Source organism: Pempheris klunzingeri, chromosome 4 (assembly GCF_042242105.1).
Source record: "Pempheris klunzingeri isolate RE-2024b chromosome 4, fPemKlu1.hap1, whole genome shotgun sequence".
Classification (NCBI taxonomy): Eukaryota; Metazoa; Chordata; class Actinopteri; order Acropomatiformes; family Pempheridae; genus Pempheris; species Pempheris klunzingeri.
This window is the reverse complement of record NC_092015.1, coordinates 12234342-12513171: the sequence shown is the minus strand read 5'-3', so window position 1 is coordinate 12513171 and position 278830 is coordinate 12234342. Positions and strand designations below refer to the sequence as shown.

The 278830-nt window shown below is 42.4% G+C and overlaps 10 protein-coding genes across 13 annotated transcripts; 3 read left to right on the top strand and 7 right to left on the bottom strand.

Annotated features, from left to right (window-relative positions):
* Positions 1-6904: 6904 nt before the first annotated feature.
* LOC139200531 (prolactin-releasing peptide receptor) lies at positions 6905-8944 on the top strand. Its single transcript, XM_070829849.1, has 3 exons — positions 6905-7397; positions 7674-8071; positions 8717-8944. The coding sequence occupies exons 1-3, from the start codon at positions 6935-6937 to the stop codon at positions 8942-8944; spliced, it is 1089 nt and encodes a 362-aa protein (XP_070685950.1). The 5' UTR covers positions 6905-6934.
* A 6198-nt stretch (positions 8945-15142) lies between these two features.
* Positions 15143-19785, bottom strand: gpr184 (G protein-coupled receptor 184). Its single transcript, XM_070829361.1, has 2 exons — positions 19501-19785; positions 15143-16984 (listed from the first exon to the last, which is right to left on the bottom strand). Exon 2 carries the CDS (start codon positions 16940-16942, stop codon positions 15914-15916), a length of 1029 nt encoding a protein of 342 aa, XP_070685462.1. The 5' UTR covers positions 16943-16984; positions 19501-19785; the 3' UTR covers positions 15143-15913.
* A 4333-nt stretch (positions 19786-24118) lies between these two features.
* Positions 24119-56061, bottom strand: prkd2 (protein kinase D2). 3 transcript variants are annotated; one of them, XM_070829625.1, is made up of 20 exons: positions 55728-56061; positions 55029-55324; positions 33320-33458; positions 32824-32955; positions 32407-32606; positions 31913-32096; positions 31729-31800; positions 31514-31531; positions 31178-31337; positions 30944-31055; positions 30341-30418; positions 29918-30236; positions 29589-29641; positions 29420-29492; positions 29000-29106; positions 27961-28122; positions 27591-27689; positions 27119-27386; positions 26598-26683; positions 24119-25819 (listed from the first exon to the last, which is right to left on the bottom strand). In XM_070829625.1, exons 2-20 carry the CDS (start codon positions 55317-55319, stop codon positions 25595-25597), a joined length of 2778 nt encoding a protein of 925 aa, XP_070685726.1. In that variant the 5' UTR covers positions 55320-55324; positions 55728-56061; the 3' UTR covers positions 24119-25594. The 3 variants fall into 3 exon arrangements, with proteins under 3 accessions (XP_070685726.1, XP_070685723.1, XP_070685724.1); XM_070829622.1 differs by having other exon boundaries at positions 55029-56061; XM_070829623.1 differs by lacking the exon at positions 31514-31531 and having other exon boundaries at positions 55029-56061.
* A 2196-nt stretch (positions 56062-58257) lies between these two features.
* Positions 58258-74441, bottom strand: strn4 (striatin, calmodulin binding protein 4). The gene is made up of 18 exons (XM_070828989.1): positions 73953-74441; positions 67029-67132; positions 66789-66865; positions 66582-66660; positions 66256-66441; positions 65644-65821; positions 65357-65513; positions 64710-64805; positions 64217-64335; positions 63934-64109; positions 63748-63795; positions 63527-63648; positions 63239-63406; positions 63007-63147; positions 62792-62890; positions 62589-62675; positions 61945-62134; positions 58258-61366 (listed from the first exon to the last, which is right to left on the bottom strand). Exons 1-17 carry the CDS (start codon positions 74298-74300, stop codon positions 61965-61967), a joined length of 2355 nt encoding a protein of 784 aa, XP_070685090.1. The 5' UTR covers positions 74301-74441; the 3' UTR covers positions 58258-61366; positions 61945-61964.
* A 1834-nt stretch (positions 74442-76275) lies between these two features.
* fkrp (fukutin related protein) lies at positions 76276-78412 on the top strand. The gene is made up of 2 exons (XM_070829781.1): positions 76276-76385; positions 76634-78412. Exon 2 carries the CDS (start codon positions 76757-76759, stop codon positions 78353-78355), a length of 1599 nt encoding a protein of 532 aa, XP_070685882.1. The 5' UTR covers positions 76276-76385; positions 76634-76756; the 3' UTR covers positions 78356-78412.
* A 1751-nt stretch (positions 78413-80163) lies between these two features.
* On the bottom strand, positions 80164-89344 carry slc1a5 (solute carrier family 1 member 5). Its single transcript, XM_070829628.1, has 8 exons — positions 88667-89344; positions 84673-84715; positions 84488-84556; positions 84163-84329; positions 83752-83985; positions 83348-83542; positions 83028-83162; positions 80164-82834 (listed from the first exon to the last, which is right to left on the bottom strand). The coding sequence occupies exons 1-8, from the start codon at positions 89197-89199 to the stop codon at positions 82603-82605; spliced, it is 1608 nt and encodes a 535-aa protein (XP_070685729.1). The 5' UTR covers positions 89200-89344; the 3' UTR covers positions 80164-82602.
* A 20931-nt stretch (positions 89345-110275) lies between these two features.
* On the bottom strand, positions 110276-125673 carry egln2 (egl-9 family hypoxia-inducible factor 2). Its single transcript, XM_070828881.1, has 6 exons — positions 125499-125673; positions 123395-124896; positions 114578-114697; positions 114309-114445; positions 112470-112537; positions 110276-112325 (listed from the first exon to the last, which is right to left on the bottom strand). Exons 2-6 carry the CDS (start codon positions 124664-124666, stop codon positions 112273-112275), a joined length of 1650 nt encoding a protein of 549 aa, XP_070684982.1. The 5' UTR covers positions 124667-124896; positions 125499-125673; the 3' UTR covers positions 110276-112272.
* Positions 125674-134580: 8907 nt separating this feature from the next.
* On the top strand, positions 134581-267667 carry tmem160 (transmembrane protein 160). 2 transcript variants are annotated; one of them, XR_011584168.1, is made up of 5 exons: positions 134581-134907; positions 135119-135143; positions 136398-136490; positions 137308-138605; positions 267656-267667. XR_011584168.1 is itself a non-coding variant. In XM_070829632.1 (4 exons), exons 1-4 carry the CDS (start codon positions 134680-134682, stop codon positions 137637-137639), a joined length of 678 nt encoding a protein of 225 aa, XP_070685733.1. In that variant the 5' UTR covers positions 134581-134679; the 3' UTR covers positions 137640-138637. The 2 variants fall into 2 exon arrangements, 1 of the variants encoding a protein (XP_070685733.1); XM_070829632.1 differs by lacking the exon at positions 267656-267667 and having other exon boundaries at positions 137308-138637.
* On the bottom strand, positions 141777-206124 carry npas1 (neuronal PAS domain protein 1). The gene is made up of 14 exons (XM_070828979.1): positions 205895-206124; positions 205668-205811; positions 170321-170378; positions 169770-169937; positions 168010-168248; positions 157490-157557; positions 155325-155414; positions 148406-148580; positions 148110-148222; positions 147452-147648; positions 147082-147188; positions 146682-146829; positions 145160-145272; positions 141777-145059 (listed from the first exon to the last, which is right to left on the bottom strand). Exons 4-14 carry the CDS (start codon positions 169862-169864, stop codon positions 143969-143971), a joined length of 2436 nt encoding a protein of 811 aa, XP_070685080.1. The 5' UTR covers positions 169865-169937; positions 170321-170378; positions 205668-205811; positions 205895-206124; the 3' UTR covers positions 141777-143968.
* Positions 212016-273468, bottom strand: arhgap35a (Rho GTPase activating protein 35a). Its single transcript, XM_070829621.1, has 7 exons — positions 272835-273468; positions 230613-234462; positions 225522-225663; positions 219747-219824; positions 217893-218024; positions 216303-216408; positions 212016-214262 (listed from the first exon to the last, which is right to left on the bottom strand). Exons 2-7 carry the CDS (start codon positions 234348-234350, stop codon positions 213776-213778), a joined length of 4683 nt encoding a protein of 1560 aa, XP_070685722.1. The 5' UTR covers positions 234351-234462; positions 272835-273468; the 3' UTR covers positions 212016-213775.
* Between the last annotated feature and the right edge of the window lie 5362 nt (positions 273469-278830).

The following is a 278830-nucleotide window of genomic DNA, read 5'->3' as shown; positions in this document are numbered from 1 at the left end:
CTCTCTTAATGAAAGGGTCAGCAGAAGATAATAACATTTAGCCAGCAGTTGATCATTAGCCCTGCAGACCTGGAAAAAGATTCTCGCTGCAATGTGAAATATCAGTGTACTTTAAAACAACTAAAATCAACCAGTATTTGGTTCAGACATTCATATTCACTGCAATTCACACAAAACAGCACAGCTGTTATGGTACTGTGGAGTGACAAAAATGTTACCCAAAGTTAAGGACAAACTTTTTTTTTTTTTTTTTTTAAATTCAGCCTGCCAAACCATTTAAGTATCAGCACTAAAATCATCACACAGTTTGTGTGGCAGTAATGCAGAGTCATAAGGAGCAGGCGTCCTACGTTCGCAATTCACATAATGAGGTACACCATTAAGTCACCTCATCAGAATTGCATATGATCAACTTTGACCTCATTTGTGTTACATATTTGTCCAGCCTCCGTCTCCAGCTCTCTTTGGATGCCTCTGCAGCCTCAGAATGACGGAAAGGCAAGATTCATATAAAGTGCTCGGGTTGGAAAATGTCAGTGGGGTCAGAGAGAGAGAGAGATTTTTTTAAAACAAAGTGGATGTAAAAAGAAAAAAAGATAGGTAGGTAGAGGGAGCAGACGAAATAGGGTGAGAGAGTCGTCAGGAGTCATGCTTCCTGTTTTGCATTTTGAGGGTTCTCAATTCTCATCACGCCTCGCAAATTAGCTGTAGGGTTTGGATGGTTTCCACAAATGCCATGGCAACAGCGTTACTAGGCAAGTACGGGTTTAATCGAAGCTGTCAGATAAGGAAGACGGCGTGAGACCAGATGGGATCAGAATACGGGAACATATTCCCGCTGTTAATTATGGACATGTGCATTACCAATTAGACATGAATCACAAACGTAGTCAGTCACTGAGAGACGCTAAGTCTAACATGGAGGGTACTGCTGAGCAAGCACTGGTTACCAACTAAGGTTCTGAATTGGAAATGCAAAATTTTCTAATATGCCCCTCAAATTGATGTGATCCACATATTGAAACACTGGAGTGGACCATCTGCCTAAAATGTTATCAACTATCCATCATTTATTCACAGTAATGGGATGGAAAAGCCCAGCTGCACTGTGATCAGCTTTCTCAACCCAGACTTTATTAAAAGGCCGTTTACCATGATTAATAGTTGTGCATAAAAAACCTTCAGTCTGGTTTCAGTTTTAACAAATGCACACAAACATCTGCAGCTTCTCAGTGGACTTAAACGCAGTCTAATTGGGACCCAACCTTTAGAAAGTAATAGTCAGACACGACTACGGTCCACTGATAAAAAAAGAGACACATAAATTAAGCTGGTGACTTTTTCTTTTCTCCCCTCATCTCTTTCACTTCTAACCATGATAGCGGCATGGATCTTGGGATAGTAATATCATACTTCGTTTGTTAGCATCACTTTGGTCCAGACTAACATATTTCAACGAGTATTAAATGGCTTGCCATGAAATTAGTACAGCCTTTGATGGTCCCTTTTCCTCTGGAGTGAGATGTCTCCACATCTCACTTAAATCCAATCCAATCTAATCCAATGATTTTCTTTCCATCATCAAGCCAAATTTGTAATTTGTAAGATACTGACAATTCCTGCAAAACTAATGACCTTCAAGAATCAACTTTTGTGTTAATGGCCAACTGGCAAATGTTAGCATGATAGCACGGTGAACTAAGTTGTAAACATGATAAATATTAGACCTGCTTAAAATCAGCACATTACTTTAGAATGCTGACATTACTACAGCTGTAGCTTAGGCCACGCTCAGACCAAAACTTTAATCTGTCTTAACTTTTGTTGCAATGCAGCAAACCCTCTGTCCAACCTCCACCCAACACAGACCTCGACAGAAAGCCGCCCACCTCTGAGCCTGGTCCAGTTTCAGGTTTCTTGCCACTGTTGCCCAACACCTGATGCTTGCTCATGTGGTGATTCTTGAATCCTTCATTTAGAATTCTTGAATCGTTGGGTCTCTTTTAATTAAAGAGTGTGGTCTTGACCTGCTCTTTATGGAAAGCGTCTTGAGATGACACTTGTTATGAATTGACGCTATATGAATTGATTGATTGATTGATTGAACACATCATCATTCAGTAAGAAGCTGCCTGGGCAGAGAAGAGAAGATAATTGCTGCCATGATAACTTTCTTAAGTTTTAAAATCCTATCTCTGAGTATTATAAACCAGTGTGCAGTGTTTTAATGTCCACTAAGCCTTCAAGTCCACCAATGTGTTAGTCGAACTGAACTTCCTGGATTGTATTTCATTGTGACTGAAACACGATGATATGAAAAGAGAACCCTTGCACGGTTGTAAAGCAGGGCTGTTTTTGATCTGAATGCCCGCTAATTTGCCTCAAAGATTTGCTAGAGATGCTGTAGAGTCTTAGTCTTTTGTCCTTTATCTCTTCAGTTGTCGAACTAAGGCCTTAAATAACATACATTTTAATATATTGTTCATTGAAAAATGAATGAAAATTAATCTAACCTTTAAATTGTGCTTCTTTCTGCCGCGCAGTAATCACATAGGGACAGGAGTAGAGACGCACTTCTTACCTTAATATGTAATTCATTGGGTGTTCGTGGTATTGGAAATAAGAAATTAAAAAAACAAATTAGAGAGAATAAAAATCATGCTGAATTTCCGTTGTCTAATGGTGCTTGTATTCAATATTGAAATGTTTCTTATTTTTTTGCCATCTATAAAACAATTTGTAAAAGCTACACCTCAGTCATCCAGTATTATGCAGCACTGCAATCAGAAACTTCCAGCAGGAGAGCAGGGTGAAGTAAATCACTGACACTTAAAAAACAAATCTAAAAAAAAGAAATTGAAGTTACTCACTTTCCAGAATAACCAGCAGTATTTATGCCTCATAAATATTTGGGCAGCTGTTGAATGTTACAGCAAAAAGCAAAATAAGAAGAAAGAAAAATGTTGTGCACTGAGGGAGGCTGAGTCTGCCTTTTTGTTGCTGTTTAAAAGCCATGCCCAACCTTGCATGTCTGACCCCCTGGAAGGCTTTGCACTGAGCGAGCTACAGCAGGTGGCTGGAACTGGATATGTGGCTTTTAGTCAGCTATATTGTAACAATCAGTAGATGATGATTAGCGATGCCCAGTCTGCGGGTCAGGCATCTATAATGAGGACACAAAGGAGCATGTGGCATGTGCAGCTTGCACTACATTGCAATACTCTGATACATAACTTCACAGACGGGTAGGACAGCTGTTTGAGTGAAAAGGAGGAGAAAAAAGAAAAGAAAACATCCATAGAAACTCAAACTATTTCCAAAGCATAATCCACTTTTGTGATTTGCTAAATACATGGCCTCAGATTGGATTATCACTTTAAGCACACTGCACCATTACTCATTTCATTAAGAAACAAGGCGTGCTGACAACCTGCTGTATGCTCTCTGTGAGAATTCAGCAAATCATAGGTCTGTTTAGATACAGCAATCCGTTTCCGACAGATTAAGAATTTTGTTTTGACTGACACAGACAGTCAGGGGTTGCAGGTTGTTCATGAGCTGCAACATTTGACAGCAGTTGCATTCATTCTGAGTGTCATTTTAAAAACTACACAACTTGCTTTATCCTGATAGACGTTTCAATCGATATGTACTCTCAACTGCATTTCCACACAAACAACAAATCATGTCTGTGAGAGCAAGTCTACTGCATTTGGCCACCAGAATAAATTCAATAAATGAGAAAATATAGATTTGTTCATAAAGGTCAGGATTTTTTTTTTTTTTTCAACAAAAAGAGATGTTGAAATTAACAGAAAGATTTCAGACATCAAAAAATCTTCTGGAGTGCAGGTAGAGGATGAAGGCAGGTTGGTGTTTTCAGTATTAAGTACCAAAGCCATTAGAGAACAGCATCTCCTGACCACCTGCATGAAAAGGTGGTTTGCAGGTGTTGGATAGAGAAGACAACCAGACAACCACTCTGGAACAGTACTGACAAAAACAGAGCTTTAAAAAAAGAAAAGAAACAAAAGTGAACTGCACCAGAAGTGTAGGAAAGCTAGCTTTTACATTTTTCCACTAGCTTGCTCAACACTGAGTTTTCTCATATCTCTTAAAGTTAAACGTTCCTGTGGTTTTCTGCCCATCTCCTAAGATAAAACCGTATCAACTACTATGTTGGCTGGTTGAAAGCTACAATTACTTTTCATTTGTTGGCATTCAACAAACAGCTCATTCATTAAAGAGCTTTACATGGGAGTTGGAGTTGTGAAATTCTTTATCTCCATCTTTGTTAAAAAAAAGATGAAGTTTTGAAATTTTACTGTCCAAGGTAGTGCGTATTCATTTTATTTTGGAAGACGTACCTTTTCACGGCAGACATTTGGTGAAACAAATCGCATTAACTACAGCTGCCAGGTGTCTGATACAAGTGACTCATACCTGTGAGCCAGCGTTCACAACACCAAAGCCATAGACCAGCTCAACTAAATGGAATGCAGCCATTATTAATGTTAATAATTACACCCACAGACTGTAAAAAAAATAAGTGACTGTAGCTTATGAGTCGGAAAAGTTGACCCAGTGCAGCAGTGCCTTAAACCTGCATTATTTCCTCATTATTCTCTCAAAAAGAAGTGAGATTGTTTTGGAGGTGTGTGAAAAAAAGATCCTACTTTTCACCTGATGTTTTATCTCAATAAACATTTTCCTAATGAGATGATGGTCTCAACTGCTAGTTTCACTTCATGGTTGCAACGGCCACTTCTTATATACAGTCTATGACTAAACCTGCGCATTTCCTGCTGGGAAGCTGATAAACATGGAAATACTGGAAATAGCAGGTAGTTACTATTTTATCTTCATTTATTTTTTTCTTTTAATAATTTTACTTTACTGAGGGACAGATGCATGTCAAACACTTAAAGCAATTTCTTTAACAAACATCCTTGCCTATCTGTCACCCGTCTCCTCTCGCCCCTGCTCTGGAGGTCTAAAAGGTACAAGTTCAACACAAATTGGTTCCATATGAGAAAATAAATGAATCCATTTAAACAAAGACACCAGCATAAAGGATGATAGCAATGAGGACAGCCAGGAAAACGTACAATATTACCACTAAAACTTTAGGTAAAGGTAAGTTGCTGACACAACATAAGTTAGATTCTACCTGCCTATAGCAACATAGTAGTGTTGGCATTACATTGCACAAGATATTTTTATAATGTAAAGTTTTGGGGGAAAGACTGCTAACATTCAGAGTGTTTTCCCCTCCTCGTGATATTTTTATGGCTGTAGACCTTGTATCTGCAGGCTGCACTGATGAGGCAGCAGGATTACCGATTATATGAGGGGAAAGCCACCAGGGTGCATAATTTTACAAAGCATGATACATCACAAGGCACTGGCATGCATGAAAGTATCCAAAGTAATTTGCATTCATTTCTCATGAGAAGAAATGATCAACAAGACGAAATAAACCAAATCACTTCAGAAGCACAAGGCATAAAGATAATGAAAAATGTTTGTGATTTTCCAGTGAGAATGAGGCACATCAAACATTGTGTTTACACACTGAAGCTTGCCTCATGGCCAGGTGCTTTTGTGGCACAGTATTTGGAAGTAAAAAATAAAATACAGCATTTCTTGTAAGATCATTGCAATCAGTGCCAAACAACAGCTGCAGGGCCCCAGACCAAACACCGTGCCATTAAAAGTTTTTGGTAACTGTGCGATTTAATTTGTTTAGCGTGATGTTTGTGTCATAACTCAGCAACACCTGAACACTTTATAGGCTACAGATTGTTTTAAATTCAGTGTGACTTACACTTTCCGAGGATATCTTTATCTCCGGTGTCGGTCCATAAATCCGCCAAGACATCATAGAAAATATACGCCCCTTGTATCTCCAGAACTTCGCTGAAAGTCAGCATGTTTTTAGGTTTTCTTCAGTATTAAAGCAATCCAGTGTTAGCTGTTGGTTCATTCATGGGTACAATGCAAACCAGAATTACTCATAGCTAATTCGGCATAACTTTAATGGTGCTAATTTACCGAAATGTTAGCAAATATAGCATAAAAACCGGGATTCAAGTTGTATTTCACAGATAAATCAGTTCCTGTTCACGTGTCCCAAAGAGCCCGGATCATGGGAGACTTTTGTGGGAGGCAGATCAGACTGTGGATGTATTACAAGACCATCCATGGACCAGACACAGCTGCTAATAGATTGTTCTTGCCCAAATTGTCCATTTTACTTGCACTTGGTTCTTCAGGTCTCCTGTATGGAAGAATACTAGGCTCATGCAAAAGGGGAAAAAATGAGAGGAAGAAGATTTTTTGATTTCGGATTGGATTTAAAGAATAAATTCCAAATGTTGAGAATAAAGTCTAGGGAATAGCCTTTCCGTTAATAATACAGTTAATCAATTAACAGTTTTACCACTTTAGAAACTCAAAAAGGAGCTTTATTCAAAAAAATTTTATTTTATCCTGAAATGATATTTCAACTTTGTACTCAACATTCCAACTTTATACGCACACACACAAAAACACACACAAAAAAATCTTCTTACATCTCCTATCTTTTGTGGTATCTACCCATGCAACCTCTATTATTTGGCTATCTATCTGTCTGTCTGTCTATATATCTATCTATTTGGATTAGTCATCTGGAATAAAGGAAGATGTATGTAATATATTATTATAATATATAATTATGAACAGTGATAAATCAATGTGTCACTGACACAATCTACAACAATGTCAGTGACACATTGATTTACTTTGAGTCGGAGGCTACACATATTGATTATCGATGTGATCCCAAAAGAATCCCAAATGTGAGGTTGATTACTTACTTATGCTCCCTGCAGTACTTATTGATTCATCAATGATCGTGCTCTGTCTAATTTTAAGGCTGGCCTCCAGGGACATGGATATCCTCATGGATAAGGATTTCAGTGTGGCCGCGAACACCAGCCATGACACAGGATTAGAAAGACCAGAGGGCAGCAAAAGCCAAGGTCTCAACAACAGTGACCCCCTGGACATGTTTATAGGCATGGAGCTTCTTCTGCGCTTCAAACCTCTCTTCCTGCCGCTCTACTGCCTCATTGTGATTGTAGCAGGTGTTGGAAACTCCTTCCTGTTGGCGTGCATCTTGGCTGACAAGAAGCTCCACAATGCCACCAACTTTTTCATCGGTAACTTAGCAGCAGGAGACCTGCTGATGTGTTTGAGCTGTGTTCCACTGACTGTGTCTTATGCCTTCGACAGCCATGGCTGGGCTTTTGGGAGACCCCTCTGCCACCTCGTCCCATTGCTGCAATGTGCCACAGTGTTTGCATCAGTGCTTTCACTCACTGCCATTGCTGTGGACCGCTACATTGTAGTAGGTAAGAGACTTAACATTAGTTTTACTGATTATGGGTCTTTTTTTTTTACTTATCAGTTTAATCTTTTTTAAATCCACTATTTGTAGGTTTTGAAAATGAGCTTTGTTTGAACACTGCACCAATTTTACTTAGGGATTATTTAATTTATCTACAAATAAAAACTTATGCCATCAGAATAATTTGAAAGACGCCCTAATATAATAAACATTTCTGAACATAGTGGCTTTAATGTTCTGCTTTTAACTATTCTATGTCTGAATTTCTTTCCTTTCTCAGCTCATCCAGTACGGAGAAGGATCTCTTTGTTTGGTTGTGGTGCGGTGGCTCTGGGTGTCTGGCTTTTATCTCTGGCCCTGGCTGCACCTCCGTCTCTCTACACCCGCTATCTGGACCTGCGACCCAGTGGCATCGACCTGGTAGTGTGTGAGGAATTCTGGCCAAATAGTGGCAATCTGCGGCTGCTGTACTCCTGCTTCATTCTCATAGCCTCCTATATGATCCCGCTGCTGTCGGTCAGCGTGTCCTACTGTGCCATCACCGTCAGCCTAAAACGCTATACACTACCTGGGGAGCCATCTAACAGCCAGCAGCGCTGGAGTCAAAGGAGGAAGAAGACTTTCTCTCTGTTGGTGGCCTCAGTGCTAGCCTTCGCCCTGTGTTGGCTGCCTCTGCAGGTGAGTCTTAGATCCACACTGTTAGATCCAAAACTAAAGCCAAACTGCAAGTCATTCTCTAGATAACAGTTCTCCCTATCCTTATCTAAAGGATAGAGAGAACTGTTAAAAGTTCAGTGGGAATTGCGAAAGGTCTTGATTTGTGAGTTAGGTAGTTAAAAGGTATTTTCTGGCAGTGTGAAGTGATGAAAAAGAGTGAACTCTCCATAAGATGATTCAGTTTATGCATTATTCACCACACAAGGTCATCATCAGGTAACTTTGTCTACAAAACCAACATCACTTCAACATTGAGTTATGCAAAAGCCCAACAGTCAAGGATTTCATGACATTAAAGGGTAGAAGAGGGCAGAGTAGGTAGGGTGGAAAAGACCTGGGGCTCCATTTCACAAAAGCATTTTGCAAGCACTACCTACACATAGATCACAAATGGTGGCAGCATGACATTTTACAACTAATGGCATCATGCAATTTGCAGATACATTTGCAAGTCCTGAAGTATGCCGTTTTTTGTCATTAGTGAAAGTTGGGAAAAGAGGAAGCCGGCTTTAACTTATATATATATTTTTACGAATTCATGACACACTTGTTGCAATTAAATACGGCTAGGGCCGTAACTCAAGTTTTTCCAATGTCACTGTGTAGGTGCTGAACCTGTTGCTGGACCTGGACCCAGACTTCCACATCATAGGGAAGCGCTACATAAACGTCTTACAAGTCTGCTGTCATTTAGTGGCCATGAGCTCTGCATGTTACAACCCCTTCATTTACGCCTCACTGCACAGCAAAGTGCGTATGCACTTGAAAGGCTACCTCTGTCCTTGTCGTAATCGTCAGAGGGGGATGGTGGAGAGAGCTATGTCCAGGAGCTGATTTCAGACTGTGCCTGCTATGATACTATTGCTGTAGCAGCTCCTGACATGCACAGCCTTGTCCTCACCCACAAGCAATCCCATAACCCCTAACACCAATACTAATGTCTGAGGTGTCCAGGAGAAAATATGCTCAACATCCATTTGAACCAGATTCCTCCAAGCTTCTCCAGCATTTTGTGATTTCAAGATATGTGGTCTTCTCTTGAACAGTCTCACGAGGCAGTGCTAAATAAGGCCATCTATGACAAAGAGACAAAGTAGCAGATCCAGACCAGACTGTAGTTTAGTGTGACAATGAAGAAGATTAAGCCATCCATTGGGATCCCTGTGTTTTTTTTGTACAATTGAGGTGCTGCCATAGACACTAAGCAGATCCTGAAGCTTTGAAAAGGCCAGCAGGGGCATAAACAGATCCTCAGGCTGAGGAGCACATGCTGGAGGCTGAAACCAGGGGTGGCTACACTGGTTACAGGGCCTGGATATACTTAAACGATTGATTTCAGGGACTTGACCGAACAGTGAACCCTTCTCACCAGACATATGTTATAAGAAGAGGATGTCCAAAAGACACAAAGCTATGTTTTATTTTGTCCTTGCTACTGCTTTAAAATCTAATTCTTACATATCAACTATATGATATTAGAATTATTATGTTAAAATACACATTACTTGCTGTTTCTAATGTTATTATGTACTATTTATTCTCTATGAGTGAACTCCATAGTCCAACTTGTTGTGGAGCTGGGTAGAAAATTAGGTCAATAAATATGTAGCCTATGGCAGTGCGAGATACACTCTGCATCTTATATGACACCTTTGAGAAATTGAATTAATACCACATTCGTTAAGATGTTACCTGATGAACCAAGTCTCAGTGCTTTGGCTCTGTCTGCAAAACAAGACTGACACAATGATCAACTTAATATTCAGAGCATGAACAATAAAGTCACCCATAAGCATCACGGTGCTGCCGCTGCTGCAGTTCAGATCCCATCAAGTGTGAATAATGCTTTCTTTCTTTGTTAAAGCCTGGGTATGGAGTCAATTTTTGAACATGCGTCTTTTTAAAGGATTCGACAGAGAACTGAATAATGTGCTGCTTAAATCACACATTTAAGCAGCAATAATTCTGTTCACTTGTATATATTACAGTTTTCATGTTAAAACGGATATTTTTTTTTTTACTGTTATCTGGGAGGGATGTAACAATGCATTAAACACAATAAGATTAGCATAGTGTGGGGCAGATTGTCCATCAAAGAAGCCCAATAGGCGCATTCAAAAATATCAAAACACCATTCTGCCAGCCAGGTGACAGGAACAAAAATACTCTGTGTTGCTTCAATGCAAGCTAATAGGCCCAGCTCCCCAGTCAATGCTGCTGATGCCTACTGTCACCTTTACACAATCAGATTACTTTGCTGTCCTTTGCTCTGCAGTTGGCTTTTATCTCTGCGTGTACCTTGAGACTGCATTCAGCTCTACTCAATTTGATTGTTGCTCTGATGCTCTGCAAAAGGGTCTGCAAAAGGTGTAATGTTGTTCTAAAAAGGGGAGGTCATTTGTTTTAAAGGTGGATTTCACCTTCCTCAGATGCCATAATGCTACACATAATGTTAATCCACAGTCAAAGATCCTGCAACTTGGTTGAGGTTCATCAAGACTACACTGTTGCCCATAAAGTTGGAATAATTGTTCAATACCCCCAATTTTGTCAAAAATACACAGTTTGCAAAGGTTAACTGTGTTTCACTGTGATATGTTTGGAAGAGTTTGATCAATAAAGTTGAGAAGATATACACTTTATTTATCAAGAATAAATCACATTGTCACAATCATTTCATGAGAAGAGGTAAAAAACATTTTATTCCAACTTTATGGGCAACAGTGTATATGGGCGCAACTTGATGACCAGGAGCAAACAACAGCACAACTGTCATCATAGTTTGATTTCAAATATTACTACATCCTGATTGGTGCATGGACCTTTTCGAGCTGGTCCTGCACACTTCAAACTAGTCAGAGTACAGAAAAAACAATGCAGAAATCTTGAAAGATGAAATGAAATGATTAAAACTCATCACACTTTGGGAGACAATTAAGGTACATGTAGTGATGTCTCTTCTATAATGATGGTCTATGGGGAAAATACTTTCTTCTAACATTGCGTGTCATCTTTGCACATGGATGAAATAGTTTGGTTTGTGCACACATTTGTAGTGTACACATTTTTGTCTGTAAACGGCATCAGTAAACAAAGAACAAACATCTTGTGCAGTTTTGCCCTGTCCGACATGACAGTATTATTCTTTTGCCAGTCATCAGTAACAGTAACAGTACCTTCAGTACCTGAAGCCTGTTATAAATACAGAGTGCACTTAATAGCACAATAAATGACAAGTACAAATATCGACACATATAATCTATATAAATAAATAAATATATAAATACTATAATTGTAGAAATGTTATTTTTGCTCTCTGTGGAAAGATGAGAGCTCTTAAGATTTTCAAGGCTACTTTGTTTGGCAGGAAAAAGCTGAGAGCTGCATGAGATCATACTTTTCCTTTTACAGTACATGGGTATACAAACCTGTTCGTGTTTCAACTGACACTGAATCCAGCTATCCTGGATTCTGGCACAGATCTGTTTATATAAACAAGATAAGCTCCTTTCAGTGAGGATTTAGACTTGCTTCTTCCCTGGGCTACCATTCAGACTCCACTTAAACCACCTTTAATTATTGGCTGTGGCAGAGCAAAAAGGTGTCATATTCATAATTTCCTACAGGCAAATCATTTTGAGTTAAACTGAACCATACAATTACCACTTTGACTGGAAATTGAAAAAAAAAAACATAGTGCACATATCTTGAATAGCACTAGCTAATCTTTTCAAGCAAGGAAATACAAATTTGTTTTCTTGTAATTTGAATAAACAAAAATGAATATTGTTGTGAGAAATATGTGGTTTATGGTAACTGGGTCGAAGATAACAATGAAATACTGAACAAAAGTTATTGCTTATTTGCATCCGAGGCAAAAAATGTGGTTATGTTTGTTGTACATATCTGCACTGTGCACACGTGCAAGCAGTGAAGCACAACAGGATGTCAGTAAAACCCACCAAGAAAATCAGACATCATATAATAGACAGGTGTAAAAAAAAAAAAAAGACATGTCGAGTTCTTGTTAGTTTCTGTCTGTGAATTAAAAATGTGGGAAAGTGTTTTGTGTTTCTATTTTGTAACTTTTGTTCTTCAACACTTCACTTCACTTCAACACATCCTAAATGGCAGCCTGAAAACTGCTACTGCTAAGTAGGTTTAATTTAGTCTTCACCCTTGCATGAAAACGTGTGTCTGTGTGAGTGTGTTAATGTTACATTAAAAGAAAAGCAATCAGAACCTTACAAATATCTTGAAACAAAAAACAAAAGGCTGCCAGTCAGGGTTAAAAATAATTATTAATAATTAGTTATAGTTATATTATATATTATTATATATTATAGTTATATAGTTATATTAGTTAATAATTAGTTAGAATAAAATAAAGATCCCAGCTTCTCCTCTTCATTATGTTCTTCATATGGTCTCCCCTGCAGATCATGACCAGGCTCAGCCCTGCTCAGAGGAAGTTCGGTTACATTAGTTTGTTAGCTATTGGTCCCATACAATGGGAAAATGGGATTTGAGTAGGTTTCGGGATCAGGGTGAGCTTGGGGTCAGGTAGCGGAGTTGAGGGGTAGTTAGGGTATGGGAGAACAGATGGTTGGGGTTCATGTACTGTCAACGACAGTAATAGGGTAATGGGTGAACGGGTTGAGGGACAGGAAACCAAAACCAAAAAAGTAAAACTGATGTATGTAGAGCTGTCCACCTGTGACCTAACCACCCAACATGCATTTTAATGGCAGGTCTGAACAGGGTTTGTGTGTTTCTGATTGCGGTCTTAATTTAACTGTGTCAGCCTGCTTGTCTGTAGTAACAGTACATAGTGAAAATTAAATATTCTGCTGATTGCTTTGCTAACAAAATATTTAATGTAATGATAAACCACTTTGGGTTTGCAGTTCAGAAATGCATTAAGTCTCAGATAAATTAGAGTTTATTAATAAAGAGTTTTATTGTTAAGATTTGCGGTTTCATTAAAGACACATACAGCAAGCAGCTGGAGAGCAGCAGCTCAATGGATATATTAAGTGACTAGCAGTGATTGTTCATCATGGTAGAGAAAATGAGTGCTGTTTTGTATGTGTCACAGCACTAAACACTAAAATAACTTCAGTCTAAGAATATCCTGTCTGTGTAAAGCAGTTTGACCAACCTTGCATTATGAGGCTATGAGTCGGAACAGCTAATCAATAAAACCATATTGATTACCCAAGGAGACTGGCTACAGCCTGAGTAAGCTCATTAAAAGCTGAGTCGAGAGAAAATGGATCTGTAATATCCTGGACCTAATGCCACAGGATGATGGACTGCTCAAATCACTTTTTCAAGTAGTGTCTCTTCAAATTGCACCACATTTTGGCTGGTAAGAGTATTAGTCTGAAATAATAGAGTGAGGGAGGGACATCTTTTGAAAACCTTTCATGAATTCATGGATGAGCTTTTTCTTTTTCTCTTTCCATTTGGCACTATCCCAAGCAGAGCTGCTTCTTTATTTGATAGGGCAGATGAATCCTCATTATCTGTTTGAAGACAAGAAAAGGCTATATTCTATCATTTCATTTTTGTCAACAAATCCTATGGGGGCCAAACTACTCATGCTTCATGTGGAATTGACTCAAATGTTCATCAGAAGAAGGAACATGTTACTCAGAGCAACTGTGTGGCTCATTGATGTTCTTTTTATAGGTTTCTTTTAATAAAGGTCTGTGGTACAGAGGAATAAGTTATATGAGACAATACATGTAGGTGAGATCACTTCATTGGTTTTGATCCTTTTGTGGGATTTTGTGAAATTAAGAAATATGTAGATTGTCACCAGCCTTATCCTTTGATTATCAACTTTCAGATTACATATTTATCAGCATAATAAGAAAACATTTTAATTAAAGTACCTTCAGGTCTCCCAGGAAAATTCAAGGCCTGGATGTACCAGCACAGTGTTCTGCCGAGAATACTCTGGCCCCTGTTAATCTACGAGGTACCAATGACGACGGTAGAGGCACTAGAGAAGACCATTAGCCACTTTCTCAGGAGATGGCTGGGGCTCCCTCGGTCCTTGAGCAGCATCGCCCTATATGGCCATTCCACCAAGCTGCACCTCCCTCTCAGTGGACTTCAGAGGAGTTCAAAGTCACCCGCTCCAGAGAGGTAATGATGTACAGGGACTCTGCAGATGCCAAGGTGTCATCGGCAGGAATCGTTGTCAAGACTGGGAGGAAGTGCGGCAAGGAGAAGCGTCAGCTGGTCCAAGACGAGATCCGTGCAGAGGTGGAGGAACAACGCTGCTGCAAGATGGTCGGCAAGTCCGAGCAAGGAGCATGGACAAGGTGGGAGCATGTGGAACCTCGCAAACTAACCTGGGCAGAGATCTGGAGAGCTGAACCTTTGCGCACAAAGTTCCTCATACAATTGGTGTATGATGTCCTCCCAAGCCTGGCCAACCTGCACACCTGGGGCCTGGCAGACACTCCAGAGTGCAAGCTGTGCCAGAGGAGGGGCACCATGGAACACATCCTGAGCTGTTGCCCAAAGGCTCTAGGGGAGGGGCGGTATCGCTGGCGCCACAACCAAGTCTTAAAATCCTTGGCGGATTCCATCTGCACAGCGATACAATACAGCAAGTCCCAGGTCACCCTGAAGCAGACAGTCACCTTCATCAGAGCAGGGCAGAAGGTAACCCACCAGCCCAACTCCTCAGGAGGGCTCCTCACCACCGCTCGGGACTGGCAGCTCCAAGTGGACCTGGGAAGGCAACTCAAGTTCCCGGCCAACATTGCTACCACCTGTATACCATATAAAAACCAAGCAGCATTCAAGGCTTTTAAAGAAAGAGAAGCCCAGACGTCCTCAGGGTTCATACTGGTTATATGCCAAGTACTCAACTGGTGATGTATTGATAAGCCCCACAAAGACCCCTATTGATGCATGAGAGAGCCACTGTATGAATAATGGACAAACCATAAAGCAAGGTAATAACAGCCTTAAAGGGCTACTAAGATTTTCAAACAGCTTACAGGAAATGCCAGTAGACACATAAAGAGTCGCCTGCACCGAGAGTTCGGCCAGCCTTTCTCTCTCTCACACGGTGCAGCACACAGCTGTGCTAGATTTATGATGCTAATGGCAAAGTACTTGAATGTATGGACTTATCATTTCCTAACGCCTAAGATTGATCATCACATATCTCCTGTATAAAATAAACAACCTAAAACCGGAGCACCTGTTCAAACCACTGGTTTATTTGGATTATGTTCAACGCGTTTCACTGACAGTCAGACACTATGGACACAGGGTCATGCTAATAAACACTTTGTATGGCATGCTTTAGAGTTAAAACACTTTTAGCTATACCACGGTCACACAATCACAATCACAGTATCCTTGTGTAGATTGGAGAGAAAACACAAGTGCTCTTCAACTCCAGCAGTCTCCGACCACAAACACAAAGGGGCTGCTGCTGAAGAACCCTTGGGAGAGCAGAACCTGGGAGTACAATCCAATTAAAGGGCTCGGAGATGAATGTTGTTCAGCCCTCTCTACTCTGTGTAGAATACGAAAGTGGAAAAAAAGCCAGTCACGTGGTTCTCTTAAAGGATGGCTGATTGTCTGTACAGGAAAGGTTGATTATAGGATGTAAATAATCCTGCTACTTACAAACTAATTCTGAAAATGAAGCCATGACTATAAACAGCCACAGTATTATGTGTAATTGTGTATATGTATGCACAAACACACACGCAAATATATGCATATGGATGCACAGCTGCACTTGTTTACCCACACACAGCTTATTTTTTATATTAAATTTGTGTTAGACTTTCCTTTGTTATATGCAGTTAGAGCGCAGTCATCTGTCTGTATCTTTCTGTGCCTCCTCCAGCACAGTTTCACCTCCTCCTGGACGCCGTTACTGACCAGTACATACAGCACAGGGTCCACAACGCAGTTCAAACTCGACAGTGCCAGCGTACACGAGAAGAAAAAGTGCATTTTTTGTTCAAATTGGCAGTAACTTCCTTGAGAATCTGATGTGTCTTTGCTGTTGTAGAAAACAAGTGAGCGTGTGAGCAGGAGAATGTGATATGGAGCGAAACAAATTGAAAAGATCCCAATCACCCCAAAGGACAGCAGGCGGACCTTCCTCTTAGCCTGGGCACTCAGGCCGGGACTTTGGCCCACAGTGGCCAGCACCCGCCAGTAGCTCACCGCCAACACCAGCAGGGGCAACAGGAAACCAATGCCCACTCTGAGCAGGTTGAACAAGGCGACAGGCGGCTGCATGGGATACGTCTCATAACAACGGTCATTGTTGTCATCATGGGCATCTTTGAGATTGTCATTGACCAGAACCATGATGTGCAGCACCACCACCACAACTAAAACAGTGGCACACTGCGCCCAGGCGTAGCGCGATGTACGGTGGGTCTTGGAGCGGAGTGGGTAGGTGACCACCAGGCAGCGGTCCACAGAGATGCAGCAGAGCAGGTAGATACTGATGTACATGTTGGAGTAGTAGAAGAAGCCAGCTATACTGCAGGAGACAACACCTAGCTGCCAGTGGTGGTCCTGCCGGTAATAATTGATCCAAAGAGGCATAGTGAAGAGGAAAAGCATGTCAGAGATGGACAGGTTGAGCAGGAAGATGCCCAGAACGTTTTGCCGCTGCACTTGCTGCCAAATGGGGCCTAGAGTCAGCACGTTGAAGATCAGACCGAAGATAAATGCCAGGATGTAAACAGACATCAGGAAGTCACTGATGGCACTCTTGCCAATTTCAACACACACTGTTGAATTAGTGGCTTGTGATGAGATGGTGATGTTCATTGCTTCTTTAGATTTGTGTCACTCTCCTGGGTATAAATTCACCTGCAAGTGTAACAAAAAAAAAAAGGTTTTCTGTAAGAGTTCACATCAGTTTGACCAAGTCACACACAACATGAGCTTACTCCCATGATGCTTTCAAAAATGTTATATCCCCCATCGTATTTTGTGGCTCAATGAGCTCAAAAGATTAGATCACTTGGATGTCCTCTGATATTTCTGGGTGTGAGGCAGTTTGGCTCTATAGCATATGGTGTTCGGGGCGAGAGTTGAAATTTTCCCCATTAGAGAAGAGACGGGCTTAGTCATGCTCCCTGATGATAACATTTGTACCTGCGGTACTAATACAGACTGTGACTATGAGTGTGACTGAATGAAAATACCCTCCTTACTGCCTCAGCTGCTCTGTATGGATAAAAATGTATCGTATTCACCTCGTAAATGTTCTGGTTTTATGGGAACTGAGAGCGTTAAGGAACTAATGCCTTATATCAGACTAATCAGACGTAGAAACCTGCGCTCTTCGAACCCCCAGCCGATCACTTTACCTTATGTTAATGCTGCTTTTTGTTTAACTGTATATAAATTGTTGCACTTATTGCCCTGCGTGGTCTTCGTCTGTGTAGCATGCTGAGGAAGCACAGAAATTAGTGCTTAATACAACTTAAATCCAATTTATCAGCACAATAAGAATTTGTGATTCCGTGGGGACAAGACGACCCAGACTCAGACCCAACCAGTTACTGCTAATTTATCCATACAGAGACAGACTGATGGCCCAGTTTAATGTGCGATGCGTCAGCCATCAGCAGAACTAGGTGGCCTAAGCATCTCTCCCACACAAGAGGGATATAAATATGTACTGTGGTTTGAGGAATTAGTAATATGAATTTAATGCCCTTTATGACTTAATCAATTAATTCCTACCCTGATTTACACTAGAAGGTCAGTCAGCGGCAGGTGTAAACGCAGCCTGGCATGTCCTAGATATGTATCTGTGTTGCTTCCTGTTCAAAATGTTCTAGTGCTGAAATGCAATGAGACAGGCCAGAAACGACTGTCTTGGCCCCTAAATGTCATCACGAAATGGGTAATGATATATTCACTATGATATATTGACTCTCCTTTATCCCTTGAATCAGTCCCTACAAAGACAACACATGGTTGCTGGTCGCAGGTAAAATGAGTAGAGCCCCCAATTGCTTTTTTCTGTTAAAAATAGATTTTATATTTAGATTTGATTCTGTTTATTTCCTGTCTCTCTCTGAGATTTCAGCATTAGGAAATTAAACCTGTGTTGTGTATCTTTATGGCTATTCTTCTGTATCTCAGTGGCATTCTTTGATATCAGTTTCCTCTCCTCGTTTTGTTCTATCGCTTAGGCTTGGTCCTGGTGTGTTTATAGGCTCAGGAAGCATCTAATGCCATTAACGTCCTGCCAGAGATAGGCTGTCCCATCCAAACTCAATAATGGAGAAGCCATTTAGAGTCAGACCGTCTTTAGTGAACGATAATGGGTGTCTGCGCGCGCATCTTTGATCATCTGTATGTGTGCATGCAGCCGTGTGGAAATGGGTTTGATTTAATGGATTATTCATAAAATGTTCAGATAATGTCGGTTGGAAAAACTACACTGACTGCATTATTGGAAAGTTTTGCTCATAAATCAGACGCCTTTTTCTAAAGTTCTTGTTGCTGCTGTTGCCGTCATCAGGCTGCTGTGACTAACCACAAATTGGTCTTCCCCTCTTACTAACAATGCCTGTAACTGTCACACACATGCTCGGTGCTTTCTACAGTCAGTACTTTCGTTCTCCTCCACAGGTCTTCATCTTTTGGTGTATATTTAACATGTAAAGCATTGTTAGCGTTTTACATAACCCTAATATACACCTACTTCACACAGCTGGGCCAAATCAGCCTGTCATCCATCTGAGCCAAATATGTGTTTGTTAATATTATAAGCTGAACTAAGCCTGGTTGTTATTACACAGCCTTGTCACCAGTCAGGCTTTAAAGGAGCGAAACTTCATCATTTTCTCTCAAGAGGTGGAATGTTTTACATGTCAAATCTTCTTTTTTCCAAGCGTATATGGAAAAATGTGTTTTATAGTTTGCCTCCCTAATACTAAAGCTGTGTTTCAAAGTGGCACAATTCATCTGTACAGCACATTCCTGTGAATTTCTACTATTTCTCGACTAGCGGCTCTCTGCTTCACTCTCCAACCTGTTGTAGCGATTCTGGGGGAACCACAGAAAACATTCAACCCTGCTGAGAATCAATATTTCTGTCCTAATTATTTTTGCAACACTTGACTCACACAGCCTCAAGCATGCTGTCTTTCCCCTGACAACAGTCCACTGGGGACGAAAAGAAAACTAACAAAGAAAATCAAGTTTCACACTAAATTATTACCTTTAGTACCCTTTCGAAACAATTTTTAAAAAAAATATGTCAAATTTTCAACCTTTTCACTGTTACTTTGTTGTTTTTGTTAAATTCTAGTGTAATTTCCAGACATCTTACATCCAGAAGTGTAATGAAAATAAAATGACCTTACCTGTCTTGACTGTAAAAGAAAGCTGTCCAGCTGGTGAAGAGTTTCAGACACGTTCCAGAGTTGTTTCAGTTTTGGTCGAGTTCAGTCCGGGAGGATCAGAGGACGAGCTTTAGAGAAAACCCTTCAGAGGTGCAGACATGCAGCCATGCCATGACAGTCCCATATGGTACTCTCAAATGATTACTAGGCTAGATAATTATCAGCCAATACAGTAACTACAGAGTACAATGTTTATTTCAGATGTGCTCTGGCTGAGATGACTCGCCACTGACAGCCTCAGTTGAAAATGTCAGCAAAGAGTGGGTGGAAGGGATGAGACAAAGTACAAAAAGGGGAAGACTCATGCAGGGAGGGAGGTTTGGTGTTGTACACGTGCACAGAGGAAGTCAAGGTTTCAGGGGTGGGGAAAACACTACACTGTGATGAGGGGAAAAGAAACTGTATCGTCTATGGCTATATGATGCAACCATAGTGGGAATTTCAGATGCCAGATATGTCACATACCTAAACCTCGATTTCCCCATTTTAGTTTCATATTGAAGTCTTTTCATAATGTATCCTGTGTGCACATCATAATGGACCATTTTTCACTTGCATTGACCAACTTTCAATTCATCATCTTTCACCCTTAGTTTAAATTCCTTTGACGTACAGTTTAGCTAATCACTTTCATCTCGGCACACAGCAGGAAAAGTGAAGTATTTCAATTGTTTCACGGCAAAATGGGAAAAAACCTTGAGGTTAAGAAGGGAGCTGGTGCTGATTTTCATCTTGTACACTCTGTGCCAGGCAGCGGTGTGTACTGTGTGGTTAGCAGATGCACCTTACCCAGAACAACCCTGAGCCAGCTCAATATCTAATGTTCTTTTTATGTTTATGAAAAGAATCTGTGACATACGACTGCAGCCGAACTGTTAACATGTTGAGTAAACATTTGCAGCAGCTGTGAATGTTGTGTATTTTCCTACGAGCAAAAAGCATACCTGAGGTCAGTTACAGAAATAGCAGAGACAGGAAAAGAGGAAGACTGGAAAAAGGAAGTGATTAATACTTTTCACTGTAAGATATTTTAAAAGGGGCTTTTGCAGCTTCACCACCCCTCATCAATCCCCTTTTTGTTTCTCTGTCCATAGAGGCCAAGTGGGCGTCTTCGAGTCTTTAGAAGGTGAAAGCAAGGCTTTGATCACAGCATATTAATCATTTTGAGAGTATTTCTGAAGTCCTCAGTAGCCAGACATTTTTTGTTAGCTATAAAACTTAAAACTTTATATCATATGAAATGTATTAAGTCCATTCCTATATTCTGGAAAAAGTATAAATCAGATTGTGGATTTTTCAAGAAACACACGAACAGACGCAGTACGCTGGCACAGCTTGTGAAAATGTATGCACTGAGTGTTTCTGCTGGAGGTAAATGGAGGACAAATTGGATATCCTTTTTTTTTTTTTTAATCATTGCCTAGCACAAAACCCCCAAAGCCCTTTTTTGTTTCGTTGCTGAGCTTTTGCTGGGCATTGTAAAAAAAACAAACTAAAAAAGACCCATCTCTTACACTTATATTGCACTTTGAAGGAGAAGAAGAGGAAGGGACAATTACCCTTGAAGGTAAGATTCAAGCCACCATGAATTTTTTTTTTTACAAATTTCTAACAAGACCGCAGTTATTTATGGTCAGTGGTTTCATATCCGAGTAGGAGGTTAGACACCTCACTATGCCGTGTCTTCTTTTGAAGGAACATTTTCACATGACAAGAGTTGACATTTCAACAGCCCAAGTTGTAGGTGGAAGTCAAGTAAAGTGTGTGTTGACATTTTAAAAATGGCAGTCTATGAAAGTCACTTTTCTCATCGTCTCTTTTTTCTTTCTCAAGCATGGAGCTCACAAATGGAAAATAAAATCTTTTTATTTATCTTTTTTGTTGTTCAAAAGAGAGCAAAGTGATCACAAGCTGAGCCTATTAAAATTCTGTTAAAGCTGGGGCACACAATTTATTTTTACTTTAATTGGGCAAAAATTCTATAATAATCTTTTAGCATATTGTATTCCAAGTGGTCTGAGAGACTTCTGCACCTCATCTTGGCTCTATTTTACACTTCCATTTATCAATAAATAGTATAGTTTTTGCACAGAGCCCCTGGTGTGATGATGAGCCCCAGTGTACCTTTTGGTTTGGCATCTGTCTGAAAGCCGGAATTGCTAATTAATTTTTTGTAATCTTGCAAATGGTTTGTACGGGATTTTGTTCTCTCTTTATTCTCAAAATGCATTATGTCTGAGTGCAAGGGCAAACTTAGCGGCTGGCATAGCCTTTTAGTGCAGTTGATGGCCAAACTGTAGGACATTAATTTTGCAGTACCAACGGCTGACGAGGAAAGTGCAATCAGAATTTGCGATCATGTTTCACAATTACAGACTAAACATTTCCAGAGCTGCTTTTTGTTTTGTGTGTTCACTGACAGTGTTTCAGTTGACGATATATCAAGCAGCAGGATTACTGGGCTGAGTGGACTTGATAAAGTCCACATTCCACATTCCAAATCTGGGAGGAGTTGCTGAGTTGTTTTTGGCAAACTCAACAAACTCATTGATCCTAAATTCCTGTAATCTCCCCTGCAGACTAACAAAATAACAGAGGAATTGTGTGAGTTGTACAGATCAGTCAGTAGCTCTTTCTCTCTGTAAACCACAATATTTTAATTAACTCTTAAAGGATAATTCTGGAGATATTCCAACAGCAAATTGATCCTTTAGTATTGTCTGTGTAGCCATAGCTGCTTGAATCTGAACACATGTGGCCGAAAGCTTTTTTCCTATGTAGGATGGCTGGGCTCAGGTTTTGAGATGGGATGCCTCCCCTTCGAGGTATTCCGGCCACATCCAACTGGGAGGAGACCCCGGACTAGAACCACAACTCGCTGGAAGGATTGTATTTCTCATCTAGCCTGGGAACACCTCAGGATCCTCCGGGAGGAGCATTGGAGGAGCATTGGAGGAGCATTGCTGAGGAGAGCTGCGTCTGGAATACCTCGCTTAGTCTGCTGCTGCCGGGTGGATGTGTGGCCATAGCCTGACATATTTATTCCTCCATGCAACAGACCTCCACTGTTCAAAAACTCTGAAAAACACGGGTGACATGTTTCGTCAATACCACGATCGACGTAGTTAATCATATCACATCCACCTTTTTGCTGCTAAAAATACTCACTGAAATACCAAATGTGTATTAATTTGCTGCTATATTAGGAAAATACTAACCATTTCATAAAAGTGAAATTATATATTTTGCAAGGTGTTCATAAAGATTAAAGTTTTCAACAGGGGAACTAATGGGCTTAGGGCTGAGTCCGAATAGGATAGGGAAGCCAGAAAGTATTGAGAGACAACTGCATGCTTCGGTAGAACTAACTTGGACCTCGAGAAACATTTCAGATTTGTTCAGAAATTTAAATAGAATGAATTCTTAAGGTGAAACATAGTGTTTATTAGGCTTAGATTGAACAAAACTACTGTAATTTGTTGAGTGTACACTTTCTTGTTTGAGTAAACATGTTTGAAGTTTAAGCCTTCCTCAAAACCTGTTGCTATGGCAGCTGAGAGGATGGGTATATTTTCATTTAAGAAACAAGTTGAGTCTCTCAAGGTTATCAACAAACGCTGTATAAAAGAAGTGGACGTGTCCATTATGACGGCACCCATTGGTTTGTGGGCTGCCATTTTGAGGTTATTTTCCTCTTCTAATAAACCAGCTGAATGTCACTTTTCATAGGATTAGAGGAATCTAAACAGGGACTCCACTGATGGTGCCAGGTTGCCTCTCTGAGGTCTGGCTCTGTCTCTTTTGCTTACTAAGTGGAGGGTCTCCACTGCCACTTGCCAGTGGAAAAGTGTGGGATATATTATATCAGCTACACTATTGTGACAAACCTGCCTGCACTTGAAAAGAATTTAAGGAGACACACAAAAATAAAGAGTGTATCATTTGGCAATAATGATGGATGTTGTGTAGTAGAAACAAGTGTGCACTTTCACAAGAGTAGCTGGCGGAAGAGCGCTCATTACACAATGGAAAACAGTTCTCTCTCTTCACCTCTTTAGCTACTGGGTCCTCTTGAGTGCCACTAAGTCTGCGAGGTGTAATGTTTTTGTTTTTGTCCATTGACAGCTGTGAGTATTTTTTGGTGTGCATGTGGAATCAAATGCAGAAATAAACCCATAATGTCCATGCGTTCAAATGAGAGCATCCTTATGGCAGTTGAAATGGCCCTTATGTCAGTACATATAAAGGAAAATCACATTCGGCATGTCTTTAAAGATCTGCTCTTCTCGTAATAACAGTCTGTCAGGCTGTGCAGAAAAGTAATTCACTGCTGCAGCACAAGTAATCCTTATTTGTTTGTCCTGTTATTCAAAGCACGTCTGCTGCTATAGAAAATCTGAATGACAGTAATGGTTCTTGCTTCTTAAATATATTATTGAGAAAAACCAAATTGTCTGTATGTGACTGACAAGCTTTTTCATAGTGAATCATCATCACATTTCCATGACATATCTCGATGACAGTTATGTACGGATGAATGATACAATAAATAAAAGAAATCCAAGACAAAAAACAAATATTGTTCTAAGTTTCTTTTATCTGTTACCAAGGCGAGGATCATCCCTCAATACACAGTCTACACATATTTGACAACTACATAAACGTCAGGTTACACGTATGTATAATAGACCATCATTACTACAGTATGTTTTATATTGTATCTAGATAATTCTACTTCACAGAAACATGCAACATATTGACATGATGAATTATCAAACTACATCCACGCTCCAAAATCTAGTTTAGTAACTCAAGCTTTCCATCTATGTACTGACATGATAGGGAGAGGTCTGCTCCTCTTAACAATAGTAAACAAGGAGCTGTGCTAATTAAAACAGGCATCCATTTACCTGCTCAAGTGTGAAAAATGCTGCTTTTGTTAACAGTATTTGATTCTTATATACACGCAACTGTGAGGACATGTTATTCAAGATTTTAATGCACGGCTACTTGACTTCAGAGATGTTTAAGAGTGGGTGACTTCACATAATAGAGGCAATTTTAACCATTCAGCTCCAACAGTCATTGCGGCTAATGTCATATAATCTGTCAGCTGCAGGTAGAAATGTCTTACATGCTAAAAACTGGCAGGCGATGAACGGCCCAAAGCTAGAGTTAATTTAAACCCATAATGGCATCACATATTTTCTGAGAGTCAATTGTGGTTCAAAACTAGGGGTAATTACTGGAGGATTTGTTGTCAGCAGATCAATACTTGCAGTTTTCACCGCAGGACAATCATTTATGGGAATGCATTTGTGAATACAGACGGGTTTGACTCCATGTCTGCATATTCATAATTACCAGTGCAGGGGAAGCACTACATCACTGAAAATTGATTAATCCAGTCTTTACTGAAGGAACAGTAATTCCAGTGGGTATAATTAAATGACACTAAAACAAATATCATGTCTCTTTTAAAGGGAGGCAGTTTCATTTTAAATATGAACTTGTGCTTGCTGGGGAAATTTATTATTATTTTTTTCAAATCAATGAACACACTTACATTAAATTCTTATCTTGATAGCTTGTGTGGAAATAGTATTTTCAAGTGTCACTTTGAAACATTTTGCAGTGAAAGGAAAAGAACACGCTGCTTTTCATCTGTGTGACAAATTTTGATTTAAATTTTGACAATTTTATCTGTAAAGACTCCCCAGATCAGCCGCACAGTGGATGTGAAAATCCAGCAGTCAGCTGAAATCATGAAAAGAGTTCAACAATTCAAAAGATGGACCAATAACAGCAGAGGTAAAATTATCAGAGGGATGTTTTGATGACCGCAGGCTGGAGGAGAGAAATTGGATTTATTGCTGAGAAATAGAGTGCTGACACACAGAAGTCTAAACATTTGTGCATTATTCTTGTTAGAACCAAATGGTTTTTACAAACTTTATGTCTCTTTCAGGCTGTTGGTTGACCATCCCATCCTCTCACCCTCTCCCTTCTTCTTTCCTCCCTCCTAAATGAGCTTGAGTCTTCCGTGTCTCTCTGGTCAGAGGATGCTGACCCTCTCAGTGAGGCCTTGCACATCTGCATCTTCCCCGCCCTCCTCATCGTCAGAGGCAGGCGCAGGAGGAGGCGGCACAAGGTGAGCGGGGTAAGGCAGAGTATGTTCACGGGCAAAAGTTTGCCAGCGGGTGTCATCACTCTCATGGGTGATGTAACGCCCGCCGAGTTTAGTCTCCAGCTCGCGCAGGTCCAGCCATGTCTGATAGTCCTGAGAAACAGGAACAAACAAAGGGATGAAGTTTCAGTTTCAGGAGCATTGCAATTAGATTAAAGTTTAATGGGCTTTTATGTGTTTACAGCCCACCATCCAGTAATCACTTTAGGTTGTGTGTGTGTGTGTGTGTGTGTGTGTGTGTGTGTGTGTGTGTGTGTGTGTGTGTGCGTGCGTGCGTGCGTGTGTGTGTGTATATCTGTAAATGTGTGACTGAGAACTTTAATGACCCTCGCCTGGTCTGCCTGTTTCTGAGAAAACCATGGAGAACACTTTCATCCAAGTTAGGGCTACAGTGACACACAATGGATGTGCCTTCAGCAAAAACAATGAGCTGGTTTAAACCTACAGAGAGAACTGGACCATCTTTCCACAGCGAGACATGTTGTTTTGAAGGAGACATTTAAGAGATGTGCAGTCAATGAAAACAGCGCTTTTACAGCTAATCTGTCATAAATAATGTTCCAAAATATCGGCCTTCAGCTGCCGTCTTACCACTTGATTGTAAGTGCAGATTCATCGTGTTTATATTTGCCATTTCCTGTAACGGCCATGGATTTTATTGAGGGGTGTCCAGAAGTAATAAAAATCCATTAAAATTCATTGGCAGCGACCATATCTGGACATAGTGCTGCTCCCTGTACTTCAAATTGGGGATTGCCCAACATCCAAGTGTCGGACAGACGTTAAACAATGTTATTTTTCATAAGTAATCTTAAACATGTTTACATGTGTGCATGTTTGAGTGTGTATGCGAGTAGTTTCTATGTGATACCTGTAAGTACACGTGACTGAGACTCTTGTCCACACTGTAACGTTTCCTCATCTTAACTTGCAGCAGGTTGTTGATCAAATCAATTGCTGGAAAAATAAAAGCATAAAGATGAGTTTATATAAAGAAAGTGACTGAACTGAGGAACATTACAAATATAATGCTGTTTCATCTGATCAACTCTGTTTCTCCAAATAGTATATAGAGATACAATGCAATGAACAGGAGCTATGTTTAAGACCACTGTATCATCATGTAGCCAAAACTGATACGGTTTAATACAACAGTGCTGCAACAAATCCTACCTTTATGAAGGTTATAATGTTCAGTTTTTGTTGAAACTGGTTTTAAGAGGTATAGATTCAACCTTATGACCACTTTGGAGGATGTGGTGCCTTTTAACTGTATTGCATTATACAGAGAGGCGTTTCTGTTATGTGGCCTACCCTCAATGATATAGACTCCCATCTCTAAGTGTGTCTAACAATAAAACTCTTCTATCGCCCCTCCCCATCTGTGTTTACCATCACTGGAGATCTGTTTCCAGGGGTTGGGGGGGTACATGAAGGCTGCGTTGTGGATCTGGTCATTGATATCTTCGTCCTCATTAAACGGAAATGTCCCACTCAGGCTGACATACATAATTACGCCAACCGACCACATGTCCAGTGAGCGGTTGTAGCCCTGGTTTAGCAGAACTTCCGGAGCCAGGTAGGCAGGTGTCCCGACTACGGATCGACGGAAAGACTTCTCGCCAATGATGCGTGCAAAACCAAAGTCACATAACTTTACCTGAGAGAAGGAAATAGGGAGGAAAGGTAGACAGGGAGTCATGTTTTCACAGAAGTTTTAACAGATGTTAAATAGATGTGGGAGAAACACGTCAGAGAGATTGCACTTAGAGCTCTCGGTCTTGCTCATTGCAGTGATATATGTGTGTGTGTGTGTGTGTGTGTGTGTGTGTGTGTGTGTGTGTGTGTGTGTGTGTGTGTATACCTGGGGGAAGGGATCAGCAGACGCAAGCAGCACATTCTCAGGTTTCAGATCACAGTGAACGATGTTCTTAAAGTGCAGATGTCTCAGAGCTGCAAGAATCTGCACACACACAATCACACACACACATCACGTAAATGCATATGCACAATTGCACAACAGAATGTGACTTTAAAGAAATAACGAACTCTCAAAAAACACACACATCCAAAGATAAGTAATGGCATAAATATACATCATGCTCTGTTGGGCAGACCACAGAAAAGATGCAGGAAGATGCTGTGGATTCAAGACGTCACTGACAGTAATAAGTGACGTACACCAGCACAACACTTGTCTATGCACACAACAAATCCATTTTTCACATACGCACCTGTGTGATGAGGAACTTAGTGAGCCTCTCAGGCAACCTGCCTTTCTCACTGGAGAGGATCATCTCCAGCATGTCACCATGTAGCTTCTCCATCACCACAAACACCTTCTCTGGAGTCTCAAACATACACTCCAGGTTCACAATGCCCAGGTGACGTAAACTCTGAGGGAGGGATCAGAGATGAGGAGAACGGGGGGATATTGGATGATATGGAAATTGGGATTTGTTTGAAAAAGAGAGCGAGAATGAAATAGCAAGCAACAGAGGAGGGAGAGGTCAAAGTATTGACGGAGTGAGAATTGAAGTAACAAATTAAAGAGAGACAGGAAGTTTGAGTGAGTATGAGGTGAAGATGAGTCAGCAAAAGACAGTAAACCACAGGAAACACCAGAAGGAGAACAGAAAATAGACTATTATTCCAAAAATGCCTAAAATGCTCTACAGACAGTGTTTTTACTACTCATATTTCATGAGTCATAATTTTTTCCCAGACGTATTTCACTTGAAGTCTCACAGAGCCTTTTCAGTCTAAAAGTCCAAGTGAGAGGTCAAGCCAAGCCAAGCCAAGTCCAAGCTGAAGGGGAAGTCAGGTCTTTTATTGACAGAGTCATCAACATGTGCTGTCTACACATGTTGATGACAGACAGACAGACTGCACCTCTGTCTCCATCTGCTGGCAAACAATGTACTATGCATTTAAGGATGAGTTTAAACCACAGAAATATGGTAGCTAAAGAAAGTGAAATTGAAAGGCATTTCCTTTTCTAAAATACATAAACAGCCTAAACAACAAAACAAAGTTTTTTGCATGAAACGTTTTTTTCCCATAAAATATGCGGGTTCCTCTCATTTGCACTGGTTTAAAAGTCTATCATTTTAGAGCCTTTCACTTAATAAACAGCATTCAACAGCATAAACATTAATAACATAAATATCCAGTATATAGCAAAGGACCTGCTACTGCAGCCGCATTAGTATACATATATATGTACAAAGAATATCCATTTAGAACTCCAGTGAAACGTGTGTGTGTGTTTACCTGCAGTATGGCCACCTCATTCCTCAGCTGGCTCTCCTGCTTGGTGGGAAATCGAAGCTTGTCAATTACTTTGACAGCCACGTCCCTCCCCGTCTTCCTGTGCTTTCCTGGTGAAAAACGTTAGTGTGAGTAACAGATTATGCTGTGAATGAAACCTCACATACACGAGAATATATATTGGACCTTGTCATCTAGAGTCTGGGATGTACTTAAAATAGTACTCCACTGAATTAACTTCACACTCTTATAATATCGTCAGAATCAAAGAAAAAAAAGATCAAAATCAATGCCGCAAAACCTGAGATACTGACTTATAAAAACCTGGGGGCTACATTACCAACAATGCAACTCCACTTTTGATCCTCAAAATACATGGTAATCTGGAGCTCACTCAGCATCACTGGACATGGATCTACATACCTCCATACACTACTCCAAACTGCCCAGATCCCAGAACTTCATCAGCAAAAATCTGGTACACAGTACCAATATCCTGTAAGAAAGCAATGTTTCATATATTCATTGTCATCCTCGATGTATAATGTTGTATACGATTGAAGGACATGTCTACAATTGCCAAAATTCATACCACATTCTCTTGGATTTGACTGTTGGACACGGATATGCTGATAGAGGCTTGTCCTGGAAAATACAGCACCAGAAACAGTGTACATGTTATACTTTATTGTGAGTCATTAGTTGTCATTTAAAAAGCACAGCTAATATGACACGGGTATTTTCTCAAGCACTGAAAGAGGAGAACTTTGCTCCGCCTCAGCTCGACATTCTCAACTTGTGAAAAAACAGCTTACTTTCTTGCAGCTTAAGCTGACATTGTCATCCATAACTCTCAAGCTCCAATGTGCCAATCAGTAGATATAATAAACCATCGCCGGCATTTGGCTGCTCTTAACTTACTGTGAGTTGTGTTCCCCGCAGCTGGCGGTGCGTCCTGAAAGATGACTGGCATGAGGGCCTGGCGAATGGCACTCTCCCACGCCTTGGCCACCTCACGCCCAATGCCACTGTTGGGAGCTACTTGGCTGGGGGAGGGAGGGGTTGGGGGGAGAGTCTGGGGGTTGCTGGGGGTTGGGGAAGGAAGGGTGTTGGGGTCCTCCCCTACAAAGTAGCACATGGTGCCTGTGATGAGCTCGAAGCAGTGAGGATTTGTGCCTGGGGGGACAAGTGAGAAGTTTCCAGCGGGACGCACCTCCAGGATCTCCGATAGAGGTATCTCCTGCAAGATGGTGGAGCCATGATTTAGCAGTTTTAAAAAAATACGGGCACACTTCAAATAAATGAGTTGTGATCGTACCTTTTCATGGAGTAAATTCTATTTACCTTGTAGTATTTGTTGGTGGTGTTGTTCTGGAAAAGGATGATGCACTTACAGTCCAAACGCCAGTAGTGCCTCTTTCTCTGTTGGGGGTTGGAGCAGGGTGGGATGGGGTGGGGACACGCAGGTAACGCAGGACATTGAGGGGTGGGATGGAGAGAGGACAGGGGATGAGGGATGAGGGATGGATCGGGCCAAAGTTCAGGGATCAATATGAATTTCAAGTTCGGATTTGATGTCCAGAGGAAGAGAAGAGTGGCCAGATTGGAGGAAGGATGAGCAGGAGTACAAGCTGCAGGGTGAGAAGGTGGAAACAAAGAGGAAGAGAAGAGACAAGAGAGAAAAGAAAGTAAAGGAGGGTGTTAGTGAAGCAAGAGAGGAAAAACAAGCAAGAATGACACTAGAGAGGCAGAAAAGTTTCTTTGAGGTCAAATAATAACAAGAATACATTAGGAGAAAGAAAAGGCAGAAGATGGGCTTTTAGCTTGAATTTAGCTGAATGTTGCTACGTTTTCCAGAGAGTCAGCCGACACACATGCCCAAATTTAAAAGAAAAATCATCAGCATGAGATTTGAGGTAGCATGAGAGTAATGGGTAATGTTTTTACCAGTGTGTCCTTATTGCTGTAGTGAACCATCCATCCTTCCTTGATAGCCGTACTGGATCGACGGGTTGTCTGTCTCACCGATTGTACCACCCTCATTAGCGGGATGTAAACACTAGAAGAACAAGGGCAGAACTCAGGTGGCCAGTAGCTAAAATGTGTGTTTGAATTTCCGTTATTGTCTAACTAGTATTCCAAAAACATTCCTCCAGGGACTTGTTTGCATTTTCCTCATACCTCTGATCTCCGTTGGTTCCATCCTGGTTGTTTTCGGGAGAAAAGGACCCAGGGATGCTGCAGGCCTCGTCTGAGTCATCTATTGAAGACTTGTCTGAGGCGTCATACTCACTGCTGTAGTCCATGGGCACCTCAGGGTCTGCACTGGGACTCAACATGTCTGGGGCAAGAAAGAGGGAAAGAATGGGTTGAGTGAAACACGACTTAAAGTGACTATGTGCTTAAAATAACGTGAAAACAAAATCTACTATTTGCTACTTCTATGACTACAACTAAAACTGCTATTCAAAGGGTACAGCTTTGCATGCATCAGTACAGAGTACCAGTTATACTTACCGCAGTTACTTCTGTTGTCTGAGAAGATAAAAACATTATTGCCAGTGAGTTTCAGTCTTGTTAGATAATGTGTTATATCATGTATGATTATGAATGTAACCTGGTTCTGACAATGGAGGTATGCAGATGAGAAATTCATACTTTCATCAAATCTATGCAGGGTTAACAGACTCATAGACACATTAGGAAGGTGATAGATTGATAGCTTCCCTCACCTCCAATGGTCTCCCCGAGGCAATCATTAGGAACCTTATAAGCACAGCGTTTATGACAGTTGAACTTGCAGTCTAAGAGGAGCAAAAGACAGTTCATTCTGATCAGATAACATGTAAGCTTATTAGATTTGGCTAATATTCTGCATCCGCATCCAGAAATGAGTCTCTCTTTGTCCGCGCTCACCTTTGCACTGCAGGCCCTGCCTGAACAGTCCTCGAAGAAGCCTTTTGCAGTACTGGCACACCGTCGGACGAGTGTACGAGTGGACAGCGAACGTGTGGGGCACTTTCACTTTGCTCATCAGGATCTTGTCGAGATGAACTGGTCGGCCCGTGTAGAAGCGCCGGGCGTCACTAGGGGTCCGTGGCTGGCAGAATATAAAAGAAACATTATTGATGAAACTGAGCGTGTGTGGGTAAATAAAATAACAAAAACACTTATCTACAATCATAAACTTAATAATTACCAAACTACTTACTAAAGCACTGTCATTTATTTAAAGCAATGTTTCTGAAAAATGTAGGCCCCTTTTCCTCTCTTTTAGCTCTGTTTTTGGTCTCTACAAACTACTGAGGGGAACATCTTTAAAAAAAAAAAAATGCTGTCCACTGGGAAGCCTCCTTAACTTGTCTAGTCTAAAACTGACCAGAAAATTGTGTGCATGAATCCACCAGTACCATTTGTGTGTGTGAGCGGATGAGGCTGGTGTCCTCTGCGCAGGTGGAGACCGTCCCTACGCTGTACACCGACTCAGTGGTGGAAAGACGCAGGGACTGGCTGCTGCTCAGGGAGGTGGTGGACAGACGCCTTTTACGAGCTCCGCTGCAGTTGTTAGGGATGCTGAACGCACAGCGCTTGTGGTAGTTTAGTCCACATCCTGCAGGGGGTAGTATTGGATCAAAGACGTAAGGAGCAGAAGAGAGGGCATATCCGATGAGTGTTCCAGTTCAATTCTTACAATTCAGGGAAATTTGTAGAGCACATTTGTTTATCTAATGTTTGTTTGTATGGTGACAAGTGTGTAGCAAAATGCCTCACACCACAGCAATTATAGGCTAAGTTAATTTGCAATGCCTGTCCCTTCATTTCCTCACCGTCACATTTGAGCCCTTGTCTGACCAGTCCGAACAGCATCTCCCCACAGTGATCACAAAAGGCCGGGGCCCGGTATGAGTGCACATTAAGTGCGTGGGGCCGAATCTGGAAATCTTCAAATGTGGCTGCAGCTAAACGGGATAAGAGGGGTAGAACATGGTCACAGCAGGTGTCAAGATATAATCGTACTGCTACTGTAACTGGGCAGAATAAAGAATGATCAGATGGAAACAAGATGGAAAATAGATGGGTTTTCTTCCTGATTACAGTTTGAAACAATGGAAGAACAGATTAGACCAGTGTAAGATATAACCTGTAGTAAAATAAGCAGATAAGGACTGATTTCAAAAGTGGTGGTGCAGAGTAATATCGGTAATGAAAGGGAGCAGATAGCAGATGAAAGAAGGAGGAAAGTAATTTAGATTTTAATATGGCTATCTTGCCCCTAATGGCATGAGATATTAGAGAGAAGAGAAGAGAAGAGAGGTGACTTACCAGAGAGCACCACCTCCACCAGATCCCCTTCCTGAATGTCACTTGCACCTTTAACCAGTTGCAGGATGTTGTTGGTAGAGGGGTCATGCTTGAAGAGTAAAATCTTGTCATAAATGCCATAGAAGCCACACTCTGGAAACTACAATATACAAAGAAAACATAACAGAAATGTAGGTTAGTAAGATCAACCGTAGAGCAGGCAGAGTTTTCACATATTTAGTAACAGAAAATGCTTAAATAAAAAAAAAAAACAAGAGTGAATTCACAAACAGAGCCAACCTGTCCATTCCTAGAGCATTTTACATGGTTTAACGTTCAAAAAACACATTATTTTTGTCACACCACACATGGCTGCTGCAGCTGTTTTCAGCCTCTGTCTGAATGCTCTGTTTAAGAAGAAGATAATCTGCTGCTTCACTCTTGCGGTCGACATCATTGTGTTAACAAGAGCTGGCGTTAGTGAGGAAAAAATAAAAGGTAGACAGTGAGAAGGATTCAGAAGGTTTTAAGTGGGCGAGGATCAGTCGGCCTGCTGAAGGGCTGAAGGAGGTCACATGATCAACAGATCATCCCCTTATGACATCATGAGGGGAGCAAAATGTAAGCGGAGCATTTTCACACACATTTGCTGAAAGATGGAGGAGGAGAAATAGGGGAGGATTGTCTTTTCTCATAGTTTGGTGATCTCTTGGCACACCAGGGACACATTTGTGTTTAAAAGACATTAGAAAAGGGAATTTTGCATAATATGGGACCTTCAAAACACAATCTAGTATGTTACAAATTCATCAAATTTTAATATTGTATCTATTTTCAATAGCTATACCATTTATTTATCTAACATTTTAATATTTATTTTGGAATGTTTGTATATAAACTATATTAGGCTAATGTACCTGTTTGTAATAGCCATCATATACAGGTTTTTTTTTTTTTTTTTTTTAGTCTTTGATAACTGTGCCACATGTAGACCACTCACACACAACTCAACAGTCCTTCATATTCAAGTCAGAAGTCACGTTCTTTTACAACAGTAATAACATCAAAAAGAAATGCATTACTGTATGTCCTTTACTCATTTTATCGTGCTCTGCTGGAGGCCCTAGGAATATGTAGCAGTCAACACAACACAACCACACAAACACACGAGTGTGTAACCACTGATATATAAGACACACTGGCTGAATTCCACAAATTAAGCAACTTGGTCAATGAGGAAAGCAAGCCAAAGGAGAAACTTTACCCTATCTTCCTATCAGTCATATAGGAATACACACACTCAGGCACACATACACACACAAACAGGTGTTTCCATGCAGCTCTTCCAGAGATATGAGAGATGAGTGTGTCAGTCAGAAGTCAGCAGAGCAAAGGAGGCTGTCATAGGGAAACCCTGCTCTCCTGAATAGTTAATATTGTCTGGTTCACTTCAGTGGCCACACCACACAGGACACCACAGGTACACACACACACACACACACACACACACGGGAAAACGGAGAGAGAGAGGGGGACATTCAGACCAGATGGAGAAAATTACATTTTCAATTTTGACGTTGAACGTTCTCGTCACAAAAACACACACAATCCTCCCTGTCTCTCTTGTTGTTGTTTTCCCCATGGTGGAGTCAAGATTCACCATCTGGTCAGGCTCCAACAACTTACAGGAAGGGGAACCCTGGTCTCCACCTTGGAACGACACAATGACACACATACACCTCCTCCTCACTTACCAACAGACACACCCTCCTTACAAACAGAAACACACAACCTCTCGTCCCCCCCATTTCCCCTCTTTTCTCCTAAACACACACACACACACAGTTTCCCAACAGGCACTCCACATCACCACATCTGAAATCCAGGCCTGGCTTGTACCGCTGCCAAGCTACACAGTGAGTCCACCACGCCCCAGCAGTGGGCTACTGCCGCTGACCACACAGTCAACAGCAAGACAAACAGCTCACAGTGGCCCTTTTTCAAAATCTGCAGAGGATCCTTAACCTGTTTAATGCGCTTTACATCCATAAAGCAAATCACAGACACCAAATGAAAAATATCAAGGAAGGAGCAAGGAGTTGTGAAAAATGTAAGAGCAAACAAATGTACGGCAAGCATTTAAATAATACTTATATTTGTTTAGCAAAGTTGATTCACAAAACATGACAAAGCAACACAGAAGCAGGATTAGACACAGTAGATAAGGACAGAATTAAACGGGAGGCAAAGAGTAACATTAAACTGAAAAATATAATTCACAGTAAAAATAGCAGCTAACTTTTTCTTTAAAGCCGACTTAGTTTTGCCTGATACCAAAGTCAATGTTGCAGCTACTAAGACGACATTAAAAACTGTTGTTTTATTTTGCAAATGTGGGGGCAGCAGACACCAGCTGACAAGCCTGACATGTTATCTCCTTATAAGGTTGACACAATCCATATAAACTAGACTTATCTTCCTTAAAGTGAGGTCGGAGTGTGGCAAAAACTTTGAATCTGGATTTATTATTTCTTCCTTTTTGACAACTTTATCATATTATTTGTGATTTATCAAGTTCCAGGTGATGATGTTTAAAATTAACCACCAGGTTTTCTGTGTTGTCAATTTTTAATCCTATGATTTTTTCCCCACCATTTCCATCATCTGAAGGGCAAACTTTTACATTGCTGACACCTCAAGTCATAAAATAGTTATTACAGTTTGGTCCTACTGTGGACCCACACTAGACTTACTGTTTAGACTCGGTTTGAATTAAAACAGTCCATCCTATGAAGATCTCACTGTCTCTGACCATATGAGGATCTTGTTGGTTACAGTTTTCCATGCCACTGGAAATTCCCACAAGTAAAAGGTGGAATTACATGTTCTGAGTGAACATGGAGCTCATTCGCTCTCTCCACTTTTTCTAGGGCCGATTTGCCCATTCTCCCAAATACAAATGACAAGTTGGGCATGTTTAACATGCTTAAACATGTTCAAAACTCAACTGAAGTCCACTGTTAAAACAGCCCTGTGGATAGTTAGCCTTCAAAGTACATGTAGAAGGCTTGAACACAGGTCTTTCTCCTAGCTATCCAATACATGTTTTCTGTTCTTCTCAGTTTTATTTGCCAAAGTTCTGAGATAGGCGGGTTTTCAGCCTGCAATAAAGGATCAAGAGAAATACAATGACCGTCCGAATGAAGAGCGCTGACAAAGAGTGCAGAGTTTGACCATTGTTTGATGAAAGGAGTTTCATTTCAGACATCCAATTTGTGGAATAGCTTGTACATGAATGTTAATATGTAAAGTTTAAATGTTTGTGATCTCAACAATGAAGCACGAAGCTCAGCACACCAGGAAGTGGGGAGTGATTACAATAACTTCCCCAGAGGAACTTGGACTCAAAGCCTTCAGGTGGATGCTGGGGTGGAGGTGGGATCCCGCTATGACCTGGATATCTGCTGCAGTGAAAAAATGCTATGCGAATGTAGCTGAAACTCGAGTTGGGCTGCCTGAACTTTGATCTAGACTTGATTAGACTTGACCTCTCCAAAATCGATATCCCATTACTCTGAATTATCCATAAAACATGCTGTCAACAGAATTCAGAGGAACTATTTCTTTGGTAGTGGTTCCAGTGAAAATAGTTCAGTGAGGTCTGTGGATTATTCCAAGTGACAGGGACACTGTTTCCTGAATTTTTGCAATTTTTTTGACGCTGTAAGCAACACAAATGAAATTCCTATCATCTCCATTGTACTAGGGAGAGGCAGAGATGGATATCTCAAAAGCTAGCCAGATAACCCAAAACTATGTGCATGTCTAGAAACCACTAGCAGTCAGCAACAAAACATGTTGGTTTTTTGGCTTTTCAGTTTTCTGTAATTTAGGTGAGCAGACTCTTTAACCCCCTCAGACGTCAACAAATGTTTCTGGATTTGGGTCACATAGATGATGCAGACACTAATATGAAGAGACTCCAAACTTTCCCAGGTCCAGACTTAAAACCCCACAAGTTCTCTGACAGGAGTGAATCGTGTAATAACTGCATGCATCAGTACCTGGGATTCCCACAAATAAGGCCAACTGCTGCCACTTGTAATTACAAACACCCACAGAGCCCAGATCAGAGGAGACTCTTAGCTCTGCCCAAATCCACAGATAACCCTCAGCCTAAGCCATTTGTAAGCCCCAAGACGCTGTTTGATGCCAGCCTCTCTGCTATTAACCCCGCACTGTTACTATTGCTGCTAACTTTTTTCCTGAGCAACTCAAGACACACAGCCAGTCATATTATCCTGCATCCACTGTCCAAAACATACACAATGTACCGACCATAACTGCAGTTGCCACGTCTGTGCAGACCACAAGTCTTTACAGCTCTACTGAAAAGCACAACGTCCCAACTCCCCAAAACCACAGTTACCTCAGCGAAAATGACCATTTTCTTCTTTTCTTGTCTCCCTTTTCCAGTTTTATGTGAAAGTACAGGGTGGGAAGAGCACAAAAGCCGCACATTACTTCTGTCTGTGTGTCAGCATGGTGAAAAATTACAATCTTTGTCTTGTAATTACATAATCATCTCTATATGTTTGTGTGTACACTGTACACTGAGGGCAGAAGTTGGGAGTATTGTTGCAAAAGATGGTGTGTGTGTGTGTAAAGTCCACAGACAAAGAGCTGGCTGAGTTATTATACATACTGTAGTATAGTGTAGTGCGGTTTGCCTGGAGACAGGGCTGTGTCTCTAGCTGCTTTCTTTGGGTTACCAGGGATCAGGTTGCCCTGTGTTGCCCGCACTATTCCTGCAGCTCTTCGGGCCAATGAAGCCATTATGAGTGAAATGAATTATGGACTAGGCTTTCTTTACCTCAGCCCCTCCCTCTTTGTCTCCCATCACTCTTAATTTCCTCCTCACTGCCTTGTTTATCAACCTCTCCGTACTCTTCTCCTTGTCTGTCTTTATCACTCTTTCCTCTTTCTCTTACCGATATCGGGCTCTTATTTTTACCAACACATGTTTTATGTGGCTCTCTGAAAAGGAACAAAATAAAAAGGAGACTAAAAGGAGAAAAGAATGCACAAAGAAAAGCATTCAGTCATCTTTTCTGATCTTTTCTGCTTTGTGCTCAAAGTGGCCAGCAGTGCTCATCCTCGCCAATGACGTAACTATCCTACTTTCTTCGAGGTTCGATGTTGTGCTCTGTTCTGTTCTGGACATGATGAAATGATTTTCTGTGGGAGCAGACTGAGTATATAGTAGAGCACAGGAATCTACACAATACAATAAGACAAAGAAAATGTTAAAGATTATTCATCCTAGTCTCTTTGTCCTACTAAACTCTCCAAACCATAAAGAGAGCTCATGTTCTGAAAAACTGCCAAATATTAGACAGTTCCAGCTTCTCAAATCTTGGACTTTGCAGCCTTTTTGGTCAAATATCAGAGTAAATGAAACATCTCTGGGTTTTGAACTGTTGGTTGGACAAAAAGTAATTGGCACATTAATCACTAATAACAATAATTAGTTAGGTGTACTGCATTTTTTTAAATTGCAAAAACCAAAGCAAATGATACGCTGACTGTAAGAAAAACCAGATCGGTTTATGCACAATCCTCATTGAAAGCATAGACAGGACGCTGGGACTGTCCAAATCGGAATGCAAAAGTGGAAAACCAACAATCTAAAGGCACAGCTGATGCATCTCTCATCCCTCATCACCATCACCGACTGTCACTTTTTGTGGCTGTGGGCCTCAGTGTGCTGTTGCTACGGTCAATAACATCAATAAAGTCAAACAACTTTATCCAGATTACTCCATAAGTCATTATTAAAAACACACACTCGCACAAAAGGAAGTAAGCACTCGAGCTAAAACGAGCTAAACAAGTGATATCACTCTGTGTGTACACTAAACACACAAAAACACCTTTCTCATCATATCTGGGTGATGTCATGGAACAAGGCTTTTGTGAGTGAAATTTGAGCTCAAAACATTGTATTCAAACACACAGACACAGTTGATGCCACAGCGCCATTTCCTCTCCTCTGTGCTCATATTCTCTTGATTGACCACCTCAACCCCTGGTGATATGATGCACAGAGGTAGCGACTGAGATCTTTTGTTTGAAGTGGAACAAGTGTAGACATCCTGGAACCTTTAGAATATGAAACAATGACCTCATTTCGCTTTCCTCTTCCAGTTAATTTTATGGTTGTGCTGCAAACGATGTGAATTATAGAGGCATTAGCTTGACTTCTTGCAATGATCAAGTGTTCTGAGAAATGAATGAATGAGTGAGTTTTTCTCAACATCTCAGCAACGGATTAGCATCACCTCATCAAAGCAGCAATGCTTACACACAAGCGTCGACACTGATGTCCAGTTGAGCAGGTTTCATATTAACCTTGGGGGCCTGTCAAGCAGCTGCTTCTAAATATAGACCCTCTTTATATAAAGCCGCTGCATGTGTGAAGAACACAAAGACCTTTATGTCCTGCTGAGAACGCCACTTGCTTCTGCTTTTCATCCTCCCCATCACTTCCCCTCCTGCAGCTCAGCATGAGCCACCTTTGACCACCAAGCCGCACAAACGCACAAGCACACACACACTCACACATAACCAGATGAATGTAACAGCTTCAGTGCCATCTAAACAAAGTTCTGCAGATCATAGACGTGAAGCAAGTTAGAGTAGTTACTCATCAACAAAGAAGTTGAGATTAAGCCTGCATGAAGCCTGTTTAATGACTGGAATTATTCTTATAAAGGGGCATTTATGCATCCTTACAGATGTATTTGTTTCAGCAGTACCTATTCATGCCCTCCTTAGTTTTACTTAATTTAAGGATGCAAAACTGCTCGAGTGAAGGCAACTTTAACAACCTGTAATGTTGTGAATTCACATAAGGAGCATGCAACTTGGGATGAAACTTACTCTACCAAACACTCAGCTATCAGCTACTGGTGAATGTTGCTGGAGTTTTCTTTGACATCAACATGTTGACATGTTTTCCTCACATAAAGGGAAACTCCACAAGGTCTGTGAACTAACAAAGACAGGACTTCTCTGGCTGCCTTATGCCAGGACGCCTCTACTCCACTGCTCTACTGTTTGAAAAACCATTCTCTAAACCATATACCAATATTTTATTTTATTTATATTATATTATACATATTATATCTTATTTATTTAGTAAGAAGTAGCAGTGCCAGTAGCATTAGAGTTATTTTTCTAGTGTAATAATCAGTAATAGTAATATTAGTAGTGTCAATGTTATCTGTTACTTCAGTGACACAGGAAACTGCAACTGTGAGCATGTGGTTCATAGCTCTTCAAAAAGGTGTGAAGTAACATGTGCATAAACATACTATGTGGGTCTGAAAAAAGAAAAGTAACAGCATGTTAAATATAAGACAGTTCCACAGTCACAGAAAATACAGTCACATACTCTATGATGAATAAAGTGCAATAGCAGCTATTTATTAATTTAACAATTTAAGTTAATGTAGGATATTTCAGTGTTTAAGAGCCATTGAAGCAGACTTCCCATGACATGATCAATACTGAATTTTCTAATCACCGTATGTATAGAAAACAAATGTTATATCTTGGTAATATGGCAGAATAATTTCAAAATGGCACTGAAATACAGCTGAGCTGCCACATTGTGGGAAAACTGACTGAATTGTAAGTTTTATGTCTCTGGGGCAAGCAGTAGTTAAGACTGAAATCGTGTAAAAATGGGTATTCCAACCACTTCTACCTGTTCTTCACAGTCATTGCTTTGTTTTTTAATAGTGCAGTGAAGACCGACAAGGGAACAGAGATTTTACAGAGCGACAGAAGCCAGATTTGTGTTTACATAGTGCAGTATGTTGCAGAAACACTGCAGTTCTGCAGAATCAATCAGGCAAAACTCCAGTGATGACAATACAGGATTAACAACTGGGAATCAGCATGGATAAAACACAAAACGTTGCTGCGTGTGACACGGCACACCGAGCTCTGTAAACACTGTGACCTCCATAGCCTTACATGGTCCTCTACGCTGATGTGTGTCTGCAACAGAAGCTGGTTATCACAACAGGAACTTGATCCAGCCATTTTACAGGCAGGAGGAAACATGCTGCATCCCTTCAAACAACAGACATTGTTTAAACATCCATGTCTTACTGTGTAACAAATCGTACAGCCTCTGTATATACACGCATGTTTGAGGATCATGAAGGAGGGTTGTGATGCACCTGCACTTTACTCTGTGTGTGTTTTGTTAATGTTTATTTATTAATTTCTATTTAAGAGACAAACCCTAATTGTTGCACCATAACTCCCCCCTCCTCGTTAACATTTCGGGCACGGGACTCAGAAGGAACCGCCCCACCTCCCTGAAAGTGTTTAATGAGGGGTTGCCGTGGCAACGGGCATGTAAAGACGTCAATGATCTGCCCTCATTAGCTCCTGACAACAACTTGGCGCAACCTAGGAATTTTTCCTTTTGTGCTGACAGTGTTGGGGATGGAGCGAACATGCTACTAGCCCGGCGTTCTATTTTTAACCCCAATGAAGTCACACGCTGACAAAGACATAGAGGAGATGACAAAAATGACGGCCATCTCTGCCCTCCCTGTGCCCTCAGCCACCTGTAGAGTCTGCAGAGCGTGGTGGCTTTAAGAAAACAAAATGTGAACATGTTGTCTTTTAAACACTCACATCATGCATTAAATCACAGGAGAGAATGACAGCTCTGTGCCTGGAGGACTAGGAATTAAATAATACCCATGACGTCGACTGAACGCTGGGCTTGGCAGACACAAAGAAGAAAAACAAAATGGGAATGAATCAACAAAGCAAGTGTGTACACAAGGAAAGACAAGTGAAAAGCATGACGTACTGCAGTTTACCACATTCTCATGATGTCACAAACCATAACTTATCCAATCACTGCCTACTTTTGATTATCTGATTTTGTGCGTTAGTCTTTCCACATGCAGTAACATCACACGGCAACACAAACACACCTGTAATCAGAGGTGAATGTTCTGTGTCTGCCTGTTTCAGTCTGAAGTATTCATCTGTTTATCCCTGCCAGCTCTGCTCAAAACGACAAACGCACACTCAGACAAAACTGCACAGGAGAGAAGATACTTTTGTGACTAAGCAGGAAGAGGTTTGAAGTGAGAAGAGAGCTTGTGCAGCAGGATATAGTTTATCAATGGAAATAATGAGACTCTATTGAGTATGATCATGATCTCTGCAAGAAGACATTAAAAGGCCAAATTCAAAAGCTTCTTTCTTCCTGGATTTGATGCGTTTCCTGGTGAAGTATGATACAGGAGGGAAGGATGTTTTACACGTGTAAACCATTTTACATCCGTCAGGGAGATGAAGGATGGTTTATTTATTGGACGAGGCCAAAAAAGCAGAGTCAAAAAGAAGTAGTGTGGCCTTGAAGTAGGTTCTCAAAAAGAAAATGCAGGTCTGCGCACATTTCATTTTGATCTGACCACAAAACAGAAATAAAGTCGACAAGTGACTGAAGAAAACTCTGTCTGTAAGCGTCAGAGATGCAGATTTATGCTTGCTCACGAGTTGGTGGGTTAAAGCAAAGCTACAATTCCATTAAATACTGGAATTACTTGTAAAATGACAAGAAAAACAGACTCCTATGGGATGCCCATGTTTCAAGTGCAAGCATTAAGTAGGCTCTATAGAACAGTAACATATGGCAAGTGGAAAAAAGAAGGAACCCAACACTTAGATTACAGCACAGATACAAAGCTGTATGCAAATCTTTCTAACGCACTGTTCTTTAGGCTACTATATACTTTGCCTTTATGTTGTCCCCTTGTTCATGCTTTTTTGCATGTGAGTGTGTCATCCTGGGGAGCAGAGACATAATCAGGTTTACATTCCTGACCTGCTAGTTTCTGCATACCAGAGATAACTGTGTAAACCTGAGAGACAGGAGGGGGAGTGTAAATCCTGGTCTCTCACACACAAACACACACGCATACACAGAAAATGCAAAATAATAATAACAACAATAAAAGTCATATTTGCAAAAAATAGTATATAAAAACAAATGGTGGGATCATGAAAATCTAAGATTAATTGCTTCACAAATTGTGGAGATTTTTGAGAGCACATGATAACGTGTACACATTACACACACACAGTTCAGAGTGCATGGCAGTGAAAAGACAGACAGAAATCAAGTATACAGACTAAACAGACAAAGTTTGTTGTAAAAAGTCCTGTACAGTGGTTAAAGAAGCATGCGTGCGTGCGTGCGTGCGTGCGTGCGTGCGTGCGTGCGTGCGTGCGTGCGTGCGTGCGTGCACCCAAGTAAGTGGAAGAGGCTTAGTCTCGAGCAGGAGCGCAGGGACAAAGCATCTCATTCTGCTCCAAGCATCAAGGAGGACGGGGAGGTAACATGAGAGCTGTGACCAGGCCTGAGAGAGGGGTCTGGGGATAAAGGAGACACGCACTGCTATTCTGAACCAGCCTTTGTTGGTAGCCCCCACCCATCCTCCTCCTCCTCCTCCTCCTCTCTGTCTTTCCTTGGCTTGGTTCTGAGCAGGTAAGCTGATAGGAACCTTGGATTCAGTCCACTTTGTGCAACAGAACAACTCACTGATTCATGACAAGGTGGAGAGACAGAAAAAAAGGAGAGAAGAGAAGGCAGGTCTGAGTGATGAGTAAAGAAGAAAATAGAGATGGATGGAAACAAAATCAGAAACAAAATGACAATAAACTTCTATGTGTTTCAAAACCAAATTCAACAGCAGGACTGTCAATCAACAGAGGCTATGCATTATATTCAATTATTTGTGTCATTAAGTTAAAAAACCAAAAGCAAATCAACCAAACCATTGTTTCCGATACACATATTTTTTTTCCGCTGAGATTCTGGTAAGATCAAGCCTTATTTTTACAGGCTGAGGTTTGAAAAGCAGTGTTGCATTGTTTCAAAATGACAGCTTAACAACATTATGAAAAAATGACAGGGGAGAGTGATGGGGTATGACACGCAACATAGGACTCACACTGGGGACATTGCAATTTCATGGACCCCAAGGCCACAAGAGTACTCGGATGCAAAGCTAATTGAGTTGCAGTGAAAACAAGGAAAACTACTGTCAATGTATACCACTTAAACATAGTTCTAGGTACGGTATGTCCCTCTGATGCATCAGTTTACATTCATTTTTCACTGAGGTTCATTTAGAGGTTTAGCAGATTAGTTTTTCTCACACACAGCAGGTGAGCACACAGAGAATTCAAGGAAATGCATACAAACCAAGTAGTTTAAAAAGTGGTACTGTAAAAGCATATTTTCTGAAGTGATATTAGGTATGTTTCCATACAAATAGTTTAAAAATCTTTATTTTCCAAGAGGTCAAAAAAGAAAACGACAATCAGTATGTGTTTCCATAAACTCCTGTTAGAGAGAGAACAAGATCATCAAAATCAAAAGTGTAACTCCAGTAAATCAGAGAATGTAATACAGCAACAGACGGTGCACCTACAGTACAGGATACAGGTTTCCATCACACGTTCTCTTTATTATTATTAGAATAATATATCATTATTAGAATAGATGGAAACAAATAACCTGCGTAAGACTATTTAAGATTAGATCGTGTCAGATTTGCTTGTGACGGGACCATGGACCTGTTATGCACCTTAATCAATATATTGTCTCTACAGAAGTGACAGAAATCATTGTTTTCATTCGCAGTGATAACCATGAAATGTGGGGACAGTTATAACTTCTCCGCATGACTGCTCATGAATTACATCTGGCCCTGAAGCATCTGCCTCTGTACTGACACAGAAAAAGTACCTATAATCATAATGTTGCCGACAGATCTAATGCGACACCAACAACAATAATCAAATGAGTGAGAATGATAGAAACTGAGAAATAAAGACCATAAACACAGGTGGTTCAGAGGCCTGCAGTAACATCCTATCACATTTACATATGAAGAAATGTCATTCTTGATATTTAATGGACTTGAATGGGATACTTTTGGCACACCAGTTGATCACTCACTCACTCACTGATCCTCTCTCTGCTCTGCCCTTCATCCCTATGGTGCCAAGGTTACTAATCCCCTACTATGCTTTTGGTAGATTGATAAATCTACCAAAAGGAGTAACCATGAAGACAAACCACAAACACAATTGCGCCATGAGAAAAGCTTTTGGACGTTCTCCATGTGCCAAGCAAGCCATGGACACACAAACTGTCTCAACTGCATGCTGAGGGCCACAATAGGCAAATTACTGCACTCTGAGTCATCCCCTCTTCCTTTCAGTCTGCTCCCCTCTCCTCTCTGCATGCTGTTCTTTCTTTCCCTCATTTCACCCCCCTCCTCTTTTCTGTGTGTGGCATGGCTTTAGACCCATTTAGGCGGTGAGTCGCTGGTGCTTCGACTCTTACCAAACCCTGGTTTAACTGTTGAAAATTGTAACTGTAAATCCACTAAATTTAGTACTCTGTATAACTGTAACCACATCTACATGAAAATTAAATTCAATTAACTTTGATCATTGTAATGTTACATCAAAGTAGTAGTACCGGCATACTATTAATGTGTTTCATTTACATAACTGATTGGGTAGGTCATAACTAGAATAAAAAACGGTAAAATAGATTTGCAGCTGTGTGCATGCATGTCTTTCAAAGAGGTTTTACTGATAATTATGGCAATTTGTGAAATGAATTCACTTTCTGGCGGCGGGTTAGAAAGTGTTTATTTGTGAGCTTTAAAGTCATGGGTCATGTACCAGAGCCAGGAGAGGAGTTTCCTTTGCGTTTCTAGTCTTTTTGGAACACTAAGCTAAACATCTTCTGGCACTAGCTTCATATTTTACAGATAAACATAGCAGTCTTCTCATCTAACTCTCTCTCTCAAAAAAAAAAAAAAAAATCCTGTTTTCCCAAAAATGTTCCCACAGTGTCTCACTGAAGGTTTAGGTCATGAAACAAGTGGGAATATACACTGTGTTTGAATAATCACTCTCATATTGTATATCACATATTGCATAATGAAAATTAGAGTTATTACAGTGGATATTGTTGAGCTTCACCAGAACTAAAGGCCTAACTGATGGGCTCACATTATTTTCCAGCTGCTTCTTCCACTGACCAGTCTTCAATACTGATGTCATGTGTTTATCTACTGAGGTAAGACTGTGCTTTTGCCCGTTTCCCCTCACAACTGAGCGAGCGTCCCTTGCATGCAGACACACACACACACACACACGCAGGCACCTCTCGATGTGTCTAGGCCACACTGACACACACTGCACTAGTGCCCCAGACCAACCCAACCCACCCTGTCAACCCTCACACTGAGCCCATTGTCCGATGTCCTAAAAACATGTGCTCACACACACATTTAACACACCTGACATTATAACAGCAAATAGTTTCATGCCCTGTAGTGACGTCTGGCTGTTTTTCTATGAGATCATGCAAGATATCTTACTGTGGTTCAGCACCTCCCTCACGCACGTGGAACTACCTGCCTCTACTATCATCCAAGTCCAAAAAACCAAAAGTGTGACACTTATAAAGTCCAGCCGCTTATAAGTCACTCAATTTTCAGTTATTTCAATGGCAGCCACAAACAGGACAAGCCTCACCACCTTCAGTGTGTGTGTGTGTGTGTGTGTGTGTGTGTGTGTGTGTGTTTATCAATCCTTGATCTCCAGTGCTCTCCCTTCTCTAAAAGAGCCCTGTGTTAAGCTGTTTCTCTGACATGCAAAGAAATTCTCTACATGGTTACATGCAAACCAAATGCAGTTCAGCTCTGCCCTTCGGCTCCCAATTGGATTACGGCACAAAACCGTTTTTACCAACGCTAATCACTGGATTAGTAGCATAAGGTCTCCTTTGCTCAGATCAAGAGAAGGAATGCAGGGGCCCTTGAAACACATGAATGAAAAAAAAAAAAAAACAGGAGGCCTTTAAGGATAATTCCACTTTTTTTTCACAACTTGGGTCTCATTTTACTAGTTCTGGCTATCATTTCTGCTGGTTATGAAAACATTTTACTACAGTGGAGTCTGATGGGGCAAGGAACACCAGCTTTCGGCCTACTGCGTGTGCCTCGCCAGAGCGCAATGCCATTACACACAGCTGTCCATTGGGTTAACTTGATTAAATCATGTACAAATGACTCCAGGCTGCTAATGTCAAACAATTCTAGACACATCAGACAGGTGTTTATGTTTTTTCTTGCTGTGCATCCAGACAACTGTATGATTTCATGATGAAGTGACACTTCTTGTCTTTTCTTCTTCACCCTGCAATTTTACACTTTGCCCTGCACTTGTCGTTGCGCTTGCATGATTAAATTAGGGCCTTTAAACTCTCAGTATGGATAGGCAAACTGCAAAACATGAGAACCATTAACAGGAAGTCAGTGTATAAAAATGTGATGTTGACTGCGTTTACAACAAATGGTTTAAATAATAAATGGCAGTCGCCTGCTTTTTCTCTTTTTGGAGGGAGGGTTTCTTAAAAACCTGTTTCAAAACCTGTATGATGATCGTATCTTGATCTATCCAACTTGTTTTTAAAGATGTTGCTGTGGTTCCACTTTTTAGCAATTACCTTAATACCTTAGTTACAATATCACCAGTAGAGATTACAGTCAAAGCTAAAAACACAAGACCCAAGTTGTAATAAGCCAATTTTATCCTTTAATATACTGTCCAGTGCTACAGATTAGATCGTGTGCATTTCCACAAATTTTCGTTTAAGGATCAAAATCTCAGCTGCCACTCACGAGTCAAACTCTCCAAATCTCCATCTATCACCCCACCTCTCCATCTCTCCCTCTGATACACATCCCTGCCACTGGACTCCAGGCAACAGTGTGTGCTTTGAATAATCAAATGTCCTTGTGTGGACTAAGCTTCCCCTGCAGCACATCACCAATAGCCAGGAAACACCAGGCATGGTCAGTCATGCAAAGCTGTTCCGCTACCATGCAAATGTAGCAAAGAGAGAAACACACACACACATAGTGAGAGGGAGAGCTATGGGTAAGCAGAACTGATACATGTCACTGTGTGTCTACCCCTTTGAAAATAGATTCCATTTCCTTTATAGCAATATGGTTTTAGTAGATAAAGTAATTACAGCCTCTGTGAGGTTCCGAGCGTTTGGCTGAAGCTGCTGCATTTGGTCAGCGGACTGTGTTATCTTCACTCAGTCATCAAATGTCATGTGGCCTGATAAAGGCGTGGTTTATTCTTTCACTTGTGTGTCCACCTGCCACTGTCTTGCTAATTGGCTGGCATTTATTCATTGACCAACAAAGGTTTGGGCTGATAAGCAGAGTGTATTTGTCCAGTAGCTCTGACACATACAGGAGGCTTTTTAATAATCCAAGCAGCGAGACAAAACCCCCATGACATTAGATCAGTACAGTGGACAAAAGTGTAGCTGGAGGTTGTAATTCAGACCAAATTAAGTCAGTGTCCTCACTCACAGCAGCGCTGAACACGGAACTGTGTTGTTTTCATACAAATACAACCTTGTCTGTCACACTTGGACTTTATCGGGAAAATCAGGACCAACTGTTACGTTACTATAAAATGTGTGTCTGTGTGTGCATGCAAGTGTGTGTGCATGTGAGTGTGTGTGTGGAGAATACATTTGCAAGAGAGTGAGGTAAACAGGAGGTGGTGTGTATGATCCCATTCCCAGGGCCAAACTGCTTCTCCAGGGAGAGAGATAAAGAAAAGGCCCCTTCCAAAACGGAGGTGGAAACAATGGCCAGGGCAGGGGCTCTCAGTCACAGCTGTGTGTGCATGTGTGTGGTTGCTGATATTTCTCCGTGTTTTTAACCTTCTAACTAATGAAAAAAAACTTGTCTTGATTTCTCTTTATTGTAAATAAAGAGAAATAAAGGATTCGCTGGATTCGACACGGGTCACTGGCTGTTAAATGTGTCGTAACTCCTCACCGATTAGTCTGCAGACACGTTCAACAATCCAGTAATGCGACTACAGACGACGCTGTCAGGACTCAACAGGTTCTCACTAGCGTTAATGCACTGACATGCATGCACACACACACACACACACACACACACACACACACACACGTCAACACAAAATGCTGTGTATCTCATTGATGATGAAACTCTATAAATGACGCATCTTTTGTCCAACTAGACGAAAGGTAGGAATACAAAGCCAGACCTGACCGTACAGTAACTGTGCCGCTCTTGCGTTTTTCAGCTAAGTAAGGCCTCGCTTGACCTGTCACCAGCGTCTGATATCCACTGGAAAATGTGAATCATTCTAGTTGAAGTAACCACTTGACAAATGGAACTACAGTATAGGATTTTTTGATTTGTATGTCTTCCAAATCTGTATTGTCTTGTTTCGTATGACCCTGCAAGGGCGTGAATTTCCCCACATTTTTCCACTTACTTGTGTGTTCAAGAGGGAAAACAACCTAAAGAAAAGGTGACTGACAGGGAAGGTAGTGCCAGTAGGCGGAAGAGTGCAAGGGGGGTAAAGTGGATGAACAGGAGGTAGGATGCGAGGACGAAGAGGAGGCAGAGCATGAGAGGAAGTTGACGATAAGGCAGGCAAAAGGGACCGGAGATGAGCGGATAAGGAGAGGAAGTACAGGATCTAAAGAGGAGGTAGAGAGGGAAAGGCATGGGAGGAGGAAGAGTAGGAGGTAGTTCTTCCAAAGACAGTAAGAGGAAACAGGCGTCAGTAGCTTTTTATCAAAGGGGAAACAAAGGGGAGAGGAGAGGAGTCTGTTTCCAATATTATAATTACACATAATAATGAAAAATAGCCTGTTTAGACAATATTCAGGAATATTTTCAGGAAACACCTCCCAGAATATATGAAATATCATTAAGAGTGACAAAGCATCTGTGTCTTGGTTTCAAGCTGTGGAATAAGTAAAATGTTGATTGGGGGAACAAGAAGGTAAAATGAGGAGAGGAAATAGCGACAGACGGAAAAAGAAGGGAGTCAGTGAGGTCTGTCCAACAAAAGAGCAAATACACTAGAGCTGCATCATGGTTGAATGGAGACAGACCTCTAGTTTCCAGGCCACACTATTAGTTCTTGTTCCATCAGGAGGAGGAGGAGGGGGTTGGACCAGCTGGAGGTAGGCCGGCTAAATGGGATTTAGGTGAGCACTACTGCCAGGTACTGAGCCAAGCTAGGTTTTAGAAAAGTGTGGGAAGGGTGGAGTCTTGATAGTGTTTGTGACTGAAGGTGGATTTTGATTTCAGGTCTCAGAGACTGAGGTGACTGCTCAGATCATGAGGAGGCTATAGACACGAGCTGCGGGATCGCCATTAACTCTGGGTTGGTGTTGGAAGTTGAGGTCAGGGGAGTGTGTACTCCTTCACACAGAAGTGAATGGAAAAACGTGTCAATGGAACACAAGGAGCGAGTCTGTGAATAAACAGAACTGGTGACTCACCCTTTCTGGGATGGGAGAGATGACCGTGGGCGGGGGTGAGGGGGGGTGGGGTACCAAACTGCCTTCACTACCCCTCAAAACACACCAATGTAGGCATTCATGCATGCACACACGGTCCAACTCATGTGTCGCATTCAGTTGGCTGGACCAGGACAAGCTGTCTATTGTCCAAATCTCCCACCTAAAGCTGCTCCGAGCAGGGCAGGAGTTCTGTATTTAGGGGATTTTGGACATTGCAAAGTATGTGTGTGTGTGTGTGTGTGTGTGTGTGTGTGTGTGAGACTGGTCTAGCAAGGCTTGAAAAAGACCAGGCTCTTGGTTCTTAGTATCTTTTTGTTTGTGAGAATTAAGGTCGAAATCAATGGCAGGAGTATCTTAATACCCATCTTTCATGCCTTTTGAGATGGTAAGAAACTAGAGCCCTCAGAGGAAACATGAAGAACATGCTCACGTCTGTGGTGCAGTTATCTTCTTCAGGCTGTGGCAAACAGTGCACATGGCCTATCATTCCTGAAAATCTTGATATTGATTTGGCTGGTTAGATAGCTGTCAAGTTATATTTACTGCTTGCCAACCGTATGCAGCATTATTGATTTTGCCTCTTTTGCTAGCATAACGTTAACTTTCTGGCTCACAGGTGAGCCAAAGGGTTCTATGAGCTGAGCGGACTAGAAATATCTCCCATTGCTAAGTCATGTCAGGTTTGTCCTATTTTCTGGAGTAGTGAACTTTTCCATTGCAAAAGACCTTGTGGAATGGTAATGATTGCTCCAAGCATTAGTCAAACCCTCGGGTGTTATCAGGGAACCTGAATTATGGCTTGTGAAAAACTTTAGGTGTTGATTGCCTAATGCATTGAAATATAAATTAATGGTCTTTTTTCTTAAAAATGATAATGGACATCTCATTGGGTACTACGCCTTAAAAGTTTTAAATGTCTGGTGCATAATTTCATACGCAATTCCCCTTACATATTTGGGATCTTTTGGATATTCTCTAGAGTTTAAAATGTGCTGTCACTGAGACGGCACCACTAAAGATGTTGAAAAAAAGTGAAGTAGAGGCAAATCATGAACAAAAGCTAATTTAGTCTTTTTCTAGATTAGCTGCTGTGGAGCAGGAACCACAAACTGGTACCCAATATATATTTAGAATAAATCAACATTCCTTTCTCTGTCTAAAAATACAGGAAAAGTTAAGTTAGATGGGTGTTGCCATGTTAGAAGCTCTGTGGGATTGTAGCCATTATGCTCAGTTGTAGTATAGCCTAGGTTGTTTATTAATTATTCTTACTGTGACCTTGCTGCATGTCAGACTGACCTTTCTACTTCCCTCCTTGAATCTGACTCTTTTTCTGACAGCAGTTTATCACTGCTAGAGTGTAATTACCCACAAATCCCAAAATGTACACACACACACACACCAACACACACAAGGGTAAATGCACAGGAATGACCCAAGAATAGAGACTACCAGCCCGTCTTTGGTGATGCTGACCCACAAACACCAATGAACTCTCTCAGACAAAACCTGACACTTAAACTGTCCCCCATTGTGCTGCATCATCCTGAGCTTCATCATATATTCAAAAGTCTCAAGCTAACAATGCCATAATGTACAATTTACATCCTACCTGCAAGCAGGGCCAAAGCAGTGGCTCTCTCATCTGAATAATGTTCAAATCTCAGTCAGCTGACTTAATTAAGGAGCTGCTTTTCCTATTCATGGATAGTCTTTCTTTCTTGTATAATTTCAAACAAAAAATATATTAAAAAGAAGTCTAAATCTAAATCTAGAGGCACCTTAGTCTTTGCTGGTTAATTGTGGTAACCTGCAAAAAGCCTTGTGTGTCCTCGTCACATGTCTTTAATTAGCTGTCCAACTGTGTTTTGGTCCCACGTGATTCTAATATACAACAAAAAGTGAATCTATGCACTTGAGTTTCTAAAATAAAAATTTATTATGTCCTCTAAGGTGAATGGCTTTTAGTGTGAAGCAGCTGCAGGTATTGTTGTCACGGTGTTATCGTGGTGCTTTTTGTGGGAAATCAGTAGAAAATGATGCAAAGAAGGGACTTTGAATTTCATGACAGCTCTTTGGAAAAGAAAGGCATAGGAGTCTGATTGAATGTGAAAAAGTCAAACATAAGTATATCAAATCTCCCAACAGCAACCTCTCAAGAGACAAGTAGTTTTGGTTTGTCGGAGAGAAAACACAAAAAAGAGGAAGAAGAGATATTAAGTGAACTGGGCAGGCAGAGACATGCAGCTGCTGTGTACTGTTTGATGAAGGTAAGCTACACCTCTTACTTGTTCCAACTGTATCTGTTCTCATCATATGGAAACACAGTCGGTAGGGGGCCACACTACAGCTACTGATCCAGCATCAGATCCATCTCACGTCTAAATCATACCAAGTGCATGACAGAGAGCCACTTATATGAGAAGGGAAAACAAAGACTGTTGTGCACGAAAACAGATTAGCAGAGTGGGTACGCTGGCTGGAGAGTGCAACCAGTATTTCCTGGAAGATTTGCAATTGTGGGGAGTTTTACAAAGCTGCTCTTAACAGGCTGTGGAAATCTGCTAATCTAATCACCAACCAGCATCACAGCAGATAAAAACACATGGCCTGCACAGACTACCACACCAGTGTGGGATAATATTATCTCCTGCGTATGTTTTCTACTATATAGTCTAAAATCCTCATTGTGAAAATGTGTTGCTGTATGTAGTTAAATGAATTAGTGCTGGTGGTTCTCAAAGAAAGACCATTTCCCATGACACCCATTGCTTCCTGTTGTAAAGATGTCACTCATTCTCCCCCCTAACCCAAACCAGCAGGTTTGTTCTGAAGCTTTCTTTTTCCGTTTTATAAAGAAGACACATTTGTTTGAAGTTATTACTCCCATTGGTCTTTCACTCATTGCACCTTCTGAGAAACCCTCAGCTTCAGCACTCTGTGCTGGAACACTAGCACACGCCTTGTGATTTATACTGGGAACCAGTGATGTAAAACACAGTGGAGAAGCTTCAGACCTTTCAATAGTTACATTTTAGAAATTATACGAATGCTTCTAAATCAATTGTGATCATTGTTTCAAGAGGAGGAATGCCACATCATTTTGAATAGTTGTAAATGTAATGCTGCTACAAAAACACAATGACAAATATTTTACATTGTTTGGGCAGCTAATTGAAAAAAATATGACCTTAGCTATGGTCTTGTCCTTCAGCAACATCCTGGGCAATACAAAGCTATAACTGAAAAGTGATCAGTGACAGCTTCAAAAAAAAAAAAAGGAAGAAGAAAGAAATCAATGAAGCGCTCAGAGATGAAAATTGGTCTGATGTGATCTGTTCTTTTAGCATGAGATGCAAAACCTCTGATGTTGAGGAGAAGTGAAAGGGAGTTTTGGCCATTGCAAAGACAGGTCACGGGCATGGAGGTCTTCTGATAGAAGACCCATATTGTCATTGAATATAACAAATTCAGTACCTAACAGCATTTGCACAGGACTTCAGTAGCCTCAGCTTTACACTGAGAGTTTGTTTAACTGATGGGAAATTAAGTTAAGGTGCTGTTCAAGAAATGGATGTTGACTTTTGTTTAACTACCCATTGAGACGTGCTTGTGACAAAATACACTGAAATACTTTTTCAAAAAGTGCTGCAAATATATTTCCTATGTTTAAACCGAACACTGAACAACACACTTGCTGACCCTTGCATGAACAGCTGAAGGAAACTTACTGTGTCCCTGTCTCAAACACTAAGCACATCAAACATCTCTCTGCTAATCTGTTGAGCTAGATGTGGCATGACAAAGCCCAACTGTTATCTTCCAGCTGTGTGAGGGGAAAATGCTAATTGCTGTAATTAAATCTGAGAAAAATTCAGACATTTTTTACATTTGAGTGAGTCTGTCACAGCTGTCTGCAGACTTTGTCTGTTTGCATGTTTAAACCCTTTCATTTACCTATGAGGGATAACAGTGTAAACAATGGTGTTTGTGGTAGATTGTGACAAGCACGTAGAGTTAAACAGAAAAAAAAAAGTGCACAGCCCAAATTGGTCATCTTAAAAATGACAGCAAAAGATATCAAAGTGTGGCATAAGAGCTTTGTACATAAACTGCTTCCAACCTTGAGAAAGCATACGTCCAGTTTTACCTGATATGCCACCCTCCAAATGTACACATGTACCCACACACACACACACACACACACACGCTTCCTACCTTGGTGTCGACAATGGAGCAGGCAATTTGTTTCACATAGGCCAGGTCAGCAGTCTGGGGCATCAGGACAGATTCTCTGGTCAGGCCAATCTGGATGATGAAGGACACTCCTGCTGGAGTGGGAGGCAGTGAAGGCATCACAGCCCCACCAGGACCTTGTCCTGGTGTCAGGTCCATAATCGGGAAACCACCCTGAGGGGGCATAGAGGGCATAGATATGGGGGTCCCCTGCTGCATCACAGTGGAGCCGGGCGGTGAGGAGCCCCCAGGTGGAAAGAAGACCTGGGCCATGGCCCCTGAGGGCATACAAGGGCTAGCATTAGCCATTCAGAGTCCTGTCTACTGGCTGCCTGAAGCTCTCAACATACACACTTACAAACACACTCCCTGGTGCAGTCTAGTGAGGTCTCAGAAAACCCACAATGTCATTCAAACTGTCTCAGTGGAGGAGACGGAGCTACACACACATGGACACACATACACTGAGCAGAGTCACGGTTCCTCTGTGTCCTGTGTCCACCCCCTCCCAGTGGGTCAAGGAAGAAATCCTTATCCAGGAAGCGGTGGTTTGTCCTCCTTTCAGCCACTTCTTTCGTGCTCTCTCGTCGGCAGACTTGTGTTATTGCCCCGGCATGACAAGCATGAGCAATGTGTGTGTGAGAGACTCATAAAAGAAAGGCACACTGAGGGGAAACCTACCCTCCTGCTGCTTTTCCTCCTCCACCTTCTTCCCTCCTCAACCTCTCTAGTCCAAAGAAGCTGCTCTGCAGAGGAGAAAGTCCAAGCTTGATTATGAAACTCCCCGCCGTGGGAGAGAAAAAACAAAAACAATACCAAACTTTGTTGTGTTCCTCTCCAGGCTGAGGTACAAAATGGCCTCCTTAAACAGGAAACTGTGAGAATGAAGGAGAGCAAGAGACTGCACTGCTTTTACAAGTCTTGCCCTGTTTCAGTTTCAGCCCCACTTCAGTCTTTTTTGTGAAAAAGCACACACAGAGAGAGAGAGAGCTGTCTGAGGGTACCTCCCTCTCCCCCTCCCTCCTGCCCTCTCATATGTGCTCTTGCCACAGCCAAGGAGGAAGTGAAATGACTGACAAAGCCTAAAGCCAATAGACTGTCAGAGAGTCCCGCCCTTTGACTCCCTACTCCCAGGCTTCTCCCTCCTCTCTTCCTCTTTTTCTCTCTCCCTTCCTTAGTTTGGGGCTATCCGTCTTGTTTGCTCCCTCCCTGGGTCGAGGCCAGCAAAGATCCCCTTACACTGCCTGAGGGGGCAGCTCCATGCTTAAAAACCCTCCCATCTCTTCATCATCTTCCCTCTTACTGCATTACCCTCTTTCTTTCCCTCTGTAACTGCATTTCCTGTCTTATTTTTTCCTCTGGAACACCATTTCTCTTTGCATTTTTAGTAAACACACCTCTGCAGAATAGGACCACACCTATTGCAAAGGTGTTTTCATGCAAAGAGGACTGAAGGTTTCAGTGAAAACAAGAATTTCCAGGCATGGAGGGTGGTACTTTGCACACAGTAGGATATACAATATGCTAAGAAATGAAGCTTGGCTACAGCAATCATCTGCAATCATCAACTGATCTCACTTTCATTGAAAACATGCAAATGAAAATGGTGCCTTTTTACCTTTAATCATGAACACCTCCATGGATAGTTAGGGCTGAGACTCATAACCACGTTAAGTTCATCATCATCAGCTTTCCTCCTTCCCAGGGCAGTAATATCATGCTTCTCTCTGTGAAGCCATCTCACAACTACCAATTCATCAGAACAAATTAATCACAGGCAACTGCACTCTGCTGAAATGGTCATGTGACAGGAGATCTCAATAACTCAGCAGCTGCAAATAATGTTTGCCTTGATTCTACTTTACACCACAAGAGGGCGATGTTATTATAGTTGGATATTAAATAATTAATTCCAAAGTAGAGATGAGGCCACAGGGCTGCTTTGTTGCCATTTAACCTGGAGATTTGGGCCCATATTACAAAGTAACATATAACAGAAGAATGAACACAACAGTCGGGTGTTAATGTGGTAATATTAGAGTGTGTTTCCTTAAGAGGGAAACAGAACATTAAGATTTGTACCCAAGATGTATCAAAACATGCCAAATATTCATCAAATACTCTTTATTTGTGTAGGCTGAAAGATAAAGCAAAGTGGGTAATATAGTGAATGAAAAGGCTCTAAGACATGGAGACGCTTTTGAACGCAGAGTTAAAGCTGGAAGATTGAAAAATCAATCATCAGCGAGTCAGTTTCAGTTATTCAATTTGATTTTGATTGGCAGCATTAAAAAGAGAATTCATTAATTTTACTAATCAAAGATTAGCTTACTCATTGTGGGAAGTGTTATTGAGCCTGTAGAAGCAGGTGTAGAATGAGCTTCTCATTGACACCTCTTGTGTCTTTGTATTTCAACTTTTAAGATTAATATTTGTACTTATTTTAAGATTTTGGACTGGGCAGAAGATGGGCCACAGCAGCAGACGACCACACCTGTCAGCTAAGATCAGGAAATTGAGGCAACGTGGTGGCACGGCCTCACCAAAACTGGACAATAGAAGACTGTCTGGTCTGATGAGTCTCAATCTCTGCTGCGACATCCAGATGGAGGGTCCGAATTTGACGTGAAAAACATAAAATCGTGGATCCATCCTGTTCATGCAGGTGGTGGTGGTGTAATTGTGTGGGGGATATTTTTTGGCAGACCTTAATGAACATATGCAGCCCTTTATGACGGCTATGTCTAGATGGTAACCCTAAACTTGAAAGTCTCATGAGATTTGGGCATGTTGTTTCTTCATTGTGTACCACTTACCATAACTCTGGCATGAGTTTTGCAAATCTAGGGTTCCCATCCAGACTGAACCCTTTATGACCACAGTGTACCGATGTTCTACTGGCTACTTCAAGCAGGATAATGTGTCATTACACAACGCTCAAGTCATCTTGAACTGGTTTCCTAAACATGACAGTGACTTCATTGTACTCAAATGGCCTCCCCAGTCACCAGATCTAAATCCAGTACAGCACCTTTGGGATGTGGAGATTTGCATCATGGATGTGCAACTGAAAGGCAAAATGGTCAAAACCCGGTACTAGCAAGGTGTACCTAATAAAGTGTATGTAAGGGATGATACTTCAATGTGTTCAGTTGTTTTTTGGAAAGTTTTGTGTCCCTTAGAAGGCAAAAAAAGACAATACAAACACAACTCTCAATTCACTGTACAAAATCTTCATTTTTTGTTTTTTCTTCCTTAATGACATACAACAGGGGACCCGTAAACAAAAAGAGAAAGTCATTTGATACAAGCTAGAATGCAGTTCAAAAATATATAATAAAACAAAATTAATAAAAAGCAGGTCTCTTCTCCCTTGTAGTTAGAGGAAATAGTTTGAATACAGCTTAATATGATGTACAAAATATCACACAGTGATAAATTGCTAATAAAAAAATAAAAACACACAAGAAATGAGAGTCCTTTACCTTGGCCTCTGACTGGTAACAGATTTTTTTTTTTTTTTTTTTTTTTAAACTTATTTTCTTCATTTTTCATGTTTTTTAATCATTTTGCTTTTTTACAAGTTATACATTGTCATTATCAATCACAAGCAAGTTCTATGCCTAGCAAGGAAGAATGATTCACTTATGATACTACAGTATTCTTACATATTATTAATCATATCCATAATCAAAGAAAAGAAATGCAAGAAAGAAAACAAGGAAATGATGGACATTTACAGCACATAATGGCATCTCTAGTCATCATTTACAACCTCTGTTTCTATTTCTTTTTTGATGTGTCGTTCTGATTTGTCTTCATTCTCAGAGGGGACATAGTAGCTCAGAGTGACGATAAAGCATCAGTCGACCATAAGTAACTCTCGCTATCAAATAACTGAGCCACAGCAGGTTCCGGACATTGTAGCATTTATTCCAGATTTATACAATCTGAAATACCTGCAAACCATTATTTCAGCACCCTGTCTGTAACTACACCTCACCAAAAGCATCCACAATTAGATGTAGTGCAAAGTGGAGCCAAATACTTGTTAAAATAGATAACAGGACGTTATGCCCAGCAGCAGTACAACAATGCAGTCGCACCTGGTTGTTCTCTTATTATAGACAGCAGTCCCCCACCCTGTTTCAGAAAAAACATGAACTATGGATGCTAAGTGTCCACAGTGATTACCTCTAGGCTACTTTGAACCCTTAGATCTGACCTCTGACCCCCTATTGGGACCCTGTAATCTTGAAAAGCTGGTGGGTGCCCCTCAACTGACTGATTTGAGTCCTGATTTTATCAGTCTTGTCGTGGTAATGAGATAAAAAAAAATTAGCAGTCAAGTAATTTGAGACAGGTCAGCTGTTAAGGGGCTTACCTAACATGTGCCTAGTCCTGCAGTGATCAGTATGAATCCAGGACACAGACAGAGATAGATGTGAGGTGTCTCAAAGGAACTATGAGTCCGCCTCAGCCAAATGTTATGGGTTTATGTTCAAAATAGCAGAACCCGAACAAATCGGCAAGACAAATTAGGTGCTGAGTCATAGAACTACTAACAACTGACACTCACACATCTTAAATCAATACTTTTTCTTTCTGCAATGACAAAAGTGACTGAATTTAAAATCTTTTATTTTTCCACCCTGGAGTTTTTTCTCCCAGCATGCCTCTCCAGAAACAGGAGACCAGCATCACATCATCAGCTCTCTGAGTGGTGTGCTACAGTGCAACCGATGCACGTCCAACTATAAGAGGGAACCTCACCTAAACACACAAGTGAAGGTAAATGTCAAGCTTATTTTTCTTTAAGCCTGAATAAATAACAAGCCAGGGCCAAGCAACCGTCTGCAAACTGGCACCGACTTCAAGATGAAATGAAAAAAGACGATCTGCGGAAACTGTTCTCAGTCCAGGTAAGATAATTACCATCAGCTCAGTAAACTCCTCAAGCCCAAAACGATCAAGATGGACATTAATCACATCTCTCTAATGAGAGGTTTAACATTGACTGTTAATTCTGAACTGTGACCACAGTTGATGAAATGACTACACGATGAAATGTCATGAAAAAAGTCGATTCATTCTATGTAGGTCTCTAGCCCGATGAGTGAAAAACGGCCTCTCTCACACACACAGACACAAAACAGGTCCCTGATTCTGACTCAAGACTGACGAGGTCTTTCATAGCACCATGATTTAACTAGTGCATATACAAACATACACACGCGCACACTCTTCTGTACAGTAAAAAAAAAAAAAAAAAAAACAACAAGCAAACGACACAATCTGTATCATTTGTTGAGAGCATACAGACTGGCCTCACACCCCTGTAGTCTACAGCGCACTCATGACACCCATCTTTAGCTGGTTAATGTGGTGTGAGAGCATCAGTCTGCAGAGTCAAGTTCAATCTATACATGTGTAGAAATTGATCATGATTGTGGAAATATGTTCATTTATCTTGTACAGCAGAGTGACTTTTAATCCAATGCACACACGTATTAGTAGAGGCAGAATCATGGGGACGCTAGAACACCCAGACACACAACGAGACTTGGTGTCTTGGCCACAAAGTTGAAATTAAAGCTATTTGTTCAACACTGGCTGGCGACTGTCTAGCACCTGCTCACATCACACACGACTAAGTTTAACATTCTCCAACCCTAAACACAACACCACACACCCACACACACACACACTCTGCCCGGATTCTTTGGAATGTAATACATTGATTCCCAACGAAGAGGTTGGTCAGACGATTTCTGCCGACACTTTAGTTTAGTCGTTTAGTCATGCCTACATATGTATAGTAGCCACAAGCAATTTGTTAACCATTAAAAAAAGATCTCAGATGAAATGCGGTGGTGCGCTTGTGCGTGCTGTGCAGTGTTTCCTTGGTGGTACTTCTTGAAATGTGAGTAGTGTGTCAGCAATTCAAGTACACACACGCGCGCACACACACACACACATACACACAGTGCTTTGTAATAGTGGGTAGGCTGAAAAAAGCAGAACAGAATATTGTAGTGTAGAAAAGTGTTACTCCAAACATGATTAGTTGAAAACGGAGCAGCCGGGATTCTTAAGTTATAAAAAAGCAGTGTGATTAGTATTACAAGAAGTCACTGAGGCATCAGAGAACAGTGAGGGATTGAAGGGAAGTGACGTCCTGTGGCGGTGACCCAGCCAGTGGGGTGCAGGACAAGTGTGTGAGAGTGTGTAAGTGTGCGCGTGTGGGGGCGTGTGTAAGCAGGTGAAATCTGTCCACTGTAGTCTTCAGTCTCTTTTGGCCCAGTTATTTTCGTTGGACTCTAAAGGTAGAAGAGAAGGTAAACAAAGTTAGACCAACGGTTCACTAAATTTAAAAGATATTAGGTCCCATGTAATTAAAAACGTGGGACATTTAGAATCGTAAAAATACATCAGGATCAAAGAAGCCACACAGCAAAACAAAGAAAATCCTAATTATATATTTTGAGAAAATCAAAAACAGAAGAAAAGTATTATTTATAAATTGGACTCTGCAGATTATAACATAATGATCCTGCTAAACTGTAGATTTACTTAGAAACTGGGGCTATCCATGTAAGTTTGGAGATTCAAGAGTCTTGGATAAACTGTATCTAAAAAAAATGTTAATCAATAAGATTGAACAGTTAATTAGACAGATTAAAGGTGTATAATAGCGACCAATTTAATATTGCATTTAAATAACGGGCGAAGAGTGTCAGAGAATGAGTCGAGCACTAACTCTTTCATAAGAGAGTTCTGCAGCATGTTCAGTGTTGACTGACTTGTATCAGAGCTCACACTGGTCTTTATCCGTGTGTGTCCTCAGAATCAGTCAACTCCAACAACTCCCACCCTCTGTGCCCCCTCCACATCTCACCAGAATGACAAACAGTGCTGTCAGACAAAGATCTTGGCAAGTGCATCTGCGCCGGCGCTGGCAATGAAGGGCTGGGAGGGATGGAAAGCCACGTCATGAATGGCCTCGTCGTGCTTCTTCCTGTGGGCCGTGATCTCTTGCACGCACGTCCTGTTGTCCAGCATCCACAGGCGCACCGAGCAGTCGTGGCCTGCAGGGGGCAGAGAGCGGGTTGGAACAAAGACAACAATGCTATGAGGGGCAGAGAGCATTGTGGGATACAATGTAAAGGAATGCTTTATGGTGCTTTCCGAGCTAGTCTTAATTCCCAGCTTATTCTTCAATGCGTTACTCTGTAGTTTTAGCCAAGACTGCAGGTTGTACAGAGGGTTTCATTCTATCTAAACATGACCCTCCTTGTGCTGAGGTTGATGGTGTAAAGTAGGACACACTTGTATACAGAATGGACGCCTTATTAAAACAAACTGTTGGCATTAAAATCTCTCCCTGGGTACTGTAATGTTAAATGAAAACAGTGTGTGCAGAAGAGCGAGTGGGAATGAGATCATAGTTTACAGTATTTTGAAAATGATGTCATCTTTAGTCTCACTGGAGTGAACCCGATTCTAAGATGTCCAGCTAAATAAGGACAGAGTGGTACTCACTGCCAGAGATGAGGTAAGTGCCTTTCGGGTCTGTAGTAAGACAGGTGACCGCATCCAGGTGAGCCACCATTGAGTGGACCACTTTACCTGTTCGAACACACAAAGCAAGCTTATTTGGATGCATTAACATTCCAGGAAAAAAGTAACTCTGCAGGGGAAATTTAAAAGACGACCAGATCAAATAAAACACCCCCTGCTCATACCTGTCTTGTTGTCTAGGAAGCGGATGGTGCGGTTCTCATGTGCGGTGATGGAGACGGACTCAGATGGGTGACTGACCACGCGGTTGATCAGTTCGCTGCCTGCAATGGAGGACTCCATTATAATCAAATATGTCTTATCAATTCATCATATTATTTATCTAAATAATCAGCTGAAAATCAACAGTTGCAAATTGGGTGTTGGGTCCAGGACTTACCATCCTTGGTCTGCGTCTCAAGCGCAGTGGTGCTCTGCTCTGTGTTGAGGTCGTAGAGCAGCGTCTCACCTCCGTCAAATGACACCACCACCTGATTGGGGTCAGTGGCCACAAAGGCCACCGAGGTGGGTGTTCCGTGCTCTGGGAGAAGACGGGACATGATGCAGTTATGGGGCATGGACACAATGCAAAGCTCAAAAGCAAGTCTGCATACTCAACACAGACTATCTACCTCTCTCCTTATTGAAGACGGACAGGCAGGGAGCCGAGTTCTGAGGGTCCCAGATGCGGATGGTGCCATCGGCTGAGCATGAGGCAAGACGATGATGGACTGCTGAGTAAGTTAAACCCCACACACTGTCCTCGTGGCCGGCTAGGACACTGCTCTCGATGCCAGGATCTGGATGGACAAACGTATTAAAAAAGAAAAAAAAAAAAAAACATGAGAAAAACACTTCTACATTGGAAAATTATTATTACTTGTTGATTCCTGAATGCTCATCAGTTGAAGATGACTGACCATAGTTATCGTAAGGATCCACATTGAGGTCTGGCATCTTCCAACATCTGACAGTTCCATCTAGACCTCCGCTGTAGCAGGATTCCCCTTCCTCGCCCATGGTCAGCGACAGAACAGCTCCACTGGACAAAAAGACAGAGAGTTTGCACCAGTGTTTGCACGGCATCCAGCAAGTTTGTGGACTAAATGTGAATTTGTACTTGCTCACATCTCAGACTCACCTGTGGGCTCTAAACGTGTAGATGGGCTCTACGTCTAACGCTGCGTTCCTGTGGAGGGACACAGTCTTTTAAATTTTCTTCTTCGTTTTATTTCCTTGCCGTTAGATTTTGAATCGGTACATTATATAAAACCTGCATTATAAATTCTTTCTTTCTTTCTTGCTCTGTGGATTTTGGGGTTCTTACTTTTTTGAGTGCATGGCCTTGTTGAGGTTCCACAGTTTTAGTGTTCCATCCTCAGAGGCCGTGAGCAGCACCGCTTGGCTGGGGTGAAAGGTCAGAGCGCGGATGGCGTCAAAGTGGCTGCGTAGCGTGAAACGAGGGTTCCACGTCTTCTTGAACTCCTCTCTGTTATCCTGCATCTGACGGGAGACACATTGAAAAGCGAGTGAGCATTCACCTGTTTTGAGTGTGCACGTGTAGGTTGGATTACATCCTGTGCATTGATCAGCAGCAAATATGTAATTACATCCATGGAGAGATCGTTGTCATTGGCAACAGTGAGATCAGCCAGTTCACCCAGGTTCATGTCCCCTCCGCCAACAGCATCCATAATGAAGACGTCAGAGGAAAAACCCAGGGCGCCTCCTGCAGGTTGGAAGTGGAAAAGCACAAGAGTCACTACTGTGTGTCGACTAATCATAGCCACATAAATACAGGCGGAGAACTGTAAAATATAGTAATGCATCTTAGATTCCCCATGGCTAGAGTATATTCATCTTGGTTCCTTACTCCTACACTGTACCAGAGGAAATATTTATAGGTGTAGGAGCTACTTTACAAGTTCACCCCTACGCAGGCTTTAAAATTGAACAAAACAGAGAAGACAGCATCTAAATTTGAAATTCAACATCTAAGCTACAATCATGTGTGTGGGATAGTGTGACAGAGGAGTCTGACAGAATTACTTGGGAGACAGTCAATGGTTTTCTGTGGGGGATTATTTGGTGGGGATGTCTTACCTTCCCCGGAGCGAGCCTGTCCCGATACAGTGGGGGGTGGGGTGGGTTTGGGAGGGAAGTCCGACATCATGCCTTGTAACTTGTTCCTGCGGTTCTCTGAACCCGGCAAGAGGAGAGAGACACAAAACATCCAGTCATGCAGAGAGGCAGAGGAGGGGCGGAGAGGCCAACAGATGGACAGATGAGAGACAGACGAGTGTAGACAGGAGCAAAAAGCTAAGCTTCAATCTTTTAATATGCAACACTCAATTTTAAATATTCTTTTTGTGCTAGGATGAAATCAATAAAAGCACAGGCATACAGTGTAAATGTGGCTCAGAGAATGAAATGTGGACATGTAAAGAGAGAAGGCAGCATGCGTGATAACCTTTGAATGACCCTAGACTACAGAAAATACATCTACAGACAGGGATGACAGCTACACAACTCGTAAGAGTCACAGACTGAAACAGGACAGAGAGACAGGTGGTTGGGAAAAGAGGTTGGTTTTATTGACAAGAAGAGATGCCAAGACACAATGAGAAGTAAAAGATAAAAAGGTGAGCGAGGGGAGGAGGGGAGGGGGTGGCGGCAAAAAAGACAGATACACTGGTGGCAGTGATTCTGGCAGTGCTGGTGCTGATGATGTTGCTATGGCAACAGCATACCTAACTCCCGTCCGTCACCCGAGATCCGGGCCTCTCCCGCCCCCTCCCCATCCTCCCCCGAGCCCAGGAAGTCAAATTCACTGAGGGCATCCTCCGAGTCGTCTTCGTCCTCCTCGTCCTCGGGGTCCAGGTCTGTGGTCATGGGCTCTGAACCCATCTGGACATGAGAGCAGAGGAAAGGGTTACTTATGCGACTAGCTATGAATACAGTTTGCAGTTTATAGTCTGCGTCTTGTCCTTCTATGTACATTCATCCGCCTAATTTCATATCTAATCACCAATCACACCTTTACACGGGACTTCTTGTTCTTGCGCGGGCCATCGATGCAGTCAGTGGCCATGCCTTGGAAGTCATCTTCCTCGTCACTGTCATCTTCGTCGTCATCCTCGCAGCCATGCAGGAAAGGGATCTTATCGAGCACAGAGCCACCCAGACGTTCCTTAGAGCTTTCTTTGCCCGCGTTCCTACAAATACATGAACAATTATTCTTCCCATTCCTAGTTGCAAAGGACAAAAAGATTATTTAGGACGATACCATGCAGAGGGAGACGGGATGACCTCAATTATACTGTATAGTACCATACTATTAAAAGTTTGGCCACAGCAGTCTACAATACGGAATAGTTTATTTATATATTATCTATTTTATTTATATCTATCTGTGCACTACCTCAGGTATACCATAATATTTCAAGGTCATGTCTGTGAATAAATAATCAGACTATGGTATGATGTGTAAGTTAGGCCACAGCTATAAAGGGTGGAACAAGATTTAAAGCCTTTGCCAATATTTGCCCACAGAAATTTGACAAACAATTATCATGTTAGCGTCACTATTCTTATCCGTGGAGCAACAGCGGAGAGAAAGGGGGGGGGGTGTCTGCCTCCACAGTCTCACCTCTTGATTTGTTCCTCTATCTGTCTGACCAACAACGACTCTCCACCTGCTCGAGACTCGGGCTCAGGACTGGTTTCACTGGGCGGAGGCCCGTTAGCCTCGGGGCTGCTTCGCCCGAGCAGGGAACGCACACGCTTAGACCTCATGTCCAGGATGGTGTCTGAATAACCCACTTCCTCCAGATATCTGCATTCGTGGGGAAAAAGTAGCACATAAACATAAATGACTCCCTCTAGTCTGGATCACAGTGTTTAAAACCAATGGCACTAATGGAACACATTAGTATGGTACAGAGATAAAAGCAGCTGGTGACATATAGGCCGTACTTGCGTAGTAGCTGACGTCCCTCCTTCCAGGACATCTGATTGGCTGGCTCAGAGTCTGACTCAGCTGGCCCATTGGGAACTACAGAAAATAGATTGGTCAATAGTGACGCAACAGCAAAGCATAGCGAGCACAAAGAGAAAAGCAGAAACTTTGGGTAAAGCAGCAGTAGAAGCTAATTTAATATAAAAGAGCTTGGTTTAACATACGTTGGTCTGCTTCTGTCTCTGGTTTCTTGTCTCCAGGGCTCTGGTCGTTTCCGGTCTTCAGCTTCTGGTGCTTAGCCCTGCAACCCCACAACAGACCACAGGAGAGCAGCATTACAAGCAAATACAGGAAAATCCTGCACTATCAAAACACCATGTCAAACAGTATGACAACAGGCCGAATGGATAACAGACATGAGGACACAGGGACAGGAAGAGGGAGTCTACAGGCATTTGTTTTACCTCTCTTGTTTGAGGGCGTACTCCAGCATTTTGATCCGCCTCACCAGGTCCTGTTTCATATTCTCCTGTCCTTTCCTCTCACCCTGTAGGAATGCCACTTGAGCCTGAAAACACACACACATACACAGGATGGTAAAGAACACAAATTTCCTTGCACACGCATACCGCAACCGCTCACAAGCATGATGATGATATTCAATCGGAAAATCAATTTACATAGAGACACCGTGACTCCGTCATAACTGCAGCAAACTGGATAAAAAGGCACGTACGGTCTCAATTAAATCAAAAGAGTAAAGGGTTTGATATCAACAGGGGCCGTGAACGTGAAGGAGAAAAAAAAAAAGTTTGATGTGACGAGCATAGCAAACATGACTTCTGAGAACCCAGAATAAGTAGAGGGTTGTGGAACAGGGCTCTTATTTTTAACTTCCTCCTAACCAAGGCCTCAGTGCGCATCTGCAGAGGAGCGAAAACAAGACACAGACTGGCCGAATTCAAATCCCCTCTTTTAAGACACATCCTTCCTTTGTGTGCTTCCTCTCTCACTTTCCGTCCGTTTCCTTCCTCGCTGTGCTGATTTTTATCTTACCTTGAGAAAAGAGGTATTCACTGCCAGTTCCTGCCATTTGTCATACAATTGTGAAGAGAGATGAAAAAGCGATAATGAGAGTGATTATGACAACACTGTCAAGTTTCAATGAGGACTATCTTTGCACAGGGACTCCCCTTGAATAAGCCATCAAAAGACAGCAAAGGGCTGCCGGAGTGGATGAGAGAGATTTATAACAAAACGTTTCAAGCATGCTGTGTTTTGCACCAAATGATGCAGGTTTTGAGCAATACTGGTTCACATCAGGCCGCAAACACCCTGCCCTCAAAAGGCTGGAGGAGAAAAATCCCTGGTGGAAAAGAAAAACAATGATCCCACTTACAGTTGGGTTATAAAGGTCTGCCCCCGTTTTCTACTCTCAGGGTTTGCATGCAGGTATTTGCAAGCACAATAGTTTTGCATTTTCACTCCCTCTTTTTCTCTCTCCCTGTGCCAAGTGGCACTGGGGCATTAATGCGGATTGTTTCACAGTCCATTTCTCCTCGGCACGTCCCCGTCTGTGTCCACGAGCCTGCTCCCACACACATACGCAGTTCTGTAAAAGTAGAGCAGTCTAAAAACACCATCTCATGGGGCAGGCACTCGGTCTACTTGAGAGGGTAGGCAATCACCCAGGAAAGTGCGCACACACACACACATACACACACACGCAGTCATGTAACCAGCTAGGAGGGCTAGTGGAACACAGGATAATCTGCCAAGCAAACCTTGCTGCTGCTGCTGCTGCTGCTGAGTAATCCTTATTAATGCAATGTGATTTTATATGCTTATCTGAGAATTTTGGAGATAACTGCCAAAGCTAGTATTTCAACACTGTAGGAATGATCTAGGAGGTTGTGAAATAAAGATAGCTTTATGTGGTTTATGCTTGGCCTAACCTGGGAGGAGCAGTTCAGTTCTAAAATATCTAAAATAAGTAAAATAAACAATGCATTAACTACATTTGTGTGTATGGAGCACTGAAAAGACTGAAAAGCACTGCATTCATTTAAAAAGCCCCCCCCCCCAAAAAAAGCTTAGTGCTGTGTAAACAGCTCTGTAATAATATATCATTTGCTGGGTTTGTGTGGTTGATAAAAAGCAGCTAGCATAGGGTTAGCTGCAACAGAGCGTTTCCAGGTGCACACAAATAGCAACTGTGTAGTTGTGTTAAATGTACAAATACAGTATTGCACCCACCATTACAAAACACAAGCAGAAACCCTCGTTCCAGTGAGACATAATCAGACATAAACGGTAACAATCGGTAAAATACAAACAGCTCAGCTGTTTTGTTAATTATATAATGGGCACTATAATGTGTAAATTCACAATTTGTATTAAAATGACATCTTCAAAGTTAAATGGCAAAATATATAAAAATTTCAAAAACTGTAACATTCAAGTTAACATCCACAACAATGTCCCTATAAACATATTCGCTGTACTGATACTGTGGCCTTCTGTGGGTCGGGTAGAGGTAAAAATCAGTCAAATTCAAGAGAGCGACAGAGTGGAGCATGAGGTCTACTGCACACAAATAAAGAGATCTTTAACACAAAATCCTCAGTGCACTGACTCATCACTGACACTGGTCGACTCAGTGGCCGTTTAGTGAGAGAAAAACAGCGCAGTCAGCTCAGCCTTGAGTCCTGCTTTAAAACCTACTGAAAGACCATGATCAGAAATGATTGTGTCTGGAGACAGCCATAAGCGGGCACGCCTGCATGTCACCCGAGTATGAACAGCGACCACAAATCTTTAAACGATTCGAATCTGCAAAGCGCTTCGTAATTTCCACCTCTAAATGGAATGCGTCTCAGGGGCAGGGCATGCATTTCTACTCCTACTCACACACAGACGAGCTACAACCTGCACACACGCACTGATAACCATCACATCCTTGTGCGTCAGTGTCACTCCGAGTTCCTAGAGGGACGGTATCCCACTAGAGCGTGGAACCTAAAATCCCTGACAGTGTTTTGTTGGCCGAGATAGAGAAAACCCTGTATGCGTACACACATACACACACTAACATGGCAACAGCGCACACTGTAAGAACTGCCTTTTCCTGATACATAAAAGGTAGCCAAAACAGAGGGATTAGTGTGTCACAGGGTTTATTGCTGTATGTCACTCTTTATCTATTACTTAACTACTCATTCTTTGGCTCTGACCTGGTTTTAGTTCCTCTTTGAAAGTGGTAGGGTGATGTGGTTCGTTGGGTAAAATATGTATTTGCAGTAGCACACGTTGGCTGTCCTAAGGATGACAACAAATACAGCTTTTAATGTATTAGCTTGTGGGTGTAATAAGGTCCCAGAACTAAAAGCTCCTGTCAAGGTGTGTGAATACATTAACAAATCCTTTTTTGAACATACACACAGTTGTGTTGTGTTTAGCTTTCGTTGGACTTTGGTATTCTACCCTTTGTCTGGTTCAGATTGGGACATGCTTGTTTTGGGAGCCAAGCCAACAGAAGTGAGACAAAGCAGCTCATTCATCAGCTATTAAAAAGGTGTTGTTTTTTTTCATAAATAGAGAGCCAAAATAAATGGGACAATCATAACGGTAGTGGAGCAGCATGTCAAAAGACATCAGAATATTTACACAGAAAGTTATACTAGTAAAATATAATTCCATGTTTAAAACTGACCCGTGCCAAGGAGTAACATTAATCTGGCTGTTGTTTGTCATTTGATACATCCCTGCTAAACTCTTAACACTTATTTTCTTTGTATTATGCTGGTAAACTAACAAAGCCATAAGTGTAAAGGAACCTGGTTGGGAGCAAACCTGTCGTGCCATCTGATCTCTCTTTCCTGTGGGTGGGTTTTCCTCCATGTGGCCTACTGCTGCTGACCTTTCCAGAGTTTGTTGTAGCATGGAGGGCTGACACATTTAGCCTATTCTGTCAGTCCCTCTGTACAAGCTGCAGAACAGGGTCAAGGGCAGCTTTCTTCCTCCACTGGCCACCCTCCATCTTCTCATCCCTTCATCCCCATGGGAGAACCCACGAGCCAACAAGTAGAGCAATGAACTTTTCTGGGACAGTGTGCTTTGATGGAGTGTGTTAGAGTGTGTCAACTGTGCGTGTGTGTATGTGTGTGCGCGTGCAGTATTTAGCTAGAGAGTGACATCCTAAAAAGTTGGGCTTGGTGCCTAAGTTTGATTAGAGGATGCTTGATAAGCATTGGGATGCCAAGAAATACCGCATGTCATGAGTATGTTTGAATAAGAGAGTAAAACGGGAGAGCAGAAATGAGACTTTCGACATTTCAGGTTGCAGTTGTGGGAATGAAACTGAGAAATAGAACAAGAAGGAGAGAATTACATGAGAAAAATAAAATACAAAAAAAAAAAAATCAACTTGTATATAACGGGAGCGCTGCAAGTCTGCGTGGGTGGGAGGCACACACTGTAATAATCCAGTACATATGGATGTCATATGTGTTTCATGGCTGAGAGCGCCGAGCTATTAATTAGAGATGTGTACCCAGGGGCCCACTGGGCCACACTCAACAGGAAGTGATGTCATCTGGGTCAACAGTAATCTATTCTACACAACTAGTGACCCTGTTAATAAAATTAAATAGCTCAAAATGAGAATAAAAACAAGAGGAACAGGTAAAGGTCTACCCCGCTCCCTACAGAGTAAGTGTAGTGACTAAGTTCGATGTCTGCCGCGTGTCTGTTTGTCTATTAAATAGTAATGAGGGTCAGGCAAGAACAAGCTAATTAGTTCAGGCTTGTTAAGTGCGATAGCAGGGTGATTTGACAGAAAATACTACTAAAGTCTTCTTGTGTGTCTGAAGGACGGAGGGACAAGGCCACTGCCACCTGTGCTGCTGTCCCGTGGTCGCTGGGACGTCCCACCTGGCCCGGGGGGGGGGGGGGGGGGGGCGGGCCTTAATTCCTGGCCTGTCACTGGAGACAGGACAGCACAGGTGGCCTTTCACACTGAAAACACACTCAGAGACAGCACATGTGTTGCAGTCTCACAGAGACACGCTACGCTACAAACACAGATATCTACTCTGTCGCACAAAGAATCACACAGTGGTGGGATGATAATCTGTCAGATATTAGTGACGGTCTTGCTTCTGCTGCCTTTTAATTTTGTGCATGCAGCATACTTGATAGCCTTATGAATATCATAAAAGTACAAAGTGTCATGTGCAGGCGACATGTGAGCAGAGTATGAACACATACAGTATGCTGCTAACTGCACAGGACGTGGCCTGGGGGCCTGTTAACTGGCATGTTGAGAGCTCTGCCAGCATGCTGGCAACAAAAGCCAGAGGCCCGTGGCCTGTGGGTGTTAAAATGTAAGCTAGGTCAATTTTTCAGCCTGGCACTCCAGTGATCCTCACTTTCTCTCAGCACAGAACGTGGTGCTAATTGTACCCGTGAAACCAGACCATGTGCAGCAAATACACAGACGCAAACAAAGTTCCATAACAAGCACTAATGGCGTGTTGGATATAGCGATGGCCTGCTTCTGACTCCCACTCTTGCCCACACAGGACTGTAAAAGCAGCAAATACAGCCGGTTTGTTATTGTTCATCCATTTTTTATCAGACACCTATTTATAACTACATAGGTTTGAGGCAGGGGCAAAGAGAGAAGCGGAGAGGGACAGAGTAGAGGCAACAATATGTGGTTTTTTTTGCCGTTTAGACACCCAAGAAGATAGTTTATCCTATTTACAAGCAAACTGTGGTCACAGGAGGAACACCACATAGGCCTGTGGGTTTAGGAATAAAAAGATGAACCATTAATCCTTTCATTCCAAACGCAGGGCGAAAAAAATCCTTAAAACGTGCATGTTTTCCTAACCTTTCTTAATCCTGGAACAATTTGACAAGTAAGCACAATCTTGCCCAGCAGTGCTGAGCCTCACACAGTTACACACATGCACGTAAGAAAGTTGCATAGTTCAACCTCTGTCTTCTGCTGTTGTCTCTAAATGACTGCAACCATTAGGGCACTCATGCCTTGCCGAGTGGCACTGAATCACACATTCACATACGTTTTTCTCATCATTTCATGGATGACCTTTAAGGACACAAACCCTCTTCTCCAACCTAAAGGCAGACAACACGTGTGTTTACAATCTGCAGGTTATTATATATTGTATAAATTGTCATTGTCATATATTGTTATATTTTTCAGGATTTACAAGTAATATTTTAGTTGTAGATAGGATGGCACTTGACTGACAATTATTTCAGACAGTCAAACAAGTATAAATGATGCTAAAAAATACAACTGCATTACAATCGTAGTCATCAGCCATGTTTATCTACTACACCTCTGACTCATCCATCTGTGTGACAGGCCCCAATTCAAAATGCTGATTTCTTTTCAATGTCACCAGATACACACAGGCATACACTTTACTACAGACCACTGTTGGTTAATCTTATGCCTGAAATGACTTAATCTGAGGGGATTTTGCATTAAGATGTTATTTAGAGCAAAAAGTGCTCACTGCCTGGTGGGCACGGCTGGTGTGGAAGCCTGTTAAAAGGTCACCCTGATCACTTTCTCTCACTACGCCAATTGCTCAGTGAATAAAATCAAGAGAAATAAAGAAACAGCACTTTGACAAGCGGGCGCTCAAATAACACTCTCGTTCTCGAATGCAGCGATTTCAAAGGGAACTCACATCTGTGTGACTGTCATCATCTTTTAAACACAACAGCAGAGCCACACAATAATTGATTTGTCCCTGCAGGCTATGAAAACCCAACAAATGTCTACAATGGCTTCACATAAATGCCAAAACACAGTCCATCTTAAAGGGAGTCTGGTACAGGCATGACTTTGATGTGTCTCTGCATTAATATCCAAGGAGATACTGCAAGGTAGCCACACCTAAACTCTCTTTACCTCTCTTTTTTTTTTTTTTTTTGCAGGATAACTTGTTTGTTTTTGGCGGCTGACATCAATCTAACTTTGTGGTGTCTTAGTGAGTGCACGGATCATATGTGCATTTGAAGGCCAGAGATGGATGCTTTTCTGAAAATACAGTTTATTACATGTTTAAAGCCCACTGGTGGCTGGTTGGCTATTGGTGATGATCATCAGCTAGAGGTCACACAGCCCCTTCATTTTCTCTTTTCTGTCCACTTATAATACATCTTAGACACAACAATAATGATGGGATGTAATGTTAGCCCGTTAGCATTTTGTCATGCTGAACCTGATTGATTGTGGGGCATGTGTACTGTCACAAAGCAACACTAAAGGAGCTTCTGCAATATCCGATCTGGCCTTTATTCGGCAGCAGGGCTACAAACGCGGGCTAAATAATGATCGGATTTACCCTGAGTTCGTCTCTCTCAGCCTCCCAGCGGTATTTCTCGGCCTGGAAGCGTCCCCACTCGTACTGGATGAAGTGCAGGATCCCAGGAAGCGTCATACCCGCGTCCCCGTCCTGCAGCTCCCGAGCCTGCGACGATCCGGGCATGGCCCCGGCTGCTCCTGCCGCCGCTGCTGCTGCTGCCGCCGCCGCCGCTGCTGCCATCGCCCCGGTCGCAGCAGCTGATGTCCCCGGGCCCGGTGCTGCTTTGGGCCCGTTTGGGTTGCGCCCCGCTCCGCTGCTGCTGCTGCTGCTGCTGCCGCCTCCTCCGGAGTTCGGGTTTGGTCCTCCGCCGGATCTGTCCGCCTCCATTTTAACCGTTCAACCTTTCGCCAGGATCAGGAGGTGGAAACGGGCAGAGAGTACAAAAAAACAGTGATAATAATAAAAAAAAAAAAAGTAGCTCGTACCCTTCTTCCAGCCCAGCAGCACTTCACTGTAAGCGACCCTCTTTTCTTCCTTTTCTCACACGCACGGAGCAAAATTACTATTCAGGTGGTAAAATACTACACTTCCGCTTTCAAACCTTCAAAATAAAACACCACCAAACTGCATATTTGCACCGCCCTGGGCTGTTTAGTTACCAATAATCCACACTTAACATGCATTCATACTCGGCAGGGTTTGCCCAAATAGCATAAAAAAACATGGCTAATAACTGGCTACCACTCACATCGAGCGCTCAAGTTTTGTTTTCGGCTCTTAATTTGTATATCCCGGATCTGCTCCATCCTGCCCGTGCTCGTTAGTGGAAAAGCCCACTGTGGGTGACAAATACGGGGCCATGAGTGCAGTAACACACAATGAACACGCCGCTAGGGGACCTCATTTCCTGCCATTTTGTGCGCACGGATCTCTGTGGACGGTGAAGTTGGCCGAAAATATCCGCACCTGCGTTTCCGGTGTAAATTTTCTTTAAAAAAAATCTGCACATTACTGGTGATTATGATATTATTTTATTGTGATGCAGCTGCTGTGTGGAGGTATCGGCTCCTTTTTGCTTTTTTGCTAGCATGTGGAGGAATGCACACTCATGGCTCTGTGGGCAGTACATGCCAGAAAGGTCCCTCAGCTTGATTTGAATAAACCAAATTAGATTTAATTATTCAGAAATGTTGATACTGAGATTTAGATACTGAAACTAATGTTTATGTTTGTCTGTTTAAATGAAAGACACACACCGCATTATTTACTACAGCGCTGCTCATACAGATGAACACCTTCATCATCTACATCAGTGGTTTTCATCCCTCTTGGTGTCAAGGATAGTTATTATTCCTCATTCTTCATTTCTAGTCAAAATGTGAAATTAAAAATATTCCCAACCTTTCTGGGGACCCTACGGCCGACCCTCAAGGACATCTGGGCATCCCTGGACCCCAGGTTGAAAACCTCTTGTCTACATCATATTGCAAAATATAAATTAAGAGAGCAAATACCATGTGGACATATTGTTATAGGCCTCCGTGGTAATATGAATGTTTATTTTCTTATTATAACCAAGTGGAAATAAGGACTGGATACAAAGTAGAAGTGTAGTAGTGTGTGTGTGTGTGTGTGTGTGTGTGTGTGTGTGTGTGTGTGTGTGTGTAGCATTGAAAGTGAAGACATTCATAGTTTCAGTAGTTTGTCCAGGATAAAAAATATTCAATTAAGCATTAAATATTTAATCAAAGAATAAAACAGGCTGCATACAGCCACTTTATTTAATTTCCTGTATGGACAAATGTGACACATATTTATCATTTCTATTATGTTTGCATGTTTGTAAATATAATATAACATAAACATAATAATTTTTTTTTTTTTTTTCATGTAGTTTGTGTAATAACAGAGAGACGGGGAGATGTTCACCAACCATGTCTGATATTATTATACAGGTTATAATTAAGTAACATTAAGCCTGTTCACTTTTCAACAGTAGAAAATTATTGATAGTTTGAGGATAAATTCCAGTCCAGCAGTAGTATATTTCTGACTGGTATGACCTGGTGGTTTTTGTCATATTTTTGAAGATGGTACTTTTATTCTGAAGGATCAGACCCGGATGTCCGCCACGAACGGGAAGCGTGATAAATCTGTGTGGTCTGGTTTAATGGTCGGGCTTGTATCAAGCTACACCGGAATTATTTTTTCTGATGCTGTTTGGCTGCACTCATGCTGGAGACTCTGTTTCACCTGCAGCAGCACAAACATTAGCAAACAGTGCAGATGAATCTCTGCTGCCAGCTTTGCTCCTGCGCTGCCAGAGCTGGCTGAGATGGACCACCATGAAAACCAAACACAGCACAACAAGGTTAACGGGCTTAATGTTGCTAAAGCCTCTGATAACATGGCTAATGCATGATGTGATGAGCTTCAATGGCCTTGTAAAGGATAAGGTACATCCACATTAAGGTGAGTTTTGGTGATGAATACCAGCCAGTTTCTATTGATTGGTGATGCAGCCTGCCATATTTTATCCATAGAGGGAAACCTTGCATGGAGTTATAGCCAGCCATAGTTTTACATTTCAGGTAATTAGTATGTAATCCCAATTTTGTCATTTTAAAGAAGCATAAAGTTGTATTCTAAAGTCCCTTTTGTATACATAAGCCTGTGAGCATAACATCATCACTGCATCATTATGTCTCTGTCTTTCACAGGTCATCTTCAACTCCAAGTCCTCTACTGTTACACTAATGGGGACCTGAGGCCCACCGCTGGATTTCTTAACTGAAACTTAAATTCTTCTCCTGAGAGAAACTGGACAGTAAACATTAGTTGCCATGCGTGTCAGTCTCTGCCAGGGCCTGTTAACTGGCGCCATCATCCTCAACCTCCTCATTCTGTACTATGTGTCCCGGGCGCAGCAGCAAATGATGGAGAAGAGGAAGGAACTCGGCAGGGGTACGAGGAGGGCAGCCCTACCGGCCTCTGGTCTCGGGGGAGGCCTGGGGGCACTTGTAGGAGCTGGGGGTGAGGCAGGAGTGGTCGGAGTGGAAGGACACAGTCGTGGCCCGCGTGTAACTGTTCTCCTTCGGGAGTTTGAAAACTTTGAGAATTATGTTGGGGACGTGGCTAATTCCTTCCTCCGCCAGAGGCCTGAGCTCCCCTTCTTGACTGTGGCTGACACGTCTCCCTACCCTCCCCTGGTGCTCCCAGAGGGGGCGCGGCTTCTAGTGCTCTCCCCCAGCCCGGACCAGCCACCCCAAGCTCACAGGCCCGAGTTCCACGTCCAGACAGAGTTCGTGCTGCTGGTGCCGGATGGGGTGGAGCTGGAGCAGCCTCGGGCTATCGAGAGGCTGATCAGGGAGTTGGAGGGTGAGGGTGGGGGTCCTGTGAGGCTTGTAGCTGCACCCGTGCTGGCTCGATCTGCTGTGCAGTGTCTCCACCTGCGGGTGAACCTCAGGGAGTGGACAGCCACCTACTCGCCGGCCGCATCTGGGAGCAGCGGGAGTGTGTGTACGGCTTTACAAGGAGATGCAGTCATCCTCATTCGCGCCGAGGATCTTTTTAACCTCTCTGTCTCTCTGGGGCGACCCCTCTTCTCTTCGCTCTTTGTCCAGACTGCCTTGAGAGGCTGGAAGGTCAAGTTGCTGGAGAGCCCCTGTTTCTCCGCAAACCACCGGCCCCTATTCAGCTCCGCTCACAACCAGTGGAAGGCCGACACCCGACTGAAGGAGGCCACTGGGAAGCTCATGAGGAGCTTTGGCCTGAAGCGTCTCCTGCTGCCTGACGGGAAGGAGCAGTGGTATGGATGCAGTAAGGAGACGCCACGCTGCTTCGGCACAGTGCAGGATGACACTCCAGACTACCTTTATCTGGATCGCTGGACACCTCCCTGCTGTCTGCGAGCTCTGAGGGAAACCACCAAATATGTTATCAACATTTTGGAGTCCTCGGGTGTGCGCTACTGGCTAGAGGGGGGGACTCTGCTGGGCGCTGTCCGCCATCAGGACATCATCCCATGGGATTACGATGTGGATCTAGGGATCTACCTGGAGGATGTACCCAACTGTGATCACCTGAAGAACCTGGATTCAGGCTCTCTTGTGGATGCTAACGGCTACGTCTGGGAACGCGCAGTGGAAGGAGACTTCTACAGAGTCCAGTACAGCGAGGCCAACCACCTGCATGTTGACTTGTGGCCCTTCTATCCACGTAACGGCGTCATGACCAAAGACACATGGACGGAGCACAAACAAGACGTGGAGTTCCCAGAGCACTTCCTGCAGCCGCTGGTGCCCATGTCGTTCGCTGGCATCACTGCTTATGGCCCCAACAACCACCGAGCCTTCCTGGAGCTCAAGTTTGGAGAGGGAGTCATTGAGAATCCCCAGTATCCCAACCCTTCAAAGAAGAGGCTGGACAGAAGCAAATTATGAGAGGCTCACAAGCCGTTTTATGTCGTACTGTATTTCTTTTTCTAACAACGCAGAGAATCTTGCCTCAGCTTTTTTTTTTTTGTTTTTTTGAAAAAACAGCGTAAAAGATGATGCCTGGAAACTAAGAACGTGCCAAAATGACTGCATTTGTTGTCAATTTTACCAAAATCTGAACACTAGTGTGTTAACAGCAGGCATACCTTCAGAAACTGGTTTACCACATGGTGTACTAAATCTGTATGTGTTGTACAGTAGAGTGTAAAAATGACTGCTGTAAAGATAATATTGTTGTTTAAATGACAACTTGTTAAAAGCAACAGTGTACATACATAAGCAAGGTTTAAAGTTTTATACAGAATTATTTAAAAACAAGTGGTTTTGCCTGAACAGTTGTTTTATGAATCTATTGACTGTGTTGCATTGATTTGCACGGATTCCTCAGTTTTGCACAGTTTATGAATGAATGTTGTTGTATATCGATGACATTTGGTACCTGACAGCTGTTTGTGTGGTGAGTAAGTTTCCATGTGGTGAAAGGAGAAACAGCGTTGCTGCTGCTATCATCAAATATGGAGAGGATGAAATGTTGCTCTATCTGGCCTTAGTATTCAGTTAGAAACCTAAAACTTGACTGAATTTGTGAATAACTATTAACCTGTCACTCAATCATGTGTGTTACTACTGAGCATCGACTCTGTATCGACTGAAATGGAATTTCAATTCAGTAGATTATTCAAGAAAACATTTTTAAAATAGAAGTTGCACATGAAAAAGAAAAAAAAAAAAACACACCAGCCCCTCTGGGAGTGATGCTTGTTGGTTTCCTCTCTTGTTACTCGTGTGTGATGTGTTTAAGGTGTCACTCCAATTCATGAACTGGTAAAATAAAGGAGTTGTAATGTATTAGTTATATTAATTTGTTTTGAGGACTGAAGGCAATTCCATCATAAATACAGTGAAGTGTTCAATGTTTGTCGCAGTTCTTTTTGAACACTAGGTGGCACAACAGACTAATTATTTCATGGTCTTTGTCAATCCTCAGCCCTCAGCAATAACTCATGTTCACCTTACTGCCAGCAGCATAATGGGTGTTTTTCAGCCATATAGCAGGAGCACAGGGGGTGTGGATTTTATGACGGAGCAGAAATGTAATGCAACATCTCTGGAATGTAGCTCACTTGTTTGTCAGACTGGTCCAGTGACGTGCAGTATCTTCTCTACACAGCTCGAGCAGAAGTTACTCTTAGTTTTTTAACAAATAGCTCCATTTCACGTGCATCCACATATATAATCTGTCCTCTAACCGACGGATAACCAGCATTGTTCATATATGGCCTGGTAATAAGATATGTATGTATACCACAGGGAGGCCATGTGAGGTTATTTTTGGTTGCAAAAACATAGAAGGATCCGAGTGCATTTCAGACATGTCTACTGTATGGCACATGTAGATGACAGGCTGTAACATGGATATGGGGCTACAATGGAGGAACTGCTTTTTGGCTTGCTGACTGCACTGCTTACAACTAGCCCCAGCAGTAATTACGGTTTAAGTGCACAAGGCAAGGGGAAGGTTGTAATAAAACTGCCAAGAGACACAGTCATACAATAAAAAAAAAAAAAAGGCATTTATTATTTAAAACCTAGAGACAGTATATTTAGTAGATTTTTTTTTGGAAACATAGCCCCACTGTAATAAAATCACAACTACCATTTGCATACACAACGCAAATACTACCATCAAAGCAGACAGACATCCGTTAGGTGAAAGATCTCAGAAAGGAATGTCAGCATCTTATCACCCTTTCACCAAAATGGCATTAAGTAGACAGCAGTGGACTGCAATAGCCATTTTGAGGCAATGGCTAACATTTTAGCACTCATATGACATGTAAGACTGTAGAAGTGATGAGATTTCAGGTGTGCAATGATTTCAAACATGACCACATAAAATACTGCAAAACTAGTAGAATATATATCTGATACAGAATACAGACTTGAAACTAATGAACTTATAACATTTTGTATCCAACATTAGTACCATATGCCCCAGTCATTTGGTAGAGTTTCTAACAGTTTAAGATGTGGATGGAGGTGATAAACATTTGATAGTGCAACTTAACAGTTAATTGTACATGCACATACATATACAACACGTTGCACATGAAAACAGACAGTATCACTCCAGGGTACAAACGATGCAACTCACCTCATCACTGCCACACCACACATTCTCAAGTCTTGAAGTTTCCTACATGCCTACTGGCAAACTGCAAAAGCAGAATCAAATGGAAGAACCTTGTACAGTCTAGACTTTCACACACAAGTTGACGGGGGGGGCAAAAAAGGCAAAAAAAACCCAACAAAAAAAACAGCCCAATTTGGAGTTACTAACATATCAAAACATTGACTAAATATTTCTTTGGATTTTGATTAGGGAAATAAATATGAACTATAACAAATAATTATCTGAGGTATAAACAATGGTATACAAGAAGGCCTAAAGCACATACAACTAGCCTTTCATGATTATGGCCATCACAGCCAAAACGCAAGTACATCCTTAAGGTGTTCAGGCCTCGAAAGTCAAAACGAACCAGCAGTCCACTGCTTCTATTCTGACCATGTAGCGTAATCCTTGTAGTGGAAGGGCTTTTGTTACTTACACATCACATGTAGTCGCACCACATTTTTAAAACAACAAATGGCTCGTCTTGCCACAGACAGTTCTTTGAAACCCATTTGTACCTCGCCAACATGCCAACAGCTACACAGAGCAACAGCATGAGTGAAAATGTGGGTAAAACAAGCAAGCATAACTCCCTGGAAATGTCATTCAATGATATCAGGAGTTCCCGTGTCTCCTTCCTGTTTGCTGAGATGGTATGATTTTTGGTCTCAGAATATTAAGGAGCATTTGAAGGAGTCTTCATAGTTAAACCTGAGGTTGTGTTGTCTGCCATCACACTGATGTCCTTCTGAAGAGGCAGAAATGCTCGGAGGTCAGCTGGTGTCCGTGTATATTGACATGAGTCCTTGAGAAAAAGTTCCTTCATTCAGCTTTGGGACACTGAGAATATGATTTCATTTAGTGTGCTTCAGAGTGTAAATATTATCCTCCAAATAGGTTTTACTACTGTATTGCTTTTCCTTACCATGACAAAGGCATTGTACGCAAGAGTAATCACAGTCACGATAACAGCCTTCAACCCCTCTTCCCAAAAAAAACTACAAAAAAGAACAAGTTTTTGCCAGGCATACATGATCACAGCCATTTTCATGCAGAATAGAGGGAATGTAGTTAAACTACTGTTCAATATGCGTATCATAAGGCAATTCATATAAAGGACTTATAGTTTAAATACAAGGTTACATTAAATCTGCATGAAGGTGGCTATAATCGTGTATAATAAAATAGAATAAAGATTCCTGTTCATATTTCAGCCTAATAGTGATGCATTTTAAAACACAAGTTCCTCTTCCCATGTGGGAAATTTAAAATGTGATTGTGTTGAAATAAAAAGAAAAAACAAATACGATAACAAAGACGATAGTAATAAAAATTTTGAAAGTAACGGATTCCAGATCAAGAATATCAAATCTTGCTAATGCAGACTGGGTGCAGCAGCTTTATGGTGGTCGTCAACTTTTTTTTAAGTCAGAAAGTTTCATTTTTAGTCTGTATTAAAAATCTGACCAAATTGGTAACCCTGGGTCAGTGGATAAAAACATTCAAGTAACTTCCATTCCTCCTTCATTATTGGATGTAAAATTTCTTTAAAAATTTAATTTAAATTAGATCTACCATTACCAAGATTTTGTAGTGGGTCACCGGTCCAGCCTCTCAGCATCCCAGCAGATGTATACACATGATAGGACACACTTAGTTGTCAGTGATGACCACCTGGTTCATCCAACCTGATCACATGATAAAATTCTGACTTAAAAAAAACAAAACAATGAGGAACATTAGTCGAATCAACACAGCAGCCAGACTAATGAACAATAGTGTTCCTCAAAAAGGAAACAAAAGTAAAAAGGTCACTGTGCATAAAACGGATTTTGAATTTCGCCCTCCACTTTTTTGCTTTAGGCCCGGATACATGTTGTGGACAGAGAGCTCTTCTTTGCGATGTGTTGTAGTATACAAGTTCATCCTCTCTCCACACAGCCCTTGAACCTCAGGTATGAGCTTATACCTGCATCGAATAAGTGAAGGGGATCAACGATGACTTCAGCAGCTGGACTTACATAATGGACTCAGACAGAGCAGTCTTAGCACCCTCTGCACTGTCCTTCCCACCTTGCTTCTCAATGAGCGGTGAGTGCTCAGGGGCAGCAGCTGATAGGTCTTCCACCATCCTGACCTCAGTCAGCTCTGCTCCCTCCTCTTTTTTGGCCGTGCGGTCCACAAAGAATTGCAAGAGCCCAGCTCCAAAGGCATCGCCCTCTACGTTAATCACTGTGCAGGTACGGTCACTAAAGACAGACAGAAGAACGGGATGCTATCTTAATATTACATTATTAAACAAACTGCAGAAATTCAGGCATCGCTGGTGAACGGAAACTGTGAAAGTCATGTCAGGGAGCGTAGTAAGTTTGGATTAATTAAATGGAGCGTGTCATAACTGTCACTTGGCTGTCATGCTAAATACAAAGGTTTTGTACTCACACAAGCCAGTCGACAGCCAGGATGAGGGAGATGTCATTGGTGGGTAGTCCTACTGCCTCCAGGATAATGGCTAGGGTCAACACACCACCAGCAGGTATGCCTGCTGCTCCAACACTGGATGCTGTAGCTGTCACACTGACACAGTAGGACAGAGGATGAACCAGTTAGAACAGAGACAATCTGACACAGCATTTTCACAAACATGAAACGTCATTGCACACCGACCACATTTGTATTGAACTTCCTGATAAGTGAGGCGCCTGTACGGTCGGACACAGTATTTCATCTGGCAGACGTATTTCAGTGGATTTAGGACTTACAGAATGGTGATGACTTGGACGAAGTTAAGGGGAGTGTTGTTCAGTTGAGCGATGAAAACAGCAGCCACACACTGGAAGAGAGCAGCTCCGTCCATGTTGACCGTCGCTCCGATGGGCAGGATAAAACGGCTGATGTGCTTGGATACGCCGTTATTTTCCTCCACGCACTTCATCATCAGGGGCAGAGTGGCAGAGCTGAGAAACAAGGAATAGGGCATGTGTGAGTGTATGAAGGATAAAAAGGTATGTGCGTATGTGTGTGTGGAAGGAAAAGTGTGTGTGTGTGTGTGTGTGTGTGTGTGTGTGTGTGTTTTAGAACAGGACAACCCCAGTATTTGATATTTAACAACCAGGGTGAACAAACAGGCGTGTGTCAGAGAAGTGAGCAGCGGTGAGTTTATTACCTGGAGCTTGTTCCAAAGGCTGTTGCCAGAGCTGTGAAAATCCCCCAGAGGAAGGTGTATGGGTTCTTTCTTGTAATGATGAAGTAGATGGCGGGCAGTACGAGAAAGCCATGGATGGCATGTCCAATGATACAGCAGGCTATATATTTTCCCAGACTGGCAAACAGAGTCCCAACGTCCTCCATCTCAACGATCTTGCCAGCTACAAGGAACATGATACCAAGAGGAGCGTACCTGTTGGGACACACGAAGTGCAGGGAAGAGAGAACACTGCTTTAGATCACTGTGGTTCGGGAATATAGCACAAAGAGAAAGCATCTAGCACTAAATGATCAAACGTATTTATTACGGAGCTTAATTCAGATTTTATTCTAATCCCTCCTAACCCAGAAACATGCAGGTCTTTCTCACCACATGATCCAGGAGACGAGCACCATGGTGGCCTCGTTGAAGGAGTTGAAGAACTTGATGAGGATCTCTCCTTCCTCTCCCAGCTTCCTCAAAGCCACACCAAACACAATGGCAAACACTACCAGACCAAGAATGTTCATGCCGTCCTGGTCGACGCCAAAGGGCACCTAGAGACACACACACACACATGCGCGTGAAACACAGTCAGGGCACTCAGATCCACACCAGTCATCATACTAGAGACACAACAAGATGGTGTCCTTGTCTTATGTAGAGTATTGATGGTCAAGGTTTTGTGGACAACGAGGACATTAACTTTGCTCACCTTCTCCACCGTGACAGTGAGATTTCCATCCGAGCCATTCTTGGTAACCAGCTTATAGCTAGTTGCATACTAGAGAGGAAAGAAAAGTTTGGCACAGTTAGTTTAGCACACTCAACGGTCATCTTATCTAAATATTTACTTTATGAAATTTGTGTAAAATTATAGAACAGAGCTGCAGTACTTACTGACTGAAAGGCAGCAGACACCAGGTTGGAGGGAAAGATGTTTCTGTGGGAACAAAAAAAAAATTATTCTCAGTGTGTACCAGGTGACATGGAAAAAATCCAATGAAAAAGCTGCGGCTGTGATTGGAAGAAGAGAAATTCCATGTTTGGTAACTTAAGAGCACAACACAGCTGGCTTGACTTGGGCCTTGTTCCTTTCTCTACCTTCTCACACACGGAAAAAAAAACCCAACCCTGACCACTGGTGAACACATGGCAAAGCCATAAACTGGCCTCCTTTGAGTTCATACATGTTTCTGATGAAGTCTGAGCTGTTTGGGCACTGCATAGAAGAATTTAAAATCAAAGCAGCTCTGGGTCAAAGTTTTACTTTACATCCAATCTTTTTAGAAATACTATTTTCTTCTCTTTTACAGTAGTCAATCAACGGCGGTGCTGCAAACAGTAGCTATTCCCTCTGGATGTCAGTGACAGATCATAAGGCTGATCATGTGGAAAATAACTGAGAGCATTTGACTATTAATCCCCTTTTTTCCAGTCTACCCTCATTTCTAAATGCTGCTGTGCTATTCATTCCCTGCTAACAAGTACATACATACACACACACACGTTGGTACATAGATCCAACTGCATATTAAATCTCTCAAGAACTCATGAAACCCATGTGTCCCCAATACCCCCTTTCCTCAGCGGTCTGCAATGGATTTAGAGTAACAAGGCATTAACTTCACAAGCTCTTTCCAGCCATTCATTCCCTTTCATTGGAACCATAGTGCATCAGGATTAAACATCATGTGACTGGGCGGTGGGGGGACACGTGACAGCACACAACTGGATCTGGTTGTGCTGCTAAGAGTCATAGCAAGGCTGCCCCACTTTCAGGACAGTGTTCGTTATTTGGTGGTTATTTTCAACTGACTGGTATGACTATAAGTGAAACTGTTGCGTTATGCGTCAATTTACCATCATTCTGAGCCCCGAGTGGCATTAGGCCTGATGCATTGTAGCACATGTAGCGCAGTAAAACCAAAATGAGGGAGAGTCGCTGCCGGGCGACAGGCCCAGCTAAGCGACTGAGCTAACACAGTAGCACAAAAGTTAAGGGAGGTTGTCAGAGCGAACAGGAGACCCGGCTGTGGAGACACGGTAGTGGCAGCTGGGGGGTCTGAGATGCTGGGATATCATATGGATAGCCTTTAAACCTGGAGTTACCTCACTAACCCCAAATACTGCTTCGTAGTACAGGCCTCCAGGTGTAGGGGGAAAGGCAGCACAGCAGTGTTTTGCATTGTGGATTTTCATTCACTCTAACTTTGCATGGAGTTAAGAACGCAGAGATGAAACCTGAAAGAGATCCACTTCCTTCTTGTGACCCTATTTTAAGAAAAAGAAAATTCACTGACAGGCAAACATTTTTCTCTTCTCTTCTACACTGGTCAACATGAATAAACTTGACAGCTAAAAAAGCAAAGACAGTGAATGGAGTGGTATGTCAGCAATTTGCACGTGGCACTGTCACACACGATTAGGTGGGTGTGTTTCGTTTTCAATGACAGGCTGCTGAAAGAGGCAAAGTGCTCTGATGTCTTCCCAGCATCTCGTTACACCTCCCAGATCTGGCAACAGGTCTACGTGGAATAATACGTGTTTAGGTTCCTGCCCAGCAGCATTTCTACGTGTTTGATGTGGCAGATGAATGAATGGATGGATGGGTGATGGATTTAAAACCTGCTACCATCCTGTTTATATCACCTTCAGCTCAAAGTAAACAGTATACGTGGTCAATAAATCCACTGGTGACGCGAGCACCAACTTACTTGTGAATGTACCGTATGGTTTTGAATGACAAAACAAACAAAGGCGGGAGGAATTTCAACAAGGATGTGTAGGAGTGGCTTTAGTCAGAGTTAAATCCATCATATGTATCCTCAGGCTGACACGGTCTTTCACTGCAAGCATGTGTGTGTGTGGGCAATGATTTAATAGAGCCTCTGTGTCGGAGCAATGCCTGGGCCATTTTTTACACTTTGATGAACAGCTCTCCAGTCAGCCTCACACTGTCTCTGTTGTCAAAGCTAACCAGGACACCGACTGAGAGGCCTTGCTCTAATGAGAAGCACAGGTTCTGCCTGCTGTCCTATTACGATAATGTGCAAATGTGAGTGCATGTGCCTAGATGGCCTGTCTCCTGCACGAGACTATTGTTTGTTTGTTTTTTTTTATTCAACCGGCAGCCAGCTACAGTAGATAAATCTGGACACGGGTAGTGAGATGTTGCATTCAGGAACATGAGTTAACAATAAACTGGACTGCTGGGCTGATTCTAGAAATGATCCTGCTCTTTGATAGGGGTCATTATTATGAAAATCTCCCTCCTCATGTTAGCTGTTACACATGAACAGAGAGTCAGACAAAAAGCCAAATAGCCCATCAGAGTTTGTAAACCAAGCCATTGTGTTGCAACTTGCAGATACCATTACATAAGGTCTTACGATATAAATCTGGATAAAAATGCCAGTCTGTGACCGGGTACGTTTCTCCCTTTTACTCTTGCGTGTCTAATTGGGCTCTGGGCAGACTGAAATGTTTTGCATGTGTTGCCAGGTCTAGTCCCACTGCTGGAGGAGGAGGAGGAGGGTCTGGCATTTATTGTACACAATCCTATAATTCCTGGAAAGCAGACAAGATTGTGCAGCAGATCTTCAAGTGTATGAAGACTGCATGTGAAAAGATACTTTGTGAATGTGAAACAGCAAAGTGTTTTTCGCTTGTTCTCACCAGCATAATATTGTTTTGAGTTTACTGGGGGTATAGTATAGTAAATAGTCCTTTTTCTTTTTAAAGGAACACATACTAGGCCCCTTCTGCCTACGCTATGACTTTGCCTTGTACTGTCATTGTGTTTACAAAAGGTTGAGGTTCAGCACACTTTAACATTTCAGTACCACTTATCTACTGAATAAGCTGCTGGCTCAGGTAAGCAAAAGGTAAAAAAAAAAAAAGGAAGAGGAAAACCTGCACCTCATGGAAGCGGTCGTGAAAGATGCGTTATTCTAAATCCAGTGTATGATAATGTGTCACAAGGTTTTGACATCTCACCATTTCAGTCTCTGAGTCAGTTGTTAACCCACTCAGAAGGCTCTGGCTTCCCTTTACTCCCTCCCATAAGTGAGGTGGCACAGGTCTTGTGAATGTGACATGATGATAACAAAAACAACACAAATGTACTGTACTGAGTCTCTACCAGACTGGTTTAGAGCGTTGCAAAAAAGGTATGCACTGACTTTTAAGTTCAAAAAAACGTCAGCAAGTTAATGGATGCGAGGCAAGAAGCCAGGGAGATGTTAGATTAGATTGTTCTTCACGTCAGCTTTTATTACAAAGCATCATGGTCCGTTTCACATGTCTTTTCCCCCAGAAATGATCGTAAAAGACGGTCTGGGCGTGAAATTAACAGGATGGGTTTGTCCCTTCGTAGCAGGGGAAATGTCATGTTCATGTCACAGGAAATGTGTCACCCACATGTGGTTAGCGTGAAAAAATCCGCGTGTCTATTTCTTTAAAATAGAAGTTGTGAGACACGTCATCAGAGGAGAGGTTAACATCTCTCCAACCTGTGGTAGACAGACTGTCTGCTCACTTAGATTAACCCACAGTGGAAACACACACACACACACACACACACACACACACAGGGAAGAGATGATGCAACAACTTGGTACAATTACAGCTCACCTAGACGAGGGGAAATTAAGCTACCGACAATGTTAGGAGCCTAATCCCCCGCTGTTAGCACTTGAATTTATTGTCCATTCGGGTGTCTTAAATCTAAGTCATCTGGACAGAAGAGGAGGAGGGTCCTGCAAAGGTATCGCTTACTGAAAGACACATAATGTTGAGATAGCTAGCTTGTGTCACCCAAACACTGCACCATGATTACACTCTAAACTACTTTTTAAGAGTTTGTGGCTCACCTGAGGGGAGGATCACTCACCTGATCAGGTCCAAGAAGGAGTCTATCACTTCTTTAGAGGCAGGCACGCTGTCATCCACGCCTTGTACGTTGGTTTTGGGTATCGACACCGACCCCGGGGTTAAGATGAAAGCCATCACGACCCCAATAGAGGACGCGATCAGGGTGGTGACCAAGAAGAAGAGCATGGCCCAGCCGCCAAGTTTGCCCAGGGCTTTCGGGTCGATGCTGGCCGCCCCGGACACCAGACTGCAGACCACCAGGGGGATGATTATCATCTTCAGCAGTCTGATTAGCAGCTCACCAGGGAACCCGATGTAAATGATCTGGGTCCTGGTCAACACCACGTTGCGCACGCCAAGTCCAATAAAAACCCCGATGATGACCCCGGCCACCGTGAGAATCACCAGCAGATTGGCCATTAGTATCCTATGCAGACGCCGGGACGCGGGCTCCGGGCTCCTCCCGGGTTCGGTCAGCCCGTTGGCCACCGGCTCGTTGAGGTGCGCTTCGCCGTTGGCCGCCTTCCCCTCCATGTCTGTCTTCTCAGCCATAGTGCGCGCTGAAGGTTACGGCGAAAATTATTCTACGGGTACGAAAAACTTGACTGAAAACCTATCGACAGGGAGGCAGGAGTGACTTTTAGTAGGACCGGTATCGTGTAGTGTTCGTGAGAGGACCGGTAGCGTGGAGCGTTACTGAGAGCCTGAGAGGACCGGTAGCGTGGAGCGTTACTGAGAGCCTGAGAGGACCGGTAGCTGCTTATCTAAGAGACCCCTGTCTGTGACGTGAGCTGGGCGGGGTTAAAGCGGTAGTAGTCACTAATCAATGAGCACAATACTACTAGGTTGTTGGCAAACTCTCTCTAAAGTGTTAAATTAGCACACACTGCGTAAAGATATGGCTGACAGACAACAAACTGAGTAACTGGATTCATAAGACTCACTGTGCCCTGACACTAGGCTCAAAAGACAGCACATTGACTGAGGTTCAGACTGACTTAAGAACCTCTACACCTGACCCAGACCCTACTACTGACCCTGACCCTGGGGAGGACTTCCCACCACCACCAACACCCACACCCAGAGAAGTACATTTGACCTGAACTCCCCACCTAAATAGATGCAATTGGTGTTCCCAGAGGTGTGCCTGATGAGTGCAAATTAGCCGACCAGTTAGCTGCAGGTTTTGAATTGTTTCTTTTCTGGTGGGCCACCATCAACAACAAATGTGGACAGGATTAACTACATCCATTTCAATGTACAAAGACTAGCTAACATGACCAGGGATGTGGTCACAGGTTTACATGAACAGTTGACTGCCACTTCACTGATGACCTACCAAAATAGAATGGCCCTGGATTTTTCTTTTAGTAGAAAGAGGTGGTGTTTGTACTATGTTCGGCCAAGACTGCTGCATGTTCATTCCGAACAACACAGCAGCAGATGGCTCCATAACAAGAGCCCTCACTGGCCTTAAAACTATGTCCATGGAATTAACTGAACACTCAGGTATTGAGAACCCACTTGCTGATTGGTTTGATAGAACATTTGGCGCATGGAAAACACTGATTAGCTCTGTCTTTATCTCGCTTGTGGTTGCAATGACTCTTTTCACCCTATGTGGATGGTGCTGTATTTCCAACACCACCTCTTTATCAATTAGTCCAATATCCTAGTGAAGCTCTTCCACTGGTCTCTCTCTCTGAGCCCGGAGATGGTGAGGCTGAAGAGGATCCCGCCCTTGGGAAAGAAGACCGTTATTTGTATCCCTGAACATATCTGCACACACCCTAGACTGCTAAGGTTTAATACACACCCATATATAGCTATCCACACACTTAGAGGTGTGATACTTATAGATATTATTGCTTATTGTGCATTTCATGAGTTGTTACCAGTTGAGATGTGAGGGTTATACACTCCTGGGAAAGAGGTTCTGTTCCCGTTACAAAGATGTTTTCTCCTGGAAGAAAGGTTATGCTTGCTGCACTTTGTTTACACATTTCCACATGCACTGTGCAATGAAGAATCGCTTGCTGCTATTAACTGCAATGAAGAACAGCTTACACATATTTGCCCACATATAGGTCACATTAATTTGCACTGCTTTTCCTACATATTGTTTATTGATATAGTAAAGGTGTATCAAAAAGGGGAACACTGGCAAATCTCCCATGTAATTGTGCTACACTGCGGTTGGTTGTTTGCAGATTGGGGCCCTGCTAGACTACTTGCTGCTGAAGTATGCAGTACAATACACATAACATTCCTACCTCATATTGGATTGACATGATAAAATCATGTCAAAAGGGGGAAATGTTAAATTAGAATTTTAGTATTACCATAAAATGTCTTAGGCCTGCTCAAAAAAATGACTCCCTCATTGTGAGAGTGGAATTAGACACAGTTACATACTGTACTCTGTCCAAGAAACACTTTAAAAGCAGACGCCTAACTGAGTTCGGGGCTCACTGACAGAGATCCACAAGGCCTCTGTCACTCTGAGCCCAGCGCTGCACGTTCTGCTTCTGAGAACGACAGAATTCTCCGGCTGAAATCCTTGGGCTGCCAATGAAAGAATCGGGTTCTAACAAGAGTATACTCTTACAACCCAGAATACACAGTTTTGTAATACTGTATGTACCCACATCCTTTCTTCCTCATGTATGTGATTGAACCTGTACATAGTCGTTCCTTATTTATTCCAGCATCATTGCACAATTGTTTCTTCACATCTTTTGTCATTATCATAGCATTTGCACACACACGTGTTTATGCTTCATAGGTTAATTGTGTGTTTACTTTGTTCAGCTGTGTTGCTTTTGTCTCCCTTTTAGTCTGTTTATGTATTAGTGCACCAGAGCAGTGGAGGAAAAGTCAAAAAGTCAAAATTCCTGCCTCATTGTGGAGCAACAAAGCATTTTACTGTACAAAGTGTAGAAATGTCGCATGTGCGGCAAATAAAAACCTGAAAACTTCACCACTGCAACTATCTTTTGATGTTTCCTGCTCAGTTCATGTGGGCTGGACACTTGAATGTGCATGCCTCAAAAAACAACTACTTCAGTGTTTTAATTGGCACATTTTAAAATCTGTAATGATTATCACTATTTGTCACTAGTTTCAGATTATGTAGCATCAAGCAAATTCTTCATATACTGTACATGCTTACATACTTTATTAGAGTGGCAGTTAAACTGGGTTGCATTAGCCGAGGTGCAGAGGTTTTGCTCATCATGCAGCTGTGGTGACTGCTACTAGACTTTGATGTGACCTCCCTCCTCCGTGTATTTATTTGCACTCCTCTCAAGGACCAATTCTACAAAGAATACCATTATTGTTGTAGCTATAACATCAAAGGATAATGCACATGGAACCACAAGCACAGCGATAAGCAATAAACATCTGGTTATGTCTGAATGAAAAAGAATGATCTTTGAGAAGTATCGTTTCCTTTGCATAACTTAACCCATACTGGACCCAAGCGATAAGGTGACTTTTTTGTTCATTTTGATATTTTCCAGGAAAGGATGGTGGTGGATACGGTAACAGTTAAAGAGAGGTTTCAATTTTTATAGAAATGTTGGTTCCCTGGCTACCACCCTGCAGTTTTTGGCAAGATGTGTCAAACCGAAACAAGAGACTGACTCATTGTATGAAATACTGAGGCCTACAGTCTGATAGCTTAAAATTTGTGTGTAGGGGTCCAAGAAAGCCCGGGGTTAGCTTACACTCCAACAACAATCCAAACCCTTTTTGAACAGGGTCCCACTGGTAGAAATTTGTGGGAAAAGCACCTTTAACACCAAAGAATGCCCACAGGACCAGAACTCTGGCTGGTAGGAAGCTGTCCTCTCTGTGCTCAGTTTGTTATCTCAAGCTTGTTCTTTGTTCCCTCTGACTGTGTGAGTGATTGCATGAATCGCTGCGATTCTGTGAAATAGTGCGTTACTCTGTGAGAAAGGACGACTTCAATGGCTAAACCCGCAGGCACATTAGAGTTTTTCTAGAGAAGGCCCCATCTATGAAAACACGAACTACACACACACAAAATGCACACGCTGTGGAGATGAGTTTCTGCTGTTATTTAACACATCAGAATTTGACTTGTCCTCTAAATGCAGATTTCTTATAACAAGAACAACAAAACAATACAGAGAGGAGTCTTTAGCCAATGATATTGACTACCAAGAGCATGCTGTAGACATGAGTGTAAATTGCCATGGTAACAGATTTGATTTTTGGTTGAAATTACCTCTACTTATACATCTACCATGAAGTCCGAGCCTCAGTCTAATTGCGCACTTAAATTCTGTGTCACTTAATGTGTGAATGGCACTTATAACAGAAACGCCTTTGTTCGAGGAAGGTGTTAGTTCCGTTTAACGCGACCGTGCAGGCCGTAGTTTGTTATGATAGTGTATTGGATCATGTATTGGATTATATGTTATTTTTTTCTAATCTATCCCCTTTTTAAAGAAGGTGGATGGCAGCAGAAGACTTTAATAGGACTTTAATAATGTGAAATATTGATCAGTCTGTCGGTTAGCAAAAGTCAAATATCTCAACTACAATTGGATGGATTGCCATGAAATTATGTACAGACATTCATGGTCCTCAGATAATGAATCCTATTGACTGACTTGACTTTTCCTTCAAAAAGGGTTCACATTTCTGATGGTTTAGTGAAATGCCTCTTTAACTACTGGGTGGATTGTTATAAAATTTGGTGCAAACTTTCATGCCTTTTTCACGATGAATTGTAATAGTTGTCGTGAACCCCTGACTTTTTATCCAGTCTCATCATCATTCCAACATTTTAATTTGTCTGGTACTCTATGACCAAATATCTGCAAAACTAATGATATTCCCCTCAGTCTGAGCTGCATTTGTTATAGTGATCATGTCTCCTTATGCTCCTATCAGATGTACGCAGGTTTATCGCTTCAGTCCATTAGATAAAAATAAGAGTTGTTCTGCAAGGCAAAACAGAGATGTATAAATGCATATCAGGCAAGCTAATAACAATGCAAAGGTAAAAGGAATTTAACCATGTTTAAATCCAAATAGCTCACATTTCTCTGTTTGTTCCTTTTTGTCTAAAGCTTATCCCTACAAAACCAAACCTTTTCATTCTTAATCTACAGTGAAGTATTTCAAATGCAACTTCTGAGGTTGGTTGGTTGGTGCTTGATGCGGGCAAGCAGCACAAGTATCATGTGACTGAAAAAAACATGTCAGACAACAAAACACAGCTGTCTCAGGTATCGTGAGAATAACAGGTGAGAGACAGAGACTGACAAAGAAAGGAAACTCAATACGACATCTTAATGTGCCAATTCGGTAATTCCTTACCTTTTATTTTGTTTCTACTCTTGTCATGAAGCAGGATCAAGGAACTGCACGAAAAGGCTTTCACTGATTGTAGTTTACAGTCAGTCCACCTGAAAGAGACACTGTACTTTGTAAGATTTCTCCAAAAAAAGAAAAACTCCACTGAAGATAAAAGCGTAAAAGCATGTGTACATAAACTGCATGGTAGACAAGGAAGTTGCATGTTAATCTAAAAGGAATGTAGGGAAGAGGCTGGGAACATGAGTCACATATTTCGAGGCCACATTTAAACAATGACGCAGCGAAAATTTTACCTGTCCACACTACAGCAGGCTGACATTTGTGACTTTGAGTGAAATATCTAATATCTACAAACTATCGGATGGGTTTCCATGAAATTTGTTTCGGGAAATTTGTTTTTTTTGTGTTTGGTTCATGACTAAAAACCTTGATTAAAAGTCTTAGTGTTGTGTTTAGTGCTAAATAACAAATGATGGCATGCAAACACACTAAACTAATATGATCAACATGGCAAACATACCTACTAAACATCATCATGTTAGCATTGTCATAGAGCTGCTGTTTATATTTCAAAAGCACAATGAATGCAAACGAATATTCCTCATTTGTGACTTGTACATTTCCCACAGCGTATCTACATTCAGCACCACTGTTATAGTGGTAGCCCAGAGGTGACGGAAAGGCCTCTAAACCCTGTCTGATCTCGTAGAGCCATTTGTGACCAGGAAGGGCCTCCTGAAATTATTTACGGATTTACACTGTGCACTCAGACTCACATGCCCTGCCCACAACCATCCAACCAGCCTGTGTCTGTTGCAACCAGCGTTTCATGATTTTTATATCTCAATTACTTTCCTTTCAATATTTTTGTGAAACCATATGACTGCTGAAACATGCTTTCTTATGGAACCCCTACTGTGGGATACACACTCATATCAGTATCAATCATATAAACCACAGGCACATGAATATCAATCTTATGCACACAAACAGTGGTACCATGGTGATATACACAATACAGAAAGTAGCTGACCTCATGTTTGCATTATGATAATTTTTTAAAACATTATTATTTTTGACTATAATTGTTTTTCTGTAGTCTTTGTGGATATTAACATCAGTTATAATCATCAGCCATAGAGCTTAAAACGGTGTCTCAGTGTCCTAGAAGTTTGATCTTTTGCATCTTTTCCATCAGATGTGAAATTCAGTTTTCCATTTGAAGGTTTATAAAGGAGCTAAATGTTTCACGAATCACTAAAATGTTTGCCAAACAGTAATTTTTTGTGTAATTTTGTATGAATGCTTTTATTTTGTAATGCAATTTTTTCAAATGTTTTCCTGGTGTGACATGAAGGCAACAAATCAAATGTCCTGTCCTCTCCAGTCTTATCACTCACCTTATTTGAAATGCTTTTCAGTCATTACAATAAAATCAGAAAAGCTTTTAAGTTTACAACCAAAGCCTATTAGCCAGGTTTCTCCAATGATGCAGAGCCGTCAGCCTGCTGGACAGAAGCATAGAAGCAAGAATAACCTTTAGTAAAGGCTCTGATCAAACTCTTGGATTTTAGTCACGTCTTTTTAACCCTGCTGGCAAAGAGAAAGCAACTATTATTATATTTCCAGTTATATTTCTCTTGCAGAGCACAAATCCTTGAATATGTTGGCTTTAAATGATTAATTTAATGATTAAGAAGTTGAATGCCTGAAGTTTGCCAAATCATAATTACTACAATTAAATCAGTCTGATGTGCACCATTTGTAGAACAAGTTATGAGCAAAGCTTCATGCAGCTGTGCATCTTTTTTTATCGTCCCCACATCCCTACACATATTCGGTCTCACACGACCCTCCCCCCGCAAGCACAAACCTGTATTTTGAGTTAATTATCCACACACTGTGGACATCAGCACGAGGCAACTGTTCAAGAGAATCTTGTTCAAACTGCACCATGTGTTGGAAAGCTATTTTTGTGTTCCACATGTTTTAGCTTTAAATGTTTAACCCTGCACTTCTCCCCCCCATCTCCCCTTCCAGGTTTTGGTTAATCTTTGTTAAAGTCTATTAAATTTGGTAGATTTTGGCAGCCAGTATGTCCTCCACATAGAATACACGTGCATCTTAGAAGTAATGAGAACGAGAACGCTGTGTGATTTTACATGCTTGTTATCTGTAATTATCCCCTGGCACTCCTCACGGTTAGTAATTTGATCTGGTTGCATATTCAGTGTCCATGTCTGCAATAGGTGCAGTGGGCTACCTTGTGTAGGTCATAGCTCGTCTTTTAGTTCGTGCTGGTCAGAGCGCACCCTGCAACTGTCTCTGGAGAGACGTCAACAGAGGACAATACACAATGCAAAACAGTTCATACACACCCATGTAATTACCACACTGTGTTAATGTGTTCTGCCTGTGTTTTTGTCACTGCTGACTGTTAATAAATGACCTGCATTAGGCTGAGGTCAATCAATAACGCACAGAGAGAACAGCAATCTGCTGGTTCTTGTTTTTCTCCATCCTGGTTCATTGCTTTTCTGCTTAGTCACGTACACAGTTGCATCTTATAACAATAAGACTTACATACTGCCTTTGGTTTTCATCCCTTCTATAATCCCTTCAATGGCAATGTAAGTGTACACTAAATGGCTGAGATGCCTTGAATGTCTCCTATTCAAGGACACAAACAATGCATCGATCCCGGCTCGGGTGTTGTCATCTGCTCTATGTCAAACAGGGGGCGGGTGGTGGGGTGGGAGGGGGGTGCTCTGGAGAGATGGAGTCCATACCTAAATCCCAAATATACCCAAATATCTAAATCTGGTATATTAGTGGTATCTTGTGACAGATTTCATAATGTTTATCAAATGGCTTTCTTTTGTACATGCTTTTATTTATGACTCTAACAGATTCTGTAGGTAGATGATTTGCCTCTGCAACAACAGAGGTTGGGTGGTAGGTGAGAGAGCAGCTTGATGAATGTGAGTGAGAAGAGAGGGTTGGGGGTGCTGGCTCCTGTAGACTAAAAATTCACGCAGAACACAATCTCCCCACAGGACATCTGCAGGGAACATTCAGGTCTGGGCAGTACAAGCCAGACTGAACATGTGAGGGCTCTGATTTGCTGAAGTCAACACGCCCTTCTCGCCACTCCTCCCCTCTTCCCCAGCTCCTTTACCCGCAGTCCTGCATTGGAAGTCATTTGATACTGTATGGCGTGGAAGGGCCCAGAATTTTCTCTTTTCACCAGCCCACCCTCTGTCTGTCTCTCATTTTTGTGCCTCCTACTCTGTTCTCGTTCACTAGCTCTCTTTGTCTAGATAAGGACTAGGCCCAAAGGGCAAAAAAGAACGGAAAAAGACACGATTGTTCTGTTTCTTGCACAATTTCTTCTAACTTTTGAAGTCTGAAATGTTAAGTCTCATGAAACACATCTGTTCTGAAAACGGCCCACCTCTGAGACTTTAAAGTAAGATGTAATGCTATGGTCTGTACCACCTCTGAGCCTATACTGCTGAGTCATTGTGAGAGTTGCAAACAGCATTAAAATAGAGCGTGCTGCCTTCACATACACAGTGCAAATGCTCCAGCTCATCATGAATCGTGTTTTGTTTGGATGCAGGTTGTAGAACACACAGAAATGTGTTCTTTGCAGATCCTGATTTTGTTTGCACATACATTCAGGGGCTACTAGCAACTAAAATATTTAGCACATGTTGGGTTTAGACTAGGGTTCCACAAAAATGGAGCATCATTGATACAAAACAGCTTATAATTTTACCTATGAGAAGAGTGCACAATAATTGTATTCACTTTCTCAGTTTCCTAGTGGCTTGCCAACTGTCATTTCCTCATATAATATGCAATATGGCCGCTAGGAAAACACTGCTGAAAGATTGAGATCAAACCAGCTGCACTGAAGTATGAATAACATTCACTGAGTTCACTCAGTTGAGAAGTCTTCTGGATACACACTGTATATGTAGTACAGCGTGTGTGTGCCTGCTTATGTATGTTGTTGGAACACTGTGCCTGTTTGTCCGTATGAGCATGTAATGCGTGTATTCATAATTCTGTTTACATGAGAAGAAGCTGGCTATAACTGGTCCTGTCCTGAGTAGAGGTCACTCAGATCTATAATCAGGTTTACATAAGATTCGAAAGAGAGCTGGAGGTGTGAACAACTTGTTTACTTTTCCTCCCACAAGGGTTTGTGGGCTGTTGCTCTCCACATGGCCTTGACAAAAGTGTTGTCCCAACACTCCAAAAATGACCAGAAAAGCAAATGCCTATAGCACCACTGACAAAAAGAGTGACAAAACAAGCTTGAATAATTGCATTGAACGCAATGATGATGATTTAAGAGGCTGGTTTAAGAGGCTGGTTTAAGAGGCTGGTTTAATCAGCGATGACTAACAAGGAAATTATCCAGTAGCAAAGTAAAAATAACGCTATACCAAGGGAAGAGGTGGCTGGTCCTGAGGTAAAAATGTCACTGCTTCCATGGCAATAATGACGTCATCAACACCTCATGAGAGGCAAGGGGGATTGGCTGCAGGGAGGAGGTCCTGTGCTGCCATAATGACCATGGAAAATTTAAATTCTATTCTATTCTATTCTACAGGTTCAGTCAGGTTTTATATTTGATTATCTCCTCTCCTCCTGCCCTAATAGTTGGAATGTTTTCTTATTCTTGCCCATTCCCTTCGTAATCCCTTTGGTACATCCACAGTTAGCTTTCTCATTAACATCACTTGCATCTTAGTCCTTCAATACCATAGCTGGAAGGCTATAAACTTATACTGTGATGGCAACTGCTGAGTCCGTTTATTTCAGTAGCCAGCGCTATTAAAAGGATTGTGTTCTATATGAATAAACAGTTGGAGGTCTTTATGCTAGCATGCTACACAAACACTAGCTGTCATTTTCCCCTGTAATAAACTGAAAGCTGGATTGTGTTTGTTTTCACTGGGATTTCACTGTTACACTGAATACAGTGAGCTTGTAAAATTAAAAAAAATCTCAAAATCTCTACTCCCTCAAATCCAGATTCACAGATTCTGTTCCTCACTTGTATATTTCCCTTCCTCTGTCCCCTCCCTGCCACTCATTCTCTCCTCTAATTCTCGGTGCGTGAAGCCACACGGCAGCCTAATCCCCTTACTACAGTCGATAATTCCTGTTGGCTCTGGCTGTTAGCTGCAATAGTAGATCGGATGAAGCACAGTGCTGCTATATCGGTTAGATAAACTGCTCCTCCTCCCACTGACACAATTACCTACAGTCACCTGACAAATGTGTTACTGCCTGATTTGAAAAGCTGACAGGAAAATGCTACCATCAAGTGCACTACCTTTCAGATTTAATAGCCAATGTGCAGGTAGTCACAGGTGCAGATAAGCGTCTGCATTATCTGCCCCAGTTTCTGACTGCCCTAATCCCCCTCTATTACTTGTCCTACAAAGCAAACTGCCACCTAACCAAAAATTGGCTTTGCCTAAGAGGAACTATAATGATGCACTCGGAACTTAATGCAGCTATATATCAGGAACTTGGGTAATGTATTCTGCAGTAGACTGTCATAGGAAATATAGATAACATAGATTCTTCTCTTGGCTTTTCTTAGCCAAACAAGCAATGCAATCTGTGACCAATCTTTCAAGTAATTAAGAGAACTATAATCTTGTGATCCTGACACATTACACACATGTAGAATAGCAAAATGGGCCAGCACTCTACAGCCACGCCAATAGCTCTGTGAGACTGTACTAATTGCTAATGTCAGCTTGCTAGCAGGGCATGCTCACAATGTCTGTACTAAAATGCTGATGCTACGCAGGTACAGTACAATGTTTATCATGTTGTCACTATCTCTATTTAGCTGGTTAGCATGTTAACAATTGCTAATAGTCAAAAACACAAAGTACAGCTGTTGCCTTGCATGTGTTTAGTTTCACTATCAGTAATTGAAATTTCACCTAATGGTGGTGCTGAATAACTGATTGACGGACCACCAGTTATTACAATTCATGCGGGATACCAGACTGTACAACAAATTTCATAGCAAACTATCTGATTTCATTCAAAACCTCAAATGTGAACATTGTGTTGTGCTATAGGAGGAGTCAGGGGCTCACCAAAGTTATAACGATACATCATCTGGGAATCTTGAATATCTATAAAAATGTTCAGTCCATGTAACAGTTGCTCAGAGCTACAGCTAAAGATTATTTTCATTATTGATTAATCTACCAATCGTTTTGAGCCGATTGTGACCTCATTAAATGTCTTGTTACGTCTATTCCAACAGTCAACAATCCCAAAGTTCATCGATTCTACGTTGCAGCATTAGTGGAGGCATCTCAGTCTGAACCAAAGCGGTTGACCGACCCACCGACTGACCAACAGACCGTCATTGCAATCCAAAAAAAATTTCACAATTGCTTGCTACTCGATAACAATGTCCCGACTGATGTCAGGCCACATATTATTTGTTTGCTGCACTTAAAAGACGCTTACGCCAGTTGAGGTATAACTTTTTGTTTTGTTCTGAGACTGCTTTCACAATACACATTTCTCCATATGCTGTGGGGACCATTAATTGGACACACCTGAAGTCAATATGAGTTTACAATTTTTGGCATGCAGAACCCTTTTCAGCGTCCGTCAGAGACTACACCCACTTTGATTGAGTCTGGACTATCCTGGCAGCTTTACTGTATTGCTCAGCTGATATTGCGCTCTTTCTGGAGTGTACATTACATAAGTATCCCCCACTGCTTTTTTATAACCCAGACCTAAAAGAATCTTGCCGAGGGGGTTTGCACAGACAGACGCCAGCAGGGGCAGGACTTGGGGGCCCGGCGTAGAACCAGGCAGAGGTCAGACAGGGGGGTCAGACAATGTAAGCCTTCTTCATGCTGCAGATGCCCCTGGGATAGGTGCTCAGACACACCCCATCCCGTGAGAACAGACACACTGCATGGCTCCCCTGGGACACAGAGACACATACACATCCATGAATAAAGTCTGCCTAGCCAACCATCTTTAACTATGTCTGTCATTCTACACACACACAAACATGGACATTTTATGCTCAAAACGCAATATATGTGAATGCATTTAAAAAAACGTCACTTTGCACATACACACAAAAAAATGTACACGCAAAACATTGACATGCACCCACAAATAAATTAGATGTGTGTGCTCCACCTATGTGGATATGTGAAGAGACACTCTACTGATTTGACTGTACATACACAGCCCAGGAGAGATGGTTGCAGTCATAAGTAATCATTTAATTATTCTGGCAGTGTGTTGGGTACAAGATCCATCACCATGGTAACTACAGATGTGACCTTAGAGTAGAGGGCGTGTTAAAGGCAGGGCTGTATATCCTGAACAAGAAAGACAAGAGAGGAACAAACAGTGCACATTAAAGAATGTTTCCAGTGTATAGTTTTTTTTGTATGTGCTTTGATTTACCAATTACTTGCTTTGTCTCTTCACAGTAGGATGTGATTACAACATTGTTTGACTGGGAAGAGTTGTGACTGTCAGCCATAATAACATGTTTTTGCTCTACTGACAGAAGAAAATACAATTTTGCTGTCTATTGCCAGTGATGTCTCAAACTGAAACCAAAAATACTATTAAAGGACTTAATGATACAAAAAATGGTGAAATAACAGAATGATTCATTTAAAGTTACCACAAAAACAGAGACATACCCCCAGACATATCTTTTGACATTAAGTGAAAGTCTTCTCAGCTGCTACCCTTATGAAGCCTGGGTCAGGGTTTCTTGCCCTCGCTTATAGTGATTCTCATCATTTTAGTCAAAAAGCATTTCTGTCTCTGCTGGTCACTACATCTTATCTGTATTTTCAAGTACCCATGGTGTTCCCCAGGCGTGAATGCTATGTATGCCTGTAGTAATTTCCAATTTATATGCTACCCCCATGTCTTGTTTTGTCCAACCAATAGTCCTAAACCCAAAGATATTCAGCTTTCCATCGCATAAGACAAGGCAGAATATCTAATCCTCAGATTTGAGAAGCTGTCGATTGACTAATTGATTCATTGGCTAACGTCGTAGCTTTAGTTGAGAGGTTGTTTTTGCAGGAAGGTCATATGTGATCAGAAGATGTATGGAAGCTTGACTTTAAACCAACTTGCAACTATGCTTGTCTGAACCACTTCAAAGCAACCAGGTGTTCGTTGGCACAAACATCGGTTCTCAGGGGGGCACGAAAATAAAAGCACCGAAAGACATGTGTTTCCCATCAACTGTCGCTGATGTCTCATTGCAAAACTTAAATGGTGAGCAGCTGTTATGGGAAAGGGACAGAAATATGAAATTATGGAAAGTCTGTTATAACAAAAATGAAAGCTAGGCAAATGATGAAAACAACACCATTAAAGGCAGAGTCAATGTCAGAGATCAAAAATATCCCACCTTGGGATAGTTTAGCCTTGTGAAACACTCATGAACATTGACTTCTTGTGGCAGCCTCAGACACTAGATTTTTTTTGTATATCAAACCATTTCATTTATTTAATGCTGTTGGGCTGTTAAGAGAATTTTAATCAATGTGGCAAAAAGTGCCTCTAGAAGTACCTTACAATTTAGATTTTGTCCAAACCTTATGTATATGCTATTTGAGACCAAAAAATATAAGTTCGGTAAAATATTTTGGCAGAATTTTGAGAATTGCATATTTTTTTGCCACTGGAAATGTTGTAACTTTTGTCCCCAAATAGACGCTTCTTAGACAGGAAATAATGTTTAAGGTTCAATATAATACAACCCCTAGAGTCATGAAATTGTTTTAGCTCTGATTTATGACACCAGCAGTTCTCAATAATACTCACACGCTACATTAGTAGTAGATGGGGTCCTCACATTAGAACTCCTTATACAGGTGTGCAATTTCTTTCTAAGTCAACTTCCATATGTCGGACAACTTGGTTGGAAGAAATATAGTATCATCAAAATTATGAAGCTGACTCATAACTAGCTAACTAAGCTGATTTGGATAAGTAAACCACTATGAACAGGACATACTGTGTATAAATATATGTTTCACAAAAAAATTAACATTAACTCATACTCTCCTCTAGTGGAATATAGCCCACATTTCACATTCACAGGTGAACCCACCTTAACCCTTTCATGCATGAATTATGATAACCTCAGTCAGGATTTTGTGTTTTTATTCATCTTTAGGCATGAAAAACAAGGTTTCAATCATAATTTCCTCCCAATATAAAATCAATACTTGGAAAATTTAGCAACTGCATGACTCCTTAGATGTTACTTGATGTCACCATATTTTTCTTACCTGCAAGGGTCTCTTTTTATAGAAGGTTTGAACAGAAAAAAAATGAGCAACTTGGTGTTTCTGGCTGTCTGTCAACCATCTTGGTTTCACTCTTTTTTTTCACTTGCAATGGCTTTGCCAGTGTATGATAGCAGTGTATGAGATGATGCAATAGCATCCACTGTAGTGGCTGATGTGCAACTATGCCATCAAAACACATGCATATACAAGAAAACAACTTTTGAATAGCTGTACACTGTAGTGACCTCTATGCATGAAAGGGTTAAATTCCATTTGAATTCCAAAGTCAGATGGGGGGGCAGACAGAAGACTGCAGGAGAACAAAGTTATTCATTTGTTGCACTATTGACATAAATCAAGGTGCACTTGACTTTTACATGTGCTCACACAGAAGGTGTTTTAGGAATAGCATTCCTGCTGTTTTGGCTTTGAAGTTTTGATATGGACGCTATTTCCTCAATAAGGACAAGAATGGCCCCTCATGGTTAAGAATCAATCACGCGCACGCACACACGCACACGCACACACACGCACACACACAACAGACATTAAAACAAAAGTTTTACAATTTCTGCTCTCTCTTTTGCTCTCCCTGTCTCAACATCTTCATCCTTATCGAGGCATCATCAATATGGCAATGAACATTTGCCTGCCTCATAACTGAAGAGCAACCTTTTCCTTCACACACTAATCTTCTCTTCAATCTCACCAAAGTTTCAGTCATCTCCCTGTTTGTCTCTGTGTCCTGGAATATCCATGGAAAATGACTGGACTGGGAAATGTGGTCAAAGGCGGCCAAAAGAAGTCACATTGAAACTTAGAAAAAAAACGAAAGGAACTTATTTACAGGGAAATGGTGAAAGAAAACAATGAATGAAAAAAAAGTTTGGAACTTACAAAATTACAAACATTGAGGAGGAAAACATTACTTTAGAGGAAAATTGATGCAAGAGGTTATAGGAGTCAAATCTGTAGCTCAGGACAGAGTGAGAGTGGCAGGCACATGCACTAAACCAACAGACACTATTTGCACACCCAGGAACGTAATAGCATGGTCATATAACTATATATAATAAGAGTAATAGTTTGACAGGATTGCATCATTGTGACAACAGTCAAACATATCTTGTTTTTAGAGAGATAGATGAGGAACTCAAATAATTGCAGTGAGAAAGATGTTACCTCTTTAAATGTGGCAGCTTGGCCAAACAGTTTTAGTAATGTGTGGAACAGCTCGTGTTTCTGTTGGTTTTGTTTGTGTAAACTTTGCTGAAACAAGGTCTCCTCTTTGTCTTTTGGGTATTGGGTCGCGCTTATGCTTTAATTCATTTTTTTTTTTTTGCGTAGCTGCAGGCCATATCTTGTCAGACATTTGTAATGAACTTTGGTTCTCGTTCTGAGCTCAACATCATGTGCACTCTGAGCACAGAGAACCTCTCACATTCATCACGATTGGGGGATAAGATGTGGACTTCCTGTTGTGTTGTCACCAGCAGATTAATCACAATTTATTCCGGAAGTCTCAGAACCACTAGTTTTGACTTTGACTTTCTTGGTTATTTAAACCAGGCACTGAGTCAACATGAGATTATACTGTTGTGTGTTATTTATATAAATTTATATTTAATTCCGGCGGGACGTGCCTAGACTAGAATACTAGTTTTGGAGGGACTGGGAATTTCTTACTGGAGGTTGAGAGACAGCTGGAAGCTAGCGTTAGTAGTTTACCTCTAATAATAGAATGTTACCCAACTCACCACAGCGTGACTTCGCTGTTCAGCCTTTGAATATTACAAAAATAAAGTCATGGATTACGGAACAGTCACAGTCTTGACAAAACTAGTAGGCTATTTGGTCTTACCGCGACCCGAACCAGCGGTGATTCTCTTTCATTCTCATTCTCTTTCGACCATCAGTCTAAATCCCACCCACTGACCCCATACTCCATGTGGGCACCAAGCTCAAGCATGTAACCCTCCTGTCTGACAGTCTGTGCTGACCAGAAGGCCCCCATCTTCACTCAGATCCTTCAACAGACAGCTAGAGATATATGAAATCCCCATCTGCTTCAAATGCTTCACATTAATCTAGTTCCTCAAGAGATCTTCCATCAGAGGACTAAATAACGTCTACGTCTAGCTCAGGTTCACCTTTGCTGTTTATGCTAGATTCTCCTCTACGGATCAGTCTGTTCTGCTACACTGAATTTCAGCATGGTCAGGTTTTGTTAAGTTTTGCTTAACCTGTAACATTAATCATTCAATATCTGTTCCAGCATCTTTTCACTCTGCACCATTGTACTATGTACATAACAGTTAAATGCTTATTTCTACCTTTGTTCAGCTTTATTGTCCTTGTTTTTAACTGTACTGTCATTTCTGTGTAAGAAAAAAAAAAAAGTATATGGAATGGCCACATGTTGAGACAATGTGCACAAAGACACCCAAAACAAGATATGTTGAACAGGAATGGAAAGAAAACAGAGTATCAAAGTAATGGAACATCTCTGAATAAAATCATTGTTTGAAACAGTCAGGTTATAGGACACAGTCAAAAGAAAAGAAACTTAAGAAGGGAGAGCAAAAACATATTAATATCAAGGAAAATGGGTGTAAGAGTCAGTGATTAGGACAGAGTGACAGGCACACGCACTGAAACAACAGTCACTATTTGCATACCCCAGCATGGAACAGTACGGTCATATAACTATATATAGTAAGAGTAATATTTTGGAAGGATTGCATCATTGTGACTAGAGTGGAAAAATAAAACCTATAACCCCAATGAAGACCCCAGTAAAGAAATACATTTCCTTCCATGTGATATCATGCTTGTTGACGGAGCAGGCTGGATGTCAAAAATACCTTATACTGAGTTATAGGCGCTGAGCAGGTGTCCATTATGTGCATGCATGTGATTTTGACTGCACCTGTTAACGTCTAACAAGGGTTTTTTTGATACTATGTGTGTGTGTGTGTGTGTGTGTGTGCACGTGCGTGTGTGTGTGTGTGTGTGTATGCATGTGTGTTCCATACAGTCCAGCAGCAACTGGAGACAGAGAGAGCGGGAAACTGCTGGCACTGAGCCAAACTCCACACAGGAAGACTTTTTACTTTACCTTCTGACCTCTGGTGGTTACAAATGACACAACAAGAAGAATCAGACCTGAACTGCTATGAAGGAAATGAGCCACAAGGTGGGGAAAGATTACAACAATACACACATCAGAATTGGCTTTCTGGCTGTCTGAACCTCTGCAACCCACCACATGGACAAATGTGAATCTTTAATCAGAAATAACAATCACTGTGTTCTGTTTTTCTTTGAGAACAACACCCTCACCTTTAAAAAGTGAACGGGTACAAAAGTAGCCTGGAGTGATTTAAATATTCAGCCAATTCAACAGCTACATCATTACAGGATAGATACACAACTCTGCTTCAGTCTCTGCAACGAATTTATGAGCAAAGGCTCCTCGTTTTACATCTACTTTGTTAGGACTGGAGAGCCTGAGCATTGGAAGAACGGGAGCCAGGGTTTAACAGTATGCTGACCTCTCTGTTTAAGCAGAACTGCTCTCTTCTAAGAAGTCAGGGGCATAATCATTAGGATGTTTATTCAGCATGTTTTCCCGGAGATTATCTGGTGCATTTTGACCACACAAAATGATGGATAACGAGGCATAATTAGAAGTGGCTACTGAACCTCAGTATTTTCTTTGGTACAGACGGAGTATCTTCAACTGTTCACTACTGAAAGCTGGGATTTAATATCTGTACAGACTCCTGTTTACTTATTCTTTAATCAGATACAGTATTTCCTGATTTGCATTAAAGATTTTGCCAAACTCAGAGTATTTCTTCAGGTTAACATTATTATTTAACAAGTTGGTCAAATGATCTGTGATGTGGTGGTTGGCACTGCTGCCTCAGCAAGAAGGTTTCGGGTTCAAACTTGACAGCCATTCTGTGTGGAGTTTGCATGTTCAACTTGTGCTAGTGTGGGTCCTCTCCAAGTACATGCAGGTTAGGTTGATTGGTGACTTTTAATTGCCCATAAGTGTGAATGTGAGCATTAATTATTGTCTGTCTCTTTGCATTGGCCCTGTGATTGACTGGCGACCAGTCCAAGGTGTACCCCGCCTCTCACCCAATGGCAGCTAGGACTGGCTCCAGCTCCCCCGCAAACCTTGAGATAAGCGGTATAGACAACGGATGGATGGATGAATGAATGGATGGATGGATGTTCATAATTCTCAAAGTAAGGTATTGACAAAAGAAAGTTGGATGAGTGCTACAAAACAGCAGCCAAAGCCAGTTTTGCTACATTGAGATAGTTTGTTGTGCAGCATGGGTGTAAACACAATAATGCACACCATCTGTGTTTCTGTGCAGGTATGTTTTAAGGGACCGTGTATTTAAACAGGGTCTGTCGTGTTGATATCTTGGCAGTGTCCTGAGTGCAATTACTGAAAGAGTCAGGGTGATATGTTGAATCTTTCCGTTGTCATCACCCAATTTCTGTAGAGCCAAGTGAAGCTCCGACTCCACCTAATCCAAAAATGGTTAATCCAGAAAAGGGCAAAGAGGTGGAGCCAAATGAAGGCCACCTAGTTTGAAGTTACCAAATTAGCTAAAGCTAAACTATGGCTATATGCTATTCTGCATCACTGTTGTGCTTTCTGTCTGACTCTCTGCTGTGCAGCTCTGTTATTGTGAGAGACCGTTAATCTGTGAAGAGTTCTGCGACAGTGCACTTGGTAAACAGTGCTATGAAAATAAATCCTGAATGACTCAGTGATGCTGTATTCTTTATTAACATTATACTCTGACAGGAATGAAAGCAAAAGAAAGCTGCCCTTGCAAGCGTTCCCACACGGCTGGCTGGGGACAGACTCCACAACAGCTGCCATTGAGACTATGCTGGTGCTAGCAGGCATGCTTACAAGTGGCTAAAGCTATATGGATAGCATGTGATATCAAATTTAATTAGTTAGTATTAAGTGTCTCTTCTCCGTTGAAGGGCTGTTTTCAACACTGGAGTACTCAACACAAGCCATTGTAACATTGGTCATTGAGGTTTGGATGGCTGAGATGAAAAGGCTGAACTAGAAGGCTACACTGGGTAACATTACAGTCTGAGCTAACAGTGCAGCAGCAGGCTAGCCCCTATGGCTAACACCAACATGGAGTCAAAATAAACTTATCAAGTATTCAAATACCAGTGGGACTGTATCAGAAAATGAACAGGTTGAAAACAAGAGGGGAAACAGAAGGAGACACAGCGATATAATTCAAATGTGTGTTCATATAAAACATTTCAGATCATTGTTTTGGCTGCAAACTTACTGTATGGTCCAGTCTGCTGCGCTCCAATCCAGTTCCTAGCAGACAACCTGTGACCTCTGACGATCCACCATGCTAAATTACCTTCTCTGCACCACGCAGCTAACAAAATTTAGTAAGCAAACTGACTAGGTAGCAATGTCAAACAGCTAGCTTAGCAGCTGAAAACAGATATTTTGGTGATGGAGACCCAAACGGAGGTAAAAGAAGAGTGAATGCTGGGCTTGTGTTCCTGACAAGACAACTCCAATGCTCCCTGTCTGCTGGATGTGTAAGTAAATAAGCCTTAGCTAACATTTCCATGACTAAATACAAGAAGTCTCATGTTTTATTTTGGAGCTCTTCTGCCCCCTAGTGACCGGAATTCAGTTTGACCTCTTTAAATTAGCTTTGTGGTGCTTCAGAGACTCACTCATGTTTTTATTGTAAGCTAAATATTTATGCATCAAATATTTATGTACATGCATTCATCCTAATTTAACAACTGTGACGGTGATGTCGAGACATTTCAACAAGCACTAAATATTTTGTAGTTGAGTTGTCTTTTATCTTCTCCTTTGCAATCACGCATTAAAGACTTTCTCAATAACCATCCTACTTGAACAGCCCCAAGCAGTCTTGTACACTTGAATGTCCTTGTACTTTCTTTTTATCAACTTACCAATCAGACCCATAGGAATCAAAACCAGAGTGAGGAAAGCAATGAATGTCTTGGAAATATTAATCCAGCAGTGCAGCATAGGAAGCATTGTGCTTTATATTCATAGATCTCTCCCAAGCTTTCTGATGCTGTGGTTCATATCATACTGAAGCAGATATTGATTAGCACACAACAAAACCACAGCAATGTGACCTTCTTGAATCAGGCCCACTCAGTTTGGTGATTTGATTTTAAGGCTTTATAGACTGGCAAGCTCTTAGTTATCATTCACGTTATGAGTCCACATAATGTGGGAAGATCGAACCTTTTTCTGTTGGCAAATATTGCAATTACATACATGTGCTGCCCCGTTTAAGTTCTTGAGAATATCCCTTTTTCTTCTCCTCCCTTTTTACAGTCTTTGCGTGGTTTCTTGAGATGATGCAGACCCTTCACAATACTTGTTTAACACACAACAACAAAACTAACCAATTCAAGAAGTGGTAGACCAGCAACTCTGGTGTTTTGCAAGATACAATTGCTGGGTTTGCCAATGAAGTCTGGTGGCTTTGAAAAGAGTGGCGGAACAGCTGTTTCTGGTTAAACAAAAAAGATCTTACAGGTCTGTCTCTGTAGGGATCCAACTCCATATTGCTGCCAGGCACTCTGAATAACAATCTGAGTCTGTTAATGGCATAAGCAAGCGCTTTTAGTGCTTTGACGGCCATGGTTGCCCCAAAATAGCCATTGTAGGCTGTTCTCATACTGTTCACGGCTGACAGCTGAGGCAATCCACTGGAACAATTCCACAGCTTTTTATACCTACCAATCATTGCATCCAAAATATAAAAAAAAATAAGAATTGGGCCCAGGTTTAAAAAATATTGGAGTTATCCTTTAACATGCCTCCTGCTGAGTGTCTCTCTATTCTGCACAACAAGTCACAAAGCACAAAGTTTATTAATAGCCATGAAAATGGTCACTCTTCATCACTGCTCTGCGCCTCAATTGGGTTGACTGCTGTAATTAAAAAATAACATGCTTAATTACACAAGAACATCAGTGTCCTTTCCTTCACAGTAAATGGCAGAAAGTGAAATAGTTTTCTTCTGACAGAATTAAACCATTTATAATATCAAAAAAGAATGGGCAGACTTGGTTTCTGGTATTAATAATGCGCCCTGCTTTTGATTGATTGTATTTAATTTAGAAAATGTGTCTGATGCTGCTCTCATGGTCTTATTGCGCTAAAGGAATAAAACTGGGATTCAGCTAAGATTTTTCCCAGTAAATCAATTACAAATTCTTTGTGTACAAAAATGGACAGGTTTTAATTAAACACTCAAAAATTTGAAAATAAAAAATAGGCAAACAATTTCCATTTGTTCTCATTGTTTTAGTTTCTATTGCATTTGAATGACCATATTATCCACAGCATAAAGGCATTAATCTACAATTTCAGTTATATTTTTTCTATCATTCACACTTGGCATTTCAAACAATAAAGTGCTTTTTCAAATAACCTTCTGTTTAACTAATCTAAAACACATTGAGACAATACCTGCAACCCTCTTTCAGACAGTGGAAATTGTCACATACATGTGCAAGTACACATTTACACACAAATACTCGATCCCACGCATAAGCAGGCAGTAGTTTGACCCTGCAGTCCACATACAGTGTATGCTTAACTCTGTGCTTTATACTGTAAATGGTCGGAAGTGCACAGGTGTGTGTGTGTTTGTTTGAACAGAAGGTTTGTCTGACAGTGTCCTCACTGGCCACTGTTGCCATCTTGTTACGAGCAGGTAAGAGTCAAGTTGGATGTGCATACAGGCTAATGAGCATACCCACATAACACACACACACACACACACACACACAGAAAACACACAACCCTGTATCGACCCCTGTCACTGGACAGCTTGCCTCGTCTCAAGTGTGAGCCGTGTATTTCAGTCATACACACAGAGCACTACACATCAGTTTTGTAGAAAAGCTTTGTGTACTCTTGGTGCAGTTTTCATACATTGAAACTACTAAAAAAAGAAAGTCCATGCAGGGTTATTGAGTCATTTTGTCAAGTTGCAAAAGATCAGATATTGTAACGAAGTCCTTGAATACTTCATGTACTCTACTTAGTGTGCTATATAGTGTAAAACTATAGTGTAGAGTTGTCCTCATGCAAGTTATAAATACATCCCTGTAATGTTCAGGTTTAGTCCTTGAGCTGGGACAGACTGACTGAGTGCTATAGGCCAACTTTCCTCTGTATAATGGCTGACAATCACTTGATGCCTTGTAAAGGGCTATTTCTTTTCTGTGCCTCTGTGCTAACACTGACAACACATACACACTTGGCCACATCATGAGACAAGGGGGCCACATCACAAGCAAGGGGAAATAAGGAATTTCAGGGACGATGTCACTCATTTCCACTTCTTATGCCCCTACTTATTTCCCCACTCTCAGTCCACCGATTCATCATTTATGCTCCTTGTGTGAATTGAAAATTACACCAGAGCAGAGTAAAACAATGATTTCTTAATACGTCACAACAGCACTGATAACTGAACAGGCAAAACTGCAACAAAACAAAATTAAAGAGTCAGTTTTTTTTCCTATTTTTGTCTTCACATATGATTCAGTGAGACGTCAAAGTTATTTTTTTTTTTCTTCTTTTGCCATGATGAGTGATTCTGATCTCACCTGTGCCACACAATTGAGTCCATTGTGCTCTATACCTGCCACGTCTCTGATCAGCAGCCCAATCACATGGCAGGAAAACACAGCCCGTCACATAATCCTGACAGCTGACACTGTGAAAGTGGCATGGAGATGCAGCGATGACTGAATGTTTGACTGCGTCTCCCTTTATGATCACTGCGCCCATTAGCAGTTCGGGAAGGCACATAATACTTTCTTCTCCAGACGAGATCTATGTCCTGCTGTTTTGAGTGACAGGCACTTGAACACCTTTCTGTCCTGTTGCTATGGACACAAGCAAAAGAGAGAGAGAGGATGTTAGTCACATACAATATTAGGTTGCGGCAAATATAAACAGAGGTGATACAATGCATAAACGAGCTAGGGAAGAATATGAAACTGACATTTAACAAGGATTTAGAAGCTTACCCAATCTGTATTTCTCCTTAGCTTCAGTTCTCTCTTTGGCATCAAAGTACCAGACTGTGATGGCATAGCTGTAAAACACAAGATTAACGAAGAGATCTTAATGACAGGAGCTAATCTCTTTTGTCAGCACAATCTATAATCCTGGTGGGAAAAAGATGAGCTGTTGTCAAGTAAAGGGTTAATCAAAAAGTACATGACATTGGCTTTGACATTGAGAAATTGACATGTGATAAATAAACATACAGTTTCTAACCAGTTCAGTTTGATCAAATGTTTTCGTTTTCTGCACTCACACAAAAATGTAGCTTGGTAAATTAAAAACAGTTTGTGATAAAGATCAAATGGCCCTCGTAAAAATATAATCAAAAGAGCATAAATTAGTCTTTGAAATGTATATTTTTGACCCAGCTAGAGACATCAGATTACAAAAAATGTCCAGTGCGACACATCATATTGAGTGAACAGCCGACTGAGTGTCCAGGGCAGCAGAGGGTTAATTTCTACAGTTTCTAGTCTCTCCTGTGGGGCTGTGTTGTTTATTCCTGTCTCTCATGTCTGTGCCTCTCCAGCACGAGTCCTGCAATCGAACCTTCCTCCCCTCTCCCTCCCACCGACCCCCTCAGGAAACACATACTTCCTGCCTCTGGCTCCACCTCGCCCCCCAGCAGTCAGATGGAGAGGAGAGGAGAGGAGAGGAGAGGAGAGGAGAGGAGAGACAGAAGTACGAGAGCGAAGGGGTATTTGTCTGGTATTGGCAGAATCCCCTCATCTCTTCCCATACAAAATAAAATCATGGCATCACTTAATATACGAGTTTCTATGCAACTACTGTATATAGACGCGGGAATCAAAGCATACTTATACCATCCTATACCTATAATGCCAGTATGAACAAAAACATTGAGCTTCATCTCAAACCTTGTCAAGAGTTTTATGAGCATGGGGAACGAGCCAGTTAACTATTATGCCACCACTTGAGACAACCTGTAAAGGCTGGATTCATAGCAGAGACTGACACTCCAGACAGAATTACTACTGATCAAAAAAGGTAGGGCCTATAAATAGTTTAAGAAGTTTTAGGAGGACCTCTATGTCTCTATGCATGTATATGTCTCAGTTGTTCAGTGGTGTTGAGATGCTGACCACAGGCCCACAGGATAGGACAGATCTTGATAGCAGTATCTATCGGCAGCTGAAAATTGATCAGGCAAACAGGACCTTGTCTGTTGGTCAACACTTGCCGTATCGCTAGCTGCCAGGGTTAATTGTATCAAGATGACAATGATGCCATGGTTCTTATTCTTGTTTCGATTCATTCCAAAGTCCCTTTTTTAATGCATATACCTTCATTTGTATGTGCTCCAGGACCACTAATAATTATAATAATTGGGTCTTTGTTGTGGTCCCTGACGAGGTGGCGGTATGTGTTGCCCTGTCAGATGCCATATCCTTTTCATTTCTATATGCTCTGTGCCTTATTTTGTTTAATTGGAGATCAGTTACCCCTCCTACGCATGCTGGTGCTGGGCTGGGTGTGTGATGGCACATTTAAAGAGCTTGAGAAACTAAAATATTCAACCTGGCAGACATTTTTGGACTACTTTGACTTCCCTGCTAGAGACACTTAAGCATAAGACTATGATCTAATTGATGACATTCTCTGAAATTTGAGCAATATCTTCTTGTCTTTAATTTTTTTCATTTGTGTTTTTATTTTCTCTGCATCTTGTGAATGTTGTTTGGGGTCTACTTGATTGTATGCATTATATGCTTTTGTATTTAAAAAGCCAATGTAAAGTATTTGAATAGCAGAGCTTGGTATGTTGAAGAGTTACTAACCGAGTGGCGTATGCTGGCATGACTTCGTGTGGGTTCCTGCGGTCAGACCAGAAGATGAGAAGCCGGTCAAACTGAGGTTCAATGTTGGCCACCACATTTTTGCCTTCAGGGTAGATCTGCAGCAGCCCTCCTTGTTTCTACAAACATAACAACAACACAACAGTTACTTGAAAAACAGTCCTTCACACTGAAAAGCTTTACAGGTCAGGTGTTAGGATACAAGATGCCTTTTTTTCTAAATTAAATGAATATTGATCTTATAAACGTACCTTGACATCCCAGTTCTTGTTGAGATAGTAGATACATGTGATGCAGCGTCCGTCACCGTTGGGGTTGTCAACATGGCGGACGTACCCTGCCCCGTTGCCTGGGTAACAGGCAACCATGGCCTGAAAACAAAAGAAATAGGAATTTGTGTCCTTAGACCATAAACAAACACTTGATGCAGCATTATAACAACAAAATACTGCCGTTTTGACATGGCAGTGACTTAAGGTATTCATTCTCTTTATCAGATAAACCAGCTTTTGAATTGTGTCATGGATCTTTAGAAAAGCAGAGACAGGGCGGAGTGAGGGATGAGTCCGCTTGTCTTGAACAGCTAACGTTTGAGGAACTATAGGTGAACAATCTGTCATCAGTAGGAGATGCTAAAGAAGATGCAAAAAAAAAAAAAACACCCCCATCTTCCACCGGTCCACTTCTCGTCATTTGGCTATCCCACTGCTCCATAGTAAACTGGACTATTTGCATACTTAACATTCCATTATGTAATTTGTGAAGCACACACAGTCACGAGAGGGAGAAGGACCAGAGAAATGTGTCAGAGTTCAGCTGTTTTTCCAAGCTACGAAATGATCTGCAGATAGAGTATCCACGTTCAAACAATGGCCTCGCACTGGTATTTCCCCTGCTTGACGTCTATGTGTTGGAGGCTGTGAAGCAGGAGAGCGCTGTTTTCTCTGGGGAGTCCGAGGGAACCGAGACCTGCGTGAGAGCTCTTCAGTCAATGTGCATTCCAGGCCGGGGGCCACTACAGGACCATGTGACCGGAAACGTACCCTCGCAAGGTGAAAACGAGCTGATGTCACTATGGCATCAGTCTGAACCACAGAAGCATGCGCATGTGTCGGGCCAGAGTTTCCAAACGGTCTCCACTGGCTGCAGCAAGCATCCAGTCTTTACAGCTTATTCATGATACTGGCTGACATCCTCAGCCTGTGCTGGCAAAGAGAGATTCTAGGTGATGATAGTTGGCAGCGTGAAGAGTAATAACTTCTCTATTATCTCTCCAGGCTGGCTACAAAGGAAGATACTGTCACTGTCTTGACTTAAATCATTGTGAATAAGAAGCAAGAGGTACAATATCGGAGTCACTGCATTACTTCAGCTCAGTTCTGGGACACTATCAGTCATGACCAACAGGTTCTACACTGCTGCAGTATCGATTTACCTTAGCTGACGCGATCATTTAAACTCTCATGCTAACAGTGTGAGAGTCCTAACCCCGAGGAAATCCAACAGCGCCCGCATGACTTTCTGAGACAAATGCGCCTCATGTCGGGTCGTTTGTGAAACTCACATAAAAGTGACGGCACGTTTTGTGTAGTAGAGCATCGGTCAGTGAACAAGATGTCCTCCTCATTCTCCTCCTTTTGTTGTGCTTCCCTCCTCATTCACAGCCAAATCAGTGTGATTGGGTTGTGTCTGACACTGTTCAGCCACCATTGTCAGCTCTCATTACTGACCAACGTTCACAATCAGAGCTCATTAACCTACGGACCTTTTGCTCTGGGCTCCAACTGACAACAGGACCTGCTGTGTAGACGTGAAATAACCCATGGTATCCCTACTTGCTAACCCCGCAAGATTATCGCAATTTATCACAACAGGAAAAAGGCCTGCAGAGAGTAGTCTGCTTTTAGCACAAGGCTGTCAGTGTCAAGTTCACATATGACCTGTTGTACCAAACTGTCCGTCTTGTAGGGAGGGATGCTCTTTTGTGCCGACAGGAACTTGTTTTAACAGTTTCTGTTCTTATTAAAATGTATGCAAAAATGTATATATTTTTATTTTAACTGTATTACATTACAAGATGTCTGTACTAAAAGGTCAAAGGGTTTTATCTTCATGATAGCAATCATTGTGTCAGAGTAAATACTGTGGTGGACAATTTGTGATCATCCGACTTAAATAATACATAAATGTATGAAATTCTCTTAAAAACCTAGCGTGTTTAAGGATGGATTTTCTCTATGCACATATAAGGATGAGGCTGATTATTCTGGGTGTGCATGTATTCAAGGAAGTGTGTTTTCAAACTGGTAACAGCCTTAACAACTGTAATTAACCACAATTAACATGTGATATGCCACACTAGACAGCTCAGCCCTAGCCTGCAGCATAAACACGTCACACACACAAACACACACACATAAATATACGCAATGTCTATATCAAAGCTAACACTGGACAGGCGTATCATTTTTTGTTTCTTATTCTAAACCAACCCCAGGCGTTAAAATATATGTGTAATTATCCCTAGTGTTCAAACAAGTTTCATATATATCCACACAGCTTCAATCTCCTGTCAGTAGCTCACACACACACACACACACACACACACACACACACACACAGCATGACATAGCATGTTTCGATCCTATCTGTCATTTCTGTTGTCCTCGCTCCCTCATCTCTGCTGAGATCTGCGGCCACAGTAAGTTAGTCTAATTGGCAGCAACCACCTGTTTGCCCGGCACCAGCAGTAATGGCCTAATGGCATCGGAGGGCGGATACCCGGGCTGCCAAGGTGATGGCTGGGCAGGCAGAACAGGCTGTTCTGGACAAGAACAAAAATAAACTCCAATGCTGCACGCATATTCTGATAAGAGGAATGATGGTGGGGAGAGGGGTGAGGAGGGGAGCGGGCTAGATAAGCTTGAACAAATACCTCCATTACTGCTAGTCAAGGAGAAAGAGTGAGGGGAAGAACATGTGTATGTTTGTGAGGAGGGTAGTAGGTAAAAGTAAGAGAATTTTGGAAATAGTACTTCAAACATCGAAATAGGATTTTATTTGAATCTTTATAGCATAGGAACTACTTTAATAGAGGTATAAGATATGGATGTGGCTGTAAGTTACTGAATGGATACTACATTAAAAAGACCCCTTTATAAAGAAAGGTAGTGTTATCTTTTTCTGGGCTGAGGTCTCCTCTGGTGTGGTGCATGAGGAGCTGTGCCCTGCTTTATAAAAAACCTACATATGGTAAAATAATCAGGACGCACTCTTTAGTGAGCAACACTGGTTCTATTTGAGGCTAACTAGATAAAAGCTCATATAACCCAGGGACAAGAGTACCTTTCAGTTGAATATCAGAACTTAGGCTATCTGTGGATATATATTCTCCAATCTGATACTGCTGCTCTTTGTTCCCCAAATGAAAATCTCTATGCCACATTGTGTTGAATCCTTTGGGATCTTTTTTTTTTGTCAGGTAGCATGAAACCAGGGTTTGCTGAGGTGCTAAAAAAAAAAAAAAAATCAGCAGTGCTTCATGAGTTAATGTAGTCACGTGTCTGCAGATCATATCATACATGCAGGGTTGGCTACGGACCAGCAGCACTGGAGCTGGTAGAGATTCACTGGTCCAGTCCCAGTGTCCCCATTAAACCTTTAGCACTGAACCCTCGCAGACTTTAACCCTCCAGAGTCTAGGGGTAAAATGGCAGTTTTTTACTACTTTTCATTTTACCTTTGTGTTTCCCATTAAAACTGTTTAGCTTGCTTTCCTTGTGTTTGTGTCTTTGACACCGACGGGCGGTCCGAGACTCTGAAGAGTTAATTAACGTTTGATCGGTAAAAATGTGGGATAACAGCAGGCTGCAAGGGCTTCATGGGGAGCAGGACAGCTCTTGATTAAAGATTTTAAAGATTACAGTTTTGAGTATTTATATTGTTTGATCAAATCAGATGAAAAAAAATCAACATGACTATGCCTTCATGGAATAAAGAATTCTACAAAGTAATATCTTCAGCTGTGCTCCTCCAAATTTCAATGAGGGACAGCCATGAGAGTGTTGAGAGTGGGCCAGGGACTTGCTCGAGAACACTTCAGTACAACAGATGTTCCAGGGTTGAAACCATTTGAGTCACTAACCATCAGGCCTCACTGCCTTATTGCTTAAGTTCCACAGCTGATTACTCACAAGCAAATAAATCAGCATCAGCTATCAATCGTCTCTACCACGTTGGATTTGGAAGAAAACGCGTGGGTGAGTTAAACTGAACTTTGTCAGTGCTTGTGCTTGTTCAGACTATGATTGATTCTGTCATTGTTTCTGAACATATAATGTAATATCCTGCCCTTTGCTTTTTGCTTGTGCGTATTTCTGTAATGCACATTATTGGTAGCGCATGTACAGAAACATGAGAAAAAAGTATTTGTAAGTTAATGCACTTATGCCGTTTGCTGTTCCTGGCAGTCACCATATTTGGAGGAGGTGTGACTATCTGAACCTTCAATGAAGAATCGATGGTGGATTTAGAAACATAATCAAATACTCACATGCATTTCCCACAGGGGAGGGGGGGGGGGTTAATAAGACACGAGCTCCCCTGAAAACATAATGTGTGAAGTTTTAGGAGGTCTCTAAAATCTTGATATGCTATTTGCAATATCATAAACTTCACTCACTTTATCTGTGTTTTATTTGTGACACTACTACAGAATATAGCAGATCACTCTGCCCTGCTTTAGTTGGCTATAATGTATCATACTGAGATGTTTGGCTCTGATTCCCATGTGGAATGTGGCCATTAACTTAGTATTATATGTCAGATGTGGTGACGTACAGCAAGTGGGCCTAAATGCTTAGTGAAGTTCTTGCGCTGCTCAAGTGTCAACGAGTATTCGTATTATGGTGGATATTTTATGTGAATGTAAAACAAAGACCAAAACAAAGCGGGAAAATGTGTTCAGCCCTTATGAGTCAGTCCTGCTACAGGCCCAACGGCACTTGTGAGTCACTATGAACATTAGGATGGAGAAATGCTGCGTGTGTGTGTTTGGGCATGAGGGTATAAATTTGAAATATAGTTGCATTTTCTGTAACACATGTTTTTTACCTGACGAGCAGTCCAAAACTCAAAGATATATTTGATTTCTAAAACCGTAAAAGAGAGAAAAACAGGTGGAGGCAGTGAATGCTGTGAATGCCGCTTTTGCCTGAGAGATGACTGACACAGTTTGTCGATCAAAGTAGTTAGAATAGTTAATTTTCTGTCGATTGACTGATGAATCTACTATTGGTTTCAGCTCTGATGACTAGGAGAAAATCATAAATGATTATATGTTAAAAACACTGACTGGACTACTAAATTCATCCATTTTTGACACGTGTCCCACAAGGCCATGCACAACGAAAACGGAGGCGTTAGTCACAGCTTATTAAAACAAAATATCACAAGGTGGTGCAAATGTTCCGACACAAGCTGAGAACAGAACAGCTGCTACACTGAGTTGCATTTAAAATAATAGGCTGGTACTGCACCAAGCGAATACCCAATGATTCAAATATTAACTGGTAATGGTTATTTGTCAGTCTTGGTTCCGTTCACCTTCTGAACTGTCTGAGACTAAATTATTTCCAAAATGGCAAAGTTATCTGTCTGTCCATCTACCCATCATCTATCCAGACATGCTAGCGAGTCTGTAGCTGCATTGTGTGTTTTAGTGAATGACGTCTAGCTCCTGCCTGCATGGTGGCACTGCTGATCTCTAGGAGGGGCATCTGAGGACACGTTGCTGCAGCAGACAGTCTCATTATGCCAAAGCTTCTGCTGCATCGCCCCTTCTCACTCACTCAACACTATCCTCCCACTCCTTACGCTATCACTTCCAGTCTATCCCTTCCCCCTTCATGTGCCTCGTTCCCTGCGTTGTTTCTCTCTTCCTCATAACACAAGACTTTCCGCCATCACCCTCCACAGCATTAACCAAGTTATTATTCCATTGCTAACACTGTAGTCCTTCCTTCTGATGGCCTCACATGCAGCAAAACCTGACTGACTAACAAGAGTCAGAGGTACAGAGATATTACACCACTGCTGCTGAGGCATAATTTCGGGCATTGCCAGCCCCTCTCCTTCTCTCTCCATCTCTTTCATACACAATGCAGAGCTCTGCTCTGTATGGGCCTGTTACCAAGGTAACGGTTAGGAACTATGTTGTCCAAGTAGCAAACAAGGGGGTTGATAAGATGAAGGAAAAAAGGGCTGAAGTAAAGGACAGGCAGGAGGAAAAGGAGGACGGAATAAAAGACAAGGAGGAAGAAAAAGGTGAAAAAATTAAGGAAGGGGGTTGGGAAAAAATGAGGTTATGGGGATAACTGTTGCTCAACAAGGAGAGAGGAGGAGGAGGATGGAAAAGACGCAGTGACCTTCTATCTGGATGTACTCTTCCCTGATTCTCCTAATTTATTTTCCTATCGCTTCGTCTCTCTCTCTATCTTGAGCACACTTCATCATTGTATCTATCGCTATGCTGTCTCCTGCAGGAACAGCCAGCCGGGACATTTTGTACTGTGCAGCATTTAACTTTTTTTTTTTTTTTTTTTAAATGTACCAAGGGCAAACGGAGGGATCTGGCCAGGGAATCACTCACTGAGTCATCGCCATGCCAAGTGAGAGAAGGTAAATAACCTGGTGAGAAACAGGTGAACTCAACATTACACCCCAATAAGCTTCTGGAAGGTTAAGACAAACATAAACATAGAAAAATAGTGCAACTGAACAAAACCGGCATGCATCAATACAAATCTGGCAGCCCCAGAATAAACTCCTCGGGGCTCTAAAATCCAGTTCCTTCCACTTCTCCACTTGAGTGTTTTCAAACCTCAAACGAGTGCAAATCCATGTGATCCAAACAATGAAAGAAGCATAGCAGCACTGATGAATAGCATAACTACAATCAGATGTTACAATGTTTAAGTTATGATGATTAAGCTCTATTTTAATTAAATGAAGCTGCATCCTTTACAGAACAGTTGTTGTTTTATAGATTAAATCCAGTTCCATTATAAAAGGAAGCTGCAGCTCAAAAGTGTATGAGAGTTTCTATATCTTTTCCTAAGTGCGACATTATTGTAAACAGTGGAACGTAACTCAGCAGCAGACCTAATATTTTGGGCTCTAACCTGCAAATTTGATGATACAAAAGTATAAAACCAATCTTGAACGATTAGACCCGTGTTTGCTCCCCTGTTTCATTCTGGTCACTAAACTTTCCAGCTTTGCTGTCATTTTGTCAATGAGTGGGCATGACTTGGGCCAGAAAGCAGCTCCGTCAGCCAATGGTTAAGAGAGCAAAGGCTGCTGATGTGCCCGGCCACTTGCTGTTTAAACACTACCTCAAGCTTATGTAAATGAGTAGACGTGCGCAGAGGGCAAGGTGCTACGTGTGGTGTTGCACGGATGGGGTGAACAAGGTTGTGGGCCAAATACGCTGGAAGGAGAGACGGGAGATGATTATCTATTAAATACGGGGATGGATACACAGAAAGACACAACCCACAAATGATTGCTGATATATGGTTTTAGACAAATTCTCACATCTGGTGAACATTTTCTCAACAGTCTCATCTATAGCTCTGTTGATGAAGCAGAGACTGCACAAGTTAACCTGATTTCCCCATGGGGAGCGCTAATGTTGTGTCTACTTTTCAGATGAGATCAGACATGGTTTTCACCAAAAGCCCTCTCGGATTTATTTTTTGGTTTAATAAAAACAGTTTGACACAGTTAAACCTGAGTAAAGCTGTCAAACTGACCTCTTCTGACAGTCAAGCATTACAATACCAATATTTCATTCACCTAATTCCCCTATGGCTTTATTTTGAAATTTGCAATTTAAAAACAGCTCAATCAACATTCATTACAACCTGATATTGACAAATATTTCAAACCTCACTTATTTGCCTAGTCTAGATCTGCTATATTGTCAATCTTGACTGAATAAGGCGGCTGCTGAAACACTGAGAACATGTTAGGTAACAGTCTAGCCTGGCATGTAATGGTTAACTCACAGCTGATGGGGAAAAACACAATGATAGTCACAGAATACAGAGCCCCTAACACACACACACACACACACACACACACACACACACACACAGACTATCGAGTTAATTTAACTGAATTGACTCGTTCAGTCTATTAAACTTTTTTCCATGTTGCAGGGGGAAAACATTAGCAGAGTTTGGAGAGTGCACAAATGGACTCAGGGTGGAGAATAAACCAGACTTCAGTCAGCACGGGTCACTGACATTACCTGGCTCAGATAACCCAGGACTGCGTCACTACAGGGAGGAGGGCGGTGGGTGGGGTTCAATGTCCCGCACACAATGTCCACAGCTGTGTGTGGGACACAGAAAAAGACTGCCTCCCAGGCCCCCTGTGGGCTATGACGAAGGACACTACTTTAAATTGTGCCCTGTGGGTAAATGTGCATGACTTTTGGAAAATATCAACAAAAAAGATAGCTTGACAGAGAGAGGGAGAAAAAAACACTCTCCTATCACACCAGCACCATGCTTGCATGGGTGAAAGTAGTGATAGAAAAAGTTGCCTTCAAAGGCAGAGATATAGAGATGGCAAAGGAGATACAGCCCCAGAGAGTACCAGTCATACCAGTGGTATGAAGGCAGGGACAGGGGCAAACTTAGGCAAGCCTAAATCCAGGCACAGGGCCAGTTTGAGAGGAAGGCTCAGCCCGCAGCCCCCCCTGTCGAGCTCACGTGTGCCGGAAACACTGCAGGACTCCTCCTGATATCCTACCTGATGCTGAGCTCACTCTCCAACTGTGGTGCAAGTGTGTGTGTGTGTGTGTGTGTGTGTGTGTGTTCCTGCCTGCATGTTGCCGTTAGAGGAGCCAAGATAGAGCAGAGGAGACATGATACGACCATCCCCTTGTTAAAAATTTTAAAATGTCATCACACTGACACTCCTACGTCTCCTGTCTGAGGCTTTTCTCTGGCATGTAGATGGAAAACACACCCCTGTCCCCACCCTGTTCCTCCTCTCACCTTAGTGCGTCCATTGATGACACAGTCCCCCAGCTGTCCATTGGCAGCGCTGTACATGACGGCCTCATCAATGTGAGCCATCAGCGCCCCGATGCGCTCGCACCCGGGCTCTCGTCCCTCCACCCAGGCGATCTGGTCGCCCCGGATGCTCCGTGAGGGAATGCTCTTCTGGCTCACCAGCTGCCCGCCGCGGAACTTCCCACTGTGGTTTAGGACCTCCACCTCCTCCAGGACCCTGTCGCCCAGCTGAGGGCCCAGGAAGTTGTCCTTCACGCAGATGCCGTAGTATTTCATGCAGGGGATGATGTACTGCTGGGCTATGCGCTCTGCTGACCAGCCAGCTCCTGCTGAAGGCGGCGGGGTCGGGATGGTGTTGGCCTCCACTGGGGAGATCTGGCTGGGGGCAGCTGGAGGGCCTGGGGAGGCCACCTTATGTCCATTGTGCTGGTTAGTATGAGGGGCAGGAGGGGTGAAGGGAGATTGGGGAGTGATACAGTGCACATGATTGATAGTCATTTGGTTGCTATGGGAACTGTTGCTGCTGTTCACTGTGACTGTGAGCGGGACGATTGCTCGGGCCACCGAAGGTTTGTGAGCGACACCTCCATCTGCCAGCCTTCTCCGCTTAAAGTCTGAGTCTCCTGAAGCAAAACCCGCGTCCACAGAACCTCCCAACCCCGGCGAGCCCATCATGAAACCACTGAGACTTCCTGACCCCGCGTCCCGGTTCTCCCCACCTCTCCTTTTCTGCTGTTGCACCTGTCTGGCTTTCAGGTCACCATTGATCCTCCTCATCACCAAAGGGCACTTCTCATGAGCTGTCCGGTCTCCGTTCTCCGCCAGACAGGCTCTGCTGGTGAGGGGGTACATAGGTCCGCCTGTTACCCCAGCCAACCCCTTCATTTGTGCCGGGTAACCATTGGGCGTGTGCGCCAAAACGCCTGCGTGGCTCCCCTCCACGGTGGCAGATGGAGACACCACCCCGCCGTTGTAGAGCGGCACGCCGGTTTTGGACTGCTTCGTCGGGGTTGTTATTGCAGGGGAGTCGGTCTGAGAGGCCAGACCCGCGAGTAACTCCGCGGCCGTCGGACTCCCGACCGGCGCCGCGCAAAATCCGTTCAGCCCCATGTCTGCTCGGTACGTGTGGTGAATCTCTGCCGCTCCGCAGACGAGCTGCTGGCCGCTCGTCCTCCTCTCCTGCGACTGCGAGACAGCGACGGATCCGCGGGAAGAGCTTGGGTTTAAAAGGTCCGTGTGTCCCAAGCTCTCCATTTCATCTCGTCATCGGCTGGATGCGCACGTAGCTCACGTCCTCGCTTCATTTTCTAACTGAGCCACTGCTTTCTCTGGTACAGAGGATCTTTGCCACGGCCACGAGAAGTTTCATGTCCAAGTCCTGTTCTGCTTTTTTTTTTTTTTTTAAATCACTCTCATTGAACACTATCCAGCTGCATATCTCTTTGTATCCGTTTTGTAGACATTTTAAAGGCTGTGTGGGATATCTGTGGAGAGTAAAACGATACATTTTAGGACTATTAATAGCACAGAGCAGATCACTTTCCCAGTGAGCTGAAGTAAATAAATCCACAGCATATATATAAATGGTGCAGCAAACAACTATACGGTACTTATGTGGGCCTGCTGGAAACATTAAATGGGGCAAGAAAACAGCGTCATGGAGCAGAGCCTATAATAATCATTATTATTGGATTATTGGTCATCAGACTAAAATCAAGCTGAGTTTTAAACATTAAACAGGAGGGGAAATGCTGTGGATTATCCTCACATAGCTGTCATTTACACTGAAACCAAACTCAAATTAATAATTGGTCTGAAAATGCTGCATTTCTGCTCTAAATATATTCTTGTACAAACGCCTGCTGTGAAACAACCATCGTAGGACTTATACTTAGTCCTTTAGCCAACTTAGCAGCCCTGTGATCTGGTCCCTTTTTAAAAAAAAAAAAAAAAATAAGTACATCATTCATTCAGTTAAATAATGTTTAATAGGCTGCGGTAAATATGCAGCTGTAACGTTAAAAAAAAAAGAAAAAGAAAAAGCCAGTACAATGTAAAATGTGGGAGAGCTCAGTCCTCTGCTTACCTACGGCAGCCCACAGCAATGCAAATCCACAGTGAGCGTACGTGACAGGCTGAGAGTACGCATGTTATTTCCGGGATTGTCTTGCCCGTGTGTGCGTCCCATCCAATTTTCTGGTCGGTTATAAATAAAATCCAGAGGGTGACGGCGATCGGCGCAGGGTCTGACACACTAAACTCAGCCGAGGGTCGGAGGGAGATGCTCGGAGCCACACGAAGTCCCCTCAACCACCCCCCGAGAAAAGTGCTCGCCGTTGTGTCGGCGAGTGCCCCCACTTGCTGTCTGTCTCCCCCCCCCCCCCCCCCGCTCCTCCTCCTCCCTCTCCACTCCCTCCTGTCATTGACATGCACGCAAGCCATGTGACCACTGCTACAACACCCGACCTTCAACTGCATCCGACAGAAACCGCCTCATAACATTAATTTATAAGACAAACATGCCGCTATATTGTTCTGCAACAACACTCGTTGAAGAAACACAGCTTTGGTAATCGTCATTTATTCTCTTATGTACTTGTACTTTTGCCATAAGTGGGCCTAAGTTAACATAAGTATGAAGTCCCAGCACGTTTCTGCAAATAGATAGATAGATAGATAGATAGATAGATAGATAGATAGATAGATAGATAGATAGATAGATAGACATAACAATTGTACACTTACAGGTTATAACATTTCACATGCACACGTGTGTGAACATCATAGAAGCCACACCTCCTGAGGCCTATACAACCTTTGCAATGCAGTGCCATACCATGAACAGACCCACTAGTTTTTGCAGTAGTGGAGGAAGTACTCATATCCTGTGCTTTAGTTAAAGTGATAATACCGTGCTGAAAATACTCCTAGTAAAAGTCCTACACTGAAATGTAAATTGTTTGAAAAACATAATGCAGAAAAATGGACCCTGTGAAGGCTACATTTATATATATATGATACTGAGTGTCTATTTGCACCCAAGGCAGCTATCTGGCTGTTTACACCCATAGTACAAACATAGGTTGTATAAAGAGCGACAAAGATTTAAGCACCAAAACGTCCTGGTTAGCTGTAGGAAAAGATCATAGTCTGGGTTAAACTAATATGCCAACATTGAAAGGTTTTTTTTTTTTTCAAAAAACCACGAGGACAAACTTCTACGCTACGAGCGTCAACAGCTGAGGGCGCCAAAGTGGGATAAAAATATAAAAGGCAAGGTAACACAAAGTATACCCTGTCCAACATAAACCTGAGTGCAAACAGCATCTGTTTACTGTACATTATGGGATTGTTATAGATGCATTTAACGATAAACTTTTATTGTCATAAATGGTGAAGGTGGAGTCAATCTTAGCTATTTCACATGTTATTGGGTAGTTTAATTTATAACCATACATTGCATCTTATATCATATGTGATCATATGTTTTGTACGTAAAAATTGAAAAATAACTAAAGCTGTCCAATGAATATAGAGAATTAAAAAGAACACATTTCTCCTCTGACTTGTACTGGGGTAGAAAGCAGCAGTAAATGGAAATATTCAAGAAAAGTACAAGTACAGCAAATTTGTATTTAAGTGCAGTATTTGAGTAATATATTTAGTATATCACTGCTCTTATGAAACTTTGATTGTTTATTTTCTATTTCATTTTATTTTTTATTTAGATGATGTCAGGGATGGTTTCATTGCTTTTTGAAATGAACTGTATTGTACAAGTATAGATTTTGTTGTGTTTATTGTAGATTATGCTGTCTGTTTCAAAAATGTCCATTTTTTAAAAAAAAGATCTGTTGTCTTTTCTGTCTGCACTGTGGTCCAAAAGTATCAGTCTGACCCAGGACTGATCCTGCAAATTAGTTTAACAAGACGATACGTATATATATTAACCCTAACCCTTCTTCCAGTCTAACAATGTTTTACTGCTCCTTGTGAAATGAAACAAGCAAATATATAAAATAAATTATACAGACAGTACAGTTACTGTACAGTTCATCAGAAAAATATAATCTTTCCTGGAAAGCTAATTGGCAACTTTGACAGATAAAAAAAAAAATTGTGAATGCCTGACGAATCAATATGATTCCTCACAATATTCCAATATTGTTAATCCAGTGTTGCCATAAATCTGCCTTGTTCATTCAGCGCTGCTTTTAATGGCCTAAAATAACCAGAGATATTAAAATAATAACTGCTTTGATGTATTTATTGTATTGTATTTATCAGAGGACATTGACAGTTGGCTGTTTAACAGTACTGGGGGTGAGTGAGCTTTGATGCATTGTTGATGAACCAGACCTCCTCTGACCTCAGCACTAAACCCTTGGGTTGCATAACTCTGCTTACATTTGACATTATTGTCCACCTATATATTTGTGAAGCAGGAGGAAGTGAGGTAATGTGCTGTTATAAAGCCAGGCCTGGGGTTAGGGTGCTGGATTAGCACCTCACCCTGAGGGATTATGGACAGAGTATATTGACACAACACTGGCATGCCACATCCATCTGTGGCCTCCAATGTAGCCATGTCTCGGCCCATACATGGACCTGGAGAGCAGGTATGTGAAGCCCTCGGGGCCTATCGCTCATCATCAGCTATGCCTGCAAGTATTTTCTCTATGTATATACACAATGGCACGTTAATGAAAATGCAGAGTGAGAGGTCATCATCATCAGCGTAAGCAGTCATGACCTGAGGAGATCACATAGTATTCACAGGCATACACAAAGTGTCTGTAAGTGAAGTACTGCAACCCATATATTGTATACCAAGACATGCAAACACAACAACGTCCATCATATGCATACTCTTTATGTAAATGATTTGTACAAATACAAGATTAAACATGTTGATTAGTGAGATTTAGAGCTTCTGACCTCTAGGCTAGCTGTTTCCCTGTTTCCAGTCCATATGCTAAGCTAAGATAACCTGCTGCTGGCTGTAGCCTCATATTTACTGTACAGACATGAGAGTGCTGTAAATCGTCAAGATGGGGTTGACCATGCTGAGATTTATAACAGACCCATCAGGGTTAGCAATGACTGCATGCTTATTGAGTCATTAAACTCAACCATACAAAGACCACTTTGCAGTCGGAGATCAAACTATCAATTCTACGTTTGATTGTACCATTGAGGGTTGCATCTGTGAAGGTGAAAAGATCATAATTTTCAAGATCAATGATAACAGCAAAAACAGTATGAATCTTCATACAAGGCTGCATTCACAGCTGTCAAAAGTACAGAATGCATGTACAACTCACACAGAAATATGTCAATACAGAAAGCAAAGATTTGTTGGCATGTCATATTTTGAGTGATAGAATAAATGTAAAAGTTTTTGCACACCAGTTCTCCATGACGTGTGAATCTGATGAGATTTGTGGTATATTCTATGTTTAGTAAGTAAAGTAAAAGTCGAGCTGGTAAAGAACTCAAACAGGAAGTTAGAACACTGACTCATCAGTCATGAAAAAGCTGTCATGCTGCATAAACACTTCTATTTGATGCGGTTTGTGGTCTGTGGGTGGTCACAAGAAATAGGAACACATATTTTAAGTAATCTCTTGGCTTCAAAGAATAGGGAACCTGACTGGGAGATGTTTCACCTGCGGTCTGTATACGTTGCTTCTGTTAATCATCTCAACACATGAGCCTTATGACGGCAACAATTAACCTTAACAACGGCTGAAAAATGAAGGCCAGAGCTTGTTTTATTGCCTTTTTATTGGCTGAAACCAGCACATCAAGGATGCGCAGCATGTACTATAAGTTTTATTATTGCTGATATTGAGATGTGACACATTTTTTATTGTTGTTGGCCTGGAGGTTTAGGGTGAATCAAAGTCGGCTTTTCCAAAGGTTAACCCTAGTTAGGGGCAAAGAAATAAAGAAAAAAAAAACCATCTGTACCAAGTTCCCACATTGACCATGATAGTATTTGACCCGCCCACAAAATAAATAATAAATGTCTGGCGTAGAACTTATGTCGACTTGATTGCAGCAGACTGTGGGTGGTTTTTTAACACACACATACAAGTGCACATGTGCAAACCATTAGCCTGAGATGTAAGCGCCAACAATGTCATCGACATATGAGTTGTGTTCAGAAAAAAACAAGTTGCCTGAAAATAAATCAGGGCTCCCATGTACCAGGACATCAAAAGGAAAGCTGCTTCATAATTAAAGGAAAAAACAAACCTTAAAACACACACATTCACACACCTGCAACATTAAATAACCCCCGACAGCTTCCCATCCTGTTTCCTGTAGTGTTGGTACCTTGTGGTATTGTGGTATTTTCCCCCCAAATAACTTAAAATACACAGTTTATATAATGAAATATGACATAGTTACACATTTTAGATTATAATGATATACCCTTGCATTCATAGAAAATGGATTTCAAATGTTTATCCTTGCAAAAGATACAGTTCACTGACTTCTTAAGCAGCAACTTTAATTAAAGTCAGTAAGTCATTTGTCTGCTGACCAGATGACACTCGTATCCAACACTTGTTTGTCCCGAGGACTGAAAAACAGTGTACTCTTTGCCAAGGTCAGTGCTCCCAAACGCAGCTGGCTGGAATCCCCCAGACTGTGTAACACAGACTAGTGCAGCTCTGCACGTATACACATCTCCTCCTCTCTGTCCCTCTCTCTATCTGTCTCTCTCTCCCTTTCTGTCTTTCCTCTTTTCTGTCGGCGCCACAGGAATCAAGCAGAGAGGGTAACAAAGAGTTAACAGGCAGTTGAGGCCTATCATGCTTACTTTGTCTTTTGCTGTGCTGTCTGTTTTTTTTAAAAAGGCCAATACGGCTCGAAAACTTCCAACAATTCTGGCCTTAATGCATGTTTGTTCACGGAACGCGTATTGTAAAATATATTTGGCTAAAATTGTGTGTGTACTTTTTACTGTGTGTGTCAATCCTGCATATTCAGGTTATATTCTATAAGTAGACAATTACAAATGTGCATTTGCACATCTTTAGCGTGTGCTGGTAAGATTAAGAATGAAATGCCTGCTGCTACTGGGTGCGTGACAACACAAATAATGTATGTCATGCCAGTCAAACGACCACTTTAAAAATAAACAGCAGCACTTGAGTGTCATGGACAGTTTGTTTTTTATTTATTTAAGAAGATGTGCAGATAACAGGATGTGACAGAGAGAGAGAGATAAAAATGTAGAGACACAGGAATAAGGAAAGCAGTGTGAATCTGTGTCTTTGTGCTTGATGAGTAAAACTGGGGTATTGAGAGCAAAGGGAAGAGAAAGTGAGCGATGGCAGCGAGGACAGAGAGTGATACGAGTTAAGGAAAGTGGGAAGGCTGGGGAATTTCAGGATCAACTGTGCTGCTAGCCCTCCTTAAAATATGTGCAGCTTAAAGGCCTATGCTGTTCTAGCCATGCTGCACTTTGTTAATACACAAAATAGACACAGTTAGTCAAAGAAAGTGGGTGAAAAATAACCAACATTAGTATTAGCATGATCATTTGTAATGTTTACACTGTACATTGAAAAAATACACCAGTGTTTCTAAACTTGAGCCCTATTTTTACATATTTTGGGTTTGAAATGACTGGCAGGTAGAGAAATGTTTGGAATTACTCCAGTAGATCATCTCTGCCGGCAGCCAAGAGTGGAGGGCAAACAGGCTGCAGTGGCTGCACTGTAATCCTTCGGGGCAGCTGTGCCTGATCAAAGTATGTCCACTAAAAAAGCTTGCATTTGCCACCGACATGCTGTGATTGTTATTCAAAGTCTCTGACCAACAGGATCCCTACAGTGTTGTATCATGCTATTCAAACCCACCAGACTCCATTGACAAAAATAGTAATTTTACCTTACACAACACAGGAGTGGCTGGTCTACCGTTGCCTCAGTCATTTAGTTTGTTTGTGTTATTGTGTGTTAGGCAAATATTGCGTTGCATTAGAACTAAAAATAACTGATTGAGAAAGTGGCAGACCAGCAATTCTCATGTAAAATTATTCAATGGAGTTGTTTTGAATTGAATGATATAACAGCTATCTCTGGTTGAACAGAAGGGGTCTCACTGGTCTCTATCTCTTTAGAGATCTTTTCCATAATGCTGTCAGACACTTTGAGCAATCTGAGCTTGTCAGTAGCAAAAACAAGCACTTTTAAAGGACGGACTGGCACAGTTGACCCTGTGGATTAAATTAGAGACATTATAGTCTGTTTGCCTCCCTTTCTCAGCTTCCTGTCCAGGCAGTCTACCGGACCAATTCCAAGAGATTTCATACCTACCAATCACTTCAACCCTCGTCGGAGCCCATTTTTAATTGAGGGGCCCAGTTAAAAGTGAATAAATATGAATATATGTGAAATAAATGTGAATAAATGTACAATATAAGACGGTTATCTTGTACACTCTTGTACAAGATAACGGTTATCCTTTAATTCCACTTCTGATATGGGTATTTCAGCTCCTGCTTGTAGACTTAGTACAGGCTTTTATTTTGTTCAGTTAACTACGTTGATACATTACAATTATATCTTTTAAAATTAGTTTAGCAGTACCACAACTAAATATTAATGTTGCCACAGATAGAGACAGATTGTCTCGGCTCATTCTGCTGCTACAAATTTAATTCTGTACTAACACTAATATCTGTTTATTGATCAGTTCGTATTAGAAAATGTCCACATGCTTTATTGGTAACATTCACAACACCATGTCTGAACACACTGAACAAAGTATACATGTAGCTACATTCCTGGAGGTTTGAATGGCTGTTTAGGACACAGGTTGAACCTACACCGGCAAATGTTCACAGTCAGCATTCACCTCCTCCCTTCACACACACACACACACACACACACACACACACGCACACAGAGGTCTTTACTTTATCAGGATATAGTTTGTCCTGGACAGCATCCTGTGAAGCCTGGACCACACCCAATGAACCTGTGTGTGTGTGTGTGTGTGTTTGTATGTTTGTGTGTGTCACCACAATCATCACCACAGTATGATAAAAACAAATAATTAAGATATTACGGTATTTAAAAAGAAGTGTCAGGATTTGAAAAAAAACCAGCTCTTATGCTACAGAGAGCACCCACATGTTAAATATGTAATCTATAACAACATATTTGCATAAAAGAACCACCTTTGTATGTATATTTTAATTAATATATCAAAATATAAATCATTTCTGTAATGATTTACTAAAAAGCACCTTTATCATTACAAAGATATAAAGAATATGACTGTGCATCATTGAAGATGACATCACCTTTGCGGAAACATACTGCTGTTGCATATTGGCCAATGAACTGAAAAATGATCAGATGGTTAAAAGCTGGTTAAGTGTTACCTGTATGTTTAAGCATGTGCACGTGTGCGTGTGTGTGTGTGTGTGTGTGTATACAAACATTATTCTCCCATTGTGTTGGGGACAGTAGCGTGAGAGCGACCACAGGGTCAGCTGCGCATCACATCAAAGATTTGGCCGTGTGTAAAAGACCCCATCACACTCACACACACTCTGTGCTCCACACACTAAACAATCAGGTATGACAGGCGTGGTCTTTCTGGGTCCCAGTGGGCCGAAAAAGACAAAAGACCCTCAGGAAGAGGCCGTCCACTCATCCTCACTGAGGACACAGATCTCTCACAAACACACACACACATACACACACGCTGGGTGTGCACACAGGGTTGTACAGTATCTGTGCGTTTGTGTATTTGACATAACTTGCAAATAAGGGATGAGAATAAAACTGTGAGTGTGTGTATGTTACTTATTTAAATCTCTCCCAAACTCCTGATTATCTCCATCAAGTTCCTTTTTAGATGTTTTTTTTAGTTTGACACTGTCACATCTGTGCAGCAGGTTATGATCTGCTCGTTTACTACACCACAGAGCGCATTTCTTATGCTTTCTTCAAACTGAAATATTCTACACAGTTTATACATTACACATTACATTTCACTAAAATTCAGGCTGGCATATTTGGTATCTGTGGATTTAGATAGATAGATAGATATTTGTTTATTGATCCCTCAGTGGGGAAACTTTGCTGTTACAGCAGCTCAAAGGGACAGACAAAAAGAATAAAAGCACACAGTTAAGAATTAGAAAAATTAAATAGCAGAATATAATAGAATTAGAAAAATTAAATAGCAGAATAAAATATAATATATACAGTGGTAAAAACCTCTGTACACAAAAAAATGTAATTACAGAGACAACAACAACAACAACAACAACAGGGTGAAGTGAAGTGGGGTGAGAATTATTGTACAGTTTATGTTATAGTAAAGTGCACAGGTGGTGGTGGTGGAACACCACCATTTGAACACCATGAGCTTAAAAAGATGGACCCATCCTGGCAGAGGGTTGAAGCCACATTGCTTTTTTCACGCTCAGCTAAAATCTGGTCCACAGCTGCATCTCTCTGAAGCTTGATGACTTTCCAAAATCCACTGATGAAAATTATGCATTGTATTATCCGATTCCATTCAATTAATCTCGTTTTATTTGTGGGGTGAGGCCAGTCCAAGCCACTCAATCCTAGTCCGAAAAGTCTAAGATCGCTGGCTAAAAAATGTGTGGGAGAAACATAAAATTAGAAAAGAATCTAAACTTTTATGGAAGTGTCCTCACTGTGACGAGACCATTTCACCATTTATATTATTGTTATTTATTGTACTTTGTTTTTATGTTTAAGTCTAAGCAGTCCAACTTTTGCCTCTGTGTTTTCTCTGAGAATATTTCCAAGTTGAAACTATTTATTTCCTTGTTTCCTGTCTACATTGTGTTGCACTGTGCTCTACTGAAAATAAAACGTATAAATAAATGTGAACTTAAGTCACAGCCTTGTACTATGGCGCCCCCATGCGACCACAGTATGTAATTGCATGTTATCTCACCTGACTTGGAGAGGAAATATCGATACAAGCAAACACACAAAACAAACACACTAAACAAAAATCAGCTATAGTTTAAAATCACCTCAGTTGTGACTTTCTTTAAATAAACTGTGTGTATTCCTCCTCGGCCGCTTGATGTCGCTGTTTTTTTTAATCTGCTCACCTTTTCACGCCGCCGTCTCTTCCGGGTTGTCGTCGACCATGTGAGAGTTCACAGGGCACGCAGAGGTCGTGTTGTGCTTTTTGCCTTCAGCTCGTATTGTTATTATTTTTTTTAACTTGCCGGGACCAGTGATGTGATGGCTTTCCTGACTCTGTTCGTGAGAAGGCAGCTGCCGCCGGCCGTGTCCCACTTCCTCGCCCGGACGGTGAAGCTGGCCCGGCCTCCCGCCGCCGGAGCCCCGCTGCGGAAGCTGCACGGCTCGTCCCGGCTGCGGCTCGGAGAGACGGGACCGTGGGGGAAGAGCCGGGGCCCAGAGCAGCAGCAGTACCACCAGCTCTCAGACCTGGACAAGGCAGACGCTTTGGTGGGTTCAGTCATGGAGGGAAGAAAAAAAAATGCATATTTAAACTGTGAAATGCCACAGCTGCTTTCTCTTTCACTCCCCCCTTCCTCTTGAGATAAATAAGTGCAGCATTTGTGTCACAGTCATTGTGAATCCACATTATTTTACAGAACACACACTGGTTACATTAGAAGTCCACGTTCCTAATGGCTTTCTTCTCTAATTTGTGCAGATTCTGAGAAAGTCCCACGAGACAGGTAACCTGACTAAATTCATGCTGCAAATGAAACTCTTGTCTGGATTAAACCCTCAGTATCATACATGAAAGTTGGTATTTCCTCAGTATTTGCTTTTGTAGGTGAGGAGCAGGAGCACCTTTAAACTGTGATGCCTCTGTGGACGCATCCTAGTTTGGTGGTGATTTAACTGCAGGGGTTTTTACCTTTTGACAGGTGGAAATACCTGTTTTGACATCCACATGCGGGTGCAGCCAGAGACTGAACAACTCTTAAAGAACAATAATAGGAATGCACTGTGAGGTGGTAGCGAGAAGTGACTGACTATCATCTAGTGGTGAGAATGATTGAGCCATTTCCTGATTTGAAGGGGTGCAGCCTGTCACAGTGAGGGGTGGTAACGCTGTGGGTCCGACTGGATAGGACTGATCTTTAATTATTTTATCTGCGAGGAGGCAGCAGGGAGAGGAGTGTGGAGTCAGTGTGGTGTTTAACAAGCAGAACAGAGCAGAGAGAGAGGGAGAGCAGTGCAGTCAGTGCACTGAATTAATTCTAATTAATTATGATGGGGACTATTATAGGGACAGAGGTCTAATAAACCAAAGTAAAAACAACAGTGTAGCTGTTTAACCAATCAAATGTACTCTATATGAGACCTTTATTCTAATACAGAGAAAACACAGTAGACATTATACGTCCTAATCTCTGCTGTAATGTCCTAGTGCCCCTGTGTTCGCATTTAGTATGATGTAATCAATGTACTCCACTTTTTTCAGTATGCAGTCTGTCCGCTCATGGACGTCAAACTGCCCTTTAAAGATGTTTTCTTAATGTTTTTTTTTTTTTTTTCCCAGTTCAAGCATAATCTTGGGGGGGGGGATTAAATTTGTAGACAAATCTTGCTCTGCGTGTTTACAAAAAGAAAATAAATCTATCACACCTTTCTGTATCAGCCAACATCTGCAATTAGTCTGAATGTTTTGGAGCTGTGAGGAGCTCCTCCATTGTGGATCAATGGTGTACATTAACAGCATACACAAACATGTATCACTAGCATTGTTAGTATTAGCAGTAGTAGTGTTAGTATACTTTACACCTTTTTATAAATGTCTTACAATGGTACAACTTCTCAGAACATTTTGATAAACAGATGCAGCTACTAGCGCAGTAATTCTATTATTGGATGCAAGTAAAATAAACAGTGTGACTGACTGTGGTTCTCTGGTCAGGCCGTAACATGTCAGCTGTTTATTTCTGGCTTTGGCTGTTTTGCAGGATTCCTCTCGTGGTTCAGGAACGGCCTGCTGGCGACTGGGATCGGAGTCATCGCGTTTGTCCAGAGCGAAGTGGGACGAGAAGCAGGATACGGTACAGGCTGCGACACTCTGGGTCACGTACAGTAGAGCTGCAAATCGGCACACTTGACGCCGAAGCTCTGTAGTGGTACAAACACAAACAGGAACTTGTCATTCAAGTCCAGTAACAAAGGGTTTCTGTAGACCTAAATTGTTTAAAGCTAGTGGATATAAGAAGAGCAGAATAAGCTTTTTAAAAATCAATGAGTGCCCATGAAATAACTACAACAGTTTTGAACTACAGCATCTAAATGTGTCAATATACCTCAGCTCTTGTTGTCCTAAAATCAATTTCTAAAAGAACCTTGCAATAGATTTTTATTTTTTGATTCACCGGCAGTTTTAAAATGAATAATTTCACAAGGATTTCTGAAATTGACTTAAATCGTCATGAAGTCCTTGATATCTAGCTGTGAAAAATGTCATGGTTACCTGAAAATGCCAGTTTTGAGTGTTATTATTATTTATTAAACAAGACCTTCATTGAATCATTAAATAGTCATTGAGTTTGATGCACATGCATGTGTGAAAAACCATGAAAACAAAACTTGGCGCCAGCGGTACTAAATTAAGTCATGAAGTTGACATTATTTATGTTAGAATAAAAGCATGTTACCCTGTTTCTTACATCTGGAAGAGCAATCATTGGCAATAGAGATGAGGGCTTATATACATATATTTCATGTAATTATTTTGTAGACCACGAAATATTCTGTTTATTCTCATTCAAATAGTTGAGAGACTATGTGGACCAGATTTAATTACAGTGAGCTATGAGAAAATTAATTAGATCTCTACAATAATAGCATGTCAATGTGTTTTTTCCCCAGCCTTCTTTATCCTGGGAGGTGTGTGTGTGTCGTTTGGCGGTGCCTCGTACATTGGCAGCCTTTTTGCCTTGCGGAGGATGATGATGCTGTCTGTGCCAGCGATGCTGCTCCAAAGCGCCGTGGTGGGCAGCGCCGCCCTCTTCTGGCTCTGTGCGGTATCACTCTACATCGGCCGCCTGGAGGTGGAGATCATCCACGAGGAGGAGGAGAGAGAGGACGAGGACGAGTGCCGGGAGTGCCGCGAGAGGCGCGAGCACCGGGGTTACCGTGGCTCCCACGACAGCAGACATCCAGACAGTGAGGACACTGAGAGCAAGGGGACGAGCAAGTAGACATCTTAGGGAGTGTGTGTGTGTGTGTGTGTGTGTGTTGCTTTGATTCAGGGTTTCCCCCTCATTTGTGTGTGAGCGTGTGTGAAAGCAGCCTACATGTTCATATGTAGGCAGTATGAGTCTACGGATACCAACCTATGATCCATTGTTATATTAATGTAAAGATTATTGTCCAGGTGAAGAAAGACTTTTGGACCTTTTGGAAAACTGGTCAGAAAATGCTGAAATTTTCTTTTTGTAAGATTTAATATAATCAGATATATTCAAAGCTGCTTCACCTCTATCATCAATCTATCTGTAAATTGTTTTGATTTTTGAAAAAAATATTCTGTACGTCCTCACATTCACAGGCACACTGCAAAGTCTCACTGAGAGCAAAGTTTACTTTTCCCTGCACAGTATGCAATTATTTTTAGTCCGTTTTCTCTGGCCTCTCTCAGCCAAGTGTTGTTGGAGGCTGTTTGTCTTATCATCATCCTCTTCATCATAATGAACTGTGATTGAATACTTGAAGTTTTCATTAAAGTCTTGAAATAAAACAAGCTGGTTGTGACATGCTGTGAGATCTACAAAGAATCAACTTACTATTTGCATGTTTCAGATCTTTTTTTTAAACCGCAAATCAACAAGGCTTTGATTATATTTTTTACAGAGGCTGAAATTTCTCTGTAGGGTTTTGTTTTGTAAGGGCAATAGCACTTTTGTCAGTCTTTGTTTGTCACTGTAGTACCTTGACTTTTGGAGTATTTTTCACAGCTTTTTCTGTGGTTATATTTTTTGTGTGGTATTGTTGGACACTACCCTAAATGTAACTACCATTTTACCTTTTGAGTGAATTTCACACCATCTGGTGATCACTTTATTTTGCTGTCTTAATGGATGTAAAGAATAGGTGATAGCTTTGAGTTTGTGTGTGGAAATGGGATTCACTGTCATTTACTTTTGTGTGTGAGTGCACCACTTTCAGTGCACCTTTATTGCACATAACGGTAATAAAGCGAAGAGAAATCTGTGCTGAAACAGAGTCCAGACTTCATTGTGTTGTTGCTTTGCTTTCATTTTTAAATCGACAAGTGGTCCCAATCCTGAGGGGTCACGATTCTCCAGCAGGACAAAAAAGGGAAGTAGTTCTGCCCCCCAGAACAATTTTCATATTTTTCTGACTTGGAAGTGGATAAATCTCCCTCATATGGTACGGAAAGCATTCAAGTTGTATTCTGGTTAGAAGGGGCATATTACTAAATCCATTTATGTTTGATTAAATCAACACAAGCAAACTGGCACATACTGTAAAGCTTGGGGCCATGTAGTGTTTTTAGTTGGTTTCTTGATATTTGACGGTGGTCCATGGTGAGTCTAGAAATAGTGGAACAAGCCTATGAAATACTCACAATATGTATATTTTCAAATGAGGAATGTCAACTCCCCTAAATTTAAACTGATAAATAAAATGAACAGAGAAAGTAGCCAAGAGAGGACATAACCTCATTACACTCACTATTAGCTGGGGCACATCAAAAGCAGAGACAAAATGTGCAAACGTCTCTTTCCCAGACCTTTAATACAAAGAAATAAATCTTTGATTGCAGCCAGTATCACTACAAATAAAGACGTCCACCTGCAACCCAGTGCCTCATAAGAAGTTGTCATGTTTTATTGAATTATGCCAAAAAAGGCCCACTTTAATGTGTGAGTGCTGTCGGAGTCAGTAGTGATGTTCTGTACAGTAGGAGGCAAAAGATGTACAAACTGTCTACACACACATGCTGTACATGCATAATTTTTATAATGAGCTGCAAGCATGTATGAATATATAAGCTGAACTGAGCAGCATGCGGGTGTGTGTTTGTGTGTGTGTGTGTGTGTGTGTGTGTGTGGGAGTGTTGGTGATGGGGGGCTTTGTCTGTGATCACTATCACTGACTGGGTTAGGGCGAAGGTCTGTGATATCTCCCGGCCATCGACACACAGTGTTGCTGTAGAGACTCACCTCAGAGTCATCCTCTCTTCTTCTCCTTACTCCCCTCTTCTCCCCCTCTCCTCTCCTCTCTTCTCCTCTCCTTCGCTGATTCCCAGGGCGTTTCAGTGCAGTTGTGTTTCACATGCAGGGTGTGTCTGGATGGCTGCTGCAGTGTGACCAGCACCCCACCCCACCCCTCCTCTATTCTCTCCCTCAGATCCTCCTCTACCCTTTCGCCCTCGAGTCTTCTCTATTTGGACTCACGTTTGCTTCTTTCTCCTCTCCTCTTCTCTCCTCTCCTCTCCTCTCTCCTCTCCTCCGCGGCTGCATCTGACTGCACAGGTCTGTTTGGCATGCAGGAGGCTCCTGAGGCCTGGCGCGTCTAAAGGGCAGGGCGCCCAGAGGCAGGAGACGCGCCCTCACTGACAAACACCATCTACCCCAGACCCCGAGCAGTTACAGAAACCACAACACCAGCCACAGCTCCAAGTCCTGGACTAGCCTCATACATCTCAAAACCTTGGCTGCACACCTACACTCTCATCCCGGAGAGTAGGAGCCCTAACCTCTGCTTATTTTGAGAGCAGATTGCTCATCTGCTCTCAGGTGTTAAATGCCATGCGTATGGATCAAAGGATCTGCCTTTAGAACTGCATTAACCGTGGACTGGCCTTCTCCTGGCTGAGAGGAGAAAGAAGAGATTGTTGGGAAACAATGACAAAGATGAAAATAGTAGAGGTTGTAGAGGAGGGATGGAGGAAAGCGAGAGTTGTGGAGGTGTAATAAGCCCATGTCAGGTGGAAGCAGTCTGGGTGTCTCTCTCCACTCTATTATTCCAACCCATATTTCTACTCTTTCAAAGGCATTTACATGTGCTAAGGTATTTCCCCTGGGAGCGCAACTCCAATTCAGGGGGTAAGATAAGCCATCAAAGTCAGTGACAAAGAGGGCATATGGGTGACTCAATGACAGCCTGAGTAGAAGACAGTCAGGAGAGCTGCCATGACTTGTGCACACAAACACACACAGCACACTGACACAAATGCACAAGTGCACTATGATCTCAACCGTACCTTTACTTTACTATGTAGAGACTGTACTACACAAGGAAAAAGGAGATATAAAGAAGAGACCAGAGGTTATTGTGCAGCTCCATTCACAGCACACACACACACACACACACATCCACTTATACAGTACATACGGTTTTGCACGTACAATGGCATTTTCTCCCCAACAACTGCTCTTGTTTAGTATGCGCTTCCTTTGGTCTTGAGGAGGAATGATCCTCACTCTAATGAACTAGGGCCTGCCACTTGAATGTAAAACAGGATTTAACCCGTCTTCAATGTCAGAGCCCCTCCCTGGGGCTGCTTCAGACAACACACACACACACACACACACTCGTAAATTCATGGAGATGCACACACACAGACACGCAAGCAAACCACCAATGTACACACACACACACACACACACACACACACACAGACACACACAGACACACGCACACATACACGGTGGTGCATGCCTACATATAGTCTCTCATAAGTGAGACACTTCATGTACTCTTTGTGCTGTTGTGTTCATTTCAATGAATTTATGGCATTTTTTGTTGATTCCAACACACTAGTGCGATGTCCTGCTTCGCTCCAGGGTCGCTCTCACCTGCTCCACAATTTACTTTTTATTAGGGATCAATATTACTCTGTTCCATTGTGTGTTTTATGGTGCTTCGTCCACTTAAGAGATATGCAAGATCACCCACCTGCTTTGTAGGTGACACATAAGTACTTAACTAATAACTACACAACTCTTTGTATCTTTTACATTTATCCTACTACTGATTTGCCACCTTAGTTTTTTTTTGTTCTCAGCTGCACACATGTAGTGAAAGGCTGAATGCGAGCGTCTATTATGTGCCTGAAATGTTGATGTTGCATGTTAGTATCTGATATTAAGACTGACAAATCTACTGTATGCAAATGCAGCGTAGAACAAACTGGTTTACTCTAAAATATGTGTCCTGTTTGAATCACATATGGACTCTTAATTAACTATGTAAGATATAAGCTGAATATATCTTCATTGTTGAATTTATGAGCTGCACAGAAGCAAGAAAGAAACAACAAAGCCTTGAGTTGTGCTCCTCTACTGGAATATTTTATTGTTATTGTCATCTGTATCACTGTTTCTTTTTACATTTGTTCATTTTATTCGATGAGTGGGTGGAGTATTCACAAAGATGGGAGGATAACGTTAGATTCACAGTGATGGGCAAGGGGTTAGCTATTTAATTCAACCAACAGAAAAACAAAACAAAAACATACACACTTGTTCAAGCAAGTGCACACGCACGCAATCATACACACATTATAGCACTAAACACCCGAGAATATGTGTGCTCACACATGTTTGCATGTGACAGCTACAGTATGGGTGTGTCGTGCACATCAGATATGAACAATTAGAAATGCTTTTTTCCCCCCTTTTTTTTCCTGTCAGACATCAGAACATCAGAGATTTCCAGCCCTCAGATCAGACAGTCGAGCATAATCTCAATTTGGAAGCAAAACAAAAACGACTTACTTACTGTCTGTCAGTATGGCATCAATTTGAAGGCTTGGTTTTCAACAGTTTATATAAATGTAAGTGTATTTTGATCACATGGCTGATCAATTTGAAGGTCTTTATTCCAAAGTGCTAGATAACTATCTGATGTTTTTAGTAATTAATAATGTGTTTGACTGCCTTCATACCAACAAAAAAGGGTCACATTTTCAAATATTAAATATCACATTTTGGAATGAAGATTCTCAGTAGCTTGAGCATCTTTTAAACAAACACCATTTTTGTGACAGTTCAAGTAAGGAAATTAAATATTCTGAGCACTAATTTCTTTTTTTTCACATAAAAAGTCTTTTATCGATGAGAAATTGAAACAGAAATTTAAAGTGTTTCATATTTCCACGTTTTGTTTCTGAAACTTTGTCTCAAGTTGACTGAACTGCTCTGAAACCAATATCAGAACAATTCTGGTTATTTTTATTGACGTCTAATGGTCGTCTTTTAATGACCATGTGGTCTCTTTATCTATCCGCCTTTTTCAATGACCATTTATTCCCTTTACTACACTACGGTCAGGATATCAGGATATTAGTGACCACTCTTGCATTGTTTTCTGTTTTAACAGGATCACACAGTGTTAAGTGATGAAGTGCATTAAGTTCACACCAGAACAAATTTCAGTAAGTGCTCAGAAAAACACAGAGGTTTAAATTGTAATAAACACTTCTGTCCAGCGCAATTTCCTCTCCTAAAAACATTTTTAGAAATATCTTTTTTTTAGAGAATAATAAAAGAAAAGGTATTTGGATGATATTGTATATTTAAGAAAAAACATGTTATTTTGTCTGTCTAGACACATTTTTCACATCATCCTTTCATGTTTTCTCTGGTGAAATGATCAAAACTTAATAAAGACCTTAAAAAATTAAAAAACAAGAATATGGCTTTCATACACAAACACAACCGCAGCATAATACAGAATATACTATCATTAATACTCAGTTAAACAAATAACCTTCCTGTATTCAAGCAACAGAAATAGTGTCCTGTCTGCATTGCATTTTCTTCCCTTATACATAATGGAATGTCTGGGACTACATTGTTCATATTTTTGTCCCAACAGTGTGCTTTAAGTATGGCTGACTGATGAATACTTGGATCTTTTTTTATTATTATTATTTTGAATCTCAATACAAAAACACCAGAGGGCTGTCTCCATCTATTTTAAGAGAAACACTATAATCAAAGTCTCACCTGGATCTCAGTGTAGAGATGATTTGTATAATTCTGCAATAATAAAAATTTATATTCCAAAGTCACTTTCATTCCTACAGACACGTGTCCATCTCTTTCTACTGGCTTTAGGGTTAATTGGGTTAATTGGGGTGACAGTGAGGACGATGTGAGCTGAGGGTCTTCATGGTTTTGTCTCTATATACAATATGGCTTCTCTGAGTGGAAGAGACACAGAAATCAAATCACACAGTCATCTAAAGAAAGACACGGAGTTCATTATTGTTGTAGAGACGGAGAGTCTTGAGGGACAGTCAAAAGTTTCCACGTCCCGTTTTCTCTGAGAGTCACTGTCACTTGTCCACGATAGGCAGACACAATAATTCCCTATGGCACCAACTTGTCATATATTTTAGATTGCAGTTATTCAGCTCATTGTCCAATTAGTAGCATCCTTAGAGGCTTAATGTCCTGCCACTTCTGTCTTTCCTGCCCTTTTCAATGTCTTTCTTTCTGGCCTGTCACTCTGCTCTGTCCTTCATTTTTTATCTTCTCCTCCTCCCTCAGTCTCAGTCCTCCTCGGAGCCTGCAGCCCCCCTCAGTCCATTCATACAGAAGGGCAGGCTGGAGGAGAAAGGGCTGTCAGATGGGGAGAAACCACTGAAGGGTGGCAAGCCGGCCAACCGCTGTAGGTGGGGGAAGAAGGCTGGCGGGGGTCCCTTGTGGTGGTCCGAGCGTAGCTGCAGGCCATCACTGTGTCCCGCGCCGTGGTGGTGGGAGGGGGGCAGCTCAGGTGGAGCGTAGCGGATAGTGCTGGGAGCGTAGAGGCTTTGAGGGCCCTGCGGGCCGAGGGCAAGGGGGTGGAAGAGGACCCTCCCCGCTGCGCTGCCTGCAGCCAGTCTCTGGAGCAGCTCAAAGTCAGGCCCGCTACCTACACCACCACTGCTCCGACTGACCGCCCCCGACACAACCCTCTCATCACGGGGCAGCGGGGAGGACACGGACATGGCAGGGGACAGAGCCGGGGACGGGGGAGTGAACAGCCCTTTTGGGGGGGCCTCGCTACTGGAAGAAGAGTCGGGGATCGGGGTGGTGGGGCTGTCGCCGTTGAAGCTGCTGGAGGGTGTGTGTGCGTGTGACGATTGGGACTGGGTGGTGTGTGTGTGCGAGGTGGAGGTTTGCGTGTGTGTCCCCCATCGCCCCCCAGTGGTCAGGGCTTCGTGTTCAGTCTTGATGCCGGGGCTGCCAGGCAGGGGAGACGGAGTCACTGCGTTCTTCAGCTGCTGGATCACAGCCCGGCCGTTGTGCACCCTGACCCCCCTCTCCCCTCTAGTCGGGGTGTCTCCTCCCCTACTCTGTTTACCTCCTCCCCCGCCGTCCTCCTGTTTCAATCTGTCACTATCTCCCCCATGGTTCCACTCTGTCTCTTCCTCCTCCTCCCCCTCGCTTTCACTCGCCAGGTCAGAGGAGGCTGACACGCTCTCCTCTGCATGACGGAGCTCCTCCAGCCTGCGACGGGTTTCGGGAGGAGCGCCCTCGGGGTCAGACCTCAGCAGGCGCTTCCTCCTGTCCTCTGATTGGATGGCGGTGGTGGTGAATTTCTCTCTGCCTTTAGTATCAGGGTCACTCTTCCCCACTGAGCTCTTCACTGGCTGCGAGCCTGAGGGGGAAGATTTTTATGATAAGAAGAGGTACAGGCAGGTGTTTCTGTGTGTCAGTGGGCATCATGGGAAGGTAATAATGTGTGTGTACAGTCCTACCTCGGGCCTGTGGGGAGCTATCAGTGGGGGACGAGCTAACTCGAAGTCGCTCTGCTCGTATGTTCTCTGGTAGCTGCAGTAGATCCAGGGGAGTGTCGGGCAACTCTGTTCGACTGGATGGATGGATAGATGAACGGATGTGAAAGCGGAGAAGGAGAAAGGGGGGAGAAAAAGTGGACGTATGCACAAATGATCATCTACCACTAAAACCACTTACAGCTTAAAAAAAAACACTATTGCTGTGCTGATTTGAGTGATACTTAGAGATGGAAACAACATATAATCAGCCTAATAACAACCTCCAATAGCCAAACTGCCTCACACCCTTCTAACCTCCACCTAACACATACCCAATGCTCCAAACAACAGCCCTCATCACACACACACACAGGCACTGACACGGCAACAGACAACAGATAGGCAGACCCTGCCCTTCAAGACACACACACACACGCACATGAAAACACACACACTATGCCCCACTCACCAGCCCACCTATACACAGTTAAGCTCAGACAAGGAGGAGGCTGTTGGAGAAGTTAATGAGCTCTTGTAATTACAGCACTAATTAACTAAAACACCATTCAGCCCCAAAATTCTGACATCCATTTGTTGTAATTATATAGCTTCAGTACAATTAGCATTGAAATTCAGCCTACTCCTCTTGTTTTTGTCTGACTGCTCTGTTGCTGCGCACGTAGTTTTGTTATGTACTGCGTGTGTGGTTGTGTATGTGTGTATTTGTACAATGAGTATATTTGCATCAGTGTCTGGGGGAATACGTGTGCGTGTGTGAATACAAGAGGGAAATAAGGGAAAAGCATATTTTGCTGCGGCTACTGCAGTTGTTGTGCCTGTGTAGTAAATAAATAAAGCCTTAAACAAAAGTAATACTACATTTTAATGTAATTTAAACTTAAACAGAGACCAAAGTGCTTATGGGATTATGTCTTCCAATTCAAGTAAGGACATTAAATAGCGAGTAAGTAATGCTGTATTGCTGTTAAGTGACAGCTGGAAAAATGACTGAAGACTGCAAAAGCAACAACTTTTACTCATAATTTGTTAAATAATTTTAAACTGTGTGCTGAAAATAAACAAATTCAATTTGGCCAACAAATTAAAGTATCTCAATCATCTGGATTAAATAAAAGGGGATTCACTAACTGTATCTGTCCTTGAGGCAAAAGAAATCTAAAATTAATCTGAAATCCATTAAACATAAAACTACGTAAAACAACTAACATTTCTGTCACTTTATATTTTTAAATAAAACTTTAGTCATCTTCAATATTTATAAGAAAATGTAAAATAACTATTAACATTAACTGGTAATGCGCTTTTCTTTGATGTCACTGTCAAGTATCCTCATCGGTTTGGAGGGAATGAAACTCTTCCAATAATCCCTCTGAATTTCATCATTTCTTCATCTATCCCTTCAAAGGATCTCTGCACACAGTATGGTGCCTGCATGTATAAACTGGGTTCATATCAGCAGTCCTGGAGCTGTAGTTGTACTGACCTCAGGACGTAGTTGACCCAGATGACGTTGCGTTCGTGGGGGGCTTTGTGGTTGATGGAGACAGTGGCAGTGGACTGGATCCACAGGTAGCCTCCTCTCCTCTGGAGCCAACGGTAGTAGCCGGTCACCACCTGGCCTTTCCTCAGCACTGGGAGCAGACGGGAGGAGGGTGGAAAGAAACGATGTATGACAGGATACGGGAGAGAGGAGGAGAGGAGGACAGAAATATTGGTTTGGCAGTTCATGGTGATGGCAGCAGAGGGCGCCTATCACAACGGGACAGAATGGGATTTTAACAGGCTCTCCTTGATTTATCAAGCCCCCGAGTTCAGACACAGTGTACAATAATGTAGGTGAGGATGAATTTAATGTACCACATATTCATGTGGATATGACTCACAGTCCTCATGGCTCTGCCGGAGGTTTTCCAGGTCTTCTACGTAGATGAAGTGGTAACAGGTATGTCCCACCACCTCTGCTGGGGTCAGATCCATATACTCTGAGATCCTGTAAAGAAATGCAACAAGAAAAGGCAAAAAACACATTTGTCGACTAAGCAGAAGCAGATGTGTCTTCTAAAACCACCACCTGGCAGGGTACTCTGCCAAATACTCATGAAAAAACATGAAAGTGGGAGTGCTCCAAAAAAAAAAAAAAAAAACAATAAAAGAGACTGAACACATACTGAAAAATATGGAGAGACACTAATTTGTATGTATTCACTGTCTATACAGCTGAACTTCAAACATTCACACGGACAAAACCATTACCTGTTCTCACAGTATGTGACCTGTAGGTCCATGTTCACTCGGAAGACAAACATTTGGCTCTCCATGCGGACTTCATTAAGCGTGGAGGGCGGGAGTGTGTGTGCCAGTACGACCAAACCCATCGGTCGACGCACTGAGCGCGTGGAGCCCGGCACGAGCGAAGGGCGGCTGCGGATTCGTCCTGTCACGTGGATTACCTGACAAAGAGGAGACAACAGTGTGTGTTCATTTCACACAAGGATGAAATAACAATCAGGTGGACTTCGAATTGACTGATGCATTGCAAGATGGTTACACAATCCAGGATGAAAGAAATTACAATATCAACAAGAGGAACTCAGAAATATAACATTTATCAATGTGCGTTTAACAAACACAATACAAAGTCAGGTTTTAAGCTACAGAATGCAGCAGCAGTAGTATTACGGCAGTGAGTGCAGTAAACTGTGTGTTGTGTGCAGCGGCCCAGTGTGAAATAAGGTCACAGCCATAAAACACACTGAAAACGACCAACCTGACAGAGCTATGAAACCCTGGCTGTGCAAAACATAACGATCAGGGTCTGCTTGTTACCTTAGCATCAGCCGAGAACAAGCAGTATGCATAATACAACACTTGTTTTTAAATCATGATATATTATTCCTTCAGACATTCATACCTTGTATCCAGAAGACTTGACATGCAGGCCTCTTTTTGTGAGCGTGGATTTCATGCGAATGAAGAAACCGCGGTCCGGAGGGTCGTCAGCAGAAGAATGAGGACTAGACGGAGCTGTAGAGGATGACAGAGGAGGAGGTTAAAAGAATATTCATCCTACAGGATTTGTCATAAAGTCAGTAATCTTTACTTTGTTTTTGTTGTGCTGATGATGCAAACTAAATTCAGTAAATGTAATGAAAATAATCCCTTTTTTCTCTTGTATTACTTTCTATACACTGACAGTACAATCAGTACCAGGTTCAGGGGTACCAGCCAGCGAGGAGGTGGATGCGGAGCTGGAAGCACTCTCGGGGGCCGTGTGGCAGCCGGCCTCGGCCCTCAGGTGCGGCCTGATTCCAAGCCGCTCAGCCATCTCGACGTGGTCCGCTGGGTGGATGTAGTCGAACACACTGCTGCCGGTCAGCTCCACCTGAAGAGAGACACATACACTGATCAAAAACAGTAGCTCAGAGCACATATACCTGCACGTGAGCGAGAACACACACGTGCGCCCACACACACACACAGGAAAAAATCAATATACGTTATGACAGGAAAATGAAAGTGCTGCTCTGGGTTACAACTCAACAAGGAGTGTGGAGGTTGTAAGACATTCCCGCACACATGCACAAACACACACACACGCGCATTCATTTAAGCCCTGTCTCAGAGGACCAAATGACTACAGTATTACACAAATAAAACTAGGGGAGATAAAAATCAATTGTATTTGCTGATTAAAAACAGGTGAACTCCAAGTATCTCAAAAGGTCACATTACTATTCTTCTTATTCCCTGCGTCCCTCCCTGCTCCTTCATTCAGTTACAGTCTATCCCAGCAGGCATAAAGAGCAACGCAACACCTCATACAGCTCTATATGATCCCATCATCATAATGCATCATAGTCGCATCTCTAATCATTTAAAGGTAATAGTGGCACTGCTCTTGCATGGCATCCATAAAAGCAGCACAATCGGAGCAGATGTGATTCCATCTGAAGCTGTATAAATGAGTATGTGTGTGAGCATGCATGCAGCTTCTATTACATCTGTGAATGTGTGTGTGTGTGTGTGCATGTGTGTGCCAATACCATTCCATCTGATAAAGCCGTGGCTGCAGCAGCCTCACACCCTTGTCTGTAGGACACAGCCATTTATTACCGGATTAGAGCCATTTACTGCAGGCTTTATGGGAGCTTCAGCCCGGCCCTCAAGGACATCACAGCCGGGGAGAGGAAAAAGTGGGGACGGGGAAGGCGGGAGCGGAGGAATGAGAGCGGCGGACGATGAGTGAACAGAAAGGGGTAAAGATGGAGGAAACCCCACCGAGTGAGGGGGGATCAGAGAAGGGATAGAGGTTCTCAGTCCCAGACAGGATTTAATCTCTTGGGGGATGCCCTGTTTTTTTGGAATTGTGCCTCTTGTAATAAACATATGATTAAATAGATAGAATTGATAGGCACCATATGGAATAATTTTTCAACATAAAAGTCTGCCTTTAGAGAGGTTTACAACATTCCCAGCCACAAATGTACCATGGGAGTTGCAGTCACAATGTGTGCTTCTTATCCATTAAACCACAAGAAACCCTGAAAGTGTTAAAGGCCTCATCAATTCATTAATTGACAAGAAATGTACAGACTGTATTCCCTGTGTTCATTGTTCAGTTATCTCTTGTTATATGATAGAACATATGTTAAAAAAATATTTTTTTGAGTACTTTTTATATAAAAATCTGTCTTTTCTCTTCCTGTTAAACTTCACAATATTTTAGATGATTCATCTTGAACTCCTGAGTGTTAAAGAAATGTATCAAGTCAAGCATGATTTGGAGTGAATGCAGCTAACACGGCCATTATAAAAAAACGCATTTAACAGTTAGTTTATGGGTCATAATAGCCACAACGTCAAAGAGCTAGCTAGGCTGAGGTCTAATGTGCTCATTTCTCCCTCATCCTCATTCTCCTGACCCAGCAACAGGTGCAGTTAGAACAAGTTATAACAGCAACACTGACACATCATCACCTTTTCAGTTGTCCAACAGTTATGGAGCAACATTGTCATTCATTTGGAAGCTGCTTTTGGCCACCTGATGAATGTTAGTCAAACCTTCACTCTCTTTTATCTCTGTTTTTGGTCTCCACCAGCTCCTCAGGGAAATATCACGGTTGTTAGCAGTTAAATGCTCCACTATGTTCACCAGCTGTTGTTTGGGCCTCAGTAGGTAAGGTACACCAGATTTTTAGTTGAAAACAGCTTCCTTTTGCGTCTGAAAGCCACGATATGAGAGCGCTGAGAGTGAACCAAAACAGTAAAGAGGGCCAGGCAGCTGATCAATGAAATCAAAAGCCGAAGGGCAGCTGCAGATTCAGCTGATAATTCTCTGTAAGTTCATCACTTGAGCGGCCTCTTTTCACATTTACATTATGACTACAGAAATATTTATTGTAGACACATTTATTATATACGCAGTCATTACACTGATAGATAGATAACATCGTCAATCAATGCTCATGGTTGTTCTCCAACAAAAAAGAGCATCTGATTATTCTTCTCAGTTCTATAAACCATCCTTTAAATATAATGACCCATAAAGGCTTCAAAAATACCCTTTTTATTAAAGGGGTTACATGAAAAGCATCACAACACCCTCAGGCTACAGAGTAACTGTTCTAAGTGTTTCTGTCTGATCGCTCCTCTCTTTACGGTGCACATATAACATCATCAGTGTAATTATTAGGTGCTGATGCATTCCTTTTGATTCTGACATCAAAATGGACTCATTCATTGAGCTTTTAAAAATTAAGAGGCTGAATATTTGACAAGTAAATGGACTGGCTTTGGTTTGTGAAACTCTGGGTGACCCTTGCTTTAGGCATCTCATATTAGTGATTATGTCGAGATAGAGCTGTCTGTGTATCTATCTATGATCAATGTATCTATCTATGATCAATGTATCTACCTATGATCAAGGTGTTTGTGTTTTATGAATAGCGATTCTTGTGAAAAGGGAATTCTTGTTGTTTAACAGGGAATAAATTTACCTCTGCTTAGAACACTGGACCGGCCATCTAAAAAAGACACAATCCCCTGGCCCTGTGGTATTGGAAAACAAGGTAGAGAGACAAACAGGTCCTTACGGGCTTTACCGGGCTTAAGACCTATCCGAATAATATCACTCCATCACAGGCAGGAGGGAGGGATTGAAAAAAGATCAGACAGAAAGGAGAAGATGAGAAAGAGACGGAGCGATTGAGAGGATGAGTCAGGCTCAGACATAAAAACAGGTATAGAATGTGGCGCAAAGGGAGACGTGAGGAGAGACCGAGATCATTCAAATTTCCGAGTGTGTGTGTGTGTGTTTGTGTGTATGCAAGCACGCGGTGCGCCTCTGTTTCTCTGCGTATGTGACTAGACTGTCTGTTTTTGTGTCTCCACGCGTCATTGTGTGTCATTGTTTGTGTGAGTAGTTGTCTGTCAGTGCATCTGCGTGAACCTGTGTGTGTGTGTGTGTGTGCAGACATGCACGTGCATGTATGTATGGCAGTGTGATGGGGATTGGAGGGAGTGGGGGGGCAGCAAGCAGGGGAAGGAGAGACATGATATAAATAATAGCAGGGGGCTTTAATATGTATGAGGCATCCGGGCAGTGGTCCACAACACACTCTCAGCCCTCAGCCCTCACTGACTGATGGGAGAGGAGAGAGGGAGGGAGGAGGAGAGGGGGGAGGGGGAGCGGGGGCTGCATACTAACCATTCCCAGATCAATTCTCCCCTCCCTTAATCTACCATCCTTCCTCCCTTCTCTTTACCCCATTTATCCCTTTTCTTTCTCCTCCCAACCAACACTCTTGCTTCTCCATCCTCTCCATCTCTCTTTCCTCCAATTCTTCATCTTCTCCAGCCTTCGACTCCTCTTCCTCCACTCCATCCTTCCTTCTCTTGCCTCCGCTGCTTCCTCCCATGACCACCCTCCCCCTCGTCTGCTATGTGGCATTCCCAGGTTTATCCCCGTGTTTCCGGCCTGGAGACCCGGTGAGAAGAAAAATGATACCTAGAGGCGCCAGGGGAGTGGGCGGCAGGCTGTGCCCTTGGTCAAGGTGCTTGACCTGGGCTAAGCCGGCTAAGCAACCCCCCTGTCAGGGGAGAAGCCCAGGGTGTGAGCCAGGGCAGAGGGGTCAGACAGGGGGGACAGGAGACGGCAGGGCAGGGGCGGTCCACAGGGGCAACATGCCCTCTAAAACAAACCACCAGTTACACTTTTTCACTCAGAACATCGTTTGTTTGTCTGTCCTTCCTCTCTCCCCTGTGTCCGCCTCCACTCGCCAACAAAGTGTATAGAAGTGTTTTTGTCCTCTCCCTCCCACCTTTCCTTTCTCTCATTTTTTTGTTTTTTTCATCACGTGTCCATAAACACACTATACACTCCCTCTCATATATCCGCCTAACTCATCTCCTCAACTCCTAACTCTATCTGCCCTTTCATGTTGTGTCTCCTTCTCATCATAAACCCCCTCCATCCCCTCTCGCTCTCATCTTTTCAGGAAGGTAAACGTGGCGTTGTATGTTCAAGGTTTTGAGCGTAATCTTCGATCATAAATAATTTCATTAGAATGCTGATGGCTTAGGCCCTGTTTGAGTAGATGTGATGGGTTAGGCCATCTGCTCAGCTGATAAGAACAGCTCTGTTTTATTAGCATCTCCACCAAAGCCTCGGCTGTCTTGTTTACCTAGGCAATCCCAAGGCGAATTTCATTCCTACTGCACATTTAAACTCTATTTACACACTCAGACTCTCTTTCTCCTCTTTACCACTGTCTCTCCTTCTTTCCCCTATTCCTCTCCTTTGTTTCTCTCTCTCTTCTAATTGTCTGTCTGATCCCATATGCAATTCCTTTTCTCCGTGCATCCTCTTTTTTGTTCTCTCTTCTGGCTTCCACCTAACTGTTTTGGCTGGTTATCTTTAATTTTTTTTCCCCTTTATATGTTTTAATCTGTATGTGTGAGCGTGCATGTGTCAATTTTTTATGCATTTTTCTTTGCAAAGCGAGGACCAAGAAACTCCATGGCAGGTGCCGACAAACAACTCGCCCTGATCTTACATTTGAACTGGAAAGATTTGTTTAAAGTCTGTCATACATGTCACAAACCTTACCTATAATTATTCCTTCTCTCCATACTGGCAGTGAACTAATGCGGGGCGTATGTACATAGTTGGTGCAGATTTTTGATAGTGAATACAACATTAAAGGGTAACTCCTGCAGTGATGTAAAAGTGTACTCTAGGGTGTGTCAGTACACCGTGAGATCACTGTTGTGGTGTGGTTGCAACAGAGATGCAACATCTCTGATTACACCCAGTAATAGTCTTGGCAAATGAAGGAAAATGGTGAAATTATTATAATGACGCTGGGTGTGGTCAGAGGTTAAACAGCTGTGACCCAGTCAATCAATCAAAGAGGGCAGTAAAACATTGCTTTTCTGTCCGATGCTAAGTTTCTTTTCAAGAAAGTAAACGAAAGACTTTTGACGAAAGACTTTCTCACTGTGATTTCTGCTTTGTATAATTCATTCAATCATTAATTCAGCCTTTATTTAAACCTCGAGGAATCATTGAGGGCGTGCCCTTATCTTCAATGATGTCGAGAGTAAAATTAAAACAGAATGAATATGCACAAAAAATAATGAACGAGAAAACAATCAGTTAAAAACAGCTAAATTGACGAGCAGAGTAGTTTGTAACAAATGAGTTTGTATTATAGTGAGTGAAACAACGCAGAAGCAGTGATTGCTTTGCTCTATATCATAGAATGCAAACAAGGTTACAGTGAGAGATATAATCAAAGAACAATATGGCCTGTGCAATACGTCCATCTGGTGCTGTAGGGGTGCCATCAGTGGATCAAATTCAATGCTGAACTATAAATCAAAACCTATGCTGTGAATATTGATGGCAGGACTCCAGATGACATTTTGTGTCAAATGTAAATTTGGTTTAAGAGGTAGGGGACAAAATCTACAGTCCTTAATCTGTGCAAAAATGCACTCTGAAGTTCAGGAGGCTTCAGCAGTCTGAGTTAGACAAATCAAGTGGATATTGACTTGTAGTCCAGTAGTCCTTGTAGTCACATAATGTCTGTGTCGTGTCCTGGAAACAAACCTAAGAGTGGCTACCAGGAAATACCCCTCTGCCATGGGTTGGCTCGGAAGCACTGCCCATATCTAATATGTATTTATACATAAACTTTGGCAGATACCCGCTTGATACCAGCCTCACTTGACGATGCAATTTTACAGAGGACACAAGGACCGTGGGTTTTGTCCCTCATCTCTTACAGTGTGGTTGTGTTAGGAGATGGCTGCTTCCCAAGCAGTACAGACCGGGGAAACTACTACACTGACCAATGACTCTTTCAATGTAAATATAGCATGTGAGTATTGTGCTGAGACAGAGCAGAAAAAATCCAGACTTATCCTAATGTCGTTGAGGGTAGGCCCTCAATCACAGCAAATTTCCACATTCAAAAAAACACTTTGTTACCTCTGTTATTGTAGCACAAACTTCTCTCTTTTTTCTGTCTCCCTCATGCTGAACCGATTCTTCTTACTTCGAAACATCTCTCTGTTATCACACCTCTCCTCATTTCCTCCCCCTCTCTTTCTCTCTCTGGCTGTCTCTATCTATCTTCCCATCCCCCTTGGTGTTTTTCCCCCTCCCTACAATCAATGTGGCTTTTAAGATGCCTATCGATTTGTTCCCCTAGACAGGCCCAGCGCGCTGGGGCGACACTTTGATTGCTGGGCCAGTAATTACTGTTATTATTTATGCATCTGGGCAAAATGGCAGGACTTAACATTCACAGTACAAGAGGCCACAGGCAATCAACAGAGGTGAGCACCTGGAGAGGGAGAGAGGGCGGTAGAGAGAGGTAGAGAGAGAGTAGCATTGCCCCCGTGAGAGTTGCACTCCAGAGATGAGCGCAAAGAGTGCAGTCAAAGATATTCACACTCACACACACACACACACACAAACACTCACACACTCTTGGGAGGGGATATGAAAGCGTAAGCAGAAGATAGGCACATGTGTGCAAATACGCTTCTATACAAAGGATTTTTCTAGTGTGTGTGTGTGTGTGTGTCTGTGTGTGTGTGTGCAATGAGGTCGTCTTACCTGTGAGAGTCCCAGGTAGATAGAAACTGTCTCTGAGATGTAGAGGAACCGTCCCTCATGACTGACCACGAACACAAAGCCATCTAGAGACTGCGCACATACAAAAACACACATCACACCCACCGACACACAAACGCACACATAAAGGCAAACAGAAACAAGACAGACAAATTAGAGCAATTAGTGTGTATCGAACAAATTACAATGAGCTAGAGAACAAACAACCTGTCACCCCTCGGCCTCTTCTCTCAATTCACAAATGCAAACACACACCCATACACGTGTTCACACACACACACACGCATAAAAACAGACATGAAACAACTCCCATAGATGCAAGCCGTGGATACACACAACAGCTGTCAAAAACACATTACTAAACACACAGAGAGCAGCACAGAGACAGAAATGCCACATGTGTGCACACAGCACACACGCGCGCGCACACACACACACACACATGTCTAACATGTAGACCTGCACACACGGAAACATAAACAACTACAGCCAAGAAACTGAGCTTATAGACCAGAGCTGCTTCAATCAACTGTAATAAAGTCAGGACCACAGCTTCATCCTATATCTCTGGCCACACACACACACACACACACACACACACACACACTCATGCACGCACAGAAACTGGTACTGACACAGACACAGATGAAACCAGAGTCATTACAGCCTGCAGTGATTCTAATGAGAAGTGAAAGGTATACAGCCAGACTATTAGAGAGGACTGCTTCAGAGAATAATACTAATCGTCATAACAAGCATCCAGGACTGCCGACACAGCCTCAACCTAACACACCACACACACACACACACACACACACACTAACACACAGGCGCACAGACCAGGGCCACTTTGCTCTAGAAGAATGATTGCTATTTTGGCGGCCCAGTGCTTAAAGTGGCAGTGGTAATTTATGCAACTGACACATCCAGTATGCAAATGTGCGGCTGGGGTGTGGGGCGTCGTGTGTCGCGGCGAGGAGAAACCAGCCGCCTGAATGTCGGAGAACTAAAGTGCAATTATCAGGCTATTACGGCGGGAGGACGGCTGGGAGGGAAGAATCATACAGTTTTTCTGGAGCGTTAATTTGATTTCTATCAGCGCCGTTCCCCAAGCCTCCCTTCCTCTTTAAAATGCCGGAGGAGAGAAGACATATGTAGCGTTTCTTTGTTTTACCATAACCTTCACACTCTTAAATTCTCAGCCTCCATTTCCTTATTTACTCTCTCTTCCTGTTCCCACTCCTACCTGTTTCCTACTTAGGCAAGACAAATGTATTTATAACAGCACTTTTCAAAAACAAGGCATTTCAAAGTGCTTTACATAAGAAATAAAGGCATTAAGATCCATCAAGTTTGTCTTTAGTTGCTCTCTCTCCTCCATCAGCCTAGTCTACAGTACAATCTGCACTGTTACCTTCTTTGCACTTCCTCTGAGCCTTTGTCTCTACATCCTGCATTTCGTCATCCCTGCAGCCCTCCTGCCCCAGAATCCCCCTCAGGCTCCATTCATCTGTCAGTGCAAAGGGAGGCATTCTTTGGCAGCCAGCGATATCGTCCGAGCGTCTGAGGTTTATGAAATGTGTGGGTGTCCATGTGTGTGAATGTGAGAGCATGTGCTGGGAGTTCGCTTGGAAATGAAAGTCTGAGAAACTGAGAGAAGAAAACCTGAACTGGTGCAAACTGTGATCATGTACAGCACAGACAAACTGTAGCACGATGCAAACATTCATCAGACAAATTTGCCTGTCGAGGAAAGCACTCGACCAAACTGACCTCCATCCTTAAAAACCTAAGTTTCTCCACATAAGTATTAAAGCACAGCTATCAATAGAAAACCAAGTAGAGATTTTAAACTTTTTAGTTAAACAGAGGGATTAGGAGAGTTCGTTTAGGGGTTGAGAAAATTCTCCTGCTTCTCAAACTAAATAAACCATTTGAAAGCCCCATTGGACTATCTGACAAATGTATTGTCACAAAGCTGAAAACAGAGCGGCTTCTCTTTGCTCGTGAAAAATGTAGGCTTTTGGATACATGGTTTTCACAGTGCAGCAACCATCTCAAATACATGATGTAAACGCATGTAATTACATGATATCATTATGATCTTTACAGAGGAAGAAGGAAGGTGTGGGTGCTGTGGTTGTTACCTGCAGGAGGTGCGCCCCTAGGTGCTGCTCAAACATGTCAGTAGCCAGAGAATGAGATGATCGTCGTACTGCAGAAAGAAAGTGGAGAGAAACATCACAGACACATCAGAAGCTGACTGACATCAACTTGTACTTAATACCACATGACAATAACATGATTAGGAATTTTGAGTTCCTTGGTCACTCAAACCGCTCAGATACCAATTTCATTTTGTCATGTTACAGTAAGTATAGATTGGAGACAATATCTGTTCAACTAGCAAATACTGTTCTGTACTGAGGTAAGAAATTTGTTAAAATTTGTGAAATAATTTTCCTACACTGTGAAAGAAAAATTTGTAAAAGGATTTAAGGAGTGACCCAATGGTTTAAACTGCAATGTTCAAGCTTGAGTCACGCTGTGGAGTTTCGCTGCATGTTGTTGATCATCTCTCTCCCTTCTGATTGCCTGTCACTTCCCTACGTTCAACTCACTAACAAAAGCATAAAATACAAGAAGACATACTTAAAGAAATTTTGTTTGATTTGTTCGTGTCCTTCCATTCAGAATAGGTTAAGTATAAGAAAAAGCGTAAGAGAAAAAAAGAGATGTATTGTTGAAAATGTGGGGCTTGTTTTCTCAAAAACTTAGCTCACTTTTCTGGATAAGGATAATTATAAGGGGTTACTGCAGCTATGATATATAACTAATTAAACAAAAAGATAAATATGACTTGTTCTCTGTTTTGCAATCATGTGGCATCTCTGTGAGGTCTTGAAATCTGCACTGAAACGAAAAGTGAAACTTGAACTAATCATGTCTGATAGACAGAAGAATCGACCAAAACGGTTGTGTGTCTAAAAAGACGGAGCTATGTGACGCACACCACTCAACTGCTGCCAGACAAGCAAACAAACACACACACACACACACACACACACACACACACACACTCTCTCATAGTGTCTGCATCGCCACTCTTAATGCATCCCAAACACAAGCTATCAGAGCTGCTTCAGTGCCAAAGTGATGCTGTTTACCAAGGCAATTACAATACAAATAGAGTTGGAGGTGGTTAGGTGGTGGTGGTGGGGGGGTGGGGGGTGGGGGGTGGGGGGGATAGGTACGAGAGGAGCAGAGAGGGTATGGCAGGGAAAATGAGAAAACACTAAGGAAGGCGAGAGTGATCACTTTCTCCCAAGCAAACGCGGGCACGGGGGCTGCAGTGACGTGGAAGATTAATTTAGCAATCAGCCGTATTTACTGTTTTATGTCAAAAAAGAGTATGTGACGGTGTGTGTGTGCACCTGCGAGTGTGTGATTGCAAAAGTGGGGACCATACGTGAGAACTAATCTCACTCCAACAGGGCTGCTTTTGAACACAATGTTCCTTATCCGACAGAGACAAACTATGTGTGTGTGTGTACAAGAGCATATGAATGTGTGCATGTGTGTGCGCCTGACTTTAAGGATCATCGGATATCTGTGTGTGTGTGTGTGTGTGTGTGTGAGTGCGTGTGTGAGAGTGTGTCGCTGCAAGGCTGAGGGAAATCAATACACGTTATGACAGGAAAATGAAAGCGCTGCTCTGGGTTACAACTGAACACAGAGGGAGGGTCGAAACACACACACACACACACACACAAACACACACACACACACACACACACACACACACACACACACACACACACACACAATAACACACACATATATTTTGCCCAGCTGCCTGCTTGTGATGTGGGTTCGGTGAATAGAAGAGGGAGGCATTCCATTAGAGCTATAGACACACATGCACAAACACACACTTCAGGAATACACACAGCAATGAATTCTCATGCACAGACTACACAGCGGCAACATGCCCTCCGATTAAACAACACAAATACCCGCGCACACACTGAACTTACACACACTCACAGACACACACATAAATACAGAGTTGCCGGACAAAGCCACAGTGGCATTGTGAGATTGGGGTCCCCCTGTGTGACAGAGTGTGAATATAAATAAGGCAAGTCCATTCAGGGCTATGAAAGGGGGTCTGGTGGTGGGACCCTTCAGCCTAGCCAGTCGCTGCCTGAAGGGGGATGGGGAGCCCATCTCGCTCTCTGCCTGCCTATCGGGCTCCCTTGTGGGGCTGCGATGGAGCTGGAGCGCTGGGGAGTGTGGAGTAAGCAACCCCCATCATGACCATATGAGAATAAATCAAAAAGGATACACACACCCCAATGTTAGTTTGCTTCACAACTGAGAAGAAGTGTGCGTATGTGTGTGTGTCCTGAGTTTCATGCCGCAGATCCCTGGAGGAGTGAAGGTGATAGCGGGTGATCAGTAGTGCTGAGTAGTGTCAGCGGGGCGGAGGAAACGCTGGATGTGACATGAGGCCAGGAGGGCTGACGGATGAGTCTACACACTCACACGCACACAAATACACAGAGGACCATTTATTAAAGACTGCCAGGGCACAATAGGGCAGCCAGGAAACCAAAACACTGGACCTGGTGTGTGTATGTGTGTGTGTGGACGCATGCACGAACGTGTGCACATGTGAAGAGAGAGAGTCCCACAGTGGTGTTGGTATCTCACCCTGAGAACAAAGATCCTTCTGTAGTGGTGTGTGAACCCCTACTTCTGTGTGTGTGTGTGTGTGTGTGTGTGTGTGAGAGAGAGAGAGAGAGAGTTTTGCCTGATTCTATTTGTATCCTTAAATATTATCACTTATACAATATCTTGTGTAATCATAAAGGAATTCAATTATTCATTAAAATTAACATTGTCCTTACCAAGTTAACTGCAGAGATCTGGGAATGCAATGATACAGAATTGTCAGATGGGATAAGAAACATGAGTCAGATGATCAGAGCGGTGTTAACAAAATGACAGTGTAGCCAGACTATCTGACTAACATTTTTGGAGTTAAAACTGCAGATTAGTGCACCCAAAATGTTGTTAATGAGGATGAAAAAAACCCTATTGCATTCTTAATTTTTGGCCATCATTCCCATGGGTAAAAAGTTTTCTGTAGTCACCAAGTTCATAGCTGAGATCTACGAATGCAACAGCAAACAGTTCTTTGTATACGTACATCACACATTTCAACTTCCTGCTTAAAATTTGACCTACGACCCTTACCGTAGTGGTAAGTGCACATAGTTTTCCTGTGCAATAAGCAGCACATGAATGGTAATCAAAATGGGGGCATGTATCTCATCAAAACTCATTGTGTGCGTATCTGTGAGTGTTGACTGCATGTTCTTCCCACAGACAGTGTATAAAAATGGACGACGTGTCTCCACTTCCTTCCGCAAGTGGGCAGGACTTATGATCTACACTGCAGCCAGTCACCAGGAAGCGATCGAGATGTGTTGGCTTCACTTTTGGGGAGCTGTAAAGTCGTCCGTCTTTATGGTCCTTCATTATGCAACAACTGCAAAAACCAGTTTCACGAACAACGTTTTGCATTGTTTACATCCATTGCTACTTGATCTTAGTTTTCTTCTTTGCTGCCTTTGCGGCTAAACTACACTTCTTTGTCTGTTAACACCAGCGGAATAGCAGGAAACCGGTGCACCTCACATTCATGTGTACAATACAAAACAAAACATTTGTTGAAACATTGCTCCACAAGACTAGGCTACTTAAGATCAAAATGCACCTTTAATTTGCAGGTAACAACTGTAGTTATTATTGTAATTAAGTTATTACTTAACTGAATGATGTAACACATATATAATGTATGTGGGCAGAAATCACCTCCTCTACGTGCCGTGCCATAAAAACACAATTTTCAGACTGAGGATTACGGAAGTACTACTGGAAATTTAAGCTCTTTTCCAGTAGCTTTCAGTCTGAACTACGCTACATGTTGTACACGGCTTGTTTGAACAGAAATTAGACTTATTTTGCTCAAAATGTACAGTAAGTATACCACAAATACCTACAATCAGTAGAAAGTGGTGGTATTGAGAAAGAAGCACTGTAATGGACAGAAATTGAATGTGCGATCAGTAGGGCTTAATTCAATGTGGGATTATTACCAACGTTTTGGGTGCACTGACTTTCAGTTTCACATAATGGTTCAAGTAATCAGGCTAAACCGCTGTTGTTTATGACCTGTCTGATTGTCTGATGACTCATTCTTTGCCCTGTCTGACTTTGTTGTTGCGCTGTTGCCATGTTGCCAGATCTCAGCAATTACTTTGGTGAGTACAATGCTCTCATAGAAATAGTGGACAAAAACAGGACTGAAGTTGTAATAAGCTGGACTGATCCTTTAAAAATGCATACATTCATGTTCAGCACTTGCATGCATGTAATATGTAAATGCCCAGTGTACAGGCCTGGATGCAGACCTGTGTGTACGCCAGAGATCTTTGATCGCTCCTTTGTGTCACGCTCCCATTTCATTAGCTTCCCTGGACTCTGCTGTGAGGTTTAATTTCATTGTGGGAACAGGAGACAGAATGGGACTGGGCGCGATCGGACACGTTAATTATAGTCTGACTCGCAGGTCAATTCTTGGGGTCTCCCCAGCGCTCCACGAGAAGAAAAGATAGAAATTTCATTTGAATGATTTTCATTATACCTCTGTCCTAATACATAATTTAGTCCCAGTTAAGTCCATGAGTAACAGCCTCACACACACACCTACACACCTAAACACCCCCTTTTCTGCATGCACATGACATAACGTACACACACACACGCGCCATCTTCCTTTCCACCCCCACAGTGTTAACCTTTTTGACCAGGTTAGGGTGTTACCATGGGAACCAAACAGGTAACAGATGCAGTGATCCCCTCTTTCTTTCTCTCATGCTCCCTCTCTCTGTCTTCTTATCCGTCTTTGTCTCTCAAGTCTGGCTTCGCTGACGTAGGTTCACCCTCTCAAAACAAGAGCCTGATCACCTGCCAAGTTGTTTACTACCATCCAAATGTGACGTTTCGGCTATTCCACAGACGCAGAGAGAGAAAGAGTGACCCTAATCGCAGCGTCCCTCTCTGGCGCAATTATCTTCTCACTCTGACATCCATCCCTCTCTCCTTCCCTCTATCTCTCCTCTATCTCTCTGTCTCTCCTCTGTCGCTCCCTCGCTCCTTTTGCGGTCGAACATAATTTGAGTGCAATTAACTTCCCTTAAAAGCCCCGGCTGCTTTAAACGCAGTGAATTAGAGGGGAGGCAGATGCGGGGAGAACACGAAGAGGTGGGGGAGACACGAGGGAGGCGAGGGAGACGGAGGCAATGAAAGAAGAGAAAGGAGGGAAAGAGAGAGAGAGAGAGGGGGAGACAGCAGAGGCGGAATGAAAGTCAATGTCACCAATGGTGGGGAGGAGAGAGGTGTGTTTGACCTCACTAACAGAGACAGTAAAACACTTCAGCTGGCCCTGTTGCTGGCAGTGAGTTGTCATTGTACTGTACCTTGTAAAAGACTGAGGGGTTCTCCAGCTGCCGTATTGCACCTGTTAAAGGCTGAGCTGCTACAGATTTGTGGAGAGAGACTTTATGCAACCAAATATTTCGCTTAAATGTAAATTTTATTAGAAAATTGAGCAAGACTGCTTCATTTAAAATGCCCAAACTGTTGAACCTTAAACTTCACACTACGGAAGATAAGTCGATGTATTACTTTTGATATTATTTTCACACTCTGGACCACTTTGAGCAGAGGTTCAATCCATTATGATAAGATTGTACTTAACAAGATATACTGTGCATCAGCATATTAATATTTGTACGATTTAGCTTATCACGGATATGTTAGTATTAACTGATGTGTGGCTGGTAAGGAACCACAGAAAAGCCGAAAAACACCTTTGAGCTAATTTAGAGACTGATTTGACCTTTAAGGTATCCTTAGGAAATATGTTACTTTATGTTACACTAATGGATATTAGCCAATATGTCACTATTTACTTCATTTTCAAATATTAATATTGGTATTTGCCTGATCTGATTCAACTTCTCTCCTTGTTGAGGTGAGGGGTAAAGGTTCGTACACAGCAACATCACTGCTGGGTGTGGCATTAGAGGTGGTCACCAGTGTAATAGAGCACACCTCTTACTGCTTACGCCTCAAACTTTAGGGCAGTTAAACAATGCTTTTCCACCTGGCCTAAAGTTTCTCTTTCAACAAACCTCCGGCTTATTTGGAAAAGAAAAGAAAGGCAAATCTGTCATTAACATCCATCAAACTTTGCAGGCTCACTTTCTCATTAATGTTTGACCTACTGTACTACGCATGGCTGCATGCACACGGTTGTCCTGTCCGATGAGGGGACATTACGGCTCACTTATGGTTTTACCTCCTAATCAAGCGGTTTTTCCTCTTGTGTTCCTTTCCCCCCCGTCGGACACCTTTTTGGCAATGTTGCTGCTAATCAGAGATCTAAGCAATTAGTGTGTTGAGTACAATGTCATCACAGCCGACAGAAATGACAGCCAAAAGCTATGGAAATAAGGCTCTGGTTGAAATAAACTAGAATTATCCTTTAACGGGACATTTTAAAAGCCAGGAAACTAGAAAAAAAAACTGTCCCCCAAAGCAAAATTTACTCAATATCGAGGGCTTTTGAAATATAAATGATTTCAAATAAAAGGGTAGAGTCCTTCAGTGCGCTGTGCAAATAGGTACGAACACACTCACACACAGTGAATGGGAATGAACATCATGGGTCACTTTTCCTCCCTTCAGCCTTTCCTTTTCGTTTGCTCCTTCCTTCCATAATCTGTCTCTCTCCTCCTTCTTTCCCCCCTTCTCCTGCTCTCTCAATCTCTCTCTCTCTCTGTGAAGGTCATGCAATTGATTTTCCTCTGTCTATTCATTTTTCAAGACTGGCTTTGAAACGTGGGAAGCAGACAAAAGCCACACCGGCCCCTCCCCTTCCCTCCATCCCTCGCCTCTCCCCCACCCTCCACCTTTCCTTCCCTCTCCGCTGGCCCTCGCCTGCCCAAAAACCCTCGGACAAGGGGGAGAGTGGAGGAATGCAACCCCGCCTCTCCTCTCTCCTCACACTCCTCTCCTTCCTCGCCTCTTTCTCTCTTTATTCCTTCTACATTTGTCCCTTCCCCTCCTCTCCGTCCTCCTCTCTTTTTCAGCTGGATCTCTGACCACATTCCACTAACGGAATTAAAGTCATGCATCACACTTAAAACCCTGCCAATGCATTGTGGGTAGACTTGTTCAAATTGATGTCCAAATTAGCATCGCATTTTCAGCCATGGCCCCACTGAGACTGTGTGACCTGCTTGTAAAAATCTCCAAACATTTAATAAAACACTCAAGGTATCAGATCCCGACCTAGTTGAAGAAATGTTAAAGATAATTCAGACTGTAATACCGTCCATAGCTGGCATGCGTTGCGATTCATTGTGTTGTGCCTCACAATTTTCCATGACCTTCGCCTAGCTGCTGCAGAACTCTATATATTTACAGTTATGGTTCACATTTGTACGAGAAGTGCCTCTCATTGGAGTGTAAGCAGCATAACTCACATTTGTCTTACCACCATGCTTCCAGTTCGTACACAGGACATCACGGCTAACCCGCACACCTACTTTTCTAAACAGCAGGTATTTTCTATCAAGGCCAAGGAAAGCCTGAAACAACGAGGCAAAACAATTCACTACTCGTGGAGCCCAGTCAAGGCCACGGCAGCGTATGGATATCACTCAGACATTCAGATCATGCAGCGCTGCATGACTGATTAGATATTGATGGATCCCAATGGTTTCACCCATAACACTGTATATTTTCTGATACTATGGCTGTAGATGATGGCTAACCATGCACAGTGTTTATTATAAAATATGAGTTCTTCGAGTGAGATACTTTTGGTCTCAAAGTGAGGTGTCAAACCTCAATAGTTGTTATATTCTGATTAAAGAGAGTATGTAGTACTAAATACTGAAAACTGTCCAGTATCAAACACTGGTGTGATGCCGTGTCTCAGTTACATGCTACGGCTACTATGTACAATAAGCACTTATAGTGTCTTAATAGAATTATGCAGCACCTGTGACAATGGATGTCAATAGGCCTTTTTCACAGAAGACATTTTTACATGCCACATTAGGAAAAGAGCAGATGTAAATATTAACATGACAAAAAGCTGAATTCCATTTAGCTGCATCAGCTTTAGGGCCCAGTTATCGGCATGCTGGCTCACTGTCACACTATCATGAGTTACTGGGACATTTGAAAAGAAATGAGCCACAGATAATGTTGTTAGTAACACCTGTGCTTTTCCTATTATGACAGGTGAAAATATCTGCTGTGAAAAGGGCCCATCACTGTCCACTGGCACTTGTACTGTATCATTTTGATTAGGTAAGGTACATTGATTTGTTTTGTATGCTGGAACAACACTGCCCTTCATATATATATATATATATATATATATATATATATATATATATATATATATATATATATAGTTTTCCAAGGCTATTTCTGTAGATGACACACCAACCTCTGCTTTTTCTTTACCTGTTTTGCAGCAGCATGTAGCACCTTCACTTCTTTTGTACTTTGAATCGGATGACAATAGTTCAACACCACACCCAAATATTTAGCATTTTTTAGTAAAGCATCCTAACTCTTTTGAGTATCTTCAATGTTGTCATAACTCCTACTATTAATAGTATGTACATACAGCAGCTCTACACATGCTCACCATTAGTGAGTGGTATAAAACTGCTGGACAGCTTTGGTATTGCTTAGTTATTCTTTGATCTGCACACTGGTACTTGAAAAATTTGGCATATTTCACAAAAATAAATGAAATGTTTATATTCCTCAAACTAAAAGGGTGCTCCAGTGATTAAGTACTGCATCTCCATAACGTTTGTGGCCTCACAAGCGAGAGATTTTAAAAAACTGGTCAAACTCAAAGCAGCAGAGGCAGACATATTCAGACTTTTAATTCCTTGCATGGTCCAAGCTCTAAAAACATTGGATCTGTCTGTCTCAAACTTCACACTCCCAGTTTGTAACCATACACTCAATGTTTGTTACCCAGGCTTTCTGTTATATTGATATGAGTGCCTCCTTAGGGATTTTGAAAAATGTATTGTTTTGGTATTGGTACCAAAACTCAGGTAATGCATTGCCACCTCTGTTGGTACTCAGCCCAACGTACTATTCTATTAAAACTATTATATTTTATCAGGAATGCATGGGACAGCAAGCCACACACATTCGCACACAAACATGTTATTAGCATACGTACTATTCCTCAAATTAGACAAGAACACACACGCACATGCACACAAACACACACGCACACACACACACCTCTAATTGTACTGTAGCTGCATCGTTTCCCCTCAGTAATAGTAGCAATTAGACAGGCTTTATAATTACACTGTCCTCGTTATATAGTTAATTTCTGTAATTACAAATCGCACCAATAGTTCCCTCCATCTTTGTGTATCATCCACCCCCCCACCCTCATCCCCCCCCTCTCTCTCATACACACACACGCACATACTCACAACACATTAATTCAACTCAAACTCACAAACGTCTATGGAAGTATGGAAAGTCTTCACACATTTATATGCACATATATGTTTACTGGCTTGTGAATGACCACGTGCTTGAGTCACATAAACAGCACAAGTAATTATGGTCGCTAATAGAGGACTCTGGATAATTGTCCTGGTTCGATCTGAATTTTTGTGGTGTGGGGTGTCTCTGTGGGCGGGAGTAAGGGGGCGGATCGGACTGCTTTTGATTGAAAGAGAGCTGACACATGGATTTTAGTGGTTTGTGTTCATTGGCAACATACATCAGCATATTTATCTCTGCTGTATAATTTACTTATAGGCTGAATGGCATGAATCCTGAGCCCGAGTTAAAATTTGTGAACAGTTGCAACAGCACAATGTACTTGTGAAAATCCATGTAAAGTGTAAATCATTAACAAATATATGTATAAACATACTGAGGTTGTGAGCCCAATTCTACCTAACCCCAAGAACATTTTGACCAGACAACAAAAGGCCATCATGTTTTTATTATTTAGATTTGTACATTTTATGAAATTATTCACTATGGAAATTTAATTTTCCAACATGAAAGCCTAAATGCTGTTTCTAGCCCACTCCAGGCTGTCAGGAATGAAATATGAATCATATCGTGGGCTAAAGTTTCAGTATACTGTATCAGTTATTTCCAAATGCAGAATGTTAACTTCCCCAGGTTGATAAAACCTGAGAGGAAATACAGAGGACATGACCTCAGTGCCGTCAATAGTAACCACGGCCCTGCTTCCTACTAACTGGGTGTTCAGACTTGTAGTGGTGGCATGATTGCATACGTAGTTAGTGGCACAATTTCTGAAAATGCATGCACTTGAGTGAAAAATGTGTGCATATCCAGAGGCTTTATGCATCTTCTACATGAATGGACAGAGATGAGAAGAAAAAGAAGAGAGATTGGAGAGAATAACACTGTTCTGAAAGTGGTCAGGAGCTGAGCTGTACACACGCACAGGAACACTCCCACAGACGAGGTCAGTGTGTCCATTGCTCACCTTTACTGCAGTTGCTGTCTCCCTCCATCAGAGGGCTCCAGGGCGGGTCTCCTTGGCTGGCAAAGGTACGCATGTGCAGGTAGCTGATCGTCAGCCTGATGACCGAGGCCTTGTCCAGCTGGCTAGTGATGGCCCCAGGCAGAGGCAGCATCTTGGCCAGCTCGAAGAACTCGAAATTCTCCTTCCCCCGGCGCGAACGAGCCGCATTGCGAGACTTCTCTTTACGCAGGTTCTGGAGACTGTGAGGTGAACAAAGGGAGGATGTATTAAGAGTAGAAACAACATGGAGGAAAAGGGTGTGTAGGGGGGTGGATAGTAAAATAAGCAAAATGGAAGAAATGAATAAACGCAGGGAGGAGAGAAAAGAAGGGGCAGAGAAAATAGTCTAATCAGCACTGTGTAGGATGGAAGAAATTGTAAAGGGTATCACATTATAGCCATTTACTGGCCACCTGTTGATTGATTCATGCTCTGTATGGATGACCTGAGCACCAATCCAGAAAACTCATTTCATAAATACATATGATGGTAATGGCTCCTGCAATTCAAGTGAAACAATCTCCATTCTGACCCATTGCAGATTGGCCTGGTAATTACAGACAAACTCCCTTCTTCTATCTGGCAGAGCAGAGTCCTAATAATGCCATTTGCTCCAAAATCCATACGAGAAAACACACACACACAAAAACGCACACACAATCTCTCACTGCCTATCTCCCACTTTCTCTCCCCTTCATCCTCCCACAAACCCCTCGCTCTCAGCCGCTCTCTCTCTCTGTCTCTCTCTCATCTGGTCCCGGGCTAGTGAGCTGAAGCCGTGATTGAGGGATCAATAGGAGAGGGAGGGGCAGAGTGACAGAGGGGGGCCGGGGCTCAGGTAGCCTGTCTCTCTGATTGGGTATTGACTCTCCTCAATGGGGCCTGAGTGGTGGAATTATGTTGTCACAGCCACTTCACAATTTGTGTCGGTGCCGTGCTGGAATAAAGTGTGTGTGTGTGTGTGTGTGTGTGTGTGTGTGTGTGTGTGTGTGTGTGTGTGTGCGCGCGAATGAGAGCTGTAGGAGAAAGAAGAACCAGCCTTTCTCCCTTGTGTCTGTGTTGTTGATTCTCATCCTAAGAAAGACCACCAGTGTGGGGTGTGTGTGTGTGTGTGTGTGCGTGTGAGTGACAGACAGAAAAGAACAAAGAAAAGGGCTGTACATAATGCTTGTACATATGTTTATATCTTAATCAGCTGACACAGCTGTTGTATTTCTCACTGCTATTCTCTGCTAAGCGAAAACAGTGTGTTTTTCTGTTTGTGTGTGTGTGTGTCTGTGTGTGTGTGTGTGCTGTGGACTCATGCTGCCAGCCTCTGTAACATCTCATTATTATACTGCCTCGACCCCAGCCACCGAGAACAATCAATACACACACATTGATTCTGCTTAGTTTTTATATCCGCCTGTAAATGACTGCCCATTAATAATTCCAGCCAAATTTACTTAATCTCCAACTAAGGGGAGGGGATTCACGGCTCTGACAGGATTGGCAGGTGAGCAACAATACAGGTTATATGTAGCACTGAGGAGATCAGACTTATGTCTTCTGGATTGTGTTTCATTGATAGGAAATTCTTCTTCGGGCTGTCAGTGTGTGCAAGGTTGTTAATGCATGGATTTCACCTTGCAGAGATTAATTCATGGGCATGCACGCAGGCTTATACAGTATCAACCAGTGTGTGTGTGTGTGTGTGTGTGTGTGTGTGTGCCATGTCTCACCAGGGCAGGGTGGGAGGCTTGGCCAATAGTCCTTGTAGGAAATCCCACTCCACGCTCACACACTTCCCCTCGCTGACAAACGGCATGGTTGCCATCCTTCTTCCAATCACGTGCCAACGCCGCTGTTAACGAAGGCTCTGATTGGCTGAAGATGTGACAGACTCAGACCTGGAGATCCATGAGAGACAGCAGACGAAGAACAAAAAGGAAAAAAAAGAGGAAAAAAATCAAGTAAGGTCAGTTCATTCCCCAGTAATAGCCATAAAATCGTCATACAGAGGACAGCATGTTTGGCATATTGGGATGTCAAAATAACACGTTTTATGGAGCCTGTAATTTCTTTAATTAGCAAACGTGTTTCCATCACAATTTATCACATTCATTCTTCAACAAAATACTTTTCAAACACAAAGTGAGCATTAAGCTTTTTTTCAATAAAGAAATTTGATGACATTTATCTCCATTTGCAGTTTCCATTTAGCCCTTTTAATTTGATAGAATATCATTTGCATTAAAATCGTCAGATGAAAACCCATCTTGTGATTTCTTACTTCATTTATCGGAAAAATTGCATTTCTGGAAATGCTTGTCAAGAGTGGAGGTCTAAGTCTGCAGAAAGAGAGTAAGAAAGACAAAAAAGAAAGGAAAAAGGAAATGAAACGAAGAGGTAAGGTTGACAGGGAGCAATTAGGTACTGTATGTACTTCCCAACACAAAGGTCAGAGTCTGTTCCCAAGGTAATAGACATACAGAAAGACAAAACGCTACGCATCCTTTTAAGCCACAATTAAGCCGAAAATCACAGATCTCCAAATGTCTCCCCTCATCCCTGGGAGGATACTCAAACTTGTCTGCGACTGGAGTTTAACGCCAACATCTCCAAAGACGAAGCACATGCTGTCCACTGCCTTCTCTTCCACATCTATTGCTGCCTTTTGCCAGTCTCCAACGCTGCCCTCCTGTAGTAGAAGTTGCCAATATTCTTCCCTGTCCTCACACAGAGCCCTGCTCCTCACCCGTTTCTCTCCCATCCCTCCCCTCTGTGCTGTGTTGACATTTAAAGGGCTAGTGTGGCCCCGAGCACCGCGGTGTCATGCCCTTGGGCCTGAGATGCCCTCTCTCTCTCTCTCTCTCTTACTGCCTCTCACTTTCTAACTCTCTCCTTCTTTGGCCCGGCTCGGTCAGCACAATCAACTCAATAGAGCTTTGCCGGGGCAGTAGAAAATGGATTATGTCTCGAGTTTGAGCATGGCTATGCTGCCCTTGGCTAAGAGGGGTCAGTAGAAGCTGGGCAGGTTTGGCAGATATCATTTCACAAATCTAGGCAGAAACAGCCAACATTAAATGTATGCATGAAAACTTCTTGGACCAATTTCAAAGGCAGCAGAGTCAATAAGGGATTCAACACAGAGAGAATAGTTGTTGAAAGGGGAGATCAGGTCATCCACTTACCTTTAGTAGTTTTAGGCACTGATAGTAAGGCAAAGATTTATGCTTTCTGCTGCTAAAGTCCCAGGTCAGTGAGGAAAATACTGGCCTCAATGGAAACTGAGGAAATGCATCGTATGAATATTTACCTCCCAATACCTCCTTTGACCATGCAACGTTTGATCGGAATGCATACGTAATGGGTCTTAAAAAGTGCACTCAGCGCTCACTGCTCACTAAAAAGAGTCTGCAGCCATGCTAGCGGCTCTGTGAGGCCGCACTTAAGAACCTAAGCAGTGCTTTGAATTAAATGCTAATGTCAGCATGCTAACATGCTGATATTTGGCAGATGTATTTACAATGTTCACCGTCTTAGTTTAGTGTTAGAGGATGCCATCACTTGCTTATTAATTCTAATCACAAAGGGTAGCTGAGATGATGGGAATGTCATCGGTTTTACATGTTTTACATCAACCAAATTGCAGGACCAATTTTGGATGCACAATGAATACAGATGAAATACGTGGACTGATCGACTGACATTGCCATCTCTAGAGCAATGCTGCTAACATGCCTAAAAAGTGTCATTACTACAAAAACTTGTACCCTGAACTCCAGGGCTGGGCGATATAATCTGTATCACAATATCTTTCTTTAGCTAAAATTCATCATTGCATGATTAATTACAGTATGACTAATTAAAGTTTCTGGACTGAATGGTTGATTGATTGGATGATTTAATGTTTGGAAAGAGATCAGTGGCTGTTGTAACTCTTTAACATTTCATTATGTGGGATTCAGAGTATTTACTTCAAAAATCATTCCCATAAAAGTAAATTTAAGTCAGTGAAGGACTAGATTTAACCTCTTCCCAGGACACTTACATTGACAGAATATTTTGTCCTGGGCTTATTTTTAAGGCCAAGGCTTCATTCAACTATAGGAAACCTATAACTTTTCCTCTCAAGCTTCCAGCCTGCTTGCAGCATCATCGACAGTCCTCCTTTCAGAGAGTCTGGTGAAGAGAAGACAGGGTCGAGCAGAGGGCAGCGCACCTCTGTCTAACAACTTCACCTTTGTCACCTTCTCTATCTCACCTGGATAAATGCACTAGATGCCAAATTAGGCGGCGTACAGTAGGACGAAGAGATCACAAAGACGGGCAGGAAACAATTTACTCTCAAATTTTCACTGCCTCACAAACACACACACGCACAGCCTTTTTCCATTACATACCTGTATGTTTATCTCTTAATTGACCCTATCTGTGCTTATCTAATCTCTCCCTCCATCTTTCTGTCTCGAACTATCTCTCCATCTCTCTCTGCCTCTCCCTCTATCTGGGCAGACACAGGGGCGTAATGGACAGGGGCCTCCACAGTAATTATTCAATCAGCCTCATAACCTTGTCGCAGGTTGGGCGGCCCATTAATGCACTCACCCAAATGGACCCCGCCACTTTGACTGCTAATGCTCCGGCTAGCTAGCAGCACAACAGGCTGAATGTCAGACGTGTCATCTAGACAGAGTGGGAAACAATCCGCTCAATAGAGCTGAGTCGACTTATTCTGTAATGGCACAGTGGGAAATATATGGAAAAGCAAAGTGTGACTTCTGAGAGCACTGAGAGTAAAAATATACCGCGCTCACAGCTGTAGAGATCAACCTGCATCAAGTGTGACCGCAGGTGTCCACAATGTGTTGCTGCAGTGATACATATTCATAAGTGTGGCATGTGAATGTGTGTGTGTTTGTATGTGGAAGTGTGTTTGAGACCCCTACCCTATAGAGCCGTGCTCTCTTGGCACTGTCTCAACAGCAACAGAGAGGAGGGCACTGCGGCGAGCGCTCACAGCCGCTGTTTGCCGTGCGTTTCTCTCTGGCTGTTCGCTTGGCTCCTGCTCTGTTTATTTTCAGCAGGGACGTTTAATTAGGGCCTCCAGCTGTCAGAGGTTCGTTAGCGTGCCCCTCCTCTCCCCGAGCCGCCCCTCCCCATAGGGAGTCAGGGGCATCAGGCAAATGAACACATTTAAGTCAAACAGCACGCAGACAGACAATAGCCCCACTGCCATGCCGCCAGCTCCCCTAGGTAGAGACATGGCTGTTTTATGCCTCATCTCCCCAACCCCTGGGGCCCAATACAGAGGCTGGCCAAGACTGTGAATGTGGAGGCAGAGGAGCTCTCATAGCCCACTGGAGACCACATGCAAGTCATAATCGTGCAAAGGTGAAGAGTAGGACCAAGCCTATGTAAAGTAGATTTTACAAAAGAAGGAAGAGCATCGTTTCAGTCCTCAAGATTATTAACAAATTCTGAAAGATTACTAGTCTGACAAAGATATAAGAACCTGATTTTAGAAAACCCGTTCCCATATCTCTTTCAGCTTTAGTTAATGAAGTGGAAAAGTACGGAGCATATGTGTGTGTGTGTTTTCTTACTTTTTAGTTGAAATTTTAGGGGGAGCGCTCGTACCACACACAATAATCCTAGCTTCCTTGGGGCTTGTTTGACCAAAGTTGCATATTTGGATAGATAATCCCCTCTCCCCTTCATTTTTGATACATTTCACCAATCCAAACAAACTCCAGTCTTGCAACCCATATGTGAGCGTGCAAGAGCCTTGTGGGACTTCTTTTCTGCAAGTGGAAGCAAAACTGGACCCTGTTTTGGTTCTGCCACGTCCCCTGATTCTTGTCACCTTTCACTTGTCTATTATCAAATTCAGGACAAAAAAATATTCCAAAAACACTAAAAAATCTGCCATTAATTTTCATCCAACATCAAAACTGTGTGTAGCAGTTATTCTGGTCATTTTTTCTGTGTTTACTCGAATAAAATATCACTGAAAACAGTTTTTAGACAGCTCTCTCTTCTCTTTTTCCAACCCCCACCAGTCTTTAATTATCTCCAACTAAAGGTAGAAGTGGAGTACACATACAACTGCGATGTACGATATTTCTGTGAATAATATTTTATCAAATAGAGCACGCTCAATATCATGGAAGATGTAGAAAACATGGCTGGAAATAACATGAACAGAATATTTGATGTAGCTAGTTTTCTATCTCGCCTTTCATGTTGTTGAGTAGTTGTAAATGAGTGTCTGGAGCGTCCGGGGAGATGAAGTTTGGTATTCTGGTTGGAGGGCTGAAAACTACTTATCATGCATTACGGCCCTGGTTGGACCTCAGGATTTGGAAGTCAAAAGACTTTTTAATGTACAATTTTTCAGCCGCTGATCAATCGACAGCTGCTGGACATGAAGATCTCTCCCCCCCTCTATCAGTATTCCATATTCTGACTTGCTCGGCATTCTGTTTCCGTATCGGAGTGCCGGCTGCGGTTGACCTTGACGACTCTGGATCATTCCCAACCCAAGGTTCTCTTCAACTCTCAAGGGCCTTGGCGTCCCCCCCCACCCAACCCCCCACCAATTCCACTCCTCCATCCCCTTCGCCTCTCCCATCATCCTCACCCCCCATCTCCGCTAACCCCCTCTTTGCTCCTCCCTGGCCCCTGCCTGGGTCATTAATTATCTAATGGAATCAATACAGCGTTAGATTGGACCAGAGTGACCCCGCCCGCCCCCAGGTATCTCTGCAGTGATGAGGAGGAAGAGGAGGGTTTGGGAAGGGTGTAAAGGAATGATGATGACAGCCTGTGTGAGTGAACAAGCACCGTACGATCACAGAGTGGACCGTCCCTAAACTGGAAGAATACAGAATAAAGAGATCAGCGATAAATAAATGATTAGAGAGGAGGAGAGGGGTGGATGGGGAGCGGATGGGGGATGGAGGGAGCATAAGTTGAGGTGGAGGGAGGTGAATTTGACTGTAAGAGAGAGAGGGGGAGAAATGATGGACGGATGTAGACATACATACATACATGAAAAAAAGAGAGAGAAAGAGATTTGCTAATGTTCACCCATGGTAATCAATATCTTTCTCCTCCTCCTCTTTTATTACAGAGGGTGAGCGCGCTTTGATGTCCACTGCTCATGGGCGTGGAGCTACGCAGAATCCAATCCATGCCTGTCATAATTACCATCTACCTCGGCCTGAGTATACACAAAAGAAATGCTCCACTTCAGCTGCACTGTATTGAACTGGAAGATGAAAGTATCATCGCACAGAATCATATACATTTACAGTGTTTAACAGAAAAATTACCTATTCTCTAAAGCTTACTCTCCTGTGATTTTTCTCAAATAAACTGGCTGCCCTTTCTTGTGCAATACTGAGAGCAGAGACAATCTTACAATGAGATCACACCACTCACGATGCCAAATCACTGTATATGGTGTAACAGAACACAGGACATGAGAGAAGTCAGTTTGGCAAGTGAACTGTACCAGATTTATTCAATATGACTTCCCATTCTCACATGGAAACAGACATCCAAGTAAAGGTTTAATGTGCCTTCTCTTTAAATAACATTTTTCGTTTATTTAGGCGTGATGGTTGTTAAGACATGTTTGCACAAGAAACTGTTAGTATTCGTTGACTTTGCAAGATGTACCATGTTTGTTGCTGTTGGTAGTTGTTTAATAAAGGTTGAATGTTATCTAGGTTGTACTTGATCAGTGTATGGGAATAATTCATTTAAACTGGGGTATAGTGACCTGCGATTTACCACAAATGTCGGCCAGGGGTGTAAAGTGGGTGAGAGTATAGGTCCCTTACCTACTTCCTGCCCCGACTACTTCAAGTGCACTTGCTCAGACCACACCCATCTCTGAACTTGGCCTTAACTACACACCTGTAAAGTTTTGTGACTGCATCTTGCACAGATGTGACACTATCACGCTGACAAAATCTGTCCACAGACAGACAGACAGACATAAACAACTGCCACAGTAGTCAAAACTGCTTCTGTGTTTCCAGGACCACATTTTGCCACAATGACACACACACACAAACAAAGTATGATAACCTAAAAAATGGATGCAAACTTTATCACTTAAATTGACAACAATGTGCCTTCTTTAGAACTAGAGCATCAGGTCCTCAAAATGATCAAAATAAAATAGACAGGTATCTTAATTCTATACAAGTTATATGATTTTACAAAATAGCCAATCTGGACTCCTTTAGCCCTGTATCAGAAGTAGGACGGTACATTCTGGGCTTAGTTTCCCCTGTTAGTAAAACGGCATAAAGAGAAATAGGATTAACAGTGAGAGTGAAACATTAAAATGGTTCACCATAGCAACTAAAATGTATAAATACAATATAAAATACAAAACATCTAAAAGTAGATGCTTTTGAGCATCAAAATAGCAATAAAAAGAAGTGCAATGATTAAAAATGTTCAGTACATCATGAAGTCAATTATCCATGACCCTTGTGCTACCTATGCTTGAAAAAGAAAATCCTGGGTCAATAAAAAAGCACAAGTCAAATAATAGGTGCAATCTGTTCTGGGGTTAAATACCCCGACCTCCATGTAAGGTAAGGCGAAAGGTGAGAAGACTTAAAAGAGAGTCAGTGATAAAAGCCTCTTATTTTGAGCACTTTCACAAAAAGGTCAAATTTAAGGAGAATAGTGATAATATTCATACAGCGTTTATGATTGTCAAATGTTCACCAAACTGCTAAAGTTATTGGTGAACAAACAGAAGAGGTAGAAAGAAGACAGAAACGTCTCCCTCTGTCTGTGGAAGAGTCGGCTAAGTGGATGCAGGTCTCTATAAGGCAGAAGATGGTAAATCCACTCCCGCAGGCAGAGACCACATCAGCACTGACCTCCAAATAACCACAGGCCAAAGAACAGCACACAGGGTCACTCGTTCTCTCCAACACACACTTCAACACACACACACCGCTGTGTGTGTGCATGGACTTGAAAGCACACTCTCATTCTGCACACCAGCACAGAGATGTCCACATGCTAATACAAACACATCAATTAGCATGGTGCAAATGTCAGAGTTCAGAGCAGTGTCAAACTCTTTAGAAGAGTTGCACAAATTGTGTAGGTGTCTTGCAGCACACTGAGGAAACCAGGATACCATATTCCCACACACTGCTTGGAGCTTGACACTTTTGACTATTTCGGGAAATAGTGTTAATTTACATATCTGCTTTATGTCATAGCATAAATTAGAGACAAAGAAAAGAAGAAGAAAGACATGAAAAGTGATTGTGATTTTGCAGACTGCACCTGATCTGACGTACGATGTAGAGGGGAAGTGAGTGTTAAGTGTGGATGCCTATACATTGTGCACACGTCACTAAGCAACTCTGTGTGTGTGTGTGTGTGTGTGTGTGTGTGTGTGTGTGTACAGCCTGGTGGATCCCTTCAGGCCGGTGTGTGAATGACAGCGGGGGTTATGTAAGGAGCCACAGCGGGGCCGGAGTGGACAGTCCGACCGGAGATCAGGTCAGCAGAGTGTGACACTAAACACATCTCCCTGACACTGCGCTGACACCCTCTGTCACAGACCCACACACTGTCTGTCAACGCTCTTCACACACACATACACACACATGCTCGCACGCACGGTGAGATCAAGGCGTGTGCGAGCGGCTGTCTGTCAACACACCAGACACTGACCACCTTAGTGTGTGTGTAAGAGAGCAACAGAGAGAGACAAAAATATCAAGAGAGGAATAGAAAGAGGAAGGGAGGGAGAGGTGAGGTGTCTGTCTACCTGAGTCCATGAGTCACGGAAAGTGACTGCATCTGTCTACCAACCATGGTATATTTATGAATTATTGATATTAACTTTATTTACTCATGTGATCATTATTTTTGCAAAATGAACGCAGAAAGCGTAACCAGATGTGATCGTCACAGCATTATCAGAAACACACACCAGCGCTGATCTTTGACGGGCAGAAAAATAAAAGACTCTCTCTGCTCTTAGAACAACTACCTCCCTTTATTAAATTAATTTCAACGTCTTTTTGTCTGCAGCCTTCAAACAGGACTCTTTGTTGCCAACATTTTCACTTTCACAAAGTAATCCAAGTCGGGGTCTGTCACACAGTTGCCCGTTGGCATGAACTGCTGCTCCTTAAATCTAAAAGCCAAAGATGAAACCGGCGTCTGGGTCTAATAAAAAGGCCTAATAGTGGGTCACGACCAAAGCATTCTGCACATGCGAGAACTGAAACGGATGGAGAGGCTTAGTGGCTCAGTGGGCCGGGGTATAAACTGTACCACGAACATGTGATGACACGATCTGACCTGGTTTCGTGTCAGTGTTGCTACATGCATACGTTGCTGCTGTATATGATCTTTACTTAAGCAGCAGTAAAGTAGAAATATTCTTTACATAAAATCTTAAAAAGCTGGAAAAAGATATGAAAAATATTGCTCTGTGGCAGTAAGTGACTTAAAACTGCACAATTACATATGAGTATGAAGAGTAACTCTTTTTACTGACAGTAACATTTTGACACCTCATCCTGACACCTGAAAGAGGGACTCTGTACTGCAGGTAGTTATTTGGTTTGATTTTATCTGAAGCACCTGCTATCTCAGCAGGTGTGTGCACAAATGATGCTGTTGGCTGTGTACGAAACACAGCAGAGTTTACAGCGAACACACAACACAAATTTCAGTCATGGAGAGGATGTGAAACGCGCACAAACATCCAATACAAATATCAACATATTGACAAATGACAGACACACAAATGTGCAAATGCAACAGGGAATCTTGCAGGACATCATACAAAATACCTTCAAATTTGCACACTCAAGCATGCACACACATTTTTCCTTTGTGAAGTTACTGTTCCACTATTCTGACTTTTACTTCAAGGGACAAGCCTCCAAACACAATAGCTGCAAATTATAAAAAAGGGGGAAAAAAAAGAGAAAAGAAAAGCTGAAAACCTGAAATCAGTCTGTGATGGTTTGACGTTATTTACTTTACAGCAGCAGCGTACACTGTGCGTTTGTCACAGTCATTCTGCCAATTTAGACCACCTGCTGCAAACACCCTGAAGGCACCGAATGTTACTAAGCCAGTAAACTGTGACCAATTCTGCCTCTGCAGGTGGAGACGGACACGCAGCCGCTCACTCTCTGCTTCTTTATCTCAAACTCCAGCACACCCACACATGCACACAAAATTTATCACAAAGTGGTGAGCCATTATGATTATTAATGCAGCCCCGAACATAAACACACCTAATTATCAGGTATTATCTGAATAACAAAGATTGAAATATTTGCAGTGAAAAGGTCAGTTACACTAACTTGATGAAATGCACAACGAACTTTGTGTAAAAGCAATAATGACGCTCTCGAGGGAGAACAAGCATTAACTAATACATACACTAATATCTAAACAAAGGAATCAAATCTACTCTTAATATTTAAACATGCACGTTTATCTATGTTGTTCCTGTAATAAACTGTAAAAAGAGACCACATTAAGTAGGAGAGGTCAATTTCAAAATAAAACTCCTCATTCTTTTACTATCATTTTATAATTTATAACCTTACAAAAAATAGTTTGACTTTCTACTCATTGCTAATTTAGTCAAAGAATGTAATGTACATGTAATAAATGTAATTATTGAATATTTCTTTTCTGTTCTTAATTAGCAAAAAGTTACCATCGCTGCATGCATGATGACATTTTGACTCAGAAGAAGAAAAAAGCTACTTCAGGTGTAAATTTAACAAGTTACAATAAAACATGTCTTTCATATGATTCTTTATCAAGATTTTTTAAAAGATATGACAATAGTCTCACACATCAAAATGTAGCAATTTCAAACAGCAAAAATCAGATAGAAGGCGACAACTTTAAAACTGTGCTATATGTGTGTGTCCAGCGTGCGTGAGAAAATCAAGCGAGAGGGTGAGAAAAGTGTGTGCATGCTCATGCACACCTGTGTGTGTGTGCGTATAGTGTGTGAGTGTGTGTGTGTGTGTGTGTGTTGACCATAAGTTGTTAAATCCATTATCTACTCACCTGACGGGCATTTTCAGCATTCAGTCCTGTGCTGCTGATCTGTTCCACTTTGTCTCTCTCCTCCTCCTCCTCCTCCTCTTCCTCCTCTTCTTCTTCTTCTTCTTCTTCTTCTTCTCCTCTCCGGAGTCCCTGCTCTGCCCTGGCGGTGCCCCCCCCACCACCACCACCACCACCACCACACCACCACCTCCACCAGCACCTCGAGCTTAAACACAGCAAACAAACACTGTGTGTGTGAGCCAAGGGGGCTGGGACGGGGGCAGCCTCAATCCCCTCACTTTCACAAAAGCCGTGGCCGTGCAGCCGGACACATCGTGGACTCCCGTTGCAAAAGTGTGTGTGTGTGTGTGTGGAAGAGAGAGAGCGAGAAAGAGAGGGAGTGAGAGAGTGTGTATGTGTGTGTGTTTGTGTGTGAGTGGATCTAGCTGATGTAGCTCCCCTTGGCTCTCAGACTCACTTCACCAACACTCTGCTCCGCTGCTTCTTGGAGATGGACTCGGATTAGGACACAGCCAGTGTGAGAATCTCTTCCTCGCACTCTCTCTCTCTACATCTCTCTCTCTCTCTCTCTCTCTCTCTCACTACATCTCTCTCTCTCTCTAGCCGGCATGCTCCCTCCCACCCTTCCTCTCTCCCGCTCACTCATTCACTCTCCTCGCTGAGCTTCTTTCTTTTCATTTCCTCTTGGGAAAGCCGTGCACACCAGTTGTCTCTGCCTTCAGCTGCTGCCTCTCTCTCTCTAGCTCTCTCCCCGCTCTCTCTCTCTCTCTCTCTCTCAGTCACTAGTAAATATAAAAGGCATGCTTGTACAGCCCCTTGCCTCAGTCTCTCTCTGGCTCTCCCTCCCTAACTCGCTGTGTCTCATGCTTTCGTTTACCCCCACCTCCCTGCGCCCCCCTCACTTTCTTTCTCAGTGTCAAAGCTGCCTTTCAAATGCTGATTAGCAGCCAGAGTAAAAGAGAGAGAGAGAGAGAGAGAGAGAGAGGGAGAGAGAGAGACTGAGAGAGAAAGGATGACTGAAACAAGTGGGAGATTCCATCACATCCACACATATTGTAAACTGTGACTCCTGTCCCGTGCAAAGACACACATATACTTGTGTTTGTCACTTCAGAGGACATCGGATTGAGTTACATGAATCCCTGGAGACTTACCCTGACTTAACTTTACAGAAAAAATGGTTTCAACCATAAAATTTAATGTTTTACCTTGTGAGTAGAGTGTCTCTGTCCAACAAATCATCCAAACTAAATGAAAAACCCAACATTTGTTCAATGTCTTTCAAAGCGACCCATACAGTAGCAGTATTTTCTGATCTGACCAACCAATCGAAAGTCTGATATCATTTATCAGTCAGCCTTCCAAAACTGTTGCTGTTTTCTGATCAAGGTTCAAGTCATCCATCTGTGAAGATATGGAAACAGTTCAGCCACCAATCAGCTGCTGCTACTTTTAAAGTTAGATCACATTAGACACAAGAGCTGTTTGGTTAAAAAAGGTTAAAGAAGAATCAAAATAACTGCAGAAAAACAATATATGGTGTGGTGGTATATGGTGCCAGCAGGAAACGGGTATATGAAGGTCAGTTGTGTCATAGTCATTTGTTCAGCCATCTATAATCTGTGACAATGTCACGCTATGTCTGCCTTTGCTTTTGGGGCAAAAAAAATGCAATGTGGAAGGCCAAAAGAGAGCTTTGTCAAATAAACGTGAAACATTTTAACAAATGACAAATGTTGTCATTTTTCTCAGGATGACAGCAGCCTGTATTTGTCCATAGATAAATGATGAGTCCTCATAATATGACTGTTTAAACAGATTTTTGTCACCACAGTCCTACACACAGCCTCACATAATACATACAAGTGAGCAGCTGCAAGACAACCAGCCAGAAAAGAACACACACACAGACACACACATACACACACGCCATCTCCTCTCTATCCACACAATAAACACCATGTAAAAATACGTTGCTACAAGTAAAAGTCCAAAATTCAAATTACTTGTATTTAGTACAAAGCATACACCTATTTACAGCAAAAGTGAATACCCATTATACACATAAAGGGCCCCAATGAGTGGTATATAATTATAGATCATAACGCTGAATTACCACTGATGCATTATAATGTAAGCAGCATTTAGTTATCTTAGCTTGCGGAGGTGGAGCTAATTTTAATTACTTTGTATTCTGTGGCAGTCTAGTCCATAAAAACGCATCATTTTGTATAAGTCGATGGCCAATACCGCTGCCATTGGTTGCATATAAAGGACCTTCAACCATTTAGAAAAATTTGTGTTAAAAACAAATTGCTCCAAGGTAAAAACAGGTCCCTCTCCCAACAGCACCTTAAGGTTCCCTACAGGGTTTTTGACCTCTAGTTACGCTATGGGACTGTTTTCCTACGAGTGGGTCCTTCTTTTTTTTTGTCCTGTGCACAAGGACGCACGTGCACGCAGGTGATTAAGTAAACACTCCTGTCAATGGGTTCACACACTTCCACTAATCTACAGGTGGCGGTAACACATCAAGATATTCATCTATGCACCAGCAAAGGCAGAGAAGAAGGAGGATCCAAGCTCATGAACATGGATGTAAACAATGCTGAATTCTAAATACTTAAAAAAAAAAAAACTGCTTTGCAAATGTTTTACGAGGAATGAAATTAAATCAACACATTTGTTAGGGCACAGGTTTATACGCACAGTGTTTTGGTGAGTAACACTGAAAATAAGACAACCCAGAAAACTCCACAGGGCACCTTTAAGGTTAAGATGATATTATCCCCGAATGTAAGTCTATGGGCTGAGATCTTAGTTTTAAGATGCTTTTGGGCACAGATACAGCCATCTGGCTCGCGCAAAGGCTTTCTTCACATCTACAGAGACCACAAAATGACCCACTGCCTGTTGCCAACACATCTGAAACATTTAGTGATCTTCGTATTTTATTACATGAGCTGCGGCCTCTAATAAAGTCTGATTGGTCAAATAAAAGTAATGGTCTAGCATAATTAACATGAGTTCTGTTCATAAAGGTTTGAATGTGTAGTAAGCCAGTCAGGGTGTGCAGCCTTCCCACTCTGAAATAGTCTATAAAGTATAAACAAGTAGCTAAAGTATGTAAATAGTCCAATAAGCTACTTGAGTACATGTACGTAGTTACATTCCTCAAATGACTGTATGTACAACCTACAGTCAACATGTGCTCAGACGCACAACCACACACACATAGGTAAACAACACATCACAGATGCGCGCGCGCACACACACACACACACACACACACACTCACACTCACTCACACACACACACACACTCACTCACACTCACACTCACACTCACACACACAAGCGTATACGTGAACAAATAATCACACTCAGACTCACTCAAGTACTCTCTCTCCCACCAATCTCCCTCCCTCCTTCCCCCTCTCCTCTGTTCGTTCCCCTTGCCCTCAAACACTACTCAGAATATTGATACATCACCCCCTCCTCCGTTCTGTCTCTCTCTCCCTCTCCGTCTCTCTCTCTCCCTCCATCACTCACTTTCTCTACTGAATACTGATAGGCTGTCTACTCCGTGGTCTGAGTTTCAAATCTCTCCCTCCCTCTTGCTCCCTACGTCGCTGCACCCACCACAAAAAAAACAGCAACATAAAGGAGGAAATAGCAGAAGTTAATGCACTGAGGTAGACATAAATTCACTTAAGTACCATTTCAGATTATGTCAAGCTAAAAATGGGCTTAACATTGTGGAAAGGAGGGGAGAGGGGGACAGAGGAGGGGGAAGGAAAAGTGGTGCTTTGGTTGGCTGTCTTGCCAGCGGAAACTGGCCGAGTGTCTCGCAGCACTGTAGTGAACGGGCGGCAGGCAACAAAGGGGAATAGACGTGTGAAAAGTTCAGGCAAATGAAGACGCATTCAGTGTTTTTTGTCCGACTCCCACCCTCCCGCCTCATTGTTGGGCATGTCGGCTATGGCGCAGCCAAGGGGGGAAGAGGGGAGTGAATGAGGTCGTCAAAGAGTCCCAGTGAGCCCCCTTCACTCTCTCTCACACACACACACACACACACACACACACTCAACAGCTTGAAACAGCTGAGAGCAAGAGCGAGCGACAATAAGAGAAACAACATAACAGGACAGAAAATGTCCTGCTTTTCTCACATGGATGGGAAGGTGGAAGGGCCTTTCAGGGTATTTGTGTGTTTAAGTGTGTGCAAGTGTAAGTGTGTGTCTGCGTGGGAGAGAGTTTGTGTGTGCTTAGTCTCTTTGGAGGAGGCTTTCTGTCTGCATTAGAAGTGCAGCGCGTCTCAGACACTGGGAGAGGGAGTGTGTGATTTTGTCCTCCAAGTCTTCCCCAGGCGTCCTTGAAGGAGACTGGCAGGGAATATCTGACTCTGAGTGTGTGTGTCAGTGTGTGTTTGAGCCCTTACAGGCTTAGTTTAGTACCGGAGGCTTGCCTCGCGGAGCAGTATTACAGGTGTTCCCTTCACAAATCAGGTGCTCCTGGAAGTCACAAAAACGACAACCGCGGGCTGGAGAATTAACTTGGCCTGATGAATGAGAAACATAATTGGAACAAGTGGGCATAAGAGTAAAACTCCTTAGTCAGTGTGTGTGTGTGTTTCTGTGTGTGTCTGCACATGCATGTGGAATAGTGTGTGACGACTGTTGCAGTCAGAGAGACAGTCACACCCATGTCTGGCCTTGTTTCTCCGCCTGTCTACACATGCTATCGGCTGTGGTCGGCTCGATGTAGTGACAGAAAACAGTCTTTTTCAGAAACACAGTTCGAGCAGGCCAGTGACAGAAGACATATTAACATCCTTTACTTCAATAAAGTAGCACATGGAAAATACTCAGTTGCTAGTAAGGGTCCTCCATTCAAAACCTTTTTTAAAGCAAAATGTCCTCAAAAGTTAAGGTACTCATTATTCAGAGCACCCCTTTTTCATATTATTATTTATCAATTGTAGTTGGACGAGATAATATTATATACTGTTGGGTAGTTTAATATATATAGTGCATGCATCATATTTTAAAAGATTATCACTTGTAACATATGTTAATTATTAATCTGCAAAGTAACTAGTAACTATAATAATCAAACTACAATATTTCCTTCTGAAATGTGGTGGCGATTAGAAGTATAAAGTAACATAAAATGGATAAACTGAAGTACGTACAAGTATAACTCTAAATTGTACTTAAGTATATCATGTATATTACTAACATACTCCACCTCTGACAGTAGGTGCATGAATGAATGTAAATAGAACATAAAAGACACAATTGTGAGATGTGATTAAAAGCTAGGAAGTTGTCACATCATTCAGTTTTTTCAAATGAATGAAAAGCTTTGTTCCAGCATTCAGCGTTCCTACAGCCGGTAACGAGTATTTACTCAAACGCAAAAAAATCTGAGGACTTCAAGCTACACTTTAAACTGAGGTCAGTTATTCTAAATGACAGGGAGGACAACATGTGGCCGCTTTCTGTTTAAAATTGATCAGATTTATTATGTGAACTACCGGGGACTATTTTCTGTTTCTGTAGGAAGTAAACAAGGTGAAAACTGGCAGACCCTTTACAGCTAAAACACACTGTGTTTGTGCAGTGAATGAAAATGAAGTTCCTCTGCTGAAATACTTCCAAAAATAAACCTGGGCTACATCAGACGTAAACACACTGAAATTTGACTTAAACATACAGTATCTGAATGTTCAGACCACACAAAGTGATCCAACCACCATTTACATGCATCAAAATAATAGATAGTGTTCCTTTTTTGGATAATGTTCCTCAGGACGTCATTCAACAATCAGCAGAGAATGTTGAAGAAATCATCTAACATACGTGATGTTCTCATCACTTAAAGTTAAAGTTGGCCAGTGTTCCCAATCTTTCTTAAAACTCTTGAATAATTAAGAGATTTGTTTCTTCTCGTCAGTGTGATTGAAGTATTTTCAGAGTCGACTTAAAGGGGAAGTCCTCAATGTTATATCAATGTTACACATCAAAATCTGCTTAGCAGGTTTTGGAAGTACTGGTTAGACCAAAAAAACATGGGGACCAGCACCAGGACGTGAAAGTAAGTGCTGAAATTCCCTTAGATCAGAGGGAAACATAACCTCGTTACAAATCTGTTCAAAATAGGGTTTGCTTTTAAAAAAAACTATTGATGGTGTTGATATGATGCAGTCATCTCTGCAACACTGAGAATAATAATATTTTCACCTGACATCCGTCTCTGTCGAGAAATGAAATACTTCTCCAGATTCCGTAGCTGTCAGTGTAGTACTTAAGACTATAAAAATTTAGCATAGCAGAACACAGCATTTTCTTCCCCTTCCTGTCAGCAGCTCACATGGACGATAAGTATAAAAGGGTGTTTAAAGATAACTGCCATAGAGTAGATAATATTCCAAATCTATCAGACAATAATTCTTTGAGGGCATGTGGCCATTAAGGAGCCATTTCGCCTTTTGTTGAGTATGCTCCTCCATATTTCATTGAGATGCATATCTGCCTTTCACAATGTCTCCCTGCTCCGCAATTCTCTATTCAACAGTGACCCATTGCTCCCTGCCATACAATCCTTCACCTTTCTGGGCTTAAAAGTAATTACCACTTTAATTTGCTGTCCGCTTTTGTGCATGTCTGAGTGTATTTGTAGCTGAGTGGAGTGTGTGCTGTCTGTGTGTGTATGTGTGTGCGTGTGTGTGTGTGTGTGTGCCTACAAGAAGCAATGAAGTGTATGTAAGTATATAAATGTGGATACAACTGAAACAATGAGTTGATAATTTTTTAGACAGACAGAAAATGAACAGACAGCAATCTGGTTGCCCATCTAAGATGGGAGGACTTCCTGCATTTATCACTTTGTCAAGTGAATAACTTTGGACTACATCACCTTGACTTCTGGGAAATGTGACTGACAAGATGATTGGCATTTTTTCAGAATTTTATAGGCCAAACAGTTTGATTAATTGGGAATAATTGACAAGTTAATCCAAAATTAAAATAATCAGTAGCTCCCAATGTGAGCGTGTGAAGGTTCTCTATGTATAATTAACATTTCTTTGGGTGTAAATAAATGTTTGTTTATATGTAATATAATATGAGATAAAAAGTAGGTGTGTGCGCATTTGTTGTTCACTTACACAAATAAAATATTGAGTTGTTGTCTTTGTAATATATACCTATATATGTTTTTGTACATGCTTTGAGAATACGTGTGCATATAAATGCGTACATGTGTGTACTTCAAAGTGCATATGAGCGTGTGAGTTTTTGTATTTTTTAATGTGCGTGCGTGTGTGTGTGTGTATGTGTGCACACGTGTTTATGGTTAGCCTCCCATTGGCCCAATTACTCCAGAACCAAACCTCCACTGCTTCCCTGCTTCCCCCTAAAATCCCTCACCCCTCTCACCTCACAGTCCCAATGGTGGACCCCCTAAACATCCCAACCTTCCACCCCCCCCTCCGCCCCACAGCGCTGCACGGCCAGATTGTCCATCACAATACACCCGACCCCTCCTAGGACCTTCATCGCCTCCACTGTACCTTCTGCTCCCTTCATCTCCAGAAGTCCCACTAAATCACTCCTAATTCACCCCCCCAGCAACCCCCATATCTCCCAGACCTCCCTCTTCCATTCTTCCCCCTCTGCCCTCCCCAGTCCCAGGTGAGCTGACGACACAAGGAGAGCAGAAACACTCTGCGAATATTAATGGTTTGATCTGAATATTAATAAACCATGCATCTTAATGATCTTTAAAAAAAAACAAAGAGCCACAGTCAAATGCTATACTGTCGGGAAACACACACACACACACACACGTACAGAGAAAGGCCTATGCAAACACACACACGCACGCACACACACACTCTCACACCGAGCTGAACTATCTGTCCTGCGTTGTGTAGATTAGTTAAAACAGGCCTTATCCTCCAACCTGCTGTTTAAATGCTGAGCATCACGTTCAAGACAAATGTGTTGTCTTTTTTTTCCTCTCAGTAAATGAAGACACCTCTCCTTTCCCACGTCCTTCTCCTCTATCTCCTCCTGTTGCTCTCTTCATTTTCTTTTTATCTCCTTCTACTCGTTTAGCTCAGGCAGCTCCCTCCCCCCCGGTACCTCTCACAGTTGCCCCGTTTCACTCTCCCCCCTCTTGCTCTTTACCTACTCCCTCCCTCTTCTTTTCCTCCACTATCTCACCCTCTCTCACTCTATCACTTTCTCACTAGATTACCCCATCCCTCCCTCTCTCCCTCTCCCAGCCTCACCTACTCGATATTCCAGCCTTGTTCTCCTGCAGTCTCCAGCACAACTTTCTGACCCACTTCCTCTCTCCTCCCTGGCCCCCTGATCAAAGCCTGCAGGACGGCATCGCCTTGGGCAGAGGAGAGGGAGTGCGCGAGATGGGGGGATGAAGGGATCCGAGCTGAGAGAAGAGAGGAAGAGACAGATAGGGAAGGGATAGAGCGGCACGGGAGAGAAGGAACAGAGAGATCACAAGGACAGGAAGAGGAGCCAGGTGCCCTCTCAGCCCAAGGACAAAAGCTCTTCCTGGCTGATCACACATACACACACACACACACACACACACACACACACACACAGTGAGCCCTGTCAGCGCCGTCATTCCTGGTCATGTACGTCATGTGTAAGGACGGCGTTGACATTAATGTGGTGTTATAAAAAAAATATCTTTTTTTTCCGCAGCTCAAACCCCCAAAACATCTCAACTTTACAAGTGATGGCCATTAAAATTCAACAGGATGTTTAATAAATTACACTTTCAGATTACATGTTGTCCCATCTTGTTATTCTGGTTTTGCATTCAGGCGTTGCACAGGTGAACGCACTGACAACATGTATCTGTATCCAGCAGGTGCCAGTCAGGTTGAAAATTCCTTATTATCAAGTATTTTCTGTCTTAAAGACAAGACAAGTATAAAAATCTGCAAGTGGGGTAAGATTTTTAAAGTATTTTCCATAATCAAGTTGCATTTTTCTTGATTGTGGTGCAGAAAGCTGTTTTCTTTTTCCTTGTTTTAAGATAAAGACACTTACTTCTAGAAAATGATTACAAAATCAATTACAAAAGGATTTGTTCTAACAAAATAAGTGCTTCAGGACTCAGTTACACACAGAAATGGCTTGATTTTACAGCCTTCTTCTCTGTCGAGCCGCTATAATTTTAAGAGTCTGCGTCTGGGTTTGGGATGTAAGGTCTTGTCCATCCCAGTGGCCGTGTCGGTTGGGCAGTTGGGGCGGGCGGAAAGGATGGAGAAACACCAGCCCATTTGTACCCAGAGCGAGGTGGCGTGTACTTTAACATTCCCCGCGCATCCCGACAAAGAGCACTAATTATAAATAAATTAGGGACACGACACGGTGTGCCACAGGGGGACCAGCCAGAGCAGTCACAGAATAGAGAGACTGATAGAGAGAGAAGAGGGTGTGTAAAAGAAACAGAGAGAGGTACGAGGGAGGGAGAGGAGAAGACAGAGAAGAACAGACAGGAGAGATTTGGCAATGACATAGAGGAGCAAGTAGGAGAAGAAAGTAGATAAGAAAATAGAGGAATGGAGCACGGGGAGGCCTGGGGATAGAGGGAATGGAGGGAGGGAGTGTAAGCGAGCGGGTATACAAGGTCTGAATTCTCAAAATATAGCTTGAACATACATCTGCTGCCAAAAAACTGACAAGATTCTCTCTAGATGACAGAGGCAGGGCAATATGTTTGAACAGAGATAGAAAAAGGTGGCAGGGAAATTAACAACTAAAATGAAACAGAAGGAGGCAACGTCTTAAAAACAAGAGAATATCAGATACAAGATGAACAGTACAGAAAGAAAATAATCTGTCCTGTATCTGTTAGAAATGGATTCCTGTTATTTTAGAAGGAAATAATACAGATCTGATTAAGTAAATACTATACAATAATCATAAGGTGGCGATATCTGCAAGAGTGTTCTACACACACTAGTAGTCAACACTCCCTACCTGTCACTCAAGCTTATCTGAGATGACTTGTCAACCAAGTAAGTGCATGTCAAGAGACTGCCGTGTGTGTGTGTGTGCCTGTGTGTGTTGAGGGAAGACAGATCTGTTTCTGTTTCTTTGTGTCAGTGTGCACACAGGTTTGTGTGTTCGCGAGCGCACACATGTTTGCCGGTGTTTGTTTGTGGCGTGGTGTGTGTTTGCATGTGTGCGTGCGCGCAGGGAGAGAACCTCGCCGCTATCTAAATGGATCACACTTCAGAGTGTGCCGCCATTTCTCAGAAGCTGCCTTCTCCGTGCAGACAGACAGAAAGACAGACAGACAGACAGACAGACAGACAGACAGACTGGGTGGGTGGGTGGGTGGGTGGGTGAGGCGGGGGAGGCTCAGTCGGCTTGCTCCACTCAAGGTTATGTCCTGCCCGAAGTTGAGAACTGATGACTGTCGCCACAGCAGGAAAATGTGCTGGAGATCAAGAGGAAAAATAACCATCGTCCTGACTTGCAGGCATTTCTCCATGTGATGTGATGTGAATGTCTTAAATGATGGAAGTTAACAACCTGCCTGGGTGATGAAGCCAGGGGACATTTATCGTCCCCGAACAACTGCTTTGTGTCTCTCTTTTGGGTTGGGGGTCAGAGGTCAGCCGACTGCGACACAGACAGAGAAAGGTCAAATGACTGACCTGCGATTGGCCCCTGACATGGCGACCCCCCACTGACACCATGGTAGCCATGGCTACTGAGCTGCAGACAAACATGATGTCAGTATAAGACTTGGGGGGAATGAGGTGCGAGGAGAGAGGTCAAATAATAACTCATCTAAGATTCCCCTCCACGCACTCACACAAAAACACACACGCATTCATACACGACTAATCTCCCATTAAAATCATTATTTTCAGATGAGAAGACGCCTACTGCGCCTCATTTGCAGAACCAACGTGCGCAGACGGATCTGCAAAGTGCAAATGATATAAAAGCGTCGGGGTCTCCATTATCAAAGTCTATGCTTGTGTCTATAGTCTCTAAACTTTCTGCACAGAGGAGAGTTAAAGAAGAAGAAAGGTAAAGAAGGGAGGGAAGACAAGAGAGGAGCAGCTTGTTGCATTAGCATTCCACCAGCAGAGAGGCTGTCTGTTTGCCTCTGGCAGCAGCCGAGAGAGGGGGACACTCTCTGCATCCTCACACAGCTCGTCTATCTCTCCCTCTGTCACTGTCTATCTCTCGCTCTGTCTGTCTCTGCCTGTCTCTCTCTCCCCGAGTCTGTCTGTTACATTTCTCCCTCCACTCTGCCACTGCCTGTCACCGTTTTTCTCCACTCTGGACAATTTTCTCCGCAGTCTTGTTGCATCTCCTTATCACTCTATCTCAGACTGTCATCTTTCTTTTTTATCTTTCTTCTGCACTAATTTCTATTTTGCCCCCTTTCTCTTCACCTTATTTTCATTCAAGACCTCATGTGCCCCCCACAGCCTCCCCTAGGAATACTGTTCCCTACTGAGAAAATCTAACTGCTCCTGCTGTGATGACCGGAAGTGACTCATGACACTGCTGCTGTATCATGATGTAGGTATTTGTACGCACTTGAAACGTACATGATTTCCTTGAGTAACAGAACAGGTTTATCTATAAATAATAATACAATACATGATAAAAATAAATGCATATTCACGTGCTACTCAGCTGCTATTGAACGCACGCTCCCGCAACATGTTTGCACAGACGCTGTTCAAACCTGTTATAATCGCCTCATGAGATCATTCCATTAATATGGTAAACGTAATAAAGACCAATTGTGAGGGCTGAATTTTAATTCAAAATAAAAATTGCATGACCATGTCAATGAGTCACACAAGTGTAAATACCGTCACACAGGTCAGTGTTGCAGGATGCCACTGAAGTGCAACGACAGCCCTTTCTCTTTGTTGCCATGGTGATTTTAATAAACACAAGCCTTGACCACTCTAGGCATGAGGATACATAAAAAGCAATCCATTAAATAGTATCATGTTCATTTTCAATTATTCATTGAATGTATTAAATGTTGCATTTTTCCATTAATTATTAAATGTAATTCCTTCTGTAAATGAATGAATACAAAATAGAAGAGTGCAGCCAAACCAAACTGTGAAATCTCATCTTCTCCTCTCCTGACTGAGGAACAAAAGAAGTTCATTTGCTGCCTTATCTTTATTAGGAGATGACAGCAAGTGGACAAATGTACTGTGTAGTCCATAAGTAGTAGGATAGTGATTATACTGGTTAAGTTCTGTTATCAGAATTGGATTTGAAATGAGGCTCAAGTATTGACCTTCAGCTTTTATCTTTCAAGGGTGTTCGGAGTGTGTACGTCCACATTAGACGTCTAGGAATCGTGAACATTTTTATACTTAAAATACCTGACTTTATCCAACTGGTTCTGTGTTTCATGTGAAAGGATTGTGTCAGCCTTTACAAATCAAACAGATGAAACACACCACACCAAGGATAGAAAGTGGAGACAAACAGGAAGTGAAGCTGGTTACAGTTCACCAGGGATGACTCCAGGGGGGGTGTGCTGAGGTCCCTGGGTTGTTATACACCCCAAAGGCTTGGACGCCAAATATTAATATGGTGATATCATCTATATGTTATAAATATATATGTATATATACACTCCCCTCCAAAAGTATTGGAACAGTGAGGCCAATTCCTTTATTTTTGCTGTAGACTGAAAACATTTGGGTTTGACATCAAAAGATGAATGTGAGACAAGAGATCAACATTTCAGCTTTTATTTCCAGGTATTTACATCTGGATCTGATTCACAACTTAGAAGTTAGCACGTTTTGTTTGAACCCACCCATTTTTCATGTGAGCAAAAGTATTGGAACATGTGACTGACAGGTGTGTTTTGTTGCCCTGGTGTGTCCTGTTACATTGATTATTCAAACAATAAATAGCGCTGAATGTCTACGTTCAGTTTCAGATTTGGGTTTTGCCTGTGCAGACTGCATTTATAGTTAGAGGCGTAACCAACAAGAAAACCAGAGAGCTGTCCGTGGGTGAAAAACAAGCAATTGTGAAGCTGACAGACGATGGAAAATCAATCAGTCATTGCACAAACATTGGCCATAGCCAGTACAACCATTTGGAATGTCCTGAAGAAGAAAGAAACCACTGGTGTACTAAGTAACAGACGTCTAACGGGTAGACCAAGGAAAACAGCAGCAGCTGACAACAGAAACATTGTGAGAGCTGTAAAGAAAGACCCTAAAACAACTGTTGACATCAGCATCAACCTCCAGAGAGCAGGAGAGAAGGTGTCACAGTCTACTGTTCGCAGAAGACTTCATGAACAAAAGTACAGAGGCCACACCAGAAGATGCAAACCACTCATTAGCAAGAAGAATAGGAAGGCCAGGCTGGAATTTGCCAAAAGTCCAGAGACAAGCCTAAAAATTCTGGGACAAAGTTTTATGGACTGATGAGACAAAGATGGACCTTTACCAAAGTGATGGAAAGGCTAAAGTTTGGAGAAAGAGAGGATCTGCTCATGATCCCAAACATACAAGCTCATCTGTGAAACACAGTGGAGGTAATGTCATGGCTTCTTCTGGGATGGGCTCATTCATCTTCATTGATGATGTAACACATGATGGCAGCAGCAAAATGAACTCAAGTCTACAGAGACATTTTGTCTGCCAATTTAAAGAAAGATGCAACCAAACTGATTGGAAGATCCTTCATGGTGCAGCAAGATAATGATTCAAAACACACTGCCAAAACAACACAGGAGTTCATCAGGGGCAAGAAGTGGGAGGTTTTAGACTGGCCAAGTCAATCTCCAGACTTCAACCCTGTAGAGCATGCATTTTACCTGCTAAAGAGCAGACTGAAGGGAGAAACCCCCCAAAACAAACCACAACTGAAAGAGGCTGCAGTGAAAGCCTGGAAAAGCATCACAAAAGCAGAATGCAAAAGTTTGGTGATGTCAATGGGTCACAGGCTTGATGCAGTTATTGCAAGCAAAGGATTTGCAACAAAATATTAAGTCTTTTCACGTTAATGTATTTTAAGTCTATCTGTTCCAATACTTTTGCTCACCTAAAAATTTGGTGTTCCGTTACAAATAATGCTATCTTCTAAGTTGTGTATCAGATCCAGATGTAAATACCTGGAAATAAAAGCTGAAATGTTGATCTCTTGTCTCATATTCATCTTTTGATGTCAAACCCAAATGTTTTCAGTCTACAGCAAAAATAAAGGAACTAGCCTCACTGTTCCAATACTTTTGGAGGGGAGTGTATATATATATATATACACTCCCCATATATACATTTTAAAGAAAAACCATTAGATCCAGTATTTGAAATACAGATTAATTAAGTCTTATTCACAAGTCTTAGGGATCTACCAATGGGTGAGCCTCCATCTACAAAGACATCCTTCAGTATAACTGACAGTGAAATCAGTGTCACTACCAAGAAAAAGAAGTCATCTGCATGCGCAGTCGACCCTGCTCCTACCAAACTCTTTAAATCCATCATCCATCATCAACAAATCTATGCAATTCTGTACTTTTTAAACATGAACCTTTGCTTAACAAGTCAGATCTCGACTGTAGTGACCTTGTTAACTACAGGTGCATCTTTTCTCAGTTAAGTTCTTGAGAAAATTGTATTTGACCAACCACATGATTACCTGAATAGTAATAACTTTTGATGAACAGCCATAGCACTGGAACTGCATTTGTAATTGACCTGAGATTTTTGGCTGATTCAAACAGTATGGCTGTCCTATCTTTGTCAGATTTTGACTTCAGTGCGGAGACTACACTGGTAACACTATGTTAGCGTCACTAGCCACTGCTTACTGCCTCCCCTGAACCATCACCTCCAGCACAGAGACTTCTATATGGTGCTGTGGGAGGAGTGATGCTAAGGATGCTCCAGTGCGTCATCGAGCCACCATTTCAGCCCCACCCAAAAACTTCTGAACTCTAAAGTGGGGAAAACTGTTTAATGGTGTAACTCCTCACTTCAGTACTACATGTTTTTTCTAACATGTATCCTAAGTTTAGGAACAAATCTCTGAATTTGCTTTACACGGACTTTAAGGAAATTACAACTAGTTCAGAGCACTGCAGCCAGGATTCTGACTAATACTAAAAATGTACAAAAAAAAGGGTCACATTTCTCTTCTGCTTGCGTCACTGACCTAGCTACATGTGTCAAAACCCTTTTACTCATCTACAAAGCCTTTTGAAATATGGCATCTTCACATATCAGCTACTACCTTTCATTTCCACGCTCAGATTTCCAACTGCCTCTTATAGAAGTTTCTAAAGTGTGCCACAAGAAATCTGGTGAAACTGATGAACTTTGGATCTTAAAACAGCAAACTCTCCTGCAATTATTAGGAATAAACTAAAGGGCCATCTTTTTCAAATTTGGCTTTTAATTTGCAATAACTTTGCCATAATTATTGTTCATGCTTTATTGTATTGTGATCAAAGTCCTTTTGTTTGTTTGCGTCAGAAGTGGTGAAAATTCTTTTCTTTTTTTTATTGGGCATTGGGTGAGGCGCATGGCAAAATGGGTCGATAGCGCCTCCTAGATCCAAAGGTCATGCAGGTTTGGAAATAGCTTTGTCTGCAGTAATGGCACAATGACAAAGGTACAAGGGCTTACTCTATGCTGCTTGAAACTTCAATGTTTACTTATTGCTATTGTTTATTTTCATCTGATCTTGTTGTGTTAAGAACTTTGGGCTGCATCTTTGCATGAAAGGTGCTATAAAGTTATTATCATTGTTAAATTATTAAAGTTGTAAGCCTTTAAAACAACATGCTGTATTAAGTGGTAACATAGTTAATAGCACAACTTTGTACAACAGACTGGAGAAGCTCCTTTACAACAGATGAAACAGATGAACAGATAAAACTGACATACACGGAACCCACAAACAACATAAGGATGAAAATATAAACAAATAAATAATAAAAACAGCACAGATTCAAAACATGTCACTGTCCTGCTATGTACTGCACCCATTTGACTTGAATTGTCAAGAGAGGAAAAGTGCTTTTCAACTTGTCAATATCCAGTCTGTCTTCCCTGCCATGAAAGAAGCCAAACATTTACAGTATTCAACCTTTGTCAGCGTTTTCCACCTGCATGGTGTCTTGTGAATATCCAGCACACTTTACTGTCAAGCTCTTCCTGAAAACCATGAATATTAGCTTTACTATCAACCACATACCGCCACAAAGTGAATGCAGCTTAAAACGCATTCAGACACAAATGCAAAAAACCCTTAATGAAAACATTCAATCACAATAGAACAAAATTACCATATCAGTACGATGAGTACTCGCCATAATACTCTGATGATTACTCTGCTTTATCAAATTTAATTAGATTATAAAGGCTTAGCCTTCAAATAGCTGTGCGTAAGTAAATCATGTGCCGTTCAGAAGCTGAGCTAAAGCCAAGCCAGCTCAGTACCGTAGCCACTGAGACAAAATGCATTCAAACAAATTAATAGTCCATTAAATAAAAGCAAAACTCTGCCAACTAATAGTGCCTTAAAAGCATATTAGCATTAGAACAGGACAGACACTCATTTGTCTCCAAGAGGGCATTTTAGTAGTGAGAAACTCAGGGATGAGTTAGCAGCCATTTCTTTACATGCATGTGACATCTGGCGGAGGACTTTATCCCTACAGTGCTGTGAGTGATGCTCCGACCTAACCCCGACATGATCAATTCTTTCTTTTCTCTCACTTTCTTTCCTTTTTCTACATTGTCACTGAAACTCATCCTTCTCATTTAAAAGGTACTGTATCTCCCTTGTCTCAATTAATCTCACCCTCTCCCTCTGTTTGCCCTCCGCTTTTCCACTCCCTGCATCCCTGCATCCATCTTGTTCCTGCCCTCCCCCTTCCCCCAGGCCCAGCCACCACTCTGGTATTCCCAAAGTCATCTGCAATCAGACATCTTCAATGGATTAATTACACTGTCCTCACACAGCTTGATTGAGCATCTAACATCTACACCCCACCTCTTCAGACCCTGGTGCTCCCTCCTCACCTCCACCCACTTACACACCTTGAATGCTTTCTTCTCACCCACTTTTTTTTTTATCTCTCTTTCATGCTTCCTCTTTTTCCTCCTTCCTTTCCTTTTTCACCTCCTCCCCTCTAAACCTTTACCTTCAAATCCAGGCCTTGGCCCAACATTCTTTTTTTCTAAAATGGCCACAGCGGTCGTACCCCGCTTCTCTGAGCAAGGGAGCCCTGCTAATTGGACATCGATTGGCAGGGCCGTCTCCATGATCTCCCCTGAATATTGGGATCACACTAATTGAAGAATTAACTTAGGTAAGACTTGAACCTGGAAAAGGGAAGAGGGAGAAAGACAAAGACAGACAAAATGCTTCAGCTTAAAAAATACAATAACACACACATGGGGTGCATCCAGGCGCATGAACAGGCACTCACGTGCAAAATGGGGAGGAGACGTGCCAGGAATCAGAGCTTCTTCAAAGACAAACAGCTATAGACATTTTGCCACATGGCAGCCATCACAAAATGTTGCACTGATCATTATTATCTGATTTAGAATGACTTTAATCACTGGAGCTCCAATTAACTCTCTTAACAAAACATAAAAAAGAGCAAAGGGGAAATTAAACTAACTTCTCAGGAAGGAACAGTTCGACTACCAGCCTATTTTTTACTTACTTTGAGCAGACAGTCTCTTTTTCACTTCTCCTTCCAACACACACATCCACTTCACATCCATCATTGATCCCAGACCATAACCCCAAAAGCAGAGTGCTGCTTTGAGTCATTCTAAAATCATGATGGATGACAACTTCCCAAAGCAATCCCTCTGCGTGCCAGCATCATTTAACTAAAGGCATCAACCTGCCCCAGCCAATACCACTCCTCTGTTTCTCCGGCCTGAGAGCGCTGGACCTGCCGTTCATACCCCTGACATGATTCTGAAAAAAACCCTCCTGAGTTGACATATGAAGGCTGCCACAGAAAAATGAGCTTCACCCAAGCTTGTGATCATGAATCTATATTGTTTTCCCCCAATTTCACAAGCATTAAAGACGGCGAGAGACGAGATTGTGAAGGAGGTTAAGCTGACCTCAGGCTCGCGTTTTGGAGCTCGCTTACCCTCGAGTGTGAGATGACAAAACATTTAGCCCGATCTCACTTGCAGCTCACTGACAGGCTGAAACAAAAGAGCAGCCTCGGAGGAATTTAGAATCATTGAATGAATGTCAATTAATTTCACAGGATGGAGTTGAATTGATTAGAATATAAAACAATCTTTCTTGAAAGCAAAAGGGAATTGATGTCCAAGCCCTTCAAACAGCGAGAGTGGGAAGACAGAAAAACGACAAAATGAAAGAAAGACGGCTGATTTTGTGTGTGTGTGTACGTGCGTTTGACAGTGTATGTGCCCAGGTGGGTGTGTTTGTGTGTGTGAACTCAGCAGTTGTGTTGCACGCTTGGCTGGCAGGGTGTGTGTAAAGTAATTAACATGATAGCCTCCCTCTCAGCCTGATAGCCTGTTCCCTGCAGCGAGGTCGTTCAACAGACACCAACAGACACCTGAGCTGCGTCTCAGACAACCCTGGAACGCATCTCTAATGCAAACACACACACAAACATGTTCAACCCACATATGCCTGGTAGCAACAAACACTAGGAACATACAGCTATCAACAAAAATGACATGGTACATGTATACCTGTCAGCAGCATAATGCGTGACAGTTTATTCAAAATATGCTGACATTTATTAATTCACCTTGACAAGCATGCAGACAAAATGCAAAAGATATATTTAAGAGACAACGTGAAAGCAAGAAATAGAGATAACTAGACTAGAAATATGACCACCAAGGCTGCACAAAACACTCCAAATAATTTATTTCAATACCACAAAACATTGAGCTATCTTTAATGCACATCTGTATCTGAACTAAACATGATATTTTGATACTCGTCTTTTCTTTAAAGCAGCAACAATAAATATTCTATGAACAATATATTGTATATTAGGGCTTTGTCCAGGGTCAGAACCATGACCAGTGAGTTATCGCCAATTAAAAGTATAATTTCCTGTAGTGCTACTTATAGATGATATGCCATCAAAGTTTGCAGGATTGCTTGGAGTTGAAAAGTTCACATTTTATCTAAAAGTGGTTGCAATTGCATGATGCCTTCAAGACTGCTCAGTTAACGATTTGGCCACAATTTGTCAGTACGGTAAATATGACTTCAAAAAGCAAATGAATAACTTTTTTATGAGTAACTTCTTTTTGAAAAGTTACATTGGCTTATAAAGGGCAACATAGTGGAGCTACCTACACCAAAAAACAATCAATTTTTAGACTGTAATCTAACTTTCTACCAATGTTACTCAAATCTGCAAAGTAGATTTTGATCCTGCTTGATAAAAAAACAAACATGCACGAGGGGACGAAACATAACTGCTTTTGTGGATTTAATGAGACATCTCATATGACCATTGGTGGCCGACACAATGCTGACAATATCCTTCCCTTTTCTTCCAATGCAATCTATTGTCTCCCTCGTCTTCATTCCACATAACCCCGGGACCTTCACTCTGGTCCTCTAATCCTAAAACTGTGGCTTGGCGCAGACTCCCAAACATCCCCTTCAGCCCCACACAGCCCTCATTTGCTAAAGGATTAGAGTGAGGGCACCGGGGTCAAAATGAGGCCACCACCAGAGACCCTAAAAACAGAAGAAAAGCACACACACCAGAGACCACAGATCCATGAATAGCCAGGCAAACACATACATACACACACACACACACACACACACACATTAACATTGTGTAAAGTCTGCACACATGACACTGCTGTAAAGCACGCACAGTCTGAGGAGCATAGCAGCATTATGTATTCACACACTGTAGGTGTGTAGGCAGGACCCTCATCCCCAGACACGTACTGGAACAGAGACACATATTTGCATGAGCATGTGCAGAACTAAATAAATTGACCTTACTCTCTAACACACTACACTATAAAAATGCATACTTGCGCCGCTTTAAATAAAGAAAGAAATAAAATAAACAGGGTCAAATAAGAACTTCAGACAGAAGGAGGTTGTTGATAAAATTGTAGCAGTTCTAAGGCAGCATGAAGCACACCTTCGAAAGAAGTCTAAGTGAGACAGAAAGACAGGAGGGAGAGTCAGCAAGAGAAGAAAAGTGATTGTCAGGGAGAGAAGAAACATCACTCTGAAAACTTCTAAAGAGGGCCCTGCTCTGGGTTTTAAATGCTCCCTCTATCACTCCCTCTCTCTTCCCACTTTCCTCTCATCCCTTTCATGAATTAAAAGCACGGCCGGTCTGTGGGGAGAAGCATAGTTAATTCCGATCAGATCTCCTCCTCCCCCCTCCCCGCCTACCCCCACCCTCCTCCTCTCCTCCCTGGGCGACGGTTGCCGTGCAGTCTGACAGACGGAGATGGGATCTGACAGTAAACAGGCGTGTGGATGCCCGGCGCGTGATTGACACGTAGGCAGGTCGGCGGGGGCCCGCCCCCCTCCTAATCCTGCCCTGTCAGCTCTAATTGGGGAGGTGGGGCTCCATGTCACCAAGGTGACTGATTGACAGGACCCCAGCTTTGCATAGATATGAGGGAAAGGTGGGGAGGTTCACGCATGGCATAACACTGTTAACACTACTATACTGCTAATAGAGATACGTGCGAGTGCGAGTGTGTTTGTGTGTGTGTGTGTGTGTGTGTGTGTGTTTGCTGTGCACACGTGCACATTCACAGACACTCAGACACAAGTGAACACACTCAAGAACATGGCTGAGTACACAAATAAACCCTCAACAATAACCATGAACAAAATCGACATGCACACAGGATGTCTCAACGCAGAGTGCATCTATAAACACACACACACACACACACACACACACACACACACACACACAGTCTCTTGGCATGCTGTGATGAAGAGCAGAGGTTGTAAATGCTACAAGTGCTGGGATACAGGAGCAAATCAGAGGTCTTCAGCATGTCGAGGCCAATAAACGACATGGCAGGGGTTAGACACTTTGCTATAACCTGTGGACACACAAATGTATGTATTTATGTGTTAAATGAAAGACTGTCTGTGCATATTTTTGTGTCTAAATGTGTTGAGGTGATGCCTTTGGATGCATTTGATGCTCTAGATGGCAGTGGTCCCCATCAGTCAGGACCTATCAACTGTATGGCTTTGGAGAAGTTCAGGCCTTCTGTCCTGCCTCCTTATGACCTGCACGTTCTGCCTGAGGGGAGACGCTGAAACAGACAGTGAGCTGGGCGGAGAGGGCCATCTGTGATCTTCACTGCTCGAGAGATGATGTGTTGTGAGTGTAAGGAGCCCAGTGTGGAGAGTTCGCTTATCATCTTTGAAGCTCTGGTGATAATCCTGTCCATTTTCTTTATTGTGTGCTTCGATGTGTCTCTATGTGAGACAGTAATTGACAGTGACAGGATGCTCTGGATTATGGATGTGTAAAATTGGACCAGAGGACCCTGCATGACTGTTTTTGAGGCGCCTCAGGATGTCGGGTCTCTGTTGAGCTTTTTGCATTTGATGGTTGGCACTGAGGTCCCGTTTCAGGTTCTAGCTGATGTGTGTGCCAAGGAACTTGAACAAGTCGGTTGTTATAATTAGTTGGCTGTCGATGAGGATAGGTGCTTTTATTGAGTGTTTAGTTCTGAAATCGATGATCACTTCAGTAGTTTTTTTTCATTTAGGACAAGATCATTCTTCCCATGCCATTTGACTGACTGCTCTACCTCCAGCCTAAAGGTGTCTTCATTGTCTTTTGAGATCGACCCCTGTAACTGTTGTGTTGTCCTCATATTTCAGGATCCTGGGGTCTGATGTTAATCTGAAATCATGGGTGAAGAGGGATAAGAATAACGTCAACAGGCGTTTGACAGCTTGGCTCCTGTCTTTCAAAAAATCCACAGTCCAGAGGAGCCATGAGATGTTAAAGGTCATGTCCCAGAGTTTTCTGAACAGTTTGACAGAGTTGATTGTATTAAACGCTGAATAAAAATCAATGAACAGAATTCTTGCATAGTTATATTTGGACTCCAGATGTTGGAGGGTGAAGTGCAGCGCCAGGTTGACTGCATCATCTGTTGACCCGCTTGGGCGATATGCAAATTGTAGTGGGTCCATCTGAGGGGATGTGATTGATTTAATAGCCGCTGATGTCGAGGCCACAGCCCTGTAGTGATGGAGGCCAGGTATTTTTTTGCTGTTGTGGCAATGCGGATGATGGGAGAGTTTTTGAAGGGAGCTGGGACGTTGTGTTGCCCGAGTGAGGATAGATATCTGTAAAGCCTGGGGAGAGTGGTGGCTCCGTAGGGCTGGGGTTAGATGGTCTGGGCTTGCTGCTTTGTTTTTGTTCAGCTTACGAAACATCCTTCACACTGTATTTGTTTCAGTTCTGAATGATGCCGGTAGGTGAGAGGTTAGGAAAGGCCATGTGCTTATAGTGGGCTTCTCAAACTAGGGCGGGGAAAAAAAGCAATTCGACCTGTCTGGAAGTTTGGGGTTCAGAGATCACGTTTCATCCACGAGGGGAACATGAATGTCTGAACCAAATATAACACCAATCAATCCCATAGTCGTCGAGATATTTCTCTAAGTTAAGACTGACTCAGTCTAATGCACCCACACTATAATACATCCTACTGTCATGAATGTTTTAGTGATGTGTTGATTCAACTTTATGATCATGTGATCATTTTGGAGGCTGTAGCTTGTGGATTCTGGAGAGTTTTATATCTCAGACAGCCTCTAAAAACTATTAAAATGCAAAAATCTGAGAGGGAAAAGTCACACTTGTTAAGGTGCTCACAATCTCGGAGACATACACAAACTATGATGAGGAGACGCATGTTACCACTGCCTGCTTCATTATAAGAGGTTATAAACCAAAAAGGTTGATAACCCCCGCTATAAGAGCTTGTCAAAGTATGTGCTCCAAAGCATCTGAATTTGTATGGCTAATTATAAATTCTTAATTGTAATAGGACGTAGCTCATATCTTTCTGTATGAATTTATTTTAGTGATAGTGTGTGAGTGCATGCGCTCGTGTGCATGTGCGTGTGTGTGTTTTGATTGACAGCTGCCACTGACCTGTGCCAGTCAGAGTGCCATGCTGCGGGGCGGTGGGGTCGATCGCTACGGAGACGACCTTCGCCCTCATCTGCATCCTGCCTTCATTAGCAGAGCCAGGCAAGGAGAATAACAACCCAATAAATTAATAAAGAGAAAGAGGGAGAGAGGAGAGAAGGAGGGGAAAAAGGGAGGGAGCGGACAAGAGGAGAACAGGCAGAGCAAGGGTAAAATGGGAAGAGAGAGTGAGGGAGGGAAGGAAGCAGGCGCGAGGAAAGGGCAGGGAAGGAGAGGTATGAGAGGGAAGAGCGACGCACTGAAGTATAGAGGGCTGGGAGAGAGGAGATGGACGGAAAAATGCAAAAATAGTGTGTGTGTGTGAGTGTGTGTGTGTGTGAGCTCAGGGTGTTTGGTCAGCTCAGGTAGAAAAAAAAGCTAATGAATGAAAAGCATAGAGGAGCTGAAGAAGATGGGCAAAGAGAGTAAAAGGTACTTAAGTACTGAATTAATCCCAAGCAGTAAAATCCAAATGCAGATAAAAGATGTATGTGGAGTACATTGTGATAACGCACCAAACCACAACTCAACCAAATTTGTAAATTTACCCAAGAATGACTGGAAACCATTTTTGCCAAAAATATCTCAGGGGCTGATTTAGAAATGTGGCTCTGAGCCCTGTTTAAACAGAGTATTGATACATTACCATCTGTACTGGCTCTTAAACGCCAGTATAGACAGAGATGCTCTAACTGGTCCACAGAGCAACATTTTGACGGGGCCAACTGTTCCAGATTTTCCTCCTCTCATTCATGACAAACTTAGCATGCCAACCACACAGCAAATGTGTTAATAAAGTATAAGGTTTAATAATCTACTGTTGTAGTGGATACTTAGGTCTTGCTCACAAGCAGACAGAAACAGAGGAAAAAAAAAAAAAACCTCTCGAATACCTCCACACTTGCAGTAAAACACACAGCAGAGTCCTGGGAAGCTTGCCGTGTAAATAAATTATGAACAAGTATGTTACGCAGGATAGACTGTTGGTTGGGAGCTTTCCCAGGAGGACTCTAGTAATGATGCTTTCTCATCTTCCAGCAGAGTTGTATAGCATACACCACCTTCCATTACTCCATCTTCATCAGCATGATGGATGGAAACACAGCCTGTCCTTATGGCAGGAGATCTGCGTTTTAGATTTCTAAGAAAGTAGGTAACAATGAACTGAATATTTCAATGCAACTTATCAACTGTTCTACACAGTAGGGCAGTGATTCAGCTGTTAAACAGGATGCTATTGAACACTATTGGGTAATCGATGTCAGTGATTAGTGATAGTAAACAATAATCAATATTTAGGCCACTTTGGTTAAGTCTGTATATTATTACCGCCTGGAGTGGCGGTAGATGGATGTTTCAACCATATATCCATTGCTTTCAGTTAACTACTTTAACTATTTATCTATTCCTTTTATCTTCACCATTTGTCTCAAACATTTGTTCTGCTGTAGGCGACTAAGTTAGCTATTAGCTACTTATCTACTTATCTTTTAGCCAACTATTTCACCATTTATTGATCACTTCTTGCCAGCTATTTCTGGTGTTACTTTACTTCCTGCTAACTACTTTAACAATTTATCCTTGAGCTAACTAACTTTAGCTAACTCAACCATTTACCCATCACTGTTTAGACTTCTCTGCTCTCTTGCTAAATAGTTCTCACACACCTCTTAATTGCAACTAATGTAATTTCTATTTTTGATACACTGCAATCTTTTTGCTACAGCCCCGTGCCCCCAGGGGTACAAATAACCCTGGTCTGGAACCACTTTTCTAGAGGAATACAATGGCAAAGACATCTAGACGTGTTTTCCGACTTCTGTGTTACAAAAAGACTGCCTAGATAGCTCAGTTTGAAACTTTAAGAGATTTTCATCGAGCCGATCACAGTTAAATCTAACTGCATTTGGAGAGGGAACAACAGCAGTGTTCTCAGGCGCTACGTGCAGCCTGCTATAACCACCTAATAAGACACATCACATCAACAAGATCCGTCTGCTGAGAAGACGCAGGTAATGTGCCTGACCCTATTTTCTCTGTCTCTCTAACTGAGAAGTGCTGGCTGTTCAGGGTCGAGGAGTGTGAGCGCCAGGGAGCGGGGCCTGCTGTGCTGGGGAGGAAATTCTCAGGGCGATCGATGCGGAGGATTAGGGCCGGCTTTGGGGCTCAGAGGCCTGGATCTGAGCAGTATTCTCAGTGGGGCCCCTGGGAGAGCTGAAGAGGGAAGCCAGAGGAGAGAGAAGAGGAGGGCCAGGGGAGAGAGGAGAGAGGGCTAACCTGGAACTGTCAGGAGGCTGAGAGAGGGTTGGCCAGGCTGGGAATAGAAGAGCAGTCATGGTCCCACTTGACATTATGAATGGTGCTGAAACTCTGCCACCCACTCAGATAAACACACACTGGCCACTAGTCTGATTGGAAAAACTGTGGAGCAAAGAGGAGAGAAGATTTAATGTAACGAGAGAAAGGAGATAAACGCAGAAGAAGTTGGTTATTTCGCTCCTTACACTGCATCTTCTCATTTTCTTCGGGCCAAATCGGTAGTTGTCTTCTAACTTGATGAGTGCAGCACAAAACAAAAGGCTGCCTCCGTCTGTGTGTCTGCCTCTGATGCTCATGATTGGTCAGCCCATTCGCCAGCTCGCCGCTCTCCCCCGGGTACAGACGGTTGGATCCATGATTCATTTTGCAATGAGGAAAAAAAAAAAAAAAAGGAGAGAGCGCATGTGAGAGAAGAAACAGCCAAGACCACTGGGAAATTATACGGTGGAGCGGCGTGGTGGATCTGGAATTAAACGGCATAATTAATCAAGCAAAAAAACAAGCACGTTGCTCATACATTTATTATTTGCATGTTTTCCACTTCAGGAGATGTAATCAGCAGATATACATTGGGGCTCCTGATCCATGTCACGAGGACCCGGAGGCCGAGCGCCCATTTTGACCACTGACCCTAAAAGCATAAAGTGGGATCAGTTCTACTCGGTGCTTTTTTTTTTTCTTCCCTTTCTGACTATCTTCTCCACACAATGCCCTCTGCCTCCGAAGTAATCCCCACAACAAGCAGAACAAGTCCCACAGAATCATGTTGTTGTCTCCTTGTCCTTTAAATTAGGGTGTCTGCAAAATTGGGTTCACAACTCTGGGCTCTCTGTGGAGTTGTTCTGCATTATGCAGTGTGTGCACTTGACCTGATGAAAAAGTACCAGCCACTTTTAGAAAGATGGCTTAGAAATATCACAGCAACATGATCATATAGCAGCGAGGAGCTGACAAAAACAAAACATGTAAACACTTTACCAAAAAAAAAAAAAACACCATTTCAAACCCAGCTCCAAAGATCAGATTAGGTTGCGTACCTGTCGGCAGTATTTGTTAAACCCCTGTACGCTGCTGTATGTCCATCATACTTCATCATTATGGTAGCCTGGGTTTGTTTTTCTGCTTTTGGATTACGTAGTTGTGATTTAAAAACTGTACAATAATTATTTTGCGGTTGAGACACCTGCAAGTTGGGAGATCTTAATGTTGATTTAAAAGCCCTTTCCATGAAGTGTGATTCTGCCTGCCTTTTTTTGCTTTGACATTATCTTCTACTATGTCAACTACAACAACTAGAAACCCAAAGGTCTGGACTCCTGAGGATAGTAAACCTGTAGCAAAAAAAAAAAAAACCTTAAAATTTAAGAAAAGTTAGTAAAAAATAAACAATTTGTGTGTTTTCCCCTACCTTATCGATCGCCTCCAAACCCCTCATATTTATCGGACACCTCGGGGCGTTGAGTCTTTTTACATGAGGCATTAAGATTAATAAAATCCTGCAGAAACTTTGCACATACAGTATACCGCACTACCTATAGCTTTCTAAGTACTGCAAGTTATTAGTAGATGACTTCTCTACTAATCTCTTTCCCATTAGACCTACCTCACTGATCTGTTTTAGTGCTGCTGTAATACTTATCTACCCTCCTAGTGATCAATAAAGTTTGATCACATCTTATTGTATAATAAGGGGCGGTTAAAATGCCATAAAGTACAATAATGTCACCATCTCCCTGCTGCAGCCCCAGTTAGAATTAAAAGTTAACACAAACACCGTGGTGGCATTGAGAGTATAACAGGTTGTTGTTGTTATTGTAGGGATGTTGTGATTATTTCCACCCAGATCCTCTGTGCCCCCAACACACGCAGCCCATCTAACCCTCATTATGCCCATTATGCATAAATACATCCGCCAAACAGTTTGAAACGTATCACTTTCCAGCTGGTCAATAAGGCTTGTTCCTGCAGCGCCGTCATCAATCGAGGTATCAATATGGAAATACCAGTGTGACCCAGACATTAATCAATGGGCTCCTCGGGGAGGAGAGGGAGGGCAGGGGCACCTAAAATCATCAATGAGACGGATCGGGCCGCAGTCAGGCTCGGACAGTCCGTATTGATAAGAGCATTTCCACCTGTAGCGGCCGGAGCGGAGAGACAGGCCGCATCTGAATTCAATACCCGCCGCCGCAGCTGTGAGCTCGAAGCCCAGAAAGACACGGTTGAGCGGAGATACGTGCCTCGACTCATCATAAGACCAGTCTCTTTTTCTCCATATATGTCCCCTTCCTCCTCCTCCTCCTCCTCCTCCTCCTCGTCTACCCCAGAACTTCTTTCGGTGATGCCGCCCGTGCTAAAGAAGCACATCACGCCTCTAACACGGAGCAACAATGACTTTAAATTAAGTTCTTTGTCTTTATTCCGCGGCTTACTTTTCCGCGGAATAACCCCCCCACCACCCCCTTCACACACACACACACACACACACACACACACCCCTCTCAACTCAGTCTCTGGAGTTTAGTCAAACCTATTTCCTCCTCCAACTTCAAACTGTGAGAGGGGAAGAGCAGCTCGACATCAATGAGAAAAGCCTTCAGATGCTCGTCTCACGCATTCACCTCGCTGCGAGCGCGGGATTAAAACGTCGTCTCACTGCCGACAGCCAAACCTTGACCCAATCAATTAGGTCCATGCTCTGCGTTTGCCTCCTTTACCCGGATACAGCAATGGTTGATGGGTACTGTGGGACAAGTCAGCCTCCTAGTGGCGCCTTCGTGTACGCACAAGGACGAGCAGCAAATATTCCTGTGGAGAATTATTAAAGACAGAAGGGAATATTAGATCAGTGTGATTTAGTAATATGGCTCAATGAGCACAATGCGGCTTTAATAGCTGTATTAATTTCATTTTGTAAACTGTGCAAATTCCCCTCGTGTTTGTGAATAATCCTGGCACGCCTGATAACCCTGAGCGGTTTCCTCCCCACATTGGCCAGTCGAGCAATGTTGACAATCCCAGTATTTGACTTCCAATCAAATCCCACACCGCTCTCTCCCTCATGACGCTTCTTAAAGGTTAGAGTTCAAGGGTCGTGCGTCCTGTGTGCACACGGGCCTGCCCTTTTCATTCCCAATCAGCCGCTTCTTCCTGTGCCAGAACGGAGAGAAGCACCACAAAGGTCATGGACATGGATTTCCTTTGGTTTGACTCAATGAAAAGGTCAGATGGGGGCACCATGAAATGGCAGTGAGGCCTTCACATCGCCCTCACAGGGACCAGAGTCCTTACATCACCCTGAAATGGCACAGGCCGAGCCCTGCTGGGGCCACTCTCACAAGAACCGGGGCGGTCCCGTGGGCTCCTGTGACCTCGCCTGCTCACCCTGTGGCTTTAGTGTCCCCACAGCAGTGTGCAGAGAGAGCAGATTAACAAACTGTGGTGCAAAGATTATCACGTTGTGTGAAGCAAAACTTTTTAGGATAAGTTAATGCACACACGTTTTCCTATGATTGGAAATGCTTTTTTTCCTATTAAATACGCATAACTTAAGTGTTTCACATGCTGCAGAAGTTCCAGCTTCAGTGGTGAATATGTTAGAGTAGGACACCACACAAAAGACTACTCACTTTTCTTGTACATAATGTGTTAAAAATAGATCTGGGTGGCTGTATCTACTTTAGTAGAGCAGACTGGCCGTTCATCGTGAGGTTTGTAAGAATCCTGGTTTCCTCCCGTCTACGTGTCAAAGTGTCCCTCAGCATAGAGCACAGAGCCCCATCCGCAAGTTGGGCATCTGTAAGTTACCGTTTCCCATGTTTGCTAGGCGCAGGAACAGATTTCTAAGTTAGTCAAGCTAATTTGCTTGACAAACTCGAGATCTAAAAATCCACTGCGTGTATGTAATGTTGAGCTTTTCAGCTTACCATCTTCACTTGCGTAGACCAGTGGACCCAATGTAGGATGATTAGCGTAATATGAATAAGGAATAAACATAAATATGCTGCATGTTTTTCAGATTTTCCTCTAATATTTATTTAATTTCTATTTATTTCTGATTGCTGGATAATTTAACCTCTTCAAGCCTCTAAAAAATTAAGCAAAATGAGGAGAAAACTCTCACTTTGGTAAAAAAAAAACAGTGACAATCTGTAGTCATATGTGACTGGTGATGAGGGTTTATAAGTAGACATCTTTCTATTTTATGGTGTCACAAGCCAAACTCCACTTTTATTTTTAGATTTAGATATTGTAAATCAGTGATCAGTGGTACCTGCGGGCTGTGTCCCAGGACATCCATCTTTCTCATCGAACTTGATCAGGATCATCTGTTCCATGTGTCACTAATTACTCTTGTGTAACAAAGAGACAAGAAGCAGAAGTTTTACAAGATTTGATTTATTAACTATGATACAGATCACATAAGGCCTTGCTGTATACACCATTCCCATTGAGACAAATTACCATACTCAGCAAATAATGACAGTTTTTTGTTTGATGTTATCTTTTCACTTTACAGTACTTCATTTATTTTTTTTAATTATTTTCTTTTCCCCCCATTATTTCTTAATATCTTTTTTTTTTTATCATCTCTTAAATAGTGAGAGTGGTGGAGCCCTCTTCCTTGGTTGGGAAGAAATCATGCACTATACTGGGCTGGTCTCTCAATCGTTCACAAAGAAATTGTTAAAAAATGCTTTGTATTTTTTAATTATTAAAATAAAACATAAAAAGAAACTTTTTTTTTCTATCACCACTGACTAAAGGGCAAAGTGTTAGACCCCCTAACATACCAATAAACAACCATTTGAATATAGTTTTGCTTGTTTCTCATTTTAACTTAACAGACATCTGTCACCATTGTTGCAAAAGAAAGGAAAAAAAAAGAAAAGAAAAAGCAATGCAGCCACATATTATCGCTGAACCAAAGTCACATTTTTAATTCAATTGTTCTTCTAAACTGCCACTTTGCTTCCTCTCTCTCCCTCGACCCTTTTTTCCACAGTCTTTGGCTGCCTCACAGTCAGTTCAGTATTAACACATTGATATACACAGGGAACGCCACTGGCCGACGTTCACACACAAGTACCAGTGGTCACCCCTCCTTCCTCCCTCCGACTCCCAAATAATGATCCCATTCACCCGTTCTCTGTCCGTCTTCCCTCCCTCTCGCTCTACCAAATCTCTCCCCCATCTCGCTCCCACTTTCTCTGAGGATCAGTGTGTGTAATCTGGACGAGCTAACAGGGTTACACAGCGGGGTAATGACCGCAAGGAGAGCCGCATTCCTCTCCTTCACGTTTGTTTGGATCACGCTGGTGTCTGGCCGTCTGCCAAGCGCAGCTTGCTAGCATGTTAGCTCAAAAACCACCCACCCACCCACACACACACTCTTAAATCCTCTAACACACACACACACACACACAAGGTAAATAGGTAGTGTAGACTGATGAAATCTCCTTAAAGAGTTCAGTGATTGGTTAAAAAGGATTTTCTTTTTTTTCTTTTTGGGCACAGAGGACAGTCTGGGAAGACATGCAGAGATGCAATTCAGTGTCAAACAGAATAAGTGACCTTGGTGAGCATCTGCTTAACATTAACACGCATAAGTTCACATGCGCACACCCTTTCTCAAGCTCACACAAACACAGAGACACATCTGCGTGCACGTACACACTTCACAAAAGCCGCTTCGACCGGGGCTCGGCAGATCTCCTCGAGCCCCATCTCGCTGGTTTCTACGGTAACAGCAGGCTGGGCCGAGGAATTCTGTGATGCTCCATTCCAGTCATGCAGACGGATGAATGGACTGTCTGTTCGGTCTGCTGTCTCTCCCAGACCCAACTGTCTCTCTTGGACAGGGAATGACTAGGGGACGTGGTGGCATGACAGTGACACAGTCTGGTGTAGTGGTTACACTCTTCCAAATTAGATTTTGAGTCCACCGAGAGCAGATTTGAGTCTCTTTTGCAGAAGCATAATGCTGTGTCATACGAAGACTGCGTGTCGGGGCCTGGAGTAGTGGTTATCAATTAATTTCAACGATAAAAAGCCTCCCACCTGTCAAAGCTTGAGAATTGCTTCCAGCACTTACTTTCAGGCCTGTAATGCTACATTATATCCCAGTCTCCTAAATTTCCATTTCTTTCCACTCAAATATAGTGTCTGGAAAGTGGCACACACACCTTTACAAAAAGCTGAGTGCTTTGGTGAAATGGAAACTAGCAACAAAAGAAAGACAGGCGATTTTATTCACTGCATGTATAATCAACTGCAATGTAGCCACATGCTTTGTGCCTACAACTGATTTGTACCAGATTTAAATTGCTGTTATCTTATTTACACCCTTACACTTCATGAGCTCCAAACTTTATTTTACCTGACATACAATGATGACAAATCTTTAAAAAAAAATTGCACCTAATAGAATCTGATGCTACAAAACCCACAGTAGGAAAATGGTGCTACGCCCATGCAGTAGTGGGGGTGAGGTTATGGCTGAAATACCCATTTCTTCCTCTAGATGTCAGTGGTGTGCTCCCAGAGAGAGAGAGAGAGAAAGAGAGAGAGATAGAGTGTAGGGTGGACTGACAATAAAGTGAACGATGGCTGTCATGTCATGGCAGCTCCAATTTAAAATGTGCCTTCAAAGTGCTCAGAAAAGTGCTTTTTGAACAAGGTCCTTACTGTGAAAACTGCAGCATTGGCTCGCTCGTAAAACCACCACAGTGTGGAAGAAGCAACATGACAGGTGAAGGTCCAACCCTGGAATGATTCCCACTATCTGCCTAATACAGCGAAATTCAGGTTAAACAAAAAAGCATGGATACATGCTCACGGAGACAGATAGACAGTCACACAGACACTTACACACAAGGCCACTCACTGAGTGATAGGCCCGGGTTTTTTCTGCATTTCCCAAGATTTTGTCAAATGAAGAATAACAGAACAGAATAAAAATCTTACTGGACAGTGGGAATGTAGGATCAGGACTCAGACCAAATAAAATATCCACTTTTCAAGCTCATTTCTTCACATGTTTACAAAAGCCATGAGGTTGAAGCAAACAAGAAACAAGTAGGAGCCTTTCCAGAATGTCACGGGTGTGAGAGCCCCCATAATCCTTTGCTCCAATTTACTGCCTAGCAGATCCGGTTGGTTGAGAGTTTTTTTTTTTTTCTTCTGTGATTGGCATACTGCCTCCACTGAAACTCAATTTGTCTGCATGTGTGTGGCTGTGCTGAGGGGTCGATAGATAGGAATGCGGAGGACCGAGCATCCTGTCGGGTGAGTAGTGGCACACGTTTCTTCCTTAAGTCGTCTGTACAGTGGGCGAAATAAACAAACATATGTTCAGGACTCGCTCTCTGCTCCACTTTGTCCCAGCCAGGGCCTCCAAGTAGGTACAGCAGGTGGGTCAGTCTGCAAAAACTTGTGCCAGCCACCAAATTCCCAGCACAGCTACAGGGCGTGGGATTGAGGGGAATGGTTGTCGGAGGCACACTGGCCACACTGGGAGTTTGAGTCAAGTGTGTGTCTGTTTGCATGTGTGATGTAACAATCCCAGCATAACACATTAGTTCACATTCCCTCTGCACTTTACTTCTGAGTCCCTCCCTGAGTCCCTTTAACTGTTACTGGCACCATCTCACTCTTCATTAGTGTGTTTGTGTGTAGTTTCTCTATAAGGCAAGGTGGGCAGGTCTAGATGAACTGAGACTGAGAGACAAAGGGATAAAGTGGCGAGGAAGGAGTAAGATCATACTGCCAGTTCAGAGGCTCTTCAGTGTTCCCCTTTTGTGCCTTGTGTGTGTCCATTTTTCTGAAAGCAACAGAGGTCCAAACGCCCCCTTCTTCTCCCAAACGTGTAGGTTTCTCCCTGTACATACTGCATCTCACTCAATCTCTCCCAACTTCTCTTCCTACCTCCTGTTCTCGTTTCAATTATTTATCTTCTTCAGTTCCTTCCCAAACTTCAAAATCTCTTTTTTGAACCCTTAAATCTCTCTCCGAATCTCGCTATCCGTCTTCGTTTTTTTTTTTTCTTCTTTCCCTTGATCCCTGGTTCACAGCGTGTGTTGTTCCGTAGGAGGGTGGTGGGGGTGCAGGGAGGGCGGCAGCAGGGCTGGGAGCGGGGATTGGGGTGTAGGAGGTGGGGAGTGGGGTGGGGACTGATGCTGATGGTGGTGATGGTGGTGGTGGTGGTGGATAGGAGGGCCGTAGTGTGGAATGACAGGAGGGGTGGCGGGGAGGACGTAGGGAGTCGGGGACGGAGTTGGCGAGGATGAGTAGCCTCCAGCCATGCAGGAGTACGCCGAGGTACCTCCCCCAGAGGAGAGTGTGGAGGTGGGGGAGCCGGGGAGGCCGTCGACCAGAGGCTGATTGTAGAAGAAGTATGCACACTGGTGGATGAAGCTCTCGATGATTGTCTGGTAGGTGCGGGTGGCAGTCAGTGCATCCATGGTGGTGAAGTCTGGTCTCATCAGTGTGGGCCAGAAACAGATGGACAGGTTCTCACTGGTCATCAGGTTCAACTTGTTGTTCTGGCTCACCCTGGGAAACAAAAAAACAAAAAAGGAGCTCAGAAAATTACAACAACAGGATGCGTCACATGATCTGCTGCTGATCAAAACCTAAATCTGCTGTGATTAGCTGTGATATGGCAATATGCTATAAAATATCAAAACAGCAGGGGTGTCCTTTTTCTGAGATAGTTAGAGAGAAGAATCCCAGGTGTAAACTGTAGGTTCACACTTTTGTTATAAAAACTACACTAATTAATTACGAACTACATAAAGCTCAGGAATCAGGCCTGTGGGGGGGTGTGTCCTGAGTTCACTCACATTGTCATTTCCAGCTTGTGTGAGGAAACAGTCTATGTTTTTCCCATATTATCATATAAATATATGTACATAATAAACATATATCTCTGATACAAAGTATACTACAGTTGGTTTGTGCCCCGATCAGGATTTGTGGGACTGATCACAGATCACTGGAAGCATATATCAGCTGATACCAACCACCAACCATGTGGACCATTTGGAGCCTTCTATTTATTGTGTACCATTATTTATTCATCAAACTATTCTTGACATTGTATATTAAGTATCTAAATCAAGAATAATTGATTAGCATATTTATTGGGATGTGCAACATATTCGACTCTCTCTCCTAGTATTTCTCTCCAAACTTAAACCATCGCACTTTGTGATTGGGAGAGGCTCACAACTTAACAAATAAAAATGAAAAAAATAAAATGAAATCAAAATTAAAAGCTAAATGTGCACATAGCTAGAACAATAAATTATACATGGTGAGGCAACAAAAATCAATTCCAAGTGTATGGATGCTTTGCTGTGTAAGATTTGTTTGTGTGTATTAATATTTGAGATTTTCTCCATCACCAACTGAGTGCATGCAGGTTGCTGTGATGACATGTCGCATACAGTTTGCACTACTGTGACTGCACGGCTTCGTTCAGTGGCATCACTAACGTACAGCTCAACAGGTCTGCCTATATAACAAATCCTCTTAGCTCAGAATCTACTTCACTCATAAAGAACATCATCAGGGAAAAGAGGGCGGCACTTTTTATAGCCGATTTAAGCCGAAATTCTGTACATAACCTGGTTCAGACTAGGTTAAATTTGCAGCATAAGTCACTGTGGTGATCTAGTCAGATTAAAAAAGAGCCACATTTGTGACATTTACAACTCTGGCTTTAGGCTCAATATACCTCCCTAACCCACTAATCTTTGTGATCTAGACCCACTGGACTTTGTAGTCAGCCCCCTCTGGGAAAGCGTCTGTTCAGTAGTCCGAGCCAGTAACAACGGAGGATTTTACCAGATAAAACCCCACACTTATACAGCCCCCCCCCCCCCAAGAACCTCCATCTCTCTGGTTTGCCTGCTTGTTTGTTTAAGTCAGTGCGTTTGCGTTTTAGAGGCTAAAAGCAAACATCAGCTCATCATGCCTCTACTCACCTCTCCATAGCCGAATATCAGTCGATAACAATTGGTGGGCGATTGATCGGACCACCCTAATTTATAACAGTGGTTGCCAACCTTTTGGGCTTGGGACTCCTTCAAATGAGGCAACATCTACTTGTGACCCTTCATTTTGAAGGAAGTCAAAGTATCTTTTATTTGACAATAAAAAATTAACAGTCTTTGTGCCAGACATCCATTTTTTTTCTCTGATTCCTTTAATCATCTTGTGACCCATCAGATTTCTCTTAGGACCTCCTGGGGGTCCTGACCCACAGGTTGGGAACCACTGTTCTACATAATACCATAGTTTGAATTTAGACTGCAACGTTTTCCTGTCTTTTTGGAGCACAGTAGTTACTTTGTCATACCTATGCTGACACAGCCATTAATACATAAATACAGTTAACTGCAACATCCATTACCACCCACATATATACGGAGATTAAATGGCCATTGCATTAACACAGGTCATGACTCAACCTCTATTCTGTCAGTGTGTTAGTTTCAATGATGTCACCACCAAGTCACTTGACTGGGTGACCGGCGGTGTAGTCAGCAGGGCTGTCAGAGGTCATCTCTGACTCCGTCACTCACTCACTTGTTCAAGTGGCTGATGACATATTTGAAGACCTCGTAATTCTCCTTGGGGAAGCGGCGCAGAATGTCCTTCATCGTCTGGAAGCGCTGCTCTCTATCATTGATCTCTGGATGGTGGCAGACAGAGAAGAGAGGTTAGAGAAAGGAGGAAAGTGGCCGAAAGAAAAGATTAGGGGAATCTGAGGGAGAAAAAAATGGCACAGGAGTGAGAGTACAGAATAATGAGGAGGAAGTACAATGGAGCAGTGGAGAGTTTGAAGAGCGTAGTGAAGGCAATTGGATTCAGCTCTCAAAAAAAATCTGTGCAAGACACAGTGATTTCATCCTACAGCAGTACGAGTTTCACACATCCCAGTGATGAATACGCACACGCACACACAATTCAAAAGGACTCCAACCAACAATTCTCAAAAAAGAAAAAAAAATCATCAGACAAAGATCACACACACTGCAGAGGAGAGACATACCACACATACACCCATCACACAAACACACACATACGCTGGGTGTGTTGAGCCTGACGGCAGTGAGGAGTGAGTCAGAAAAGCTGACGTCACCTGCTAACACAGTCCATCCTGTGTGAATGTGAGCGAGGCAGAGAGCAGCAGTGGGAACAGCAGATGTTCTCTTCCACATCACAAACATGATTTACAATCAGAGAATCTGAGTTTGTATTCCCACAATGAGGTCAGCGTGGATCAAAAACAGATTTGAGGCGCGGTGACTTCACACAGCCTCAGTTCCTCCTGCTGTACATCCATCATCAATCATCAAAACTTAACCAAGCTCTTATGGCTTATTTAAAGTAACGTCACCATCACAGTATCCACTAAAATCCACCTACCCAGCTTTTTCCACAGTTGTCTTTTTATCCACCTCTTAAAAAAAGCTCAAATTCTCAAAATGCCAAACACAATTTGCCAATTTCAACTGAATGGAGGCTTTCTTCACCAACTCCACCTCACTTTTCTTTTTCACTCCCTCTTTTTTGCCTCTATTGTGGCACAGACTGCAGGAGCTTTATCAGGTCTCTGTCACGGCTGAGGGGTCTCGCTGGGGCCGTTAAAACACACAAACACACACACACACACACACAGAGGCAGAGCTCAGTGAGTGACAGCAGCCTTGCGGCCTGGGGGTAAATCTCTCTAGTGCGATGCAAGACTAAGCTACGCCTTAAATCTCCATTCCGACAGATTACAGGACACAAAGAGAGAAAGAGAGGCCTTGGAGAGTGCAGGAGCACCCTCGTTTATCTAACATATGACTGTTTTCTCATGACTTCATTCAGACCCCGTTATCCTCAGTGCTCCTGCATCTCTCCGTCATGTGCAATCATCCCCACATCCTCCTTCCCGAAGCCTTAAATATTCTCTCCTCCATCCCTTTTTCCTCCGTTCTCCAGCTCCTCGCCGAGCAGCAAATCCAATTCTCCCCATGGATGGATTTAGATTGCAAGAGTTTTGCTTGTTAGGTTAAAGAAACATTACAATGAAGGGAAAAAGGATTTAAGGCAAAATCCAATACACCTCGGAACTCTCCCCACAGCCTTTTGCCCCATGTCCCCACACACCGGAGCCCCAGGACTTACTGAAGGCCTCCACCAGCTCTCCCTGCATGCTGTAGGGCACCAGAGGCTCAGGCAGCTCAGAGAAGAAGGCCTTCATGGCTCCGGCTACTGTGTTGATGGTGAAGTCTTTCTCCACCAGATCCAGGTTGTGGTCTGGCAAGGAAATTACAACAGAAAGAAGACATTTACAAAAAATACAAAACACACATACACAATATATACATCACTATTTTGCATCCATACAGTAAATAAGACAGGTGGCCAAAACAAACCCTTTCTAAATACGTCAGAAACAACAGCCCTACATAATGCTACTGTGGGGAAGCTTGCTTTGGAAACGTTCACTCAACCACAGACTGGGCTATAACATCTAGGAATGTTACATAAGGGTAGTTGTCTGAAACAATGCCATGAAAAATGTACAAACATAAATAAAAGCAAACAAAACACAAAACTCACCTGTTCTACCTGCCTTAGACTTTCTATTTTCTGCTCTTTTCTGTGTTGCAAATGAACTTTGAGTACAATGAAAAGCTGGTATTATTATTATTAGCATTCCACATAGGCTAACTGAACCAAAACTGCATATATTCAACAAGACAAAATGGTTGCTTGACAAATCAATGAACAAGAAAGTTTTTTGAAAGTAATGGACTTTTATATGAGTGTTGCATTAATACGATAAAGTACTTTGATTCGTCACGTATCACATTTCTTGGATCAAAAGCGGACATTTCTGTCTGGTTATTGATTTTTCAGAAAATGTACTGCAGCATAATATAAAGATATTACAATGTACAATGACACATTGTTAGATGGTTTTATCCATTTATAATTATGGTGTGCCCTAGACATTATCATTATTATTATTCAATTAATATTATTAATTAATACTGATAAATAACAAATAGCATACCAGGTGATGTACACTCTGATCATTTTGGTAAATAAACTTACTTAAGTAAAAGTACAATGAACTGTAGACAATTTTAAAGTAGATTAGAAGAGAGAGAGAGAGACAAGCCAGAGAGCAAATCCACTAGAGTGGTGCACTAGAGAGACTATGTGTGTGTGAGGAGGGGACTTAATTAAAAAAGTCATTTTCTGATAACTACTTTACAAAGGTAGTATGTGTAGAAAGAAGAGAGGCAAGAAAAAAAAAAAAATGATACAGTTAGCAAGTTCTTCAACAGTGTGAGGAGAGCTCCCATTTTGAGGGTTTCCAAAGTACAATGTCTCTGATGCTGCTTTCTCCTGGAATGACTTATCTGAATCTTCAGGGAGCTGAAGAAGTACCATCTTCAGTATGGATAGGAGACACCTACGCTGTAGTTTCTCCTGTAATTGTCTTGTCCCATTGGCCCGAGGCTCAGAATGATTCAATGCGGGGCTTCAACTCTTATTAACTGAGTTGGATTTAACGTCAACCAGGCGTAGATGCGCGCGTACACACACGCGTATACAGACCATCTTGCTCTGCCATCCATCTCGGCAGCGACATGCTTCATTAACCAAACCAATCTGGAGGTAATTAACTGCCCACACCAGATAGACACACGCATGGAGACACACATTGGGAGCACTTGTGTGTGTGTGTGTGTGTGTGTGTGTGTGAACACCTATGCACACACAGAAGCAGGTAAAATATTGAGGAGGAACCTCTACAGTCTAAAAGGACACGGAGGCCAATTCCATCTGTGGAATTAATGCTCCCTGGTTAATTAAGGGGAGCCAGGCTTGTTACAGAGAGAAGCAGACATGCACACACATCTTCATGGCCTTTTCTTCACACCCAGCCTGTAAGTGTGCAGCTGAAGCAAGAATGAACAACTGTACTTGTGTACGTGAGAGTACTGTGACCGGAATGTAACGTACCTTGATCAAATTGCCGCTGCATGCTTTCCATCTCTGCCTTGTTGCCGCTGACCCTGTAGATGCCCTCTGTGTTCAACCCTGGTGGAGGGAGAGAAAAAGGGGGAGAGAGAAAGAGGTATGTTATTAACTTACTTTTAATTTCATGAGTTACATTTTTAATTGGATAAGTATCGAGTATGGTATTTATAGGAGCTAGTCAATCACCTCCAAGAGACCTTTGATATATCATAATGTGGAGTACAGAGGCAGTCTGAAGGGCTGAAAGTAGAGCTACTGTACGCTGCTCTAATGGCCTCTCCCCATGTCCCATTCCATCTAAACATACTATTAGCACTATTTATTAAACCCATAAAGCACTCCTGCAGGCCTGCTAAGAGCCCACTGGTGCACTGTGACAAGCTGAGGCCACCTTAGTGCCACACACTTTAAAATGACTTGAGGAATTGCAGAAACCATGTGCTTTTCCTCTCACATCCAACTTTATTCCCAGGAGGATATTTAACAAAGATTTGCAGCCTTTCTTTAGACACTCAACAGCCAAATTGTGTCCATATTTACAAAAGGTTTTGTGGCGGAAAACGGAGGGGAAGCAGCACCGCTTTTTGCTCGTTTGAGCAGCAAGTGACCAATGCAGCAGAAGAGACTGGGTCTGAAACTGAGAAGGTTATAGACAACTTCGGTCCATTTAATAGTTCAGACGACATTAATACTGTAGCAAATTCAAAGATGCATGCAAGGAAACTTTACAAGAGCTCTCCATTCGTCACTACAACACATAAGAGCAGGAATGCAACAGTCTGCTATTTTTCACACAAATCTGCCTTCTGTCCCTCCTACTTTCTATTTGAACATGTATTTCTCCAGACTTTTAATGGCTCGCAGCAGGTGCTGTTTGATTGAAGCAGCAAATTAAATACTTATTAGGGAGGCTTGTTGGACTTTATTAGCTGTTCACAGCAATAACCCATTCTACAATAATCTAATATAGTTGACAGTTTCAGAGTGTTAAGAGCTGCTAAAAATCTCCCACATTGATTTTTCATAACTCCGGGAGACCCTTTTAATTCAATCCCTGATCTTTTTGTCGAGCTGACAACTACTGAGTGACTAAGCTAATATCTCCTCACATGATGTTCAACTTTTGTCTTGCTGTAAGAAAAAGCACAACTGCGGTTTCGATATTGTCTGGCTTTAAAAATATTTCAAGTTTAGTGGCAGAAAACACTTTTTTGAACTTAACAGGCAGAAAACATGCTTTCGACAGCCCAGTTTTTATTTAGCATATTATATCAGTTATCTATATAATCTCAGTTAATGTACTAAATTGAAAGAACAGAACTGTGGTGATGCAGTAAATAACGCCTTCAGTGTGGTATTTTAGCAACATATCCACTTACGCACACAGTGAAAACACCGAGTCAAAGCGGGACAGTGACAGAAAGGAAAGGCACATCGATAGCTGGTGTGAGTCACTTCATTTTCATTCATTTATATAAGATAAGGTTCCACTCTCTCTGCGTTCACACTTTGGTGGCGATTCAGGGAGACAAAGAGCAATCCAGAGGGAGTGAGGGAGACAGGGAGTGGCAGAAAAAGAGGGCGAGATAGAGAGAGGCATGGAGGAAATGAGAGAGCTCTCAGTCAAGGCATACAGCATCGATCTCCCCCTTCTACCAATCAATTATCCACAAAAGCTTTTCTAGCCAGACACTAGGAAAACAGGGATGGGTGGAGAGATAGGGAGAGGGGAGTAGTGTAGCTGCGGTGGGGAGAGAGAGTGAGATATAGGGGCAAAATAGGACAAGCACCCAAGTATGAGAAAGATAGTGGGGGAGTGTGAGGACACATAGCAGTGAGGGTCAGGCTGATGAAACAGAGAATGGGGAAAAATAAAGGGATTAAGATGAAGAGGTATATATAAAGGGATAGGGACTGTGTTTGAAACAGCAAAACACAGAAAAGATGGAGGTTAGAGGAGCAGTGGGAGGGGAAGAAAAGTTAGTGGATAAAGATGGTGAAAAAGGAGCTTTGGTAAGGTGAGCTCTCCAAAACAGCAGAAAACAGCATCCTCTTCCTCTGGGGTCAAACAAAGCATTAGCACTTCCTGGGGTCAACGTAAATATCAGCACTTCCTGCTGCAAACAAATGTTTAATCTACATCCTCTTCTTAAGCGTGGTCAGAAAATTCAACTTTATCTTATAACTTCTTTTAAGCTATAATCAACAACTGGAAGTGCAAACCTGAAACTACAACCATCAAGGTGACTTCACAGCTTCCAACATCATTTAAGTGACCAAAAACACACCTGTGTACCTGCTTTCACACAACGTTGGAGCCTGATAAATGCTCCTGCAGTTAGCGGCTGCAGCCTCTTACTGTCCGACAACGCTCCAGCTGATCCCACATCAGCACAGACCCCAGCGTCTGTCTGAGTGCAGCAGCCCAGAGGCTGATTTCATAGTTCACAATGAAAACAGGCAGTCGTTGGGTGCTGCCCTTTACGTCGCTATGGAGGCTCCCACGGCCAGCAGATATGCCTGCACACGCTAACACACATTCATCACCTCGGCACCCATGAGCCGAGCACACTGCGGCTACCGCTCTGAGAGAGAGCCAGAGCGGAGGAGAGATAACAGCAGTCACTACGGATTGATTTTGTAGAGTTGCTTTTCTACAAAAATGCATAAAAATAACACAAAAGACCACATTCAGTCCCATTATTCTCAAGGACAAAGGGAGTGAGCTATGAAGCACAATTAAGAGAAGCAACAAAGAAACACGATTTTTGAATAGAAAATATGAAAACAGAAAATAAGAGTTTTTCTTCCAGTGAATCATGTTGTCAAAATATGCCTCCACAATACATAAAATAAGAAAAAACTGGTTGTTGTATCCATAGAACAAAGTTTCTAACTGGTAAATCAAAGAGTTGGCTTTGTCTGTCTACAACAAATTATTTTTCATCACAGAGACCATTCAGCATTTTTTTTTTTTTCAGACGTAACATGAACACAAGTCTAAAAGAGGATTATAAATGGCATTTAGACAGATAGGAAGAGAGGCACGAACAATAGGTTTTGGTTTGAGTTTGCTGTGAGTATTTGTTTTTGAGAAAGAGGGAAAAGGGAAGGATGTAGGTCAAAGCTGCAGCTCCAGGGTCAGCCTCACAACGTCACTCATTATCAGTTCACACTATGGTGACAAACATAGTGTCAGCGCTGTGTGGTAATTTCCTGTGAGTACAATTATACCCACTGATTGTAGACGCAGATATGGGATAAGTAAAGTCGGACTAAGAGCAACCACAAGCGAAACTAAGTAGCACATTGTCACTAATTTCCCCTTCCAGTTGCAGTAATTTTTTGCGTGGGTGTGCCATTCTGTACCGTGTTCGTATGTAAAAAAAAATATTTCTGTCCACATATTCTTATTGGTTCTGATGTGAGGGGCTACACTTCTCTCTCTCTCTCTCTCACACACACACACACACACACACACACACACACACACACAAATAACACAGATGCAAGCTAAACACACACGGAAAAGAGCTGAGCCCAAACATTCTCACAATTTCCTACCTTGTGATATTGATCGGACAGAGGAAGCGATGGGGCAGAACATTACCTGGCAACCCCTTGGCTAAAACACACTCTGGCACACACACACAGCATGCTGACGGCAGGAAGGAGAGCAACGCAGGGGGGAAAGGAGATGGAGGGGATAGCACGAGAGAGAAAAATGCGGTGAATTGAGAGAGGTGACGATAGGACGGGAAGAGGTAGAAATATGGGTTAGGAGGAAGATGAAAGAAAGTAAATCTGACAAGTGAAGGTACTCGGAGGGGCAGAGGGAAAAGAATGACTGGATCAGGAGAAAGAAGTAAGCGAAACAAGGACGCAGGAGAAGAGGAAGAAACAGAGAATAAGGCAAAATAGGAAAGAGGGAGGGATGGTAGGAGGTGGAAAACACCTCTAGAGGAGCTGTGCATTCATCCTCATGTATGCACACACCGGTGTGTATGTATATAAACGCATAATTCAACCAGTTTCCTCCTTCATCCAGAACTAAGTGCTGTGACTGCTCCAGTGAACATCTGAACAGGATGAGGTGAAATCTAACATGATGCCTTGTCATCCAGAGCTTTGCCCCTACACTCCTGCACAGAGGAAGCAGTGGATGCTTTTTTAAGGCTGCAGTAATCCACAAATACAGAGTCCTTAATCAGGACAGAGATTACAGTGAAATGATTTGGCATGTCAGTAAGCAACAGCAATGTTTTGACAAACTTGCTTTCTCAAACGCAACTCACAAGTTGCTACTATTGATGTCATGTCCCCTCTAGCTTTTTGTGGACATTTGGGAGATTAAGTATCCTTGGAGAAGGTTACAACTGACAGTTCAAAACTAGTGCTTTTTGTTTGGCTGATTCCAATATTTTAGATCCAATACTTTTGAAATAAATAAATAATCAATTCAGTAATATGCCACCAAATTTTTTTCTTTGAAACAACATCTAGACCTTTAAAAAATAAAACTGGTCTGCTTTATTCTACAGGTCCATGAGGGGACATATTATACAAACACACTTCACACTATGTCTTCTCAACATAAATATCTGAGTCCACGGCATGTCTACAAAACTCTCAAACTGTGAGAAAAGACCATCCTCTCTCTCTTTCTACTGTTCCATCTTTCAGTAAATGTGTGTAAAAATGCTCTGTTTAGTTTTGGCCCAACTTGCGATGTCACATGCAGGGATCTTTTGATCATCATCAACATTTCTCAGCTAATGTGTTTATAAAAAGATGTTGTCTCAATAAATGTTGAGATGTTTGGTGGTGGAGGTGCGGGAAAGTGACTCAGTACTTCAGTATAACTTCAGTGTCTAAAATCCTGGTTAGGGCCCAGCCAAGAATAGAGAGATGAGTACAAATATCTATACATACACATCGACTCTGCACTAAGTCTCATCTGGTTTAGTGTAACAGCTGGTGGCAGACTGAGAGGCAAGCTGGGGCAGTGGGGCACCAGAGCAGCCTAGCAGGGGGTTTGGCATCTGTGCAACAGGGTAGTGTGGTTAGAAGAGACTATCCGACCACATCTGTGCTCCCAGTACTCCCAGAGAGGAGAGGAGAGGAGAGGAGAGGAGAGGAGAGGAGAGGAGCTTTTCTCCTCATCACATTGAACATTGAATAAGGCTTTGATGACTAATTTTAAAGTTAGGACAAAACACTGTGACTATAACCACAGCAAACAGAAGCCACACAAACCCTCAGTAGCGAATAGCGTTAATTAAGTAATATGCATAAACAAATATGGAACCTGTGTCACCTATGGATTTCATCACAACACCCCAACTTGGTTCATGTCCCTGGAGGAGGCCGTCTATAAAGCCTAAAACTCAGCCAAGCGTTACCATTTATCAAACCTGAACAAAGAATAATGGAGACTCAAAAGAAAGCACGGGGGCGCGTGTGCATAGACACAAAGGCTGCGTGTGATTTAAGGAGGATGACAGAATCACAACCTTAGCGGTGAAGACCCCAGTACACAACAATCCCACCAGGCAGGATTAAGATAAGGACAAAATGCTGAAAAAAAGCAAGATCAAAGGGGGCAGGTATAACATACGCAGAGGGAGAATGGATCCTTTGAAATAATTTTAAAACATCTAGTACTTATAAGAGTGAAAACAACAGCTTGTGTTGCACCAAATTGTATGCCTTTGAGCATCAGCACTCCTTATTGTGTAAAGCAAATCAGATTCTCACCTGTTGTTTCAATGAAACGGATGCACTTCTCAATGAAGATTGGGATGGGTCTCTCAGGAGTGACCACAGTGGGCAGTGGCATACCAAAGTAGTTGCTTTCGATGGGTTTTGAGATGGAATGCCTGGGTTTGGGTCGTGGTTTCTGGAAAAAAAAAACATTGAGAAAAGAGACCAGATTGGTGGGAGCACTCTGGGAAATAAAGTCAACATTATGTGAGGCTGACTGGCATTAACACTGGAGAACATGTCCAAAATGACACCAAGCCTAGAGGCAATGTTTGTGAAATTACTTGATTTAGGTCGAATAGACCATGACCTTATTTATAAGTGAAAAACACCTGAGCAAAAGGATGAACCCATGCACACACCAATCTTGCACATTCCCCAAATCTTAAACTGATAAGCGATCATACATTCCTCCGTCTTTAAGCCTGTTCTGTGCAACATGAGATACACATCAGGTCCTTCATGGCTCTGGTCTCTTCACCCTTCACCCCCCTCCTTGCTTTGGCATTCAATGTTTCTCTTCTTCTCCCTCTACTGCACTGCAGCTCTCAGATAATCCAACTCTCTTATCAGTTGTTTAATTACTTTCTAACTCCTGTTATTCTCCTGTTTAGAGACCTCTCCTGCAACATTCTCTGCCTGCCTCCGTATGGCTGAGGCATCAGAGGTAATTGAACGGCGTTTTAATGGTGTTCAGTGGGAATGTTTTGAAGGCCCCTGAGGCCTGGATCTCTAGTAAGTCTGTCAGCCCCCTGAGGCTCTGCCCTGGCCGGAAGGGTGGTGAGGCAGGGATGCATGGTTGGCTGGGCACATGGACTGTGGGAGCAGTGCAGGCCTGACAGACAGACACAGAGAAGCAGCAGAGGAGTGCTCATTAGAGAGAAGGAGCCCGGCGAGCCCTGTGCTCTAGATACTGGCCTCACTGCACTCCACCAAGCATTTTCCATACCACACATATACACACTCACTCACAGTGGTAGTGAAACACTAATTAAGACTGAGCAGATCATCAAAGGCTCACCTGGACTTTTTCTGCACTGCCTATTGTTTCAACATTTTGGTGAATTTATTCTGTTGTTATACATTATCTATTGTTATTACAGATAAATCATTAGTATGTTGGGAGCTGCACAAGAGATGGAAAAGTAATCAGCAGCAAATACATGTTTTATTGGCAGTATTCCCATGCATATTTTATTTTGAATTTCTCTTAACTTAAATTTATTATGTTTTTTTCCTTTTCTTTCTTAGTTAAAATTCAAAATAACTTATAATTTAATGTTTGCTGTAACAACAGTACTGTTTAAATCAGATTTAATAATAAATCACATTGTTCTGCTGCAAAAGATCTTTACTCAGACATTCAGAAACATGTTTGTAAAAGTATGTAAAAAAAATGTATGTAAAAGCAAAAGAGCATATTGGTCAATGTGATGTTATATTGTTCTGTGTCAGTGTTTATATCGGCACTGGCCTTAAAGATCCAGTATCATTCAGGCTCTTTCAGTGTTTTTCTGTATTAAACTGCAGAAAAATAGCACTGTCGCTGCATCACCAGTCAACTGGGTGCTCAAGTGTCAGTAAAACAAAATGCCAAACATAACTTAATAACTCTGACTGGCTTACTGAAAGAGTCTGCTCTTCATTCAGCAAGACCCCTGAGATGCTGATTGAGGCTCTGTGCTGAAGCACATCTTGGTTAAACAAGTGAAGACTTTCCCAGCAAGTCAGCAACTGTTGCCCAGTTATCTTCCTATTATTGGCTCTACACGAGCTGACTCCTGACTGGAATGCCTTTACTTATCACTCCCAACAACCTCCCCTGGTGCTCTGCCCGATCCCTCTGTGACACTTCCTTTCCCAGCATACAACCGCATCTGTATCTGTGCATGTACATGCGAAATTTGTATTCATGTGTTCATGTGGCTTTGATTGAATTAAAAGGGGTAGTAAAAATAGACGTGATGCTACAAGACAACAGCCTCTGTGGTAGCAGAGAGCTGTACTGTCATAACTCACTGCCAGCTTGGTTTTCTAGCTCCAAGTAGCAGCTCATAATTTATTTGTGTCCCATCACACTGACTGTGTTGTATATCTGTGCCCTATCTCAGTTTAGCAGACTGTTTCTATACACTCCCCCTCCTCTCCTCCACCCACTTTCTCTTCTCCCCCTGCAGTTTTGCCTTCTGGCCACTCCTTTTACTTGCTGACTGAGACAGGATATGTTGCCAACGCTGAGAAGACAAAACAGACCTCTACCACAAAAGACAAACAAAACACATCCTTAATAATAAGATACAGACACCATAGTGAGCGTTTACATACACAACATGCAGAAACACAAAGCCGCAAAAAACCCAAAAAAAAAAAAAAAAAAAGCCCTATCAGTTATATCATGCCTCTTAATCCTCTCCGGCTCCATTTCATTTTCTCTCTGTGGCTATGTTTTCTCCTTTTCTTTGATTGTCCCCCCTCCCACTTATTTCTTATACGAGGACACTAGACTGGAACTAGGTGACTGAGGAATTTGAAGCATTCCTCTTGCTGGCTGAGGAGGTTTGAAAAAAGCTGCAGGAGAGAGAGAGGAAACGTTTCCGGCCTCTTGCAGAGGGAGGGCGGGCGGGACACAGACACAGTTGGTCATTGCCTGAGGTAAAAAGGGGTTTTAAATTGGGCTCGGAGTCTAGTTTAAATTATTTTTTTCCTACCCGTCATGACTCAGAGTGGTAGACAGTACCCTAAGGCTCTGACCAGGAGATTGTTTACACTGCATGAACCCAAACCTTCACCCTAAAACCAACTGAAAGTCTAACTTTGTGTTAACCCTGACAAGCCACTAACAGGAACGACCAGTTTTATACCAACCCAGAGCTGCTAGCACACATCTCCCTGAGATCACCAAATAAGTCAGTGATATGTCAGTTAACCTGAGGGGATATCAGACTACCGCAGTTTGAGAATGAACTCTCATCTTTGAGACATTTGCTTAGAAAACAGGTGATGGAATTTAGTTCTTTGTTGCAATCACAATTGAGCCATAATGGTCTGTAATGTGAATATCCAGATCCCAGACCTGCTGTAGGCCACAAATCAGAGGCACTACTTTGAGCAATGATTACGACATTGATTTAAATTTGGCTGGCTTCAATTCCTGGGGGGATTTGTTTTGAAACATGAGAGTTTATAATGCGTTATAGGATACTTTATCGATCCCTTTCCCCACATGCACCCTCACAGGGGTCCCACAGGGTCAAAGAGCAGGGTTGGGTAAAAGTCGCAGCCACTAGAGGGTTAGTTACTTGCTAACATGGGGCTGAACTGGGATGTCTACTTCATTGGTAGTCGTTCCTTTTTCAGAACGACAAATGGCACTGCACATATCAAGTCAGTTAGTGCATGAAGGAATGATGTAGTTTCAGCAGTTAGGAGTTAGTTATGTGAGAAGACAGCCTTTACGCAGGTACTTGGACATCACAGCTGAGGGTGTGAAAACATTAATCATCCCCCTCCTGTTCCACCCTACTGACAGCCATGGTAATTATCACAGACAGCACAACATAAGCAGCTGTAACTCCTATTCAGCTGGCACTTCTGTACCATGCCATGAGGGTGAATGAATAGCATACCAGGCTGATAAGCCTAGCAGTGTAGGTCAAAAGTATTGTCACAAAACCCGTGAGAGACAAGCACAGAAATGAACAAGAGGGGGATAGACAGAGATTAAAGAAACAAGTGAAGGGGAGATTCTTGATTATGCCAAAAAAAAACTGCAGAAAAACAGAAAGAGAGATGTGATGAGTACATGATGGGGAGAGAAAGAGAGCAAAGGTTAGCAGAGGTTACAGGAATGTGAGAGGCAAGAAAAGTATGAATCAGCAAGAAGGGAAGACAAACACTGAGAATGTGAGAGAATGAAAGGAAGGAAGCAAAGAAAGCCAAGCTGACATTAGAGTCTAAGGAACAAGTTGACCAGTCGTAATATTGCAGAACAGTAACAGTGAACAGTAAACAGCACTGCCTTAACTAGATGAAGCTCATGTCAATCACTAGATCACTATAGGCACATGCACTGCACTCTTTGACAACTTGGTTTCAATCAATGTGCCGTTGTTTAACAAGTGAGGCTGAAAGCAAGCTGATAGCAGAATCAGGCTCTGTAAATTATAAGTGAAAGTAAAGGGTTTATATCTGGACAAAAGACTCCAGTGCTGAGATTCTCATGTATTTTTTGCTCATTAGCGCTCTTCCTTCCTGAACAGCAGGGATGTTTACAGCTAATTTGCTGAGCTATAACATTAGTTTTAATTTCTCCTCATGTATCGCTGTACAGGGAATTCTGCGATGGATGTTGATGCTTTCGAAATCTTGCTGAAATAAATGTCAAACCATCTCTCATATAACGAGAAGCCTGATGCAACCAACCAGGCACACAAATGTGCTGTGCACAAACAGATAACATAGCACAGTGTATGCTGTGACTCTGTCCCTATTCATTAAGAGTTTCTGCCTTCTGGTATTGAAGTTTACTGACTGGAGTTTGTGTCTTTCTCCTCTGATGATCTGGCTAGTTTAGAGAGCTCTCACAGTGCGGTCAGGAAAAAATATGGCTGTTTCAGACAACCTCCTACAGTATGTCATGTCCCTGACTGCAGACTGTAGAGAGATTATACTGAACTCGTTAGTTATTCCTCAACTTTAGTGGTAAACAGTTATCCACCAAAGCAAACACGTGTTGAATCACAGCCTAGATCTATTTATTATACTAGGGATTATGGATGTTTTATCCATTGCGTCCATAATAAACACATGTGAGTATGTAGTGTATGAAACTTTTCAATTTTGAGTTCATTTTAAGGTTTGTTTGAGAAATCGCTCAATATTCTAAAATTACTAAGTGATCGATTTAGGTAATGGATGCATTCAAAAATGATTTTGGAATAACACTTGCTAAGAGCTGTGTTTGTTTAAAATGTTCACAATTTAAGATGTAACCCTTTTTTTGGTCACATAATAGAGTTGAGACATATTTGCTCATTTTAACCCATATGTCACACATAAACTAAAACAAATGGCATAAACACTAACCTTTGTATTTCTACGCAGGCTCTTAAGAATATTTCTCCTTTTGGGGTCCTCACTCTCCTCAATGGAGTTGTCTTTTTGGGCTCCTCCCTCATCCTGGCTCGGCTTGGGTGGACCTCCCATCTCATCATCACTGCCTATAGAGAAGCTTGTCCTAAAACTGCTGAACTTGCCAAGTCGTTTGGATCTGTCTCTGTAAAGCTTAGGCTTTACCCCAATGGCGGACAGCTTTCTCCTGCGCTCCAGTGAGCTGCTATCTGCCTCGCTGTCTGACCCGTTCCCCCCAGCACTCCCGTTGGCGTGACCTTTGTTGGCGTTGCGGATGGTGATAATCTTGCCCTGTGTGCTGTCATGAGGGACAGAGTAGATATTCTCCTCTTCTGTAGGTCGAGGTTTGCTCACAGCATCCATAGGCTCCGCATAGTCTGAGGGGTCATAGCCACCGTCGCTACCTGGAGCCCAGGTGACAGCTTGGGGCAACGAGCGGCGGTTGGTTCCACCCTGCTGGTCCATGTAGGGGCCGAGGTTAACCTTACGGACAGGCTTGGGCTTCACTTGTGGAGGAACCTTGTTGTTCAGCTTGCTCTCAAAGGTGCTAAGCTCGGAAATGACAGAGAAGGTATCACTTGAATCCAGATCTGGCAGCTTGAAGCTTCCGAGGTGGGAACTGAGACTACCATCCTCCCTCAGGGTAGGGTAAGGTGGTGACGGGTCGATATCGTCCTCTGAGTCCATAAGAATGTTAACTGGACTAGGAGAGCCGCAGCGAGGGCTGATGCTCTCGTTGGTACATGCCTCAGCCACATTATCATACATATGGGTGGCCTCAACAATAGTGCGCTTCTCTACCACCTCTTTGAGGAAGGATTGGAAAAGGTCGATCTTATGAAGCCCCCCTACTACCCCACCATGTCCACATATTACTGTGTTAAACCTGGCATCTATTTCATGGGCCAGTTCCTCTCCCTGACTGACCTGCTCTTTAGCAGACTCTGAGTCTGACAGCTCCATCTGGCTCTCCCCTACTGCTAGCAACTGGACTGGGATGATGTCTTGGACCTCACATAAGAAAGCACATAATGTTTCCATAGAGGCCTTGCGGCGGGCAGAGTAAACTGCAATGTAGCCATGGACCAGTCTTGTCTTGCGGAGAGAGAATGAGGAATGGAAGGAGAGCAGTGACAGCTCAATATTCTGCCTCTGACTGCCTACACTGACATCCAGCAAAACAGAGGTGCCACTGCTGAGGCTGGATGCAGGACGACAATGCTGGGGCAACAGGAAAGGCGCAAGGAGCTGGTCTAGGTCATACGTGTCTCCACACATGAGGCACATGACTATCCTCAGGTCTGCTTCTAGCACTGGCTGGGACTGAGAGTCTCTGAAGCCAGAGGATGAAGGCGGCAAGGGAGGTGAGCTGCTCCCTATGCTTCTCCGTGATTCTAAGAGGCCCTTCAGCATCTGGTTGATCTGCTTCTCATTGACATTGCGCCCGTAGCCCATGCCTGGAGAGGCAGGGTCTAGGTAAGCACATTGTAGCTTTCCAGCGACCTGCTGCCCTTGCTGGATAAGAGTCTGAGCTGTCTCCCCCCCAATATCCCCTATAGACCCCACCCCCCTCTTGGTGACCAGAAGGAGGGACAGTGGGAGTTGCGCTAAGCTGTTTTCCCTTTCCCTTCTGCTTAAAGTTGACTCTCTAAGCTTCTCTATACTCTCAACAACATATGAGAGGGATTCCTTTGAGTTATACAAACATAAGCAACCATGGGGTGCAAAAGTTGGAGTGTGGAATGAATTGACTGGCAGACGCACATTGCCCTCAATGGGACGTAGGGCTAACTCATACATCTTGCCATCTAACACGTACCGATCATCACTCGTGCACAAGGCCCTTATCTCATTTGCCATCTCTCTGGCTAGCCCATCTTTCCCTAGGATGACAAGATTTATCCTTTCAGCCCTCCCCACATCCAGTCTAGAACTGTCTGATGATGGGTAGCGAGTAGGGAATCTACTGGCCAGTATCTGCTCTATCTTACTGTCAACACAGTGGGGGCTGTTGGGACAGGTGTCTTTTGTGGGGTGGTAGACAAAGTGGATATGTTTCAATACCAGAGCATCCCTTTCTGCCTGCAGCTTCTGCAGGGCTTTAAACCTTTGCTCCTCTCCCAACACCTCCTGAATGGCTCCCATTTTCTCTTTACTTGGCTTTGCATCAACTTCCAGCTCATAAAAGAGCTCAGAGTACTCAAGAAGCAGTTCCTGAAAGTCCTCTTTGGCTCTGTCAATGATTTCTTTCTGGTGTTTGTTGTAGATATCTAGATATTCAGCCTCGTCCAGCCATTGGTAGAAGTCTTCATTCATGATGAAGCTTCGGGCCTCTTCCCAGGGTTTCCCTGGTGTGATGAAAGGAGAGACACTTAGCTTCTCCTTGAACTCCCACCTCATCTCAGCCCGTTTGCGCTCATTCCTTAGCTGCTCCAGGTGGGTTTCATAGATAGCTTCAGCTGCAGGGGTCTCCAGGAGGTCCTGGGGGATTCGATCATCCTCCATGTTATCAATGTGCGGTGTGGTCTCCCAAGGGGTGTCATCTAGCACTACAAACCACTGGGAGAAATCTCTCTTTGTCTCCAGGACTTTCTGAACTCCAGACCAACTCAGGTGGTCTATCTCGTCCAACTCTGGTAACAGTACAGACAGGGCTTGTGGTAGTGTAGTTAGATAGGCTTTTCTACGTTTCTCTATATGCTCTTGTTTAAGTCTATGGACATGCTGCTGGAATAGCTTCTTGGCTTTAGCTGTTCCCTCAAGGAAAACATAGTCCTTGTACTCAGGCGCAGATTGCATGCGACGACTGACAGCAGGCCATGTCTCATTGTGGTTCTTCACAATTCGGTTGACCAGCCACTCGTAGCGGTCTTTAGCTGAGGCAATCTGTTGACTCTGTTGTTTCAGTGCCTCAAAGTAAGGGATAATTTTGGGCTTTCCCCTACTCTTGTCTATTAGCTGAACCAGTGTAAGAAAGGCTAAGTCAACATTGACATTAGAGCGCGCTGATGTTTCTACCACCTGCAGATTCTTCTTGGCTAGGGCAAAGGTGTGAGAGTCTTTAATGTAGCGCTCAACTCCTTCATCACATTTGGTGAGAACCAGTACCACGGGTTTCTTGGTTTTGGCTAACTGGTTGTACAGGTTGGTGACAAACTTCATCTGGTCCTCAAAGCTCCGGTTCATACCTCTGCTGACATCCACACAGAGTAGGAAGCCATCCACCATAAGCTTGCCTTCAGGCATCTGTTTCTGCTCAAAGTCCTGCTCCAGCCCCAGCTGATCTGTGCAAAAGTACATCAGCTTCTCAGCCGAAGCCAGCTTGGTGGAGGCTGCCCTTTTGATGTAAGGCTGGAGGGCCGTGCTTCGGTGTGGCTGGAACGTCTGATCATCAATAAACTCCGTCTGTTCCACCACATTCATGCGGCTTTCTGGCCCCTCCTCCATCGTCCGCCCAGCCTCTCCCCAGAACAGGAAGTGGTCATTGTTCACTACACGGCCTCCAAAGTCACTGGTGCTGAGAACAGAGGTGTGATCCAGGTAGAAGTCATCTGCACTTGGCCGGACAAAGCGGTTACACAGGCAGGACTTGCCAACACCACATTGGCCTTTCTCCTTCTCCGTGCCGGACAGCCCAACCACGACCAGGTTGTAGGTGGGCACCCGGACATCTTGCTTTTTGGCCATCATCATCGCTGGCAGAGGCTCATCCTGCCATGCTGGCCGCTAGCTCTAGGGAGAGGAGAAGGCTGCCAAGGAAGGAGGGTTTCCATGCAAGAGGAGCTCACTGGGCTGGGGTCTGGCCCTGCATGATAGAGGGAAAGAGAATCGGGAGATATAATTAATCCAGAGAAATACAGGAAAAAAACATTCCAATGACGGGCTTTATTATTAGAAAGCTATTACGCCTCTCATCTAAATTCATACTGTGTGCCTATGTGCTGTTAATAATGTTTAATCTGTGATCCTATTTCTCCTCTGAATGTTTCCTGAAAAGATTGAGGTCAGTGGCAAAGCTGCTGGGATGCTGCACATTACTTAACCCAGCTGTAGCTCAGTAAAAGGCATTTTTCTCGATTCAACTCATTTAATGTTTATACTGTCAGGACTGAACTGCTAACAGCGGTGCCTTCCACATTTCATTCCTATGTTCATTGAGATTCGATATGTGTTTTGGCTTATTATCTGACATCTAACAGTATGGTTGGTCGTCTCACTGCCAGCAGCAGCAGAATAAAGTTATGTGGGATTTTCGCTAGTGCAGAAAACAGACACATGAATGTGCACACAAACACATTCTCCACACGCTCCACCACACACTTGTGAGAACAGGCCCACTAAGCTCCCTGCACCCCAAATGAAATACACACACAAGAAGATGAAAGCAGATAAGTGTTCCAGAGCTAAAGTTACTAATTGGCCAACTAGGGAAAGCCATCTGCATTTTAAAAGGCTGCACTGCCTGTTGGCTGACTCGTCTCCATCAGCACCATGTTTTCCTATGTTTCTAACCAAACAGCACTCAGAGTTGGCTGATGCACCATCACTAATGTTTTCACATATTTACCTGCAGTAGAAGCAACAAATTGGAGACGTGCTGTCAAGAAACAGCACATGAACGGAACATACATAGAGGCTTAGTTGACTGGCCAATGTCAGAATAATTTATTCCATTAGTAGATCCGAGGTAAAAATAACAAGAGAGGGGACGAGGGATGGGAAATGCTCTTTATGGAATAGCCAGCTTTGACAGCACAATTTGTAAGAAACAAAAATCTTCCAAGACAGCGAGCACACATACTTGTAGTATAAGACCACCCCCTCCATGTCATAACTGAGGCGTTAATGTATTAAAACAGACATTAAAACCACTATTAATCATGAATAGCTCTTTTGACAGAGAGCACAAAAGCAGACAAAGCCCTCAATGCTACTGAATTGAGTTTGTCAGACAACAGAGAACTGCGAATGTGCAAAGCTGAACTTCAAAGTCCAACACTGCTACACCAGAGGGGTAGACAATGAAAAGGAAATGGGAGGAGGAGTGAGAAACTCACTACAGTGGAACATGCTATAGTAAGGCAGACTACAGCATATTGTATCTTTGTTTTGTTTTTTGTTTGCTGAGTGGCACTAATCGAAGTTCAAAGCTGACAGTTATGGCAAATCCTTGAAACCCTGAGTTTCACTACAGCAAATTGAAATCAGACTGTGAATTAACATTACAGAGACAAGACCTCCCCGGCGCTTCACCAGGTTTATAACCAAGTTCCAGCAGAAAAAGGAATCAATATCAAAAAGAATGTCTGGTGTTTTGATATTTGTAGAGGTATGCATGAAAAATGTATCAAGGCATCCAGAGATATATACCCAGTCTATGCAATAATAAGGTGTGGTGTGTTGTACTCAGCCAGACTTGCTGGATGATACATTAGTATAGGTATATGGACTTGGGAATTATTGTTAATTCATGGACTTCTCTTTCCAAAGTCTCTTGTAAATATGTCTACTGTGTGTATTTGCTTATCTGCATGTGCACACATAACTTTATATAGGATTTCTACTGTGTACACCCGCATTTGTGTGAAGTCTGTGAACACATCCAGTTGGAAAACAGTGCAGCCTACACAGCCTTGACTAGATGAGAAGAACTGCAGATGTGGTATCTATACAGCTAGAGTCAGCAGGTTAACAGCGTACCTGTGGCCTGACCTAATCATGTTCACACTGCAGAGCAGACAGCCTCAACTCCAATCAGCCACAAAAAACATAACCTGCTGCCCCTGGATATGCTCCGCTGGTTAAGCAGACCGTGCATCTAGCCCGCTAATCATCCTTTTTTCTATACTGTATCTACATGATCCCATCCTGAGCTCCTCACTGATCAGGCTCACAGACATAAAAATGGAAGGTAACATGGGAAATCGTTTTGAGATGAACTCCACCAATAAATAGCTCTGTATAGAATAGTCAATTTAGCAGCAATTTTTTTGGTAATTGTTATCATTTTAATCTAGTCCTATTCCATTTATGTGGGGCAGATGTCATTTACTGTATTCTAAAAAGGATATACATTTCCTTTTGGAAGTCAACCAAAAGGGATTTCATGTAGGTTTATTAGCTCCGCTATTGCAAAGGTTGCTGTGAACTGCATCTTTGCACAGAGTAAACTGTTGTAACATGCTTGAAGTAGCTGCCTACTGAGCTGACAGGGGTGTTACATACAGATAAGTCTGGAAGCCTGTGTGCAGGCCCGCATTGGCAAAAATGACCTATATGTGCTTACACATGCATGTGCACACAGACTACATTTTTATCCCATGTAACATCCTGGTGATCATCATGTCATGTGTGAAATGGGTCGTGTTTCTGACCAGTTGTGAGAGTATCTGGATTAAATGAAGTCAAGCACTCCTAAAGTCCCTATGGACATGGAGTTTAGTCAGGCTGAACACTCTCACAGATGCTTAGCTAACATCTGCTTCATTGACCCAACCTATCTTTTTCCAAGAATGTTCCTATGTGTGCATTGTGCACTGCAGTCAAATGCAGGTTAGCTGTGTGCAGGTGATAACCGCAAAAGAATGGCAAACAAAAGAGACATAATGCCGTTTTCTTTTTTCTGCGTCATCCTAGTAACATGTCAGCGCAAGATGCAAACAGACAGCTCACAATTCAGTCTTAAGTGATGTGAGGGTGTGATGATTCAGAGCATAGCAGCAGCTTATAATAGAATAAAATGCTTCATGAGACTGACTGCCGTGCCCAGGCCAAACTGACAGAAACATAGACTACATATGACAATACAACTGCACAATTCAGGCTGATTGAACAGCCTGTCTACTGGCAGTCAAAGTGCAGCATTTCATAGACAAGAGATCTAGTCATTCAGGGAATACATTTCCTCTTTCTGCAAATTTACAAAGCCACCACTGCCTGAGTGGTGGTAGCTTTAGTGCAGTCCAGTTGCAGAGCAGTCAGTCAGCCAGTCTTCCAGTTCACCCTGAGGCCTGGAGTCTGGTGCGCATGTCCAGCCACATACCACTGTCTCGAGGCCTAGGGCTGTTTAGGGTTGAGGCAGAGATAGGTTAGGGCCTGCGTTGCATCTGCCTCTGACCCTGAAACATGAGGGTAAGCAGAAAAGGAGAGGGAGTGAGTAGGAGGAGGTGGAGGAGATGCAGGAAGGAGTGGAAGGCACTGGGGGAGGAGACAGGGTGGGAAGTTAGTGAACATGGAGAGGATGAGGGTGTAGAGAAGAATGGGTATGAGGGGAAGGGGGGAGAGGTCAGTGGCCTGGGTCATGTGAGCTGCACACTGGAATCCCCTCAGGGAAGACGGGCAGGGCATGGTGAGGCCTGGATGAGTTAAGGGTCAGAGTCTGACCCATCACATCACCCCCCCCTTCCTAATCACCAACAGCATTACAAGCGGGACATACCCAAATACCACATCTCCATTTCCCTGTTGCCTTTTCTTCTTCCTTTCTCTTACAAGCATTGACAAATCTAATCATTAAAGCAAAAACACACATTAGACAGCAATCTCGCCCTGACTGAACCGGCGCTTTCTAGGTCACAGACTGTCTCAAGGACAAGAGAAGCCAAGGAAGATAGGATGCTTCTGTAGGGTATTGGAGTACAGCCTGAAGCTAATGCTAGGGCGCCAGGGCGTGAAGTTCATCACAACATGTGCCACAAAGGGCAGCAGGGAAGAGGCTGAGTTCACTGCCCAGGAGGAGAAACCATGTAGGCTTCACGGGGTGGCTGCATTCCTTTCTTTACAGAGCAAGGAGGAAGACTAAGCCAGGGAGTATCTCCCAGGAGTTTGAAATAATTGTGAGTCAGGCCTGTTTTGATACACCAAAAAAAAAAAAAAACATCCTTATCACCTTGACTTGTTAGTCTGAGTGCAGAGTGCATGTGGACTGAATGAGATAACCATGCATGTCAGCTGGATATGAGGAAAGTTCGCGAGGGATCTCATGTAAGTAAGTATTTTGTGGACAATAGAAATAACAGGAAGTACATATTTTCATAATTTAATACAAATGAGGGGGTAATGTAATTCTAATATATGTGGGGGTGCATAACCAGTGATCTTCAAGTTATTTCCTAACACAACAATAAAACTATTAGATATTTCTTACTGAATGCAGCCCAGTTTATACTGAAAATTGCAAAACGAGAATAAACAGGGAAACCTGCTTGGTTTCCCAGCAAGCCCTTTGGTTGTACAGTATTATACACTCAGGAAGTCTGGGAGTAGACAGAAACAAAGGTCATGAAATAGTCATGAAGCAGTGTGATGCCAATGATGATGACAGAGAGGCAGCAGGGAAAAACTCTCTCTCCCCTTTATTCTCTACGATACAAGGCTGGCTGGGCCTCCCTTTGCTACAGTCCAAAACATGTTTTTCCTCTCGTTTTCACTCCTTCTGCATGATGCAAGTCTGCAACCAGTGGTACTTCCGTTCTCCTATCCCATCTTTTTTTGTCTCTCGTGCTTTCACCCACAACATTATCCTCGTCATATAGATTTCCCATCTCCATCTGTCAACATTTCTTTCATTCTGTCTCCATCTCTCTCTCCCACACTCTTCTTCTACCCCTCTCTGGGGACTTGTTGTCCATTAGTAAGAAACTAGGTTTGTGGGCAGGGGATTGGGCTGTGGGTGGGTGGGGGCAGTCCTTACACTAAGGCTGTGCTCTCTCATTACACAGGGGTATAAACACACAGATGAAAGTGCAGAATAAATGGGGGGTGATGAATATAATATGTACGCTGATGAAGAAAGAACATAATGCAAATATATAGCACATTACTACTGATGCAAACACAGACGTGAGTGTTAAACAATTACAAGAATATATAGAAATATGTAAAATTCTGTTTCCAAACTCTACACATTGAAGGCACTTAACATGAAGCGATCTGTGGTGCAGCAAAACTAATTTGTTTCTTCTGCAAATGTGACACATCCATCTATCACTCACCAAACAGGAAATACAAATTTCCTCCTTCTTCCCCATCTACTGTATGTTGTGCACGCATCAACAGAAAACATAAACACTGAAATTGCACCATTGCTAATGCACTTCACAAGTGGCCAGGCACACAAAATACACCAAACCAAAGGTAAGAAATGATTGCATATGAAGAAAGCACTTAATACGACCCACAAAAGCTCAGCACAGCCTGAATCAGTCGAACTATGTCACTCAACATACATGTCTGCACAGGGCGCTCAAACAGAAACATTAATGCAGCACCCAAACAGCTATCACATATCCAGGTCCTGATCCAAGAGGGCTGGTCAGTTGTGACTGGGATTATGGAGACTGTGGATTAGCTACGGCTATTTGCATCTTTCCATTTGCAGCATCACAAGTGCCGCTGTCTGTGCATTAGCAAGATCCGATGGCATGGTGATATAACCACATGAAAAAAAGACCAGAGATGTAGATAACAAATCCTACTGCTCTATCACACGGCACATTTGCATACCGACACTGAGACACACATATGTGCTTGATATAGACTGAATTATACAGTATGAGCAGAGCGTTCCCCACCCGTCTGTTATGTCCTTGGTTATCTCTGTATTATAGTCTTTAGTAACCTATAATGCAACTGCCATGCAGCAGGTTTCTCAGCTGTAAGTTCACTTCCTCTTCCTCCCTCCGCCTGGCACTGCAGAGATAGAGGGCCAGTTACTGATAGACCCCCTGAGGAGATAGGTGGTCAGACAGACAGAGGGAGGAAGGATGCAGGATAAGACCAGAAAAAAAAAAAAAAGGTTTAGAGGGACAAAGACCGTAAACAAACTCAGTCAACAATTGGGAATGTAGGATATCAGGAATAAGACAGACAGAAGAGGGCAGAGAAGACCATATTCACAGCCTCATCTGAAATTCAAGACTATAACTGAACAGTTCAAGGAGCAGAGACAGAAGAAAGAGCAAGGTTTAAGTCAGATAAAGACAGAGTCTTGAAAGAGTGGATAGCCTATTTAGAGAGTGGAGGGAGAGAGCGAGAGGGGCAGAGGAGTGTGTCACTGTGGTTTAACCTCTTCAGCTGCGCCAGAAGGCCTTACTGATAGTACAGCTAAATATAACGTGCTGGAAACATAGGCAATGACAGCTATAAATCTGAACTACCATCATATAAAAACACCCTTACCAACTCACACGTACATGCACAAGTACTCACAGCGCGATGCCTTCTTCAGCGATAAGGTAATTTCTCTCCAAGCTGACAGCGAAGAAGTAAAACTGAGAGGCTACAGTGTTTCTGCAGCCGTAACGTAGAGAACACCAGTTCCTATGGTGGGTCATAACACGTTACATTTATATATTCTTACTTCTAAGAGTAGTTGTTTTTCTGAATACTTTTCACCCTTACTAAAGTACATTTGCCATAAAGTCATAAAGTATATGTACCTCTACTCCATTCCACTGGGCTACACACTTCTCACTACTTTCATTGCTACATGGCGTCAGTTGTGCGCGGCAACTGAGTGGTAGGGAGAGGGAAAGAGAGCAAGCAGCAGAGGAAGTGACAATGAATTAACAGTAAATGTAAATTTTCTTAAAAACGGAATAAAGGCTGCAGCTTCCCAAGAAAATGGTAAAGCTACCGTGTGTTATTTTGCTGGCAACTGCTGGAAATCTGAAGGGAGTTAGCCCTGAAATAGGAATCGACTTCGGCCCTGGAGGAAAACAAACATCTCCCCTGTGCTTCCCGACAACAGTCACTGAATGCGTGTACACACATACACACACAGACACACACAAGCACAGACAGACACACAATGCAGACGGCATCCAAGCCTCTCCTTTGAGGATTCAGTCAGTAGCAGTAAATATGATTTTTTTACTCTTACCCAAGTAGAGTTGAGTACTTTTGCTTCTACCTTACATATCATCATAACAATCATTACAATCATAAAGTAACAATACTATTAGAATCATTTGTGTTTATTCTATCCACCACTGACCAGTACTCTGACCTTCACAGGAGTTTGCTACGATCTTTAGTGACTTTATTCTACAATGAATTTCTTCAGTTGTTCAGAGTCATTGACAAATCAAGGTTGGCAAGATGAGCAATCAACTAATCTTTTAAAAACGTGTTTTAAAAGCAGGCATCATGTTTGTTAAAGTGTGTATTTTGTATTTAAGATGGTTTCATGTAATGCCATAATAAAATAAATTTAGAGATATGCCCAATATAATCTAACAACACCACCTAAGAACACCTCTTGTTTTCTAATTAATCTTTGACAAATTATTTAAATTTTTTTATAAACCATGTTATAGTACTATAGTTCTCCAACTGACACAAATCGGTTACACCATCTGACTGTGTTGCTTCTACAGTCAAACACTGTTGTTTGATGAAGAAATTGACACTGAAAATCAAACATGACAGTCAACAACATCAACTGAACTTGATTTTGTTTGAGTGTAGAAATAACATCTGACAACAAGAATCAAGTCATGTCCTCTATTGCAGTGGCTAGCGTCCTAAGAGCAAACAAGTGTCTGACAGTCACATATACCAGCTGATCAGACTGGAGATGTAAGAACTCTGGTAAAAGATGGCGAGTACTGACTCTCTTCCCACATTTGTACTTTCTAAACTGAAAACATGTGTTTTATATTGTGATATTTAGACGTTTACTGGAAATGAGCTGATCCAGGGCACAGCAGCAGGTTGTTATTATGGATATCAGCTCTCTGTGACCTCCCTGCAGCCAGACGCTCAACTTATTTGATTTTTGTAGTGAAATGAGGAGCTGTCATACTGATAACTCCTCATTTAAACTTCAGCTGTTGCTCTTCCATTACGGCGCTTTCGAAGTGACAGTAACAGAAATCAGGTGTCGGACAAAAGGTTCAGCTCAAAATGGTGTGCAGCGTTGCTCATGGCCAGTTAGGACAGTCCAACAGGAAACAAAGCAATCAAACTGATTTTACGCTTGCATCGCTTGCTGTTAGGAAACAGTGTCTCAGGTCACTCTGGCCTGAAATCTTTTTTGCACGCGTTTGTTTTTGTGTGAGAAAACCACCTTTCATGTCTTTTGGCGAGGTCACTGGACCTAGCAATAGGATCAGTGAAAGTGGCTTCTACTAGGGGAAAAGAGGCTCCATTATTAAATTGCAGATGTAAATTTTAATGTTTGTAAAGTCAGTTTATACTGCATCTTTAATCAGCAGCAGAAATCACTGATATTTGCCAAAACTGACCTACAACAGAAAGGCTTGTAATAGGAGTCAAACAGTACCACCATTTGACAGCCATTATCATGGACACCTATGTAAACACATGGCCTTGGTGGGAACACTTCAAACACAATTTTCAAAGTAAACACTCATCTTTAGAATTACTATGAATAATCAATGTTTTCCTGAGGTCATACCATTTGACATGTAGATCCAAGCATACCTGACCATACCCCAAACATGTAAAATTATCTCACATTTTGACGGGAGTTGCTAACCTTGACATACAGCTGTTAGGAGCACCAGGGGTCCTGGTATATGATATAATTTCCTGTCACATGGTTTTCTTTCACTATATTGTAAAAATGGCCCCATGAATGGTGGTTACACCACCTTGACACTTCATGCAGTTGACTTGACCTACATAATTCCCCAGATTAATTACAATATTCTGATCAATTACGTATCATTGAGCTTTTCACCTTTTATAAGCAAGTTTAATTATTTAGTACAAAGTTTTGATGGTTACACCACTATGACATTTTTGCCATAATTTCTCAAATATTCTGTCAAAATTGATTCAACCCAGAAAATTTAGACTATATGCTCAAAAAATAATATAAGCAAGTAATTTGTAAGCTTATTTTCACATTTTAACCGTTTTAAGTTTTAAGTTAAAGTGAAACCATATGAACACAAAAACGTAGCGTCGCGCATAACCTGAGATCATGAATGTGAGGCGATGCTGAAAAAGGGGAGTAATTGGTTGATTCACTGTTTTGTTGAAAAACAGAAAATTAATTGGTTTTGTGATTTGTATAATTGAATATCTTTGGGGTTTGGAATGTCGGTCACAAAACAAGAAATTTGAAGACATAATCTTGGACTTGGGGGACTTCTTTGATATACATTTTTCTTATTTATAGGCTTAGCAATTAAAAAACATAACAGACAGAATAATCATTGATGAAAAAAATCATTAGTTGCAGCCCTATTAATGCAGCTGAACTGCCTGGGATTTGTGGGACCAAACGCTGAAACCTACAAGCTCTTTGGTAAATGGAAATATTTGCTCCAGAAATTCCCTGTTCAACAGGCTAGACAACATAAACAACAACAACAACAACATGCGAGGTCAGAAAGACAGACAAGCCTGTGTTTTCCTTTGGCACAAAAGCTCATCTGTGGGCCTCTACTCTCCCTCCCTCTTAATTCCCTCTGCCAGGCATAAACTGCCTTGCTCCTCATTTCTTTCTATGCCCCTTGGCCCTTGTCTAATTCTCACTATATTTCCTGTCCTTATATTACTCCGTCTTACCATGTCTTTGCTGTGCTCCATCTCGCGCTCGCTCAGCTCTGTCTTCCCCTGCAGAAGTACCTAACCTCGCGGCCCAGCCCGTCAGACGAGCAGACTGCCTGCTGGTGATATTAGCATACATCTGATCCCTGCTCCCCTGCTAGAAGGCTTGTCAGCATCAGCATGACTGTATACACACATTCAGACATCCAATACAGCTGTCCTGTCCTCCCAGCCAAACTCAATGCAGCAGCACAAACAAACAGCTACAACACAGACAGATATAGACCGTACGCAAATATGTCCGATACATTCAACAGGAGAGGGTATTAAATGCAGACTTGGGGCTTGTTCGCGTTTGTTTTCACACACAAACTCCTCCACACACACACACACACACACACACTGGTTTTGTGGTTAAATAAGACAGAAATTTCCTCTCTTCTTAGATGAGGGGGATTGGCTGGTGAGTCTCCAAAGCAGGCTACCAATCTTCCACCTGAATGAGCCTCCAACCCTAACTGCTAGTGTAATTGGTTTTACAGCAGCGGTGTGTGTGTGTGTGTGTGTGTGTGTGTGTGTGTGTGTGTGTGTGTGTGTGTGCGTGCGTGCGTGCGTGCGTGCGTGCGTGCGTGCGTGCGTGCGTGCGTGCGTGCGTGCGTGTGCATATGTGTTTGTCTCATTTCAAAACTGGGGACGCCCTTCATCTTTCAATACCAAGGGCTGGATGTCATTTACATTTTCACACCTACGCCAGTTTTTCAAATAAAACAAAAATTCTACATTTGTTTGTCTTTATAAACATGTTCATGCCTTGGTGCATTAGTGTAAACTGAAAATTGCTTCCAGCACATCCTCTCTCTTTACAAATAAAAATCAGACTGTGCATAATAGATTTCCTCAATAAAAGAGCCCATAAATGTGAAAAGGAGGTGTGCTCTGGTGCTGCAAAAGGAATAGAACAGCTGCCGATCAGAACTTTCTCCTCTTCACTTTCTGGACAACTACCGCAGATGAGTCTGCTCACTGACCTCTGGGGAGGCAAGGCTTCAAGCAGTGAGAGAATGTCTTGATAAAACAAATAATATGGTAATATTTCTAAAATTTCAATAACTCGACTCAGTAGCTTACACTTATTCACTTACTAAAACCACAATTCCACTCTGAGGCAGAGAAAGCCTTTCACACAAAATACTCCGATTTGTGAGCGACAGATAAACCGGTGACATTACCTCCAATTTAATTGTCATTATTAACCCATTTTCAGCGGAGCGCTCATCCTTAGCTAGAGTGGGTGCTTAATAGATGTGCTGGGTGTGTTTTCCAGATGGTGACCGAGACGGGAAAGCTGTGCACACTTGCGGAGCGATGCTGCTGCCACCGGAGTTTAATTTTTATCACTTTATCTACCGCTGCGAAGAGCGTGATGGCCACACTGAACTCACAACGCAGTTCTGATTGCAACAATTACTTGATTGCAGCCGCGCAGCCTCCATTGTTTTGCCTTGCTGTGACACACAATTCCCATCATGCAGCATATGGGCTGCATTCACCTGTGTCTTTTGAGTCGCCTGGGGAGGCCGGCTATTGCAAAATGGCTGCAGCTGGGAGATTAGGCTTAAAGAAACAGAAAATGTCGCCAAAATTTACAAAACCATATTTCATTTGCATTCATTTAAGATATGGTGGCACTCAAGTATCTACACTGTCAGAAGAGATAAAAATTACAATCAAACACAATTAGCAACAATCCTAGGTGTAAATATCAAATAGAGAGCCATTAATAAACTGCAGCACCTGCTGAAACTCAACAGCCCAAACATATTACACTAAATACACAGGATTCAGAAAATCATACCTCCAAAGTTTTACTTTTACATTCTGAAATTAAAGCAACACAATAATTTGCCTTCTAATGAGCACTCAGAATATAAGGGTAATGTTGCTGAAGTCTTTCCATCTGGACTTGTAACCTGCAGGCTTTGTCTATAATCTGGTTGATGTAAGGTCTCCCTGTAGGGCTCACACCTGAGATCACCCAAACTGTTACTAGGTGGCAGATGGTCATCACGCACACAAAAACAGCCACCCAACACCTACACCATATGCTCCAACAACATAGATTCAGCACGTTCTCATCTCACACATGCACATGTTCTGTAACTCTGCTTAGACAGCAAACGTTTGAATAAACTGGGTTTTTTTTTTTTTTGTCTCCACCAACAGAAATGTTCAGGCGCTGCTGAATCTTGAGACCAATTAAATCTGAAAATGACAGAAATGAGGGAACAAGGATGGACCAAGAGGGAAATGGAAGACAATATACCACTTTCTACAGAATGCTGGAAATCGTTCACTCAGAAACGGTGCCGGCTGTGAAAATGCTCAACGCCAGCAGCTACGGTACATCACTGCGAGGCCGTGAATGCCACGCAGCATGTGTTCTGTTCTTGTCATGTTCTCATGTATGGAGCCTTGGTGTTAATGGGCTGGCCTGAGCGGCAGTATCCTTATAGCATCATCGCACCCTGCCAGCAGCACAACAAGACAAACTAGTCAATAGGTGCCACTTCCACTCGCATCTCCAGTCAATCCCCTCGGTCCTTTCGTGCTCTATGGATGGCTAATAAAGCAGCTAGCAGTAATAAAAGGTGCACCTGGACACTGCACTGCTAACTACTTTTGACAAGCTCTCCAATAGCGAAAGGCACAACCCAGATTCAAACAATAGTTGCAGACAGCACATCCCAGCACTGGTTTTGTTTGTGTAATTACTTTTTTCATTGAATTGGATATTTTTTTTGTACCCACAAACCGATCGACTGAGCTAGTGATGGCAGTGAGAAACGTCTCGTTGCAATAAAGTGGATTTGAAAGCCACAAACGATTTTTGAAGGCTTGAATTGTTTGTTGACAACGGAGCAAAATTACGTTTTTCATATTGAGTGGCTCAAAGAAAAAGAAATTATTTTCCCATCAGTAAATGCAACCTTTCAAGAACTTGGGTGTTCCACGCTAAAAAAAGAGAGAGAGAAAATGAGCCAAAGAAAAGAACAAAAGTTTGTTGGATGTGGATGTATTGTGAGGGGAGGGCAGTGTCTGAAATCATAAATGAGGCAATGAAAAATATTATGAGAACAAGAAGAGTTTCCAGCAAAGTGAGGTAAGAGGGGATGGGAGAGAGAGAGAGAAAAAAAAAAGAGTTATCGTTGGGGGAGGAGAGGAGGTTAACACAAGCAGCTTCTGGTAAGTGCTTAGCACTTGCGGTTGGCTAATGGTACACAGACAGGGCTACTTTACGATCGCTCATCTGCACTTCTTGCTGCTGCCACCCTGACAAGCCTCAACATGAAAGAAACAAACCCCTTTTAAAGAGAGACAGACAACCACTTTCTCTACTTCTTTAGCCTCCACCTTCCCCACAGTCGTCTCCGCTGCCATTCAATTTTTACGTTGCTGTCATTTTCCTCTTTCAATTGTTCTATTGTCACTTTCTGCTCTGCCTGTCATCGTGCCATCCATCAATACTCCTCGCCATATAAAAGCACAGTAGCATCATGCTGCATGCCCTAGGAACAGGATAACCTTAAAGAGGGAGACAAGTGCTAAGATATACGCATGCACACACACACCCGAAATCACCCAGTGAGGCAGCTAAAATAAAGGTGCACAGCACACTAAAAGAAAGGATGACACGGGGGGAAAAAACAACGAAGAGCCCCAGAATGAAGTGCAGGATGGCTGCCAAAGATGGGTGAGTCACTGCAGGGAGAAAAAAAAAAAAGCTAATGATACAATTGAAAACACCTGAACCTGCCACAGTGTAAATTAAAGATAATGACTTTTTACTGGTTGCCACAGTAACCAACTGTTGGCACAAAGGCAGATGGCTACAGAGGCTTTTTTCCCCCCATATCGTTCCTCCCCTCCGCTCTTTTTCTCTCTTCCTCTATCGCTTTAATTTTTTCCAAGCGCTTCACTCTCTCTTTCTGCCCCCCTGTGAGCTCCACCAGAGTGCAATTCATGCAGGGGCAATAGAGAGCCAAACAAATAAACAATTTCCATGCTTTAATAACCCCTTACTAAAATAGCCTCTGCTTTGACGCTTGTGACAAGAAATGAACCAGATTCAGGTGCAGACATGAATGAACGATATGGGAGAAGTGGTGGGTAGGCTTAAATACAGTACATCTCCCGCAGTCTATGTAGCATGTAAGCTCTAACAGAGTATTTATAAGTGAACACATGACCTTTTAGCACTCTTAAAGCAGTGCATGTGTGCATACATGTGGGAGTGTCCCCCCTGAGTTCCTTCTGCAGTCAGAGCGGAGGAAGCTGACAGGCTCTGGGGCAGCTTGTCCAGAGGTTACAGAGGTTATGCTTGGTCATCCATTTTAAATCAGTCTCCAGACAGCCACTGGAGCGCCATTACAGCTCCAAACTTTGCTGCTCTGCACTGATTTGCCTGCAGCTGCAGCAGTATTAGCGCCCAAGGCCGAGCTCTGCCTGTGGAGGCTCACTTAGCGGTGTCCACAGCTCAGTTAGTCCTGTCTACATCACAGTCCAAGGAATGCAGCCTTTCAGGGTAAGAGTCAGCTTTTAGCACTGTGAGATAAATACTTCGCAGGCTGCTGGACATTTTGCAATTTGTCCTTGTGAATGTACAACTACAAAACATCCCCTTTGACCTCCATCTTGCTGGCTTTTTCAAAACTCTCATGCACACATGCTAGGTCAGTGGTAAATGGGATACTGTGAATACACTCGTTCTCACATTTGTACTTTAAGAATTTTACTGCCCTTGGATTTATGCCATTGCAATAGGTCAAAGTAACAAGCATGACCATGGGATGGGGGGGGGCGGGGGGCATTTGGAAGATAGCGATATTGAGGAAAAGGAGTGGGAAGTAGTGGAAATTGCATCAATAACTATCCTGGTACTTTTCACAGAGGATATTGATATGCAATTTTTTACTTTCTTAAAGGAGTTAGCTGCTTCCCACTGCTACCCGTCTCAATGCAAATTGAAGATATCTATGAAAGGAGAGCAGTATCTATCTTCTCATCTAACTCTCATCAAGAAAGCAAATAAGGGTATTTCCTAAAATGTCTAACTCTTCATTGAGTATATCTATGATTCCCAACAATTTCATTGTGCCATAACAGCTCTATATAGGTCTAAGATGGAATTATAAAAGAGTTGCATATATAAGCTTTATGGGCAGGCAGTCCAGCCTTAGGTCAACAGTTATTTCTTCCTGGGGTAGAAAGGGTCTGTGCCCCCCCAGAAACCTTTGCCTGTGTTAAAAGTGACAGCTGGAAGCCACCAGTGGTCACAACAGTAGCCTGGACTGAAAGCCTGGATCTGTGGAGCAGACTAGAGCCTGAGCAGCTGCAGAGTAGATGAGAGGCTCTGCAATGCTATACAATCGTTAAAAGGTGGTAAATATAATGGTAGACCGCAAATGCAGCCGTATAGGGAAAAAAAAATTGATCTTGACCTCTGCTGATCTCATCCTCCTCCTCATTTCTAAAAGTTACATGTTTATTATATTATTAATTCTTCTCCAAACTAGTTTCTATGCCATGTCTACCCTGTTCCCACTCCAGGCCCGGAGGAAGAAAATGTCTCAGGAAAAGGCAGGGGGTGAGAATTAGACCATTCTTTCTGCTGAAACAGGAAAGGAACCAGGTTGGATTTTAAAGCAGTTCTCCTGGCACTAATCCAAGTGTTAACTCTTTATACCTCCCACCCAATGAACACACACACACACGCACTATATTAAATTCCTCTACTTAGCGATGATGCCAAAACTCCTTTCCACTATTCCCTTCCTCTTCCCACCCATCCCTTCTCTCCCCTCTGATTGGCACTGTTGCTCGCTACCTCATGTCCCAGGGTTCTCGTATGAGCCCCCTGGCCAATCAGGTTAGCTGACACTGTTCCAAATTCTCTCCGACATCACAGCCCCGAGGAAGACAAAACAGGGATAAAAAAAAGTGTGCAATCAGTCATGCTTCTTTTTGCTCTAATGCACTTTCTGTTTTTTAAAACACATAGATATAGTTAACTAAATATGAATTTTCTGGTCAAATAAAAGCATAAAAACAATTAATAAATGGTTTACAGCACACTACAGTATTGCTGTAACAAGGTATACGGACATTTTTTAGATGTTATCAATGTATTTGTGAAGAACTATAACTCTTACTGTGAAGCAGAGATAATGAAACTTTATATCATAAATGTAATCACACGAAATGTCTTTATTTGCTATAAATGTAATTATTAAGCAGTATAATAAGTACTTCATATAATTAAATTTTTTCACGACATAATTCTTTAGGAATATGTGTACACTCTCAGGATGCATCTGAAAGCCCTGGAGAAAATCTAGAAAGTTGACCTTGAATGTCCTTTTTAGTTTTAATTTGTTTTAATCTTCAAGATCAAGTTCAGCATGGCCTTCATAAGTTCTGAACAAAAAGCTGTGAATTATTTCGACATGTGTCTAAACAATGAATACGTGCTTTTTTAACACATTGGAACAGGCCTGTTTTACAAGTCATGATGACCCCAGGAGACTTTTATGCCTCAAAGAAATGGAACCAAAGAATACGTTTCAGTTTCTAAAATGTCCCATTCACAGCATTAAGCCAATATTACTGCAACCGCTGTGCTGAGTTTAGCTGCAACACCAGTCTCTTTAAGTGCTGACGTCATCTTAGATAACACTAACCTCACACAGACACACAACTGTGCACACCCAGCTAGGCCCACCATCTTTAAGCTTTTCTAATCCCTGATCTCAGACAATGGAGGGGGCCACTCACAAAGACACACACCAGCTCACACACCACACCTGTCCCCCTGAAGATGCAAGCCTGTCTAGCGATGAGCGCTGGCTAAGGTCATTACTGTGATTGTCGTGCGAAGGTAAAGAGGGATTATTTATCCAGCGTCCACTCAACACACATCAGGGGACTTAAGGCTCTCTCTTTTGTCTTTATCTCCCTCTCTCTCTTACAATCTCTCCGGCTCACTTTGCTTCATTTTTTTTCTCTCCTGTCTCCATGGGGATTTGAGCAGAGAGAGAGAGGGGGGGGGGGGGAGAGAGGTGTGAGCCAGTCAACAAGTTTCAGGGTTTTTTTGGGTTTTTTTTTTTTATATCAAGAGATAAAGGAAGTATGTGTGAGCTGCGTGTGCAAAGCCTCGACAGGCACAGTGACCAAAGTGACCTTGAGGGGGCTCATTCATAGCCAGCCTACAAAGCGGGGTAGCATAACCAAACATCCAAATGTGATAAAATCTACTGAGGAAGAGTGGAAAAGGGTGGGTAAAAAAGACCGGAAAGAAAGGAATAAACGAATTAAGCCAGATAAAGCCTTGTTCCTATTGCACTCTGGAGACTCGTGGCCATGGCGGCAGAAAGGGGAGGGAGGAAGAGACGGCTTTAAAAGGCCCTTGGAAGTGAAAGAAAGGTAAAGTGGTGAGCTGAGTTCCACTGAAACCCGTTACAACAGCTATTCACAACCTGATTACAGAGAAAAGATTAATTTCCAATCGTCCATACGGCAGCCAGAGACATTTTTACAACTTTTCAATTTATAAGCAACATTGATTAAAAAACAATGCACCTACGTATTAGTTCCATCCAATAACCTTTAAAATCCTGTAGTGGCTGTGGCGCACGGCAGCAGCAGCAGACCGCTCCTGGCTCCCATCCCACAATCCACTCTGATGTTTAGGTTTTTAAGTGAGGCTCTTGCCTCAGTAGAAACAACCTATAATAGAAGCTAAATCAAACCCTTGGCACAATCAGGGGGGTATGATAATGAATTAACAGAATTAAATAAGAAGAATTTAAAAGACAAATGGCACGGCGAGGAACGGTGAGGCCAATTCAAACACAATCTTACACTGTCCAGACTGGTAAATATTGCCTTGTTTAAATAAATCTACTATTCTTTCTCCGCTGCCTATTAAATCCTATCCTTTCATCTCCCCATTAACTGGCCTGTCAGGCTGTCTGTTTGCTGCGCTGCTCTACACAGTGACATGTTTACCTCCAGTCAGATTCCCATTTAGATCCCTGAAGCAGCGCAGGACGGTGACAGTGTGTCTCTGTGTGTCCAACAATAACATAAGGCCGTGCTGTAATTTTGTTTCTAGCAATTGTGATGCTAAATGCTTTGCAAAATACAGCGGAATGAGTTAGCTCGATGTGCCTTCTGTCTCCCGCCAGTGTATCATCCTTGAAAATTAACAAGGTAATAACACTGACGGGTTTAAGTGAGTAAACGGATAACTATCCTGCATTATCAAGTGTCAGGTAAGTGTGGAGCCTTCCTGTAGGCTACATTCAAACCAACAATGAAATCCATGTACAGCATGCAAATTGCTCCACATGTATCGAGCTAGTCTGCAAGTCCTCTCTGCCACTTCTTCAGTCATGTTTGAGGCTTTCAGTGTCTTTGCTCTGCAACAAGATGAAGCTGCAGTGAAGGAATAATATAGAGACAGGCCTGCCTCATTTCCAGAGACAGAGGTCTACACAGAGATCCACAACAGCAAGGGGGAAAGTGGATGCTGTGCAGAGAGAGGTTGGCTCTCTGTAAAGCTACCTTGATAAGGGATCAGTCGATATTGATAACTGAGCTGAAAACCTAAACGCTACACAACAGCTTTTGAAACATATCCAGCATATCCAGAACTCATTACTGTAACAGTTTCCTATAGTGGAGTCCACATGTGGTTAAGCTTGCATAGAAAACAATGTCAGTGGTGAAAACTGTATTTATTTCCTCAAACGCAGAACAGCTCTTACCTTACTGCTGTGACAGAGAATATGTATAAGCCAAGATGGTGCCATCTCAGATTTAACTGGCTCTTGTCCAAACTGTGGCCAATAAAGCAACAATTGTGTGATCAGTCAATCCCAACCAACAGGCTTTCAGAAAACAAACAGTCAGTGGGACGAGCAAAGGTTGATTTGGGGGAATCCACAATTTTAAAACATTTACTTTTAAGACCAGACATCATATTGAGACAAATTACATAGTCAAGGACTCAAATCTATCAAATTTATCCCCTTGTACAGTGATCCTGGAGCTTCTTTTAGAGAGAACATCTTAAGTGCATGTAAAACTGACTTTGATGCTTAAATAAATATGTGTAAAATTGGGTACAGTATATGCTTAGGGTTATCAAAATGTCACACCTTCATTAACTTCTTGCATCCGAGATACCACCTGCTTCCACACCCACTGAGCACAAATCACTACCTGATTCATCTGCATAAAGCACAGAGGAAGGCGCAAATTCTCCAGAACGACACACATACAAGTGTGTGTAATGTGGTGTGTGTATGTGTGAAGTGCATACTCTCCTTGTCGTCTCAAAGAAATCCCAGTGGGACCAATATCCGTGTATAGAACAGTAGGGAAAAAAAGACCTCCACGCTCCACTATGGGTTTTCTGATATCCCACACTATCTGCAAACCATACAGCCAGTCTACTGGAAGGCAAATTTATGCGCACACGTCACCGTATCATGAATGTGTCTGGAGGCAAGTTATTCAGCTTCTGCTATGACAGCATTTTCTCAGAGCCCCCTGCTCACATGCTGACATATCTACATGCTGGCACAGGAGACACACTCTCTTGCAAACTGCAAGCCAAAGATACACACACACGCTCACATGATTGTCCATGCAAATGAAGAGAACATAAGTATTATATCTGATGCATGGGATGTGTGTCGCGTACTGACAGACGTCCACACAGGTGCGTGTCTAGACGTTGCAGTCAAAGCTGTGGGGGCACACACGTGGCTTATGAACACCACCGAAACGTCCGATGTGTTAACAGTGTTCACACACATATGGCACGTGGACATCTTAACACCCTCTCGCATAAGAATAGTTTCATTCAAGCCACATTAACACAAAACCCACCCACGCTCACTCTCCGTGCAGACGCACCAAACATGCAGCGCTTGTGGTATAATAGGAGAACATGCAGCATAAAGGCAGCACAAAGGCAGCTGGACCTGACTAGTGACAACACTCCCATTCATCACCATGTCCCTGGAGACTCTACATCCCTCCACAGTGACAGCAGTCAGCAGAGTGCACACACACACACACACACACACACACACACACACACACACACACACACACACACACACACACACACACACACACACACACACACACACACACACAGTTGTGTTACAAAGAGCACAAACGCCTAGTATACAACGGCCCATGTCAGCATCACCACCAATCGGTTACTTGTGTGCTGTGTGTGTACGCGCTTGTATCCACATATATTATTCATCTGCATGCGAGCACATGAACCAAGTGTCTCTGGTAGGAGAGATAAGGGGCTTCTTTATTTCACTTGTGTGTGAGTGAATGTGTGCAAGTGTGTGTTCTTCCAATCGCCTATCAAACAGACCATTTGTAAAAAGGGAGGAGTGGAAACGTATAGAGATACCAATAAAGGAAACAAGAGGACATGCAAAAATAAGAAGAGGAAGAAAAGAGGAATCACTTTTTAGGAAGAGGAATGAGAGAAAGTGAGAAGAGAAAGGCAATGAAAGAGCAAGTAGGGCTCGGAGATGGCAAAGAAGGAGCTCAAGGGGGCTTATCGTTGTCATATTTTCATTTCAGTGTACAACCTTGAATTTATCAAGACAGATTTGCAGATTTCAGAACCATACGTTACAAGAAAACACAGCAGATCTGCAATCTCATTCTACCTCACAGTACTCAGCATTAATCCACCCCATCAGCTCGAACAAGCCAATACTGTCAACACTCAGTGGGCTTTATTCCATCTACAACGCAGTCCGCATCTACAAAATATAACATACACAAAAGGTAAAGGCATATAGAATTACATTTATATTCGCACACACAAAAACATCTCTGGAAGAAAGGCCTGCAGAGCACAAAAATCATTATATTTCATACCAAAATGCAAAAATAACCCAAATTCTCTGGGCTCTCTCATCATCCTCCATCTGCCTACGCCCAGATAAACACAGTCATCAGACGGGCAGCAGACACCGGATGGGATGAGCCAGGTCAGGAGAGCAGGTGAGGTTTTGTGTTTAAAGCAGTACTGAGGACGCTGAAGTGTTCTGGGCCCATATATACATATATGTCTAAAAATCTGTATGAGGAGCTGGAGGCCTCTCAGCTTTCATCTAGGTACCTAAAGCAACAATTTTCACACAGCAACAGCAGCAATTTTAATAGTAAATTCAATTATTGGCCATGTCTTAATAAGCTGTTGCAAGTGAAAGTTAAAGTCGGCTATTTCACCAGCCCAATTATGGTTGTTTGTGTGAGTTGGCATAACAACAAATATGTTGTTGTTGCTATGCATAAGATACCAACAAAGTAGCAAGTGTTTTTCTAGATAAATGATATTAGTAAATGTCTGACATCAATTTTAGACCAGCAGCTAGCAAATAGATGGCAGGTAGCTTGGTAGCTGCTGAGTGAAGAGAGTTGTTGGAATCTGCCACTTTTTACTTTTAGGTTGCATCACAAACGTTGCATCTTTTTAAGCCAGTGACCTTAAAAGTTCACCAGGATTCAAAGCTATGAAGCGCCTTGTCCTGTTAGTCTATGAGGCTAATGTTAGCTAAAGGAGCTACAGTGCAGAGCTGCACATCAGCATCAATTGTAGTGTAATATTAAGTCGTCCCCAAGTACAGGTCTGGAGTTTAAATCACAGGAAATAATCACAATAGAGGAAAAGAATACAAGAAGACATCTTTCTCAAATCTTTCATCCTTACAATATGGTCACTGTGGTCTGTTATTCTGCCTCTTCAGCAACCACGCCCACAACCAAGTGGACCTGCAGAGTGACTATCAGAGCATTCAATTTGATTCCTAAAAAGGACTGTGCTCCTGGTCCCACAGGTTTACAGAAAAGCTGTACACTTCTGGTGTACAATTCTGATGTGCAGACACCGAGGGAGAAACTACTGCACAGACCTCCTTCCATATTTTACAAGAAAAGCTATTAAAGCATGCATGTATTAAAGTGGTGCAGTGCAGGGATTCAGGGATTTGTCGTGTCTGAGTATTAACATGTTTCCAGCATCAAATCTCAGGCTGCTATCTTGTGGGCTGAAACAAAAATGGTACACTAACTGTAAGAATAATAATGTGTATGCACAGATACACACACACATACATCCATCCACAGGCAGGGAAGACACACATAATCGCACAAATACCCACAATAGAAAGTCGGTCAATGAACGGGAGGGCAGGCAGACTAGCAGGTGCTGTGTTGGTGGAAGATATGGCTTCTGTCCACCTCAGCATTTCTAAACACTCTTGGTTATCTTCCCTCTCCACAGGAGGAGAGGTCATTTCTTTTCTCTTTTCTCCTCTGCATCACCGTCCTCTCCTCTGCTTATTTCTGCTTTCCCCTTCTGCTCCAGCCTTTTCTCCTGTCTCGTTTATCTACTCCCCACCTCTCCTTTTATATCCTTCCCCTTGGCTTTTATCTTCTTTTTTTTTTTTTTTCCTTTTCCAGCATTCTCCGTGCTTTTCCTTTTCCACTCCACCCTTCTTCTCTCCATCCCCTCCTTCCTCTACTGCTCCTCGTCGTCTCCTGTGCTCTCAGTGGAACAGCCCATTCAGCAACAAAACAAAGCTGCCTACAGCATCACACACTGGCTAATCAAGCAAGACCAGAATTCAGCAGCCCTCAGATCCACTCAACAGCACCATGATACTGGGCAGCACTGAAGGGGAGAGGTTTCTCACATGAGCAGGAGAGGCAGCAGGAAGACAGAAAAGGTAGAATTTGAGATGGTTGAGGAGAGTCAATATGCACAGCACATTATTACCTTTTACGGTTATTTTTATTGCAAAGGTTCTGGTTGGCATTCACATTTGCCTCACCTTAATGAATGCAATCGCACAATGCACTAGCACATGCAAGACACAGTGAAGAGAATGAGTTTGACAGTACAAAAAGCCGTAACAACTACAGGTAAAGACGAGGCGGGAAGGAGGGCTAAAGGAGGGCATGAAGGGAAGGCAGAAAGATAATGGGGCGAGGAAAATTCTCTGACAGGCCATCACCAGCGAGGCAGCGCATTCATGACGATGATGAAATCCAACAATGGTCAGCTGCAATCTCCTCCTGGACAGACGACGAGCATTTACAAGCTAGCGTGCCAGCCGCTCCTCTGTGTAGGAAAATAACTGATGTTCAGCTTCAGGGAAAACTCAAAACAAGACAAAGAAGCTGGTCCTGCAAGATGCGAAGATAGCAGAGCTATGTAAACATGCCACAGCAACAACAGGGGGGCCGCATCAAGAGATGGTGTTTGAACAAAGCGTATTGTAAGCTGGCAAAAAGTTGGAATCACTCATCCACCTGCAGATAAGATATTCACACACATGGTCAGCGCACAGATTTGCCCCATGGTGGGATTAAGGAAGGGAAGTGTGGTGCTGACATGAGAAACACGTCCTTTTCTTACTGCAAAAGTGAGAGGGAAGGCTTACAAACGAGAGCAGGGATGAGTGTGGAAGCAGCACTGCTGCAGAGATGGAAATGTGCTAAAACACAGCAGACTCTGCCAAGTAACTTTCTGTAACACTCACCACTTCCCCCAGGTCCTCAGTCTGGCTTCAACCTTTTGAATTCTGACCACAGCACACATTAGTACCTAACCGCAGAAAGCCCTCATTATGTTGTTTTTGTTTTATGTCTTGAGGAACTGTATCACAGATCTGTAAGCTTGGTTGTGCAGGATTCCTCCTCCGTCAAGCTAACACTAGATAACAAGCATGGAAGGGGCTAGAGGCGTTCAACTTGTCCTAAACTGGCTTTAAGATATTAGTCGTATGCATACAAAACCATTGATAAATATGAGCATTCTGGCCTGCAAGAGGTACACTGAAGGAGGGCTAAGAATGTAAAGCTCAATGCGTATCAAGATCAATGCGTATTCTAAAAGAGGGTGGTGGTTATGTTCAGGATTATTACTTGGCCGGGCGCGGCGACTTCCTGTAATCTTGTCGTTGTCATTGTGATGCTGCCAGGCTACCAGCGGAGACTCCAGAAAGCCACTGCTTCCAGCCAAAAAAGAAACCTGCCTTAACCTCCAGTCGTTTTTACACTTCACCTCTGTGCAGATGAAACAAATGAGATATAACATGTTATTTAGCAAGCTTTAGAGGTGGTAGGGAGACTTTTTTTTTTTTTAAAACTTCAAGGCCAGACTAGCTGATTCCTATTTCCAGTCTATGTGCTAAACTAAGCTAATCGGCTGATGGCTGTAACTTCATATTTAACGGACAGATATGAGAGTGGTAGCGATCTTTCAAGGCAAATAAGCATATTGCCCAAAGTGTTGAGTTTCTAAAGGTTTTCCTCTGATCTGACAATATGCCCCGAAATGCTCACTGGCACCAAGACTTAAGGCAGACAGGATAAACTTGGGGTACACTTCAACATGTTTTGCTATACTCATACACTCAGAGTGTACTGATGACTGATAATTAGGTCTGGATTCAATATGCTACACTTGTAATGAAATGCTGATGCTATGCAGGAACATTTCACGGCTCTGAAGAAACAATCACACAGCAAATTGCTTTATCAGAACTGTAGAAATTATTAGCTGGTGATAATTTAGTTCTGGCTGTTTGCGATAAATGTTTAAAGTTGTAATATAAGCGGGACAGAATGTCCACGTGTGATGGAAGACATTAATGGTGTTAAAAGGAAAGAGTGGGATAGTAAGAAGGAGGAGAGGGCAGAGTGAGCTGCAAGGAGGAGAGGGTGTGATGGTAGGCAGCAGAGAGGAGAGTCTAGTGATGAAACCGAGAGGCGCAAGTGATGGTGTGGAGTAGAGGAGAGTGTGATGGTAGGATGGGATTTGAGTCTTTTAACTTCATTAGTTCCGCCTCAGTCTGGGGTCTGTAGATTATGTCTAATTAAGCAGCTTAACATGGCTTAAAAAGCACCACACAGAAAGCACAAGAGCCTTATCTGTCAACCTGCTCAAACGATTCTCCGCTTCTCCTTTTCTTCCTGTGGCAGGCTAACATAAATTCCCTTTGCATGGCCTTTATGCTAGAGAGATTAGAGGCTCTGACATCGGCACGAGCTGGATAGCTAGCAGCCGCAGCGATAGCAGTGTGGGCTGTGGAGAGAGAGAGAGAAAGAGAGAGAGAGAGAGAGAGAGCATGTGTGGCGAGCAGTGGGGAGGCAGAGGAGCAGACAGATGCTTCCTTTCACACTGCAGGGAGAGAGAGTCGATAAAGAAGGGTGGGGCTCACCAAACACCAGTCCTCCTGTCATTCTAATCAGTATTGGTACGCCAGCCAGAATTAGGCCCTACAGTCTGCTCATTATCAGAGAGTGTAACAATGCATCAGCAACCAGGCAGCAGCATACAGGCCGAGGCTAGTGTGGTCCAGGTGACAATCCAAAATGACAGGTTATATGCTCAACAACTGCATGAGCCATAGGAGGATGATATGCCCTACAAAATATTGCCAGGATTAATATGCACACAAGCATACTGGCTATGATCAGATTTTTGGGAGTATCCTGGTTACGTGCTATGCATGTAACATCATATCCTGGTTTCCAAAACCTGGATGAAATCTTCATACTGGCTTTAAAAAAAAATCATTCATCTTCATCAATAGAAACTGTCATACATGGTTTGTGATTCCTACTGTGTGTGCAGACACATCTCTAGATATGTAGTACTTAATACAAGAACGTGATAATAAATGATATAACGGCATATAAACCTCATTCAACATGTGCAGCTTCTCAAATGTTGCTATTTTAAATATATCAAAATTTACAAATTTACAAAATTATGATTGTCATTGGACATTTTAAGACCAAACGATTAACAGAATGATTGAGAAACTAATCATTAGTTTTACTGATGACGAAAATGATAGTTAGTTGAAGCGCTAATGATGATTTACACACTTAAATGAAGTTGGACGTCTTAAATCTGCAGGGCAAATTGCATTGTTGCTCTAATCTTCCATCAAACTTGCGATCAAAGCAGAATGATAATGCCAGAAACCAAAGTGGGTTCTTCTTCATCTGCTAAGACAGCTCAGTCAGTACAAAACTGAGAATGGTTGAAACATCACGAGGTAAAAGACAAACTTCCCCACCATGGAGGATTAGAAACATAGATCATGTTTTAATCTGTATACAGTGGTATGAACTAACAGCTATCTCATGTTCCTTGGAAACGTCTCATCTCAAACATGATAAAAACCAGCATGAGCACCTGGGACATGACTGTGCATGTAAACATACTAGTCATACAGTAGTTAACAACATACTAGTTAACAACAACAACAACCTTTACCAAACAGATACTTCTGCTGGGTTGGATGGCTGTGAATCTTGTTTGGTGACACACCTCATCACGGCCACACAGCAGTAAAACACACTTCAAATGAAAAAGTGTGTGGCCTCTCCACCTCTTCCTATACACCACCTGTTGATTATCAAGCTGGAGTTTCGTCAGGGCGACAGCAGCGTTGTGTGACATCAGGCGTGCCTGGGTGCCATATGTCAGCGCAGAGTGACAATGTTGTTTTACCCGGTTGTGGAGGAGTCGGAGGTAGCTGAAACAAAACACAGGAGGTCGCTGGGAGTTTGGCTCCACTCACCTATCCATGCCAGGCTACATTCCCCACCTCAGGCAAGAGTGCACACACAAACAGTGAGTTGAAGGTGGAAAAAAAACACTCCCTTTTTCTTCAGTATCCACACATATCCAACGCCCTGATATTCTTTATCCCTGCCTTGGTTACGTTCTATCTTTAAAGACACGGTTATGCAAAACTAAAACCATATGCAAAAAGCAATTCCCTCTAATCAACAAACACCATCTACCAGGCACTGAGGCAGGATGTACTGTATTATCTCTTGTGAGGGCAAGGCAAGATGGCCGCCCTCAAAACTGGTCCATCTTGTTAACATGCACAAACACACCGGGGGACAGAGGAAACTGTTCACACACAGACTGTAATGTGCTGATGTTGATGAGTAGCCTTAAAGCAAAATCCGCAGAGCGCCTCTCTCTGACACCGACTCATTTCATTCACTCCAGGTGTGAGGGGCCCTTAGGCAGAGAGAATCAGGTCTGCTGCAGACACACAACAGGTCCACAACATGGCACATTTAAATGATATGAGGGAAAGAAAGACAGAAAGAAAAGAAAGAAGTAGAGCTACTGAGATGAGTGGAGCAAGGTAGCGATGGAGAGATAAAGTCAAAGCCTGGCTGATGTAGTGAAGAGAAAGAGTGTAGGACTTGGATGGAGGGAGAGATGAAGAGAGCGCTGCTATCTGATAGAAGGGATTTGCCCTTCCCTGGAACAGTAATTTACTAAAGCCATTCTACAGAGGCCCATCAGTGGCGATCTGCTGCCAGATTAGACGACAAAACCTCATCCCTCGCTTTCCCCCCAGCCAATCAGCACCAGGCAGCGAGCACAGGGCAGAGGATGAAGGGAGGACAGGGGAGGGGAGGGGCAAAATTTCCTGTCTCTGTCTGTCGAATTCAGGGAGGCCACATACACAAACATATCACACGCATGTGCGCAGAATACATACAGGAGATTGGGCTGGAGTCTGAGCTATTACTGTTGCATTTTCCCACCCCCAGGACACAGCAGCTAACACTGTTTGGTTGTGAGAGCCGGGGATTTGTCATTTATAATCAGTTTTCTGCTCTTGTTTCATCCTGCACTCGCTTGTCCTTTTTGCAGTTTGGATCCTGCCCTGAAGGCCCTCACAGCATTCCTCTGTTGTATCAGTCCAGTCTCTCGCTCCCTCTCCCTCCCTCTCCCTCTCCCTCTCCCTCTCTCTTCTCCCCCTCTCTCCAGGTCTGCCTCCTCCCCATCCCTCTCTCCATCTCTGTACTGCAGAGGCCCGTCAAGTGTGCCCCAGCTGTGCAAGCAATGGGATCTGTTGACCGTGGTGCATCATCGGGGAGCCCGAGGCGCACCGCCCAACACGCTCTCAACCTTTGCACAAGTGTTTTGCACATGATGTTTAACGTTACAGACCCTCCAAACAAGTCTACAACCCAGCATGCACTAAAACAACTTCAACTTAATGTGTTCTTGACAACTGTATAGCAAAAACATGAAAATTCTGAAGGAGAAAAATACAAAATACTGCTAAATTACAATTTAAATTCAAATGTGTGGACCTTGTGGTGTGCCAAATGGTTTCAGTAGCTTATAGATGCACAGACGTGCAAACACATAACCATGGCCCTAACCATCGACATCCTCTTTAGCAGCGACATGTGAAAAAACAAAGTAGAACAACAGCGAACTGTTCTTTCCCTCTCTCTGCCATCCCTGCTTCCGCCTTCCCCTTTGGAGCCTCTGCCCAACCTCACAAGACCCCTGAGGACCCCCAGATCCTCCGAGGAGAGCGCTGACATCACCCACGCATGTCTCCTGTCAACTATGACCTCTGGAGGGAGCAGGGAATGGAAGAGAGGAAAAGGCAAGGCCCTAGATGTAAGCTCCGCTCTGTGGTCTAAAATCTGCACGTGGAAACTCTCTGGGTTGCACAATTTCTTAGAATCTGACTGACTACGGCCAAACAGTGAGGAGCTAGTGACGGAGAGAGAATATATTTACATAGTTGTGAAGTAAAAAACTGAAATATTGTGGATGGGAGTCTCTGTAATATACGAGTATGTTGAAAGAGAGTTTGCTTAAAGTCTGACAATAAGTGTGCTCATGTGTAATACGAGTAATATGAGTTGCGGTTCAAGGGCAGGTTAAACTAGTCTCAGGCACTTGTTTGGTTTGTTCTACCAAATCGTACACAAACAAGAAGCACTCTGCAATCAAAATAGCACGACTCAAATGATTTGACATGATTATGGCAACAACTGAGCTGATGGCTGTGATATATATGTTTTGTCCATTTTCTATTACAATTCTTCTCATTCTACTTTTTTTTTTATTAAGTCTTTCTATTCCAAATCACTTCTGTCTGACTTTTGTTCTCTCTGATACATGGACACGTATTTTCCCAAAATATAAACAGCATGTGGAAGACATGTAAGCATCACCGCTATTTCACAGTAATTCTGAATGTTTATTTCCAAGATGTCCCAGACATGAGTAGTTTTGAATCATTTTAAACGCTATTAGCCACATAACATATTACATGAAATCAGAATCCCATTTATCAGCTGTTGCCTTCTGTTTTTGTAGAGTCTTTTGCAAAATGCAGAATAAGAACCAGCATAAAGGATGAGAACCAAAGTAAGTAATGAAACTTGACAATGAATTTGCATAATTTCATGTTAAAACTATGCAGTTAAAGCAGAACTGGACTGGAGTTGCGAATCATTTAGAGGGCAAAAACTGTTTCTCTTTTGTGCTGTAAAACAATCTCTCTTCACGCCAATCAATAATGCACATTATCCACATCATATGGCATAGATAGCTGTAGTAATGTCAGACTCGATACACACCTTATGGTTAAACCAAAGCATTACCATTCGTACTCTCAGACAGTACTTCAATAGAGAGGTCGAATGGATTTCCACTCATCAACTCAAGCGACTCCTTCTTCTCAAGCAGCTTTATTGGACTAAAGATTTGTTGGCTTGACTCCGGACTAGGAGGCTAAGAATGTCATTAGCCTGAGTTCACGTATTATAAAATGGATAAAGGTGCATTTTGAATAATTTCTCCTTACTTCTTGTCCAATCTATCTCCTACAATGGTTAGAGAGGAGGAGAGGATCCAAATATTACGGGTGTAAAAGCACATCCATTCTCTGATAAAATCCTTTTCTATAATGCATCTTAAACTTGATGTCAGGAATGGAGCCAAAACTTTTAACAATCTATGATACATGGGGTCTGGGCAAGGACAAACTCCAGTCACAATACCACCGTGTCTCTGAGCTTGTTTAACGTCTTTCTTGATTGTTCAAAGATACTTGTGAATTAATGTCTTCTCGTTGACCAGATGTGATCAACAAGGGAGAACAAAGAACATTCTCAATCACCATTTACCACAATCACTGTAGGACGAACATGCCATTAGTCATTCGGAGTCATTAGTGATTAACTACTTTGCTTTTTAGGAAAAATTGCCCGACTGAAAACATGGCAGCCTGCATGAGCAAACACTGACAGAGGACCAGTGGCTTCAGACTAGCATGAGGGACACTTTCCCTCTTGATTGGACTCCACTTAGAATCAAACTATCAAGTTCAATGCCATTGAACAATATAAAAACCCAACAATGATAGGTTAATAATATCTTTACTACATGCTGTACGCAGGCTTTAACTTTGTGTATGAAGTGTTGGTAAATCCTTTAAGTATAATCATCTTTAAAGGAGCATTCCGTCGATTTGACATGAAAAAGTCAATTTACCTGTCACAGGAAGGACTGCACTACCTGTAAAACCAGTTACATAACGTCTTCTGTTGCTCTGACGGCGCTTTGTCAAGCCTGCCAAAATTACTCAAGAGGGCTTGGGCAGTACTGAGTTGCATTATGGGAAATGTAGGATCCAGTGTTTTTGAGGCTCGGCCTAAACTGAGGAAAGAAAGTCAGTGCCTCAGATTCTTTTTTTTAAATTTGCCTCTTGCAAATCCCCTGGCTATCAATGGATGTGAATTATTTTGTCACTTGAAAAGGTGAATTAGACATTTCATATATCATTTTAAAAGATTACATCCACCTGTTCAAACAGAAAAATTCAAATGTTAATCCAAATGTAAAGAATAAAATCCTGCTGGCCCTCTCTGCTCCTCACTAGGCCCAACAAAGTTTTCCAACTTTGGCATTACAGTGAAGATAGAGTTTATGTGGAAATGTACAACTGCATCAACACTGTAATTGAAATAAAGACTTGCATCCAATACGTCATCTAGAATAAGTACAAGAAGGAAATACAAGAACAACACACACAAAAGGTCTGCAAATGTCTTGATATTGATGTTTCACCAACATTTAGTGCAGTTGAGATTCACCTCCTTCCACCTTGTTTTCTTTCTGGCAGTCACATGGATTTAAGCTACAACAGGCCCAGCTCGTCCTGACCTGACAAACTGCATTCCCAACAACCTTTTCCCTCGTTGGGTCTGCATTCTCTTCTCTCCGATGACTGTGACTAATACGAGCTGTGGTGTGGTGAGGCTGTCCTCTCTCTGAACAAACCAAAGACAACTCCTAGAAATGTTTACATTCTTCGCCCATGTTTCCCTTACTTTTATCTTCACAACTTAGGACATACATGGGAGTCAGCATAGCAACAAAGGAAGAGGCAGGACTGGTGCAGACTCAGGTTTGAGGTTTGTGGCGATTTACATCCAACAGCAGCATTTTCTAAAGTATTATTAGAAATAGAAATATCAGCAAAAATGTTCGTTAAATTTCTTATTTCTAGGATATTCAGCATAATGTGACCTTGACTCTGCTTACAGTTTATTCACTTTACAGCTTCACGTCATTTGTGAGAAACAGAAATTCTGTGCCTTGATTCATCCTCTACAACACTGGTTAAGTCAGCTGATCCTAAATAATTGTACACACTTGTAAGTAATGGCTAGTGAATTGAGACATTTCTCTAGTCCTCATCAGGACTGTTACAAAATGGTGGATCCTCAGGAGCTGCTGGAGCACAGCAACAGGAAATGAACTCTGACATAAGAGCTATGGACCTTGGGGCCCCGACTGCATCCTGGGAAATTATGGCATTGAAAAGAGAAATGACCCATTTCGCCCCCCATGAAAATCCAACTCAGAGCTAAATCCATTCGCAGGCCTCTAAAATGGCTTGAGTGGACATATATCTTTACAGCATTCATAGCAGCCTTCTCTAATTCCCTCTAGATTCAAGACTTTAAGGTGATTCGTCACTGAGAGTATTTATTTAGCACAAACAAATGTGCTGTTTGCCCAACAACAGTAACAATCAGAGTAACAAGGTCAAAACCAGGCCAACACAGACACTGGCAGACTGGCGGAAATTGTGGTCTGTCTTTCCTTCATGCAGATGGACCAACCGGCACCACAATAAAGATAGCCAACAGAAAGAAAGGGGAGGGGAACAGAGAGCCAGAGACAGAGCAAGCAATGACAAGAATGGCAGTGCTACCATCCTAAGATAGCATAAGACAGTGCCACTAGGCTCAGGCTGCCTAGGGTGTGCCTCTATCGGTAAAGTCCATCTTTCCCTCCGACGCCGTCGTTACTCGCCGCTTTCTGTTTTATGGGCATTTTCTCAGCCATGAGACAATAGTATGGGCATCATTAGCTAAGTGGTGGCTGAATGACAGGCGGTGGCGCTGCGATCGATAATGGCAGGCCCAGCCATCTGCAGGCTGAGCAGTGCTTACTCATCAGCCCTGGGCTTGCATGAGCCCTAGCTTGGGCCAGAAACTGGGGCTAGGCCAGATAAGGGATGTGGAGGTGTCGAGGGCTCACCGCCTGTGATAACAAATGGCTATGAAGAGCCGCCTTATCTTCTCACCTTAAAGAGGATATGATGTCCACTGTCATACAGCTGCCTAACAGCCAGAACCACTCTGACAGTTGTGTTATGAGGGTGAGGAGGGGTCAGCCACTGTGTGTGTGTGTGTACATGACATTTTCAGACCATTTTGGTGTCCATATAACTGAAAACAGTTAGCCACTTCCAATGTCAGTTTCCAAACTTTCAAAGTTGAGTTGCATCAACCATGAATACTAAACAATAACAGCCACCTATGATTTGCAAATGTTAAAGTGCCTGGAGCGAGCTCCAAGTTAAGAATACCTAATGACAGCATTGTAAAAAATTGTCCCTTGTCAAAATAAAAGGGTTTTGTGTGTCCTTGTATGTGGGAGATGGAGACAGTGTCAGCACATGTTCACTGGGGAGATGCCAAAGGCCAACACAGTGGTGGCCAGATGCCCCTGAAGTGGCATCTGAGACAAACGTCTAGTGACAAGGTGGTGCCCTTCCAGTGTCCTTAACTACAGCTGACAATAACATTGCTCTGTGCTCCAAGGGCAGAAAAATTGAAGCATTGAGCGAACATAAATAAACAGAAACAGAAATATTTAGTGACAAAGTGAAAAAATACAAGGAGGAGAAAAAGTAGCAGAGGGGAAACAAGAGCGATCGATTGAGCTTAGGAGTTTGAGAACAGCAAGAAAAACTTGGGGTCAAGCGAGGTACTTTGAAAGACCTCTGGTTGTCCAGGCCTGCAGGCCCTTTTCCCTTCCTTCATCTCTCTACCTCCGTCCTTCTGTGTCTTCTCTGATGCTTATCAGTCTGTGATTAAACCTGCCAACTTTAATTAGAATACATTAGTAGCAGAACACCTCTCTGCCTCCCACTCTCCTCCTCTCTCTTCGGTCTCAGTGCTGCAGGTGTAGCAAGACACTTCCAATATAGTTATCAGGGCACCGGGCAGAAGCAGCTTGAAAGAGGCATCATTGTAAACAGGCCGGGATGACACACAAACTAAGCATCCTATTCCACCGGTGTCGCTGTACATAAACCATGAGCATTAACATACAAATACCTAAAGCCGTTACATTTTGACATGACACACATCCACTGGAAACCCTCAGAGACAGTAGCGACTTACAGCAGAGGGCCAGAGACTATATTTAACCACATCACCACAAACTCACTTCCTGCCTCTGCACAGAGTTTACTGTTTGAAAACTGTCAAATAATAAAATCATTCCTGCATCATATTTTACAAGCCACCTAATCTTATTATGGCTAATGTTTGAAAATTAAATGAAAAAGCAAATAGCAGTAGTTAGTCACACACCAAATTGCTTTCAATTACAATGTTTACAGAACAGTTTGAGTGGAGGAGAGGAGCCACGGATGCTGTTTTTTGTCTTTTTTAAGTTGTAATATTGTACCTGACAGGAGCAGCTTACATGTACAGTATTCATAGATAAACATCCCAACCTCAGAGTCTCCTAGTCGCACACAAGTTGCTGTTACAGGAGCATTTTTCTTCCTTTCCAAATGGAAATTAATCAGCTTGATGATGCCCAGGGAAGTATAAATAAAATGACTCCAAAAAGGTGTTGTATTGACCACTTCTCTCTACTTTTGAAATGAATGGGTAAGGATAGATGTGCATCGAGCGCTTAGGACTACTATTTTTTGACTGCCAAGTTTCCCACTGAACCAACAAGTTGTATCAGAAAATATAGAGCTGCTCATGCAGCCACTAAACAGGAGAAGGTGTGCCACCCTCAGTGCCTGTCATCATTCAGAACAGCAGAGAGTGTGCAGAGAGCATAGGCATTCTGAAAATAGAGAGCATTTACAAGAAAGAGCTATAAAGGAAATGTTTCAAATGGAAATGGATAGTTTATTCTGATCAAAGTGGTTACATGCGGCTTTTTTCTGATTTCACTGTTATTCTGATTATTAGTAGAATAAAAAAAGGCTCCATTGTTGCCCTCCTCTGAATCATCCCCCTCGCCTTTGTCGCCTAGCTCCTGTCTTCTCCTCCACCCTATCCACTTCTCCTGGCCTCCCAATCTCCCCCCCCACACACACACACACAACCAGGCATCGTAGGTGGACATCCTACAGGAAACCCAGGGGCGCCACGAGGGAGAATCTCCAGAGAGAAAGTCAAACAATGACACACAAGGAACTTCTCCTCCCGACTCCAGCCCAATTTAGGCAATGAAGCCTGGAGACTTGTGAACAAGATGAGGGTAGGTCAGTGCGACAGGTTAAGACAAAAATTAAAACTAAGTCTTGGGTTAGTGTGGGAAATGTGTGTGTATGTGTCCACAGACTGCAAGCATACACAGAGTTATCCTTTAATACTTGTGTAGGTGGATTTCAGGGCAGTCTGTATTTGTTTCTGAGGGTGAGAGGTTTCCAGTGTCTACAGCCTTTCAAAATCCCAAGTACAGTCAGCGTAAACACTGACTCACTCGAAAACAATCAGAGGCTATTATACCCTTAACGTAAAATGCAGTGGTGCATGTTTTTTAGGCATGACAAACCTCTCTTTTCAAGCCGGTCCCCTATATAATCCACAAAACTTGGGAGAACTTTCAGGTTACGAACTGTGTTGGCACTGTGTGTAGGTGGTGCAAACTTTTCGTGTGCGATTACAGCGGCAGAAGTACAACCTATTGAACTCTGGGCAGTGGCCTCATTTCATTGGCAGTGACTCAATCATAACATCTTATCTACGGACGTGCTGAGTCATGGAATTCGGCTGTGGCCAATAGCCAAGCAGCAGGGTTACTTATGGCTGTCATTGATTGGTTGATCCCTGAGCACAAAGCTGAAAGGGCACATACCAGGAACACAGCCTGAAGCAGAAACTGGCAGCAGTTTGCTCGCGCTTTACTTTACTTTACTCTCTTATTCTCATAGACTTTTTTTTTCCTCTAACTACCAACTTTGTTGCATCCTCTCTTTTTTTCACTGCTTCTCCCACTTCTCCCCTAATGTTCCCTCTCACCAGCTCTTGCAAATTACCATAGCCCATTACCCTTGTCCCGCTGTTGTGTAATTGTATCTGGAATAGCAAAGCAGGGCCGCTCACATCCAGAGGTCACCATTCCTCTGTGGCTTACATCCTGGTCCTTCATCTCCATGGTCACTGTGCTTCCAAACACAGTCACTGTCTTTTTTTTTCTCTCTTAAAGAAATATGAGGGCTAGTTAAAACTCTCAATGGAGCCCTACAGCCACCATTCAAACCATTAATCATATCTAAAGCCCTTACTTTCCACTAGCATTATCCATAATAATCCATTTGTATTGGAAAAGCAATACCATGATAATGTGGGCTTGGGATATGAGCAAATGCAATCCTTGCTACTGATTGATTTCATTGAAAATTATTTTCAAAGTTCTTGGGTGAACCATTTATTCCCTCAAATAAAACTAGGCATAAACACCATTGCTGATTTGGGGTCAGTTCCCTCATACATAATTCTGCCATTCAGGAGACAGAGTCAAACTGGCTCTAGAACAGAATAGGGGACACTACAGAGGCCTTTATATCAAGCTGTCCCCATCTGCAAATCTGTAATGAGCAAGGGAGCCGAAACAGTGGGGAGAGAAGAGAACCTCAGTTCAACTGAGGCAGGCACACTTTCTAATGGAAATTCAGATACAATCATCCCAGAATGCACTTCTCTCTGCCTAATAATCGGCCACTAGAACAAGGCAGCCATTGAGAGGAGAGTGACTGTAATCTGGTCCACCAAACTCCAAAGCTGCCCGCTATAATTAGCTCCTTTCTCCATCAAACACAGGCTTACTCCGACTCACAAGCAAACCTCTCCTGTAATACAAGAGACAGAAGAGATTCAGCGAACGGCACATTTTCAGATGAACAGGGGGGATATTATCCATCCTAAACATATGGAGTCGCGCTGCGTTGACAGGTATGACTAGCTGTGAAATCTGCAAATGAGCAGGGGAGAGGTCGCCTTTCATTCAGTGGCACAAATGTTTGTGGAAATGGAAATAATATGGTATGGGGTAAGTTTTCAGAAACAGTGGTATTACAAGCCAGAAGCACATTGTTCCCTATTAAAACAACCTGCTCACAGCTGGGCTTACTGATTTAGGACATTTTTCACATTAAAGGGCTGAAGTACTTTCCAATTACCTTTCTTAAATGATTACTGCTCCAGTGATGAGAAGCCAAGTGACGGCTATTAGAATTAGTCGTGATATCAGGAAGAGATATGACTGCAACGATGCACGCCAAACCCTGTGTTTATCTGTCCACATAATATGGGACAGAATCTCTCTTCCAGTGCTCTCATCAAAAGGATGTATCCGCATCTCTGGCCTACATCCTGACGAACAAAGCCTGCCCTCCTCTAATCCCAGGAACATGTTCTAGCCCAGGGAGCCACAACACGATCTGCAGCCCAGAGGCAGACAGACAGGGGTGAGTGGGTATGCTGGTAGCTAGACTGCTGCCTGGGCAAATGGCACGGCTGTTAGTGCATAAGAGGCTTCCTGGAGAGGTGTGACTGCACTGCAAAGGGCCCAATCAAGCAGAGAACAGAAGTGCTGACAGCTGCTAATGCATTTACCTGAGAGCAAAGAGACTGTCTTATCAAGGAAAGTGTGTGCGTGTGTTTACTTCCTCCATAGCATGGTCTCACCAATAAGGTTGATTAAGATCAAAGAGAGGGAAACTCATCAAATAGCACTCAGTCAAAGCACTGCAAGAAAACGCTGGGTTATGAGTCAACTTATTCGCTTGGTAAAAGTGTAAAATCCACAGCATTACACCATGCATCCATTATCAAATGGCAAAGTTCCTGTTTTGAAAATGTCCCCTCTATCTCGCAGTGACACAGCAGTACAGGCCACAGTCTTCACAATATCACAAACCTACACAGACATTCACCCGCTTATGTCACGCTCTGAAGTCTTTCACAGTCAATCTTAAATCAATACTTCAGAAGCAGGTAGAGAGATCACTTTTAAAATGAAAAGTACTGAAGTCCGGAGGAAGCACTGACAAAAAGGGAGTGGCTGGCAGGGCAATGACCATTTTGCAGTGGCAGTGAGATTCTGCCTTGACACACCAGTGGATAGTTCTTGCACAACAAAATAGATAAATTGTACTGTTATCATTAGGAGGGATCACTGTATCATGGAGGATGTGCAGCATCCAGGGGGGCAAGTTAAACATCCCCACCTGAGATATTTTTGATGGAAAAGCAGCTACACTATCCTGCCCAGGGAGCCGAGTAGAGTTACCTCCCAGCAGAACGAACCACATGTACATGCAGCTTTGATGTTTGCAAAGTTAGTGGGACATTTAAAATGACAGAAAATAATTACACATGATGAAAGTTTCTTGCGTTTAGGAGCTTGTATTATGACCTAAATCTGATGAGGGCCACTGTTTGTGGCCAAATAAAAGCCCAGGCAGCTACATTAGACAACTTCAAACCTCAGAAAACCTCATTTATAATTCATCTAATTGCTCATTTTAACCCGGAGAGGATCAGCACATGAATAAATACGCAAAACATGCAGACGCAGCATCAAACAGTTGCTTGACAGTTCTGAGGTCCAACCCAAACATCCTATTTCCCCCTCCACCAATTGAAAGTCCTATTTGCTCCTTACATTCAAGGCATGGGGGGGGGGGGGGGGACCTCCAGGCCTGACAAGACCAATGCATTCCAGGTGTTGTTGTCCAAACAATTTTAATGTTTGGACAAGATCCATTTTTATGACACCAGCTTGCTTCCCCCCTTCCTACTGCTTAAACTTCCCATTTAAAACATGCCCAAGGCAACTGTAACCTACATTGGAACAGGTTTTTGTTTTTTTATACACCCCTGCATTATCATTAGAATAATCATTATTATCACTACAAACTGCTTCAAATCACACCAGCCCTCAGGGGGACTGGGGTTGACTCCCAGTTTCTTGTTATTCGCAGCACTTTAAATTGAATCAAGCAGCAACGTAGGGAGAAGTAAACGCCTTAAAATGTCTTTTTTTATGTTTTGAAACAAGGTTTTGCTCTTGGGCAAATCGCGCGTTATCATGTATTATTTGGTATAAAAATAAGAGAACAGTCTACATACCATAGCATTCCTCCCTCTCTCCAGCTCTCGTCCACTCCTTTCTTTCTCCCTCTGCTCCTCTGCGACTCACAGCCGGTGAAAGACTTTAAAAAAACAGACAAAAACACTTCCTACTGGCACTCACATCGATTATTTTCCGCTTTTTTTTTTTTTTTTTTTTTTAGTAAACAGGTTTTCTGTCCATTGCTTCCCACGTTAAGTGCTCAGTTTCGTCAATCTGAAGTTTTCAGATGCATATCTCTCTTTCTCTCTCAGTCTGAGGAGAAAAAACAACTAAATTCTCGTCAGGAAAAAAGAGAAATTGCTGCTCAAACTCCAGTTTTTTTCTCCACGACTGGAAACGAGGAGGAAAGGGGGAGGCGTTGGAAAGCGCTGTTTCGGTGTGTTTTTCCTTCTTGCTTCAACCACCACGTTGTTTTGACCAATTATTATTTCCTTTGTTGTGTCAAAAATAAAAGAGTCCGTAGGAAACGCGATCGCAAGCTCTGCCTTCATGTGCCAAAGCGTCGCTTTTAGCGCACCAGAGCTCGTCCCAAAGCGTTGTGTTTGCCTTTCTCATGTAAAGCCCCTAACAGGCTAAATGTGTGACGGTGTGTTTAAGTCTATTTTTTTTTTCAGCTTCCCAATAATGGCGGACCTTCTCCCGAATCCAGCATCTCCCCTCCTATTCACACACACAGGGAGAGAGAGAGAGAGAGAGAGAGAGAGAGAGAGAGAGAGAGAGAGAGAGAGTCTCACCCAGCGGTTCATAGACACAATTACAACACACACGCACACTGTTTATGAATATTATTGCTTAGCAGCGCTGTTCATCACTTCACAGGATGCTGTAGACGGTGACTGATAGATAGAAAAATAAAACTTACTTAAGTATATTTTTAGTATAATTTTAAACAAATTGTCACTGACCATCACAAGGAGAGTACACACAATAAAAATATACAATTGCCTAAATGACAATATTTTTTTCTTTACTTTTTGGTAGTTTGATTTATGCATATATACAGTTAAGCCTGAAATTATTCATACCCCTGGCCAATTTTGACTTACTTTTATTCAACCAGCAAGTCTTTTCTTGATTGGAAATGGCACAGGCGTCTCCCAGAAGATTAGAAGACGATGTACAAGAGGCATCATTGTGGGGAAAAAAAACATTTCTCAGCTTTTATTTACATTTGAACAAAAAGTGGCATGTCCAAAATTATTCATACCCTTTGCAAACTGTCACAGTCAATGGGAAAATCCAAAGTTCTATACCATTCCAAATAGTCCAAGCTGTTCTAAAGCATCCTAATTACCCTGATTTATTGGGAACAGCAGCAGCAGGAACAGTTTTAATCAACTCAACAGGTGAAAAACAGCAGCTCTCTGCAGTTGGTTTGTGGACAGTCATGGCTAAGACAAAGGAGCTCACGGAGGACCTGCGGCTGCGCATTGTGGCTGCACACGAGTCAGGAAAGGTCTATAAGGCCATGTCTAAATGTTTTCAAGTTCCAGTGGCTACAGTGCAAAGTATTATTAAAAAATACAAGACGTTCCGCACTGTGGAAAATCTCAGAGGACGTGGTCGGAAGCCAAAAGTGACACCTGTGCTGGCCAGGAGGATAGTGAGAGAGGTGAAAAAGAATCCCAGGATCACCACCAAGGCCATCCTGGTGAATCTGGGCTCTGCTGGTGGCAACGTCTCAAGGCAGACAGTCCAACGGACACTGCACACTGCTGGGTTCCACGGACACAGACCAAGGAGGACGCCACTTCTCCAGATAAGGCACACAAAAGCCCGCTTGGCCTTTGCAAATGCTCATCTGGACAAAGAAGAAGACTTCTGGTCTTCTGTTTTATGGTCAGATGAAACAAAAATGTAATTGTTTGGCCACAATGATGTATCCTTCATTTGGCGTAAAAAAAGAGAAGCCTTCAACCCTAAGAACACCATCACCACTGTCAAACATGGTGGTGGGAACCTAATGCTTTGGGGGGGGGCAATAAAGGCTTTTCTATTGATTATTGAGAAGGGGATGAATAATTTTGGACATGCCACTTTATGTTCAAATGCAAATAAAAGCTGAGAAATATTTTTTTTCCACAATGATGCCTCTTGTACATCGTCTTATAATCTTCTGGGAGACGCCTGTGCCATTTCCAATCAAGAAAAAACTTGCCGGTTGAATAAAAGTAACTTTAAGTCAAACTACAATGTTACAGTACTTGTACCTGAGTATCTCCATTCTGATACTTTCATCACATTTCAGATTCAAAAAATCTTACTTTTGTTGTTGTTTCTCCTTTATTGTACTTTTGACAGCTGTAGCTACTTTACTGGATTAACATATGCACTCAAACCATACAGCCAATTTATAGAATATAATGCAATGTTATTTTTTTTTTATACTTAAACTGATTTACTGAGTGCAATCACAGACTGTGAATATAATCCACTTGTGATCACTAACCAGGCTACACAGAGGGCCAAAAGGACCTGGCGGCTTGGCCACTCTTGCATGCTGACTCTGACTTTGTGCAGTTTATCTGAGAACAAGTACCAGATAGCTCATTTTACAAGGTAGATTGAGATATTTTTTAGATATAAATATGACAGATGGCATCTCGGCCTCTTTAAGTGTATTAAGGACAGATTAATGCTTGCAAAGCACAGACCTGTATCAGCAAATTAATCATAGAAGTATTGAAGTACATCTTCAAAAATTAAGACTTTGGACAAAATCTGCTTCTCTGACTTCTGATTTGATCAAGAAGAGAGTAGACTTCCAAACTGAAGTTAATCTCTTAACCACCACACAAGCAGAAAACCTAATTTTTAAATCTCGTAGTAAATTTTTTAGAGGGATACACCTTCAAAATTGTTGGCAAACCAACAAGAAGCAGCATCTCACATCATATCACAGATTAGATCATCTGATGGCTCCTCAACAGAAGATCATCAAACTATTGATAATCGATTTAAGGAGTTTTACTTTTTAGATTTAACACCAAATCATAACCAATTTGACTTTTTTTCTCTAATTTGAACACAGCGACAACTGACTCAGACTCTAAAGCAGAATTCGGACTGAATCTCACACTGGAGAAAAAGGCCACTGTGATAATGTCCCGTCAGAGTGGAGAGGCCCAGATGGGTTCCCCACACAGCCTTATAAAAAAAATTAAAGACAAACTAGACTCACTTCTTCTTTTAGTTTATACAGAAGCACTAGAAAATACCCCCCATTAATGAAAAATAAGGGCCCACTGGATTGCTCATCCTACAGACCAATCGATGAACTATGATGGTAAAGTGTTTTTGAAAGACTTGAAAAAGTCCTTCAACATATTATATCATATTCCAAATGACCAAAGTAGACTGTGTTTGTTCATAGTAGACAGTCCTTCTTCAATATGGCACAACTGTTTAACAGATGTTTGATAGCTGTAGAGGCCTAAGCCATACTGTCTTACTTTATGCAGATGATCTATTATTGTGTGTCACCAATCCCGTCATAACCATACCTGAAGTCCTTAAAGGTCTGGAGGAATTTACACAAAAGTGAGTGTTTCCCCATTAGCTGGAATGCTGAAGAATATCCAAACCTGCCATTTACACTTTGAGTTGATTCTTTTACATACTTTAGGGGTAAAATACGGTGGCCGGGAGGTGCAAAACAATTTTACAATACGAGAAAAACTTTTACAAGTAAACAAATTTACAAGTAACTTTTTCAACCGGAAAGGGAATGTACCAACTGTCGAGTAGAACCAGAAGTGATAAGGAGTTCATGGCGACCCACGATGGACGGCAGTCAAGCGGTCTTTTGCCCATTTTGTGGCGAACATATGAGCCGATTAACCCGGTACATTCCCTTTCCGGTTGAAAAAGTTACTTGTAAATTTGTTTCAGCCGCTTGTAAAAGTGTTTCGTCACTTGTAAATTTGTCTCTGCGTTTGTAAAAGTGTTTCATGTCTTGTAAATTTGTTTTCTCAAATGTAAATTTGTCTCAGGATTTGTAAATGTGTTATGGCAACGTAATTTTGTTTTCTGATTTGTAAAAATGTTTTCTAAAATGTAAATTTGTCTCCAGCTTTGTAAAAGTGTTTCTCGTATTGTAAAATTGTTTTGCACCTCCCGGCCACCGTAGTAAAAACCATCAAATCCCACTAAAGTTCATTAATATTTTTGTAACTATTCTTTTTTATATGACGAAACAAACAACATAAAGAACACTGCTTCCAGGCACCATCACATCTACATTGATGAATAGGGACTTTTGCCCTCATGTTAGCACTAAAGAATTTTGTATATTTATATATCATTCACTTTGTCCATCTTGTAATACATAACATCTCCATCGAAAGTAGTTAAGCTTCACCTTGAACAGGTATAATAGTAAAATGCTGCTCATATAAGTTGTCTATTATCGCAATCTGAAGACACTAATACATCCTATTTAAATAAAAGGAATGATAGACTTTTATTTGTAATACAACATTTTTAAATGAAGTGCACAATGTTTGAGTGTTATATCTTAGGCCACTTTCAAACACAAAAAAGTACACAAAATTCATCGTACCACATTAATTTTCATGGTAAGTAATGTTCAAAATAGTTTCCGGTTCATCCTCAGCAAAGCTCTTGTTCAGCCCCCAAGTTGATCAGTGATTGGACATCACAGTCTACTTGCATCACACATATCAGGCTGTTTTTGTGTTTTCCAGCCTGTTCTATTGCAACACTGTTTTTGAGCTATGGAAAAAAAGGAATCTGGCCATGTCATCATGATTGTAATTAATAGACTTTATTTTGGTCCATTTGCCCTCTTGGCCCCATGCCTCACACACGACATCCTTTCACAACTGATCCCCGTTTCCCTGTCCAAACTCAAGCATTTGTCATCCTCTAAAAGATTTTAATGTTCTGTGGCTAGATGAGAGGTAATAGATTTGTTCACCCGAGCGCTCCGACCTAAAACCTTATCCACACAGACGGAAAATATTCAATACCTTTTCGGAGAAAATAAATCATCTCAAAGGTTAGTCCTAATTATGTGTGTGGTGTCCTGATTCATCCACTGGGTAAAGGGTTTGCTGTGAAATTGTCTGTTCTTTGATAGTTTCAGCCACTAAATTATGCAAAATTTAAGCCACCGAGGTAGATTTCAGGCTTTTCCAGAAAGTCAATTTACCCATTTCCAACTATTTGGAGAAATGTCTGCAATGTTGACTGCCTGTGCTAACAGCTCAAACAGATGTTTAGTGTCTTGCATTGGGACTTTCTCCTGGAATTCGCTGTTAGTCCTTCCTTGAACTTCCTCGAACATGCAATTCCAATCTGGTAATCTAAACTTTGTGTGATATGAAAACAAATACTTCATAGGGCTGTAAAAACCCAATTTATGGATTTAGGAATTGACCTTGACACTTTGGGCAATATTTAAGACTGAAACACTCCACCCTGGAAACAATACAGATGTGGGTGAAGCCTGTCTTTCAGGTTACAGTCAAGGCACAACCTGTTTCAATATTCAACCTCCTGTTGAAAGGCAAAACCAAAATGTAAGAAATAGTCATTTAGAAGTTGTATTATTCCTACTTGAGTTGTAAAATTGTCACATATAAAGTGCACTAAATTTGCTCTGACAGTTTAAAATGTGACTGACCATTAAATACACAGTCAGGCAGGTTCAAGGTGCACTGCCCTCCGTTTGAATAACTCCACAAGCTTCTGTCCAATCATATTAGTCACTGTGTTCTCAGCAATATTTGCATGACCTCAATCACACAGAGCAAGATTAGCAAGGGGTCAAAGTTTCTGTTGAATAATCTGCCTGTTTTTCTTTTACTCCCCTCTCTCCTACCACTGTATTTTCAGCACGGGCTGGGCCCTATCATAAAAACTTTTGTTTACCTAACTATTACATTATGACACATGAGGTTATTTGCGCTATTCAATCGTCATATAAAGAGGACCACATTTGTTGTGCTTTTATTGTCCTGGACACACT

Excerpts from the sequence above, each read along its gene's own strand:
- LOC139200531 (XM_070829849.1), top strand. The coding sequence starts at position 6,935 with ATGGATATCCTCATGGATAAGGATTTCAGTGTGGCCGCGAACACCAGC. Across the intron at positions 7,398-7,673 it reads GGACCGCTACATTGTAGTAG|CTCATCCAGTACGGAGAAGG; the intron begins GTAAGAGACTTA and ends TTCCTTTCTCAG. Across the intron at positions 8,072-8,716 it reads TGTGTTGGCTGCCTCTGCAG|GTGCTGAACCTGTTGCTGGA; the intron begins GTGAGTCTTAGA and ends GTCACTGTGTAG.
- gpr184 (XM_070829361.1), bottom strand. The coding sequence starts at position 16,942 with ATGAACATCACCATCTCATCACAAGCCACTAATTCAACAGTGTGTGTT.
- prkd2 (XM_070829622.1), bottom strand. The coding sequence starts at position 55,355 with ATGGCTAATGCTAGCCCTTGTATGCCCTCAGGGGCCATGGCCCAGGTC. Across the intron at positions 31,801-31,912 it reads GCAGGGCCTGCAGTGCAAAG|ACTGCAAGTTCAACTGTCAT; the intron begins GTGAGCGCGGAC and ends TGCTCCTCTTAG. Across the intron at positions 28,123-28,999 it reads ATGAGGTGGCCATACTGCAG|AGTTTACGTCACCTGGGCAT; the intron begins GTAAACACACAC and ends TCCCTCCCTCAG.
- strn4 (XM_070828989.1), bottom strand. The coding sequence starts at position 74,300 with ATGGAGGCGGACAGATCCGGCGGAGGACCAAACCCGAACTCCGGAGGA. Across the intron at positions 67,133-73,952 it reads CTGAGAGAGACGAACTCAGG|GCTCAAGTGGCATTCCTACA; the intron begins GTAAATCCGATC and ends GTGTGTTTTCAG. Across the intron at positions 62,676-62,791 it reads CTTCCTAGACAACAAGACAG|GTAAAGTGGTCCACTCAATG; the intron begins GTATGAGCAGGG and ends GTGTTCGAACAG.
- fkrp (XM_070829781.1), top strand. The coding sequence starts at position 76,757 with ATGCGTGTCAGTCTCTGCCAGGGCCTGTTAACTGGCGCCATCATCCTC.
- slc1a5 (XM_070829628.1), bottom strand. The coding sequence starts at position 89,199 with ATGGCTGAGAAGACAGACATGGAGGGGAAGGCGGCCAACGGCGAAGCG. Across the intron at positions 83,986-84,162 it reads CTCGTCTCCTGGATCATGTG|GTACGCTCCTCTTGGTATCA; the intron begins GTGAGAAAGACC and ends GTGTCCCAACAG. Across the intron at positions 82,835-83,027 it reads CTGGCTGTCGACTGGCTTGT|TGACCGTACCTGCACAGTGA; the intron begins GTGAGTACAAAA and ends GTCTGTCTTTAG.
- egln2 (XM_070828881.1), bottom strand. The coding sequence starts at position 124,666 with ATGGAGAGCTTGGGACACACGGACCTTTTAAACCCAAGCTCTTCCCGC. Across the intron at positions 114,698-123,394 it reads TCATCAATGGACGCACTAAG|GCCATGGTTGCCTGTTACCC; the intron begins GTGAGAGGAGGA and ends TTTTGTTTTCAG. Across the intron at positions 112,538-114,308 it reads ATGCCAGCATACGCCACTCG|CTATGCCATCACAGTCTGGT; the intron begins GTTAGTAACTCT and ends TGTGTTTTACAG.
- tmem160 (XM_070829632.1), top strand. The coding sequence starts at position 134,680 with ATGGCTTTCCTGACTCTGTTCGTGAGAAGGCAGCTGCCGCCGGCCGTG. Across the intron at positions 134,908-135,118 it reads TGGACAAGGCAGACGCTTTG|ATTCTGAGAAAGTCCCACGA; the intron begins GTGGGTTCAGTC and ends TAATTTGTGCAG. Across the intron at positions 136,491-137,307 it reads GGGACGAGAAGCAGGATACG|CCTTCTTTATCCTGGGAGGT; the intron begins GTACAGGCTGCG and ends TTTTTTCCCCAG.
- npas1 (XM_070828979.1), bottom strand. The coding sequence starts at position 169,864 with ATGGCAACCATGCCGTTTGTCAGCGAGGGGAAGTGTGTGAGCGTGGAG. Across the intron at positions 148,581-155,324 it reads TCTACCTGGGACTCTCACAG|GTGGAGCTGACCGGCAGCAG; the intron begins GTAAGACGACCT and ends GTCTCTCTTCAG. Across the intron at positions 146,830-147,081 it reads CCGGCAGAGCCATGAGGACT|TGCTGAGGAAAGGCCAGGTG; the intron begins GTGAGTCATATC and ends GTCTGCTCCCAG.
- arhgap35a (XM_070829621.1), bottom strand. The coding sequence starts at position 234,350 with ATGATGATGGCCAAAAAGCAAGATGTCCGGGTGCCCACCTACAACCTG. Across the intron at positions 218,025-219,746 it reads GCAGCGGCAATTTGATCAAG|ACCACAACCTGGATCTGGTG; the intron begins GTACGTTACATT and ends TTTCCTTGCCAG. Across the intron at positions 216,409-217,892 it reads AGAGCTGGTGGAGGCCTTCA|AGATCAATGATAGAGAGCAG; the intron begins GTAAGTCCTGGG and ends GCCACCATCCAG.